This window comes from Chlorocebus sabaeus, chromosome 10 (assembly GCF_047675955.1).
Source record: "Chlorocebus sabaeus isolate Y175 chromosome 10, mChlSab1.0.hap1, whole genome shotgun sequence".
In the NCBI taxonomy this organism is placed as follows: Eukaryota; Metazoa; Chordata; class Mammalia; order Primates; family Cercopithecidae; genus Chlorocebus; species Chlorocebus sabaeus.
The window spans coordinates 87,102,181-87,390,538 of NC_132913.1; the positions used below are offsets into that span (position 1 = coordinate 87,102,181).

Genomic DNA, 288,358 nt, shown 5'->3' on the forward strand with positions numbered 1-288,358 from the left:
GTTATTTTAGAAAGCAGCAGATCTCCTTAGTAATTAATTGAATAATTTTTGATTGATAACAATATTTTGATGTCAGATGGAATGCAATTATTTAGACCAGAGTAGGTTAGCATACTAAATCTATATATATCTATACATCTATATAAATATATATAAATCTATATATATATCACTAAGTCTATATATAAAAAAACATATTTTATCATTTGCTCATTTAAGCCATTTGTTAATATTTGCATATGTAGACCAAAGAAAACAGTACGTGTGCTTAAATACACATATATAAACTCCGAACAATTATATACAAAGTGCTTAGATTTCTGGCCTATAGTAAACCCTCAACAAATGTTGGCTGTAGTTTTTGTAATTTTCATTAATATTCTCTTTACAGTGCTTTGCCTCACAAGTACTTGCATCTCATCCTCGCATGCACACATTTCCCTGTTTTGTTTTTTTGGTTTATTTTTTGAGACAGGGTCTGCTTCTGTTGCCCAGCCTGGAGTGCAGTGGTGAGATCACAACTCATCGCAGCATACAACTCCTGGGCTCAAGCGATCCAATCTCCCACCTCAGCCCTCCCAGTAGCTTGGACTATAGGCATGCACCACCACGCCCAGCAAATTAAAAAAAAAAAAAAATTTAGTGGAGACAAGGCCTCCCTATGTTGCCCAGCCTGGTTTCAAACTGCTGGACTCAAGTGATCCTCCGCCTGGCCTCCCACAGCGCTGGGATTACAGGCCTGAGCATACATTTCCCCAAATCTTATTCCTACTCAACTGGACACAGATAGTTGCTGGACACACATGACTTTCCTACACTGTTTAGTTTTTGAAAACCTCCAAATAGCAAATCTCATCGGTTGCAAACACCAAGTAATGCGTAGTGCCTCGCCCTGTTTTTTCCTGTCCTAGACCATGTGCCCTGTTCCCCGCTACCAAGCAGAGATGAATTAGCTTCATATCTAACCGCAAATTCCCCATAAGCATAGAGATATTCGTATATCTATAATAATTGTACTCAGGAAACTCAGGGTATGAGGAAAGAGATTCCCTTCTTTCAGGGCATGTAGAAGACTTCCCACGGAATCCTCGACAGGTCAGAATTACTCACATCTTTGGGACTGTCTCCCTTTTAAGGCCCGAAAGACCAGATAAATCTCAGGTGAACCCACAGAAACAGGGAGCTTGGTATACTCAAAAGTCTATACGTTTCGTATTATTGAACGGCGACCGGCTGCCGCCCTTGCTGCTGCGCATGCGCTGCAACTGCCGCTTGCTCTAGCTGGGAGTACTCAGTTCAACTCTGCTCTTCGCCTACTCGTCCCCAGACTTCTGTTCGAACTTCCCGGCCGCGGCAGAACCCACCAATCACAAACGCCCTTCCTCAAGCCACGCCCACCGTCTTCTCCGGGATCCCAAGTCCGATTTCGCGCACACCCCTCCCTTCCTTTCCTTACGCACGCTGCGCGCGGTCGTCGGCCTCTGACGTCGTCGCCTCAGCGCCTGCTCCCGGCCTGGCCGCGGCCGCCGACCGTTGGGCCGCTTGCTGAAGTCCCTCCCTCAGGAACCCCCCCCCGCCACCCTCCACCTCCGAACCGCTCTCGCAGCGGCGACCCATGTGGGGGTTCAGGCTCCTGCGGTCGCCGCCGCTGCTGCTTCTGCTGCCGCAGCTCGGAATCGGAAACGCCTCGTCGTGCTCTCAGGCCAGAACTATGAACCCGGGCGGCAGCGGCGGCGCGCGATGCTCCCTCTCGGCCGAGGTGCGCCGCCGGCAGTGCCTGCAGCTGTCCACCGTGCCTGGAGCCGATCCGCAGCGCAGCAACGAATTGCTCCTGTTGGCTGCGGGCGGGGAGGGACTGGAGCGGCAGGACCTCCCCGGGGACCCGGCGAAGGAGGAGCCGCAGCCGCCGCGCCAGCATCACGTCCTCTATTTCCCTGGGGATGTGCAGGTAACTCGGGGCCTGCTTGGGTATCTGTTCCCTCCTCTCGTGTATACGGACGCGGTCACTAGATTCTTCCCTCGTAGCTGCTGCCTGGTTCCTTTCCTTGCCAGAACATACCCACACATTCACTGAGGGTGGCTCTTCCCTTACTCCACGAAATCCAAAACCGTGGCTTCCACGCCCCTGGCGCCCTTTGTCCATAGAACCCCATAGGGAAGGTGTCGGACGAGGGCTACGATCTCGAAAGAGCCAGCTGTCGGTCCAGGCTTCCAGGAGGCGGAGTTTGAGACAGGGAATGAGACGCATCTTGTATATTCATTCTATAATTTGGTTTTTCAGAGGACCCTGTGTGTGTGTGTGTGTGTGTGTGTGTGTGTGTGTGTTGGGCAGGGGACAGAGATGGCTTTCAAATTAAGTTAGCACGTAGTGTTTAGAAAACGGTGGCAATAATTAAAAATCAAACAAACATTATGAAGGTACGACACCCAGTAACCCTAAAAAAGAGTGGGGATGGAAGAAAAGGGATAATGATTATTAAGCGTGTCAATGTTTTGATGGTCACCTCATTTTGTACTTTTGCATGTTATGTTTATTATTTTATAGCTGCAGGCAAATATCCGTGGTTATGTTGCCCTGAAAACTGGGTCTTAATCTAAAGTTGCATTATTTAATATGGTAGCCATTAGCCATATATATATAGCTATCTGAATTAATTAAAATTAAATAAAACTAAAAATCCAGTTAGTCATGTTAGCTGCATTTCAAGTGCTCAGTAGCTACAGATGGCTTGTGTGTACTGTATTGGACAGCACAGATATATAGCATTATCATAGAAAATCCATCATCATAGAAAGTTCTAGACAGGTAAAACTAGAATATAGCTAGGTGTAGTTTCTCTTTTAGACGGAGTCTCGCTGTGTTGCCCAGGCTGGAGTGCAATGGTGCAGTCTCGACTCAGTGCAACCTCCGCCTCCCCGGCTCAGGTGATTCTCGTGCCTCAGCCTCCCAAGTAGCTGGGATTACAGGCGTGCGCCACCAATTTTTATATTTTGGTGCGCTAATTTTTATATTTTTAGTAGAGATGGGGTTTCACCATGTTGGCCAGGCTGGTCTCAAACTTCCGGCTTCAGGTGATCTGCCCACCTTGGCCTTCCAAAGTGCTGGGATTACAGGCGTGAGCCACCGTGCCCGGCCTAGATGTGTTTCTTATACTATGAAATTACAATCGTTTATTTTCAAAATTGATGCCTTAAAAAGACATACTTAGAAACTTTGTGCTGTGAGTCAAATAATGATTAAGATACACACACACACACACATACATACATACATACATATATAGTAATTTGTTTTGCCCTCAAAATAACTGACTGGTTTAGTTGACTGCTAATAAAAACTGGAAAAAAAAAAGAGAATAAAGAAAAAAACAACTAGTACTTACATTTAAGAGAAAAAAAAGTCACTTGCTCACTTGGTGCCCTTGTGGCTCAGATTGGGAAAATAGCATGTGACATTTCTGACTATCAGAATAATTTTGTGGAACAATTACAGAATGCATTCCTAAAATAATGATGATGATAATGATAACATTTATTGAGCACCTCCTAAAGTGTTTTAAAGTGTGCCAGCCAAGATATATAGTACAAGACTTCAGAGGAGGTCTAAAAAGTCTTACATGCAGTTTGAGGCCAGATTGCCTGGGTTTGAACCCTGATTTAGAACTTTATATTTAGGTATAAAGTCCTTGGACAATTGTTACATCTCTCTGTTTCAGGTACTTCAACTATAAAATAAGAATAATAATTTATAAGGTGTCAATGGAGATTAAATATGTGAATACTCAATGAGTTCTGGTCCCTTTTCATCTTTCTGGTGACTTTAAAAAGTATTGGAGTATCCTAGTCGTCTGTTCCTCCACGTTTCCTCTGTCTGTGTTCACTCCCTTCAGTCTCATGGCTTTACTTACTACCTGTACACTGACACCCCTCAATGTTTATGTATCTAGCCTACACATACTCCCCAAACTTTAGGCCAACCAGTTATATGCAAGATTATTTCCTTTTGGATATTTAATAGATATCCTAAACCTAAAATCTCTGGATCTTCACCCCTGTGCAGTCTTCCTCATGTCATTAATGGAAACTTTACCTTCTCAGTTGCTCAAGATAGAAATCTTGAAGTCATCCATTAGAAGTGTTTCATACCTCATGTCATTCACCTTTTCAGTGTATCTAAAGTAATCAGAATAACGATTGAAAAATGTAAGTCAAATCATTCCACATCTGCTTAAAACTGCAATCACTTCCCATGTCACTCAGAGTAAAAGCCAGAGTCCTTCCTGTTAATGTCCTGTCCTGCAAGGCTTTTCATTATCTCTATCTTTTCCCACCCTGTTAACTATCTGACTTGGTCTCCTTTTTCTGTTTACTTTTCTCCAGCCTCTCTGGCTTTCTTGGTGTTGCTCAAACATGTCAGGCACACTATACCTAAAAAGCGTTGTGCATACTGCCTGCAGCAGCCTTCCAAGTAGATGACTTGTAGGTTTATTACCTCACCTCTTCCAGGTCTGCTCAAGACTCTGCCTCTCTGAGACCTTTTCTGACCATCCTGTGTAATAATCATAGTATATATAGGCTTCCTATAAACTTTTCTTCTTTATTTTTACCCATTGCATTTACTATACTAGTTACTTTTCATTTTGAGTTTTGTTTGCCCTCTGCCACTAAAATATAAATAAGCTCATGTCTGTTCACTGATATAATCTGTAATGCTTGACAGCGGCATGTAGTAGGTGTGCAGTAGATGACTTGTTGTATAAATGAGTATTTGTGAGTTGCTTTGAACAATGCATGAAGTACTTGAAATGTGTTGGCTATTATATAAAATGCTATTAGGCTGATTTCCTCATCTTTATTTTTGTACTTGATTCTTTTGAGCCTAATATTTATCCTGGTGAAATTTTCGCAGTTAAATACAGCCCATCTTTTTATTGTGTTAATCCTTTTAGAATGCCTATAGACATTCTATTTTATTTATTTATTTTCTTTTATTACTATTTTTTACAGAGACAGGGTCTCACTGTGTTGCCCACTCCTGTGCTCAAGTGATCCTCCCGCCTCAGCCTTTTAAAGTGTTGGGATTACAGGCATGAGCCACCACACCTGGCTGAGCATTCTTGTTATAGCTTTATTCTTAATTTGAATAAATATTGAACAGATTAGGGCTAAACAGAATTTTATAAGATAGAATTAGAAGCTTTCCCTGTCTTTTTTTTTTTCCTTGAGATGGAGTCTTGCTCTGTTGCCCAGGCTGGAGTGCAGTGGCATGATCTTGGCTTACTGCATCCTCCACCTCCCAGGCTCAAGTGATTCTCCTGCCTTAGCCTCCTGAGTAGCTGGGACTACAAGTGCGTGCCACCATGCCTGGCTAATTTTTTTTTTAATTTTTAATTTTTTTATTTTTAGTAGAGATGGGGTTTTACCATGTTGACCAGGCTGGTCTCAAACTCCTGACCTCAGGTGATCCTCCCATCTCAGCCTCCCAAAGTGCTGGGATTATAGGCGTGAGCCACCACACCTGGCCTGAAGCTTCACCTGTCTTGATACTGTTTCATTATTTGGTGTTAATTGGAACTGGTTTTTCATATGATTTTAAGTCCTCCTAATTCCTATTAACTTCTTCATGTTCCTTTTGCAGTCATGTTTTGTTGTCTGTCCTTTTTTAAAATTCTATACTTGTCCTTTATCATTTGAATTACAAGAAAGCTAAGGCCATATATATTAGTCCATTCTCACGCTGCTAATAAAGACATACCTGAAGCTGTGTAATTTATAAAGGAAAGAGGTTTAATTGAATCAGTTCCACAGGGCTGGGAGGCCTCAGGAAACTTACAATCATGGCAGAAGGGGAAGCAAATGAGTCCTTCTTCACATGGCAGGAGGAAGGAGAAGAATGTGACCAAAGTGGGGGAGTCCTTCTTCACATGGCAGGAGGAAGGAGAAGAATGCGACCAAAGTGGGGGAAGCCCCTTATAAAACTATCTCCTGAGAACTCTCTCAGTATTATGAGAACAGCATGAGGGTAACCTCCCCCGTGATTCAGTTACCTCTCACTGGGTCCCTCTCACAACACATGGGGATTATGGGAACTACTATTAAGATGAGATTTGGATGGGGACACAGCCAAACCATATCATTCCACTCCTAGCCCCTCACAAATCTCATGTCCTTACATTTCAAAAGATAACCATGCCCTTCCAACAGTTCCTCAAAGTCTTAACTCATTCTAGCATTAACTCAAAAGTCTAAGTCCAAAGTTTCATCTGAGACAAGGCAAGTCGCTTCCACCTATGAGCCCATAAAATCAAAAGCAAGTTAGTTACTTCCTAGATACAATGGGGATACAGGCATTGGGTAAATATAGCCATTCCAGATGGGAGAAATGGACCAAAACAAAGGGGCTACAGGCCCCATGCAAGTCCGAAATCTAATAGAACAGTCATTAAACCTTAAAGTCTCAAAATGATCTCCTTTAACTCCATGTCTCATATCTAGGTCACACTGATGTAAGAGCTGGGCTCCCATGGCCTTGGGCAGCTCCACCCCTGTGGCTTTGCAGGGTACAGCCCCCTTCCAGGCTGCCTTTATGGCTGGTATTGAGTGTCTGCAGCTTTTCCAGGCACACAGTGCGAGCTGTTGGTTTATCTACTATTCTGAGGTCTAGATGACGGTGGTCCTCTTCTCAGCTCCACTAGGCAGTGCCCCAGTGAGGAAATGTAGAGCCCCACATTTCTTTTCCATACTTCCCTAGCAGCAGACTTCTGCCTGGACATCCAGGTGTTTTCATACATCCTCTGAAATCTAAGCAGAGGTTCCCCAACCTCAGTTCCTGACTTTTGTGCACCCACAGGCCCAACATCACATGTAAACCACCAAGACTTGAGCTTGCACACTCTGAAGCAACAGCCTGAGCTATATGTTGGCCCCTTTTAGCCACGGCTGGGACACAGGGCACCAAGTTTCAAGACTGCACAAAGCAGCAAGGGCCTGGGCCCAGCCTACGAAACCATTTTATTCTCTTAGGCCTCTGGGCCTGTGATGGGAGGAGCTGCCCTGAAGATCTGTGACATGCCCTGGAGACATTTTTCCCCTTGTCTTGGTGATGAACATTTGGCTCCTCGTTACTTATGCAAGTTTCTGCAGCCTGCTTGAAATTCTCCTCAGAAAATGGATTTTTCTTTTTTATAGCACCGTCAGGCTGCAAATTTTCCAAACTTTTATGTGCTGCTTCCCTTTTAAATATAAGTTCCAATTTCAAACCATCCCTCCCAAGGTCAAAGTTCCACAGATCTCTGGGGCAGGGGCAGAATGCTGCCAGTCTCTTTGCTAAACCATAGCAGGAGTGACCTTGGCTTCAGTTCCTAGAAATTTATTATCTCTGTCTGAGAGCACTTCAGCCTAGACAAATCACTATCAGCATTTTGGTCAAAAGCCATTCAACAAGTCTCTAGGAAGTTCCAAACTTTCCCACATTTTCCTGTTCTCTTCTGAGCCCTACAGACTGTTCCATCCTCTGCCTGTTACCCAGCTCCAAAGTCGCTTCCACATTTTCAGGTATCCTTATAGCAGCACCCCACTATCTGCAGTACCAATTTACTATATTAGTCTATTCTCATGCTGCTGATAAAGACATACCCAAGACTATGTAATTTATAAAGCAAAGAGGTTTAATTGTCTCACAGTTCCACAGGACTGGGGATGCCTCTGAAAACTTACAGTCATGGTGGAAGGGGAAGCAAACATGCCCTTCTTCACATGGTGGTAGGAAAGAGAATGAGAGCAAAGAGAGGGATGAGCCCCTTATAAAACCATCTCGTAAGAACTCACTGTCACCAGAACAGCATGAGGGTAACTGCCCCCATGATTCAATTATCTTCCTTTGGGTCCCTCCCATGTGGGGATTATGGGAACTACAATTCAAGATGAGATTTTGGTGGGGACACAACCAAACCTCATATCCATAGTATTTTGTATTTCTCTAGGTATCTATGTTTTTCTCATCTGGCAATAATGATTCTGAAGGGAGATCAAGATTTTTTTAAAGTAGGTGCTTTCCATTTTGAGTTATCTTTTTAAAACCTTGGGTATATAATTATATGTATCCCCTTTATTTTATTTTTATTTATTTATTATCATTATATTTTCAGATGGAGTCTTGCTCTGTTGCCCAGGCTGAAGTGCAGTGGTGCAGTCTCGGTTCACTGCAACCTCCATCTCCCAGGTTCAAGCAATTCTTATGCCTCAGCCGCCTGAGTAGCTGGGATTACAGGCGTGTGCCACCATGCCTGATTAATTTTTGTATTTTTAGTAGAGATGGGATATCACCATGTTGGTCAGGCTAGTCTCAAACTCCTGACCTCAAGTGATCTGCCCACCTGGGCCTCCCAAAGTGCTGGGATTACGGGTATGAGCCACTGCACCCAGCCCTTGTATTTTAAGTAAGAGTACAATTTTGTGAATTTTGACAAGTGTTAGAATTATATAACCACCATACTCATGTTGTAGAGTATCTCCATTCTCCTAAAAAGTACCTCTGTGCTCCTTTATGGTCAGTTTTCTTTTTCCAACCACTAACCTGCTTTCTTTCACTATAGTTTGTGCTTTTTCTAGAATTTTGTTACGGTCAGTTTTCTTTTCCCAACCACTAATCTGCTTTCTTTCACTGTAGTTTTTGTTTTTTCTAGAATTTTGTTAATTTGTCATATGGTATGTAGTCTTTTGTGTGTGACCTGTGTCACTGTTTAATACTTTTGAAATTCATCCATCTTGTTACCTGTATCCATAGTTTTTTTTCATTTTTCTTTTTTTTTTTTGAGACAGGGTCTCGCTCTGTCACCTAGGCTGAAATGCAGTGGCGTGATCATGGCTCACTGCAGCCTCAACCTCCCAGGCTCAAGCGATCTTGCTACCTTAGCCTCCCAAGTAGCTGGGACTACAGGCATGCACCATCACACCTGGCTAATTTATAAAATTTTTTGTAGAAACGAGGATCTCATTATGTTGCCTAGGCTGGTCTCAAACTCCAGGGGTTAAGTGATCCTCCTGCCTTGGCCTTCCAAAGTGCTGGGATTGCAGGCATGAGCCATTGTGCCCAGCCAGTAGTCTGTTCTTTTTATTTACAGAGTAGTATTCTATGTATAGATATATAATTTGTTTATCCATTCAGCAGCTCATAAACATTTGAGTCAATTCCAGTTTTAACTCTTTAAAAATTTTGCTTTCCTAAAGGTTAGAATCTATAGATGATCATGCCCTAAGTGGTATGTCCTGGTCATGTACCTTGGAGCTTCCTGTACTTTATCAGGCAGCTCTCTTAGGCTGGACCCTGGTCTGGTCATTCTAGCCTGCTTACCTCAGATGTGCCCTTTATGTTTATAATAAACAGAAATTTATTTAGCTCATGATTCTGGAGGTTGGGAGGGGCCTGCATCTGGTGAGGGCCTTCTTGCGCTGTCATCTCATGGTGGAAGGCAGAAGGGCAAGAGAGCACTAGGGAGTGGGGGAGGGGAAGGAGAGGCCAAATTCATCCTTTTATCAAGAACCATTAATCCATTCATGAGAGTAGAGCCCTTGTGACCTAATCACCTCTTAAAGGTCCCACCTCTAATCATAGTTGCTTTGGGGATTAAGTTTCCAAAACATGAACTTTGGTGGACACATTCAAACCATAGCAGAAGTTTGCTCTGCTCTAAGGGCAGAACACTTGGTTTGAATCTATGATTTGTCTACAAACTCTTGGAGACACATGTCAAGATTTCCTAAAAATCCTTTGTTCCTTACTTCAATAACAGTTTGGAGTGGCTCTCTGAGTTTTTGCGGGTCAGCAAGCATCTAACTGTGGAGTAGTAAGCATTCTTTAAACTCTCAAGAGATTCTCTTGTGGCCTGCCTCACTGGGGATGAGAAGCATGGCCTTTCACCCCTTACCTCTTATGGGGATAGTGCATTGCATTCCCAACTAGGATAAAAACTCTCTTGAAAGAAATCTCTCTTTCCTTAGTCTTTAACCTTTTCTGTAGATTGGCCATGGGTAACAGCCTTGGTTGCAGAACCAGTTTGGGCTACCTTTTTGTAACTCGTATAGGGGTGTCTGGTGCCTCTTTTTAGAATATAAAAGTGTGTTTCCATTGTTCTCAGATCTGGGCTTTGACACACAGTAATGATTCCATCTTTACATTTTACTGCATACAGTTCCTTAGAATAAGCATTCTCCTTCCTCTAACCGTGGAACCCGGGGCTGAGCAAGGAAAATATCACGTTTCTAGATGTAGAGCACCTTCTATGTGGTAGGGACTAAACTGAGAGTCATAAAATCTAGGTTCATTTTGGCTCATTAACTAAATAAATATATAAATAACTGTAGTTTCTAGGACCTCAGGTTCCTTAACTATAAAAAGGATTTAAATGACCCCTTCCAGATGTAACTGCCTATAATTTCATGATAATTGTATATATCATTAATTATAAAATAATTGTGCAGAAAGCAATAGCAGAATCCATAAAAGGTCAAATGATGGCCTTCTAGGAATTAGCAGTTTTTTTTTTTTCAGACCGAGTCTTGCTCTGTCACCCAGGATGGAGTACGATGGCGCGGTCTTGGCTCATTGCAACCTCCACCTCCTGGGTTCAAGTGATTCTTCTGCCTCAGCCTGCCGAGTAGCTGTGACTACAGGCACGTGCCACCATGCCTGGTTAATTTTTGTATTTTTAGTAGAGATAGGGTTTCACCATGTTGGCTAGGATGGTCTCCATCTCCTGACCTTGTGATCCGCCTGCCTTGGCCTCCCAGAGTGCTGGGGTTACAGGCATGAGCCACTGCACCTGGCCTAGGAATTAGTATTTTTAACATATATGGCTCAAACTACTAATATTAGTGAAATATAACTTTGGAAGGAATTGAACATCATAGTGGGAAAATTATCATAGGACATGAACAGAAAATTAACAAAAGAAAAATCAAAACTGCCATTTAACAATGTTTAACCTGATTGGGAATCAAAACATGCAAATTAAATCAAAAGTAAATCAAAACATGCAAATTAAATCAAAACATGCAAATTAAATCATTTTATCATAGTAGCAAGGATTTTTAAAAATTGATGCTAATAGCCATTAACATTAAGGATGGGTAAAGATGTGGGAAAATAAGCACTCTTTTATGATTCCAGTGAAAGTGTAAATTAGTATTAACCTTAGATGTTTAAAAATTATGATGCCAATCTATATTGATATGGAACCATGCCTATAACATATTTTTAAGTGAAAACTATGTATAAGCTTATTGCTTGGTGGGGGAGAAGAATGCTCCCTTGTATACATACTTGTGTATGTATGTGTATGCTAGAGAAAACTGGACTGCTAGACATCAGAATTTTAATAATGATTATTTTTAATTGGTGGTTATATGGATGATTTTTCTATCTTACCTATACCTTTGTATATAGACTGAATTTTTGTAGTATTTACTACTTTTAATTTTTAAATAGAGAAAATGTGCATATTGCTAAAAGTTCAGATTATTTAAGGTTTTACATTGAAAAGTAATTCTTTCACCCCATTTCCTCCAGTTGCCCATTTCCCTTCCCTTCCCCAAGGCTGCCACTGTTAGATATATACACACACACATATATATATATGGGACTACAGGGGCACACCACCACACCCTGCCAATTTTTGTATTTTTTTTTTTTTTTTTGTAATAGAGACAGGATTTCACATGTTGCTCACGCTGGTCTCAAACTCAAGCAGTTTGCCTGCCTCTGCCTCCCGAAGTGCTGGTATTATAGGCGTGAACCACCGCCCCCAGCCTCAGGCTTTTTTTAAAAATACAAATGGTTGCATAGTGTACTGGATTTTTTAGCCCTTATTTTACAACCCATAGGAGTAGGAGTACTCATAGAGCTGCCTCATTCTTTTGAAGCAGAGATAAATATCCTTATACATATTTATTTATGCATATATGTAAGTATATCAATGAGATAAATTTCTCGAATTACTAGGTCAAAAGGAGAGTGTATTTAAAACTGATAGATACTGTGTATGACCATTAGAAATTAGGAAAACTCACATCATTTATCTTATTTTTCTCTCACCCTCTATATCCAGTCCATCTGCAAATCCTGTTGACACTACCTCCAAAATAAATTCAGGACCTGACCACTTCTACTACTCTGGTTCAAGCTGCCTTCTCTTATCAGGATTTTATTTTAGTAACCTTTTAACGGTCTCCTTGCATCAGCTATTGCCCCTTCATTATTAGGAGCCAGAGTAATATTTTCAAAGCATGTATTATATCAGCCCTTGGCTCCAGATCCTTTCAGAGCGAAAGGCAGTCTTTGTGGTGTCTTATAAAGCCTGGTCAGCACCTCTCCTCTTCCCTAAACAATCTCTCTGCCCTCCTTTGTGATTACGTTTGATACTGTTGACGCCTCTGGAGCCACACTGACCTCATTGCTGTGTCTGGGTTATGTTCAGCAAGCTCCCACCTCAGGGCCTTTTGCAGTTGTAGTTCCTTCTGCCTGAAATACCCACGTGGTTCACTCTCTGAGTTCCTTCAGGTCCTTTCAAACTATCACTTTATGGAGAAGCCTTTTCTGACCATTCTGTGTTAACTAATAATTTTCTACCTTCTCCAAAACCTTGTCTTCCTTTTCTCCTGCTTTACTTATTATGTTCCATTGTACTTACCACCATCTAATATATATATATATTTTTGAAATGTTTCCAAGCTATAAGTCTAATATGTTTTGAACTGTCCAATATGGTAGCCACTAATCACTTGTGGCTGTTGACTACTTAAAATGTTGTTAGTCCACTTGAGGAACTAGATTTAATAGAGGAACGAAATTTTTAACTGTATTTAATTTCAGTTAATTTAAATGTATATTAAAAAACGGATACCCAGTTCAGTTCATGGAAAACTTTTAAGTATATTTGGAACAAGTTGGGTATGTGAGTTTACTTTTTCAGCTGTAAATTTTATGAGATTCAAATTCAGATCAAGTATTTCTGATGAAAATTTAGCATCCAAATTGAGATGTACTGTAAGTATGAATACACACTGGATTTCAAGCACATAGGAAGGAAAAAAGAATGTTAAGATCCTCCAGTAATTTTTAATATTGGTTACATGTTGAGATTGTGATATTTTGGATATATTTAGCTCAAGAAAGAAATTAAAATTAGTTTCACCTGTTAACTTTTTACTTTTTAAAATCTGGCGCTTGAAAATTTTAAATGTGGCTCATGTTTTATTTCTGTTGGACAGTGCTGCTCTATTTACTTGTGGAGTTTGTTGTGTGTATCTCTGCAGTAGAATGTGAGCTCCCTGTGAACAAGGGTTTAGTCTCTTTTGTTCCCTGCCCAACTGGTAGGTATCCAGTAAATTTTATACAACAAATGAGTAAATTTGAATGAATCTTCCCCCCCCCCCCAAAAAAAAGTCAGTATCAGTAAAATTCAAACAGTTTATATGTACATCCTAGGACCTAAACAAAGTTATGGTTAGTATATATAGAATGCTTATAAATAAGGTGTAAATACAAAAGGACAAAGGAGACTGGGTATAGTGGCTCATGCCTATAATACCAATACTTTGGGAGAATGAGGTAGGAGGATGGTTTAGTCCAGGAGTTTGAGACCAGCCTGTGCAACAAAGTGAGATCTTCTCTCTACAAAGAATAAAAACGTTAGCTACATATGATGATATGCACCTGTGGTCCCAGCTACTCGGGAGGCTGAGGAGGGAGGATTGCTTGAGCCCGGTAGGTCAAGGCTGCAGTGAGCCATAATCATGCCACTGCACTCCAGCCTGGATGACAGAGCGAGATCCTTTCTCACACAAAAAGTGGGGAATGAGGGGCAAAGGATATGAATAGGCAAGAATAGAAATCCAGACTTAAATTACAAATATTCTTTGACCTAGTTTTTCCACATCTAGGAATTTAAGGATATAATCACAGATGTGTCCAAAGAGTTTTCTATAATGTTTATTGCAGCTTTGTGTATAATACTAAATTTGAAATTGAACGAAGTGTTCAGGTTGCTAGAGAAATCCAAAGAGGGAGGGGTATAGAATGGCAACTTAGGGAAATATTTTAAGATTCTGTGTTGGTCAGAAAGTCTATCTAGTGAACCAAATTTATATTTTCAGTTGATGTGTTAGGAAAATTGATTATATGTATATACTAAAATAAAATTTGTTAAACGTATCTATAACTCTTCAAAATTAAATTTTTAAAAACTTTTTACTGTTCCATGTAGGTATATCTTATTTCCTTGTCTCTTGATAGATTTCAGGCTTAAACTGAAGAAGTAATTGGTTCAAAAATCTTATTACTAGAAAGTAATGACAAATTTATAGTTTTCATTTCTAGTGTATATTAACATAGGTCACTGTAACATCCTTTCTCCACAATAAAAATGGAAACTATTTTGTAGAAATCATTTTATGTAAATATGTATTTAATACTTATTTCATCTTTCTTACCTTTCAGAATTACCATGAAATTATGACTCGTCATCCTGAGAATTATCAATGGGAAAACTGGAGTCTAGAAAATGTTGCTACCATTTTAGCCCACCGGTTCCCCAATAGTTACATTTGGGTGATAAAATGTTCCCGAATGCATTTGCACAAATTCAGCTGCTATGACAATTTTGTGAAAAGTAACATGTTTGGTGCCCCAGAACACAATACTGACTTTGGAGCTTTTAAGCACCTTTATATGTTATTAGTTAATGCTTTTAATTTAAGTCAGAATAGTTTATCAAAGAAAGGTTTGAATGTTTGGAATAAGGACTCCATAGCATCTAACTGTAGATCCAGTTCTTCTCATACTACGAATGGTTGCCAGGGAGAAAAAGTGAGGACCTGTGAAAAGTCTGATGAATCTGCCATGAGTTTTTATCCACCATCACTAAATGATGCATCTTTTACTTTGATTGGATTCAGTAAAGGTTGTGTTGTTTTGAATCAGTTGCTTTTTGAATTGAAAGAAGCCAAGAAAGACAAGAACATAGATGCTTTTATCAAAAGCATAAGAACAATGTATTGGCTGGATGGTGGTCATTCTGGAGGAAGCAATACTTGGGTTACTTATCCAGAAGTCTTGAAAGAATTTGCACAAACAGGGATTATCGTTCACACTCATGTAACACCTTACCAAGTACGTGATCCAATGAGATCTTGGATTGGAAAGGAGCACAAGAAATTTGTTCAGATACTTGGGGATTTTGGTATGCAGGTGACTAGCCAAATTCATTTTACAAAGGAAGCTCCTTCCATAGAGAATCACTTCAGGGTTCATGAAGTATTTTGAGATTACAGGTATATTAATGAACTTGTTCACTGGAAGAACATAAGCACTTTGAGTGCTATAAATTCAGATTATGGGATGTAATTCATACCTGCATTGTCAGTTTTGGGGTATGGGGGGAAGCACACATTCCTAAAATGTGAGTGTAATGTGCAATAGTATTTTTTGCTTGTGAATGTGAGCAGTTATTAATTTGGATTGAGTTAGAATTAGTTAATTTGAAATCTAACAAGGTGGTTTGTAATAATCCTGAGGAGATATAAGACCCTTAAAAATGAAAGTTACAACGTAGTTCTTATAAAAGGTAACTAAAATTGTTACTGTTGGAAATAACTGCTTTTCTGAGTAATGTTTTAAACTAATTTGGTGACATTTTAACAGTAACTAGCTATTTTAAGTGGAAATATTTTCATTTCTCTTCAAACAAAAGCAAAGGTACGATGCTATTTTCTATCATTTTGGAATAACTGTACCCTGCCTCTTGTGTTTTTGTAAACTCCTTGACTCATTCTTTAATGTGTCACCAAGTACTTTTCTCATGAGAGTCAACATATATTTGTTTCCAGATGTCCAAAAGTGTACAGTAGTGTAAAGGTGGTTTTTAAAAACATAGCCAGGTGTGGTGGTGTGTGCCTTTAGTTCCAGCTACTCAGGAGGCTAAGGCAGGAGGATTGCTTGAGCCCAGGCTGTGGTTCACCATGATTGTGTTTGAGACTAGCTACTGCACTTCAACCTGGGCAACATAGTGAGACTTCATCTCTAAAACAAAATGAAACAAAATTACACTCAAGCACTATTTAATTTTTAATTGTCATTTTTTTATTATTTTGGATAAGACATTCTGGGGTTTCTTGAATCTTGGCCAAAAACCAGTTGTTTTGGAAAATTGCTTTAAATTGAGCATATTTATGTATATTGGATAAAAATGTACTACAGAGCAAATTTCAAATTTTTCATTAATCAGTCTTTTTGAAAGGATCAACTTGGATAAAATAAATATATAAAGCTCTATTTGTTAGAGCTCTATTAAAAAGGAAACAGATTCCATACATCTAAGTCAGTGTTTCTCCAGAAGCATGATTTTGTCTGCCAAAAGAAAATAGCTCTCTTTGGCCAAAATGCAAAATTACATTGCTATAAGAAAAGTTACAAGGGAAAGTTTGAAGACACAAATGATTTAATTTTGGCTCAAAAACTGAATTTGCTTAACACTGCTACATAATTTGGGTGAAGTTTCCTTCTGCCCGTTTTTCTTGACCTAGATAAATACACTTTGAGAAATCCAGATCTAATGAATGTCAACTAACATTGACATTGTAATTGGGTGATTACAATAAAAGGTGAGCAGTTTGTTGTTTATTAATAATTAGCTTTTGCAGGTCATGAAATAGCAGGGAAGTAACATGCTGCTTTAGGACTAAAAAAAAAAAAAAAAGACACTGAAGCTTAATACCTTAATGACCCAGAAGACCTAGATTTATAAAGCCATATAGAATAAAAATGTTAATTTCTTGGTTTCTTCCCAGAATTATATTTTAATAACTCTATAAATACATTCCAAATATTCGGAAACTCATGAGAAAGGATTCTTAACAAATGCTTAAAAATAACATCTCTTTTTGGTGTTTTAACACTTAATTTTATAAACTGCAGAACAGCATCGCTAAATGTTTTTTTTTTTTTTTTTTAAAGACAAAGTAGTATTATGTTGCTTCAGTTTCTTTAAATACCTCCTGTTTCTTTTAAGACCAAAAATTCCCATGAAGGAAATAAATCAGCCTGATTTTAACATTTTACATATTACATTGCCTTTAAGCACTATGATTGGATGGCTTTTTTTCTATTTGTTTAATAATCCTTGGTTAAATTCACACGTATCTAAAGTAGCTGAGTTACTGAATTCTATAAGGGGAAGAAAAAGCATTTATTTTCACATGATTAACTGAAATGGAAAAGTAAGACATTTAGCAGAATTCGTTTAAAAATAAAATAATTTTTAAAAAATCAGACGTATTTAAAAATCTGGGTTCTTTGTCTATCCAGTATGTGAATGCTTAATTATAAATGTTACATGTTGAATGGATATTAAGAGTAACTCACCAGGCACCCAAAACTGCCATCATAGCAAAATGAGACAATATTGAAAAGAAAAAATATTTTCTGGAATGAAAATATGTTCAAGTTGATCCATATTCAGATATTTTCTATTTAATATTTCAGATTGGTCCTTTGTCCACATGTACAACTTATTGTAATGTTAATTTATACTTTTGGTTTGTGCCTTTGTCATGAGTTGAGAAAAGTAGTCCTACAAATAATGTGAAAGTTGTTACCACCACAGCATGAATGTATAATTGTATTAAAATTGATCATCCACAGAAGTTTGTTTGGATGTGCTTTATATTATTAGCATTGTTAAAACTTCAGATTATTTAAAAGGAAGCCATTTCTGTCTACCCTGCTAGGTTGGGTTTGTATACAGTAAGTCCTCACTTAACGTATCAGTAGGTTCTTGGAAACTGGGACTTGAAGCAATATAACAAAACCAATTTTTTCTCATTGTTTTAACTAGATGACAGTGAACAAAATGTTGAGGACCTGCTGTTTGTCCTTTTGTTTAAAGTCACAGTTTCTTAAGAACCTGTGCACATTAAGTAAAGACTTACTATATGTCTTTTCATTATCCTCCATGTCTTTTCAAATGAGCAACTTTGAACCTTTTTTGTACAAATACATATCTTCTCCCTTTAAAATTGCTCCATAAAAATTTGCACTATATCCACTTCTTTTATTGGATTTCATACAGAACAAAACCTCTAACAAGTTCATCCTTTTCTCCTTTTGGTGCTAATCATCTCAGGGATCTGTAGTTCTGTAGTCCTTTAGCTTCTTACAAAACTTGGTTAGGGTATGGTGTAATCTATTTTTCATTTCATTCATGTAATCTAAGTAACCACCAAGGTCAAGGAGGGTACGCAATGAGGATATAGGACAGACAATACAAAGTCCCAGCATGTTGGTATAGAAACGTTTAATACATTAAAGCTTATGAGGTAAAATACAAAACAAAAGGTACTATTCATAAAAGAGCTATTTTGTTTTATTTCACTTGAAGGTCTTTAAGAGAAACAAACATAAGAGGAGATATAGACAGACCTCATCTGTAAACTCATGTGCTCTTTACAAAAGCAGAGACCCAGCAGCTTTTAAGCCAGTTAGTGGTAGAGACAGGCAGAGTCACCAAAAAAGGTCATTTTAGTATCCTGTTTAATGGAACTTAAAAAGACTACATCACACACCGGGGCCTGTCGTGGGGTGGGCAGAGGGGGTAGGGATAGCATTAGGAGATACACCTAATGTAAATGACAAGTTAAAGGGTACAGCACACCAACATGGCACATGTATACATATGTAACAAACCTGCACGTTGTGCACATGTACCCTAGAAGTTATAGTTAAAAAAAAAAAGAGAGAGGACTACAACTTAGGTATGTTTAAGACACCCAAAAACTTGTGGCTTGTATGCTTGAAACAAGACTAAGGTAACACCAGAGATGCATGGGTGACTGCCAATCTATGTTAGTTCCTCCTGACTACGTCTTATTTTTTAGCACTGGGGAAAGGAGTCACAGCAGCACAGTTCCAATTCCATCCAGGCCTGCCTTCCAGCTTCCTGCATTTTTTTTTTTTTTTTTGTCAACTCCTTTGATGTCTGTTGGCAACTTTTTATAGGTGATAGAAAAGCCGCCTTACTAAGGTTCTTTCCAAATGTTCACATAGCTGCTGTTCAAAAGGATGAAGGATACAAATTAAGTTTTGTTGACTTTGTTTCCTTTGACTTGGTATTTCATCAAAGTGAGTTAGAAATTAATTACAGAACAAATAGAATTCTAATGTATTCAAATACCAAGACAAATAATGTTATGGAAATGCTAATAATTATACTCTGCTAAGTTTTGTTTTGAGACAGAAGAACTTGAACTCCTGGTTTCAAGCGCGCCTCCTGCCTCAGCCTCCCAAGTTGCTGGGACTACAGGTGTGGACCACCACTCCCAGCTCTGCATATAGTCTTTTTTTTTTTTTGAGACAGGGTCTTACTCTGTTACCCACGCTGGAGTGCAGTAGCACAATTCCAGCTCACTGCAACCTGCACCTCCCAGGCTCAAGTGATCCTCCTATCTTAGCCTCCTGAGTAGCTGGGACTACAGGCGCACACCACCACACCCAGCTAATTTTTTGTATTTTTAGTAGAGACAAAGATTCGCCATGTTGCCCAGGCTGGTCTCGAACTCCTGAGTTCAGATGATGCGCCCACCTCAATGCATATAGTATTTTTACAACGTATTTTGAAAGGATAATGTAAACAAAAGTCCAAATAATACAAAACTGCAGATTCCAATCAGCCCACCTAGTTGAACCTCTTCTTAGAGGCATAACTATCACTGTTTTTTTTGTGCATCCTCAGAGATAATTATATGCATATGCAAATAAGGTATTCACACACCACGTACCCTGTTTTACACAAATGGCAGTACAGTTTCAAATATGTTTTTCATGTAACATATTTAATTCTTGTATTATTAGTAGAGATGGAGTTTCACCATTTTGGCCAGGATGGTCTTGATCTCCTGACCTCGTGATCTGCCCACCTTGGCCTCCCAAAGTGCTGGGATTACAGGCATGAGCCACCGCACCTGACCCATCATTACTTTTATTTTGAATCTTGTCTGTGTAGCAAGCAGTGCAGTGAGAAATTTTGTTGGCAGAGGAAAAAAATTCCATTTTGCATCAGGTCAAGCCCCCAGACTAGTCAAAGAAAAGCTGTGTAATCTATTCAGGAGTACTGGAGAGGTGCTGCACATTAGGGAGAAAGAATGGAGAATTACTGGTCACAACTAATCCCAGTTTCTATCACCCATAGCTGTGTGAGCCCAGACAATCATTAAGCAATCTGGGTTGGTTAGATGGCTTCTAAGATCTCTTTCAATAAAAAAGTTCTAAGATTCAGAATTCCTGAGAAGTTGGGCTAACATACACTGTATAATATTTTATACATTAAAAACAAACATCTCATTTGGTCTTAACCCAGTAGGAAAAAAAGATTATTTTGTATTTGAAATAAACAGACCCTAATATTAAAAATTATGACCAGGGAAATAATTTTAAAACATCCCAAAGGAAAGTTCTCTAACTTTCTAAATATAAATTAATACTGCAACAAGAGCTACCTCAAATCTCAGCAAAGAAAGAATATCATTAAATAGAAGAACTAGCACCAGTCATCAACTATGTGCCTGCCCTTGAACTATCTCTGCATTTTTGTAGTTCTGTTTTAAAGATGAGGAAAATAAGCTTCATAGATAAATGTTATTTTGTCTCAGGTCATCCGGTTTGCTTCTCCATTAAACAATCAATTAAGATGAATATTCAGTGCACAAACTGTAATCTGTTTTATTGATACTTCCAAGTTTTCTACATGACTCTGGATTTATACTTTGTATCAATTATCTTGCTGGTTAAGATAAAAACAAGATTTATTAAAAACCATAAATACTGTGTAAACTAAGGAGAGTTTTGTCTTTTTCCTTACTGAAGGACAAGGAATCATTAAAGAAGTTCTTTGCTTTGCTTAAAGTAATGAAGATCAAAATCTGGTAATTAAATTTGCCTAATATAATCACTCCTTTTCTGACAAGACTTTTTTCACTTTTATTCACCTGAGTAACTTGACCTGTTTCCAAAGACACCTGGGAAATTCAGAATGTTTTATATGCTTTTCCTTTCTTATTTACTATAATTTATAGGACATGAGTGGATGGATTCTCCTCAATAATGATTTTCTGTAATTAAAATGCACCAAATTGATGTACTAAGAGATTGCTTTAGATGAACACATTTATGTTCAGCGAAGATTATCTGGTCTTCAATGACACTGCAATATAATTATTAGGTACCAAAAAAAAAAAAAAAAGCAGAGATCCACACACAATGGCTCACTGTCTTCAATGACAACACTTTTAGGATCTCATTTATTCATTCTTTAAGTAATTTTTTCTTTTAAAAAAGGGATAAGTGGAGAAAAAAGTTGGGAAATCTTTAATTAGGCTAAGGTTTAGACATAAGTATAAATTAAAACATTTATTTTCTAACATTCGAAAACCAAAAAAAAGACAGACCTGACATACTGGGTGGCAAGAAAAGTCAAGATCAGATTAAACATTTGTTTTGGACTAATCACAAAACTAATAATCCAAGTCACTATCATCAAGTTCAGTTGATCTCAGCTCTGATTATGCATCAAAACACCCTATGAGGTCTACTAAGTTCTATACCAAATCCCAAACACGAGTCAGTCTACAAAGTTGGGACCTAGGTATCTGTACATTTTTTAAAGTTCCTCAAAAAATTCTGCTTCTAGGCAAATGTAATAAATATTGTTGGTTGCTCATGTTTTTCCTATCAGAACCAAGATTTTTTTAAAAAACTATCCTTTCTGCCCCCATATATCCCTCATGTGGCCTCCACTTCTACTCTCAGCTCCAGTGGACCTGACTGCCGTAAAGGTTATTCCAGACTCTTTGCCAGTGACTGGCTTAGGGATGGACAGGTCTAAGTTACTTTAGAGCAATGAGATCTAAGGATATGGAAAATGAATTCTGGGAAAGCTTTCTCATATTAGGACGGGGCCCCTGGAATCCAGCCTGACTCTTCTGCTGCATGTAAATGAAGATGCACAAGGCTCCAACTGCTACTGGCAATCATCCCATGACCACGAGGGTAGCCAGCCTTAGGATGATGCCAATGTTGTGGTTGAAAAGGGGGTGGGGTGTGGAGACGGGCTCCCAAGGTTCTTGATGACATTACTGAATCACTGGATCAGAAACACTGCAGCCCATTCTGTCAATAGATTTCATGTATTGTGATTCAATATATTTTCTTACTGTTTTTAAGTCATTTTAAGTTGGACTTTTAGTGGTCAGCATCTGAATGTTAAATAGTGGTCCAAGCACAGCATTCTTTAATTATAACAATCTGTATCAAGTAGAATGCACACAAATACCCCTTCATACTTACATAATCTGTAAATCTGATGTATCTTTCCTATTTTAACAAAATAATTTATATCGTTATACCTTACTAAAGTGTTGATGTACATTGCATTCACTTCATTATTTACTCAGAGTTCTTGCTGTAGGCTTTGTCTTCAATGTGTAGGACCATTCGTCGTGCATAGAAGTCCCTATATTCCTCTGGTAATTCGGCCAGTGTTTTCAAGGCTCTGTCCAAAATTTGTGCAGCTCTTGATGCTGCTGTAGGATCTTTGTTTCCATAGGTATCTGTCTTATCATAGCATTCAGATGGAAGGTGCTTCCAAAAGATATTCACTCCCACTCCAAACTCTTCAGAAATTACATTATGGAACCATAAAGCTGGAGAAAGTTTAAAAAACAAGTTAAAAATAAAACCTACAGTTAAAAAAAAACCCAAAATGTCAGTGAAATATCACGAATTGCATATAGCCAATGTAAGAAATAATTCTTGTAACCAGATCCCTTCGTTAGCACACTCCAGGCTTTTAACAGAATCATTTTAACTTTTATGAATTGCCAACAAATTTAAAGTGTCAATAGCACAACCCTTACTTTTAAAACCTTTAGAAATAGCAATTTTTCCTTTAAACTTGAAAGACATAATAAAGATATATTTGTTTTGCAGTTCTCTAATCTAGGGCTGTGTTTTACTTGTTTATACTTCCTGAGTCATGGAACCACATCAAAGTGTTTATTTTTTGGTACACAGAACATTTCAATTACTTGAGGAGTATCTTTGACCTTTTCTGATTCATTATAATACTTTTGTCCCTAAAGACTTCCTGTTCAAGCTGCAATTTGGTTTTCTAACTTGCTTACATTCGTATTCATTATAGCCTCCTCGTTTTGTATTTTGAATGCAATTATAATCGTCTTATATTTCTTTCAGCTCCTTTATAAATAGTATACAACACTATAGCAAATATTTTGGTGGTGGAAATAATGAGTAAACTTTATTATATACCTAATTAATTTTTTTCCTTTTACTGGGAAGTTTACTTCTTTATTTTCAATTGAATCTAAACATTTTCAGAATATAGGTGCTAGAGGAATACTAAAGCAATACCACAATATAACAAAGATGGAACACTAATCACGAAAAAACCCTTTTAATCCTGTGAAAGGGAGATTTAAATTTTAGAAACTTATTCTAAGAGTGTTTAAGGAAAAACAAAAGCTTAACATATTTTGATTTGGAAAACTAATTTTCAAACATGGTTTTAATCTTAACTACACTTTCTTTCAGTATCTTTTTTTTCCCTTATTCAATATAAGAGGAAGAAAATGCTAACCATTCAGTTGAATTTAAACCCAAAGATAGGAATTTTGCTTTTGTTTAAAAATATATGCAAATGTTCAATATTTCTATTTTTTTTTTCTTAGAACAATTGTATGAAGAATAAGGGAAAACTACATAGACCTTAATCATTTAAAAGATGGCAATGGATTTGAAGACTAATACATGGGTTGCTTTCAATGAAAATAAGAATAAAAAGTCAATCAAATTTTTATAAATGATTATATAAAAGCCATTATATCAGGCCATTTTGGGGAAGACAAAGATGAACAAAACATAGTTCTTTGTCTTCAAGGAATTTATCTAGTCCCAAATGAAATAACCAAATATCTATCTTTATTAATATTATTTTTATCAATGAAAAGAAGTATTAATGATTCTTAATATATTGATTTAAATATGGAACTATAATTATAAATATAATTTAACATATCCCTTTAATTTTAATTATGACTTTTATAATCTTCAAGAGTTCACTTTTAAGTACTAATTACAGATGTTAATTACCTTGTGTTGAACTTTATGGACTTTCAAACTAATGCCTATTAATTGAACAAAGAAATTAAGTGACACAAATCCAGACTGTATAGAAAAATAATGTACACAAATGATACTACAGGTGTTGAGATTATAACATTTTAATATTTAATGAAATCTTTCATCTGTTTTGGCCTTGAAAGATATCATTTTTTTTTGGTAAATATTGAAGTGACAAAGTTCTAAAATACAGAAATATTTTAAAAATAAAATAATTTACAAAACCAATCAGTATAATCTTTTCCCAGATATAAAGTGTCTTACTTGATGTCATTTAATAAAATAGAGTATAATAATAATATTTAAAAAAAAAAATTTTTTAAACCAACCAGTATAATCTTTTCCCAGATATAAGTGTCTTACCTGGAAAATAATAATAATTACAAAAAAAGCCATAAAAAAAGTGTCTTACTTGATGTCACTTAGTAAAATAGTTTAGAGTATAGTATTATTTTTATAAGTTGCCCTTGAAAGCAAGACTGTTAATTTAGTTTATTTAGACACAGGGTCTTGTTCTGTTGCTCAGGGTGGTGTACAGTGATTCCATGATGCCATGGCATCAACCTCCTCAACCTCAACCTCCTGGGCCCAAGAGATCCTTCTGCCTCAGCCTCCCGAGCAGCTGGGACTTACAGATGCACACCACCATGCCTGACTAAATTTATTTATTTATATTTGTAGAGACAGGGTCTCGCTATGTTGCCCATGCTGGTCTTGCACTTTTGGCCTCAAGCAATCCTCCCACCTTAGCCTCCCAAAGTTCAAGGTGGGAGGACTGCTTGAGGCTAAAAGTGCAAGACCTGTTAATTTATAGGCCAAAAGTGCAAGGACTGTTTTATAAGTTTGCCTAGGCCTGCTTTAAACACACACACACACACACACACACACACACACACACAGAGTTTTGTCTAAAAATCATCTCGTATAAGACCAGATACATATAACAAATATATGTTTGTACTAAAAAAAAAAAAAAAAAAATCACATGAAGGATGAGTGACAGAGTACACATTTTATAAATAGCACATTAGTGAGGTCTAGAAATCTTACCAGGAATGAATAATACATCACCAGCTTCAAGGGAACATTCATATCTTCTAGCCTTGGAAAAAAGTGGATATTTAGCCAAGTCTGGGTTATCTATATTCAGTACTTCTGATTTAGTACCTAAAAAATTCCAAAAAGGGATAATATAGATTCAGCAAAGTTAGCATTTTAAAAAAAGTAATCACAAATATAAATTTGAAAATTTATTCTTTTCTATCCAGTTACTTACTGTACCCACACTGTGAGAATTACTATGCTACTGACACCTAAGACAATTTTCAATGACTCACTCTTTAATTCTGATGACGATATCCATGTAATATAATTACGATAATGTCAAATTTGAACCTGTTATTACATATATACACAAATACAATTATGATTAAGTCCTAAAGTGTTCTTTTCCTATAAGAATCAAGAGATTTCTCAAAAAGAGTAACTGAATAGACTTCAGAAATATAAACTTAAAGAAAAATCCCATACCTTTTAAATATAAATACTGGGCATCTCGAGGACTGAAGAGTACAACACGCTTTTTTCCTGTCACTTGTATTAACAAATTATCCATTACCTGAAGACCAATAAAAGCTTATGGGTAATCATTATCTAAAATTCAAATAAATAGAACCAATGGCATTCTAAACTTTAACTGCAAACCCGATCCTTTAATGAGACTTGACTTACTTAACTCTTACAGTTACCTAACAATAAAAACATTTGTATTCTATAAACAACTGGGCCTTAAAGACATTTCTGGAGTACTGCCATAAAATGGGAAGACTTGGCAAATTAGAAAATGTGGAGTCAGAAAACTATTTGCCTTTGCCTCACCATTAACTGACAGCATAGTTAAGCCTATTTAAGGCTCCCCTTGGTGAATATTTACTATCTGTTAAGCAATGCTATAAGCCCAAAATTAGACAACAGAGTAAAAGCACTTAGAAAAATCAGATGCTAGGAAAATACAAGGTACTGCTGCAACCACTGCTACACTCTTTACATATGTTCATCCATAATTTCATTATAGGCATCTTGATTTTCAAATTATTTCTGTAGGAATATAATCTCACAGATTTTCTTTTTTTTCTTTTCTGCAAACAGTATGATTTATGACAGATTTTCTTAATCTATTTATTATTGGAGCAATCTTTTCCCATGAATGTAATGGTATACTTTCTTGGTATAGATTGTGAAAAAATGTTAAAGGCAGAGCCACATAATTCTCAGCTAAGGATTTAAGATAAACACTAAGCAAGATATGTTCATGATTTTTTACTTCTACCTAAGCATTCTTCCTTTAGTACTAACCCTTTACTTAGCGTTCCTCTGACTTAATTTTATAATAAAAGCTTTATATATTACATTCTACTATAATTTATGTAAAAGGATACTACTCAAAATTTAAAACATAATCATAGAGGCTGGGTGCGGTGGCTCACGCCTGTAAACCTAGTACTTTGGGAGGTCTAGGTGGGCGGATCACTTGAAGTCAGGAGTTCGAGACCAGCCTGGCCAACATCGCAAAACCCCATCTATACTAAAAATAAAAAAAATTAGCCGGGTGTGGTTGTGCATGCCTGTAATCCTAGCTATCCAGGTAGCTGAGATATGAGAATCGCTTGAACCTGCGAGGGACTGGTTGCAGTGAGCTGGGATCGTGCCACTGCACTCCAGCCTGGGTGAAAGAGCAAGACTCTGTCTCAAAAAACATCATCATCATCATCATCATCATCATCATCATCATAGAATATAGTTAAAATGTATTACCACATGATTTTCTCATGTTATTCATATAAAACTGCAAAATATGCTAAGAGTTTATGTCTATTTCATTTAATTACAGATTTACTGACTATGGTAAAATCCTCCCAAGAGGGTCTCAACTTAATTATAAAACACATGTATAAAACGTTATAGTGTGATTTATAACTTAAAATTTTTTTTTTTCCGGAAACTTGTTAGATATTCCTTTACCTTCCTTAAGTTTCTCTACTTCCCAACACCAAACCATATACCATACTAGTATTTTTAATGTTTTTAAAATGCTTATAGATGTGTATATAAACTTAAGCAAACAAAATAACACCACAAATAATCAAGATCAAAATTTTTTTTTTTTTTGAGACAGAATCTCACTCTGTCGCCCAGGCTGGAGTGCAATGGCGCCATCGGCTCACTGCAAGCTCCACCTCCTGGATTCACGCCATTCTCCTGCCTCAGACTCCGGAGTAAGTGGGACCACAGATGCCCGCCACCACGCCCAGCTAATTTTTAAAATTTTAGTAGAGACGGGGTTTCACCGTGTTAGCCAGGATGGTCTCGATCTGACCTCGTGATCTGCCCGCCTTGGTCTCCCAAAGTGATGGAATTACAGGCATGAGCCAGCACGCCCGGCTGATCAATATCAATATTGTACACATTTTTGCTGCCCTACAAATACAGCAGATATTTGATATTCTGAAGGCATATATATATATATATATATATATCCCCTAAGATCTTCAGACATCCCCAAATTCTTACAATTGGTAATGACTCAACAAGCTTCAGCCTTTTTCCTGAATAACATAACTCTGGATGACCCAGAGAGTTATGGATCTCTGGGTGGCCAGAGTCATGTGTATCATTTATACCTCCTCATACTACAAGCTTATCACTTTTTCCAATACAGTTTCCCCCCTTATCTGGTGGCCATTTTTCACATGGAAAAAAAAATCACTTCATAAAACTTGGTATATATATGATGATGAATCAAGAATAGGACCACAGGGAAATACAAATGTGAGGAACCAATTATTTTGCCATTAGCAAAATAATTCATTCCTCTATCACTGCTATGCACAGCACCTATTTTCAAAAGTCATGTTTCAGTGAATTACACAGATCTTTAGGGTAACCTATAGGAAGTTGAAACTGACTGTTAAATCTATAATGCAAAAGATCTATTGTAGCTTTAAATTTCTCATTTATGTAGCATACATCATAATGAGTCCATAGTTGTAATCCTGGTGAACTAATTCGAAAAACACTGGAAAAGAATTGTTCCTCTTTGAAGAATTCTGGAAACTTAATATCTCCTTTCAACAAAGGAAACTGCTTTCTGATATCTGCAACATCCTGCATTTACAGAAACATAAAAAGAAAACATCAGATTAGACCCTATGATATTAAGGCAGACTGGGGCAAGCAAACTTTGTTCACTGCTTTAAAATACTATGATGTGACCATGTGCCAATACAGGATCTCTCTCTCTCTCTCTCTTTCTCTCTCTCTCTCCCCCAAGTAGCTGAGATTATAGGCACCTCCCACCACGCCCAGCTAATTTTTGTATTTTTAGTGGAAACGGGATTTCCCATGTTGGCCAGGCTGGTTTCGAACTCCTGACCCTAGGTGATCCACTCGCCTCAGCCTCCCAAAGGGCTGGGATTACAGGCATGAGGCCGCCTTGCCTGGCCGATATATGATCTTTCAAATGAAAAAATACCAGGCTGTGTAACAAGATTGCAAATTTAATAGTATCACTACTGTTAAGCTCAATATGCTTCAATAATAGAAAGGTTCTTTCTACTTTAAGCAAGAATTACACAATTGTCATTCACTCTAATATTCAGGAGTCAACACCTTGAACTAACATTACTAGTCATCACCTACATAAAACCTGTGAATTCTACTGAGGGAGGGGACTAAAAGAGAGGGTAAACAACTAAATGGTGACATAAATGGAAAAAATAATCTTATTTTGATCATTTTAGGGACTACTCCTTAATATGGCAGCCATACTAATTTGAATACATGTTAAAACTTATACAATGAATTATTCAGGATTCTAATAATTATTTCAAATTAATATTTTATTAACTGAGTTGCTACATACAAAATATACAGTAGAAGAGATTTCTTATTATATAGAGATTAGATGACTATAAACACTAAGGTTTTACAGGCCTACCTGAATACTAAGTAATCAATTTTTAATCATCTTACTTCTTATTCAGGGGCACAAAACACTGGGAAAAGAATGGAAAAGGACAGAACAGGGAATATGTCAGGCAGTAAGTATAAAAATTACAGTGTTGCCAGTTAACATATATACGACCATTTAGATTTTAGGGAATTGTTTTACATTTAGAATTCTTACCTTTCTAGGGTCTTCTCCAAGTGACCGTAAGTAGTATTTCTCATCCTTAAACATCCCAAAGAAAAATAACATCAGCAATATTTTACCTTTTTAAATGTAAAAATACTAGGATACGTACAGCTATCATGTATTTATAATAATTAAAAGTAAAAAAATAATTATGTACTGAGAACTATGGAAAAAAATAAAACACCTTCACTTCAAAAATATCAGGAAGTAAAGAAGGAAACAAGTCTTAAAATCTGACCCAGTTAAGTAGTTTTCTAAAAAGTTCAATTATCGCTGGGCGCGAGGGGTCACAACTGTTATCCTAGCACTCTGGGAGGCCAGGGCAGGAAGACTGCTTAAGTCCAAGAGCTCAAGACCAGATTGGACATTGGAGTGAGACATCACCTACAAAAAAATACAAAAAATTAGCTGGGCATGGTGGTGCGTGCCTGTAGTCCCAGCTACTTGGGAGGCTGAGGCTGCAGTGAGCTATGATCGTGATACCACACTCCAGCTTGGCTGACAGAGCAAGACCTTGTTTCAAAAAAGAAAAAAAAAAAAACTTCAATTCTCTTACCCTTTCTACTAATGCTCTCTGGTGGCCATATGAAGAAATGTCTTTAATATGTTGCTCATGATAGTGACTGGATCCAAAAAACAATAAGGAGAATAAATTCCAAAGGCAACATATACATACCATCTCTAAAGCTACAATGATTTAGTCTTTACATTCCAAATTATTTAGACTCTTATTTTAATAGTGTCTTAATATTTAGTAAATATAATACAAATGTACAGTAACAGATACCTTATGCTTTTAATAATATATTTTTTTAAACTTGAGAACACTGCATTTTATCAAGCTAAGCCTATCCCTGCCTATCAATTCTCAAGCCAAATGCTTAAGATTCAGCTCTTGTATGAATTAGAAAAATATAATTTTATTGTAGTAAACTTAAACTGATCATTTAAAAAAATCATGATTTAAATTTTTTAAATTAATTGTTTTGAGACAGGGTCTCATTCTGTCACCCAGGCTGGAGTGTGGTGATGCGATCACACCCACTGCAGCCTCAACCTCCTGGGCTCAGGCAATCCTCCTGCCTCAGCCTCCCAAGTAGCTCGGACATTCAGCTAATTATTTTTACTATTTGTAGAGAAGGAGACTCGCTATGTTGTCCAGGTTGGTCTCGAACTCCTGGACTCAAGTGATCCTCCTTCTTTGGCCTCCCAGAGTGCTGGGATTATAAGCACGTGCCACTGTGCGTGGCCAAAAATTTTTATTTATCCTTCACCAAGTACTTAAATAGAGAACTGTTTGAATTATAAAACATTCACTGTTAGAGAAGTGAGATATACCAAGTCAAGCACTTGGACAATCCAAACTCAGAATTCTCCCTCTTTCACCCAACACTGAGCATTATAAACTTCAAAAGATCTTCATATTTATCTTAAGACATAAACTGATGATTGAGGTTTTAATTGAACTCTCAGTGTTTTTCTATTTTTAGCTAGCACTACATCACATAGATTCTATAAATTACTGGCTAATAGGTTTCAAAATATGTTCTTCAAAATTCAAAGGATTTTCTACTAGTTCTAACATTTCAAGATTTAAAAAATAAAATTAATGCAGCAGACACAGAAGTGCACTGCTCAGAAATTCCTTCAGGAAAGAACTCACTGCTTAACTGCAAGGAGTGTGATTAGCTTAGAGCTACCAGCTGTTAACTTCTTCAGGTCCACTTCAGGATTGGAACCTAGGTCATGCTCTTCTTGGGGTAGTCCCAACCAGTGACTTAAGCTGTTAAAAGACCTAGACACTGCCACCCAATGCAGGACTTTTCTCACAGGCAGTCTGCTCAGGAGTTCCAATGAGCCGTCAGAGACTGTCAGATCTGTATCTACAGCTCATGGCTTCCCCTATCCAATCCTGCTTCCTCCCATCCTTTCACAGGTATTTCTCCTATTTAACCAGCCTTTTGCACTCCTAATTCCATCTTAGCATCTGCTTCCTAGAGGACCAAACTGACAGTTCATGTTGATCTTGTTTACATACTTTCCATGATTTTTAGACTTTAATCTTTTACCATGTGTCTATTTCTTTTACTTCACATTTCATGGCTATTTAAATCTATACCACTGATTACCCTTAGACAGGAAAGTACCAAAGGGCAACTGAATATACATGTTCAAAGCATGACTATAAAGTTATAAAACAGTTCTCAGGTGTAGCTAATGGAATCAATTTAAAAAGACATTTTGGTTATACTACAGAACCACAGACCTACAGAGTTTGTGGGGATTGCGGCGGTAATCTAGTGTAACTATTACCTGACAAGAGGACTGTAAAAATGCAACACCTTTTGGAACCAAACTGCCCAGCCCAGTTGGCTCAAATGCAGAAAACAGGTTTATTCAAAGCTTAAAAAGCAATTTGTTTTTAAAATGTGCTTTTGAATAACACAGTGAATTTTTTTTTTTTTTTTTTTTTTTTTTTTTTTTTTTTTTGTGAGACAATTAACACTCTTGTTGCCCAGGCTGGAGTGCAATGGCGCGATCTAGCTCACCACAACCTCTGCCACCCAGGTTCAAGCGATTCGCCTGCCTCAGTCTCCCAAGTAGCTGGGATTACAGGCATGTGCCATCACGCCCAGCTAATTTTGTATTTTTAGTAGACACGGAGTTTCTCCACGTTTGTCAGGCTGGTCTCGAACTCCCGATCTCAGGTGATCCATCCGCCTTGGTTTCCCAAAGTGCTAGGATTACAGGCATGAGCCACTGTGCCTGGCCAACACAGGAAATTTTTAAAAACATATTTATATACAAGGCCTTGATGCCTTATCTCAAGGTATTTAAATTGAATTATTTAAAGCTAGACTATAATTAAGTAGAATTCTTCCGCATTTAATCCTGAACAAATATTATAGCAAATATACACAAAAGAAATCACATTGATAATAAGAATACAGAAACAGTCTAATAGTCAATAGATACGAAAATGAAGTTTTCCATTAGCATTTGAAGTTGACATATCAGACCAAAGCATTTTAAAAGGATGTAACATTAATAGCTAACATTTAATGAGTAATTTCTACACATCAGGCACTGCTAAGTATTTTACTGATTTTATTTAGTTAATCCTCACAAACACTTTATAAAGTGTACTATTATTACTCCCATTTCACAGATGAGTATACTGAAGTACAGAAAAATAATTTGGCCAAAGTTTGAGACTAATAAATAGCAGAGCTACCGTCTATGATGCATCAACCAAATCTTACGAATGTCTATCAGAGAAGGCTATAGCTCTTGTATATCTACTATTCCTTCATAAGGAAATCCATTTAGTATATAGATATTAATGCCTTATTTTAAAAATGTTAAAAGCAATTACCTCTGAAACAAAGAATTCTTTATGCTTCTCTTCAGCTGCCCTCTGTACCAATTGGTCAAAAGGTAAAGTTCTGAAATAAACACAAAATAATTCTTGGACTTAATAATAACAGATCAACTAGTAAGAATCTAATGACTATACATAAAGGCTTGTTGAAGTTGGATATAATTTCCTGTTTTATAATATCTGTAATTTTTATTATAACCTATTACATGAAATTCTAACTTTTCAAAACTTATTTAGCAGTATGTTTACTTGACCTAAGTTGTCTGAAATTTTGGAATTAAAGATTTCAAAATCTATGGTACAGATGGATCCTTCCATAGGTCAATATTCTATTCCAAGTTATGACAGAAAAATGTTTCTATGGTATCTGATGACCTTTGTAAATATACAGACTTTCAGGTTCTGATTGCTACCTGTTTTTAAGTGTCATGGCAAAACAAATCTTGTGAAAAGTGGGGCAAACTACTAGTGTTACTTTGGAAGAGACAGTACACAAATGGTCCCATGAAGATAACCACCCCCCATATTCCTGCCTTTTGGCATATCACAGAACACAGAAGCCAGTAACACTGCTCTCATCCTGCTGCACCACCCCCTATCATTTAAGGCTTCTGAGGAATAGTTCAAGGAGAATTCCAGTGAAGTGACCAATTTTTATTCTTCAAAATTTCTGCCCAAATGCCTGTCTCCTTCCATCCTGATGAACAGGGCTGAACACTGTGGAACCAAAATTTGTTTCCTTTACATCACATTCTTGAGCCAGAAGGATATTCTTACTCTAGATTGCATCTATCCCTTTACTTTCTAGAATCAAAAGTATTGCCCTGTAAATGAAGATGATATGGTATAGGTAACAAGACAATGAGTCCTCAAAAGCCTCTCCTCTGCTACCCCCACTACACTCCTGCCTCCAAACTTGTGATTAAAAGCTGTAATCTTTTCAGTCTTACTACTAAATATCTTCCCACTTGAACTCTGTACTGAGAAAGTTGAAAGAAAAGGTTGAATACCTTCTCCTTCTCTATGAGAAGATGACCTTGAGCCAGCTTACTTTCTCCTTGCACTGTTTTCCCAGAAACATACTGGGTAAACACAAACACGGTGTGAACCCATGAATTACGTTGCATACAAAAAAATTAAAGATAAATGTGGAATGTCAGTTGTGATATCAGGTAACACTGTTTATTGTAAAAATAATCCGATAGATGAATTATGTTTGCACTAGGTGGCCTATAAATGGACTACAAATACTTGTTCAGAAGCAGATGATTTGGCTTTCCTGTGTGTAGTGCAACTCTCCTGAGTATGATCCTTGGAGGAAAGCAGAAGCTAAGTTCATGGGGTGTTTCAAGCTACTGGTTTCTATGGACCATATGTTTTACCTAAGCTCAGGTGTTTCTATACTACCTCCATTGTCTCGTTCCCTTACAACTAAGCTGTAACTTGATGAGTCAAAAAATAGTCCTTAGATTTGTATAAAGACTCCACTGATACTATCCTGCTAGAATGCCATTTCCTGCCTTATATCCTCCTGCAGAAAGGTAAGGGAATCTGAAGCCAGGTTATGGATTGGTGGGTGCTCTGTATGTCAATCTGAACTTGAGGCCACTGCTGGTAATTATGTAGAGTGAGCACTGCAGGAGAGAAAAGAGGGATCTGCCATCTACTTAGACCAATGCAGAGTACTATTTCTTTGACTATAAATAGTGTCTGACTAATATCAACAAATTTACTTGGCATTCTCCTACTCAATGTTTCCCATCTCTGACCTCACCATATACCCTTCATTCCTTCTTGCTTTCATTCTTCAAAGCATCTTTGGGCCAGTGGGGAAGTTTATCTGGACCATAGCTACTACTATAATTGCTGCATTTACCCAGGCTTAGCTTTCTTACTAGGGAGAAGAAAAACGTGTTTCAACACTTTTAGAAAAAGAGAGCAGAATAGTGACCCTGAAAGAGCAGACAGAGTAGCTCAGCCCAGAGAAGAAGAACTGGGATGCCACCAGCAACCTTCTCTCCTAGGTAATGGTACCTGTCATAGCTTCTACTAAGCCCAGATGTGGGAGAAATTAGGTATGTAAATTGGGAAGTTCTTTAGCTTTTTAAAAATCTATCCTATCCATGCTTCAAAAAGAAGGGCATTGGTTATTAAAGTGCCATTTGTCTGGACTGGCAGCACCAGTAAGGAAGGTAATGTCAAAGAAGGCTTAATCATGGGCTCCATGGAGTCAGGGAAATTAGAGTAAACACCTTGGGTTCCGTCACTTCAAGCTATGTGATCCTGGAGAAGTTACTTAATATTTTTAACCTCTCTTTCCTCATCTGTGAAATTATTATTAAAAATATCTGCCTCACAGATTGTTCTGCAGTTGAAATGAGTAATATAACCTAGATGGCTTGGCACAGTACCTGGAATATAATAAGTGCTCAGCAAAGGACAGATGGTGGGGTTAACAACAATGACAACATACCCTTCTGCAGCATGCAAGTAATCATCAACATTTTAAAGAAGAAGAAAAAAGCCCTTCACTGTCTTGTTCCCCGTTTGGAAAAGGCTGCTTTATAAAATCAAGATCAGAACTGATGAGAGTACAATAAACAAGAGCAAGATGGTGACAGGAATTACAGGATGTGACAGGAAGATGTGGCAAATCTTACATGATGAGACTTTTTAAAAAAAAATCTATGATCAGAAGAATGCCAACAATATCCTTTCACCACACAAGGTTCTTTTGTCCGTACTCTCCTGACTCTGAACAATGAGCGCTACCAAGAAGAAAGAAGTAAAAGTTCATACTTGTTAATGTATCACTCTTCCAAAGTTTGATAAAGCATAAAAGCAACCTCAATTTCAAGTGATAATAATAATATATATGTGTGTGCAGGGTTTCTTACTTTCTAGTCTCTCTTTGGCCTGGTTGCATTCCTTCTTTCCTACTGCCTGGTAAATGCTAAAAATGACTAAACCTATTTTTTTTGTTGCACTAAAAAAATAATCTTGCAACTTTTTAGTAGCTCTAGTGAAAGGCTTGGCGGAAGCTGCAATAGGAACTATTACATAATGTATGTGCTTCAAAAACAAGTTTTGAAAAGTTTAAAAAGACATGACAAAACATCAAGGCAATTCAAGATGAAGTTTCAGTACTCATTTGTTATGGCATTGGACTCCCTGGAAAATAAACATCATTAACTGCCGGCTGAAAAACACTCATCGTTTTGGCATTTTTAATTTGATAAAAAATGAAAAGTTCCTACACTTGGAAAAACTTAAGGCAATTAAATTCAATTCATGGACTATTAATAACTAAAACCATTATGGTGACTATTCAAAGGATTAAAAACTGAGCAATGCTTTGGCAGCTGCTATATGAACTTGGAAAACTAATGAGAAAGGAATGGCTGTGGACATTAGAAGCTCTGTTTAACTCATCTCTAAATTGAAGTCTTGTGAACTACATGGTTTTTCAATAGACTGAATTTGCTGGGAACTTCACATGCTCAGAGTTTGAAAGCTGTTTGTTTTTAATTTAACAATTTAAATGAAACTCATGGGAATAAATAGCAAATGAAATCTGCAAGATGACAGCATTTAAAACTTTCATCTTTAGACAATCAGCAGCTTTTGACTATTTCTTATTTACTTTTAAGAAATTCCACAGCATAAAATGACAATCATGGGAGAAATTAAAGGTACTTAAGACTATTTTATCAAAAGGGAAAATTAAGTATGATTTTTAAAAGTTATCTAAGATGATGAAATATTATACCAAACATAGCTTGTCCTGATTTTCTGGAGACGACAGAAAAAGAAAACACGAGACTTTTAGAATTTCCTATTCTAGATAACAGTTACTAATGTGATGGGATCAATAATTAATCAAGCATTGGATGAGTATGGCACATCCAACTTCATATGAAATCTAACCCTAGTTACAGAAATGTTCTCTTCCTTCAATGACTCCAGAAGGTATTGGGTATATACCCTATTTAAAAAATTGTTGGCCAGGCATGGTGGCTCATGCCTGTAATCCCAGCACTTTGGGAGGCTGAGGCAGGTGGATGCCTTGAGGCCAAGAGTTTGAGACCAGCCCAGCCAACGTGGTGAAACCCTGTCTCTACTAAAAATACAAAAGTTAGCTGGGCATAGTGGCACGTGCCTGTAATCCCAGCTACTCGGGAGGCTGAGGTAGGAGTATCACTTGAACCCGGGAGGCAGAAGTTGCAGTGAGCTGAAATCACGCACCTGCACTCCAGCCTGGGTGGCCCAGTAAAACTCTGTCTCAAAAAAAATAAAAAATAAAATAAAAAATTGTCATTGTATAATTATGTAAACTCAGAATTCTTGTCTTTTAAAAACCACTCTTTAAAAATCAGTAAGCTATTCCATGATTACATCAAACCAGCCAAAAGATGAAATGCCATATGGTCTTTGTATAATAATGCAAAAATATTTTAAAAGTTTTAAAAAAGTTATTTGTATCCCCAGAGTAAACCTCAGAAGAAAATACCTATATACAAAGTTCTTACTAATGAAGTCCATCTGTGCAACTGCAGCAACATGAATCTTTACTTCTTTCTTCCCTCCAACTTGGCTTAGGTAATCCACTGTCCATTTGCTTGTACATGGCCCCAAATCAATCCCTTCCAACACAAGAGGTTTTCTCTGTAAGTGGGGAAAGAAGTACAACAAAAAAATTCATGAAAACCAACGACACATCAAGAGCTGTATTTGGCAACAGGTAGACAAAAAACAAGTAAGATCTGACTCTTGCTCCCAAGATGCTCGACCTCAAAGCTTTTGACAGTTCATGCTGTCACTAAAACAAGAAGAGGGGCCATGTGAAATATCTAGAACAAAATTTTAAGATTAGAAAAACAAAACAAAACTGCAAGACCATCAATATATAATGACTAAAATTTGTACTTTATAGTCAAATATTTTTGTAACTTTTAATTTTGGTGTCATTTCAAACTTATAAAAAAGTTTTAAGAACACTACAAAGAAGTTCCGTAAACGCTTTACCCCAATTCACCAACTGTTAACATTTTGCACATTTGCTTTATGATTTGTTCTTACTGTCAAGAAAAGGACATATTATCATTAACTGAAATTAAATTAAGCATAATTTAATTTTTCTGGAACCATTTCAAGGTTAAATTGCTGACACCATAGTCCTTATCTCTAAAAACTTAAGTATATTTTCTGAGAACAGAGACATTCTCTTATATAACCACAGAATAATTACCAAAATTATATTTAACATTGACGTAGGCTGGGCGCAGTAGCTCACGCCTATAATCCCAACACTTTGGGAGACCGAGGGTGGATCGCTTGAGGTCAGGAGTTTGAGACCAGCTTGGGCAACATGGTGAAATCCCATCTCTACTAAAAATAAAAATTAAAAAAAAAAAAAAAAATTGAAGTGTGGTGCATGTCTGTAATCCCAGCTACTCGGGAGGCTGATGTGGAAGAATTGCTTGAACCTAGGAGACGGAGGTTGCGGTGAGCTGAGATCGTGCCATTGCACTCCAGCCTGGGCAACAGAGTGAAACTCCGTCACACACAAAAAAACAAAAAACAAAACACTGACATAATACTATTATCTAATCTACAGTCCATATTCAAATTTTGCTAATTGTCCCAATGATTTCCTTTAGCGTTTTTTCCTAACCCAGAATTCAATCTGAGATGTCACATTGCATTCAGTTGCTATGTCTCTTTTAATCTGAAATGTTTAATCGTCAGCCTCTTTATCTTCTATGACCTTGACATTTTGGAAGAGTATAGGCCAGCTATTTTTAGAAAACCTTTCAATTTGGGTTTATCTGAAGTTTCTTCATAATTAGACTCAAGTTACACATTTTGGAAAAGGAATGTGCCACAAAAGGAATGGTGTAACCTTCTCAGCATGCCACATCAGGTAGCACATGATGTTTTGCTACGATGAGTACAAAAAACAGTGATTTTTCTAAACTCCATCATTTCTTCTACATTTATTAGTTGGCATCCTAATATCGAAATGAGCTCTAACTTCTCCACTGAATTATTTTATTCACTGGGTAATAATCTAGTGGTATAATTTTGACCCCCAAATTATCCCAGATTTGGCCAGTAAGCCCCTTCAAGATGCTTCTTGTAACTTTTTAACCGGGGCATTTCCTTACATTATGGCAAAACAACACGACCCAACATCTTTGATACTTTCTCTGCCCAGCCTTGTGATCAGTCATTTCTTAAAGTAGCTCTGGTTTCTTCTGAGTGGACAGAGCTAGGATATATGTGAGGGTCTATGTATATCCCACAAATATATCTACACGTACACCCTATATATGCATACACCTATTCTGTTCAGCTCTCTCTCCATATATGTCCATATATATAATACATGCACACACACATATACCTAACAGGTGTACGTATGAGCCATAAACATTTCAAGGTTCATTATAATCTACTGAATTTGTAACTCCGATTTTCAGCCATGGGAAACCTAGTTCCCATTATCCTCAATGTTTAATGACTTGCAAAATCCCAGAATTCACAGGAAGTAAAGAATTCACAGAATTTGCTTTTGCCACTGTTAGGTCACACCACTGTAAAAAACATGTCTACAACCGGTCCTCAAGTAAAGTTATAACACAGACGAGGAAAAAAAGAAAATCAATTCCTAGCCAGGGCCCCTGTCTGAGTAGAGTTTTTGCATTGTCCTCACATCTCTGTGGGTCTTCCCTGGGTACTCTGGTTTCCTCCCACAACCCAAAGATGTGCACATTAGGTTCACTGGCATGTCTAAATAGTCCCAGCATGAATGAGTGCACGTGTGTGTGTGTGTGCCCTGAGATGGGATGGTATCTTGTCCAGGGTTGGTTCCTACCTTGTGCCCTGAGCTGCCAGGATAAACTCTGGCCACCTGTGACCCTGAACCGGAATAAGCAGGTTGGAAAATGAAGGAAGAAGTGAATACAAAGTATGTAAAACAAAAATTTGTAATGCATATGCTAATCATTCAAGTGCACAATAAACAAGTCAGTATGAAAGCACTCAGTGAACCTGCCACACTTGTTTTGAACTGTTCAGTGGTAAGAGGTGCTCCTTACAATTTTCCATTTGTAAACATTTATTCCTTGATTTAACCCACCACTACTATGACCATGGTCACATAACAATTCACCAAAAATTGAGTAATTATTTATTTTCATTAATCCTTCTTAAATGTTTATGTAGCTCACATTTACTTCAATGTTTAAGATTAGAAATGTTTTGGGTCTTTATTTACAAGTTTGGTGATGTTTTTGTGACCAGAAATATGCCACTGGAACTTATATCTTGTTTCTATCAATTAGCCTGTGGTAAAACTGGTTTCATTATAGGTCATTTCCCTTAAAGCTGCAGCTTCCAAGAACCTACTGAGAACGTTAAATGAGGACTTACTGTACTAACTAGAATTCAGTTTGTTTTCAGTTCTTTCTGTCTTAGATTGAGGACATATAATTAAAGTATTGTGTTTAAAAAAAGTGACTTGGGTAACTTCTCCCTCTCCCACTTAAATAGGTTCATGTGTTACTTTTTATATTCTATATTAGGGTGTTTTAAAAAATAACTTTTCCAACCTTGTTGATTTTATTATTATGACTTTAGAATGTAAAACATTAACGTGATTACCCAAATCAAAACTATACAAAAGTCACCCCATCCACATTCTTCTATCTCATACTCGTACATCCCCTATGCATAACCATCTCGTTAATTTTTGGCTTATCATTCCTTTATTTCTTTTTTGCAAAGTGATTAAAAACACATATTTCATTATCTCTTCCCTTTTTTACATAGATAGTAGCTTACTATATATTTTCTTTTGTTATGTGCTTTTTAAAAACTTCATAAATATATCCTAGAAATCACCACTATCAGTTCAGATATCGCCTTTATTCTTTTTTACATCTTAGTATATCTCAGTGTAAATGGGCCATAATTTATTCAATTATTCTTGCCTGCATAGGCATTTAGGTTATTTCCAATAATTTGCAAGTACAGTAACACTATGTAAATATTTACACATTTTTGGAGCTATATCTCCAGAATAAATTCCTAAATGAGGAATTACTGGGTCATAAAGTAAACATAGTTAGACATGCCAAAAGAGTTGCACCATTTGATATAAAATTTGAGTGTGCCAGTTTCTTCACGGCCTCACCAAGAGTATTACCAGAGCTTTTCAAATTTTTGCCAATATGATACGAGAGAAGTTGTATCTCAGTGTAGCTTTTTCTCTTAAGAGTAAACTTAAACATCCTAGTTTAAAGGCCATTTTAATGTTGTTTTTTCCCCCTCTATCATTTGCTCATTTTTCTACCAGATTTTCAGCCTTTTACCCCCTTTTAAAAGTTCTTTCCATACAAGGGCTTTTACTGTCCTTTATATGAGATAAGTGTTGCAAATATTTTCTCCCACTTTGTATTTGTCTTTCAAATTTGCTTATAGTGTTTCTGGCAAACGTTTCATGCAGTCAAATTTTAATCTAATATTATACCTGAATTTTGAGTCATAGCTAGAAATGCCTTCCATACACCTAGATTATAGAGGAATTTACCCTTATTTTCTTCTAGCACTTGTGTAGCTTCATTTTTTTTGTATTGCCAAGTGTACTCACAACTTGTGTAGTTTCATTTCTTTACATTTTTCTGATCCACTTGGAGTTTATTCTTGTGTACAGTGTGAGATATAAACTGAATTTTATCATTTTCTAAGTGAAACTCCTCTGTATAACACCATAATGGTGGATTCGTTTCATTATAAATTTGCCCAAACCCATAAAATGTACAATAACAATAGTATGCCTTAATATAAACTACGAATTTTGGGTGAAAATGATGTGCCAGGCCAGGTGCGGTGGCTCTCGCCTGTAATCCCAGCACTTTGGGAGGCTGAGATGGGCGGATCACCTGAGGTCAGGAGTTCGAGACCAGCCTGGCCAACATGGCAAAACCCCGTCTCTACTAAAAAATACAAAAATTAGCCGGCCGTGGTGGCGGGTGCCTGTAGTCCTGGCTACTCAGGAGGCTGAGGCAGGAGAATCGCTTGAACCCTGAAGGTGGAGGTTTACAGTGAGCTGAGATTGTGCCACTGTACTCCAGTCTGGGCGATAAGAGCAAAACTCCATTTCAAAAAAAAAAAAGAAGAAAGAAAAAGAAAATGATGTGCCAATGTAGGTTTATCAATTGCAACAAATACACCACTCTAATGAGGGGATGTATCATGGAGGAGGCTATCCATGTGTCAGCACAGGAAGGATATGAGAAATCTCTGTACCTTTGGTCTATTGTGCTGTGAACTTAAAAAGGCTCTAAAAACCAGTCTATTTTTTAAAAAGTCATTTTTTGCCCTATTGATTTTTGAAATGTCATGTTTATTATACACTAAATTTCCATAGGAATAGATATTTCTGCACTTTCTATTCTAGTCCCTTGGTCTATCTATTCATGTACCTGTACAATGTACAGTGTTAATTATGGAGTTATTAGAAAATATTTAATAAAAACTCATAGGACTATGCTCCCTCATACTTTTTAGTGTTTCCAGATAGAAAGGTCTTTTTTTCCAATTTTGTTATGAATTTCCAGTTTTACTGCCCTATGGCCAAAGAAAGTTGTTTGTAATTTTCAACTCTTTAAAATGTAATGATGCTTTGTGATATGCCTTGTCTGAAGAGATTAAATTACAAAATACCTTTTACTATGCATCTTACAAAGCACTTCCACATACATTAATCTTCACAACACTGCCCTTAAGGCAACTAATGTCTAGCACATTCTGAGATGGGGGGGTCTAGGGACAGGAAGAGAAAGAACATCCCATCTAGTACAAGTCTCCCAACTAATAAAGGCTTGAATCCCCTCCCGTAGGTTGCTATCAAAAGAAAAACTTCATTCCTCCCACGTCCCCCAACCCCTCGCCTCCTTTTTTTTTTTTTTTTTTTTTTAACTAGGGTCTCACCCTCTTGCCCATGCTGGAGTGCAGTGGCAGGATCATGGATCACTGCAGCCTCGACCTCCTGGGGTCAAGCAGATCCTCCGACCTCAGCCTCCAGAGTAGCTGGGAATACAGGCGTGCGCCACCACGCCCGGCTAATTTTTGTATTTTTTGTACAGACGGGGTTTCACCATATTGGCCAGGCTAGTCTTGAACTCCTGACCTCAAGTGATCCACCGACCTGGGCCTCCCAAAATGTTAGGATTACAGGCATTAGCCACCGTGCCCGGCCCATCCCTGACTTTTGTAACACTCAGAACTGTAGTGTTTATTTTTTTTGAGACAGAGTTTCGCTCTTGCTGCCCAGGCTGAAATGCAGTGGCGCGATCTCGGCTCACTGCAACCTCCGCTTCCCGGGTTCAAGCGATGCTCCTGCCTCAGCCTCCTGAGTAGCTGGGATTACAGGTATGTGCCACCACCATGCCCAGCTAATTCTGTATTTTTAGTAGACACGGGATTTCTACTGGCTGGACTCTAACTCCTGACCTCAGGTGATCCGCCCGCCTCGGCCTCCCAAAGTGCTGGGATTACAGGCGTGAGCCACCGTGCCTGGCCCCAGAACTGTAGTTCTATGTCCACCCTTAGAAGTGTAAATATCAGGTAAGAAAATTGCTGAGTTTTTGTTTTTGTTTTTTTTTTTTTTTTTTTTTTTGAGACGGAGTCTCACTCTGTTGCCCAGGCTGGAGTGCAGGGGCCGGATCTCAGCTCACTGCAAACTCCGCCTCCCAGGTTTATGCCATTCTCCTGCCTCAGTCTCCCGAGCAGCTGGGACTACAGGCGCCCGCCACCTCGCCCGGCTAGTTTTTTGTAATTTTTAGTAGAGACGGGGTTTCACCGGGTTAGCCAGGATGGTCTCGATCTCCTGACCTCATGATCCGCCCGTCTCGGCCTCCCAAAGTGCTGGGATTACAGGCTTGAGCCACCGCGCCCGGCTTGCTGAGTATTTTTCCTACCATAAACTGACTGTAATCCTGTAGATTTTTTCCTTTTAACACCTTCTGTTTTTCTTAGGTCTGGACTCCCTTGTAAAGCACTACAAGTAAAAGCACTTTTTGTTCCCCTAATATTTCTCTGAGTTTTCTTTTAAAGACCTAAGGTTCTAACTACAGGTATAAAAGACTCCAACGTCGGAACTAGAACCTAAGTTAGTTAGAATTCAAGTAGGAATTTCCCGGGGGAATCCCATTGCTTTCCTTTTTGGCTCAGTGGAGTGAAAAGTTGTGCCTTCAAACCCATTAATTTGGAATAGACTGACAGATACGGAGTAAAGAGTTTAGGCAAAATACCTCTCACACTCAGCTCTCCGCCATCATCTTACTCCCCAGAAACATGGGGCTTTCTCCGGAAATTTCAATAGAGGAGCCAGTCGGCGTCCCACGTGCACCTTTCCCTTGGCCTAAGGGCCAACCAGTCATCTGCTGCCGTCCTGCGCCTCTTTCCCACACCCTGGGTCTCTAAAAACCAGTTCCCCGTCGTCTAAATGGTAAAGACGCGTCTCCCGCTGGTTTCCCGGGGTTCTGCCCCGCGCAAGAGACTCACCTGTGGGTAGAGGTGCTGCATGAACTGCTCCCGAGAAACGCCCTCCAGCCGGGTTACCGGGAGGTGCCGCCCGGCCATGGTTGCTCACGCCTGCCCTCTTCCAGGTCCTCGCAACTTCGGCTCTAAAGCGTTCCTCAGCGCCATCCGCCCGGAAACACGAGCGACCGAGAAAAGGTCCGCGAGGCCGGCGGACTCCAGAGAGGCTGGGTCCGAGCGCGGGGCGGGTTGCCGAAGGGCCTCGGCCTGGGCTGCGTGCTGGAGAGCGGGGACGGGGCCGACTCACCAGAGGCTGCAGCAACAAGTCCACTTTGCTCTCCAGTCTCTTTCTCCGACACCGCTGAGGTGGTTTCCCACCGACTTCCTTTCCATACAGCACCAGCAGGCACCGGGGTGAAGGGTCACATAAAAATGGCGCTGGCCGCTCGTCTGCTACCCCAGTTGCGGCACTCTCGGTCGCTGACCTGCGGGGCCGTCCGACTCCGGACTCCCGCTGCGGCCGAGGTGAGGCTGCCGTCGGCCAGACTTTGCTACCTCTGCCGCTGTCGCCTCGGCTCGGGAGCGGCGTCATTTCCCCGAAGCGCTTGGGCCTTGGCGGCCTCGGCGCTACCTGCCCAGGGCTCCCGGCGGCCAGTGCTCAGCCGCCCGGGACTCCCCACAGCCTTCGCTGCTTTCCCTGCCTGCCCTCAGCGCAGCTACAGCACGGAGGAGAAGCCCCAGCAGCACCAGAAAACCAAGATGATCGTCCTGGGATTCTCCAACCCTATCAACTGGGTTAGGACTCGAATTAAGGCCTTCCTTATCTGGGCCTATTTCGACAAAGAGTTCAGCATCGCAGAGTTCTCTGAGGGAGCGAAGCAGGTTTGTTTATTTTCCTGGTTGACTTGTCTGTCTCTAATGAGTTCGACTATTACTCGCAGAAGTGCTTAGTTTCTTCACTGGGATACAAGTGATCCAAACTGATTAGTGGCCCAGACATAGAGCCTTCCAGCCATTGCTTGACTTAAAGTAAGCTTCTGGCCAGGCATGGGGCTACATGCCTGTAGTCTCAGCTACTTAGGAGGCTGAAGGGGAGGATCGCTTGAACCCAGGAGTTGGACGTAGTGAGCTGTGATGGTGCCATTGCACTCCAGCCTTGGAGACAGAGCCAAGCCCTGTCTCAAAAAATAGAAAGAAAAAGCTATATGGTCTCATATTGTCTGAACATAATTTTCAAATCTACAAAGTGGGCAAGACAATCCCTGGCACATAGTAGGCCCTCCATGAATGTTTGTTGAATACATTAATAAATGGGTAAGTTTGAAGAATAAATGAGATAACATTTCCAAAGTGCTGTAATGTCACCTTGGGTAGAAGAGCAGAACTTTCTGCCGTTTATTTGACAGAGTCCACCAACACACCACGCCATACTCCTTAAAGATTAAACTGGAGATGAGCAGTTTTACCCTTTTAAAGGGTTTGCTGAGACTGCCTGGTGGCTAAGTGCGCAGCACCCTACACACAGAAAATATTTAGCCTTTAGAGATTCTTATCCCTGACTTCGTTAGTTACGTACCTGTTTCTGAATGGCTGATTATACCTTGCCTTACCCTTATGACAGTGGTCACTTGGGCCCTGAGGTTATTTGTAGAGTTCGTGGGTACATGCTTTTTTCCTAGGATTAAGGGCCATGTATACCTTTTTTTTTTATTTTTTTTGACTCCTTTACAGATTGTATCGTTCCCAAACATTGCAAAACTATTGATAATAATAGAAGTCGGCCAGGTATGGTGGCTCACGCCTGTTATCCCAGCACTTTGGGAGGCCGAGGCAGGTGGATCACAGGTCAGGAGTTCGAGACCAGCCTGGCCAATATGGTGAAACCCCGTCTCTTCTAAAAATACAAAAATTAGCCGTGGCACGCCCCTGTAGTCCCAGCTACTCTGGAGGCTGAGGCAGGAGAATCGCATGAACCTGGGAAGTGGAGGTTGCAGTGAGCTGAGATCACACCACTGCATTCCAGCCTGGGCGACAGAGCGAGACTCTGTCTCAAAAAACAAAAACAAAAACCACAATAGAATTCATAAAGTTTATTTCCTGCTTCATACCTCCATATGCCTTAAAACCATACCATTGGTGTAATCATTTTACAATATTGGTTGTATACTGGTATTGATATTTTTACTCCAAATTTATTTCAGATTCTTTCCATAATCATGGCCATTTGTATTTTTGAGACCTATCAGTTGTAAATCAAATGTTTTCAACTTTATGTAATAAGTGTCAGTATTAACTCCTGCTGCCTGCTTCTCTGAGTCAACTCTTGACTACTATATATATTTACATAAAAAAAGTCAAAGAACGAGCTTGATTAAGATGCTTAACTCAGCATCATAATTAAGGGGTAAATCTCTGCTCTTGTCAGTTCTTAAAATCTTTTGTCCATGCAGTGGTAAGTTGTATTGATCCTCCTGTTCTTTACAGTGCCCACCAATGATATATGAGCTTGTCCACCTCATAACACATATGATGGTACCAGTTCATTTATGTTTCAGTAAGGATTGGAAATCATCGCCCCACCATTGGCAGGAATCAGGCCTCAGTACTTGTTTCCTCTGAACACATAGAGGAGCCTGCAGCATTTTTGGAGTCACTCCAGTCCTAGTGGTTCTCCAGCTGTTAGCTATTTTCACCTCCTTCCTTGCTATTAAGTAGTATTTCCACCCCATTCATCAGCCAGTCTGTATGCAGTGTTGCTTATATAAAGCAAACAACCAAAATTTCAGTATCAAGGTGTCGGAGGGGTTTTTTCCTGAGGCATCTCTCAGCTTACAGATGGCCGTCTTCCTGCTGTGTCCTTGCATGGTCCTCCCTGTGCATGTGTGCTCCTGGTGGTTCTTACTCCACATTTGCTCCTCTTCTAAGGATGCCAGTCAGATTAGATTTTGGCCCATCCTGATGGTCTCATTTAACTTAATCACCTCTTTAAGGCCTTATCTCCAAATATAGTCACATTCCAAGGTTCTGGGGATTAGAGCTTCAACATAAATTTTGGGGGAAGGAGAGCACAATTCACCCTATAACAGTTAGGTAGTATTCTCTGATATGCCATATCTGACATGCCTGTGCATCCTCTGGCAGCCTAGATTTCAGCTTATTTCAGATTTCAGCTTAGATGTTTCTTCCCTTAGGAAGCCCTCTCTGATCTTCTCAGATTGGGTTAGAAGGCTCTTCTGTATGCTCCCAAGTCATCCTGTTCTTATCCCTGTCAAAATTCCTAAACTTGTCAGTTTACTTGTCTTTTTCCCAAGTGGACTGAAAGTTCCCTAAAGACAGGTAGGATGTTAATTCACAGTTTAATTTCTCATTGCTAGCAATGAGAATTGCAGTTGGGATTTTCCCTCCTTGAAAATGGAATTTCACACTTCAAAGCTAGGATCTACTGTTTTAGACCATATAAACTAATGACCTTTTCTCCCACTTTCTCAAACCTGCATTATCTCCCATACTGAGATTCAGACTTCAGCCCAGATTTCCAGACTCCCAGTGCAATCTAGACTGTTCTCCTTTCCAACTGCTATCTGTGCATGATTAAGAGGTGGGTCATACAGCTGTCAAATGATTGTTTACGTCATCATTTTAAAAAGAAATATAAAGGAGGATTTTTATTGAGACATCTAGATTGTACACAACACGCTGTCATTTCCCAGGTCCTGAAGGTGGATCCAGAATTAAAGGTCAAGTCACTTACTGCTATATATGTGGCAAGGCCATATACAAAAAGTCAACCAACCTTGAAGGAGTCATGCCTTGATAAATTAATATTTGATGATGTTTATCACCATTGCCATAAAATAGTCTTTATTACACTTAGCCATTTAAATATGAACATGGTATGGTATTTTGCAATAATAATCCCCACACTTCCCTTAATATTTTTTTCAAGGCTTTTGCTCATGTATCCAAGTTGCTGTCACAGTGTAAATTTGATCTGTTGGAAGAACTTGTGGCCAAAGAGGTAAAGTATATTTTACATTTTGCTTTAAAAATAAATGTTATTCTCTTGCAATAGAATGATGCACATTTTCCTTATTTATGCTTAAAAATAACATGTGTGCCAGCATCCAAAGTAGAGTCTGTGTATCTGTTCTTATGGGTACTTTGAGTCATATAAAAGCATGGAATAACTCCTGCTACTTAAGGCATAAGTAAGTAATCATGATGTCTTTCAATTGCTCTTATATAGAATGTTCTGTTAGGAATTACCTAATTGAATAATGAGATACATTTCAGCCTTGCTTTTGAGGATGAGTAAATACAGTAGTAAATTTAAAAATAGGTTTGGAAAAATGTATTCCATGATAAAGATCACTTTTTGAAAGGTTTCAAAAATGGTATTGGTGAACTAATGGCTTGCTTTTTTCAAACTTAGGTGCTACATGTATTGAAAGAAAAGGTTACTTCACTACCTGACAACCATAAAAATGCCCTTGCTGCTAACATAGATGAAATTGTATTTACATCAACAGGAGACATCTCCATTTACTATGATGAGAAAGGTAATACCAGAGCATAGTCAACTTGAAATGATCCATAATCGTCCAGATAAGCTAAAGTAGTGGATAATCACAAAATAGAGTTTTGTCAGGACAAGTAGATATTTATAGAACTTCAAAGAAAATGTTATATCCATTCTTTAAAGACCTACTTCTGAAAGAGTTGAGACATGGTCATCATTTCTTAAGCCTTTCTATCTAGAACTTTTTTCTGCTACTACTTATTTATTTATTTTATTTTTATTCAATAAAATAGTAACTTGAAGGAAACAATTGAGTATTTTAAAGCTGCACCTTATACGGAAGGAATGAGGGGTAAAAGAAAATCAAATTAGATATTGTCAACTAAAGATGATTTGAAAAGATTAACTGCAGAACTCCCAAATTGGATCTAGTTGAGAATAATGAAAAAAATTGGGAGGAAGTTTAGTGGTTATCTGGTTCTTCTTGTCTGAGGCATACATTTTCCCTATAGCATTCCTGATAATTCACTGTTTATTCCTGATACATACAAAGTTGGCCCTCTGTATCTGGGGGTTTCACATCCATAGATTTAACCAATCTCGGATAAAAAATATTAAAAAAAAAAACAGTTGCATCTATACTTGAACATGTACAGTTTTTTTCTTGTCATTATTCTCTCAATAATACAGTATAACAACTATTTACATTAGCATTTACATTGTGTTAAGTATTATAAATAATCTAGAGATGATTTAAAGTATACTGGAGGATGTGTGTTATGCAAATACTACACCATTTTATATAAAGGACTTGAGCATCTGTGGATTTTGGTATCCACAGGAGGGTCCTAGAACTAATCCTCCATGGATTTCGAGGGATGACTCTATTTGCATATGTATTATGTACCAGCCACACTTGAAATGTAGACTCTGCTTAAACACTTCCCAAGGTAGAAGAAAGAGACTCTTAATGATGATAAAATTTTTCATGCACACATTATTTTGAAACATTTGTAAAGACATTTTTAGTGATAAATATTTTCTTCTTCCCTAATATTTCAAATTGCATCTCAGCACCATGGTCACTAACTTTTGCATCAGGAGGTTGTCGGAATCACCAGGCACAGCAAGGTTAATTAGGGTAGAATAGAAAGCCTTTACTCTTTCTGGCAGTTGAAGTTAAGATAGTTACTGAGCAGCAAAAAATATTTTTTTTCTCCTCGTTTTTGGTTTGACAACACATATCTGTCATGAGATTATTATAATCTTAGAAAATGCCTGGCCAGATGCAGTGGCTCATACTTGTAATCCCAGCACTTTGGGAGGCTGAGGCAGGCAGATCACTTGAGCTCAAAAGTTCAAGACCAGCCTGGGCAACATGGCAAGACCCAGGCTCTACTGAAAATATGAAAAAATAGCCGGGCGTGGTGGTGCGTGCCTATGGTCACAGCTACTCAGGAGGCTGAGGTGGGAGGATTGCTTAAGCTTGGTAAGCGAAGGTTGCAGTGAGCCAATACTGTGCCACTGCACCCCAGCCCTGGTGACAGAGTGAGACACTGTGTCAAAAAAAGAGAAAGAAAAAGAAAATGCCACTAATTGAAAATAATCCATGTAGTATACTTAGTAAAGTATGTACTCAGTTAAGTAGTAGCTTTTTACTGAGATACAGAGAAGAGAGCAAGTATGCCATAAACCCTAAGACAATTTTCTAAAAACAGTATCAATACAAGTATTTTAAGTCACATCACAATAAGCACAAAATTTGACCTGTGACAACTGTATGACTACTGCCAATTTCTGATTTCATTTTGTATATATGGATGATAGATTATTTTGATTTGTATTTGTATGTGTGTGTATATGTTTTTTCTCTAAGGAAGGAAGTTTGTTAACATCCTGATGTGCTTTTGGTATCTAACCAGTGCCAACATCCCCAGTGAAACTTTAAGAGGAGCCAGTGTATTCCAGGTTAAGTTGGGGAATCAGAATGTGGAAACTAAACAACTTCTTAGTGCAAGCTATGAGTAAGTTTAATCAGATTTCATTGTTTCCTTTCTCCAGAAGATGGAAGGTAGTTTGAAGGTATGAAAATTAAGAGATCTTTAGGAAGAAAAGAATTGAAATTTGACAAGTTATTTATGAAGAGAAAAGGTCAGAAAGACACACTGGATATGAAACAGGAGAGTTAAGAAATTAGAAAGAGGTAATGTTGCTAAATTTAATTAAATGATGTTTAACTATCTATTGCTGCTTAACAAACTACTCCCAAATTCATTGGCTTCAAACAGCCATTGATTTTGCCTCCTATTTCACGCTCAGAAATTTTGGATAGGCTCAGTTAGGGGGTTTTATCTGCTTCACCTGGCATCAACACGGGTGGCAGGAGCTGGAGGATTCATTTCCACAGTGACTTCTTAACTCACGTGTGGCACCTTGGTACTCCTTGGCTTCTCCATGACTCTGCATTCTCCAGGGCCTCTCTTTGTGGCTTGGACTTGTGGTAGTTTCAGACTAGTCATATCTTTCACAGAGTGGTTGAATTCCAGGAGGCAGAAAATGGAAGCTGCTAAACCAGTAAAGGTCTGTGCCCAGAATTAGAACATCAGTTCTGCCATAGTCTACTTGTCAAAGCAGTCAAAGGATCTGTATAGTTTAAAGGGTAGAGAAAGAGTCCCCCGCTTTTTGGGGCAAAAAACAGCAAGGTCACATAGCAGAAGAACACATAGGGGGGAGATATGGTTGTGGCCATTTTTGGAAAATAAAATCTGCCATAATTGGTACATGAACGATTTATTCACTAGACATCTGTTGATCATCTGTGTGCCCACATGCTCTGGTAGAGGTTCAGATGCAAAGTTGAAGGGATACTGCCCTTAAGGACAAACTGTATAGTAGGAAGTTAGCAGGTTATGTAAAAGAGACATTATATTGTATTTTTATGTGAATAAAGTCTACAACAGTAAACTGCTGGAGCATGTCAGTGAAGATATAATTTGACATTTATTTTTAAAAAAATGATTATGTTGCCAGAGTTACACAAATCTGCTTTAAAATAACAAACCCCCAAAATGACCTAAGAAATAAAATGCATTCTGTTTTACTAAGGTAAAAGAGAATCATATCCTTTTTTTTTTTTTTTTTTTTTTTTGCTTCTCTTGGTAGAAATGTGTTTTTTAAATTTTGCTTTATTTGTAATTACCCAAAATATTCTATATATTTAAATACTTAATTTAAATCTACTGAATTGTCTGTTAAGAAATCATTTTTAAAGAGCACTGTCATCAATACTAAACCTTATCTTTTCTGATGTTTCTTACTAAGACTGTGGGTACCTCATAAACATTGTTATTTTCAAGATTGATTTAACGTATGTAAACTAAATTCCACTATTTATTCCTAAATTGGTAACAGTGCTATTTGAAAAACAGCTTTTTTCCTGTATCCTAGGTTATGTATTTAAAGTGCTGTTTGCATCACCAGAGTCCAGTTTATTTCTCCTCATATTAGGCATGTGTTATAGCTAGTATTTAAACAGAATAATATCCAAGTTTCTCTTAGGGGCTGGCAGATGTTGAATATAGATTAGTCCCTTAAAAATACTCACACTACTTGAGAATGTACTTCAATTTTGTGGGTATATTTATTGTGATTGAATGGGTAGGTTAAACTTTTTATTTGTTTTGATTTTGATTTAATATTAACCATTAGCTTGTTGCCAAAAATTCTTCTAAATATACACTTGCAAATTACATAGTTATCGAAGACATACTTGGACTGATGTAAGATTTACATTATTTGCAATATCTTTCCTAGATTTCAGAGGGAGTTCACACAAGGAGTAAAGCCTGACTGGACCATTGCACGGATTGAACACTCAAAATTATTAGAATAATTTTCTTGGAAAAATCAGCTTATGGACTTTAGCAGTTGCTGTGAAAAACTAAGGAAGAAAAATTTTTGGATCATTTGATCTTCATTTAATCTAAGTCTGTGAATTACTTTTATATTATTTTGAAATACTCCTTGCAGTATATTGGCATGATACAGTAAAAGCATTTTCCACAGATTGTTATCACTTTCTTTAAAAGAAGTCAAAATTTAAAAAAATACAATAGCACGTCATTGGTGTCATATTCAATAATATTTCCAGTGCTCCATATAATTTTATAGACATAATAAAGAAGGTATTGAAAAAACTACTTACACATTTCTTTCTTTATTTTTTAAATTGTTTGAGAAACAGGGTCTTGCTGTGTCTACCTGGATGCAGTCCAGTGGCATGATAATAGTTCACAGTAACCTCGAGCTCCTGGGCTTGAGCAATCCCCCTGCCTCAGCCTTCAGAGTAGCTGGGACTACAGGCATCCACCAGCATGGCTGGCGAATTTTTAAAAATTTTTATAGAGATTTTGCTGCGTTGCCCAGCTGCTCCTGAACTTCTGGCCTCAAGTGATTCTGCCCTCAGCCTCCCAGTGAGCTAGGATTATAGGCATGAGCCACTGCACCCAGCCTATTTATACATTTCTAAATTAATAGTCCTTACATATTTTATTTGTGACCAATACATTTATACCTTTTTTTTTTTGGATGGAGTCTCCCTCTGTTGCCCAGGCTGCAGTACAGTGGTATGATATCAGTTCACTACAACCTCCACTTACCGGGTTGAAGCAATTCTCCTGCCTCAGCCTCCCGAGTAGCTGGGACAACAGGTATGCACCACCGTGCCCAGCTAATTTTTTTGTATTTTTAGTAGAGAAAGAGTTTCATCATGTTAGCCAGGCTGGTCTAGAACTCCTGACCTCAGACAATCTGCCCGTCTCGGCCTCCCAAAATGCTGGGATTACAGGCATGAGCCACCATGCCTGGCCTTATACCTTTATTTTAAGTATGTGTAAGATTTATTTTTAAATCACTGCTGCTATTTCACTTCTTTGGTCACTAGCTAGGTAAGAAGGAATAGATGAAATTATAGCAGATCAGTCTCTACAGAACTGAAAATTAGTGAATTTAAAAGCATGCTAAAATACAAAGAGAAAAAAAATAGGACAGTGTCTTAGCCACCTATGGGATAATACCAACTAATCTAATATACTTGTATTTTGTGTCCTAGAAGTTGAAGTAGTGGAAACAAAAATAGTGTGTTAAGAAATAATGGCTGAAAAGTGTCCTAGTTGATGAAAACTATAGCCCACAGATCACTAGAAATTCAACAAACAAGGTAACAGAAAAAATCTGATCAAGGTACATCATAATGAAATTGTTGAAAACCAGAGAAAGTTGTAAAAGCAACTGGAGAAAAAAAAGTATATTCATGCAGAGAAACCAAGATAAGAATAACTACCTATTTTTCTTAAACAGCAAGTTAGAGACCTTGGCATACCATCTTAAAAGTGCTGAAAAAATAACATGTTTACCTAGAATTCGATATTCAGCAAAAATCTTCAAAAAGTGAGAAGACTCAGAGAAAAGATGAGAGAACTTATTGCCAGTGGACATGTTTTATAAGCAATGTTAAGGACCAGTGGACAGAATAGAGTTCAAAAATGGACCCATGCATATATGGACAATTGATTTTTGACAAAGGCACAATTAGCTGTGTGTGGTGGTGTGTGCCTGTAGTCACATGTACTTGGGAGACTGAGATGGGAGGATCACCTGAGCCTGGGGAGGTTGAGGCTGCAGTGAACTGTGATTGCACTCCAGTCTGGGCAAAAGAGTGAGACCCTGTCTAAAAAGAAAACAAAACAAAAAGGCACCAAAGCAATTCAAAGAGGAAAAGCATCTTTTCAACAAATGGAATAAGTATATATTCATATGAGAAATGAACCTCAACTTTTACATCACATACATAATTTTAGTGCAAAATTTAGGTTTTAAAATGGATGATAGACCTAAACAAAAGCTAAACGTAGAAATTCTAGAAAAAAAACATAGGAGACATTTGCTATCTTGGGATTAGCAAAGATTTTCTTAGGATGTAGAACGCATGAACCATGAAAGAAAAAAATTTATAACTTGGAATTTATTAAAATTAAAACTTTTTGAAAGACATCAGTAGGATAATTAAAAGGCAATTCACAGATTGGGAAAGATGATCTGAAAAGGTTTTAACAAAATTAGCTGAGACTACAATATCTTTGAAACAAGGAGAACATGCAATGACTCTTTGACATGTTTCATGCTGTTGAGTTATGGCCCCTAGAGGAGAAGAGCTTTATCTCTTCACACACCTATATAACTGAACTTTTATGATAACCTTGAAAGAGTCAATGGCTTCTTATGGCCTTTATTGCAAATATTCTGACCACATCTGTGGACCATAGAGAATTCTGCAGTTATTTCTGGAATTATACATAGCGAAAGTTTTCCAATGCATAGACCAGTTAGTAAGTGTATATATGAGAGAAAATTTTAGGGAGCCTTAAAAATAACCCTTCTGCTTTAATTTTATCTGGAAATTCCATGTAAGATAGGACTTATGTCACAAAGAAGAAAGGAATGTTCTCATAGTAGTCCCAAAGTAACATTTAAATATTGGGTCTGGCGAAAAGATTTAGGATTGATAGAAATTCTCACTTCTGAATTGCTTTAGTAAAACAAGGCAAGTAAAGTCCACTTTTCATCAAGGCTTCTAAAATTTATATACACCCTCAAGTTTGCTTGTTACTATTTTCTTTCACATTTCACAACCAAACATTTTCACTTCAAGACAAAACTCTCCCTTTCCCCTCTTCTGAACTTGTATTACAAGTCAATTCATCTTTCCTCTGGCTCTTCAACTTTAAAATGTTTTTCTAAGCAATCTGATATTCTACAGAAGTAGAATTAATGATAGATATGCGGCACGTTTAGTAACATAAAAGCTGCATTGTTGTCCGTCTGTATTAATAGGCAATTCCCCTTGGGACTTTAGAGGAATGACAGAAAATTGCTGGGTGCTGAGTTTTCTCTTAGAGCAGTATAATTGGACAGATCTAGGATAACTGTCTTTTTGTTTCGTTAATATTTTGGTCAAAATATCACTCATTGTTTCCTTCACTGGCTTTTCTGCTTACAACATCTACAGGTGTTCCTAGCCATAGGCTCTTTATTCTTAAAGAACAGAGGACTTTCGGTATTATTTTTAACTTGGAGCCAGTTACTTTATTGAAGGGTGATAAGCTTGGTTTAATTTTCAGCTAGTTTCCTTTTTAAAGCTCATTGAAAATGTTCAGTTACATGTTGGAACTCTCCTAAACTGGCAATTTTCCATTCCATTGTATAATTGCTGTTTAAGACCTCTGTTTTGAGTCTGAGCCCATTATAATGACAGATAAGGTTCCCTTCATTTCACACATTGGGGCTATTCTGACTGTCTACTCAAACTGAAACTTTCCTGAAATCCATCTTTAAATTCCTGTATTAATTCATGTTCACTTTGCTTACAATGTTGAATCTGTTCATGTCCATAAAGGAAAAACTGCATGTCCCTATATAGTGTACTATATATACATCTATTTTCCCTCTCAGAGTCACTTTCTTCACTTATACACAGCTAAGTGATGAAAATCTCCTCCTGGTGTTTCCCATCCTGCTGCTTTTAACCGTTTTTCCCTTTTGAGAGACTAGCAATTAAGCAAGCTATATAAATTAAATAGTCCAAAATTATCTGTATCTAACAAAATGCCAAATTCTGCAGCAAATTTGTGTTAGTCTTACTGATGCTCTAGACCAAGGTTTAAATTCAGCTTCTATTGATCCTGCTTTCTCTTCTAGCAAGTCTAAGGAGATACTATACAATGGCCTTTTCTGAGAAAAGTCCTGAGGAAAGGGTATCATATTTAGGAGGCCAGGAGTAGATGGAATTGAAAGAATATGACTGAGTAATGAGAATTTTATATCATCTATATACGGAGTATAGTTTCAGGAGGCTTGAATGATAGGAAATTAGAGAGTCTTTGAAAGAGACCATCTTATCAATTGTTTGTTTTGAGGTCTCAACATACCAAAGAAGTTGATTAATGAATTGTGAATATTACTAGTTCTCCTCATTTTTCTAGAGCTCTGCTTAAATGTATTAATTTTGACTATCAGAATGTCCCCCAAGGTAGTCATTGCTACTTTGAGTTAAAAATATTTTTGCTGTACTAGGGTGAGCACGTGAGTTAGTATTTTAGTGAGAATTCATATAAAAAGTAGTTCTGCCAGTAAGAAGTTAGGATTTTAATTTAGAAAAATTCATGACAAACAAGAAAGAAGCCATTCTAGTCAAACAAAAATATATGCTAAAGAATAGCATCTCGGGTTACCTGACCAACTGGGGCTACGAAGGGACTACACAATGAATGACATGACAATTTTTTACCCTGGCATGTGGACTAAACACAATGGCCTTTCATTAATTGATAAAAGAGGAAGTATCCCTATGAAGGTGTTTAGGGGACAAAAGACAAAGTTTGGTCATGAATTTTTCACTGTCTACTGGACCTCTAATTCATAGTCCTTGGACTCAACATGGATTGAACTGGAGACTGAATGGACTTATTCCTTTGTTTATTCCCTATGTAGAACCACCTTATATATCCAAGAAATAAAATGACTATGAAAGACAAAGCAACAGGGAAAAAAAAAGTCCTGAGCCAAGACTTTGTACTAATAGATGCACTAAAGCAAAACAAGCACACGCTTGAAGAATAATGAAATTAATGGCCAAAATATTGACAATGCCATCTACAAAGAACTATTTTGATAGGAATCCTCATTTAACAAAATAAACTCAACAATACATGCTCACTGAGAGTCAGAGTACAGATCAATATTGAGACAGAAATACTTGGAACAAATCCAAAGGATAAATGAAATCTGGACCCAAAGGGACCTGGTGAGCACACCTTTATTTATTTTTAAGTTAGAGTCATCAAAATAACCTTGGTGGAACCTCATAATTGTCAAAATATGAAACCACCACTCAAAATCAGTATAAAACCCCAAATTTGAATTGATTTCTTACCTAAGTAAGGGAGGAGTCTTGTCAAGCAGAGCAAACCATTGATCTTACAGGGATTTTTGAGGAAGAGTGTGTTGTGTTAGTGAAAGGTGGGAGTGGAATTATGTCAGCTTTATTTCTGATGTGGTAGTTTTCATGTCTACATGTTCCATTTGACTCTTTCTCATAGCTTCTCTATGTTCATGTTTTCCTTTAACTTCCTGGGCATAGTTATAACAACTTTTTGTTTGTTTGTCTTGAGACAGGGTTTCGTTCTGTTGCCTAGGCTGGATTGCAGTTGTGCGATCTTGGCTCACTGCAACCTCTGCTTTCCAGGCTCAAGTGATCCTCCTACCTCAGCCTCCCAAGTAGCTGAGACTGAGGTGCATGCCACCATGTCCAGCTAATTGTTGTAGGTTTTGTAGAGATGGGGTCTCGTTATATTGCCCAGGCTGGCCTCAAACTCCTAGCTAAAGTGATCTGCCTGCCTCTGCCTCCCAAAGTGCTGGGATTACAGGCGTGAGTCACTCTGGCTGGCCTAACAGTTGTTTTAAAGTTGTCTTTCATGAATCTTACTATTTCTCTCTCTTTAAAATCTCTTTCTAGTAACTGATTTTTCTTTTGGTTATGGGCTACGTTTTCCTGCTTTTGGCTGGTCTAGTAATTTTAAAAAAATAAAATAAATAGGGACGAGGTCTCACTATTTTGCCCAGACTGGTTTTGAACTCTTGAACTTGAGCAGTCCTCCTGCCTCGGCCTCCCAAAGTGCTGGGATTACAGGTATGAGCCACCAGGCCTGGCCTGGTCTAGTAATTTTTGATTGGACACGGAATTTATGAATTTTCTGCCATTGAATATCTGGGTATCATTGGGTATTATTTCCCTTGAGAAGAATGTTGAACTGTGTTCTCTTAGATAGCCAGTTAGGTCATTTGTGGTTCAGGTTGATTTTTTTGAGGCTGTTGTTAAGCTTTGTCAGGGTTTATCTAGAGTAATTTTTTACTGAGAGTGTAGCCCATTTGTATGGAGTAATTTATGGGGTCTCTACTAGATGCCCTGAGTGATCAAACAGGACAGCACTCTCCATGCTGGCTTAGGGAACTCAAAATGTATTCCTAGCACTACAGGCTCTCTGGGAACTGTTCACTTCACAGCTTCTAGTCACTCTTTGCTTGACTTTATAGAGTCTCACCCTTTGTGTTCATAGCTTAGTGTTCACTAAAAACTCAAGGAAATTACTATACAAACTTCTGAAGTTCTGTTCTGCATAGCTTGGTCCTGTCTGAACATTTGCCTTACACCTTGGGCCTCTTCAGACTCCATGGCCTTCCATGTCCGTCTCCTCAATTCATCAAGTTTACCATGTTCTGCTGGGGACTTTTTTCCCCAGTTGGGTGGTCTAGAAAGTGCCCCACACAGAAATTTGGGTTATCGTAGGATCTGCCTTGTTTGTTTCTCTTCTTCCATAGATAAAAATACTGTGCTTCCTACTGTCCAATGTTTGAGCACAGTAGTTTCATGTAATCTGTTGAGTTGTCTAGTATTTAAGGCATCAGGATAAATGTTTATTATGGCCAAAGCAGAACTTGACTTATTATCTTATTTTTAAATTTTTTTATTTTTAATTTTTGTGGGTACATGTAAGTTTATATATTTATGGGGTACACGTACATGGGATGTTTTGAAACAAGTATGCAATGTGTAATAATCACATCATGGAGAATGGGGTACCCATCCCCTCAAGCACTTATTCTTTGTGTTACAAACAATCCAATTATATGCTTTTTGTTATTTAAAATGTACGGTTATTATTGACTATAGTCACCCTGTTGTGCTATCAAATAGTAAGTCTTATTAATTCTTTCCAACTATTTTTTTGTACTCATTAACCATCCCCACCCCCACTCCCCCACCCCACCTCCATTTCCCTTCCCAGCCTCTGGTAACCATTCTTCTATTCTCTCTGAGAACTTGACATGTTTTTAAATAAGCTTTCTAAATGTGTTCTGTGTTGGTTACAGAGGAAGAAAAGTGTTTATATCGTGTTCACTGGAGTTGTCTGACTTTTGAAATATGAAGCTGTCACTGTTGGCTTTCACTGAAGTGGCTATATCATCAATACAGGCTCCCTGATCAGAAAACCTGTAGATTCTCTTAAAATCAAGAACTAGTTAGATGTGTTCTACTTTGACCCAAATGAACTTGGCTTGCCAAGTATGGGACACAGTGACACAGGAAGAAGTTAGCAAGGACTACTTCTGGGTGGCTTCCCATTCTTTTCCCAGGACTGAGCATTAACCACTAAGACAATAAATTCTCAAAAATATTTGCAAACTGACAGGTGATGCTTATTTTTTGTTGGCTAGTCTATTTTCCATAAAGACTAATTTTCTCTCCTAGAAGAATAGCCATGAGCTACAAAATAATGCACTTAACTCCTGAATGTCAGCATTGACTAGATCAGGAAAATGTTTTTAAAAACTCCTGAATGTTTTAAAAAAATTATCTGAATTTAATTTTTCCCTAACTTTTCATTAGAAAAAATTTCAAACATACTGAAAAATCGAAAGAAGGGTATTGTATTAGAGTTCCCCAGAGAAACAAAACTTAGATTTATCTATTTCATATCTATGGAGAGAGAGAGAGAAACATATCTATAGAGACATATGTTATATAGAGAGATTTAACATTCGTATAGTGGTTTAAATGTTAATCTCATCAAAAACTTTCGCAGAAACATCTAGAATAGTGTTTGACCAAATGTTTTTATCGAAAGCATTTGAAAGTAAGTTTCAGACATCATGTATTAATATTTCAACCCTAAATATTTCAACATGTATTTCCAAAGGATAAGGACACTATCCTGTATAACCACATGTACATTAGCAATAATTCCATAATATCAGCTAATATTTCAATTTAAAATTTCACCAATTGTCTTTAAAATGAGTTTTTAATTCAAGATCCAGTCAAGGTTTACCCGTTGCATTTGGTTACGTCTCTTTAGTCCTTTTTTCAAAATTTAGAATATCCCCCATCCTCGTTTATGGCATTGCAATTTGGAGAAGTCTAGAATGGTGGACATACAGCATGTCCCATATCTTGCATGTGCTTATTTTTCTATGGCATCATTTCTGTAAACTGGAAGTTAGGGCGAAAGGGTTGATCAGATTCAGGTGAAACATTTTTGGCAAGAATATATAAGTGATTTTGGACCTCATATTATGTAACATCAGGCAGTACCTAATTTTTCATTGTCCCATTGTTTAGAGTGGTGATTATGAGAACCCTTAGTTGGAAAAGTCATTTTTTTCTCTTTATAATTAATAAGTAATCTGTGAGATGATACTTTGATACCTGGTAAATACTCTGCTCACAAGATGCCCACGTACTAATCCCTGGAACACGTGAAGATGTGTTCCAGGGGATGGCAAAATAGGACTTTGCAAGTATGATTAAATTCAGGATTTTGTGATGAGAAGGTTATGCTGGATTATGTGGGTGGACCCAATGTTATCACAAATGTCCTTATAAGAGGGAGGCAGGCGGGTTGGAGTCAGAGAGAAGAACATGTAGTGATGGAAGCAGAGGTTAGAACTATGAGGGGCCATGACAGCCACAGAATGTGGACAGCATTTAGAAGCTAGAAATGGTAAGAAACAGATTCTCCCCAGAGCCTCTAGAAGGAATGCAGCCACGCTGGCCCATTTTAGACATTTGATCTCCAGAACTGCAAAATAATAAATCTATGTTGTTTTAAGCCGCTACATTATGGTAGTTTGTTACATAAGCAACAAGAAATTAATACAGAAGATGATCCTTATATGAATCAGTATTACCTTATAGTTTGCCAAAGGATTATTCTTTAATTCTGTAATACCTGCTATTGGCATTCTTCGATAAAACAGAACCCTAGCCCTTCATTTTTCTTAAATATCACCAGAAACTCATGAATTCTTTCATTTTTTAGATGAGGTCTCATTCTGTCACCCAGACTGGAGTGCAGTGGCAGGATCATATGCACTGCAGCTTTGAACCCCTGTATTCAAATGATGTTCCCACCTCAGCCTTCCAAAGTGCTAGGATTACAGACATAAGCCACCACACCCAGCCTAAACTCATGGATTTTTATTCATCCAATGTAATATCAATTACAGTTATTATTCTTGTTGATGCCTAAATATGCCCTAGTTTTGCCAGCAGGAGTCCTTGTAATCTATCTGCGTGACAGACTAAAGATCAGCATGACTGTTGTTAGCCTTTGAGTGCTCCTGTGTTTTCCAATGTAACAATACATTTCAGGATCTTCTTGTCCATTTCCTGCCTCAGACCTGGAATCAGCCATTTCTCCAAGGAGTCTTTTTTTTTTTCCTCAGGTCAATGAATTTGAAAACCAAGATTTGAGCATTTTAAGGTGTTTTCTCATTTTATGTCTGTAAGAGAATGTTTATACATGTTTGTATCTGTTTGAGATTTTGGATCATTTATCTAAAATAACTTTGTGAAAGCTAAATGTGGATTGTATGCCTTTATTTCTGTCAACCTTATTTAAAATAATTCTTTCCCCATCACTCTCTATATGCCCTAACCCTGATTTATTTTGGCTTATAGCACGTATCACAATCAGACATTGTAGGATGTGTTTGTTTATTTCTCCCATTGTCTTTGGAACTAAGGCAAAAACTTTACCTATCTTGTTCACTACTGAATCCCCAGGCCTTGAAACAATATCTCATACAAAGTGGAGCTCAGTAAATATTAGTTGACTGGATAAATAAGAGTGAGCCTCACTTCTGTTGAACTTCCTAGTTCACATGGCAGGAACTTTTTCCCTCTTGCTTTTGATTTGATACCCTAGCAAGCTGGATGTGATTTTTTAAATCATGTACAGTACCCCTCTCAAGGAGTATATGGTATTATTGGATATTTGAACTCACTTTCATGGTCCTGTAACAAATGTCATTCTTTCCAAGTTCCACACGGTGGAGCTAACTGTATGTAGAATCTAAATGCCAGAATTGGCTGTAAGTTTGACAGGGTATGAAACCACTAAGGAAGGGGAAGATTGCTTTGCTTATTGACGGATTTTTCTAGATAGATGTGTTTTAGGAAATTGCTCCACAAAAAATATTTTATGACTATAATTTGTCGATGTAAAAGTGATTAAGTGCATGGGTCAAATTGGAGGAAAATTTTACCCGTATCCCTGTTAGAACCACAGATTACATCATTCGGTACCTCTGTAATTATGCCCATCCTGGGAAGATTTTTTTCGTGAATGGTGTGGTGTATCAGCCAGGATAATGTAGATGATTCTGCATTAGCAAACAGCTTCTCAATCTCAGTGGATTGAAACAAAACAAAACAAAAAAGGTTTATTTCTTGTTCATACTGTATGTTCAGTAAGAGACACCTGGGGACTCTGTTCAGTGCCAGCTCATCTTCCTCCCTGGACACTGGCTGATGGGAAGCCACTACCGGCTATGATAGCAAATGGAAAAGACAATTCTGAAGGATGAACCCGGAAGTGATACAATTATTTTGCCAGAACGTGGTCTCACTCAACCATAGGGACCCAGGAAGTACAATTCTGCCATGCTGCTGGAAGGCAGAGGGTGAGAAGTATTTGGTGAGATGCAATAATGATAACCACATGCAGAAAAAGCACACAGTATTACATCACAGAGACCAAGAGAGAGACTTTCCAGGTATTTTAGTTATATGTTATTAACTGAGCATTATTGACTATTCTGCTATGGGGGTCTGAAGATGAGAATCACTCATTTAGTATAACAATGATTGCAGATGTCTAAACCAGTTTAACTGAGAAAGGCTACAGAGCCCTTGAATTCCATTATCTCCATTTGATGAGATCTGCCAAGGTGCACTAACACACTCCTTAGATTAATGGGGTCACCTAGGAGGAAGCAGTGACTTACGCCTGTAATCCCAGCTACTCCGAAGGCTGAGGCAGGAGGATTGCTTGAGTGTGGGAGTTTGAGGTTAGCAGTAGTCTGGGCAACATAGTGAGACCTTGTTTCTAAAACAACAACAAAATTGGTCACCTAAGACCTTATATAATGTCAATATTATTATAAATTGTTCATCATCTCAAAATAAATTTTAAGAAACTTACATAAAATAAGACCTTATAAGAGTACTAGATATTGACCATTTTAATTTCACAATGTGGGCAGATTATGCAAATGATTGGCATATTGTTTAGGATTACTTCTATTAAATAATTGCAGGAAACAAAAACTTTTAAATATTATGGCTTAAATAATGTAGAAGTAGTTGATTCCTCTTACACTAACAGAGATTCAGAGATATGATACTTTGGGGCTTGTATGCCAACTCCACAAAGTCCTCAGGGATCTAGGCTCCTTCTAGTCACAACTGTCTTCTTTAGGGCATGATATGTGTCCTTATATTAAAAAATGACTGATAGAGCTGCAGCTCTCATATCCATATTCCATAGAGCAGAATGGACGAAAGAAAAGAACAGGCAAAGGGTATATACATCAGCTGGCTTTTAAGATGCTTTCCCAGAAGGCACAAAAAAATTTTCCACTTAATTTCATCAGCCAGGAATTAGTCATATGTCACATGTAATTGGGAAGGTAAGACTGAGGAATAGTCTTTTAGCTGGGTACATTTTGTTGCCTCAAATAAAAGCAGAGGTCCTAAAACTGAGGAGGAGGAGGAGAATGAATATTGGCTGTAGGCCTCTAGCAATTTGCCCTAATTGGGTTACTTGAGTCATGAAGCCACACAGACCCTGCCAAATGCCAAATAGTTGACAGACTTGCTTTCCCCAACTTCACTGAGAAACCATAGTGGCTTCTAACTGCAGTCTGAAAATAGTCCTAAATATTGTCTAGCTATTTTTTTTTCTTTCAGGTCGGGTCTGTATCACCCAGGCTGTAGTACAGTGGTGCAATCACAGCTCACTTCAACCTCGATCTCCCAGGCTCAGGTGATCCTCCCACCTCAGTCTCCTGAGTAGCTGGGACTACAGGCACACACCACCACACCTGGCTAATTTTTTGCATTTTTGTTTGTTTGTTTGTTTTGTAGAGATGGGATTTCACCATTTTGCCCAGGCTAATCGTTAATTCCTGAACTGAAGCAATCCGCCCACCTTGGCCTCCCAAAATGCTGGGATTCCAGGTGTGAGCCAACATGCCTGGCCTTGCCAAGCTAATTCTTAAATACAGGTTTTAATTTATTTTTAATTTTTTTGGGTACATAGCAGGTGTATATATGGATTACATGAGACATTTTGACACAGGCATGCAATGCATAATAATTACATCAGGGTAAATGAGGTATCAATCATCTCAAGCATTTATCCTTTGTGTTACAAATAATCCAATTATACTCTTATAGTTATTTCAAAATGTACAATTAAATTATTTTTGACTATAGTCATTTTGTTATGCTAGCAAATGCTAGATCTTATTCATTCTATTTTTTTTGTACTCACTAACCATCCCCACTTTCCTATCACATCCCCAGTTTCCTATCACCCCCCTTCATAGACTCTGGTAACCATCCTACTCTTTTTCTCCATGAATTCGATTATTTTAATTTTTCACTCCCACAAATAAGTGAGAACATGCAAAAACTTACCTTTCTGTGCCTGGCTTATTTCACTTAACATAATGATCTCTAGTTCCACCCATATTGTTGCAAATGATAGGATCTCTTTCTTTTTTATGGCTGAATAGTACTCCATTGTGTATATGTACCACATTTTCTTTATCTATTCATCTGCTGGTGGACACAGGTTGCTTCCAAATCTTGGCTATTGTGAATAGTGCTGCAATAAATATGGGAGTGCAGATATCTCTTTGATATACTGATTTCCTTTCCTTTGGGCATATACCTATGGGTGGGATTGCTGGATCCTATGGTAGGATTTTTAGTTTTTTGAAAAACTTCCAAACTCTTCTCCATAGTGGTTGTACTAATATATAGTCCCACCAACAGTGTATAAGGGTTCTCTTTTCTCCACATCCTTGCTAGCATTTGTTATTGCCTGACTTTTGGATAAACGCCATTTTAACTGGGATGAGATGGTATCTAATTGTAGTTTTGATTTGCATTTCTCTGATGATTAATGATGTTGAGCACCTTTTCATATGCGTGTTGGCCATTTGTGTGTCTTCTTTTGAGAAATGGCTATTCAGGTCTTTTGTCCATTTTTAATCAGATTATTAGTTTTTTTTTTTTTTTTCCTATAGAGTTGTTTGGGCTCCTTATATAATATATTCTGGTTATTAATTCCTTGTTAGATAGGAAGTTTGCAAACATTTTCTCCCATTCTGTGGGTTGTTCTTTGCTTTGTTGATTGTATCCTTTGCTGTGCAGAAGTTTTTTAACTTGGTGTGATCCCATTTGTACATGTTTGCTTTGGTTGCCTATGCCTGTGGGGTATTACATAAGAAATCTTTGCCCAGACCGATATCCTGGAGAGCTTCCCCAATGGGTTATTGTAGTAGTTTCATAGTTTGAGGTCTTGGGTTTAAGTCTTTAGTCGATTTTGATTTGATTTTTGTATGTGGCGAGAGATAGGGGTCTGGTTTCACTCTTTTGCATATGGGTATCCGCTTTCCCAGCACCATTTATTGAAGAAATTGTCATTTCTTCAATGTATGTTTGTGTCACCTTTGTCAAAAAATGAGTTCACTGTAGATGTGTAGACGTACCTCTGGGTTCTCTATTCTGTTTCACTGATCTGTGTGTCTGTTCCCAGCTAATTTGAAAAACTTAAGTGAAGTAGATCATCCAGGGAAAATTTTTTGATTTTAGAGCCATTGAAGGGTTGCTCCAAATAGTAGGTCCAGATCTCTGACCCTCACATCGTGTTGTTTACACCACATACAGGTTCCTGCCTAGAGGACCCTGGGTACAGTTTATCCCATCTTCCAAAGTAACCTCCTCCCCACTTCCTTCCATATTATAAACCAATCAGTTTATTGGACATTCTATCAAAATTTACTTGCTTAATAAATTGCAACTCTGGCTCACTTTTATGTGAGATGTAGGTATGGTTATCCTGTGACTACTATTCTGCTCTCTTACTAGTACTATCTTAGATGAGATATAGGCAAAGAATCCTGTGATACTTTTTACCTTCATGTAAAGAAATTCACCAAGACCAGAGCAAGAATTAGATGGTCATTTCCTTTTATGACTCATCCCCTAGTCTCTGACTTTTTAAGTACAGAGTAGCTATGGACAAAGTGTATGGGTTTAAGAGAACACCCTGCCTGCCCTTCCCACCACCCCCATCCTGGCATTATTGGTTTTCAAAATGTGCATTGCAATCTTACATCTGACTCAGGGCAGCTGAAATGCTTCAACAGTGCAAAATGAAACTGCTCTGTCTCCTTTCTTAAGATACCACATCTGAATAATCCCCTATACTCCAGAGAAAAGGAAGACACAATGTGGTTTTATTTCAAACCAGAAGTAAGCAAATCAATAATTGACCATATTAACTAACTCAGTGCTGGGAAAGAGACTTCTTGTTACTACTTCTTAAAGCAAAACAAAAACAAAAAGTAAACAACTTTAAAACCAATGTAAAATTATACCACATTAAGAAAAATTACATATTTTAGTTATGGTCAATTACTTTGAGACATTTTTCCCCGCTAAGGGAGTACACCAAGAAGTAGCCTCGTCCAAAGGAAGCCATTCTTTGAGGCCTTATTGGAATTTTATTTGACTCTCTCCCTCCCTCCCACTACTCTAATTTCCCATTCTTTCTGTTCCTCAGTCATATCAAAGTTGCCCTTCCCTTGACACTTTTGCAGGAGCTGCTCCCTCTGCCAGCTGTGCTCTTTGCTCAGATCTTCAATGGCTGATCACTTTCTGACAGTCAGGTTATAGTTTAAATGCCACCTCCTCTAAGAAGACTTTCCTGACCTTTCCATCCAAAGCGACCACATCCATTACTCTCTTTCCTGTCACCCTATTTTATTTGTACTACAGCATTTATTATCATCCAATAGTTCATTTTTTATTGTCTGTACCTTCTCCCCAATTAGAGTTTCAATTTAGCACCTCCTCATGTCTGGCAAAATGGTCTGTACTTCACTGGCGTTCAATTTGGGGCAAGCTTTCTCTGTCTTGGATTACTGACATTTGGGGCCACACCAACCTTCATTGTAGGGGGCTGTTGTGTGCATTCTAGGGTGTTTAACAATATATCTGGCCTCTAGTCATTAGATGCCTTTTTAGTGGTGACAACCAAAATGTCTCCAAATACTGTCAAATTTCCCTGGGAGACAAAATTGCATGTGGTTGAGAAGTACTGGTTTAGGCTGTTAGTTGCTGTGTAGCTGCTTTGGTTGTCAGGAGACAACATTGTCTTAGAGTAATAATAGCTATCATTTGTTGAATGCCTACAGGTATTGAGCACTGTTCTACAGGCTTAACATTTAGGCTTTACTATTGAATAAAGTAATAGTAACTTTAGTAAAGTAATAGTAAACATTTAGTCTTTATTATTATTATCATTTTACAGATAGGGAAACAGAGGCACATGATTACTTGCTTAAGTTCACACCGTTAGTAAGTAGGGAAGTCCGGAATTCAAACCAGGCTCCAGAACTCCATGATAACAGGAGTGGGCAGTGCTGTGGGATTCTCACTGCCATGCCCCTGGTGGCAGAGACTGGACAGCAAATGGGCTCCCTACCCACTCAAACCCACACAGTTGTTTATTCAGAGTGACCATGGGCAAGTGATGACTTTCCTCTCTGAGCCTCAGTTACCTCTGTAAATAGTAGCAACAATAATAAAAAATTCCATATAAAGTTGCCTTAGGACCTCATTGCAATAGCCTAAGTGAAAATAGCCGGTTTCTGGCACATAGTAAGTTCTGAATTCATTTCCCCTCTCCTCCCTTTCCACTTGGCTCCAAGCTCCAAGCACTGAAAGCAGATCCTGAAGACCTTGGTCAGACAAGCGTATTGGGAAATCTAATCTTTCAGCAATCTGCAGAGCTGCCTTGCTGTTGACCAGAAGCAGGGAAAGCAGCCCCCTTAGCAATAGCCTGCCAGGTTAGCTATCTTATTCTCCTGTGCTAATAACCAACAGCACAAGTCATCAGCACTTTCCTGTTAAGCCAAAAGGGGTTTTTAAATCAACGGTGATTAGATGCCCCTGGGCCTCACTGACAAGTAGTCTTCCTTTCTCCATTTCTTGATGTGAATCAGTGAATTAATGAATTAATTGCCTGACCTATTGTTTTCTAACATGGCAAAGTAAATGAATGTTCTGGTGAATAGCCCAAGTGTTTTGGCCTGCAGGGAGCGTCCTTTGCAAACATAACTGAGTTGGTGCTCAGGCTAGCTGGTAGACCCCCACCAAAAATTGGTTGCCTTTGAAAAGTTTGCTTAGAGCAGGGGTTCTAAATTTGGTGCACACAAATCTCGGTGGATAAAATTCTGTGAACTTGGATGGGAAAAAATGCTATATGTTTATTTTCACTAAGCTCCAAAATTTAGCATTTTCTTCAATTATGAATATAGGCAACAAATTATAGATATTTACAGATTCCACTATGGTTGTTGCAGATATCTTGAAATACCATTTACATCTTATGACTTCAAAATTACAGTAGCTATAGGACTACTGCTGGATCTTGTCATTTAATGTATTAATAAAAAAGCACATACAGAATTATATCACAAATTTGTTGTTTTGTTGTTGCTATTTTAATACCTGTCTTTTGATATCATTGGTTTGCCTTGTAATCTTATATATTTAGTTTTATTAAGTTTAAGACGTTATTTTGAGAAGGAACCCATGGATTCCCCAAACTGGCAAAAGGGCTCATGGTACAAAAAAAAAAAAAAAAAAAAAAAAAAAGAAAAGAAAAAGAAATTAACACTTGCCTGAGAGGCCAATAGGATAGTTTCTGGAGAAAAGAAGTCAGTCTTAAAGGGAATCTTTGTGCTCAATAATTTTAGTCATGACTCAATTCTTGCCCTTCCATCTTTTCCAGTGACATAAACATATAAACATGTCACACACTTATATCAAAACTATCAACCCCTCATAGACTTTGGCTTAGGCAAAGACTTCATGATCAAGAGCCCAAAAGCAAATGTAACAAAAACAAAGATAAATGGAACTTAATTAAGCAAAAAAACTTCTGCACAGCAAAAAAAATAATCAGCAGAGTTCACAGAAAACCCATAGAGTTGGAGAAAATATTCACAATCTATATATCTGAGAAAGTACTAGTATTCAGAATCTACAAATAATTCAAACAAATCAGCAAGAAAAAAACCCAAACAAGCCCATCAAAAAGTGGGATAAGGACATAAATAGACAATTCTCAAAAGAAGATATACAAATGGCCAGCAAGCTTATGGAAAAATGCTCAACATCACTAATTATCAGGGAAATGTAAGTCGAAACTACAATGCGATACCACTTTACTTCTGCAAGAACAGTCATAGTAAAAAAATAATAGATGTTGGCGTGGATGTGGTGAAAAGGGAACAGTTTTACACTGTTGGTGGGATTGTAAACTAGTACAACCACCATGGAAAACAGTGCGGAGATTCTGTAAAGAACTAAAAGTTGATCTACCATTTAATCCAGCAATCCCACTACTAGGTATCTACCCAGAGGAAAATAAGTCATCATATAAAAAGATACTTGCACACACGTTTGCAGCAGTACAATTTGCAATCGCAAAATATGGAACCAGCCCAAACGCCCATGAATCAACGAGTAAATATATATACGATGGAATACTGCTCAGCCATAAAAATGAATGAAATAATGGCATTTTCAGCAACCTGGATGGAATTGGAGACTATTATTCTAAGTAAAGTAACTCAGGAATGGAAAACCAAACATCATATGTTCTCACTCATATGTGGGAGCTAAGCTATGAGGACTCAAAGGCATAAGAATGATACCTTAGACTTTGGGGCCTCTGGGGAAAGGATGAGGGATGGTGAGGGATAAAAGACTGCACATTGGATACAGTCTACACTGCTGGAGTGATGGGTGCACCAAAATCTCAGAAATCACCACTAAAGAACTTATTCATGGAACCAAATGCTACCTGTTTCCGCCAAACCTACTGAAATCAAAAAATAAACAATTTTGAAAAGCTATTAGTCAGGATGCTTGGCAGTGTGCAATTTACAACATCAGGATAGAATTTTGGTGTATTCAGAATTATGTTGACTGACTAAATTTGAGCACATCCAGGACGCCTGTCATCCTGCCTTGGGAAGGAGAGGCCCAGTGTTTCCAGCTGCTTTTACATTTTTGTTATGCTTGATTGACTTCCAGGGCTCGGGAATCTTCTGAAAGCATAGGAGTTTCTGTCCAGGCTCAGCACTGAGATTCATTGCTTTTCAGCAAGAAGTCCTAGCATTCTGAGAGTGTTCATTCTAGAATCTACTCTTCTCCCACTCCCTTAAGAAAAACTCTGAAATACCTATAGACAGAGAGGAAGAAGTGGAAATTTACACATAGTTTCTTTCTGCATATTCCTATTTCTTTTCTCTTAGGGAAGTGGGACCACACTATGGGGACAGGACCAGACTGTGCCAGACTGTGCCAGGGTGAGGTGTCTAGGTTTCCTGATCAACCCTGCTTGCTTATCCAGGCCATGGCATCTGAGGGTACAGGAGCCGGGCAAACCCAGGCAAGGACTGTCCCCTTAGCCATTTCTTCCCCCCTTTCTCAGGCTCCTTTCTCTCCATTGGGTCTTTATGCTGCTCCCTCCTCATTACTCCTCAGACCTGCCTTTCCACTCCCAAATCCAACCTTTTCCTTCCATTCCCTGGAAAAACAATCATGATCCCTGCAGCAGCAATAATAACAAAACAATAGCCACTCCCTTTATTTATTAAAAACCCCTAATGTGCAGGTAATATGTGTGGCGCTTCAACTGTACCTTCTCATTTAACCCCCTTAATCAGCTCTTGTGGGTTGATGGTGTCTGTCAAGATTCATGTTCACCTGGAACCTCAGAATTTGACCTTATTTGGGCCTTTGCAGAAGTAATTACTTAAGGATCAAGAAGAAATCATCATGGAGTAGGGTGGGTCCTAAATCCAATGATTTGTGATGTTTTAAGAAGAGGAGAGAGCACAGAGACACAGAGAGAAGACCATGTGAAGACAGAGGCAGAGATTGGAGTTAAGCACCCATAAGCTAAGGAGTGCCTGGAGCCTCCTTTTAACAGACAAAGAAGGATTCTTCCTTAGATCCTTTAGGGGGAACATGGCCATGCTGATACTTTGATTTCAGACTTCTAGCCTCCAGAACTATGAGAGAAAAAGTTCCTGTTGCTTCAAGGAACTTTTGTTGTTTTGTATTTGTAGTACTTTGTTAAGACATCCATAGGAAACCAATAGCCATGTGTCCTGGATGCACTAAAATTTAGTCAGTCAACATAATTCTGAACACACTAAAATTTTATCCAGATGTTGTAAATTGCACACTGCCAAGCGTCATGGCTAATAGTTTCATCAGCCAATAAGATGGGCGTTATTACTCCCGTTTGTTCAATGAAGAAACCCAGACAAAATGTCTAATACCTGCAAAGATTTGCATATCCAGTGAGGGCTGTGGAATTGGAACCCTGATCTAAGTAACCCCATCACCTTCCAATCTCCCTTTAACAGTGTTGGATTCAATTAACTGTTGATTTTGTTGATTAAAATAATTCATATTCAAGTTTGAAGGGGTATTGAATAATACCTTTGGTAGCTGTGTTGTAGAGGAGTGTAGAATTCTCTAAGGCCTTCTGGCTTATCTGAAGAAGGGAAGGGTTGAAACAGGAGCAGCTCTCCCCCCTGTTTCTGCTTAACAATTCTTAGAGTAAATTAGCAGGAATCTGCGTCATACCAGTCCCATTCCCTGGGAAGATTTGCTCTCCTCCCTTCACTTTCATTCCTCTCCAGGCTACTTTAGGGGGTTCTACAGATGTTCAAAATGATGAATTAAGATCATTCTCTGAGGCAGGCTACTTGTCATTACCATAAGCCATCAATTTCCCAGCAGATTATATTAGGAACATTTTTATAAGCCCAAAATGGCACTATAAAAGTGCTGGTATCTGTTGGTGGAGAACAGAGAGGACTTGCTTTTGCCCAGGAGCACTCTTTTTCCCCCCCACATAGGAATATTTCGAAGAAAACAGGTGTCCATCTTTATACAATCACTCCATTCCTGTGGCTCTTGCAGGTACTGCCTTATTCCACATGCCCATTCCCTCACGTGGTGTGTAGGTCCTGGGGGATGTTAAACACCCATGGACCTCAAATGGCATCAACATGGTGCGTGGATGGCCTGTGACTTGCTACGATGAGTCTATCAGGGATGCAATGATGTCAGGTCACTTGACTGAGGGGCTGGCAGTTTAACAATGTCCCTATCCTTGACTTGTCAAGAGTTATAAGGTTACACAGTGATAGGAAAGTTTTTATTTAAAAAACAGAATGTCTAACACAAGATCAATTTTAATCTGGCAGTCCTGCTACTGTCACTTTAGGTAAAACTCATCACAAGTTCAAATCCCAGCTCAGTTCTCACCAGGTGGGTGTCCTCAGGCAAGGTCTTGAGCTTCCCTGGGCTCTGGGCCTTTCCACTGTGACAATACTAACCCATTTCACAGACTTGTGTTAGACTGAAACTATTAAAGTCAAACAGAAAATAAAAATGGGAAAAAGCAAAGCAATAAAAAGGGTGTGTTATCCCTCACCCCCACACCCTTGTTTAATATTAAGGGAGTCTGAATATACTCAGATGTGGATATGACCAGAGAGCTACTTGCCAACAGCAAGAAAAAGATTTTCCTAAATGATTTTTTAAAGCTGTTAATTCCCTTTCTTTTATTTCCCATCTAATTCCTGGCAGGAGAATAGACAGTGGGGAATAAAAACCTCTGTTGAGTTGGCAATTTTAGTACTCATATACAAGACTGTTTTATTATCAATCCTGTGAGGTCAGGGGGTCTATAAAGACATAAAGGGAGTCTTTCTTTCTAGTTGTGTTTGAGCCAGGACACTTGGACTCTTTCCTAGTGTCTTACAGAAGCAGCTTTTTACTTCTGCTGGTCCGGTCTCCTCACTTGACAGCCAGAGAAATGGAGGCCAGAGGGTTTCATAGCCCTTTGGGCTTTGTTTTCCTCATCTGTAAAATGGGGATGATGGTTCTTACTTTAGAGGGTTGTTCTACATTTTAAGGGAGTAGAGCCATACCTGGCATGTGATAAGCCCAATGTAAGTGAGAGGCAGCAAATCTTGGTAACAAAGAGACAATCTCTATATCAGATGGCCGGGCCCACTTCCTGGATTGCCCCTTACTGTTAGTGACCTTGGATGAGTTACTTACCAGTCCTGCTCCTCGTAGAGTTGTCACAAGGATTAAGTTAGTTGACATATATAAAATACTTAGTGCCTGGCACATTGTTAAGTGGAATTAATTCTTACTATGGTTATTTTGAAAGACATGTGATTTCTATAGAATTGTCCAGTTAATTAGTGGAGAGGGCCACAAATAGAATAAAAAAATTTGGGGTCTTGTGTGTATTCTCTACCAAACCAATGTACCTAGTTATACATAAGCGCCGGGTTCATTTCTAACTTCTTTAGGGCTACTTCTGACTCCTATGACTATGACGGAGCTGAATTGTTAATGTCATCCACCTAGATCGGTAGAGTTTGCAGCACAGCTTAATTGGGAGGTTCATCAATAAGCCACACACCTGCCCATGGGACTTAGAAGGAAGCTCAGCCATTTGTCTCCATTAGAGGGCGCCAAAGGGAGACAGCATGGTGGAAGGAAGAGAAAGAACTAGTTGCTTCCTGTTCCTGCCTGTTAGGGTTTCCCAGCCATAGCCCTTCACTCCAGCAAAGGCAGTTGATTCCAGTGTGCAGTTTTCCCAGCTTCTGCAGACACCCCCTTATCAGAGATCTGAATCTGCCCTCTGAGATCCTAACAAGCCCAACCTTCTCCCTTTGTTCCCCAGCCTGAAGTGGTGACTAGTTTCTGCAGTTATTATTTCTGTTATATTTCAGTGGCCCCTTTTTTGCCTTGTCAATTATTTAATTCCTAGCTAAAAATTCTTTATACTGAATTCCAATTCTCACTGGTAAAATAATCGAAGTTGTATATTTCTTCTTACTGGTATACACATGAATATACATTTATAAAAGTAATACATAAGTAGAGGCCAATAGGAAGTCCTCAATAATATCACCACCTCTTCCCACTGCACACTGAACATGATCATGTAAGTTATGTCTCCTTTGAGTATCTATCACTTAGTTACTCCACTCCCTGGAGGAAACCACAGCTATCAGCAGATGTCTGTTCCTCTAGAATTTTAAAAAATACATTTACATGGATATCTATATATGTATACACACACACACATATATACACACATACATATATATACACATACACATATGGTAGAGTATGATCACATACTACAAACATAATGAGATAATTTAAAATAAATGTAACTATACATTAGCACTTTAAAATATTTTTCTCTTTTCTAAGAAAATCGATTTCTTCCATTTTCACATCTTAGATTGGATCTCAGCTCTCTATTCTTGCTTCTTTTCACCACTCAAAAGGGCATGTTTTCCCTGCAATTCTTGTTTTTTTCTCTCTCTCTCGATATAACTGATGCTAGGTACACAGTAGGTGCACAATAAATGGTAGCCATTATTATTATCACACTGATCCTCACTGCCTGGCTGTCTTTGAAAACCAAGACCTAGGATAATAAGGTGTAATGAGCTAATAAGTAATACGCATGCTTATTAATAAGTAATAAGATGCTTCTATGTCCTTTACTAACCAAACCTTAACTCAGTTTTGAGCCTCTTACCAAAAAGTGCAGTGAGAAGTATGAAGGGAAAACATACAAACAAATAAGATATTGTCCCTGCCCTTAAATTTCTTATAATCTAGTTGGGGGCCCCTCCCTGGCAGTTAAAAAGTGCCAAATGAATATGAAAGGTGTACATGCTGAAAGAGTTCACTTCCACTGGGGAGACCAGCAAAGATATCACAGAGGAGATGGAATTTGAACTGAACCTTGAATGCTGGCTTGGACTTGAAATAATAGAAGAGAAAAGCCAGAAAGAGCATTAAGAAGTTGATCTATGGGATCTAGATTTTCCATCACAATGAAACAAGTTACTTTCTGCATCATAGATCAGAATTACACTAAATCAGTAAGAGCTGGACCCAAGAAGGGCAACATCTCTCTCTATAAAACTCAGAGGTGAATCTGGGAAGGAAAGCATCTATTTCTCCAGTCTAAGGTGGGACGATTCTTTGCTGCCATGTCAAAGATGCTATAACATTTATTTTCTTCTTCCTTTAACCTCTCCACAGTTCTGACAATTATTCCGCTGTCCCTCTTTCCCATTCAACACTGCTCAATCCTCCTTTCCCCATGTCAACAACTCCAAGCTCTTCCTCAACAAACAAACAAAAAACATTAAGCGCCTTTTTTCAATTCACCTGAATTTGCAGACCCTGATTTTACATTCAAAGTCAAGCAGCCCTGTTACTTTACCATTTGTAATCCCTTCAGATTTTTTCTTAACATCTCAATGAAATTCTCTCATAAATCCCCTTCTTTGCTGACCAAGTGCTGTGCAGTTGCTGATTTTGCAAGATATGTGCTAATGTAAAGTATGTCTCCTTTGAGTCTCTTTATCACTTGGTTGCTCTCTGCTCCACCTTCTCCATATTTATGTCCTTATCAAAGCTGCACACAGTATTTCAAATGAGCTTCAGTGTTCTTCCTGCCAGGCCACAGTATTGACTGTAATACGATAGCCTATCTCAAAATTGGTTTGGGGGATTCTTTTTCTCATTGTGATTAAAATAGCTTGCCTTGTAAATGCCAGAATATATTTTTGCGGATTAGGTTTTTTATGAAAAATGATGTCAAATGCTTTCCGGAAGGGTGTTTAAATTATTTGGATACGCTGCTTCATCCATTAATGTTTTCTTTCGCAGTTTAACCTCACAGGTTTGCAGGACAGTTTCACCACTGAAAATGTATGCTGATTTCTTTGTCATTAAACATAACTTTCTTAAGGATTCTTACATTCAAGCTGTGGCTTAGAGCTTCAAAACACTTTCCGCCTGCTGTTGAAATCATGAGGTCCGTGGTCTCCCAGATCTTTTCTAAAAGTCTCTCTTAACAGAGAAGAAACCTTCGCAGCGTCTGTCTTCTTCAGCTGTTGCTGATCATTTCAAAGACATATTCACAGACCCTGCTCTGCATCAGACAGCTGTTATGTGGTTACCGAGTGTTTGTGTGAGAGTGTGTGGCTCTGTGTCTCCTTTCAAGTTTCCACTTGCATGTAAAATTGTCTGAGAAAGGTTTTGTGCTATTTCCCCAGTGCAGTGTGTTTCCTGTTTTCCTTGGGAGGGCTCTGTATTGTAATCATTTTTCCACTCCAAATTCCTTCTAGGCTGATTTCCTTAACTGTTTTGACTCCTTCACTGTGTCTAAATTTGCATGTTGGCAATACAATGTTGGAGTTTATTTCACATGGGCAGAGCACGTTCCACTTCTGTCTCATCCCTGTCATTTCTCTTTACTCCATTTATCTAAGCACCTGCTCCATTCTTCTAAACCTAAGATCCGAAACCTCAGTTTTGGTTTTCTAGTGCTTGGATGGGTGTCAAGATGATTTATAAAGCACTCTCATCCCAGTGCCATGGGCCAATGATACCATCAGTTTAGCAACTCCTGAACTGCTTACCTAGACTTGCCTATTGATTAAGGCTGCTACCAGATGCAGCTTGGTCCACATGCTCCATCCAGCAAGCCCTAGTTTACGAGCCAGTCATTTATGATGAGCATCATTTCAGTCATCATTGCGTGATGTGCCTTTGGCACTTTTTTGATTCACAGTCATAGACTGCAGTCACCCATAATTAAATCCTGTCACTGTTGCATGAATTATTTTATCTAATCATATTTAATTCACCTCCTTCTTCTTTTGGAAATCTCTAGTGAACTTCAGGCTTCATCCTGTAGATCTTTTGTCTATTTCTGAAGCTAAAGCTAGATTGATTACACATTCTGGCCTTTGAATACTTTGTGCTAGTCCTCATGCCAGGAATATAAAGCAACCTATTACCAATGTCGTTTTCTTCTTTCTTTCTTTTGTGGCACCTAAGACTTTTCAGATCATACGATCCATCTGAACATGGATCAGTGGTTCTCAACTGGGACTATTTCGCCCCCAGGGGAAATTTGGCGATTTCTGGGGACATTTTTGATTGTTTACAGCAGGGGGAGGGGTGCTACTGGCAGTTAGTAGGAAGAGGCCAGACAGGCTGTTAAACATTCTACAATGCACATGACAGTCTCTCACAACAAAAAAATAATTTAGCCCAAAATTTCAGTAGCACCAAAGTTGAGAACTCCTTGTACTCCACCAAATGATTCTAGATGTACTTAAATGTGGTAAGAATACATCTATATCCTTAGATCCCTGATATCTCTGGGTCCAGGGCGTGATCAAAGATGATCTTTTGAGAACACAGCTATATTTTCAACTCTGTTTCCTTAGGATTATGCATCTGAATGGCTGAGTTTGCATGTGCAGAGCCCAAATTTGCTATTAATCCTTGCTATCTTCTTAATTTACTTATACCTATTTCTTTGGACCAGAAAAGAAAGAGTATAGCCATCCAGTATATATTTAATTCATTTATTCATTTATTTTGTGAGTGTTTGTTAACAACAGGCATTAAGCTAGGTGCTAGGAACTGCTAGGTGCTTCCATTTATACTGTTCTACATAATTTAAGCAAGCTGGCATGGGTCAGAGCTCTCTCTAAAGCATAAATTCATCTGTATTCAGAGACCAAGTTTTTTTGGCCTGAAAGGTCTAGAATATATCAACTTGTACTTAGAGCAAAAGAGAATCTTAGAGTCCGAGTGTATACTTTGCTCTGAGCCCTGGGGAGTCAGCTATTATGGCCCTTGGGTAATCTAAACATGACTTTCCCAAATGTTTTTATCTAGAGAGAGTGGTTTTAATCTCTTTCACCAGAGTAGTATAGTCCTTTTATTATTGTCTTTATTGTTTCTAAGATGTATGAGGTTTCCTAGGTGCTCAAAGTTGTTCTTTGGAAATCAAATCAGACCATTCTTATTGGTCTTGCATACATTAAATCCAAACAAAAATGTTCTTACCTTCTGTGGCTGATCTTAACTGGAACCCATGTTGGTGTCGTTAAATCCTTTCCCCAGCTCACCCTACTAGGCTTTTTACCTGGTCTGCCTGAGTCAAAGTGTAACGGGTCTCAGCATGAAGAGGTGAGGGTGGGGAGGCTGGCAGGCCCAATCAGTAATTTTTACTCAGACTCTGAAGGTATGACTGACTGAGAATTGGGTTCACTAGGTTCTGGCCTATGCAGGAGCTTTTTTGGAAAACAACCAAAATTACACACACAAATAGACACACACATACACACAGCAGACACATACAAATACAGACACACACATACACACACACACACATACATACACACAGTCGTGTGCTGCATAATGACTTTTCAGTTATTTCAGATGGACCACAGATATGATGGCGGTTGCATGGGATTCTAATACTGTTTTAATGGACCTTTTCTGTTTAGATAGGTTTAGATACACAAATACTCACCATTGTGCTACAACTGCCTACAGTATTCAGTACAGTAACATGCTGTACAGGTGTGTGGCTTAGGAGCAATACGCTATTGTCCCATATAGCCCAGGTGTGTAGTAGGCTATATCATCTAGGTTTGCATAAGTACACTCTATGATGTCCACACGATGACAAAATCGCCTACCAATGCATTTCTCAGATCATATCCCCATCATTAAGCAACACATGATTGTGTGTCTGTGTGTGTGTATGTGTGTGTGACTGTTAATGTAGGAACATATAGCAACATATAGCAATAAATATACTTCTCTCACTTGGGACCTAGAATGTGTTGGTAAAGTGGAGTTTAAAAAAGTGCTCTTTAAAATCACAGCAGGCTGAAACTGCTCTGTTTCTAAGGGATTGGACTATTTCTCTAGGAGTAGATTGCCTTCTGTTATTGGAAAGGCAAATATTCCTTTTCTTCTCTTATTCCCTGTTCCCATCTCATCACCCCTCTCACTTGAAAGAACAGGAAGAGAGAATTAAACTGCTCTCCAAAAGAAATAATGAAGAGCAAGTGAAAAGAAGAAGAGGGGCTGAGAAATGTCACCAGTGGGAGGGCAGTGGGGGTGGTAACTAAAGGATTTTTTTTTTTTTTTGAGACAGGTTCTCACACTGTCACACAGGCTGGATTGCAGTGTTGTGATTATAGCTCACTGCAGCCTCAAACTCCTGGGCTCCAGAGAACCTCCTGCTTCAGCCTTCCAAGTAGCTGGGACTACAGGTGTGTGACACCATGCCCAGTTCATTTCTTAAAAAATTTTTTGTAGAGATGGGGTCTCACTTTGTTGCCCAGGCTGGTTTCAAATTCCAGCCTCAAGTGATCCCCCTGCCTTGGCTTCCCAAAGGGTTGGGATTACAGCTGTGAGCCACTGGGCCCAGCACAAAAGGACTGTTAAGATATTTAATATTAAAATTTAAAGGTGTTTATTACCTAGAGTTGTGGTATAGACACTATGGCCCCTGGCTGCCTCTTAGTCCCCACCAGTGCTCCAACACTTGAAGAAAGACTGGTCTATACTCAAATGTCTGATCGGTGATATCTGGGGCCAATAAAAAAGAGAAAGACTCATCTGGGTCATGTTGGAGCAGCAAACTAAGAACAGCTGCATGAGACGAGATGTGAATGAGATAGAGAATTTACAGGGGCAGCAAATTAAAACCACAAGTGCTCTTGAGAATTTAAGACCCCAGGAATTCACAAACATCCTGAGGAGGGCATTGTACTTTTTCAGGAAAGGGAGTTCTTCTCAACTATATGTAAATATCAAAGAATGGGTACCTCTGCTGATATCTGAGTTACTTAACATTCAAATGACTGTGAAGGTAGGCCCAGACATCTCAAGAATCCACATACTGCTTCATATGTGGAGAGCATATGAGCCATTCATTCATTATTCAGTAAGTATAGAGCCACTTCTACATACCAGACTTAGCAAGATATGATGGCAAACAAGACGGCCACAGTCCCTGACTTCATGGAGTTTACATTAGTGAGGGGGGAGTAGGGAGAAAAGTGGGGAGAGATGATAAACATTTAAATACATTTAATCATTTAAATAATGATAGATTTTATGTAATATTAAAAATTGGATGATATGATAAAAAATACCAAGGTGGGTCATTTTAGGTAGGGAAGTCAGTGAGGTCTCCTGAGGAAGTGACTTTTAAGGCCTAAAGACTTAGGAAGAATCCTCCACACAGCAAGCAAAGGGAAAAACACTCCGGGCAGAAGCTGTAGCAGGCACAAAGGCCCTGAGGCAGAAAGAGACTGGAAAATCTCTGGAATCCATGGAAGACCAATGACTAAAACTTCATGAGAAGGTTGGGAAGGGTCATGAGATGAGGTTTAAGGGTTAGACCATGGCCAGTAAAGGCTCTGAAGGGCAAGAAATGGAGTTTGGATGTCCTTTTAAGCCTGATGGGAAAACTAAAGACTAAAGAAGACTAAAGACATCAGATTATGCCATTGGTTTGCTTAAAACGATGCTGTAACAGAACTGGTTGGCAAGGAGCAAGAGTGGAAGCAACAAGACAAAAAGGCTATTTCAGACATTCAGGTGAGGTGATCAGCATGACAGCCATGAAGATGAAGAGCGTGGGTAGCTGGCAGTGTATAATCAGACTCGCTGATGGAACAGATGTGGGACTTGAAGAAAATTAAGGGAATCTTCTGTTCAACAAATAAGTGCCTACTATGTGTTAGTCACTGTTCCAGTTGTTGGGGATGTATCAACAGTGGATACTAACAAAGATCTCTTCCCGGTGGCACTTGCATTCATCAGGGATTATTGGTTTAAGCAACTAACTGAGTAGAATTGGAATGCCTTTTCCTTGGATGAGGAAGAGTGAGGAAGAAACATGGCTCAAGGACATCAAAAGTTCCATTTTGGCCATTTGAAAATACCTGTGAGCCATCCAGCGGATAATTCTAGTGGCAGATGAGTCTGAATCTCAGAAGAGGAGTTTGAGGATTATTTATGAATTGAGAAATGATCAACATATACATAATGTTCTAAGATTTCTAAACCCATGAGAATGGATGAGACATATCTGGCCCCTGATTGAGTGCAAAAAAAAGAAAATAAGGCTCTGAGCTGAATAGTGAGCAGCTCCAGTTTTTAGGCGCTGGATAGAAGTGGGTCTACTGTCAAAGGAGCTGGAGAGAGGGTGATAGTGAGTGGGAAGAAAACCAGGAGACAGTGAAGCCATGGAAGCTATGAGAGGGAAAGGTTGAAAGAAGGAAAGGGTGGCCAGTTTCACTGACAGCCAGTGCCATGTCAAGCACTATGAAGACAGAAAGAATTCCCTGGATTGTCAGTATGGAGATGGTTGGAGGTCTTGACTAGAACAATTTCAGCAGAGCAAAGGGAAGAGAAGCTGGTTTGGATTGTGCTGTGGAGTGAACAGGAGTGAGAAGGTGGAGACAGTGTGCTCACAATCCTTCTAAGAGGCCTTGAGAAATGGGATAGTGGTTGGAGGGCACTGTGGGGTCAGGAGAGGGTCTTTATTTCTGTTTTGCTGTTTTCCTAAATGGGAACTAATAAAGTATGTTTGCATCTGATGTTGGGAATGATTCAGTCCAGAGGGAAGCACTGAAAATGAAAAAGGAGAAGGTATAACTAGGGAGACAGCAAGAAGGACTGAGACTTGAGCCCAAGCAGAGGTTGCCTTTGGGGGCACCTCCTGCTCTGGTGGGAGGAAGAAGAAGATAGGCAAATGTAGGTCTTACCACATTTGTCTTACTGAGGAAGCAAGATTTCTTTCTGCCACTGCCAGGCTTCAATGTTAACTGAACTCAGCACGGCCAGGTTGCTCTGTCCCTGCTGATGTTATTGACCAAGAGACTGATGAGAAGGGAATGAGAGGGTTTGAGCTGTAAACAGAAGCCACAGCCAAGAAGAAAAGTTCAGGTCTCTCCATTTAACTCCCCTATCACGTTCTGATCCAGGAGAAGATTTTGGTCATTTTCAATTCAGTCGTTTAGACTTTCACAGAGTGGTCCAGAGGGCCCTCGGGCTCAGAGGACAATGAGGCTTGAGGATGGCATGTATCTACAATTGTGGATGGACTGACACCCTGGACTGGCCAAGCCCAGGTCGTCTGGGCTGAGGTATCATTTAGCTAGCAAGCAGTTTTTTGTGGTAGGAGAAATTGAAGACTTCCTCCATAAGTCTCTCTGGGGAAGGGGGAAATTGATGAGGGTCATGCGGCTGTTAAAGGACATCCTATAACTGCTGAGAACAGAATTGGATAAGGGTAGGGTTCTACCAAGAGAGTCAGGAATAGCAAGAGAAGGGAAAGTAGAGAATGGGACTCGGGGTGGGCAAAGATTCTTAGATATAAGGTTTTAATGGGAGGTCCTACTTGTGATTCAGTGTTCCCAGCAGAGGAGATGGAAGGAAATTATAGCTTGTGTACCTGAAGGGCCGAAGTTGAACTAGGATTTTATGCATATGACCTTACTTAAGCCTCATAGCAATCCTGTGAGGTAGTTTTCTCCCCCCTTTAATTTTATAGGTAGGCAAATTGAGGCTCAGAAAGTTAATATGTTTAAAACTACATAACTAGTAAATAGCAGATGCAGAATTTTAGCCTGGATCTACCTGACTCCAAATCCCATGCATTTGCCAGAATGGTGTTCTCCCTTCCTGGGCCTCCAGCGAGTGGTAACAGGTGCCTTTGCTGCCTCTTCAAGGGATTTGTAATACCATCTTTTCTTCCCTAGCCTGTTGTGTGATAGCATTCCAAAGACTTTCCTCAGTGGGCTCCACAGAAGTTCTTGAGCTTGAGGGGCTTCAGGAAGGAAGAGAACAGAATCTCATAGGGAAGACTCCTTTATGAAAAACAGACCCCTTTCTCCTTATTTGTCTACTTTCCCCCATCAATTCAACATCCTCTCCCTCCCCAACTTTGCCATATTGGGCTGGGAGGCTTTAGAACCACACTTCCACCCAGCTGGGTTAAAGCCCTCACAGGAGCCACTGAGCCAAACCAAACTTCATGTACATTACCCATGCAGAGCACATCCTCCAGTGTTTACATGTTGAATAGTTTATGATTTGCTCTACATCTGATCAGGCAGAGTCAACTACCAAAACTGCTGATCCGTGGAAACTTCACAGCCTTTCCGGGCATAATAACGGCTACAGCTACAGCTTATTCAAAGAGAGAAATAGCCTTTGATGAGCTGTGCAAGGACAAATTAAGACGTGACTCTCACCCAGCATCTAGATAGTATCCTGATGTTCCAGGCTTTATCCAAAAAGAAATGGTTCTAGGGGAGCTGGGAGGCTTTGACCACACTCTCCTAATAGCAGTGGAAGGACCAGGACCTAAAGATGACCATACCACCAAGGACTTCAGAGCATCAGAAGCAAAACAGCATGTTGCTAAGGCAATTCTTTCTGTCATCTCTGCTTTTCCAACCTGTGGCAAAGTCAGATAACTGTCCCTAAGTTCCCATTATCTACTTCTTTAGTAATAGAAACCCTAATTTTTAGCTGGCAATGTGGGGGGCGGATTCTGGTTGGCTGAAATAAACTCTATATTTCCCAGCCTCTTCTGGTTGGATGTGGTCATGTATCTAAGTTCTAGACAATGAGATGAAAGTAGAACTGCCATGTAAAATTTCTAAGAAATAGCCTTAAAAGGTATTAAATCAAGGTTAGCCTAAAGGTACCTCCTTATATATTTTAAGTTCAGCCTAAAAGCTTCTCTGTACGTCGTGAACTGTAATCTAAACAAAGTTGTAAACAGAATGTAACCTACTCTTGTGCCAATCACCAAGTTTTGGTCAATCAAAGGTGGCCAGCTGTTCAAACCATGTTCAAATAAGGCAGACTCTGAGCTGTAACCAATCTGGCTGTTTCTGTACTTCTGTTTTCTGTGTATCACTTTCCTTTTTCTGTCCATAAGTCTTCTCCTACCATGTGGCTGCACTGCAGTGGAGTCTCTGAGCCTACTCCGGCTCAGGAGTCTGCCAAATTCAGAAATTGTTCTTTGCTCAATTAAATTCTTTTAAATTTAATTTGACTAAAGTTTTTCTTTTAACAAGGGAGAGGTGTATACTTCGTTCTTCTTTCCTGCTGGCTGGAATGTGGAAGTGATGACTGGAGCTTGAGCAACTACCTTGAACAGTGAGGTGGAAACTATTATTCAGAATAGATGGAAAATACTATTATTCAGATACAGGGAGCCTGGATCCTTAGATATTGTAGCATAATGATTGCAGCCTGAACTGCCACTATAAGTCATATCTTTTGGCACTCACTGTCAACCCTAATCTATCTTATATACAACCTCTACCTTAGGCACCTCCACATGTCCCTAATGACCCCTGGAAAGTCACATCTCACTAAAACATCCTTACCAAAACAGGAAGAGGCAACAACCTTTGCATCGTGAGGAGCAGTGATTTCGGGCACTGAGAAGCTGTGCTGCTTCTATACCATTATCAGCTGGCATGGGAAAACCCATGCAATCCTATTTCTCCAGCTCAATGATGTTCAGGTTTCTACTGTGTGTAGTTCTTTGGTCAAACTTTACATGGACTTTTCCCAAGGCCTGCAGGACGTCTCGACATGGGTTTCTCACCAGCTCCTCCAACTTGACTCATCTAAACCCAAATTTCTTCTTTCTCTCTCAGAACAGCCCTTAGGCCAGGAGAAGAGGAGCTCCTGCCCTGGGCCGGAAGCTTGAGGGAGCATCCCCACCGCAAAGCCAACATCCTCCTTTTGAGACCACATTCCAGGTACCCAAGACCCCAGAATTCCCTGTCCTGGTAGCCTCAGGCCCACTTCCAGGGCTGGGCACTCTGAGGACAGGGTGGCCAGGATCAACTCTCTTCAGGGAATGTGGGTGGAGTTTGGCTGTGAAGGCTGGGAAGTGCACACTTGACCTTGCAAAGCCCTCACCATGTGGGGCAAAGCCAGGTCAGAAAGAAAAGGGGGGTGGGCAGCAGGGTGGGGCCAAAGACTAGGGGCTGGCTCTCACTGTCTCTATGTTCTGGCATAAAACTCTGAGGAGTACCAGAAATTAAAATTTCCATCTGGATCTCAAGGACATTGTGAAGGTATATTTGTCAAAGCAGGAGAGTAGGACATGTTTTATTTAACAGTTGGTTGGCTTAATATATAACTTTAAAATATTTAGATGTATGGTATGTGGGCCTCTGTTTGTACTTCTACCCAGAGCCAGGGTGTCTATGTGACACTTCCTGGGACAAAAGGGCCTGTTTGCCCCATGGAGGGTGTCAGGAATGCCAACTGAGCTTGGGAGGGGAGATGACTAGCCAGGTACTCTGAGACAGTGCTGGAGCACAGACCAAAAGGAAGTCAGGAAACAACTTCTGCTAGAAGTGAGGAGTGGAAAGAGCAAATCAGGTGAGACAACTGGGGTGTAAAGAGAGTGGAGCAGGAGGCGCCAGATGCAGAAATTCCATGCTGGAGGCATGGGATGAAGAAAAGCCTCTGGTCACAGAACCTGAAGCCAGGGATCAGCAAGGCTGGAAATAGCGCAGATACCAGAAGTACAGGATCCTGCTTAAGTCACACCCTTGTTCCTTATTGCTCTGTGTTTGCATCTTGTCAAACTCAATCTATATGGCTCAACAGCTGTCCAGTGCCCATAGGATAAAGGGGAGGAATAACCCCAGCATTCCATGGTCCCCCTGCTAGTGGGTAGGGGGTAGCAGTGGGATCCAGGCAGCAGTTTTATCATAGGCAGGTAATGACATTATGCATCAAGATCATCTTCCTGATTTAGCACCCTGGGGAAAGGAGATGGGAAGAACTTGGAAGAGTATCAGAGCCTGCCCCAGTCAAAGACACTAAGGATCAGGAAAGGGTTCCAGCCCAGGAAGTCAACCGAGGCAGAATATCAGTTGTGTGGACTTTGCCAAGGTAGCAGGGAGAGGGAGAAGGCCAAGGATAAATGTCAGATGTAGAGCAATGCCAGTTCTAAGTAGAACTATGGCCACAGCAATTTCTCATCATCTGTGTCTATTTTTGCTGGTAGAATGGTTGGATGATTGGATGGTACTCATGCAATGCTAGTTAAAAATATCTTTTAATGTCACCCTTGGTTGCCAGTCCATTCTCTTCTCGGGTCATGGCTTGCTTTTGAAGTTGGACAGAGAGGAGTAGTGGACCTGAAAACTAGAGGCCTCAGGGTTTCCAGTAACAGCTGAGGAATCTGCAGGACCTAGGGAAACTGGCCACTGGATGCCTCCCCTTCCAGACCATGCCCCAGTAGCTAAGACCCTGGAAGTCTCTGCCCAAATGGTCCTGAGCCAATTTTCAGTTCTTGCATGAGCCTCTGCACAGGTCTGTCCTTCTGAGTGTGGACCAGGCTCCCCCAATGTACTCCTCAACCTGATCGGTGGCCAAAACAACAGACATTTGTGGGGAGTGTGGATGGAGCTTGGACACGGACACAGGGGTGTCCACACATGAGATCTTGGTGCCCTCATACTGTGGGATGGAAAAGAAAGGCCTGCCATATACTGGAAAGGGACTCTGAGAAGTCTGAGGAGTTCTAAATTCAAAACTAGCCTTCAAGGTCAGCGTGGAGTGTATTTGTCAAGATATGAGAATATAATATATTTTATTTAAGTGCTCTGTTAGATTCCTTGATCCTTTTAAATATTTAGATATCAGGCATATGGATTTTCATTTGTCCTCTGGCTCCCACAACTATTAGGGGTGTGTAGGTAAGGAGCACAGGGATCGTTCTGGCAGAGGTGCATCTTGCAGGCATAGCAATGGGGATTTCAGTCCTGATCTAAAGAGTCAATGCCACGCATGCTAGAAAGGCTTTCCACAGCATGGTCAGAGGCCAGCCATCAGGAGGGTCCAGGCCCCTTCTTAACAGTCAGCACCAAGACCTGGATGGCTTTGCATTGACAGCATTTCAGACTGGGTTCTCTTCTCTCCAGTAAGCACTGGCACTACGACTTTCCTTCTACAGTACTGTGTATAGCTGAAATAGTATCATTAAAAATATTTAAAAGCAAGGTCTCTATGGGCCAGACAGTACCTGATGCTGACATGTGTAAACAAAGGATTTACTTTATGTATTCATCACATCTACCCTGTGAGGGTAGGCAGGGAAGGCTTCATCATTTCCATTAGCAGATGAGAAAACCAAGGCTTAGTGAGGTTAAAGAACTCCAAGATCTCCCAGTAAGGAGAAGGAAGGATCTAAACAAGAAGCTAGGCCTTTTAACTCCAGTTTAGTACCCTTTCCACTCCACATAGTCCCAATTTAACTCAGAAACAGAAATGCCATAAGAAATCTCCAGCATTTATTTCCTGAAAGAGTTTATGAACTGTATTTGGTCAAAGGTTAGCACGTCTATTTATGAAGCTTCTTTAGTTCTGGTTGGTTAATGACATTTAATCGCACGTACCTCGCAGTGGGCCAGGATAATGGAGAGAGATGCACAGGGGTCAACTAACAACATGCAATTTGATAAAATTCCAAGGCTTTTATGGAGCACAACTGATCCATTACATAAGATTTCATAAGCCAAAGGTAAAATTAAAGTGAGAGAAACTGCCTAAAAATGTCAGGTAGGTGTACTGGACCATGCAGTTACTTTTTTCTCAAGCAGTTTCAGAAACTGATAACTTAGCAAGATTGAAAACTTTATATGTGAATGTGGGATGTATAAAATAAACCCATCCCCAAAACGTACTAATTAAAACAATCATTGATTGGCTCATGATTCTGTAAGTTGGCCCTTTGGGCAGTTCTGTTGGTCTGACCCAGGCTTACTCATGTGGTTGCAATCTGCTTGTGGGTGGGATGGGGTGGCCGTGGCCTGCTTCCACATCTTCTTTTCCTCTAAAAGGCTAGTTCAAGCTTGCTTACATAGTTTCTAAGCAACAATTCTGAACCCCAATGTGCATGTTTTTCAAATGTCTCTTTGCATCACATCTGCTAATGTCCAATTGACAAATGCAGGTCACAGGACCAAAGAGCAATGGGAGGAAATTCAAAGAAATTGTGGCTTTTCTTTTCTTTTCCCTTGCAAATCTACTACAGTCTTTTCAGGTCCACAAAAAAATCTCATCTTATTATGGCAGCAGACTTGATGGCCATGATTTTATTCTCCAAATCAGGTCCAACTGCAGATGAGGTTTCACTCTTCAAGTGCAACGCTTCTTGATCTGGAAACCTATAAACAAAAAAGACAAGCTATCGCCATCCCCTCTCCCCACTTATAAATACCTTCCTTCAATGTGATACAGGGAAAGGATGAGCCAAACCAACACTCTCATTTATAGAGAGGAGGCAAAGAGAAGTCACTGGGTCATAGCAATTCTGAAATTTAACTAGGCATGTGTTGCCAAGACCCCTTGCCTGGAGGCAGCAAATGTTCTTGATTAGGATATGGTTCTACTGCCTGGGAGTAGTTCACCAGTCCATTGTCTTATATGAATTCCTGTGAGAAAATGTAAGATACATTAGAAAAGGGCTTAACACTTAGATTATACATAAGTCACAGATAGTTAATATTAAATGTCTATTCTGCAGACACATAGTATTCTAGAAGGTCACAGGTATAGGGCAGATTAGGATTTGATACCACGTTTGTAATCTCTCCAGTGGATGAGGTAACCTAAAATGTGTGAACACTTTCCATCCTGAGCTTTTGATTAAAACCTGGTAGGCCTGGCCTGTATAGGTTGGTGCATGACTTTGGTTTTCAACAATATAGTATCTTCATACTGCAAAAAGGGCTAATTAAATTATCCTTGTATTTTGAGTTGTAGTAAGATGCCCTAATACAGTGACTCTCAGGGATATACCTTCCCCAAGGGTCATTTGGAAATACGGGGGAGACATTTTGATTCTCACAGTGTTTGAGGGCTGTAATTGCCATTAGTTAGGTAAGTGTCAAGGATTCTCTATGAACTGCAATGTGCGGGGTGATCTTGCACAGTGAATAATTGATGCACAATTGCCATGACTTTTAAATGTCCCAGAAGACAGCAGTGTATGTGAAAAACCTGTTTGCAATTATCTAAGCTTAAAGCCTAACTCGATTTTTGTATAAACACAGACTATTTTGGGTACAGTTTAAATGTATACTGAATTTTCCATGAGTGCAACTACCATGTGAGTGGAGGGAAGATTATACTTGGCTTTGTTGGGAACTTAACCAAGAGTTGTTAGCCACTTCAGAAAACTGTATCACTGGCAATGATATTGCTTGGGGCACTTGAGCTGCCAACACTGCACCTCTGTCTGTTGGCGTTTTTAGCTGTTGCAATCATAGTAACTCTACATATAGGCACAAACATCTGACTTCTTCTTTCTATCGTCTAATGAAGTCATGTCTGAGCTTCTCCATATTGATATATGTTGTTTTATTATACATTACATTCTTTTTATTTCTTATTTAAATTACAGTTATGGCATTATATTTATTTTTAAAACATTATGTTTGAAGGTAAGATATACCATCTATGATTTTAATCTCAAGATAATAAAGAAGGCATTATATAATATGTGTTCTAAAAAGGTCTGATAGGGTTTAGAAGCACTACCCTAATATAAGCTTATCAGGATAGAATATTTTTCAGAGGCCTGAGGAGTGCAGGTTAAACATGAGCAAGGCTAATCCATTACATGAACTCATGCTTTGTGTCATTGGTAAAAGAAAGATGGATTCGATGTTGGAAAATAGATTCTGTATCTTATATGCTTAGAAACCAGATGAGACTGACAGGTTTTGACAGCACACTAATAAAGAATGTGATTTTCTTTTTCCTGACTGTAGAAAAACATTGCTTATTAGTTTTTATTTTGACATGCACTAAAATTTAGCTACATATTTATGACTTCCTCAGATTATTCCAGTCAATGGCCTTGGGTTCTGAACGTATGAAGACACTGTCCTATGCTCAGTGCCTCATGCTCTGGCTCTGGGCTTAGGCTTGGTTGGGAGGGTTGAACGGTGGTCTTGTCCCAGATGCTGATTCTCAACCTCTTGCTTCCAACCAGAAGAAGCTGCGACTCCCAGATGGCCTCTCCCAGGGTTCAGACAGATAGCCCAGAAAAGGTAACTCTGGCTCTGAAACTGGCCCGGATAACCCAGAAAAGGTAACTCTGGCTCTGAAACTGGCTTGCCTCCAGTCCTGGCCAACATCTTGTTTCCTGGGTTTGACCCACAGTTTGGCCATATCAACTCTACTGAGGCTTGCCTTTATCAAACTATAGCCTCCTGGGCATGTTGGTGTCACCTGCTCCAAAAAGGGCAACTTGAATAAATCCTCAAAGGAGACTGATGGTCAGTGATATCCTTCACTTAGGCAGAAAGTAGAAATTTGTTTATTATTTAGTCCTAGAATAATTTGTTTATCTCAGCTTGTGAAAATGAACCTTAAACAATCTGGATTTCCAAACACTTCCCTAGAATGATGAGTTCAATCATGATGAACTCAACTTTTTCCTCACAATAAAAATGAGCTGGGCAATCTGCTCACCCAGCCCCCTTTCATCAGTGTGTCTCCAACGGGAACATTTCACTCACCTCTACTTCCATAATCACCCAGGCCTAGCAAAGCTGTTAATCTTTTGTAGATAGTAAATCAGCTATTTTACTTTTTTGACACCTTCCTTTTCCATCACTGCAGCACTGATAGAGGTCATAAACTAACTGGTTGGCATTTTAAAAGACCCCTTCTTTCTTCCACCCTAAATTATGTCTTTTGGTAGGTGGTTGTATCTTACTTGATTATAGAAGTTTTCTTTTTCAAAACTTGGTCAGGCATGCTCAGTAGGTCTATTGCAACCCATTGTTAGCCCAGCACTCTCATCTTGACCATGTTAAGATGAGCCAAATGATGTTTTCAAAGCCATGGAAACATTTAGACTTAAAAACGTGCCTTTCTTTTGGAATGAAGAGACAATACTCCTAACCATTGTTGGAAGTATTATGGCAGAGTATTAAAGAAATGCTTCGCAGGCATGGTTCTTTTCAAAGCAATATACAAAGAGGGGTTCCTGACCTTAAATGCCTGTTGATGTCAGTTTCCTTGAAGGGGAACTGCCCCAGATAGGCAAAGGAGAGATCCACAGCAGCCATGTCTTATTGAGGGGCTTTCACCTCTGTCACTAGCTGATTGACACAGCAGTGAACACCTGATCTGAGCTGAGCAAATCAGATTCTCTCTGGAATCTCCAATTTGGAATTTTGAACCAAAACTCACAAAGATGGGATTACTCAGGGCTGACGCACGTCAAAGGCAGCATGCTAGAGAGAAAGTCCACAGATTCCTGCTGCTGAGGTTTCAGCCAGCAGACTTGACTGTTCCCCTCATCCTCAGATTGGGAGCTGCCTCAGCGTCCTTTCAGTAAGTTACCTTTTTAACTGAACTTAGCCAGAGACTGTTTCTAACACTTGGAACCAAAAGAATGTTAACTAACATGCAGACAATGGCAGAGAATACCAACGTAGCAAAATGCCTGCTATGCTTAATGATAAGGGAATGAAAACAGACACTCAGTATAGAATGGGGCAGTGTTTTCATCATGGGCATCTTGGTGACCTTGGTTTTCAAATTAAAAAGTAGGAAACATGATCTGATAGATATGAGAATGCTTATGAGGAAAATAACATATTTGAAAGAAGTGTCTAGAAATATGTAAGATGTTTCATTACTCTCTCTGTAAGTGTTATTTACAGGACAAAGAAAATCACAAGAGGGCATAAAGAGGAGAGGCATGATAGAGAACTCAACAAGCCACTCTAAAACTAAAACAAAAACAAAATGAAGCAAAAGCCCACTTTGCTTCACCCTGAAATGGCTCTGCCTTCTGGTAACCCCAAATTCAACTTTCTCTCAGGAGGAAAGCAGGAACAGCATATTAATGAGGTTTCAACTTTACATTCTTATGATCAGTGAGAACTGCCTAATATTCTCTTGATCACACTGGGTCACCTTCCTGTGCTATTTGTTTGTTTTAAATGCACCAAAAGCTGCTTTGTCTACAGTTCTGGAGGTCACTGGCTCCTGGGGAGAGAGGACAGGAAAACTGAAGGAGACTTTTTGCCGTGTACTGCTTGGAAGGGTGCCTTTTCAGATGTGAAGGGCTGTTTGGCTTCCTAAACCTAATTATATGGAGTTGTTTCTAGGAGAATGCAGCTGCCCTACTCTACTGGGCACCTGAAAGAGTTAACGTTTCCCCCAAGTCCAGACTCAAGACAACAGAGTGCTGATGTGTACTCGGATGCCATGGCCATATTTATGATTTGCCAGCTGATCCATTTGGCTTTGTAAGTTTAATGTTTTCAGGTTGATAGGTGATAATTTTGGTTGGATTTATGCATCCGATAATCAACTGGGAAATAATTCTGATTCAATAAGATACATTACACAGCAGCATCTATTTCAGTAAGTAACATCTCTGGATTGCTGTATACTACTAGGAAATTCAAATTTTTTCAAGAAAGCTACATCAGATTTTTGGGATGGTACCATATATTTATTTCAGACTAAAAAAACTTGCTGGTAATATAAGCTGGCTAACTCAATTTAGTTTGTAGAAATGTAGTTATTTTGAGGTCTAATTCATGGATATCTTTGCTAAAATCTGAAGTGGAATGAAGATGTTCACAGACTTTGATTGAATAAAGGATAAACCAATAAAAGCAAATGTACTATTCAATATTTCACTAGTATTCTGGCTGGTTGTAGTTTATATAATTGGAAGAAAACAAGCAGCCGCGGTTGCAGCTACAGCCGATTAACTGTAGCTATTAACTTTGTAATCACTGGTGTGGGAAGAAATGATTTTAGCCACAATAGATCCTTTACTACCCCACTTTGGTAGACACTACAGTGAAACCTTGACCAGAACCCACAGCCTCTTGATTCCCTGCAAAAAAACCTTATTGAATTCAGAACTGCCTCTTCCCTGAATAGAAACCATCACTGCTGGGTTGCCACAACGGTACCAGTGACATTTTCAGAGGAATATACAAACAGATTCAAGTTTTCAAAGATCTATGTATCCTTTTCTACTTGGATATCTTTAAACTTGCATAATAGCAAATCCATGCATGAGGATGCACTTTAGAATTCATACGATATTAATAGTTATCAAGCACTTATTCTACGGCAAACACTTTTTAGGAAGTTTGCATGTGTTAAGTCATTTAATCCTCAAGGTGGCCCCACTAAGTGGATGCAATTATTATCATTATCCCCATTTTACAGCTGAGAGGATAACTAACTTGTCTAGATCTCATAAACGGAGGCAGAGCTGGGCTTTAACCCTGCATTTTGCGGCTGGGTATGGCACTTCTAAGTGCAGTGCTACACTTTACTGCATGTTTTGCCCTCAAAACTATTACTGTTGATAAAGATGAACATATTCTGAATTTTCATGTGTGCTTGAATTTCATAGCAAGTATCTATTATCAGGCTCTCCAGGGAAAGCAGATATGTTAGGAGCCAGCCTTGGAACTGGCCAAGAAACAGAGCATATTTCTCTGAATGTCTCCCATCAGTATTCTCCTGTTTTACTGATGTTTTATTAGCAGTTTTCTGTTTACATTCTTTTGTCAAATAGTATCTTCCCTCTCATAGTAAAGTGCACAGATCTCAAGGGTACAGTTTGATGAATTTTGGCAAATATATGACCCTGTAAATCAATATTCCAACCAAGTTATAGAACGTTGCCATCACCCTAGAAAATTCTTACCCTGGAAAGTTCTCTTCAAGGTCTATAGCCCTTCCTCCTCAGACAATCACTGCTCTGATTTCTACCTTCATGTTAATTTTGCCTATTATTGAACACACAGTATGTCATATTGGGGGGTCTAGCGTCTTTCACTCAACAGAGTGTTTTTGAGATTCATTCATGTTGTTGCATCTACTAGTAGTTCCTTCTTTTTATTGCTATGTGGTATTTCATTGTATGAAAATGCCACAACTTCTTTATCTATCTTTTTGTTGATGGTTAATTTGGCTATTTTTAAATTAATGAATGAAGCAGTAATGAACATTCTTGTTTAAATCTTTTTGTGGATATATGTTTTCATTTCTTGTAGGTAAATATCTAAGTGTGGAATTGCTGGATTATGAGGTAGCTATATTGTGAACATTGTAAAACATTCAAGTAGCTTTCCAAAGTGATTGCATCAATTCACAATTCTATTAGCCATGTATGAAAGATCCAGTTGCTCCATGTTATCTCCCACACTTGGTATTGTTAACACTTTTATTTTTCAGTTATTCTAATGGATGTTTGGGTATTCTCATTGTAGTTTTGATTTGCGTTTCCTTGGTGATTAATAATATTGACAATCTTTTCAGGAGTTTATTAACCATTTGTATATCCCTTATTGTGAAGTACTTATTTAAGTATTTTGCCCATTTTTAAAACTTTGGTTGTTTTATTTTAAAATTATTGATTTGTAGGAGTAATTTATCTATCAGGGACACAAGTCTTTTGTCAATGCTTGTCAGAATGGGTTTCTCAGGAAGCAGATGGAGAGGGAAATGTATGAGAAGTATTAGGGAGTGCTCTTGGGATCAACATCTGTAGAAAGAAGGAAGATTTTTAAAGGGAGAAACTGGCCACCTGTGTAGTCACAACATAGGAAATTCTGAACCTGGTGGGCCTTCAGAATTTTCCTAAGTTGCAGTGTAGGACCAAACATTTACACTCCTGAGTCAATAAGACATTAGAGGTGGACTACCCCCAAAAGGAGGTGTGACATCTTCAACCTAGGCAATTCTTGAAGAGGGTTGTCAACTGAGAGCTGTCAGCCAACAATTTTCTAAGCAGTTCATTGCATAATCCTGTAGTCTTAGAGAGGGGTCTTGGTGATGCAACATGCACTCGCGATGGTTAGATACATGTATTGCAAATATTTTCCCCAAGTTTATTCAGATTTCATTTTCTTTATAGTGTCTTTCAATAAGCAGAATTTAAAAATTTTTTCCAGTTTATTAGCTTATCAAATTTTTTCCTTTAGAATTAGGTCTTTTCATATTTTACAACAACTTTGCCTATCACAAAGTCACAAAGAGATTTTCCTGTGTCTTCTTCTAGGGACTTTATAATGTAGCTTTTAAATTTAAGTGTGCAATCCATATTGAGTTAATTTTTGGGAATGTGAAGTATTCATCACGGTCCTTCTTTTTCCCATATGGATATCCAAATGTTCCAGCACCATTTGTTATTGATCCATTAGTCTATTCTGATACCAGTACTACATTCTCTTAATCACTGTGGCTTTATTGACAATATTGCAATCAGGTAGTGTATGCCTGCCAGATTTGGTTATCCTTCTCAAGATTGTTTAGGACCTTTGATGCTTGAACAACATGGATTTAAACTGCACAGGTACACCTAAACATGAATTCGTTTTTCAATAAATATATTGAAATTTTTTTTGGTGATTTGCAACAATTTGAAAAAACTTACAGAAGAACTGTGTAGCCTAGAAATGCCCCCAAAATTAAGAAAAAGTTAGGTATGTCATGAATGCATAAAACATATGTAGATACTAAGCTGTTTTGTCCTTTACTACCATAAAATATATATAGATATTTTATAGAAAGTTAGAATTTATTAAAACTTATGCATATAAGCATTTATAGATCATAGATGGTGCCACTCACAGTCCAGAGAAATGTATACAAATGTAAAGATGCAGCATTGAATCACAACTACATAAAATTCACTGTTGTACATATTGTACTACTGTCATAATTTCATAGCTACCGCCTGTTGCTGTTTCCATGAGCTCAAATGTTGCAAGTATCCACTTAAAATGTCACGTGATGCTAATCATTTCCACATGAGCAGTTTGTCTCTTTAGTGTATTGCATATTGCAGTGGAAAGTGATTTCTCTCAGTTCTTGCATATTTTTCAGTGAGTTTAGTGCAACAGCGTAGACCTTGAGTAACACCATACAAAGTGCCATTAGTGATGCTGAAAGCACTCCCAAGAAGCAGAGAAAAATTATGACACTACAAGAAAAAGCCGAACTGCTTGATATGTACCATAGATTGAGGTCTGCAGCTATGGTCACCCACTATTTCAGACAGACAATCGATCTTGTAAACAGAAAATGCAAACTTATAGTATCAATAAATACCATATGCACTGTAAATGTGTTACCTCTTCCTTATGATTTTCTTAATAGCATTTTTTCTCTAGCTTACTTTATTTTAAGAATATAGTTTGTTATAGTACATATAACAAACAAAATAAGTGTTAATTGACTGTTATCAGTAAGGCTTCCAGTTAGCAGTTAAATTTTTGGAGAGTCAAAAGTTATATGCAAATTTTTAAGTGTGTGGGAGTTGGTGCCCCTAACCCTCATGTTGCACAAGGGTCAAGTGTTCTAAGTTGTTTAGTATTCATTATACATTTGAGTATCAGCATGTCAATGTCTACAAAAGGGTATGTCAGTATTTTGTTGGAATTGTATTGAATTTACAGATCATTTGAGGAAAATGGCAGGCAGAATAATTTTTTCCCTTCCCCTCATCGCCTGCCAAAGATGTTCATATTCTAATCCTTGGAACTTGTAAATACGTTAGGCTATGTGGCAAAGGGAAATTAAGGTTGCAGATGTAGTTAAAGTTTGCCACCCAATTAACCTTAAAATAGGGAGGCTATCCCGGCTTATCTGGATGAGGCCAGTGTGATCACAGCAGTCCTTAACTATGGAAAAGGGGTGCAGAAAAGGAGGTCAGAAAGATGCAACACAAAAAAAACTTGACATGCTGTTGTTGACATTTCAAAATGGAGGAAGAGGTCATGAGCCAAGGAGAGTGGGTGGCCTCTAGAAGATAGAAAAGACAAGGAAATGGATTCTTCCCCAGAGTCTCCAGAAGGAACAGACTCTTGACACCTTTATGTTAGCCCAGTGAGACCCACATCTGACTCCTTGATCTACAGAGCTATAAAATAAGGAGTTTGTATTATTTCAACTGACTAAACTTTTGGTAAATTGTTAAACAACCTTAAGAAACGAATACAAGGGATAATTGATATATTCACAATATTGAATCTTTCAATCTGTGAAAATGGTATGGCTCTCCATTTATGCAGATTTTCTTTCACTCATCAATGTTTTATAGTCGTCAATCTAGCAAACATGTATATCTATCATTAAATTTATTCCTAGGTACTTTATGTTTCTTGATGCTACTATTCATCATTTTAAAAATGTTACCTTCCAATTGTGTGTTGTTGACTTCACTTGTGAGAACTAGCAGAGGTTTGTAGATTCTTTTGCATTTTCTGTGGACATAATCATATCATTTGTGAATAAAGAGTTTTACTTATTCTTTCCCAATATTTATCCATTTTATTTTATTCTCTTGCCATGTTGTAGTATTGACTGAGACTTTCAGTGAGATGCTGAATGCAAGTGATAAGAACAAACTGCTTTTTGTTATTTCTGAACTTAGAAGGATAGTATCCAAAATTTCACTATTAAGTCTTTTGTAGCCATAGAGTTTTCATGTCGGATTATTAGTTTCCTTCTATTTATATTTCCTGAGAGATTTTACTACAAAGGAGTTGAATTTTGTTAAACTATTGTTCTATATCTATGAAGAAGGTTACATGATAATTCTCCTTTATTCTGTTAATGTGATGAACTATTTTTTTTTTTTCAAGACAGAGTCTTGGTCTGTCACCCAGGCTGGAGTGCAATGGTGAGATCACGGCTCACTGCAGCCTTGAACTCCTGGGCTCAAGTGTTCCTCCTGCCTCACCCTCCTGAGTAGCTGAGACTACAGCTGTATGCCACCATGCTCAACTAATTTTTAAATTATTTGTAGAAATGGGGTCTCCCTATGTTGCCCTGGCTGATCTCAAACTCCTGGGCTCAAGCAACCCTCCTGCCTTGGCCTCCCAAAGTGCTGGGATTACAGGTGTGAGCCACCATACCTCGCAACGAGTTATACTTTTACATTAAAGTGACCTTGAATCCCTCAGATAAACCCCACTAGGTTGTGCGGTATTACCCTATGTGCACATTGCTAGAGTTATATTGTTAACATTTTGCTAAAACTTACTTCTCCATCTGTAGTAATTAGGGAAAATGGTCTGTTATTTCTTCTCTTGTAATGTACTTGCCAATTTTGGTTTTGGGGTTATTCTGGCTTCACAGCAAAGTTGGGAAGTATTGTTTTCTCATCCGTTTTCTGAAAGAACTTATGTAAGATTGGCATTATTTTCCCTTTAAAGATATAATTTACCAGGCAAACCATCTGGGCCTTTAGTTTTCTTTATGGGAAGGACCCGAATCCTGCTAAAAACTGCATGAGTTTGGAAGTAAATTCCTCTCCAGTCAAGTCTTTTGCTGAGACAGCAGCCATGGCTAACACCTTAATTGCTGCCTTGTGACACCCTGGAGCAGAGGCCAGCTATGTTATGCCCAGACTGCTGACCCACAGAAACTGTGAGATAATAACTATATATTGTTTTAAATAACTATATTTTGGCAAAGTTATTATACAATAATAGTTAACTAATACACTGCCTTTGCCCTACTTTTATTTAATTCCACGCATTTTGATATGTTGTAGTGTCCTTATAATTTAGTTTGAATGTTTTCTAATTTCCCTTTGATTCTCCTTTGATTTATGGGTTATTCAGAAGTTAGTGATAGTTTCCAAATACTTGTAGATTTTTCATGTATTGCTTTTATTATTGATTTCTAACTTAATTCTATTTTGATCGTAGAAAATACTCTGTATTATTTCAATCCTTTAAATGTACTGCCATGGTCTATCTTCCACGTGTACTAGAAATGAAAGTGTATCTTGTAGTTGTTGGATGAAAATATATAAATGTGATTTCCAGTTTTCATTCTGACATGTTAACAGCCTGAGTCATCACCCTCATCCTTACAAGAAGAAGAAGCTGGAAAACTGAAAATCAATGACTCTTCTTGGACACGTCAGAGAACTGAGGTTATAGGGCAATCCTTCTCCCCAAAATCTGGGGAGACAGGTTCATCCAGAGAAACATAACCAAGAGCTTCTTACCTGAAGCAGAAGGCACTCAAGCCATAAAGTAGAAGGAATCTTTACACAGTAATTTTGATAAATTGTTGGAGGCTGAATATGGACTCGAATGAGCAACTCCTGGGAATCACAGTCTTAGGTGGCCCCTACACTTTCATAGACTGTGTTTTCAGGGACCTCAGCAGGTTCTCACAGTGAAGAGTGAAGGAAGATCCCCTGGTATCTCTGGAAGAGAAGAGGAAGAGTGAGAAATATACCCAGAAATATCCCAATGGGAAATATACCCAGAGCCCTCTCCCTAACAATGGCCTATGCTTCATGGTGAACAAATCTTTCAGAACTTTGTCCCAACTGGGGGAAGGACATTCTTCCCACTGAAGTTCCCTCCAGTCTTCCTGTCTTATGTAAGGAGGAAAGACATAGTCAACAAGGGTCAAGACTTTAAGAAAATAGATTGGGATTGGGGCAGTCAGGGATATGAGTGGAGGCAAGAGAGGGAAAAAATGTCTTTACTACTGGAGAAAAACTGTAAAAACACAGGACCAATAAAACATAGAGATTTAATTAGAAGAGTATAGAATGCTCCTTATCTGCCATGGCTTACCATCACATCAGCAGGGCTCCAGTATTATAACAGGGGATTATAGCTGAAAGAGCTGTACAACACAACTCTTTTTGAGGAGGAATACCTAGGGAAGCCAAAAGTCAAGAAGGGAGACAAAAACAAAGATGCCAGAGGAATTTGAAGCTTCTGGCATCTATAGCTACAGCAAACATTAAAAAGTCTAATTTCTGGCTAGATTACCATAAATTCTAAAATTAACAAACTATTTACCCCAGTTCTTATTACCTAATACAGCATGCCCAGCTTTTCTCAACAAATTGTGGAAGAAGAGAATGGGGAGAATTATTATGCCAAGAAAATATATGCTGCATTTAAGGGGTATTGCATACCTCAGTCCATCCTGCTTTCCTTTACCATTGCCAATAGATCTGCTGGCCTCTTTTTACCTAACAAACTTATCATAAAGTTATCAAGTTTATGGTATGTCTTCTCGTCTGCCTGCCTGTATCTAGACACAGTACTTACCCTAGAAGATGTTGTCACTTTCTGCTCACCCATGAAAGGTTTTGCTCTGTTAAAAATTAGTTTGTCAAGGTTTTCTTTTGTCTACCACTTTTCTACTGTCTCATACGTAAGTATAATTTTATATTATGACTGTTCTGATGTTACTGTAAGAATGACGGCCTTCTGAGTCTTTTTACATCTTAACTCTCTCGCCAGGTTTTTTTTGTTTGTTTTTTTTTTTTGTTTTTTACTGTGCTTTCTATTTTCCCCCAAGATTCTTATCTCAGTGGTTTTTTCTCAGTTTGTTAATATCATCCCAAGCTTTTAATTGTTTTTCTTATTTGATTATTTGCTCAGATGTTCTTGGCTTGAAATATTCCTCATTTTCCTTAAACCTTGTTTTAACAGGCCAAAAAGAAGGTTTATGACTTTTATTGTGACACACATAGCTTAGTCAACACTTGCCTTTTCTAAGAAGGAGTCTTTTTTAAACCAATACATAATCATAGAAATAGAATAGATGGTTGATTCAAGAATCTGCTGATTTACCTTTCATGCTGTAGGCCACATGTACACTCACTCTATTCTCTCTCTCGCTCTCTCTCTTTCTCTAATTGTCAGTGCAAGTCACAATGGTTCAAAGGACTTTCATACAATAATTATTTTATGTCTAAATAACCACTACTTACCAGAAAATAAAAATTCTTTATCTGTTCTGCCTCCTCAGTGTTTTGGTCATACTTTTGAGTAGGATAAGTTGACTGTGGGCTGTTTAAAAATAATCTTCACCCACTGCTTCCCTAAACTGATTCAGGATTTAAACCAAAAGTGAGACAACTACATTTCTGATGTCAGATTTGCTTGCCTCTCTCCAAAATTCTGGCAGAGAAATGTAAGTTGTTGCCATCTTTAGAAGTCTTGAAAATTATCATAGCGGTTGAGCAGTTTCATATGCATAGTTGCCAGAAGAAATCCACTTAAGCTGGGCTAATTACAGAGAAGTTTATTGTAAGGATACAGCATCTCAAGGTGTCCAGTTTTAGCAAGAACTAAAGAATTTTATAGAACCAGAAGATTATCAGTAAAATTCTTTTACTCTCACTTTCTTCTTCTTCCTGTTCCTCTGGCCCCTGGTTCCTTGTCTCTGCTGCACCTGTTTCATTCTTTTGTCTTTGGAAAAATACCCGTTACCAGTGTTCCTAAAACAGCAGTTCCCACCTCTGATTACAAATGGTATTTCTAGTCTGCACATCCAAAACCAGGAGAGAGAATGTGATGGACTCAGCTTCAGTGTGATGGGCTCACACTCTCAGATAGGCAAGGACACAGTGTTCTAGTGCTCTTTCCAGGCAGTGCCAGGTATGCTCTCTACGAAGGGGCGTGGGCATCAAAGAAATGATAGTTGGGTAAAGGACAATCATCTCCAATACAAAGTTTTGACAAGCTTGTAATTATTTAATTTATTGACTGCTATTGCCAAATATCAATAGCGATTGACAATGTTATTTTAATACACATTTTGATTATGATTTCCTCTAACTTATTTATTTTATAGGTATTATGGAAAATATATAAATAAATCACATCCTTCAATATTAATTATGTCTATCTTAATAGGTGTCTTCAGTACCTCAGAATGGTATTTGGTAAAACCAGAGAGATAATTAACTATGTTTATATTCAGTCTTTTGTTGCCAGTGATAATGTTTGAGGCTTTGATAAAACTCTTAAGTTTAATGATTAATAGTATATTTTCTCTCAAAGTTTACCCATTGAAAATTATAATTCTTGGTGAAACTAGTTGAGAAATGAAAAGCCTCATCTTTATATGTTCCCTTTCTGTTATGTGACATTAAAGTCATTTACTTAAAGATTATGGTTGAATTAAAAAAAAAATCAAAATCCTCACATTTTCAAAGTTAGAATGCAGCTAAAGATAGTTACTTCAATTCCTAAAAGCAGGGCCTTAGTAATTCTCTTTTAGTGCTAAAGGATTACCATAAAATTATCATAAATTCTCCTTAATTTCTCTCTTTCTCTCTCTTACACACACACATGCACGTAGAATCATAGAAATCAAAGGAATTTTACAGTTGGCCTCTAAAGACAAAATATATACTATATAAGAATTCTCAATTATCTGGCTCTGAATTACTCATTTGTAACTATTTGTGGCAAATGGTTAATCTCAGGCTGATGCACCATTGCCAACCAGCCCACCTGGGCTATTCTTCCCATTATAAATTAGTGTGTAGTCAGGGATAGCAAATTACTTTAGCATTAACTTAGGGAATACAGATTTAGAAAGACCTAGCTGCAAGAAAAGAAAGTAATTGAATGTACTCCCAAACTAAAGAGCCATGTGTTTTTGGATGATCTACCATTGGGATTATCTCCATTTTGGCTCCCCTTCATTGATGCAGGTGATTGGGAGACTGCATCACTAACAACAGTTCCTAAAACCAGGAAAATCCATTCTCCATGGGCCTGCTCCTGTGCATAGCCTAGGCAGAATCAAGAATTACATTTCCTTAAAAATGTAGGTATCAAAAATTTTCTTAAAATTATAAAACTGATTTAATATCCTGAAAAAGACAGATTCTCCCATAGGAGGCTATGTCCTTGTAGCTAATAGGACCCTTCCAAAATTTCCATATCCTAACTCTCTGTATAAGGTAGAGCAGGATACAGTGCAAATAGAGAAAGGGGAGGAAAAGCAGATATGCCTGGACTGCCTCTGTAATTGAACATCTTCTGGCTATTCTTAGATCTTTGGTGAAAGAATTCACTTTGATCAAGTTCTTCAAAGCTTTCAGTTACCTACAGGATAAGGATTATAGATACCAATTTACAATCATGATTTAGAGACTCTAAGTATTTAAATATAATATTATAGAATGAATGAGAATAATTAATATTAATATTACATATTTATAGCACCTCAATTTTCAGAAGACTTTCATATTATTGAACTCAACTTCCAAATACTTATTTCTGATAGACTAAGAGCATAAGGGTAATGTGGAAATGTACTACTGATTTACTAATAGTGAATATGTACTTCTGCCTGTGTTGCCAATACTCCATTTCTTCTCCAGCCAGCTTTGCATGCTGCTGCCTGATTTGTCTTTCTTTTCTTTTTTTTTTTTTTTGAGATGAAGTCTCGCTTTGTCACCCCGGCTGGAGTGCAGTGGCGCGATCTTAGCTCACTGCAACCTCCGCTTCCTGGTTTCAAGCAATTCTCTGCCTCAGCCTTCTGAGTAGCTGGGATTACAGGCACCCGCCCCCACGCCAGGCTAATTTTTGTATTTTTAGTAGAGACGGGGTTTCACCATCTTGGTCAGACTGATCTTGAACTCCTGACCTCAAGGTCCACCCGCCTCAGCCTCCCAAAGTGCTGGGATTACAGGTGTGAGCCACCGTGCCCGGCCCTGATTTACCTTTCTAAAGGACACCTGTAATCACATCTCTCTCTTGCTCCTCATCACCTTTCCTGGAGGTAAAATCTAGACCTGTTCCACCTTTCTAATCTTATTTCTTCCTTAGCCTCCTCCACAGACCCTCAGTTTTAGTCAAAGTGGCCTCACCAGTGGCCTTGCTGACCAGGTAGGGTAATTTCTTTTTGCCAAAAATGTCTCCTTCCCTTTGCAACCCCATGAATCAATTCAAATCCTGACATTTCTAATAGTTTTGAATTAACATGTTTGATATTATCCTGAGGCTCATAGGCTAGTACTCTTAAAGCTTTTTATAAATTTACAGATTTGTCATTATATTTTGTATTTAAAAAAATTAAAACATTATAAATTTTTATAGTTAAAAAATATGAAATATAATAAATACATATTATAAGGACATATATTTACATATATGTAATTTTTTAACATTCCATTTAATCCTGTTCAATTTGAATTTTAGTTTGTTCAATAGTAATATTGCCATCCCTGCTTACTTTGTCTTGTTTTATTTTGGTAAGTAATTTTCCTGGCTCTTTGTTTTAACAAACTTTAGTCACTTTGTTTAAAGGTATTATTTCTCTTGCTTTCTCTCTTGTCTTGTTTTAACACAACTTAAGACATCAGAATCTAGTTTTTTCAATTGAGGAATTTAACCTATTCACATTTATTGAGGTAATTGTATGTTTGATTGAGTCAGCTAATATTTGTAAAGCACTTTGAACAGTCCCTAGGACTTGAAAGTGCTGTATTTGTTATATCAATCAATCTTATTTTTGCTTTATCATTTTGTGTTTTCTGTTTGTAAGGCTTTTTTGTCTTGGTTTGGTTTTGCTTGTTTTCTATTTTGTGTTGTTTTGGGTAGTTGTTTTTTTCTTTTGATGATAAGGTTTTCTTTTTTCACCTGGTATTTGAAAGTTACAAATCTTATTTTTACTGTTCCAGTAGTTATCGTTAGGTTTTTAATAAATATATTTAAACTTACATTTTTCTCAGTATTGATATTTAATCTGTATTTAAAATCTCACTTGCCCCAGAATAAGGGCAAATCCTCTCAATTACTTCTCTTTCTCTCTTTTCCCAGTTTCATTGAAATTGCTTTGAATTTTAAGTTCTAATTATTATGAAATATTTTATGGTACACTTATCTTTTTAAAAAATTATAGAGTCATATAGCCATATTATCAATAATTATTTAATTTTAATTAAAATTCCTATTAGTGTCTATTTTTTCCTTGAATTACACTTCTTTTTTAAAACCAATTTCTCAGTTTACTATAGCTTTCAATAATTGATTTAGAAATAATTCATAAGTTGTAAACTGAAATCTTCTGTGTTCAAAACTTGCCTTCCCCATGACACATGTGAATACCAGTTTTGCTGAAGCAGGAATTCTAGGCTCAAAATAATTTCCTTCAGAATTTAGAAGACATCACTCCATTTTTTTCTAGTGTTGTATATTATAAATAAGATGCCAATATGATTTTTTTTCTCTTTGGTAGATATCTTAGTTATTTTGTACTGCTATAACAAATGCTGTAGACTGGGTGCTTATGAACAATAGAAATTTATTTTTCACTTTTCTGGAGGGTGGAAGTCCAAGATCAAGGTTCCAGTAAATTTGGGGTCTGTATTAGTTTTTCATGCTACAGATAAGACTTACCCAAGACTGGGCAATTTACAAAACAAAGAGGTTTAATTGGACTTACGGTTCCACGTGGCTGGGGAAGCCTCACAATCATGGTGGAAGGCAAGGAGAAGCAAGTCACATCTTACATGGATGGCAGCAGGCAGAGAGAGAGAGCTTGTGCAGGGGAACTCCTCTTTTTTCTTGTTTTGTTTTTTTTTAGAGCCTTGCTCTGTTGCCCAATCTGGAGTGCAGTGGTGTGATCTTGGCTCACTGCAACCTCTGCCTCCCAGGTTTAAGCAATTCTCCTGCCTCAGCCTCCTGAGTAGCTGGGACTACAGGCATGTACCACCACGCCTGGCTAATTTTTTGTGTTTTTGGTAAAGATGGGGTTTCACCATGTTAGCCAGGCTGGTCTCCATCTCCTGACCTTGTAATCTACCCACCTCAGCCTCCCAAAGTGCTGGGATTACAGGCATGAACCACTGTACCCAGCCAGAACTCCTCTTTTTAAAACCATCAGATCTGGTGAGACTTATTCACTATCAGGAGAATAGCATGGCAAAGACTTGCCCCTGTGATTCAGCTACCTCCCACCAGGTCCCCCTTACAACATGTGATAATTCAAGATGAGATTTGAGTGGGGACATAGCCAAACCATATCATTCCGCTCCTGGCCCCTCCCGAATCTCATGTCCTCACATTTCAAAACCAATCGTGCCTTCCCAACAGTCCTCCAAAGTCTTAACTCATTTTAACATTAACTCAAAAGTCCACAGTCCCCAAAGTTTCATCTGAGATAAGTCCCTTCCACCTATGAGCCTGTAAAATCAAAAGCAGGTTAGTCACTTTCTAGAAACAGTGGGGGTACAGGCATTGGGTAAATACACCCATTCCAAATGGGAGAAATTGGCCAAAACAAAGGGGCTACAGGCCCCACACAAGTCCAAAATCCAGTGGGGAAGTCAAATTTTAAAGCTCCAAAATGGTCTCCTTTGACTCCCTGTCTTACATCCAGGTCACACTGATGCAAGAGGTGAGTTCCCATGGTCTTGGGCAGCTCTGCCCCTATGGCTTTGCAGAGTACAGCCTCCCTCCCAGCTGCTTTCATGGGCTGGTGTTGAGTGTCTGCAGCTTTTCCAGGCACATGGTGCAAGCTGTTGGTGGACGTACCATTCTGGAGTCTGGAGGACGGTGGCCCTCTTTACACAGCTCCACTAGGCAGTGCCCCAGTAGGGACTCTGTGTGGGGCTCCAACCCCACATTTCCCTTCTGCACTGCCCTAGCAGAGGTTCTCCAAGAGGGCCCTGCCCCTGAAGCCAACTTTTGCCTGAACATCCAGGTGTTTCCGTACATCCTCTGAAATCCAGGCAGAGGTTTCCAAACCTCAGTTCTTAACTTCTGTGCACTTGCAGGCTCAACACCACATGGAAGCTGCCAAGGATAGGGGATTGCACCCTCTGAAGCCATGGCCTGAGCTGTACCTTGGCCCCTTTTGGTCACAGCTGGAACGGCTGGGATGCAGGTACCAAGTCCCTAGGCTGCAAATAGCATGGGAATCTTGGACCTGGCCCACGAAACCACTTTTTCCTCCTAGGCCTTTGAGCCTGTGATGGTGGGGGCTGCTGTGAAGACCTCTGACATGCCCTGGAGACACTTTCCCCATTGTCTTGGGGATTAACATTTGCTTCCTTATTACCTATGCAAATTTATGCAGCCAACGTGAATTTCTCCTCAGAAAATGGGATTTTCTTTTCTACTGCATTGTCAGGCTGCAAATTTTCCAAACTTTTATGCTCTGTTTTCCTTTTAAAAATGAATGCCTTTACCAGCACCCAAGTCACCTCTTGAATGCTTTGTTGTGTAGAAATTTCTTCCACCAGATACCCTAAATCATGTCTCTGAAGTTCAAAGTTCTGCAAATCTCTAGGGCAGGGGCAAAATGCCACCAGTCTCTTTGCTAAAACATAAGAGTCACCTTTGCTCCAGTTCCCAACAAGTTCCTCATCTCCATCTAAGACCACGTCAGCCTGGATTTCATTGTCCATATCATTATCAGCATTTTGGTCAAAGCCATTCAACACATACCTAGGGAGATTCAAACTTTCCCACATTTTCCTATCTTCTTCTGAGCCTTCCAAACTGTTCCAACCTCTGTTTATTACCCAGTTCCAAAGTTGCTTCCACATTTTCAGGTACCCCACTCTACTAGTACCAATTTACTGTATTAGTTAGTTTTCATGCTGCTGATAAAGACATACCCAAGACTGGGCAATTTACAAAAAAAAAAAAAAAGAGGTTTAATTGGACTTACAGTTCCACGTGACTGGGGAAGCCTCACAATCATGGTGGAAAGCAAGGAGCAGCAAGTCACATCTTACATGGATGGCAGCAGGCAAAGGTGTGCAGGGGAGCTTCTCATTTTAAAACTATCAGATCTGGTGAGACTTATTCACTGTCATGAGAACAGCACAGGAAAGACTTGCCTCCATGATTCAATTACCTCCCACCACGTCCCTCTCACAACACATGGTAATTCAAGATGAGATCTGGGTGGGGACACAGCCAAACCATATAAGGGTCTGATGCTTTCTGGTTCTTGCCGTGTCCTCACATGGCAGAAGGGGTAAGGGAGCTCTCTGGGATTTCTTTAATAAAAGCACTAATCCCATTCAAGTGGGCTCAGCCCTCATGACCTAATTGCCACCCAAAGGCCCCATCTCCTATTACCATCACCTTGGGGGTTAGGATTTCAACATATAAATTTTGGGGGTACACAAATATTTAGTCCATAGCAATAGGTAATCTTTTTCTGGCCTGTGGTTTTTAGGATTCTCTCTTTAATTTTAGAGTTCAGAAAATTCATCATGATGTGTCTAGGCTTATTTCTTTTACAATTATTTCTGCTCATCTCTCAATGAGTTCTTTCCATGTGAAGACTCCAGCTCAGTGAAACTTTCCATAGTTCTTTCTTTATAAAAATGTCTAATTTATTTAAATGTAAAAGCAGTATTGTAATATGTTTTGCTTTGCTTTAAGGGTATTTGATTATGGTAAAATATATAAACATAAAATTTACCATTTAACTATTTTTAAGTATATAACCCAGTGGCATTAAGTATGTTCACATTATGACATAACCATTATCACCATTCATCTTCAGAAATTTTTCAACTCAAGCTGAAATTCACAAACCATTAAATGATAACTCCTCATTTCCCTGAGCTCCTGATAACCACTGTTCTACTTTCTGTCTTTATGAATTTGACTACTCTAAGTACCTCATATAAGTGGAATCTTATGATATTTGTCCTTTCATATCTGGATTATTTTATTTAAGCATGTTTTCAAAGTTCATCCATGTTATAGCATGTATGAGAATTTCTTTCATTTTTAATGCTGAATAATATTCCATTCTATGGTTATACCACATTTTGTTTATCCATTCATCCATTCATAGACATTGGGTGTTTCCACCTTTTGGCTACTGTGAATAATGCTGCTATGAATATTAGTATACAAACATCTGTTTGAGTCCTTGCTTTAATTCTTTTTGGTGTACAGCTAGAGTTAGAATCGCTGGGTCATATGATAATTCTACATTCAATTATTTGAGGAACCACCATACTGTGTTCCACAGTGGCTGCATTATTTCACATTCCCACTAACAATGCCCAAGTGTTCCAAATTCTCCACATCCTTGTCAGCACTTGTTATTTTCTGTTTTGGGTTTTTTTTTTTCTTTTTTGTAATAACCATCCTAATGTATATAAAATGGTGATTTTTTCTCATTGTGATTTTGATTTGCATTTCCCTAATGATTAGTGATGCTGAACACTTCTTCTTATGCCTACATAATTACTTATTTGATAATTTCCTCCTGATGTTCTCCCTTTTTAGAACTCCAATTAGATGAATGTTGGATCTCCTGCATCTGTCTTTCCTACCTCTCAACTTTGTACTTATTTTCATCTCATTATTTTTTACTATATCCTAGGAGATTTCCTTGGCCACATATTTTAATTTACTAACTCTACTTTCTGTTATGTAAATTCTGTTATTTGAGCCATCTGTTATTTATTTTGGTGATCATGTTTTTAATTTCCAAGGTCCTGATAGATTCTTTTTCACACACATCTGCTTTTCTTTAGGATGTGGCATGCTCTTAATTCTCTTTTGTTTTTTTCTACTAATTCTGTTTCTTCAGAAATTAGTTCTTCTACTCTTTTGGTTTGTTCCCTCTCTTTTATGCTATTCATTTTCTTCAGATGACTGGTGATTGTTTGTTGTATATTCATGTTTATCAATGGTCTGTATTGACCTGGATTGGTAGCTAGGGTCCATTTCCTCAGCCCAAGTGAAAACTCTCTGCTTCTCTGGCAGTGACAGGTTTCGAATATAGCAAGCTTTCTTTTGACAGTTGATAAAGGAAGCAGAGAGAAAGATGTAGAACCAATAGTTATCTGAGTCACCTGTTTTTTCATTGCGAATCTTGTAGTGACCATATATTACCTAGGGAGTGCCCTGCTTTTCTGGTCCCAACAACCATCCTGGGAATATTCCGTATCAGGGTTTAAAAATTATTTCACAAATGGAAAACTGTATCCTGCAGGCAAACAACAGAACCAGCAATGCTGAGAGCAGGGAACTCGTGCAGCTGTTCCATAGGTCTTTAATTATTCACCCAGTCTGTCAACCCATTTCCAGCTCCTTCTTTTAATTCCAAATATTGTTAGTTTTAGGATTTCAAAGTTCTTCTGGAAAACTTTCTTCCTTGCTTCTTTTTTCCTTTTAATCTTTAATTTTCTCTCTCTCTTTTTTTTTTTTCCTTCTTTTTCTGCTCTTGTTCAACTACGTGGGTTGCAGGTTTTTCAGCTTCAGGGAGATATGCCATTTGCTTTATATACTCCAGAAATTTTTTACTTGCCTGAAGATGCCCTCTTGGTTTTCAGTAGTGCAATAGGTTTTTTCTTATTTGGTATTACTTATGATGTTTTGATGGGATTTGGAAAAGAAAGTGAGAGAAATAGATGTATATATACCAATATGTATATATTTGGTTACAAAATTTTAGTCTGAAGTTTCCAGTTTAGATTTGATCCCTGCATTTTTAAGTCACAGTCATGAGTCCAAGTTAGAGTCCTTCCCTAAAAACTCTTCCACACCATTGATACCCACAACCTTCCCTCCCTCATGGGCCCACTCAGAGCAGTCGTGACAGAGGACAAACTGTTATTTAAAATGTAGGTTAACTATAGCCATTTCTGCCCTGCTTGAAGCCCCTAAGGATAGGTGACAGGATTAATATCCCTGAGAAAAAATACTCTGATCCAGTTCTTTTGTAGAGACTGATGAGGAAGTAGGTGATCCATTGTCCAACAGCTAGTGAGTGTTCAGTTCTACCAAGGGAGGGCTGCAGCTGCATTGAGGAAACCTAGATTGCTTTGCATAGTAACATGGGACAAGTTACTGATCAGCAGTGAAAAAAGGAGAGGGCTGAAATACATGAGAGGATGCTGTGGCCTGAGTTGTTGGAAATAGTTAAAAGACTTTTAAAAATATAGAAATCAAACACTTTTACCTGTTAGCTCTTCTTTGATGTGGGTCCCCTTCTTCTTACCAATGTTTGAGTGGAGTTTGCTGTACTCAACACACCCCCTTTTTTAGTGTGGGTATTTCTGGTTTGGTATGGAACAGAGAAAAGGCAATTCAGAACATAAATATTGGGAAGGAAACGAATGTAGAGTTTCCACTGACATCTGGGTTACATATTTCTTATTGAACTGTCATTTAATTGCTTACATATGCACATGTTCATTATAAACTTAGGTGTGGGAAGTTATACTTTTTGTGGTGTGCATCTATCTTTTTGCTGCCCATGAGTCTAGCAGTGCAGTGCCTACATAATATGCTTTCATTAAATAATTTTAAAATCATATAATTATAAAATATGAAAATCATATAATCATAAAATCAATTAATTATAATTAAAAAAAAATTTTTTGCTGATCCATTCATATCTATACTTCTTCTTTGTGAAAAAATACCTATTTTTGTAAGATATGGGGTTGGAGTAAGAGATAAGGCTTAAAGGCAGATGGGCCTGTCTGAAGGCTAAATCTACAACAAATCTACCTTACAACCAGGTATTGAGGCACTGAACATGTTTTATTTTAATGAAACAAGTAAAAAAGTACACAAATACAATTACACATGGTAGAAAGCACAACCAAGTGAGTGGGTTAAAATATGATTTACCTGTTTTGTTTAATAATCATTGATTTTCTAATTCATATAAGATAATGACATAGCTCCAGAAATGTATGCCTGTTTTTGTTTTTGTTTTTGCCTGCCTAGAATCCCTTCCTCTTTCTTTGGGTAAATAGTCATTTGGTTTTCCTTTGAGCCACCATCTGTTGTCTATTGCGGATTTGGTTGTATTTTCGATCAACATGTCCTCCTTCCCTGGGCCAAGACTCCAGCCATACCAGTCAGAGTCTCCTCCTGCAGTTTGAATGCTAGGCCAACTAACGGAAGGATTAGAGTTAATTCATTTCTCCCATGCTGCCCTCAATAGAGTATTCGTCAGTTTCTGCTACCAAGATCCTAATCAGAGCTGTCCTGATTATTGTCCTTTCTGAACCTGGGCTCCTTAAGATCTTTTTTTTTGTTTTTTTTTTTTGAGACGTAGTCTCACTCTGTCACCCAGGCTGGAATGCAGTGGCGCGATCTTGGCTCACTGCAACCTCTGCCTCCTGGGTTCACACCATTCTCCTGCCTCAGCCTCCTGCATAGCTGAGATTACAGGCACCCACCACCATGCCCAGCTAATTTTTTGTATTTTTAGTAGAGACGGGGTTTCACCGTGTTAGCCAGGATGGTCTCGATCTCCTGACCTCATGATCCGCCTGCCTTGGCCTCCCAAAGTGCTGGGATTACAGGTGTGATCCACTGCGCCTGGCCAAGATCTTTTTTTTATCCAGTTTTCTGAGCTACTGAAATCCAGTACAATAAGTTCCCTTTTTTGTTAAAGTCAACTAGACTCAGTTTCTGTGGTCTACAACCAAAGAACTCTGACAGATACAGCTGCTATACAAATGGTCTGTTTAGATTTTCTATAAATATTTGATAAATTAATAAAGAATTTGGCTGGCAATAGCTACTCAAACAAAGATTGGCTTCCTCAAACAATAACATTTATTAAGTCACTGGTTATTGTATTCCATCAAAAAGGACTCTGTATTATCCAAGACTTCATGAAGGAACATAAAAGGGGAGGGACTCACATGCTTCTTTACCTCTAAAACATGTACATTGAAGGAGGAGCGGGGCATATACAAATCAAAACTTGTAGAGTTCCTTCTCTATTTTTGTTTGATCCTTTAGTGACATGTACTACAATGGTACAAGGACTAGAATTAAGGTCCCATAGCATGCTTGCTTTGACATCTGAAGAAAACCGGACAGGCCTCAGATGGCCTAACACAAGTTCCCCTCCCTACTCTGCTAGTGTGGAAAAGGTTCCCTAGCCAATAACCCTTCTTATCATGTGTTTGGCGTTCCTACAACCCTAAGGATGAAATACCTCCTTCACCAATGGGGTGAATAGGACATGATCAAAGCACCTATCACAAGAGGAGCTCAAGGCTTTCTTCCTTAGGCCAAGCGAAATGTACTTGGCTATGAAGGCCAAGGACACAACTTGGCCACATTCCTTTTCTAGGAAATAATACTAGGGACTGGAGCAAAAGCTCCTCTAGGAGATGCAAAAGTTAAAAGCTCTTACTCTCAGCAGAGACTGAGAGTGCCTCAGGAGTATCAGGGTGATGAGAAGGCCCAGAACTATCTCCTGCTTGGAGGCTCTTAGAAGTCACATGGGAACCAGGGCTCACAATGGCACACCCCACCTCACCAGGAGATTATGTTGGGCTTTGGGGCTCAAATCCAGGTTGTAATAAGAAATGTACCTTTATGTAGAATGTTACCATCTCTCAGGTAAGAATTTGAGGATGAGAAATTCAAGGCATTTTTCTGTTTATCGTGAGCAGCATGTGCCATTCACAAATAAGTGAGGGGCTGTAAAGGAATTTAGTTGACTGATTTCTGTGGCCCATCACTTTCACTACGTTTTCCCCCTCTTGAAGACCAACTCAACCTTCTTTTACATTTGATGGCTAAGATACATAAGAAGCATCAGCTCCCTTTTTGCTCCCCTTTAAATATTGTTTTAATTTCAATAAGAGGTTCTGTTTTAAAATATTTATTTTGTAGCCCATTTACCCTGTCTTTTAGGGCTAGGAAATGGAGATTGGAACATGTGTTTGAATCCTGGATTGGTCTCTTACTAAGCTTTGAAACTGTGAGGAGGTACTGGATGCTGGTCTACTCTCCTGTAAAATGGGGATATCACATCTCCCTGGGAGAGCTGCTGTGAATATTTAATGAGACCGTCATGGATATCAAGCCCTGGCCCAGAGTCTGGTGCTCAAAGTGCCTCAGCTTGTGTTCATCTCCACTCCATCCATCCTTTTCATTTATAAGTCCTTTTTGCCTGGGAGGTTGAGGTTGCAGTGAGCCGTGATCATGCTACTGCACTTCAGCCTGGGCAACAGAGCAAGACCCTGTCTCAGAAAAAAATTTGTAAATGGGCTTCTTCCTCATCAAGAGTTACTGGATATAGAAAGAGACAAGGAGGCTGGATCTATGTGGAGTGTGAGACCCACAAAAGTAGACCAAAGCACATGGGATCTACGGGGATGTACATTCTTGTCTCCTAGAAGTAGCGGTGGAGTTAATTACCACATTAAAAAATGGGTCAGTGAGTAGGGCCAGTCCTATGTGAGATAGAATGCCTTCTACAGATGGAAGGATAAAAGTGGACTTGCTCTAAATCTCTTGAGGTGGGCATGTCAGCAGTCATAGGGACACTGGTTATAGCCTTCTTTTAGCTTCTCTACAACCTCACTGCCCCCTTTAGACTTCCCATGTGCAGTCTCCTCTGATTCCTGGAAACACTTCCTCTCAGTTTGTTATCAAGTGATAAAGGGCCTGAAGAACCCATTGACACTGGAGTTGATAACTGAGAACATGATACCATGTAATCCCTTCCAAAGGAGGATGGCATTTAACAAGGGACAATGTCTTATTCCAAAAAACGGCATTCTTTGTGGATCATTCCACCTCAGTGCCCCGAGTAGCTGGGACCACAGGCATGTGCCACCATGCCTCGCTATTTTTTGTATTTTTTGTAGAGATGGAATTTCACTATGTTGCCTAGGCTGGAGAAATGGCTTTCAAAAGGTGAAATTTCTGAGTGAAGACTGAGCATATAGTTTAGAACTTGGACTTTACAATTAGAGTCCTGGATCCATCACTTAACAGCTACAAAATCTTAGGCAAGTTATTATACTTCTCCTAGCTAAGACTCAGTTTTCTTATCTATAAAATAGTAGGTATAATAACACCCGCCTTATAGGATTATCACGAAGAGTCATGGAAATGATCTCCATGAAACATCTAGTCCACTGCTGGTGCTTATAAATGCTGCACTCAATAAATGTTAGTTGTTATTGCCATTATTGTTTTTATTACCTATGTGAAATCCCATCTCATTGGCCTTGATCAATTCTATTCATATGTAAAGTCTGCCCAGTATCCAGGAAAGGTAGAAGATTCATTTCCTCTGAATTAGTCGTAGGAAGTGGCATATTCAGGTCATTTGGAGCCCTGCCCGCCCTGGCTGAATTCACAGCTCTCACAATAGAACCAAAGCATTTTTTGTCTTTTCCAGACAGAGTGGAGAAGCTCCATGTTTCAGTGCTGAGGAGTTAAATTCTAAGATGAAATATTTTACCTGTTTAGCATATTGTTAAATTAGGCTGGTTCCCTATCTTTTGAAATACACATTTTAGGGTTGATGGATTTAGAGTTTTTTGGTTTTTAAGTTTTGTCTGTCCTAGGTTTAAGTCGTTAAGTCTTTTCATCTCCTCTTCCATGGATAAACATTGATAAAATATAAACAGTCAGTGAGCTGTTTGAATAAAATGAAAGTCAAAAAAGGCTGTAATGAAGCGTAGAGTTTATTGGTCCTTGGTTTCCGGTTTTGTTTTTTCAAGCTATTGCCAGTTGGATGTTGAGGATATTCAGTTCCCCCTTTGTGAATGAACAGACACTTGACATGGCCTTGCATTTGGCCAGGCCATGATCTTTTCTATTAAAAAAAGAGTGTAAGTAATTCCTCCTTTGGAGGAACAATTTTCTGGGACAGCTGTTTTCCAGCTTATGGGGAGAAAGAATTTCTGGCTGCTACTTAGCTTCAGCTGAGAGGGTTGCAGACTTCCTGCTCTTCCTCAGTTGGCACTAATGTATTCCTGATTGTCTGCGGTCACCAAACTGCTCTCTTCATTAAGAAAATAGACATAGGGATCAATTTTCAGAATCATAGACATCTAAACATGTGCAGAATTTGGCTATTTTAGACACAAGTACCTAAACTAACATGAAAAATCCTGGATGCCAAACATGTGGGTAGACCTCAGAGGTAGCAGAAAATATGTTTCAAGGTACAAAGTGACTCTTCCTTCTAAAAGGGCTGGCTTAAAGAATAAACAAGGCTTTCACTGAGAAAGAATTCCAACTTTAAGTTTACATTCAGAATAACTCTGGAAAATCATTTTGACAATTCTGGTTTCTTCATCTCTAGCATGAGCACATTTGTTTGAGCTAGACTCACAGGCCAGATGTGAAAACCGTATGACGTACATGATTTCATCTTATTATGCTTTTATTTTTGGAGATTAAAAAACACTTGGGCATTTATCCCAGAGAAATAAAACTTACATCCACACAAAACATGTACACAGATGTTCATAGCAGCTTATTAGTAATAGCCAAACATTAGAAGCAACTCAAATGTTCTTTAGTGAGTGAGTGAATACACTGTGGTATATCCACACCATGAAATACTACTTAGCAATAAAGATAAATTGATCCAGGCAACTTGGATGGATCTCAAGTGAATTATGCTGAGTTTGAAAAGCTAACCCCAGAAGTTTACATACTATATGATTCTTCATTTTTTTTAACAGTCTCGAAGTGACCAAATTTTAGAGATGGAGAACAGATCGGTGGTTGCCAGAGAATAGGGATAGGGGAGGCAGGCAGGAGTTATGGTAATAAAAGAACAGCAGCACAGGGGATCCTTAAGGGGATGGATCTTTTCTGTAGCTTGAGGTAGTGGTGACTCTGTGAACCTATACATGCAATATAAAATTGCACAGAATTAAATACACACACAGATCAGTGCATGTAAAACTCATGAAATATGAATAAGATCGGTGGATTGTATCAACGCCAATTGCCTGGTTGTAACATTGCACTAGAGTTACGCAAGGTGTTATATTGTGGGAAACTGGATAAGGACTACTCAAGATCTCTCTGTATTATTTATTACAATTGCATGTAAATTTATAATTATCTCAAATTAAAACAATTAATTTAAAAAATACAGATAGTAAAACAAAAATTCTTCCATAACTAGGTCAGTAAGATACTAATATCACCTTTCAGGCCGGTTGAATTTCTTGGTACTCTTTTTGTATGTTTCTGTATTTTATCCATTATTGTACCGTTGCGTTTGTTTGGAGCAGAGTGAGTTTTCAAAAATGAATTCACACTGCCATATTAGCCCAACAGACCTAGCTTTAATGCTATATGTATATAGCATATAACTGCAGTATGATAGTTCTACAAATGATAGAACTTTAAAAGTGAATTCTAAGGCTGTGTTCAGATTCAGTGCGGGGTATCTCTTCTATACAGACAGTCCTCTTATGGGGTTAACATTTTCATATGTTTGAACTTGTTCACAGTATTAGTAGCTTTTATACAACAGTTTAAGTTATTCATGTAATTCATGTTCTCTATGGAAAAGTTAAAAATTCAAATAAGCAAAAGAAAAAGATAAAAATCAAGGATTCCAATTAATTTCTAACGGGAATTTGGAAAGTAAATTTGTCTCCTGAACCTCAAAACCATCTGCTACTAATTAGGACTTTTAGTAGAAAGTTTATCAAGCCAGAATATAGATTTTATTAAGCAGGACTCAATTTATAATGAGCAGTAATTTGCTGCTTCTCCCTTTCTTTCTACTCTCCGCCTTTCAAAAGAAGTGACTATTGTATGGCACATATACACCATGGAATACTATGCAGCCATAAAAAAGGATGAGTTTGTGCTCTTTGTAGGGACATGGATGCAGCTGGAAACCATCATTCTTAGCAAACTATCACAAGAACAGAAAACCAAGCACCGCATGTTCTCACTTATAGGTGGGAACTGAACAATGAGATCACTTGGACTCGGGAAGGGGAACATCACACACAGGGGCCTATCATGGGGAGGGGGGAGGGGGGAGGGATTGCACTGGAAGTTATACCTGATGTAAATGACGAATTGATGGGTGCTGACGAGTGGATGGGTGCAGCACACCAACATGGCACAAGCATACATATGTAACAAACCTGTACGCTATGTACATGTACCCTAGAACTTAAAGTATAATAATAATAAAAAAAAAGAAGTGACTAATAGGCAGAATTTCACACATCGAAAATGAAAATTTGTGTAGACTCAAAGATAACAATGTCACAATAGAACAAAACTTCATAGCTTGAGGAAATTTGAAATAAATCAGATAAGTCAATTGAGATCTTTAAGAAGGTAATGCGCCAACATTCTAGGCATCAGTTTTCTCGATGGTAAAGGACAGCTGTTGGACTTAAGGAACATAATCATATTATGATAGTTCTATGAGGGAGTTGCAAGTTAATATCTATAAAAAGAGGTTGAAGACTATTAAAGACTCAAATGAGGTAATCATTCCTTAATAAGTTTCTCTAAGACTATAACATTAGGCCACTAGAAAAGAATCTGAAAAGCAACTGTCAGATTTCCAAAATAGTGGCTAGTACTTGTATTGGGAGCAGTCAAGCACGTGTCAAACCCCATTGTTTTTACATAAGTGTGCAGAGATGAAAATGGCACACAATCTTGGCTGAAGAACAAGTCATCATCCTATGATAATACAGTTGGGGTTAATGCTAATTCCGGATATATTTGGAAACTTAAGCATGGGCTTTAGACAAGGCTCATCTGTGGTCAAATGCTGGTCTCCAAGGAAAGCAGGTTGATGACTGGGCTCCTCATTCTCTGAATGGCTACCTGGGATGCTTCCACGTGGTTCTGTAGGCATGTCAGTCTAAGTTATTACTACTGGCAAATGCTAACTTTTAAATATTCACTTATGTTTTAGGTCCAGGTCTCTTTAATTTCTAATCCTGGTGGAGTGGGCAGACATGGAAAATTTACAGACTCTGTTTACGCCCATTAACTTAAGGTCCAGATGAGAAGACCTGAAGTCTAGCTCCAGGCCCTCTTTCTCCTGGGCGCCACCCCATTGTCTATTAGACCTTCAAGAAAAGAGAACTTCTCAAACAGTAGCCCCTCACTTAACCCCAAATACCCTCCAGCTGCCTAGGAAGAGAGAAAAATGGAGAGAACTAAAAAGAGGGAGTTTAACTCCATATTGCTGCTCCTGAAATTTCCATTCCTTTAGAACAGAAGTCCCCTTAGGTCTTCTTGAAAACTCGATTTTGTCCTTGAGCCAAGGACAGTGGGCATGGAAGAAAGGGAGGTCCTGAACATGCCCCAGAGTATTTGATCTAGAGTTCATGGCGATGGGGACCCTACTCCTCCTATCCCCTTGGTCATATCTCAACACTCTGAAGTAGGATATTAGTGAGAAGCAGATATTCACTGGGTCACTACTGGATGGGTCTAATGTGCCAATGGCTCGTGCTAAATGTGCTAAATGCCTCACTTGTTTTTCTTATCTTGGACTTGCTTGACTTCAGATGGAATGGCTCTATACAGCCTGATATTTTATAAGTTGCCTTGGATTTTCAACTGCTGAGAAAGTCTACATTTTTCCAGCTTTTTAATCTCACTGGTGGGTAAGTTCAACCTGGAGTAAGAGGTAGAGTATCTCCGCACACTACCCAAATCAACTTTGCCAGTACTCTACTTTGTTCCTAACTTGACTCCTTGAGTCTATTTGTAAATTGGTTGGAACTGATAAATAAGGAGGAATGAGTAATTACTCTTTCCCAACTTCCAACAGTAAAGCAAAACAGTAGTGTCATTGAACTCCAAATGTGATCAACAACTCTTTAAAAGAGAAAGAGAAGGGGTCAGTCCAATTATTGAGTGAAAAGAAATCTGACTGAGAAGAAAGCAGTAGTGCAGTAGCAACATTTCAAGGTCTACATGTAGATGGAATGCTGGGCCTGGGTCTATCTGGGAAGATGTTGAATGGCCCACTCAGAGTCCTGTTAAATAAGTCTAAGGACATTCCTGAGAGAAAACAAATTCATTTTAGAAGAAAGAGTCAGGCTCTATACTCCAGACCAACTTAATAATAATAATAATTATTATTATTATTATTATTTTTTAGACAGAGTCTCACTCTGTTGCCCAGGCTGGAGTGCAGTGGTGTGATCTTGGCTCACAGCAACCTCTGCCTCCCAAGTGTAAGCCATTCTTGTGCCTCAGCCTCCTGAGTAGCTGAGGTTATAGGGATGAGTCACCACGCCTGGCTAATTTTTGTATTTTTAGTAGAGATGGGGTTTCACCATGTTTTGCAGGCTGGTCTCAAACTCCTGGCCTCAAGTTATCCACCTCCATTGGCCTCCCAAAGTGCTGGGATTACAGGCACGAACCACCATGCCAAGTTACTAATTCTTAAATATGGATGCAAAGGGCAATTCTGGTTATATCTGAGTGTTTATCTATTGAATTTATCTTCTCATCCAGGTCTCTACTAGAATTATATCTGAGCTTGCTATATCACCTATGTGGGATTTTACTTTGAAACAGTTCAGAATGAACAATGTGATAATGTGTATTTAAGTTAATTTTATCTGTATTTACAGTGTAGTATATTAGTTGATTAACATTTGAAATTCCCTAATCTTCGATCCATACTCTAGAAATGGCTGAGAAAGTATTTCAAATATCCTCATCAAAATCTAGCCAAGTACACATATTGAAAACCACTAATTTCACTACTGAGAAATTATTTCTAATATCTTGTATGTGGCTTAACAAGGTCACATTGATCAGTTCCTATAAGAGAGTCTCACACTAAAAAAGGGAGAGAGACATTTTCTCCCACTTCCCAACAGCAGCCTTGGGGTCAGGGTCCCCTTGAATCAACACCGGAAGCCTGAGATTTGCTAGGTTAGGGGCAAGCGGTGGGGACAGCAAAGCCTGTTGGGCTGGTGGTATGGCCAAAGTGGTTGTGGTGTTCAGCTCAGGCACCCAGCAGAGGGGACAGAGACAAGAGGGTCCTGGGGAAACCTCAGCAGGCCCAACAGGTTCAGGAGAGTTTGGTGAACCTCACACAGGGGAGGGAAGATGGGGCAGGTAGAGAGAACTAAAATATCAGAATCACTAATGAGTCCTCTCTGAGAACTCCCAGAAATACATGATGGAGATTTTGCTGGAATCTGAGGGCCAGAACCTGCCAACATGGATTCCATATATATATATAATTGCATCAGAGTGGGAAATTAGACATGAAAACACTGAATTAATATAAAAATCTGAACAGGATCTCTTAAAGAATGCTTCCAATTTCACACCCGACCCAGCCAAAAACAGTTGTGTTGACTCCTTAGAAAGACTAGAAGGCGCCTGATAGAGTTAGGCTGTCATTGATGCATCTAGTTTCCCAGAGGCACACGGCTAACACAAGTGAAGAGGCCTGTGACTGTGACGCCAAGAGTCTTGTGAATGATTCCAGACCTGGCCTGAAGTACCTGCCTACGTTCAAGTACAGATTTTCATTTGGGAGTCAGAGTGACATGAAAAAAGTAAATATTTGAATCACCTAAAGAATCTTTTCAAATCACAAATTCCTCAGGGCTCACTCTGAATTTACTGAATTAGAATTTCTTTTCTTTTTAATTTAAAATTTAAAAATTTTTATTTTTTATAGACTTGGAGTCTTGCTATATTGCCAGGCTGGTCTCAAGCGCCTGGCCACTAGTGATCCTCCCAACTAGGCCCCCCAAACTGCCAAGATTAGAGACATGAGCCGCCGTGCCATACCTTAGAACTTCTAGTAATGAAATTGAGAGTGTGAGACCTCAGATCATTTTAACAGCCCAACCTACCTCCTTTCCTTACCCTGGTGGAGAACTAGCTTTATTAAAAATATGCCATTATCCAAGGAAAAGTGGTTTCCAGAGGAGTGGAAGGGAGAGAATGAATTCACAAGGAAAAAGCCAAATCACGTCAACAAAGGGAGAAAGTTTATTGTATTTTATAAATGCAATCTCCAAAAAGTATCTTCCTATACAAATATATACACCAGAAAGTTTTCTTTCTCTATCTCTCTCGTGCGTGTGTGTGTGTGTGTGTGCAATATATTGCTTGAGTTTATAGTGTCTATTCACTGATCTGTATTTTCTCATTAGTCCTGAAGTCAAAGTAGGTACTATTCTCTCAAATGTACAGACAAGGAAACCAACAGACACAGGAGGAAAACTAGGTGTTAATGTTTACCCAGCCAGTAAGTGGTAGAACTGGGAACTGGACACACTACTCACTATTTTTAAAGACTTTATAGCATAAATACAAAAATACAGTGAATAACCTGGAAATATATTTAAAATAATAGATTATTGAAATTAAGACAACATCTAGAGAATATTCAGAAAAGTTTCTCTAGAATTAGGAGGTAAATGGAGGGTCAGGGAATTTTAAGGGAGAGATAGGGAATATTTGTTCAACGTTAATGGGGAGTAGGGTAGGGAGGAAGAGATTGGAGAGCCAGGAATTCTAGAGGAGGCAGCAGGAAAGAAGGTCAAGGAACACAGGTGACCTTGAAGAGAGCAAGAGGAGGGGCACTCCAACACAGGCAGGCAAAGGTGTGGACATAGATAAACTTGAAGCTGGGGGGAGACACAGACAGCATGAGGTCACGTCTGAGGGTTACCATTTTCTCAGCAGAGTAGACTATAAGGCCTGGCTGATGCAGAAAGTGAGGAGAGGGAGGTTTTTTGCGGGGAGGAGGAAGTAATTTCTTTCTTTCTTTCTTTCTTTCTTTCTTTCTTTCTTTCTTTCTTTCTTTTTTTTTATGAGACAGAGTCTCGCTCTGTCACCCAGGCTGGAGTGCAGTGGCACAATCTCAGCTCACTGCAAGCTCCACCTCCTGGGTTCACGCCATTCTCCTGCCTCAGCCTCCCAAGTAGCTGGGACTACAGGCGCCCGCCACCACGCCCGGCTAATTTTTTTTATTTTTAGTAGAGACAGGGTTTTACTGTATTGGCCAGGATGGTCTCCATCTCCTGACCTCATGAGTCGCCTGACTCGGCCTCCCAAAGTGCTGGGATTACAGGCATGACCCACCACATACGGCTAATTTGTTTGAGCTTCTATAATGGTGAGTGGCAGATCTGAGCATCACATTCAGGTCCGTCTCTATCCAAAGTCCCTCTTCTTTCTCCGGCTCCAGTGATAGCATTCACTGCTGTTTCTATGCACAGTATTGTCGAATCAGATCCTGATATTATGCCTTTCTAGTTAAGTACCCTCCTTGAAAAGTAATTTTTGTCACAACTAATTTGACAGATACCAGAGACACTACAGTTTTTTACATTAAACTAAATTGTTTCCACTTCTTCATAGTCATTTCTTTGCCTCCAAACTGCTCTCTCCAGAGGCCCTGGTTGGTTAGGATCTGTGATCTTTGTTGTCCCATGTGAACTTTAATTTGGGAGGAATCCCTCACTTTCTTGGTAACTATGTAGAATTGCCATCAATTTCTGGTCTACCCCTCCTCCTCATCAATTCTTTTTCTGAAGAGAAGTCTCATTTTTTCCTTCTGGGATTTTTGGTTGCTATTTGATTCTGAGGGAGCACAATAGAGAAAACAAATTTTCCATTCCTACCAACTTAAGCCTTCTCTAAACAAAGCATAGAGCCCTTCTCTGAGCCAGCATGTATTCATATTCCCAGAGGATCCACTGTATTTCTTAATGCTGAGTCCCTGTTGCCCATCCGGAGTCTCTCTCCACATGCCATCTGTATGACAATAACAGTGCTCTCCCTGCCACAATCTCATAATAGAAACCCCATTCAAAACACCCTAAAGAAAGAGCCCACAGATGTTCCGGAAAATACACAATAATCCTTGGCTGATTAATTTAATATCCTTTGGAGACACTCTATAGATCACCAGGCTGCTGTTTTATTCCGGAAGCCATAACTTCCACCATTCTAGCCCCTATAATGTTTCATTTTGATTCATCTCAGGGCAAGGCAGATGATACCCTAAACATATAAACAAAAGAGTTGAACCATATATCATTGCCTTCCTAAAAAGAGTATCAGTGCCTAGGAAAGAAGCCTCAGTAGCAGAGCTGAAATGACATGTGAAAGGACAAATGATGTAGGGAATTTGAAAACTATTTTACATCCTGCCAAATGACTTTGTGTATTTGTGATTTTATAAAAGATTACGACTTTTTAATTTCTATGTTAGGTGTTTACTGTGTTTGCCTAGAAAATAAACCTTCCCACATTAGGTAGCAATAAAATAAAATAGCAAACAGAAGTATCTATCTAAAATCTGACAAACTACTGGATTGTGTATTTGTTTTGATACTTCATCTAGTAAGTACGTCTGTCTATAGCAGGAGTTGACCAACTTTTTCAGTAAAGAACCAAAGAATAAATATTTTAAGCTTTGCAGACCTAAAGAAAATGGTTTCTGTTGTAACTAGTCAATTCTGCTATTATAACATGAAAAGATAATAAATATGTAAACAAATATGTATGTTTGTGTTTCAATAAAACTTTATTTACAAAAACGGTCAACCAAATTTAACGTGGGGACTGTAGTTTGCTGAGCCCCTAGTGTGTACCATTTAGAGTATAAGCTACATAAGGACAAATGAATCCTCTAACAAGCAGTTTGCCAATGGTTGGTGGGAAAAATAGCTACCACTATTAAGAACTTATTATGTGCTAGGTATTGTAGTTAAGAATATACAAATACTGTCCAATGAGGTAGCAATTGGATACCCATTTTGTAGATTGAAAAACAAGGCTCAGAAAGCTTTAGGAACATATCCATGATCACAGGGCTAAGTAGTGAAATCCTATGACGTGCGTTTCTTTCTGTGAGGGTGTGGTGTGGTGGCTACCTGATAGGACTCTAAGGCACTAAGCTGTATTTGTGTCACACCACTTGAGAAATAACTGGGCTCAGGACCCCAGCCATTGTGCCCTCAATTTCATATAAAAGCTGAGATGCTGAGCAGTCTTAGGGCAGGACTTGTATCGGTGGACTCCATGCTTTTCCAGAGCTGTGCAGCAAGGTGGCTTAGGTGGGTGTGCTTGGGAGCCTCAGTGTCCAGGTTCAGAGCTCACTCCTGCTTTTTACCAGTGTGTCCGGGCAGGTTAGTTAACATCTCTGGATTTCAGTTTCTTAATCTGCTAAATGGGAATAGCGACCTTACTACCAAGTAGGGTTGTTGTGTAAATTCAAGGAGTTGATACACATGAAATGCTTAGAACAGTGCAAGATCAATGTTATTATTGATCAAAGATAGGTCATGACAGAAAGAGGTTGCTATATCTGCAGCTGAATGACAAGACCCGAGATGAGAGCAAGCAGGGAAAGGAGGAAAGGAAGGAAGAGAAGAAAAAGAAGAAACAGTGAGAAAGAAGAAGGAAGATACAGAGTAGGAGAAAAATCCATGTGTGACATGAGTGTGATGAGAGCAGGTGCTTTTGAAATGACATTTCGTGAATGTGATAATAGTATATGTAAAATGATGAAAGAATGAATCCATCTAGGACCCACTTACCCCTGGGCATATTTGGTATATTTCTTTCCATGATTTTATAGCTATCTCTTTCCCTTTCTGTGTGCTCTAGAGATCCTTCATGTGTTTTCCAGCCTTTCCTTTAATATTACAACAATAATGACATGTACTCCACTCATGGTGAATGAAGGAGGGCCAGTCCCTTATCTATTTCTGAGAGTCCTTGGGGTAAGGCTGCACACTGCACCAGCCCATCCTGGCTCCTGTCCTCGCCCCTTGCTCTGGACTGCCCTGTCTTCTCACTCAGCACCTCTTGCAGGTCTTCTACAGGGTCCTGCTGTTTGCTTACACCTGCTCTGCTGAAGAGTGTGTACCCTGGCTGGGCTATGGGGAATAACAAGTTATTCTTGTTATTCCCTCCTGTTATTCCCCATAGCCCTCCTGTTATTCCCCATAGCCCAGCCAGCACAGGCAGTCCTGTTTAACAGACTTATTTTATTTTACTTTAGAGACAGATTCTCACTCTGTCACCCAGGCTGGAGTGCAGTGGAAGATCATAGCTCATTGTAACCTCAAACTCCTGGGCTCAAGTGATCCTCCCACCTCAGCTTCCCAAGTAGCTGAGAACACAGGTGCAAGCCACCATGCCCGGCTAATTTTTTAATTTTTTTAGAGACAGGGTCTCACTATGTTGCCTAGACTGGTCTCAAACTCCTGGGCTCAAGCAATTCTCCCTCCTCAGCCTTCCAAAGTGCTGGGACTGCAGGTGTGAGCTACTGTGCCCGGCCCTGTTTAACAGGCTTTAAATGTCTTAAGGGTCACATGAGGAAATTTCAGTGTGTGAAGGGAAACTTTCAGTGTGGGAAAGGAAACTACAACTATACAGAGTATGAGGGTGCCTGACATTGCTGTGTCTGGCGTTTATCAGCCGTACATCTCTTACTGGACATCTCTTTTCTGAATCTTGACTGGTTGCTACTACCAAGGACAGTAGACAGCATGATGATGACAACCGAGTCAGACTGTAAGCTCTGTGAAGGCAGGAATTGTGTCTATGTTGCTTGTTACAGTCTCCCTTCTCCTGGTTCAGTGCTTTGGCCCATAATGAGGGCTCCATAAATACTGTGAGGTGAATGCATGGAGGAGCTTGCAGAGGTTGACACTGCCCACAATACAGGTTGACTTTAGTAATATTCAACAGAATACTTTTGACAATTGGTTTTTGATTAATCTGCTACTTCAGAGCTTCCCCAAGGCCAGCTGCCTAGGCATTTTGTCCTTCCCCAAGCCCCTAAGACACACAAGTTTCCACTTTTTCCCTGGAATACAGAAACTGCTGCTGGTGTGTGTGTGTGTGTGTGTGTGTGTGTGTATGTGTGTGTGCCAGCTCCCTTGGCATTTTCTCCTCCCCCAAACCTCTAAGACACACAAGTTTCCACTTTTTCCCTGGAATACAGAAACTGCTGCTGGGGTGTGTGTGTGTGTGTGTGTGTGTGTGTGTGTGTGTGTGTGTTTGTTTGAGACAAGGTCTCACTCTGTCACCTAGGCTGGAGTGCATTGGTATGAACACAACTCACTGCACCTTGAACTTCTGGGCTCAAACAACCTCCCACCTCAGCCTCCCAAGTAGCTGTGACCACAGGCACATGCTCCCACACTTGGCTAATTTTTAAATTTTTTTGTAGAAAAGGGGTCTTGCTGTGTTGCCCAGGTTGGTCTCAAATTCCTGGGCTAAAGCAATTCTCCTGCCTCGGCTTTCCAAAATGCTGGTATTATGGGCGTGAGCCACCACACCTGACTGACTGCTGCAGTTTTAAAAGTAACATCTTTTTATCTCCAGTATATGTGATATATTTTTTTAAGCAGTCAAGGTTTAAGCAAACAATGGTATATCCATTGCTCTGTATCTTATTTTCACTTCCTCTGCCTTTGAAAACATTTGTCAACATAATTTTTAATGGCTGCATACCATAGAATATGGTAGATTTGTATATAGTTTAAAAAATCATTCTCTCATTGCATATTTTGGTGTTATAAATAATGTTACAGTTAACGTTCTGTCTATGGTTTATACTATTTCCTTCAGACAGATTTCTAGGAATAAAGTGACTGGATCAAAACATCTGAGTATTTTTGTGGCCTTTTTACCTTTTGTTTTAAAATTGCTGTTCAGAAAGATTGTCCAAATTTAGACTCTCAACATAAGGTATAAATGTACTTATTTTATCAAATTATCCCCAATATTATCATAATTTAAAAATCACTATTAATCTGATAATTGAAAAATAGAGGCTGGGAATGGGTGGGTGCGCTTGGGAGCCTTAGTGCCTGGGTTCAGAGGTCAGTCCTGCCTATAATCCCTGCCTTTTGGGAGACCAAGTCAGGAGGATCACTTGAGGCCAGGAATTCAAAACAGCCTGGGAAACATAGCAACATAGGGAGACCTCATCTTTACAAAAGTTGTTTTATTATTATTATTATTATTATTATTATTATTATTACTACTACTACTACTAGCTGGGCATGGTGGTATGTGCCTGTAGTCCCAGCTACATGGGAGGCTGAGGTGGGGCACTCACTTGAGCCTAAGAATTCAAGGCTGCAGTGAGCTGTGATCACACCACTGCACTCCAGCCTGAACAAAAGAGCAAGATCCTGTCTCAAAAAACACAACAAAATAACAAAAAAGAAAAATAGATTATTAGTGTACAGGTTGAGTATCTTTTATCTGAAATGCTTGGGACCGGAAACATTCCGGATTTGGGATTGTTTAGGATTTTGGAATATTTACATATACATAATGAGATATCTTGGGGATGGAACTCAAGTCTAAATGTGAAATTCATTTGTGTTTCATATACACCGAGTACGCAGAGCCTGAGCATAATTTTGTACAATATTTTAAATAATTTTGTGCATGAAACGAAGTTTTGATTCCATTTTCACTGGGACCCACCACATGAGGTCAGATGTGAAATTTTCCACGTATGGAGTCCTACCGGCACTCAAAAACCTTGTGATTTTTCAGCATATCAAATTTTGGATTTTCAGATTAGGGATGCTCAACTTATATTTCACATTACACTTCTTTGATTACTAGTGAATTGAAAGAAATTTTTAGAAGCCAGGTTAGCAGTTATTGTTTCCAGCAGTAATGGGTACTACGATGATTCTGTATATAATTTCCTTTAAGACCTTCCCTTGCTACTGAACAGAAGGCCATGATGGATTCTGCAGCCCAATCTCTGCCATATGTTTGGTGCTTATTATTAAGCCCAACTACTGAGCAAAGAAAGACATAATTAGCCTTTTTGGGAATTATTTTAAGCCTTCAACAGTAAAAGGCCTAAAGTTGATTTATTTCCTAGAATTTATTTGTATTTGATGCCTTTTTAAGTCTAGTCAGACTAAATGACCAGGCATGGTTTCAACATTCTACAAAGGAGTTTCTCAAGTTCTAGGAGACAGTCAAAAATAATCGCCTTAGTGTCTTCGCACATCTCTAAGATACCAGTTGAAGACGAAAGATTGAGTTATTTGAAAAGAGACAGAACCACTCGGGCACTAACAGAGGCAGCATGAGTTGAATTTATCTTCAATTACCAGCGGCTGAGATGGAGGCACTGCGTTCTGAGTTGAGAGCTGTGGCTCAGCTGAGGGAACTTGGCCTTTGCCGCTAAGGTGGAAATTAGTAGGAGAAGGTGCTCTCTCTAATAAAGTTGTATGTTCCTTCACGGGACTGACTTAATCAAGAAAGTTGCTTCTGCCAGTAATGATCCTAGGCCAGATTTAAATATGTGCTTCCAAAACAAATGCAAGTTGTTTGATTCTAAAGCCATTCTACACATTATTGTGCTCCCAAAGACTTTATTGTTATGCAATGATAGGAACGGATTTTTACCCCCAGAGCACTTGGAAGCACATTGCAATTCCCAGCCTTACTCTCCACCCAAATTGTTGCCCAGATGATTTTGCTCATTTGTGCCATTATTCATTGATGGCACATTTGGAAACAAAATCCTGAGGTTGTCACGGGTCTGCACGTATTTACATAGTTCTCAAATGCCAAAATGATAAACACTGTGCAGATGTTCCATAGGACAGTAACCCAGTCTGCCTTTGGCAGTTTCACACGAGAACGACTAACCACATCAGCTCTGGAGAGAGACACCACAGAATGAGCTCACTGACTTTTCTTTTCATTGCAAAAGTCAGGGACTGAAATTAATTAAAACCAGGAGCTTGTTACTTTTAAAGATAGCATGATGATAACCATTCCGAAATGTTCCTCATTCTTGCAACCCTAGCACTTTAGGGGAAGCCAGAAAGTGAGAAAATGCCTGATGGGAGTCTGTAGCCAGAGGCCATGCTTATTTGTATGCCCACGCAAATATTTATTGGGCAAATGTAGTTTGTATTGAATGAATAATTGAATGAATATACAAAGGAATGAATGATTAGGATTTTTTAGTTCTGCATTGACCCAGTTTATGATGCAGCATGTTAGCTGTGCTTCCATGCTCCCAACAGCAGGTCAAGCTCCCATGTGTGGAGTATTTATTAGCTGCTCAGCCCTGGGTAGAATGCTCCCCATGCATGGGGAAACACCTACTTCACAATGACACTATGAAGTAGGTATTTCTTTTCTGTTTCAAAAATGTGAAGACTGAAGCTTAGGGAGGAAGGTGCAAAATGGCAGGACCAGGATTCAAATTCAAGTCTGCTGGATTCCAAAGCCTGTGATTTTAACCTGCATTTGAGATTGCTGCTTACTTCACAAGAGGTCACATTCAGTGAAAGATCGCCATCTTTTCATGATCTCAATTATAATTTTCCCAGCCAAGGAATCTGATGAGAATAGATTTGGAAGGATCCTGAAAGATCAGGTGGCGCATGCTCCCTCATTTTGCAGGTGGGGAATCTGAGGTTCTGTCCCGTGTCTGTGGTCATTCAGCTGGCCCTTGGAAACGAGATGCAAGCCAGGCACATGTCAGCTAACATTTGATCCAGTACTTTCTCCATCTCATCATGGTGGAGATACAGTGAAAGTGGGAATCATATAACCTAAAGTAATGAATTTGGATAGTTTCATTGTTTCTAAAAATCACTTAAACTGACATCATGGTAGAATGATCCTTGCACACATAACTCCCACAGTAAAAATAAACATCAAGAGGACAGATGTATGAGAAATACTTTCACTGGAAAACATCATTAAAATGGTGAGAACATAATGAACTTGCCAATCTTGCAATATCTTCAGCAAATACTTGAATATGGCCTTTCAAAAATTGATGTGTATGCTGTCTCTAGGTCCTTGAAAAGTGGAAGAAACTGATAATATATCGCTGGTTAAAGCTAAAAGCAGGAGTGAAGTTAAACATGGATAATACGAGTCACCAATTCTTGCTGACTTATCACTCTGACTATTGAAATGAATCTTTTTTTCCCTCCATTCCTTCCTGCCTACCTCCACTATTCCCACTGAAGCCCTCAATGCCCTTCAATGGGACCAATACTACTACTTCCCCATCAAACTCCTTCCCTCTAGTCTCGTTTCTCATGGTTTCTCCTCCCAAATTACCACAGAGATTTGTGTAAAACAGCCTCATCATATTTATTCCTCCACTGAAGACCTCTGCTAGCTCCCCACTAGTCAAAGCTCTTTGGTACTGCTCTCCCCAGCCTTATTTCTTTCCTCTCCTCCCTCTCGTCTTATGTTCCAGTAAAACTTATTTTCCTTAAGGACCGTCACCTAGAAATGGCCATGCATAAAATTCCTGGGCAATTTACCCCCTGCACCACAAAGTTACAAATTACATAAGAAGATTGGACAGGACCTCCAGGTCTCCTTCCAACTTCTGATTCTGTGACTAATAGAATCCAAACCTCACAGCCACCAAGATGCTTCAAACTCTCAAATCCCATAAGCCTATGGAAGAGTCATGTAGCTTTAAGAAAAGCTAAGAAGCAATTTTTCAAGGAGGATTAAAAAAGACATAGTAAATACTCCCCACCTTTAATGCTAAGCCAAATTCCCATGATGACAGCCATTGCCTGTCTGCTCATGAATCTGCCCACTATATGAGCAAAATGGTGAATAACCCACAGGCAAATTCTTGCAGAAACAATGTAGAAACTGTGGTGGTTATTAAGTTTGCCTGTGTAGAAAGCTCTCCTACCTAGAGTTGCCAGTTTAAATGTACGATGTATTTTTTTTTTTTGTTAAGTCTGGCAACCCTATTCCTCATCTATGTCCTTTTTTTTTTTTGGCTAACAGATACCATCTCCTGGCCACAGGACTAAATATGTAACCAATTCTCATTCTAATAGAGACTGGTCCACATCATGAACATACAACCCAACCAGGGCCAGAGTCATTTCTTGGGATAGAAATATGCCCTTTGGGCTGTGGTTTCTAACTTGAGGTTTGTGGCAGCCACACTCCTTGTTATAAAATCCTGAGACCAAAAAAGCAAAGAGAAGCTGAGATAGCAGTGAACAAAATAGACATAGTTCTTTGTAGCTCTGAGTCCCCAGTTAGAGTTTCTGAGATCCTGGCTCCTGAAGCTTTTCCTCTAGTGCAGTGTGCACCCCTTTACAGTTACAGGAACTGGTAAATTCCTTTTTCCCCATTAACCCAATCTGTCTTGGATTTCTGTTACTTGATCGTGAAAGAGCTCCTGACTTATAAAGACAGAATTCTGGTTCTGGGCTTTGTCTTTTTCTTAAGTAACATGGTGAATTAGGAAGAACATGCAGGAGACAGGGGAATGATGCCATGAGCACAGTTTACCCCTACTATCCACTTGCAGATTTAGAAGTCATTTATGGCAAACATTGAATTCCAGCCTTCTTTTTCTCTGTTTTTGGATTGTCTTCTTTCCAGTTCCTTAGATCATATAATCAAAGCGCTTCATTTTACAGATGAAAAATCATAAACAAGAAGTTAAACAACTTGTCTTAGTTCATATGGCTAAAACCCAGGTTTTGAAGCAATTATTATTGAGGTTATGAAAATTATTTTAATATGTGCTTAAAATAATAAAAAATGAGAAAGACAACTTTTATGTCTAAAAATCAAATGTGGTCAATAGGAAAATGTAAATGTTTATATTGCTTTTATGATTATTGATTGTAGCAAATCACAAATTGGAAAGATTGATTGTCTCTTAGTCATTCTCTTGGCAGTTATGTCTGTGATCATCTGATTTCTTCTGCTACCAGACCCTGCATCTTTGGTGACTGGGCTGAGAAGATGACCCAGCTTGGTCAGTCATAGAAACTCTATCTTCCTGACCACAGAGATCAGTCCAGAAATGGGTGGATTATTGCCTGAGAATGAACCAATGACCAAAGGGCAGTATAATTATACTCCTTTCCTGAGATTTTCTTTGTATTAGATGAGATGGGGAACATGTTTTCCTCCCTGATTACTAAACTGGGAGGATGTATACCTGGAATGCTCTGAGCCCATTTCTCTTACCATATGAGAGAAACAAAATTTGCCTTCAGTTGAAGGAAAAAAAAAAAACATAAAAAGAGAAGCAGAAACAAGTGAAAGACCTGGTCTTTATGACTTTCACATCCCCAAATCCACCTATTCCCAAACATGGATTCATCTCTCCCCTTTTGCCCTGTATGGGAGCCAAAAAAATTCTTGTTTTACCAAAGTTATTTAGGTGCAGGTTTCTGACACTTAAAACTAAAAGAATAGTCTGATTTTGTATGTGACACTACTTTTCTTTGTTGGCACAGATCATTGAAATTTGCCTGCTTATACTTGTCTAAGTTAATAACAATCTGGTAAAAGCTGACAGAAAATCTAAATTCAATTTGCATTTAGAGGGAAAATCATATCAACCTCACCTAGTATCCAAAAATAAATTTTGACTACAGACTTTAATGTAAAAAAAGTATTTAATTCCATTTAAAATGGCTACAAAAAACAACAAAATACTTAAGAATAAATTTAACCAAGGAAGTGAAAGACTTGGATACTGAATAAAAATTGATGAAAGAAATTGAAGAAGTTGTAAACAAATGGAAAGATATCCTGTGTTCATGGATTGGAAGAATAAATATTGTTAAAACATCCACACTACCTAAAGCAATCTACAGATTCAATGCAATCCCTATCAAAATTCCAATGTCATTTTTCATAGAAATAGAAAAAGCAATTCTAAAATTCATATGAAACTACAAAAACCCATGAATAGTCAAGGCAATCATGAGCAAGAAGAATAAGCTGAAAGCATCACACTACCATATTTTAAACTAAACTACAAAGCTATAGTAAATAAAGTAGTATGGTACAGGCATAAAATAAACACATTGACTAATGGAACAGAATAGAGATCCCAGAAATGAACCCATGCATGTACAGTCAATTGATTTTCTAGAAAAATTTTCATATGTCTACATAGGCTGAAATCAATGGATTTTTGACAGAGGTGGCATAAATACACAATGGGAAAGGATAGTCTTTTCAATAAGTGGTGTTGAAAAAACTGGATATCCACATGCAGAAAAATGAAATTGGACCCTTGCCTCACACCATATACAAAAATCAACTCAAAATGAATTACCTTGCACTTCAGACTAGAAATTAGGAAACAAATAGAAGAAAATATAGGGGGAAAATGTCACAATATTGGTCTGGTCAATAATTTTTTTTTTGGATTTGACCTTAAAAGTACAGGCAGCAAAAGCCAAAAATAGACATATGAGATTTCATCAAACTAAGAAGCTTCTACACAGCGAAGCAAATAATTAACAGTGTGAAGCAACAACCTATGGTTAGGAGAAAATATTTGCAAGCCACACATCTGATAAGGGGTTAATATCCAAAATATATAAGGAACTCAGAGACAACTCAACTGCAAGAAAACAAAAACCCAATTAAGAAATGGGTGAGGAAGCTGTGCATTCGTTTGTTTTCACACTGTTATGAAGAACTACCTGAAAGTGGGTACTTTATAAAGAGGTTTAATTGACTCACAATTCCACAGGCTTAACAGGAAGCATGATTGGGAGGCCTCAGGAAACTTACGATCATGGCGGAAAGTGAAGGGGAGGCAAGCATATCTTACCATGGCAGAGCAAGAGAGAGAAAGAGCGAAGGGGGAAGTGCCACACACTTTCAGACAACCAGATATTGAGAGAATTTACTCACTATCATGAGAACAGCAAAAGGGAAGTCCACCCCCATGATTCAGTCACCTTCCACCAGGCCCCTCCCACAACATGTGTGGATTACAATTTGCAATGAGATTTGGGTGGAGACACATGGCTAAACTATATTATTCTGCCCCTGTCCCCTCCCAAATCTCAAGTTCTTCTCATATTTCAAAATAAATCATGCCTTCCTAACAGTCCCCAGTCTCTGAAAGTCTTAACTCATTCCAGCATTAACTCAAAAGTCCACAGTTTAAAGTCCCATCTGAGACAAGGTAAGTTCCTTCTGCCTATGAGCCTGTAAAATAAAAAACAAGCTAGTTACAAGATACAACGGGAGTACAGGCATTGGGTAAATGCTCCCATTCCAAAAAGGGATAAATTGGCCAAAACAAATAACCTACAGGCCCCATGCAAGTCCAAAACCCAGCGAGGCAGTCATTAAATCTTAAAGTTTCAAAATAATCTCCCTTGACTCCATGTCTCACATTCAGGGCATGCTGATGCAAGGGGTGGTTCCCATGACCTGTGGCTCTGCAGGATACAGCCCCTGCAACTGCTTTTATAGACTGGTGTTGAGTGCCTGCGGCTGTGGATGCGTCTACTATTCTGGGGTTTGGAGGATGGTGGCCCACTTCTCACAGTTCCACTAGGCAGTGCCCCAGTGGGGACTCTGTGTGGGAGCTCCAAAACCACATTTCCTCATCCACACTGCCCTAGTAGGGGGTTCTCCATGAGGGCTCCACCCTTCCAGCAAACTTCTGCCTGGACATCCATGCATTTTCATACATCCTTTGAAATCTAGGTAGAGGTTCCAAAACCTCAATTTTGCCTTCTAAACATCCACAGACCCAACATCATGTGGAAGCCACCAAGGCTTGGAGCTTGCACCTCTGAAGCCATGACTTGAGCTGTACCTTGGCCCCTTTCAGCCATGGCTGGAGGTGGAGTGGCTGGTACACAGGGTGCCACATCCCAAATCTGCACAAAGCAGCAGGGCCCTAGGCCACCATTTTTTTCTTCTAGGCCTTTAGGCCTGTGATGAGAGGGGCTGCCTTGAAGATCTCTGAAATGCCCCAAAGACATTTTCCCCATTGTCTTGACTATTAACATTCACTTCCTTGTTACTTATGCAAATTTCTGCAGCTGGTTTGATTTTTTCCCCAGAAATTGGGTTTTTCTTACTGCATGGTCAGTCAGGCTGCAAATTTTCAAAACTTTGATGCTCTGCTTTCCTTTTAAATGTAAGTTCCAATTTCAGACAATCTCTTTGTGAATGTATAACTGTATGCTGTTAGCAGCAGCCAAGTTACTTCTTGAACACTTTACTACTTATGACTTCTTTCTGCCAGACACCCTAAATCATCTGTCTCAAGTTCAAAGTTCCACAGATCTCTAGGGCAGGGGCAAAATGCCACCAGTCTCTTTGCTAAAGCATAGCAAGAGTGACCTTTACTCCAGTTCCCAATAAGTTTCTCATTTCCATCTGAGGCCACCTCAGCCTGGACTTCATTATCCATATCACTGTCAGCATATTGGTCAAAACCATTTAACAACTTTCTATATGGTTCCAAACTTTCCCTCATCTTCTTGTCTTCTAAGCCCTGCAAACTGTTCCAACCTCTGCCCATTACCGAGTTCTAAAGTTGCTTCCACATTTTCAGGTATCTTTTTAGCAGTGCTCCACTCCAAGTACCAATTTTCTGTATTAGTTCGTTTCACACTGCTATAAAGAACTACCTGAGACTGGGTAGTTTATGAAGAAAAGAGGTTTGATTGAGTCACAGTTCAGCAGGCTTAACAGGAAGTGTAACTGCGAGGCCGCAGGACACTTATAATCATGGCGGAAGGCAAAAAGGAAGCAAGCACATCTTAGTTTGGCAGAGCAGGAGAGAGAGAGTGAGAGAGAAGGGGGAAGTGCCACATGCTTTCAAACAACCAGATCTCCTGAGAACTCACTCACTGTCACAAGAACAGCAAGGCGTAAGTCTGATTTATCATTCAATCACCACCCACCAGGCACCTCCCTCAACATGTAGGGATTACAATTCAATAATCTATAATTCAGATTTGGGTGAGGACACAGAGCCAAATCATATCAGGCTGAACAAATATTTTTCAAAAGAAGACCTAGAAATAGCCAACAGATACATGAAAAAAATGCTCAACATCACTAATCATTAGGGAAATGAAAATTAAAATCACAATGAGATTTTATTTCACTCCTGCCAGAAGGGCTATTATTAAAAAGATGAAAGATATGTGTTCACACAGATATGGAGAAACGGGAACATTTGTACACTGTTGATAGGACTATAAATTAGTACAGCCATTATGGAAAACAGTTTGAAGGCTTCTCAAAAAGCCAAAAGTAGAATTACCATATAATCTAGCAATCCCACTTCTGGGTATTTCCCCCAAAGATCTGAAATCAGTTTAAAATCAATCTGCACCCCCATGTTCATTGCAGAACTATTTACAATAGCCAAGTTATGGAATCAACTTGCGTCTATCAGCAGATGAACAGAGAAAGATTACAGTACATATACATACAATGGAATACTATTCAGCCTTAACAAAAGAAGGGAATTCTGTCATTTGTGACAACATAGGTGGAATTGGGAAACATTATGCTAAGTGAAATAAGCCAGGCAGAAAGACAAATACCGCATGTTTTCACATATATGTGGAATCTAAAACAAACTCATAGAAGCAGAGTAGAATGTTGGTTGCCAGGGCTGGGGGGCCAGAGGGATTGGAGAGATGCTGGTCAAAGGGTATAAAGCCTCAGACAGGAAAAATAAATGGGGTAGTTTTTCTTTTTTGAGATCTATTGCATGACTTGGTGAATATAGTAACTGTACATTTCAAAGTTTCTAGCAGAATAAATATCAAGTGTTCTCATAAAAAGTGGTAAGTATTTCAGGTGATGGATATGTTAATTAGCTTTATTAATTTTTTCCTCATTATATCAATAAATCATAATATTTCTTTGTTTCCCATAAATATATACAATCCTAAATTATCAATTTACAAAGTTTAAAAATTAGGTGACAGGTACAATACTAAATAATTATATTAAAAAAACTTAGAATAAAATATACAGTAAGTTTTAGAAGATAATCTTAGGGTAGGAAAGGCCTTCATAAGTAAATCTAAAACCCAGAAACCATAAAGAAAAATATCAACAGATTTGACTGGGAAAATACTTAAAGCTGTTGAAATATAAAAGTTGCTATTAATAAAATTAAAGGAAAAGTGACAGAATGGAAGAATGTGTTCATAAAATACATAATTCATAATGTATTAATATCCATAAAGTAAAAAAGTCCCTACAAGCCAACAAGTGAATATAACTCCATAGAAAATAGACAAAATTTATAAATAGGTAGTTTCAAGAAGAAAAAAGAGAAATGACTGATTTTAATCTATCAGTGCAAGGAACACAAGTAGGAGGTTTAAAATGAAATTGAAAAAAAACCAGAATTTTTTTCAATTTTCAAAAAGCATTCCTTTGAGAAATGCACCCTTTGCCTGCAATACCCTTCCCTCCTTTGTCGCCTGAAGCACTCATATCTACTTCTCCATCTCAGGCCCAAGAATAATCCACAGAAATCTCCTTTGTGTGGCCAGGATACCTTACCCATGCATCACCTATGGCACCTTAGTTCATTGTCTTCAGTGTTTGCTTACAGGTTTGCTTTCCCTCACTAACCAAGGGCTGGGTCGTCCACTTTGTCTCAGTGACCAAAACTTATCGCTTTAAATTCCTATATTTTGTCTAAAATGTGTCTGTAGAATAGACACATTTCAATAAATGGTAAATGAATAACACATAAATGTTGGATTTCCATGGGCACTGTTGGAATCAACACACAGATTCTATAGCAAAGTGCCCAACTTTCTATTTCATTTGGGCTACAGACACTGAAACATACAGTCTTACTGGTGTGAGAGTGGGGGAAAAGTAAGAGTGAAAATTCTGTATTTAGTCAATTCTAATATACTACTTTTTGGTGTCATTGCTGTGCATATGTCAACTATATTATCATTATTAATGGTGTGACAAACAAAGGTAGTTCCTTGATGTTTCAATGAATAAACAATTGAATGATCATTTGAGAATAGAACTATCTTTCCCTGATGTCAAATGGAAACCTTTTCTCCTTATCTTTTGGTAAGATTTGGGAAGCATCAGCATGAAAACTTGCAGAAAGTGTGTCAGTGGCTTAAAAGATGAGCCCGCATTACCAGCATTCTTGATGCCTAAAGAATACTGTGTGGAAAAACACAGCCATCAGCAATTATGAGTCAAAAAGCGATTAAGGGAGTCAGACTTTGAATGTAAAGAAGTTTTGAAATATATTAACCAATTTTTTACTTGCATTTTTATACATGCATAAGAGTGCTATATAATAAAAATCTATGTTTCCATCTAAAAAGCTTTCTCAATGAATATAAAAATAAAAATTCTAGTTAATGAGAAAGCAAAAGTCTTACATCACAGTTGCATAGCTGAGCTGGTAGTAGTTTGTTTTTTCTTTTCATGGCAGTACATTTAATAATGGTGCATTTGCAATCACTGGCAGATTTCATGAAAATATGGTGACAGTAACACCTAACACATACTAAGCCTTATTTTTTTCTGAGACATTATACAAAGCACTTTATATGCATTATCTCATTTAATTGTTATGACAACTCTATAGGTAGACTATGATTATCCTCATTTACAGATAATGAAATAGAGACTTAGAGAAGTTAGTTACTGACAGAACCAGCATTTTTCAGTGAATCAGAGCCTGTGCTGTTAATCACTGTTTGAAGGAAGGAGCAACAGCAGTTTCTTAGGACACATGCAGGGCAGTGGATTTGAGAAACACTTTCTAGAATACACAACAATGTATTTTAGTGTCTATCCTATTGAAATTATGATAAAGGCAAATTAAATAAGTGTGAGCATGTATCTCATCTCTATAAATAATAAATGTGAATATTATAAAAAGTACATGTCAAATGTGGTAAATATTTGTTGTACAATGGGAGATGTGTTTGCAAAACTGTGTATGCACCAACATATAAAGCTGTGACAAAGCCCTCGGATGTGACAGATCTTGTCAAGTCATGTCCCTGTGACAATGGCAGAGCATAGTTTGCCTCTCTCTCTAGCGCAGAGAGGCCAAACACAAGTTGCCATCTTGCATTTTGATGGTAGTTCTACTGTATTTAAAAATCTATACAGCACTAGCTCATGGAATCAATTTAGTAGTAAATAAGTAAACTTCGAAGGGCTGCCTAATAAGGAGTATTAAATCAAATTCAAAAATGCTGCAAATGAGAATCAGCTACTGAACCTGTACAAATATAAACCATCTGGAATGAATCAGCAATCTTAGCTAAAAGTGAATTAACTCTTAAGACTTCTTCTCTCCAACCCTCTAGCAGACAGTCTGTCTTAAGCCCTGAAAATGGACTTGACCTTATTAGAAAGCCATTTGGAAAACTGCTTTATTAGCTACAGAATATTCTCCCAGAAGGTAACAGTCAATACAGAAATAAGTTTTAACACTTTTCATAGGTGTCAGGAAAAGCTGTTTGCTTAAACCCTTACTTACACAGTTTTCTGTTTACGAACATCTTTGTCTCTTGTACTGATGTTAGAATGACAGCTTCATTTGAACGTTAATTAGCTTGGGGGTGCACACATGTCTATGTAAAGGTATTATCCATCATGTTTTAAAAGAATATGGCTTATTTGCTCTCATTTTAGCTGGTCTGTATCTCCTCCCAATACTACCTGTTTTAGGGTGGAAATACAAGTTTGTAATTTTTTCTCTTAACATAATTTTGCTGCTGGTGGGCTGCCATTGTCAGTAGCTGCCATCCTCAATCTCTGAAGGTACAGTAAGATTAGTGGTTGCAACCCAGAGGAGGGCTTTTAGTACTTTCTATATCAAATTCTGTCAATGCTTAACCATTGTGTCACCAAGAGACAGATATGTATTGTTCCTGCTGTTCCGGGAGAAATGTTAAGATCTTGGCCATGAGCCTTTGGAAATAACAGCCGGTGGGGTTCTGCTTCAGAGGGCACTGGGGGACATTGCTTGGTGAGCTTCCCTGATGCATTTGAACTTTACCAACAGTAAACTGGAGGTGGGGTTTCTGTTTCCTGGCATATGTTCCTTTCCCTTTTTAGTTTTGTTTTATTTTATTTTATTTTATTTATTTATTTTTGAGGCAAGGGAAGAGGTGGGATATTCTGTTCTCTTGTTCCTATCAAGAAGGAATTTTTCTCACCTCTTCTTTGTAAATACAAATCTAAGCTAGTTACTATGGTGTCAGACAGCCAGAGAATTTAATCTATAACAGGTTTAGTTATAATCCTATTAAACGGTCTTCTGTGTTCTTTGAAATTTCGATTAGTGAGGGAAGTGCCCATGTTGAAAGCCATACATTCTTGCATGAAAGGAATTATGCTCCTAGCTGCAGTTGGCCCATAGGATCATAGTATTTTTCTGAGCCCTATCCCATGATGATTTCTCCTCACCTACTAGTCCTCCCTATTTAAGAGTTTTTAAAACTTTGCAAAAAGTGAAAATGCTTTGTGGTTAACTGTGAGAGTAAATCAATTAGTTCTGGATCAGAGCAAAAAGAAAATTATCTCATTGGTTTTCTGCGTAGCAAACACTTCGTAGTCAGGGACCTTGTCTGTCTTGTTGATGAGTGAATCACTGCTTCCTAAGATGGCAGCTGGCACATTGCAGGCATTTAATAAATATTTGCTGAATGAATGGATGAATGAATGACAATTATTTGGCTAAACTTGAGACATTGACTATAAAGCACTAAACATGATCACTTATCTTCTTTATCATGATCATGTGTGAAGAGGAGAGGCTAACATAAATGTTTTTGAAAGCTTTGGAGTGGTGAAATGATATTTCATTATCTAAGCAAAACAGATCCATCTATATAGGAATATCATATCCAAATTTAGCAAAGCCAAACTGCATGATAGAGTCCAATAATCCATATGTGAACCCATCTTTGTGGTTCTTCTAAAGTAACCGAAGGATTTTTGCATAGTTACATTGCTCTGCTATTCCATAAATTCAAGGTAGGGAGGTGGGGGTGTGTGGCATCAAGAATCCTTTGTTTTCTGCAGTTGAGGTAAGGATTATTATCACGTCTGCTGGTTTCCAGTTAGACTTTACATGTTCAGGGTTGTACTCTTTTCAGGACGACTTCAAAATCCAGTGATAAAGAATTGAGTAGCATTTGATTCTGTGCTGGTTAACGTAGGTCTTCCCAACTATAAAGAGATTTCAGATAAAGATGTCAAAGTAAGAACTCATCTCTACAAAGGCAATTTGGAAGATAAGGTAACATGCTTGACCCTTCCCACATTTTATTATAGTCTTCCCACATTTTAATTTTCCTCCCCATCCTTTGCTTGTTTCCATTATTATCTCCTTTTCAGCTTTTCTTTCCCTGGCCTTCTTTTCTCTTCTCTGTTTCCTTCTTCCTTTTTTAAAATATATTTTTTAAAAGAACTTGTATTTGCTTTATCTGAGTAGTTTTCAGTCAGTGGTGTTTATTTATTGTTTTCTACCAACAAAGACCTTAAAAAATTATTGCCCTTCCTGAATACCATGTTCAAAGAAATTTTTGTCTATTAAGTTTCACTTAAGTAAACATTCATGACTTCCCTCCTGCTCCCTTAAAAATTCATCAAAGATTATATAATTGCCTCTCAGAGCTTCTGATTAGCATGACGTAGTCAATGTCAATGTTGAAAGTCTACATAAAGGCACTTGAACATTGGTCTTTTAGGTAACTTTGAGCCTGCATCTCGGTGATCTTGCTGACTAGTAACCAGGCAATGACAAACTCTTCCTAGTCGGATCTACCTTTAACTCAGGAAGAATGAACAAAAAGAAAAGGAGGTCACACCTTAAAAACAAGACAGTCATGACTGAGTTGTTAAAAAATGAAACCTAGATTTATATTACTATATTTAAATCATTTAACATAATAACTTCATTTTATTGCAAATATGATGCTACCCAGTGACCTTACATCCTTTAGTGATGACAAAGGGTTGATAGTGTTTTCCCTCAGGGAACCAGAAAAACAACCAACCAAACAAAAAATACACTTAATAGTTTGTCCTATAGAAACTCTATTAGAGACTTTTAGAAGCCTGTAGATGTTGAATTAGAAAAGATCTGGAAATTATAAATTGTCTTTCCTTCGTATTGTGTTTATTAAGCTGATGTATTGCAATGTTTACTATTGTTTCATCATCATTAGAGGACTTTCCTGAATTAAGTTGCCAGAGCTGGAATGTATTTCTGGGCAATTAAAAACATTGTCTTTCACATTTTGCTGGCTATATCACTGAGAGACTAAGTGACCTTATAAATACCTTGCATTTTCCACCAAATTTAGCACATTAATAGGAGAAAATTCCCACTTACCTTGCACAAATATAGGGGAAATTTAGTGCATGAAGCAATTCCAAACAGAATTATATTAATTGAATAGTATGTTATTCTAGCTTAGTTGAGTCCAAAGGGTAGCAGGAAGAGAAGCACTGAATATAACCCAACTAATTCTGTTAGTACAGAGTATTAGTTTGACTCAGTTACTCTCAGTAATGAGGATTCATGATAAGGATACAAGGGAATACGACCTTTTTTATCCAGCCATAATACTCCTTGTCCTAGACCTTCCAAAATGGAAAGATATACCACATAATATTGCCTGGCATTCTGAGACCTACTTCACTTCATAATTAGTATTTATAGTCCCCAAAGAAAAGACTTGACAGGGATCCTTTACCTTGTCTCACATAGAACCACCCTTTGGACAAACTTCCCAGGTCAGGCTATTTGCGAGCTGGTTGTTGTCTCTCAGTGGAGCTCATGAGTGTATGCTTTAGTTTATCCACTAATTTTTAGTTGCATTGTTGTGGTCTGAATGGCAGGACTGGTTTCACCCAACATATAAACACTAGATGTGTGAGCTTAATGCTGGAAAATACCTCTTGAATCTGCATTCTTTTTCCCTACCAAGAAAGAGTGACAACAAGAGATCATTTGGAAACTTTATGGCTTATCCCATAAATGTGTGGGCTGAAATAAGGTTACTTTTCCTAAATTATCTGGTTGAGTCAGTCAAAGTTGTTGGTACTTAACCTCCAAAATAGAGATAATTATGGCTTAATAGACTGTCTCAGAAGAAGAAAAGTCCTAGATTTTATTTTCAAAATGATTATCAATAGACTTACTTGTCATGTTTGAATTGTAAATGCAGATTAAAATAAGGCTTACTTTATGGAGCACCACTCTCATGGAGAGAAGAAGGAATGGCAAGCAAACATCATTCTGTCCAACTGGAACATCCAGGTGGACACGGGGATTCATAAAGGAAACAACTCAACCCATAGAGAATGGAGAGGAGCCAGAGAGGACACCCGCCCACCTGGGAGTGGCACAGAGCCTCCACTGCACTGACACAGAGAGCTCCGTGGAGTTTGGGCAGAGCCACTGCTCAGACACATGCAGAGTCCTGGGAGTCCTGGATCCCCAGGCATCCCGGCACCAGTGACTGCATCTCTAGGAATGGGGGAGGCAAGAGTGCCCTGTATGCCTGCAGGACAGGGACTGAATCCGTGGGGCTGAGCAGCAGATGGTCTGCGGGCCTCATCTCTGCGGCATCTTGCTCAGGGCCCTCTGGCCTGGGAACCTACTGCAGCCACCACAGCCCTGCCTGGGCTGTCGGGCCAGGAGTAGCTCTGCACTTCCCTGGCATGCAGCTCCTGGAGGAAGCATTTAGGCTGCCATTTTTGCTGCTCTGCAGCCCTCACTCATGTTTCCCTTGGGCCAGGGAGGGAGCACAGTGATTAGGGACAACGTGGACCCCCAGAAGGCGGCAGCAGACTTGCAGGAAAGCACCAGACTATTTTCCAGGTGGGTTCCCACCTCTGATACTCCTCATTGAGCAGGGCCTCCCGATGACGTGGGTTCCAGGCACCCGCAGCCTGGGCTCTCAGATAGTTGCTCTGTACTTCCCCTGGACGGAGCTCCTAGAGGGAGCATATAGGCCACCACTTTTGTTGCTTGGCATCCCTCATCCCTCGCTCCTGTTGCCTTCGGTCTAGGGAGGGAACACAGTGATTAGGAACTAACATGTGCCCCAGCACAGTGCAGCTGCCTCACAGAAAAGCAGCCAGAGTGTCTTCCACACAGGTCCCCATCCACACCACTCTTCACTGGGCAGTGCCTCTAGACCTGGGACCTCAGCACAACCACCCTGCCTCCATCTGAATACTTCAGTTGGTAGTGGCTCTGCCTTTCCTTGGGGAAGAAATCCCAGAGACAACCCACGGCCCCTCTGCCATAGCTGCTGCAGTGGTACCACTCTTAATGCCCTTGGGCTATGGAGGGAACAAAGGGCCTGAGGGATTTACTCGTGCTTCGGGCACACCACAGTCTCCATACAGAGAGGAGCTTCATCTCTTCTCCTTGTGAGCCCTTGACCTTCTGCTCTTCATTAAGCGGGGGGTCCCCAGCCCCTGCCAGCTGTGCAGCCACCCCACCCATTGGCTGAACACTCCCAGTAGCAGCAGAACCCCTGCAAGACACTGCACAAGAAGACCATCCCCAAGACACACAGTCATCAGATTATCCAAAGTCAAAACAAAGGAAATATTAAAGGCAGTTAGAGAGAAGGGACAGTTCATCTACAAAGGGAACCCCATCAAGCTAACAGCAAACCTTTCAGCAGGAACCCTACAAGCTAGAAGAGATTAGGGGCCTATATTCATCATTCTCCATTGAAGTGGAGTTCCCAGAGGCAACTGAAAGCCCCTCTGCCACTGCTGCTGCAGTGGTACTGCCCTTGCTGCCCTCAAACTGGGGAAGGAACAAAGACCCTAAATGCTTTACCCACACCTCCAGCAAGCCACAGCCCCATGGGAGAAGAGGCCAGTCTGTTTTCCCCATGAGTCTCCCACATCTTCTGCTTGTCAACAGGCAGGGTCCCCCAGCTTGGGCCCACAACACAGCCTCCTCCGCCCCCAGGAATATCACACTGATTGGCAGCAGCTCTGCATATCTCTGGGGTGAAGAGACAAGTGAAAGACCCTCTGTCATAGCCACTGCCAAGGTCTCTTCCCCTGATGCTTCCAAGCTGGGGAGGCAACATAAAGCCCGAGTTCACTGCAAGGCAGTGATGTGTAGCCTGGGATTGCCAAGTTGATATCTGCAGCCAGCACTGTAGTGGGAAAGGAGCTCACACTTTCAGACCACTGAGAGGAAATGTGGCTATAATTGTGAGGAAATACAGACAAGACATATGGCTGGTCAAGAGACTACCTATTAGCTATCACACATAAGTGCCATTACAGCTCAAACTTCAACACCAAAAATACTTTGCTAACATAATCCCCTGTGAAACTAAGGACAATAATTCAGCTACAATAAAGACCCCGCACAAAGCCGCAGCTCTCTGAAAACATCCAGGAGAGAAGCCAACTGACGATTCTCAAATTATTCCACAGTTAAAGGAACATCAGCCCACACAGATGAGAAAGAATCAGTGCAAGAACTCTGGCAACTCAAAAAAACAGAGCATCTTCTTTCCTCCAAAGGACCATACGAGTTCCCCAGCAAGCATTCTTAACCAGGCTGAAATGACTGAAATGACAGAAATATAATTCAGACTATGGATAGGAACAAAGATCACTCAGTTTCAGAAGAAAGTCGAAACCCTATCCAAGTAATCTAAGGATTACAATACAATGATACAGGAGTCAAAGGGCAAAATGACCATTATAAGGAGACCCAAACTGATCTGACAGAGCTGAAAGAAACACTACAAGAATTTCATAATACAATCACAAGTATGAATGACAGAATAGACCAAGCTGAGGAAAGAACCTCTGAGTTCAAAGACTGGATCTCTGAACTAACTCAATAAGACAAAAATAAAGAATAAAAGAATAAAAAAGAATGAACAAAGCCTCCAAGACATATGAGATTATGTAAAGAGACAAAATGTACAACTTATTGGCATCTCTGAAAGAGAGAGGGAGAAAGCAAGCAACTTGGAAAAGATATTTCAGGATATAATTCAAAATTCCCCCAAACTCATTAGAGAGGCTGACATTCAAATTCAGGAAATGTAGAGAACCCCTGCAAGATACTGCCCAAGAGGACCATCTCCAAGACACACAGTCATCAGATTATTCAAAGTCAAAACAGAGGAAAAAATGTTAAAGGCAGTTAGAGAGAAGGGACAGTTCATCTAAAAGGGAACCCCATCAAGCTAACAGCAAACCTTTCAGCAGAAACCCTACAAGCCAGAAGAGATTGGGGGTCTACATCAGCATTCTTAAAGGAAAGAAATTTCAACCAAGAATCTCATATCCAACCAAACTAAGCTTCATAAGCAAACAAGAAGTAAGATCCTTTTCAGACAAGAAATGCAAAGGGAGTTTATTACCAGCAGACCTGCCTTACAAGAGGTCCTGAAGGGAATGCTGAATATGGAAAGGAAAGACTGTTACTAGCCACTACAAAAACATAACTACATAAACCATTGACACTATAAAGCAACCACACAAACAGGTCTTCATAATAAGCAGCTAACAACATCATGATAGGATCAAATCCACACATATCAATACTAGCCTTGAATGTAAATGGGTTAAATTCTGCACTTAAAAGGCACAGAGTGTCAAACTGGATAAAGAAGCAAGACCTAATGGTATGCTGTCTTCAAGAGACCTAGCTCACATGCAATGACACTAATAGCCTCAAAGTAAAGAGATGGAGAAAAATCTACCAAGCAAATGGAAAAGAGAAAAAAGTAGGGGTTGTTATTCTGATTTCAGACAAAACAGACTTTAAATCAACAAAGATCAAAAAAGACAAAGAAGGGAATTAGATAATGGTAAAGGGTTCAATTAAACAATAAGACCTAATTATCCTAAATATATATGCCCCCAACACAGGCACACCCAGATTCATAAAGCAAGTTATTTGACATCTATGAAGGGACTTGGATAATGCTGGTATTATCCAAGGGATTTATGAAGGGACACAATAATGCTGGTAGACTTCAGTACCCTCACTGACAGTATTAGACAGATTATTGAGGCAGAAATCTAAAAAAGATATTCAAGACCTGAACTTGACACTTGACCAAGTATACCTAACAGACATTTACAGAACTCTCTACCCCCAAACAACAGAATATACATTTCCCTCATTTGCACATGGCACATACTCTAAAATTGACTACACAGTAGGGCATAAAACAATCTTCAGCAAATTCAAAAAAAAAACACTGTCAGACCACAGCACAATAAAAATAGAAATCAATTCTAAGAAAATTGCTCAAAACCATAAAATTACATGGAAATTAAACAACCTACTCTTGAATGAACTTTGGTTAAACAATGAAATTAAGGCAGAAATCAAGAAAAAAATGTTTTTAACTAATGAGAATAAAGTTACAACATACCAGAATCTCTGGGACACAGCTACGGCAGTGTTAAGAGGGAAGTTTATAACATCAAACACCCACATCAAAAAGTTAGAAAGATCTCAAATTAACAACCTAAAAGCACACCTAAAGGAACTAGAGAAACATGACCACACCAACTCCAAGCTCATAAGAGACAAGAAATAACCAAAATCAAAGCTGAACTCAAGGAAATTGAGATGCCAAAAAAAAAAAAAAAAAAAAAAAAGATCAATGAATCCAGGAATTGGGTTTTTGAAAATAATTAGTATTATATGTAGCTAAACCGCTAGCTAGGCTAATAAAGAAAAAAGAGAGAGAAGAGCCAAATAAACATATTTGGAAATAACAAAAGAGATGTCACCACTGACCCCACAGCAATACAAAACCCCCCACAGACTACTGCAAACACCTCTATGCACACAAGCTAGAAAACCCAGAAGAAATGGATAAATTCTGGGAAAATACAACCACCCAAGACTGGACCAGAAATAAAATGGATGCCCAAACATACCAATAATGAGTTCCAAAATTAAATCAGCAATAAAAAGCCTACCAACAAGAAAAAGCCCAGGACCCAACAGATTCAGAGCTGAATTCTATCAGATATATAAAGAAGAGCTGGTACCACTCATACTAAAACTATTCCAAAATATTGAGGAGAAAAGACTCTTCCCTAGGGCCTTCTATGAGGCCAACATCATTCTGATGCCAAAATCGGGTAGAGACACAACAACAAAAAAAAGAAAACTTCAGACCAATATCTTTTATGAACATAGATGCAAAAATTCTCAACAAAATACTAGGAAACTGAATGCAGCAGTACATCAAAAAGCTAATCTACTATGATCAGGCAGGCTTTATCCCTGAGATGCAAGGTTGGTTCAATATATGCAAATCAATAAATGTGATTCATCAAGTAAACAGAACTAAAAACTAATCAATAGATGCAGAAAAGGCTTTCAATAAAATTCAACATCCTTTTATGTTAAAACCATCAAAAAACTAGACATCAAAGGAACATACTTCAAAATAATAAGAGTCATCTAATGGCAGACTCACAGCCAGTATTATACTGAACAGGCAAAAGCTGGAAGCATTCCCCTTGAGAACTGGAAAAAGACAAGGATTCCCACTTTTACCATTCCTATTCAGCATAGTACTGGAAGCCCTAGCCAGAGCAACAAAGCAAGAGAAAGAAATAAAAGACATCCAAAATAGGAAGAGAGGAGGTGGAACTATTCCTGTTTATAGATGATATAATTCTATACCTAGAAAATCCTATAGCCTCTACCCAAAAGCTCATTGATGGGATAAACAACTTCAGCAAAGTCTCAGGATATAAAATCAATGTACAAAAATTAGTAGCATTCCTATACACCAACAATATCCAAACTGAGAGCCAAATCAATAACACAATCCCATTCACAATAGCCACAAAAAGAATAAATTACCTAGGAAAACAGCTAGCCAGGAAGGTGAAAGATCTTTACAATGAGAATACAAAACACTGCTTAAAGAAATCAGAGATGACACAAACATATGGAAAAACATTCCATGCTCATGGATAGGAAGATTCAATATTGTTAAAATAGCCATACTGGCAATGCAATTTACAGATTCAATGTTATTCATATCAAACTACCAATGACATTCTTTTCAGAATTAGAAAAATCTATTTCAAAATTCATATGTAACCAAAAAAGCCTGAATAGCCAAGGGTATCCTAAACAAAAAGAATAAAGCTGGAGGCATCATGTTACCCAACTTCAAACTATACGAAAGACTACAGTAACCAAAACAATGTGATACTGGTGTAAAACCAGGCACATAGACCAATGGAACAGACTAGAAGGTGCAGAAATAATGTCACACATCTACAACCATCTGATCTTTGACAAAGTTGACAAAAACAAGCAGTGGAGAAAGGACTACCTATTACAATAAATGGTGCTGGGGTAACTGGCTACCCATATGCAGAGGATTGACCCCTTCCTTACACTATATACGAAATCTACTCCTGATGGATTAAGGACTTAAATGTAAAACTCAAAACTATAAAGACTCTGGAAGATAACCTAGGAAATACTATTCTGGACATAGACCCTGGCAAACATTTCAGTATGAAGATGCCAAAAGCAATTTCAACAAAAATAAAAATTGACAAATGGGACCTAATTAAACTAAAGAGCTTCTGCACAGCAAAAGAAACTATCAACAGAGTAAAGAGACAATGCACAGAATTGGAGAAAATGTTTGCAAACTATGCATCTGATTCTAAGTATCTATATTCTTATAGATTCTAATATCCAGAATTTATAAATAGCTTAAACAAAGTAACAAGCAAAAAACAAATAACCCCATTAAAAACTGGGCAAAGGACATGAACAGATGCTTTTCAAAAGAAGACATACATGTGACCAACAAGCACATAAAAAAATGTTCAACATCATGGATCATTAGAAAAATGCAAATCAAAACCATAATGAGATACCATCTCACAACAATCAGAATGGCTATTATTAAAAAGTCAAAAAATAACAGATGTTGGTGAGGTTGCAGAGAAAAGGGAATGCTTATACACTGCTGGTGGGAATGTAAATTAGTTCAGCTGTTGTGGAACACAGTGTGGTGATTTCTCAAAGAACTTAAAACAGAATTACCATTCGACCCAGCAATCCCATTACTGGATATATACCAAAAGGAAAATAACTTGTTCTACCATAAAGACATATGCATGTGTATGTTCATCACAGCAATATTCACTGTAACAAAGACATGGAACCAACTTAAATGCCCATCAAGAGTAGACTGGATAAAGAAAATGTGGTACACATACAGTATGGAATACTATACAGCCATAACAAGAATGAAATCACATCCTTTTTAGCCATTATGCCTAACAAGACAACACAGGAACAGAAAATCAAATCTCGCAAATTCTCACTAATAAGTGGGAGCTAAAGACTGAGAACACGTAAACACAAAGAAGGGAACAGACACCAGGGCCTACTTGAAGGTGGAGAGCGAGAAGAAGGAGAGGACTGAAAAACTTCCTATCAGGTATTATGCTTATTATTTGAGTGATGAAATAATCTGTACACCAAATCCCTGTGACATGCAATTTACCTATACAATAAACCTGTACTTGTAGCTCTGAACGAGATATATACTTTCTGTTTCCGTTTTCCTCAGTTTTCCTATCTGTAAAACAGGGATAATAATAGCTTCCTCATAAAGTTGTGAGGATTAAGTTAGCTAATACAAATAAAGTACTTAAAACAGTCCCTGGCATGTGCTAAGCACTTAATTCATGTTGGATATTATATTATTAATAATTGCAAATATAAAATAAAGAACATTCTACAACAACAGAGAAAGATAAAGACTTCTGAAGAAGGTATGTACTCTGAATCCACTAGATAATCAATTTGAAGAGTAAAGATTTTTAAAAACCTGAGACTGGAAAGCATACTAAAATTTTGCTCTTCAAAGTGTGTGGTCCATAGACCAGCAACATTGACATCAGCTGGGAGCTCATTAGCAATGCAGACTCTCCGGCCCCAGCCCAGACCAACCCAATCAGTTATCTTGACAAGATGCCTAGGTGGTTTCTAAGTATATTAGTGTACACTACTGTTTTATGTTTTTTAGATGTAACTTTTTTAGGAAATACTTTTTTTTTCCCCAACAGGTTTTTATCTTCAGGCGATGGCATTGAATGGAATGTTGATATACCTAATTTTCTTTTATATTTCCTATAAAAATTCCACTTTGTAAAGCTATATTTATCATGATTGTCCAGGACACACTTTGTAGAAGAGCAACATAGAAATAGAGCAGAAAGAGCAGAAACACCTCAGTTTACATCCCTACCCCGCATTTCTGTCATCAGAGTGAAGGCCAAAATGTCCTCCCACCTGTTGACCAAGAGGCAGACCTGCCTCCCCAAATGCCCAGACACACTGACTTTGCCTTGCTTGCTTTGTACCTAAAAGCAGATGTGTTTCTGCAGCTCCAACGTCAGTTTTCTTTTCTCTTTTAAGGCCAACTCTTTCTCCAATAACATACAGGCTGCTCTTGGCTTTGGAGCCCTCCACTTGCTTATCACTCCTGCCCAGCGCATGGTCCTGCCTCATTGCTGGCTCACCTCACTTCTGGATGGAACCAGGGCTTGGGAGGGGTGGTCATCTGCACGTGCGGGGGTATCCTCTGCGACAGGCTTCGTGGAGCCTATGAGTGAGAGGCATTGCTACTGCCACTTGTGATTGAGAAGAAATTTTTGCCAACAAGGGAATCTGTTGTGGTAGGATGCACAAGCATGCACGCGTGCACACACACACTACATACACATCACAGATACACACACATACACCACACACATTCATACACCGCACCACACACACACATACACATGGACATATACATACTCCTCTCCCAAGGACACACATTGGTTTTTAGAGAAAGTACAATCGAAATCAGTGTTTTTCAACCTAAGATCCAGGAATGTAGTTTTTCCTTTCCAAGATAACATTTTTTGCCTTTAAAAACAAACGAGTGTTTAAATTTAGAAGCAGAGGTCTTAATCCTTAGGAAGGAATAGAACCGTTTTCCTAATTGCCCTGTAATTTTTCAAACCAGCCTGTCTCGCAATAGCAATATTTTGATGATTACATTACAGCCTCATCCCCTAAGCTCTGCCCTATCTCATAATCTGAATGAACACCCATCTCCTAATGGCTGCTCCCTGGCCACCCTGCAGCCCTGTAAGAGACTGCTTCATGTCCCAGGCTCAGAGAGCAGACCTCAAACTCCCCCTCTCTCTGTCCCTCTCTGAACCTGCCTGACAGGAGAGCAAGGAGATTTTTTCCTCCTGTCACCTGGTGGTAAACAGAGAAGCAGCCCAGACTGAGGGGTCGATTGACTGCCTGGCAGCTGCCCACCACAGCAGAACTGGGGTCTTGCTCTCCTTGGAGGTCTTAGCATCATGTTGGCCCCCTTTCTTGTCTGGGGTTGGAGTTGACTGCAAAGCATTGATTCCCTAAGGAATTGGAATGGCGTGAAGGGCGGACTTTTCTTTCTATGCTATTTACTTTGGGATGTTGGCAGACAGTTTTCCTAATTCTAAAGGAAAATCATCTACCTGGAAGACTGTGATGAAAATACAGGACTGGCATCCTGGGGACCTGGTAGTGTACCTCCTTTCTCAGCCTCAAGCCCCTAACTATAAAATCAGCTAACATACCTCATAATGCTAAAAAACAGTATGCTGTTTTTAAATATGTGGTACATGGTTTATTTCATATTTTTTTCACACAATTTATTGTTTAAAATTTATACTCTACCTTGTCTGAGAAAGGATTTCAGGGGTGTGACAAGGGTACATAAAAATAACAAGATAGCATAAATTAGAAATATGTGAAGAACATAAGGGGAAAACAAAGACGGGCATAAAATGGAACCAGGCTGTAGTTAGAACTTCCAGGCATCCCTTGAAGTCTTGCCCTTTTGCTTCAGGAAAATGTTGCAGATTGCTCTTGCAACCCAATAAGGCAAATGAAAGGAAAGGAACATAACTCTCCTTATGACCAAGGCAATCAGTAATAGCATCTGTAGCAGGTGTGGAAAAATCTTTTTGTTTCTAAGGACCACTGACCTGACAAAAATTTCATCAAAGATTTTGTGTAAGTACAAGACAACTTATTGTGAGTTTTGTTGTTGTCACTTGGAGATGGACATAGATAGATAGAATAGCTCTATAAATTAAGATATGTATATATGTATGATTATTCCATAAATTAAAAGCAGACACATTATATATATAATATAAAAATATTCAATAAATTAGAGCATGTAGAAATCAATCTATTAGAGTTCCATAGTATAGTCAGTTCTTTAACCAAAGGAGCAGAATTCCACTCAGTGAGACCCACAGGGGCTGGAACACACTGTCACAAAGAGAAGGAGCACACAACTATTGCTCTGAGGAGCAAGGAAGCTCAAAGTTTTGAGCTTCAAAATGAGTGAGTGGGCTGTTCTGATTTTAAAACAAGGCAACCTGATTTTAAAGTCTGATTTTAAAACAAGTACTGGCAAGATACGCCTGAAAGTGATGCCTAAAAACGTTGCTATTTGAAGCCAGTTCCAATGCCTCATTTGTCCACTGGGTAGGGGTGGTGGTGGGTGGAAAAGGTGTTATTCTATGGGCAAAGAACTAAAACCACAGACATCACCGTATAAGATCCAGATAAGGTCTACCCTACCTTTTTAGCCTCATATTTTGTCAGCCTCCATGACCCTAGACACAATCCCAAACATGTACTTACATCCACACACTCACATACACACTACTCACACACATTCATACAAACATGCTCACACACACGAATATGTACACATACATACATTCACGCATAACCACCCAATACACAAATGCATATACGCTCACACGTACACATACAAAAACACAGTCACATGCATACATTCATGCAGACACACATTCATACATACACGCACACTAACACACATTCATACAGATGCATACACTCAAATACACACACATTCACATGTACATTGGGCCATTGAAGATTTCACAAGAGGCCTCTCATTGCCAGTCCCAAGCACAAGCTGAACCCCTATTTACAGAGTCCTCCTCTTTTCCACCCTCTTTGCCCTTACTTTTCCCAGAGAACCTGCTTGTCCCATATGATCCAACTTAAACGTAACTTCCCCCCAGAAGTTTTCTCTCGAAATCCTGGACTGGTAACTTCCTTCAGACAACAGCTTTCACAGCTTCATTCAAAGCAGTACATAAAAAAGATGCATTGCCATAACATCCAACAAAAAAGATTTGAAAAGTCTACAATGTCAGAGCCCTGCCAGGACACTCTGACACCCCTTCAACCACCTGACACCAAGTACACAATGTGGGACCAGCACAGAGAAAGCAGAAGAGATTAGAAAATTCAGATGGATGGTAACAGATGGAATATTTATTTATTTCAAATGCTTTTTTGCTGTGAGAGACACATGAGATGTATGTCTTATTTCCAGAGCTGTCTCAGGGGAAACAGCTGTCATGCAGTTTCATTCCAGAACTCTTTAGTACAGTACAAACAACGTAATGGAGGACAGACAGTCTAAATAGCAGACCACAACAATACAGAGCCACCTCAATTGCAGTTTATTTTACCCTGTAACTTCTTCTTAACATGGAGTGAAATGTTCCCTACAATAAAATAGTACAGTGACCTTTGGGTATTAAATCAGATTTCATGCTCCAGAACTGTGATCAAAATATTCCCATGCTACTTTTTCCTCCCAAATGGAACCAAAGTGCTTTAAGAAAATTTACTGAATCCTTGAAAACCTAATGATCCCTTAATAGCCTTAGGTAAGTTACTGCAAAATTTAATTTCTGCTAACCTACCTGAGATTACAAACAGAAAAATAAATGTGTGGTACTTACCTGCCTGCTGCATTCTCCTCTCTAACCCACACTTCGGAGTGTGCCATACTCTTGTAAAAAACAATCAGAGATGCCTATTGTCTTGCAGTGACTCCAGGCACCCGTAGCATTGACTTTTGTCCCTCTTGGGTCATAGATAGAGAGACTCATGGTTCACCCTTTAAGAGTCCATCTATCTTGTTAAGAAGGTCATTCAACAACTTTTTTTCTTAACCAGAATGAAAACTGACTTGTTTCTGAGAGTCTGATCATTAAAAACAAAATAATAGATACCAAGGATTATATATTTATTTAAAACATTGTATTTGTACATTTAATCATTTATTGTATTGTTATGGTTTAAAATGTGTGTGTGTGTGTGTGTGTTTTTAATCTCAAATCTCTATTCTCCCCCTGCCTTTTTAGACAGCAGCACCATGCTTTTCTTTTAGTGAATTATGTCTCCCCACTTTGTGGGCCCTTGGTGGGGCCATTAATCAAGGCATGCTTCTCTCCTCTAGTCAAAGGGCAGGCCAGTGAGCAAGGCTAGACCAATTTTGAGTTAACTGATAGGAAGAGAAAATAGTTGGTGCTGACCCCTTTTAGGGCTGGAACCCTGATGAGTTAGTATCTAATTAGGGGCCATAGATTGGTTTCTGCTATCTAGTTCTCCGGAACTACCCTGAATGCTGTTCCCTTCCCAGCTTGGGTTTGCAGACTTTCCTTCAATTCTGTATGCTACTAATACCTTTTTAATGTATATATTCTTTTCTGCTTGATAAACCAGAATAAATTTTGGTGCTTGGAACCAAAGAATCCTTATTAGGAAAGAACTTACAACCAGATGCGATGTTAAGGATAAAGACAGGGAACATTACAAAAATAGAGAAAACAACAGCTCACTGTGTTAGTAAGAAACAATGGGAGGATAGCTAGCAAGAATCACAGCCAAAACCACGCCACAGACTCAGTCCAGGGAGAGGAGGCCACTGCTGGTACCAATCTTCACCAACTGGTGCAGCAGCCCTGAACTCTGGATGTCACTGCTGTCCCCATGGCAATGCTGCCTTTGAATAATGGATATCATTGCTACCCGTTCCGCCAAAACAGAAATTTTTACTGTCCCAAGTAAAAGATCCAGTGCATCTAATTGACTGAGTCAAGGTTACACGTTCACATTGCAGCTTTCTAAGGGTGTTAGAGTTATCTTGCCATTTCCCCTGCTATGGTGGAAAGGTGAGTTCTATGGTGCAGAATTCTGTATATTTAAGAGGGAGTTTCTGCTGCTGGGAGCTGCTGTCTACAGTTTTTAGTGAAATTATTGGGTGGAGTCAGAAATGAGTCAGAACTGAGCATTACGAGAAAGATTGCGAAAATATAATAGGTAATACAATTCCCCGTTAGTAAACTTGATTGAATTATAAATTTCATTCCACATCAGAAGCCCCAAGACCAAGGTATCCATCCAAGTTGCACCTGCATTCTTGACCCACGGAAACTTCGAGAGAATAAATATTTGCTGTTTTAATATACTATGTTTAAGAGCAATTGACAACTAATAAACACTCCAATTAAAAAACAGGGATATGTCAACTGAAGATAAAAGTAAGACTCAACTATATGCTGCCTATAAGAAACATACTCTATAAAGACATAAATAGTTTAAAAGTAAAAATATGGAAGATGTATCAGGTTAACAATAATGAAAGATAGCTGGAGTGGCTCTATTAGTAATAAATAAAGTAGATTTCAGAGCAAAAATATAACCAGGGAAAAATAAGATCATTTCATAATGATGAAGGAGTCAGTTCACCAAGAAGACAAAATAATCCTAAATGTTATTCACCCATAACAGAGCAAAATATATGAAGCAAAAACATACAGAACCAGATACATCACAATTATACTAGAAGATTTCAACACCCCTTTATCAATAATTGACAGAATAGTTAGAAAATTAGTAAAGTTATAAAAGGCTTGAACAATACTCTCAACCAACCCGATCTAATTTTTTTTTTTTTTTTTTGAGACAAGGTCTAATTTTGTTACCCAGAGTAGAGTACAGTCACAAAATCATGGCTCACTGCAGCTTCAACTTCTCAGGTTCAAGTGGTTTTCCCACTTCAGCCTCCCAACAGCTGGCCTACAGGCATGCACCACCATGCCCACCCAGCTTTTAATTTTTTTGTGAAGACTGGCTCCCAGTATGTTACCCAGGTTAGTCTCAAACTCCTGGGCTCAAGTGATCCTCCTGCATTGGCCTCCTAAAGTGCTGGGATAATAGGTATGAGGCACTGTGCCCAGCCAACCTGACTTAATTGATATGTATAGAACATGCCACCAACAGCAGAATATACATTCTCTTCAAGTACACACAGAACATTTAGTAAGATAGGCATTCTGATTTATAAAATACATCTCGGTAGATTTAAAGGACTTAAATCATGTTCTCTGACTATAGTGAAATTAAATTTGAGATCAATAACAGAAAGTACACTGGAAAAAAACCCAAGTATTTGAATACTAAATAACACATCTCTAAAAAAAACTTAGGGGTCAAAGAATAAAAAAAAGGAAAATTATAATGTATTTTGAACTGAATGATAAAAACACAGCATATCAAAATTTGTGGGGGCAGTGAAAGCAGTACTTAGAGGGAAATTTATAGTGCTAAATGCCTATATTAAAGAAAAGAAATTCTCAAATCAGTGACCTTGGTTTCCATGTTAAGAAACTGGAAAAACAAGAGGAGACAAAAATATAAGTAGCGTAAGAAAGTCTCTAGTAGACGTAGTAAACAAGTAAAAAGTATTAGAAGAGAGGAAATTATAAATATCAGAACAGAAATCAATGAAATAGCAAACAGAAAAAACAAGCAACAAAGAGCAAACAGGAAAAAACTTGTTCTTGGAAAATATCAGTAACATTGATAAATGTTTAACTAGACGAATACAGAAAATAAGAGAGAAGACACAAATAACAAAATTACCTTATATCTATTAAAGAAATACAATTTTAATAAATTTGAATCATCATAAAGAAGACTTCAAGCCCAGATGGCTTTGTTGGCAAATTCTACCAAACATTTAAGGAAGAAATAATACCAATTCCACATAAAATATTCCAGAAAACTAAAGGAGGAGGGATAATTTCCTACTCCCACTATGAGGCCAGAATTATAATACAAAAGATAGGCAAAGATATTATTTAAAAAAGAAAACTGGCTAGGCATGGTGGCTCACACCTGTAATCCCAGCAATTTGGGAGGTCAAGGCAGGTGGATCACCTGAGGTCAGGAGTTGGAGACCGGCCTGCCCAACATGGCGAAACCTCATCTCTACTATAAATACAAAAAATTAGCCAGGCGTGGTGGCAGGCCCCTGTAATCCTAGCTACGCAGGAGGCTGGGGCAGGAAAATCGCTTGAACTAGGGAGGCAGACATTGCAGTGAGCTGAGACTGTGCCATTGCACTCCAGCCTGGATAAGAAGAGTGAAACTCCATCTAAAAAAAAAAAAAAAGGAAAATAAAAAAAAAAAACTATAGGCCAAATCCCTCATGAACATAGATGAAAAAATTCTTAATAATATTTTAACAATTTTAATTCAACAATACAAAACAAAAATATCATGGCCAAGTGGAGTTTAGATGAGGACTGTAAATTTGATTTAATAGTTGACAATTATTCAATGTATTTTTAGCATATTAACAGACTAAAGAAGAACAGTCATATGATCATTTCAATAGATGCAGAAAAACTATATGATGAAATCCAACATTCATTCATAATAAAAACTAGAAATAGAGGAAATCTGAAAGAAATTATGTGGCTGACATCATACTTAATGGTGAAAAACTGAATGTTTTGCCCCCATCTAGGAACAAGGCAAGGATGTTCATTCTCACTTCTCTTCAACGTTGTACTGAAGGTTCTAGCCAGGGCAATCAAGTGAGAAAAAGAAATAGAAGACATATACATTGGAAGAGAAAAAGAACTAAAGTTGTCCTAATTCACAGATGGCTATGATCATCTTCAAAGAAAATCTGAAAGAATCTACAAAAACTGGTACCAGAACTAATAAGTTTCAGGATATAAAGTCAGTATATAAAAGTAACTGTGTTTGTAAATACTAGCTAGTGAACAATGGGAAATTAAAAATTTTAAATTATCAATTATATAAACATTAAAATATGACAGGGATAAATCTCACAAAAGATGTACAATGTCTATAAACTGAAAACTATAAAACATTTCTGAGAAAAACCAAAGAAGACCTACATAAATGAAGCTACATACCATGTTCATGAATGGGAAGCATCAATATTGTTAAGATATTAATTCTTTCCAAGTTTATCTATAGATTCAATAAAATCCTGCTAAAAATTCGCAACAGAACTTTTTGTGTAAATTGATAAGCTATTTCTAAAATTCATGCAAATATACTAGAATAACTAAAACAACTTTGTAAAAACAAAAGAATAAACTTAAAGTACTTACACTTCCTGGCTTCAAGACTTACTATAAATCTATAGTGAGCAAGATGGGTGGTAAAGATAATAGATCAATGGAACAGAAAAGACCCATTAAATAGACATATGCATATAAAGACTATTATATTTCAAGAAATGTGTAAGTATGGAGAAAATGTATGTTTTTTCCTACCCTTTTTAACAAGGGTGAAGAAAGGATGACACAAACAAGGAAGCCTATTTGATCAGGGAATTTCAGTTTGATCAGGGAAGATGACTGGAAAGATCATAGTAAGGTTTTTAATTAAAAGACGATTCTGCTTCTGTCTCTGTATAAAGTAACCTAGATAAGGTGACTAGCCTCATCCTTTGAAGGATGAAAATTAAAGAGAATGAAATTTTATCCTTTGAAAATTAAAGGAGTTCAGCTTCTTCTTTGGGTTGTCTGTCCTATGGAAAGTTTGATGCCCACCATAAGATTCTGGCAACTTTTCAGGAGCTGTGTTAGTTTTCTCTGGCTGCAGTAACAAAGTTTCAACAAACTGAATGTCTTAAAACAATAATAATTTATAGTCTCACAGTTCTGGAGGCTGAAAGTCTGAATTCAAGGTGTCAGCAGGGCCATGGTCCCTCTGAAGGCTCCAGGGAAGAGTCTTTCCTTACCTCTCCAGCTTCTGATGGCCAAGCCACTTGATTTGTAATGGCATAACTCCACTTTCTGTCTCCATCTTCGCATGGCCTCCTTCTCTCTATATCTCTTTGTCTTCTTCTCTTTTTATAAGGAGAACAGCTGCTAGATTTAGGACATCATCCTAAATTTAGGATGATTTCTTCTTGAGATCCTTAATTGTATCTACAAAAGACCCTGTTTCCCAATAAGGTCACATTCTGAGGTTCCGGGTGGACATGAATTTTTGAGGGACATTATTCATGCTACTGGAAGAGCTCATAGTGTCATGGTTAGTTGTGGCTCTAAGTTTCTGCTCATAATAAAATATTAATCTCAAATATCACATGTTCTTACTCATATACAGGAGCTAAAAATGTTGAGCTCATAGAAGTAAAGAGGAGAATTGTGGTGGCTAGAGGCTGGGAAAAATGGAGTGGAGATAGGGAAAGGTTGATTAATGGACACAAAATTACAGTTATATAGAAGGAATAAGTTTTAATGTTCTCTAGCACTGAAGAGTGACTTATAGGTAACAATAATTTATTACATATTTCAAATAGTAGAAGAGAGGATTTTGAATGTTTCCAACCAAAAAATGATAAAAGTTTGAGGTGATGGATGAGCTAATTACCCTGACTTGATCATTACATGTTGTATACATGTATCTTGTATACATGTACAAAAATATCACTCTGTTTCCCATATATATGTACAATTATTATGTATCAATTGAAAACAAAATTTAAAAATCTTAATCTCACATCTCATTTTCCATGGATATATTATTTTCTTTGCTAGATACCAGCCAAGATGTAGAACTCAGTCCCTTTCCTTGATGTGCCCCAAATCTGTTCAACTAAATTGTTTATGAGCATAGAACTTATAAAGAAATGGATGATGCACACACTTTAGCAACACACACATTAACTTGGAGGATCAGGAATTTGTGTTCTTAAGTGCCCCTTGATAGTCTGGGCACGATGGCTCATGCCTGTAATTCCAGCACTTCGGGGAGGCTGAGGTGGGCGGATCACCTGAGGTCAGGCCTAGCTACTCAGAAGGCTGAGGAATGAGAATCACTTGAACTCATGAGGCAGAGGTTTCAGTGATCCGAGATCACACCACTACACTCGAGCCTGGGCTAGAGAGTGAGTGAGACACCCTCTCAAAAAAAGAGAAAAACAAGTAAAAAAAAAAAAAAAAAAAGGTGCCACTTGGTGAGCTTGCTTCTGGAAATTTTTCATTCTCAAACTCATCAGAACCCAGAACACTGTTTTATTCCTGTCCCCTTTCTCTTTCTTTCTACCTACCCTGCTATCTTTTCTTCCTGGCTCCTCCCTTCTGCCTGTCCCCTACTCATCTCCCCCGACTCTAATTATTTTTGTGAGGTTTGTTCAGTTTGTTTCACTGTCCTTTCATATCCAACCCTCAAGAGGTCATCTTCTATGTGTATCAAAGAGTTCTATTCCACAAAAATAGTTCTCTCCCAGAGGAACCCAGGGGCCATCTGTCAAACTATTAATATTAGTTGTTTCACTCTACTACAAGGCAAAGAAGAATGATAAATAGCACAAAAATCAGAAACGTCTGTACATAGATTGTGAAATCTACTCTTTGAAGGGGCTGAACATTTTTATTTCAATTAAGTTTCATTATAATACACTTGGGAGGCCCATTTAAGTAGTTAATGAGCTAAGGCACTGATTGAGATAGATGTGTTTATTGCTGCCTCACTAATAAGAAACAAAATTTTATACGCGTGTGTGTGTATGTGTGTGTGTGTATGACATACTTATGGTATATGTATGTATATAATTAGCATGTAGATATTTAATCAGTATGCATGTATATGTTATGTATACTGCTAGTATGTATGTATTAAGTACATAGTATATATGTATTTAATTAGTATGCACATATATTATGTATATTATATATGTATATGTTGTGTACATACTGTGCATGAAAATATTATGTATATTAGTATTTGTGTATATAATTAATATATGTATACTACTGATGGTATGTGTTAGTAAGCATTTTGCTGAGTAATATCCATTGAGTTCCTTATCTAATCCTCATAATTAGCAGTTAGCTATTGTTATTTCCTCCACTTTACAGATAAGGAATTGAGACTTAAAGTTGTGAGATGTATTTCCCAAGGTAAGAGTTAGGAAATGACAGAACCTGTCTCTAGTAGTGTCCTTGCTCTTAACCCAATGATTATCACTGCTGAAGAATGTATACTAAAATGTTAACAGTGGCTATATCTGGGGGAAAGATAACATTTGATTAAAATACGCTTTTCTGGATTTGTTAAATTTTCTCCAATGAACACATATGACATTTGTAATAGGAAGTCTGCTCCCCCCCACCAATAAATTTTATAAAGAGACAATCATGTCAGTTTCTGAACTGATTGAAAATGCAGTGCTATTATTTTTAAAAATCAACATTAAACTATAATATTACTGCCTAATATTTTGTATATTGCTTTATAAAATACAAATTATGTTTATATGCATTTCTCTTTGAGTCTTTCCAATCTCCGTGGATTAGAAAGGTAAATATAATGAGGTATTATTATCCCCCCTTTTGTTTGTCAAATGAAGATGAAAGAATGAATTCACTCTCTGCTCTCATAAAATCATGAAAAAAACTAGCCTGACTTCAAGCTTCCTAGGGACTGGGGCCATATCTGAAATGCCCCTGCAGCTACATCTCCAGCCCATAGCACAGAACTTACCACATAGTAGGTGCTAAACAAAATTTGAAAGAATGAAATCCAGTGCCGTACTCTTGGTCATGTCTTCTACCCATTGACCTCTATCTCTGGCCAGCTGAAATGTAATCTTTTTATTTGTACTCCCCAGTTAGGACTGTAAAAGTTTGTTTTCTTAGACACCACCCTTAAAAGGGATTGCATACAAAAATGGAGGAGTTGCAGAGAGCCATTTTAGCATTTGTGTGTATAGTAAAATATACATAATAAAATTCACTATACAGTTCAAGGGCACTTAGTAAATTCATAATGTTATGCAACCATCACCCTGATCTAATTCTAGAATATATGCATCAACCCCAAAAGGAAACCCATACCCATTAAGCAGTCACTTCCCAACTCCCCATTCCCTCAGTCTCTGGCAACCACTATACTGCTTTCTGTCTCTATGGATTTGCCTCTTCCACATAGTTCATATAAATAGACTCACACAATATGTGGTTCTTTGTGTCTGGCTTCTTTAACTTAGCATAATACTTTTGAGGTTCATCTATGCTGTGTCATGTATCAGTATTTCTTTTATTTTCATGGCTAAATAAAGTCCATTGGGTGGATATTCCACCGAATCATTTTCTAAGGGGAGAAAACAGGTCCTAGTACAAAGAGAGGTTTGCCCAAGGAAGAGGAAGTTCACTCAAGCTTGTCTTCACTTGGACCTGCCAACTCAAGAAGAGTTTGTTTCAGGAAGATGCTGAGGAGTTCTTCTCCATATCTGTGGAGAACAAAATGAAAGGAAACCCATGGAGGGCAGAAGAGATTCTTGGCTGAGCATAGGGAGAAGTTGGTGATGATCTGGGCAGTTAAACCAAGAAACCCAATCGGGACCACCAGCCTTGAGAAAGAGAAGCAGTCATCCCTTCATTCCAGATCAGTATTTGTGGGGTGTTTACCACCTAGAAGCACAGGACTAGGTCAGGTGACATTTCAAAATCATTTTCACACTGTAATTCTAGGATCATGGGAAGGAAAACTTAAAGGATTGAAAAGTAAATCACAGAGAGTTTGTGAAGATAGAAAACTGACCACTTAGGTAACTGCATAAATAGCTTAAAATTACATAAATTGGCTATAATGTTAGAAAGGGGCATGTGACATTCTAACAGAAAAACAAATTAACTAATGGAATAAAACAGCAATTGATGGCATTGATTATAATTTATAGTGCAAAGAAAAAGGTCAACTCATCTCCTGAATTTTATTTGGGTTAATGATAATTATGTTTAGGTAAAAAGAAATGAAAATCCTAATTGTAAGATAATGTCAGCTCTTTAGAGGACATCTTGTGCCCAACCTAAAAGAGAGAGACAGAGAGAGAGAAGAAAGCACAATTAGTATTTCCTTCATTTCAAACCCAAGTTAATGTAAATTATCTGGAAGGAAAAACTATCTGTGCAGATTTAAAATATTATAAATTCTCAAATAATTAGACTTAGATATCTTAAGAAAAACACTCACCAGTGCTTTCAAACCAGTTTTAAGTCCTAATCCTTGTATGCTTAAATAAACATCGCACACACAGATGTAGTGTGTGAAGCAGGCTCTGCTTTCAGAGGGGAAACATTACGTTTCTGTGTTTACCCAAGAGCTGACTAAAACACATTCCATTTGGCCGGGACACACAGAAATTCGTTTGAGAAACTGCGAAGGGAACTTTATGTGTTTTAACACAACAGCCTGAATGTGGTGTATATTTTACAGATATCACGAGAAGTTTCTCTCTCCCACCTTTTACTGAGCCATCAAAGAGGCAATTGTGTGAACGAAATAACACAGTAACATGTCACATTCCATTTACATCGATTTATCAAATCCAGGAAGAAGACTTCGCACTTTCTGGACTAGTGATCAGCACTGGGCCAAGATGAAAAGCTGAGAAATGGAGAGTTTTCAAGGAAAATACACATTACAAATAAGTACCAAAAAATCTTTTTTTTTTTTTTTTTGCACATACTTTTACCTTTATTGACTTCGGTTTCGAAAAGTTAATCTAGGATGGCAACATGATTTTTGGGGGCCTTAGGCACCTTTACTTTCATGGATCCCATTCTTCATTAAAAAATATTAAAAATTATATTCTATGGCTGCATTGGTATAGAGATGAATATAATCCAGGGTGGTTTTATTCTTATATATTCACTATTATTCTATTCAATAGTTTCTCCTGATTTTAAAAGAAATGAAAATAAAACCATTTTCATGGGCCCCTAGAAAGGTTGTGGGCTATAAATCTGTGTCTGCTGTGCTTGAGGGATACATCAGCCCTGAGTCATCCAGTACGCAAATAGCCCATATGGTAAGCAGAGGTCTGGACTAGGCCCAGGGGCAATGCAAAGAAGCATAAGATGTAACATAAAATGCAGCTGAATTGAGGAAACTTTCATTCATAGAGGGATAAGGAGCTAAAGATTAATACGAGACAGTGGGAATTATGGGGTGGATGGGAAGGACAGACAGGGGTGAAGGTGAAGGGTGAAAAAGGTGAAGGTAGCAGATAATGTAGGAGGTTATTGCTGTATCCAAATTAAAGTTTTAAGGACTTGAGTGAGCTTGACGACAGTGGAAATGGTAAAATAAGAAAGAAAAAGACTTGGGACATAAAGAACAGGAAAGGGGAAGAAGTCACCAATGATACTGTGGTATTAGATGGCATTTTATACCTCAATTCTTAAAGGTTTTATGTCACATTATTATGATTTTCTTACACACTGGCCTTTAATATTTCATTTAAAATGGTCTCTCTTTATTTCCTGTTCTCACAAAAAGACATAGCCAGACTTATAAGTATAATTAAAATGCGACTTCAATTGAGCTATGTGACCATGTTTCCATCTTGTTCTTAGCAGTCATCTCATTCCCTCCCTACTCCCATCCCCAATACTCTGCATTTGTCAAAAATGGAAGTGCATTTTAAAAGAAGATTGGTTCAAATTCATGTATCCGGCCTTTTAAAATTGTGGCAACCTGGTCAAAATGTCCTTGCCACCCATCACATTCTGAGCCGTTCCCTAGTAACAGATACTGAAGAGATGACCCATTTGAGTGGAAATTGAAATCAGCATTTCAATACTATTTTTGGTTGGTTTCAAAGCCATGTGCTCCTTCCTCTAAAACTGGCACCAAGCACAGTGGTAACTTGTAGTACTTTGGAATAACCTTCCAAGTATTTTTAGTGTTTTCTCTCTGAAAATATATCAACGTTCCAAAAAAGGGAGATGAATGGAAAACCCAGACCCAGGAGATGCTCAGAGATGCATTCAATATGACCAATTATTTAGGGACCAATTCCCCAGACCCTGTTTTAGGAAATTCATGTATGATGAAGATGGCACATGCATCAAAGAACCTATAGCCACTGGAGAAGAGAAGCAAGCAAAACCGATGACGACAACATGATGCAGTATGTATTCCTACGGAGCAATATGTATGCCCGGGATGCAACAGAAACACAGGAGTTTGCCTAATCGCTGAAAGGACGAGATGCAAATGATCCAGAAAGGTTTATAAGAAAAGGTGGTAGGCAAAGACTGTTAGTTGTGTATTTAATATTTACTCTTTTCCTTATTAACATGATGCCAATTTTTATTCAGTGTGGCGATATGCTAAGCTGAGAGATTGTATTTCTCAGCCTAATGAACATATGACTACGTTTTGACTAGTGAGAGGTAAATGGGCATTTTCATGAGTTTTCCATGAAGGCTCCTTACAGGGAGAAACAGAACTCTTTCTTTTCCCTTTCCTTTCTTCTTCCTTTCTACTTGGAACGTGGATGTGATAGTTGAAGCTCCAGCAGCCATATTGGATGATAGGTGAGCTTGAGAATAGGATCCAAGGACTAAAGATGGCAAAGCAGAAAAATGTAAGGAATCTGAGTTCCTAATGATCATGGTGCCAATTATACAGTTCTAGACTGCCTCTCGACCCCTTTTACATAAAACTAACTAAATAAATAAACTCATATACCCTAGCTATTATTCTTTTGGGCCTCCTTAATGCTAACCTATATTGTGCTCATTGAGCTAAGTTTTGAGAGATTAGTTAGAATTGACAATGTGGACAAGAGGCAGAAGGGAAAAGCTTCGGCAAAACCCCGGGATCATGAAGGCATATGGAGTATTCAAGGACTTGAAGGTGCTTCTGCTTAGTAATGAGGTTGAGAAGTAAAGCAGTTACTCTCTTGCAGGCAGACTACCTCTACCACTACATCTAGGTCTTTAGTCTTTAGTCATTAATGTGTGGCCTCACCTGAGGACTGCCACGTACTTGCTCGATCCAGGACACAGGTGAGAGCATTTGCCTTAATGAGCTAGAGAGAGACTACCTGCACGGTAATAGGAGGGAAAGAGGATGAGGAGGGAGGAGATGCCAGGAGAGGTGGTATGTTTAGAAGCTTCTGCATCTGTAGGTTGATATTGTTTGTTTTCCCTGTGAAAGAGAGAGCCTGGAAGAGATGGGGTTTGAGGAGAGCAGAGGAAGTTTGAAACAGCTGCTGCTCATTTATGCCTTTGTGTCCTTGTGTATCAAGTATTCCCCAATTAAAATGATTTCATGGTTCCCCTTCTGCTCCTGTCTACCTGATCAAGAATTTGTTTTGATTCCTTCCTATTGAATCTCCACTGTGAAGACTTCCTTGGCTGCTGGGACAAGCTCTCCTTTCTCTGAACTCTTTTACCCTGTATTGCCTAGTCATCATAGAGAGCGTTGCTTTGTGTTGTATTGTATCTGTTGTTGTCCATGACCCTACCTTCAATCATGGTGATGAAGAAAAAGAGAAAGAAAAAAAAACAGAAAGGGTTTTAGAATGACCTGGACCTATGACCTTGGATATTCAATCTCTCTAAGCATCATTTTCCTCAACTGCACAATGAGGGAAATGTAGCTATCTTGAAAAGTTGTTATGAAGATTCAGAGTATGCATGTAAAGTGCTTAGCACTGTGCTGGGTGCATAACAGGCATTTAACTGGAGGTGGCTTTTGGCATTATCTCTACAATACGTAGTATACACTTAATAACCACTCTCAGTTGAGGCAGATCCAGACCCCAGGGTCTCTATACATTGTAATCCTAGACCAAGTTGTCCATCCATTGGAAACTTCTGTCCACAGCCCCTTTGCTACCTCAATGACCATATCACCTCTTGATGATAGAAGGATCCTACAGTTCACTCTGGTTTTTAGTAGGGGCTGAGTCTCAATATAGGTAGGGCCCAGCACAGTGAGGAACATACAGGGAGCACTCAATGCATCCTCATTTCATGAATGAATGAAAGAATGAAGAATGAAATAATTAACGAATAAAAAAAGAACTTCTTTTTGGGAGAAAGCTGTTCCCTTTCCCTTGATTTCCACTTGGGTTGAATATCCCTGTCCTTGCAAAAATTAGGACTTGGGTGCTTGAAACTTTATCTATGCAACTTAACTCCTCATTTCTTTATTTTTGTCAATCTAGTTTGGATACAACAGGTAGTAAAATGCAAAGGAAGATCTCTGGGAAAAACAAGACTCTTAAAAACCTTTTGAAAGACTCCTGAGCAGGCCAAGTGTACATTTAGCTCCTACTTGTACTTCAGCAGGCAGCAGTGACACAAAAGCTGGGCCTGTGTTCCTGCTCCACAAAGCACCTGATTCATGAGACAGCTTTGCAGGAATTTAATTAGTGAAGGAATGTGCAAAGCTTAAGCGCTTCAGATGTCATTAACCATTGGGGAGGGGAAAAGGAGTCAAGCAAGGCCTAACAGATGTTTGATTCAGCCTCGTTCCTGCAAAACAGATCATTGCACACATCGTTTTTCTATTTGGGTAGCTCTTGGGTAAATCTTGTTAATGATATTTCATTCTTTCAGGAACTAGTTTAACATGTGTCCGGTTTAAAGCAAAGAGAAATGCACCTTCTGCCTCTCAAGGGGAAATAGGCTGACATTTTTTAAAAAATCTGTTTATTTCACAATTGCTTTTCTGAAGTCACTATTTCAACACATTGCGTGTTGAATCCATGAGTTGAATGAACATGAATCTTTAGTTTCAGAAAGTGAAATTGTGGTCAGTCTGTGAAGGAACTGCATGTTTTGGTTTTGATGGCTCTAAGTGTTTAATAGCACTTTACTCTATCTAAACCGGATTGCCATTTTGTTCATAGAGAAGTATCCTATAAGGTTGTCAGCTTCAGTGGCCAGCCATCAGGACAGCTTCCGGTCCTCGGTTGCCAGGAAAGGCCTCAGCTGGCCTCAGAGGCGGAGTGTTGCTAGAATAGACTCGAGCTGGACTCCCACTAGTTGAAATGGACAGCATTTGCTGCTCTTCCAACAAAACTAAAACTGCCTTTTTTTTTTTTTTTTTTTTTTTTTACAAATAGGAACAGGCTACTAGATGTTGTCATAGAAATAAGAAATGCAAGAATCTCTAGACCATCTGATTTGTCTTTCTACCAGCTCCTGTTTACAGCCTATTTGTCAGTGCCCATTCCAAGTTCTTCTCTGTTCTTAACATCTCAGGATGCTCACTTTTGGGGACAGAATTAGAAAAGGAAGGAAAAGATGATACCAACTAGACTTGCTTTAAATCCATGTAGGCTTCTACTGACTTTTGAGTATTTTAGAGAGCAAGTTCCTAGAACTTTTTTTCTGTGAAAGTGTTAGTGTAATGGTGCTCAGCAACTGATTGCTGCCAAGCCTAAATTACCCTCTTTCAAAGCATGATACTAACCACTCATAAGATGAGAAGAAGAAAATCAGCAAAGCAGATTTCCTGTCTTGGTCTCCTTGATTTCTTGACTTCCCCACCCCAAATCCTTAGAAATGAACACTTAACTGTCTGCCACTGCCATCAGGGTTGTTTTATGCCCTTTTCTGAGTTTGACCATTTCAATATTTAGCAGTGAATTGCACTTATGGTAATTGATCCCAAGAATAAAAGAAGTTTTCTAGTATTTGGACATGATGCAAAATGTTCTGGACAGCCAGCAATGTATCTTCCATAGCCCTTCTCTTTCAATTCTTTAAAATCGCAATTAGTCGTTTTTAATTTACTTGTTCATTCAACCAACAACTATTTGCTGAGTGTCTCCTCTGTGTCAGGTTCCAGAGAGAGAATGGAGAATAAAACACCATCCCTGCATTTGCAGTAAGGTTGGCAAGCAGAAGCATTTAGAAAGAGTCGAAGCAGGGCTGGAGCCGGCTGCACAGGGGAGGTCAGAGACAATTGTCAGGATCAGCGTCTCCATGTACAATTGTGTTGCCCAAGATGCAACTGATGTGGGGGCTTTGCACCGGTCTGAAAATGTCTCCAAGTGGAAGAAGGGAATCTTTCCTTACATCTCACAAAGGCATTAGATGTGTTAGCAGTGAACCAGTCAGCATACATACATCCATTACTAACCATAGTTTTTAGGTAATTCCATTTCATATTTCTATACTAACATTTTTAAAGCTTCACATTTTTATATTATGTTTGCTCAGTTCAATATCCTGGAAATGAAAGCATACAACTCTCATAGAGTTTGTAGACAGGTCTATGGAATGATTAAGTTAGTACATAAAGAGGAAATTGTATTTGTTCCACTCTTTTAATACCGCATGGACGTGGAAGAGCAACACCTCTATCCCCCTACCCTCCAAAAGCATTAGGAAAAGCCAGCTGGAGCCGGGCGCGGTGGCTCACGCCTGTAACCCAACACTTTGGGAGGCCAAGGCGGGTGGATCACGAGGTCAGGAGATCGAGACCATCCTGGCTAACACGGTGAAACCCCGTCTCCACTAAAAAGATACAAAAAAATTAGCTGGGCGTGGTGGCTGGCGCCTGTAGTCCCAGCTACTCGGGAGGCTGAGGCAGGAGAATGGCGTGAACCCGGGAGGTGGAGCTTGCAGTGAGCCGAGATTGTGCCACTGCACTCCAGCCTGGGCAACAGAGTGAGACTCCGTCTCAAAAAAAAAAAAAAAAAAAAAAAAAAAAGAAGAAGAAGAAGAAGAAAAAGCCAGCTGGTGAGGTGACAAGGGCAATTTGCTGAGTCTTTTTAAAAAGGAAACAAAGCTGAAGCAAGTTCAAACACATTACATTTTAAGTCAATAGAGGAAGGCTAAAGAACATAAAAAACGGATAGTCTTTTGGGAATAAATCTTGTGGCAAACTATCTCTCCGGAGAGATGTTTTTATACCAATGTTTCCTGAACAATTGAAGAAGAGCCAAGATAAAGATACTTTCCTGGAAAAAGTTTTAAATATCAACAAATCAGTGTTTCAGGGATTTTTTTTTTTTTTTTTTCAGTGCTTTAAAAATATTTAGCATCAGTCTTTTCTTTTTTTTCTACAAATTTATCTATTTTCTGGGAGCTATTACAAACCCTCCAGCTTGCCATCCATAACTGTTTCAAGAATGGAGCCCAAATGTTAGCAAAGAATCACTGTAATCAAAATGGTAAGTCCAGAGGGTGCTGCTTGATTTTGACTGTCATTTATCACTCTGTCTAAATGGTTTCCATTTATCATTGAAATGTTATCTGGAAGGCAAATCCTGCGTCTGGAGGCATGCAATGTTTTGGATCTACTCTACAGAAATAGGTGGGATCAGATCTGGACAAGTGTAACCCAGTAGATTGAGAACATTTCCCTGAAGACAGGACTCCAGACAGGTGTTCATGGGTCTGGTCCACCATTACTGCTCAATCCGTCACCCAGAGCAGTGCTGGATCACTGGGCAAGTGGCCTACTGCTCTCTCAGAAGGTCTAACCCAGAATGGAGTCTTTGTGTCCCCTACCTGTTGTCTCACTGATTTTTCTTTATATGTCTCTTGCATTTCCCTAAGCTCTATTGAATGCTTAGTTCATTGCTCACTGATTTCCAACGTGACTTAGTAGAGAAACCAAAACTCAAAAGTCTTTGAAAGAAATCACATCTCTTTTCTTAAAACTATAGGGCTTTGTGATGGGGTTTATTGGGTGTCTTTGTAGCCGGGGATTCCATCCAGTCCGTTAATGTTTAATACTACTGCCCTGAGTAGTGGATTCAGTTTCTTTAAAATCCATTATTCACCCTAATGGGAGTTATAGAGGAACATACCTTGTCTCCCTCTACCTTCTCTAGGTAAAACCCTAGAAATTTATGCACAGAAGCTCTAACTACATTTCTGTGACAGGGAAAAGGGTTTGTCTCATTCTCCCTTAGGACTGTTGGAGCTGCCCTGCCACTGGCCAGTGTCTTACTTTGACCCAGGAAAGTCGCGTACTCTGTCCCAAGCCTCACAGTGCCATGTACTTTCATGCACCTTCCTCAAAGGAGGTCCCACTCAGATGCATGAAACTGGCTGGGATGGGTGGTACCGCCTGAGTGGAGAACCATGAGGCCAAATGGAACCCTGTGGCCCCCCATCTTCATTTTTTCCCCATAGTGGTAGGATCAAGCAGATGCCCTGAGGAGTTTCATGATTCCTGTCTATGGATTTGTCCCAGCCCATGGCCTGTAGGGTTCTTGAATGGCCATCTGGCCAGCAGACTAGAATCACTACACTGTAAGGTATTTCATTCATAGGATCATGCAAGATTGGGCCACCAGCATGGTGCTGATACATGGATTTGGGGTGACTCTCACTGATGCTGGACATAAGATAAGGTCAGGGCTCTGAGCTCTGGATCATCCCACCCTGGGGCTTGAATTGCATTTGTTGGTCCTTGTTTGCTCTCATCCATTTGTGTTCTGCTTATGGTACCAGGTCTACAGTATCCAAGCATGGGAAGGTGGTGCAAACATGCTTCACCCTGTATGTCGCCTCTGCTGTGGGCACCCACACAATCTCCCTACCCTCTTCACAGGCTCCATGCCATCTTTTGGGCTGGTCCCAAAGGGTGACTGCTCTTGTGCTCCAAGAGCTTTTGAGACTGTTGCTTCATAATTCCAACAGTTCCTTCCAATTGGAAGCACTCTCTTGCTTCCAATCAATATGATGTCATCTTACTCTTACTCCTTGTTAGAACCAGTCCTAACGAGGGACCAACATCTCTCCAAGGACTTGAATTGCTTTGCCTGCTCAGCCTAGAGGTCCTCTGCCTCTCTGCCCCTGTGGTGCTGGTGTACAGGCCTGCAGGCAATACTGAGACAGACCACAGTCTAGAAATTCATTGATTGTAGTGTAAAGAGAAATATTGTCTTATGCCTATGCTATAAAATTCCAAAAGGAAAATTTTACATGACCAGAAAATGAATTATTGCATACATTTGATTTTTGATGACCATCAACAAAGCACACTAACAATCTTTGAGAGAGCCACTGGAGCAAGTATTCATGGGCTGCAGGTTGCATGATGCATGTCATGAGTACCGCTGTACCACTAAATAATTGCAGTTGGAGAACTGCAGAGGCAAAAGATATGTATCGTTTCAATGCAAATTGCTTCTTTGTGAGTAATAACAACATTGCTACCTTTTACTTGTGGAAAGAGATGTAAAAAAAATTAGCCAAGACCAGCATATTTGACAAGAAAGGAAATAACGAGATGGCTTGTGAACTTAAATGGGAAATGTAGTGTCTGGACACCATGAAGAATCTTCAAGTGCACTCATTGGACTGTGAAGAAATATATAAGTACCTCTTCTCTATCCACTATTCAAAATTCTCTTCAGTAAATTATGATACCTCACATGGGCCTGTGAGCTTTGTAATACATTATTATAATCAAAATGTTTATATAGACAAGAGTCTCACAAAAAATATTAACCTGGATCGCCCACATAGTCTTAGAGCAGCCCTGTCTTTGACTTATGCAGCTGTGGGAATACGTTTGACTTTAATCCCCAAGACTTTTCTCAATATTCTGATTCTCAGGACACTCCTTAGGGTCCCTTGAAGATGGTGATAAAGCCCCTGCCCTTGTAGGACAGCAGGTTCCCCATTCTCCTTTCTTCTGTCCCCAGAGAATAGACCTGCTACCATCCTCACAGGATTTGATGCTTGCATCTCATTATATGGACTGGATTTGGGCTTTGGGGATTTTTAAATTATTTAATATTTCATTCAGCAAAGACATTTATTCCATTCTTGCTATGTACCAAGCAATGCAATTGGCACAGGGCTTACAAAGATGAATAAGACTTGGTCTGCATCCTCTGAGAGCTCACACTATAGTAGGAAGATGTCAATAAACAGGGTACCAAATGAATAGGAGCTATCAGTGGACATATGCAAAGTGTAGACAAAGTCTAGCGAGAGGATCGGGGGTCCTACACAGAGAAAGGCTTGAGGAGCTTCAGAGAAGTCTCTTTAAACTAAGCTTTGAAAGACTACTTGGGGATTCACCAGACCAGATGGGATGGGAGGGAGGGAACGGGCAATCGAGCGGCTGGGCGGAGGTGAGCAGATGGACCGGATGCAAAGCATATGACATACCAGGGAAACTGTAAGTAGGTTCTGTGTGGCTGGGGTGTAGGGAGGGGCTTGGCAAAGAAGGAGGCTGGAGAGGAAGGAAGGACCAAGAATGTGGAAGGCTTAATATGGTCTGCTCGGGAATCTGGGCTTTAGACTGTGGATGGTGGAGAAGCACTGATAGTATGATGTTATGAGGCACATGATGTTATTTTGTTTTAGAAATGTAAGTCTCTATGAAGTACAGATTATAATTTGGGGAGAGATTGAGGGCAGGGGAAAGTTAGGAGGATGTCATGGTACACAGTCCAGAGGGAATTGAGAATCTAAGGTTGCAGCCCTCGGTAAGAAAAAGGCAGGTTAATGATTGGAAAATCCATGTGGAGATAGTAGTCACTCATGATAAAGGCAAGAGTCCGGATGACTTATCTGTTAGAAATGTTTTGGCTGCAAGAAAACTCAACTAAAATTGGAGTTTTTCCTCTCCAATAAAGATTTTGGAACTAGAGGCTGCTGACATTGGTTGAGAGTCACAACACTATCCGGGTTTCTGCTCTGGACATCATACCAACATTCAAGGCAGGAAGAAAGGGGAAGAGGCAGCACATGCAGTATCTGTCCCAGTTTTCTTTCCATCCCGACGGTCTGCTGTCTTCTGTCTTGATCAAGAAAAGAAAAGGAGCAGGAAACAGTCAGTGCCTTATCAGCAGGCACCAGAAGGATGATGAAACACACCCCCACCATGGAGACTCAGTTCAAGTTGAACTTGCCCAGCCTTTGTTGGTGCCTTGCTGGTAGTTTGCAACCTCTTGAAATCGAAAGAGCAAGAACAAGAGGCATGTATGTATGAGAAGGGTGTTTAGGAAAGGGGCCTTCCCCAGTTTAAGTAACAGAAGCTATAAGCAAGGAGGCTGAGTCTACTTCCTCAGGGACCTTTATTAGGAGAGCAAAGTAACCAGTATTTATCGAGCAGTTTCCATTTGCTATGTGTCAGGCCACACACTTCATGGCTTACATGCTTTTACTCTGCTAATCTCAGATTTGAGGTAGATAGCATCACCGTATTGTGAATAAAAGATATTGAAGCTCAGGGTGCTTCCATTGCCCAAGACAACCCAGCTAGCAAGTGGCAAGCCAGGAATCAAATGAAGGCAGGACAACTCTGAGGCCACAAACATGCTCAGCTGCCTTGGCACTGCTGGGTACAATCTTGGCCCAGGAGAACCAGAGCTCTAAAGTCCATTATGGCTGGGCACTGAGGCTCATACCTGTAATCCCAGTACTTCGGGAGGTCAAGGAAGGTGGATTGCTTGAGCCTAGGAGTTCAGGACCAGCCTGGGCAACATAGTGAGACCCTGTCTCTACAAAAAAATACAAAAATTAACCGGGCATAGTGGCACACCTGTAGTTCCATCTATTCGGTAGGCTGAGGTGAGAGGCTAACTTCGAGCCCAGGAGGCAGAGTTTGCAGTGAACTGAGATCGCACCACTGCACTCTAGCTTGAGCAACAGAGCAAGATCCTGTCTCAAAAAATAAAATAAAGTCCATCATAAGCTGAAGTTTTAAGTTTGGGAAAAATACTACTAACCAGGACAGGATCTTTCCTGACAATAATTTTCTCCTTAGCATCCTGTGCTTACAGCTCAGCAGCTATATACAGGAGGGTCTCTGCACAGGTTAGAAACAGAATGCTTTTCCCTTTTCCTTATCATCTGAATGATTACCCTAAATGTGTCCTGACCACCAGCTCCTCTTCATTTCTTGTGAACAAGCATCAAGGGCTCCAAGATGTACTAAGTGGATCAGGCCACAGGGATGCCATCTTGAACTCTCCCTTGATTCACGCATCCATTGTCAACTACCAGAGACTCATTCTGTCTTTCTGTTAAAGCCACAGCATTAATATTCACTCCCAACAGTACCTCTATAATATTTTATATGCTTAAAACAAGTATAAATGTTGTTTATAATAATAACAAGGGGCCTGGAATTATAAAAGCTCTTCTTAGAGAACATTTTTTAAAAGATACATTTTTTTTTTCCTTTTATTTTTGTGGATCCTGGGTACTTCAACAGTATGCTTAGTGGGATAAAGACAGCAAATACTGAGCACAATAGCTTGTGGGGATAAGAAGGTGAATGAGGCTAGGCCTCTGCCCTAGGAGAGCCGGAGCTCTCATTAGCATCATGTACGACCTCTCCTGGGGGTTCTGACTGGGCCGGAGGAGCTGTCTCAGGCACACAGGAATTGCTTGAATCAGATGCTGAATAATCGCCAATAAAAAAATAACAGTTGAACGGCTTTTCAAAGAAGATCGTGAAGTCTCTTCTGGGCGTCTTTAAATGAAGGACATTTGCTTATCTCCACAATTGTTTCACTACAGCTCTAACAGAGGTGAGCATATGATTTAGTGACCTCGTAAATTCCTCTCCAGCCCCTGGATTCCATAATTCTGTTTCCTCTGTGGTGGATGAAAAGCAACTGTAGCAAACCTCTTTGACTTCTTTATACTTTTCTACACTGTCATCCTCCTTGGCTTTAGCGTATACTGGTTACCATGGAAACAGTAATGTCCTCACTGTGGACAGAACTTAATCACAACCAAAAGGGTGAAAAAAAGTACATTTTTATCTTGGATTGAAATTTGTATCATGATTCACGAAATGGAAGAGAGAAAGTAGAGGAAGAAAGCAGGAGGCTAAGAAGGATGAGGGGAGGGGGAAGGAAGGAAGGGGAAAGAAGGGAGGAGGTAGGAGCTGAAAATGATACCTCGTGTGTCTGCCTGAAGAAACTGTCTGAGCGGAGCCTGTCGGCTGAAGTGCACTGCATACCTTACTATGGGCCATACTGGGTCTCTTCCAGGTCGCACAAAGACGCTGTAAAACTACAGCTGAGGCCGTCCAGGCAGGCTGCTACCCTGATGTGATTTGATACATGCCTGCCCAAGACCATATCCCCTATGTGCCAGTTGCGGAGCCTGAAATCCCACCATGGGTGGTAAATACCCTTAGGAACTGTTTTCAGTCGTGACAGAGGTCCCACTAGTGAATTAACAGCTTAAGCCATGATCAATTCATATATTTGGATGATATTCTGCTCAGATCCCTCTTAAGCCCTGGCAATTAGTTGAAGGCCAAGTGCTCTGGCAATTAGAAAATGCTTAATAAAGTTTCCAATCTCCAGAGACATTCCCACCTTCCTTCCATGTCTCCTGGCCTGCTGATGGGTCAGCTGTTTCCTGCCATCTGAGCACCTACCTCGGAACAGACCCAGGCTTGTGGGGTTTGAAGTTTATACGATTCTGGACCCTCTTTAAGAAAAAGGATACAACATTATGAATATAAAGTTAGGCACAAGGTCTTGAAAGGGACACATGCAAATGAGGGGCTTAAGCATCAGTAGCTTCATGGTAATTTGCTTCTGCATCTACTATCTAATTTAATGTTTAAAACAGCACCACAGGTACATAATTATATCTACTACCAGATAAGAAAACTGAGGCCGTAGGCAAGTCATCAAAATTTACTTAAAATTACTGAAAATGTACTAGACCAGTGGTTCAACTGTCACTCCTTGAAACTAATAATTGGAGATTGATCATGGGAGGATGTCTCCACAGCTGGTTTTTTGCATAAGCATCAGTTGTAACATGCAGAATCAATCCCACTTTTCCAAAATGTGACTTTCATTTCCCCTCCAAATCCAAGCCAGCTGAGGGAATTGGATTTCAGCTGTGGTTGGAGTGCTGGAGATGGTATCGCATATCCCGCTTGCAAATAATTGATCGGCTTCCTGCAATGCATTGCGTGCTCTCGCCACAGAACAGAGACGAAAACTGAGACCATCAATTGGATGGCTGGTTAATATCCACAGGCAATGTGCGTTCAGTGTATGCGGAACAGAAATCAGGGCCAGCCTACAAAACAGCTGGACAGGGCGCTTTCTGGAGTCCTCCTGGTTGCCTTGCATTATTACATAGATCCTGTCAGAATGACAATGGAAATGGCCTTTTCTTGCCCTTATTAGTATTAGCACTGTTGTCCAGTCTTTCATTTCAGCCCTAATCAATTTAATATAGCTACGTGCACAAACATCCTCACATGCAGAGTACCTAAGTATAGCTCCTCTAGTGTTGTCTTAGAAATGATGGAAACTCAGAGGAGTCAGAAAAATGGAATACTCTCCTATCTCACACTCCACAGAAATCTACAGGGGGCACATCGGTGGAGCGGCTTTTAGCATGGTGCCTTACAATTGGCCAACTCCCAGCCCCAGCAGGGTGCACCAGTAGGGATCTAGCCAGGGCAAAGTCACAGAGAGCAAAGGCAGGAATTAGAGATGCTCCCCTTAAAGAAGAGAATGGGCAGGAGAATTGAGACCCCTGACTAGAATCCAGATTCACATATTGTGGGAGGTAGTTGCATCTGAGGCACAAAGCCTCCACTCCAAATTTATTTTAACAAGCTTTTCCTATGTTTTTGGTTTTCTTTGTCATACAAAGCACTGTTTTAGGCCCCATAATGATAGCACAAGTTTATTAAGAGATTGCTAAGTGCTATGCATGGGATAAAGCATGTTTATGTCTATGATATAATTTAATCGATTATCAAATTTATTCTGACACCACCTTCAGGAAGAAACAAAGCTAGGTAACTTTTTTTACAGAAGACAAAACTGAGGCTCCATGATATTAAATAATTCTCAGAGTCACTAAGCTAGCCAATGATGGAGTCAGGGTTCAAATCCAGTTCTATCTGACCCTAGAATCATTGCTCCAAACCTTGGTGACATTTCTGGAGTGGTTACCATGTGCTAATCCTCAGGCTAGCAATTTTCATAGTCTCTTCTTTGACCTCTATACTTATCTGTAAGATACTTTATTCCTGTCTTCCATGACTCTTTAATTTGGTATAGGAAACAGAATGTGATAAATGAGAATTATTATATATATATATCTCCTCCAAAACAAGTCAGAGTAAAATAAATGTCAAAAGTAAGATGAAGAGCTCACCAAGTCAGTGGCTCCGAGATGGATTTTTAAGGATAGTTTGGATTTTCAGCCCATTGAATTGGCAAAACAGGGCATTCCCCATGGAAGGACCCATGTGAGTAAAGACAGGGGCATGTCTGGGAATCAGCATATCTTGTTATTGTGGTTTGACCTACACATAGGTTGTGTGCAGGGGAGATTTGGCTGGGGAGTTTGACTGGCATTAACCACCAGATAGAAAAGTTCTCAATACATCTGGTAGACCATAGGAGAGAGATCATCAGGTCAGAGATAAGCTTTGGAAAAGAAAAAACTGCAGCATTTGTGGACAAGACCAAGGCAATAGTTTGCACAAGAGGTAACAAAAGGTCTGAATGTGGGTGGGGATAGGGAGGATGGAGGGGAGGCTCATGCAGGAGACGCATCTGAAACACTGGATTCTATGTTCTGGCCTCTGCGGAAAAGACTTACACTATGCCCCTATTCACTCCACCCCAGGGTCTTTAACCCAGAGCCAGTATCCCCACAGGAAGCCAGGAAGTGTCTCTGGGAAAGGCTATGTCTTCCAAAAATGTTGACCCCATAGAGAGCTAGAAGCCCTGCTGCCCACCTGGGGATGGCCCATTGGCAATATTGACTGTGCACTATTTTTCCCACATCTGTGAGCCTGGAATCCCAAAGGGTAGGAAAGAGAATGGGTGAGCAAAGAGCTTAAGAAATGATTTCTGGGAGAGCATAGCAGAATATATCCCCTGGGTCTGGTGGGACCATTGGCTATGATAGGACATAAAATCTGTATATTGTAAGCATAATTGTTTGACAGCTTTCTGTATTTTCTTCATTGTTTTCCATTTGTGCTTTCTTCAGTGGTGTTTTTAAAAATGAAGGTCCTTCTGAAAATTACTGCCTGTCTCACCTATGCTGAAAGCAAATACAGAAATGAAGGACTTTTTTCCCACTTGGATCCAAATTTTAAAGATGGACTTGGCAATGGGGTGGGAGCAGGCAGGAAGACCAGTGAGGATTTAGGGAAGAGTCAGGGTGGGCCTAAACAGCTATTACTTCTGGCCCAGAGAGTCTCCTGCCAGCCTGTGTCTTCCAGAGGGTTTGGGTTTTGTTTGATTACCTTACTTCTGGATACACCACGGACTTTCGGTGATTTGTTTATGTAAGAACAGAGATTGAAGTGACCCTGAAGAACAAGAAGAGCTTCAATGTGACTCCAGTGGTTTCCAGCCCTCCCCAGTTCATCACCTGTGCAGCTGCCAGAGTGATCAATCTAAAAAGCAAACATTATTCATCACCCCAGAATAGAATCTCTCCATGCTAACTAACCTGGTTTGATTCCCATTTACCTTTTGGGCTTATCTGCCCTACGTATATTTTCTAGCCATGCTAGACTGCTTGATTTTTTTTATCATTCCTCCTCCTTATCTCCATAACACATGCATGCGCACATGCACGAACACACGAACACACACACACACACACACACACACTTCTTGCCAAAGTGCCCATTCCCTCACTTAGAATGGCAAATCTTTTTCATCTTTTAAGGTATAGGAAGTTTTCTCTGACTTTATTCTGGCTGACTCAAAATGCCTAATTTCCAGGCTCCCGCAATACCCATAACACATGGCTGCAATTGTACTTATTAACTTGTATCATCATAATCTGTTTATAAGTCAGTTTTCTGAACCAGACCATGGGCCATGGGCTCCTTGAATGTAAAACTGAGTCTTCTTCATGTTTGTATCACTGTGTCCAATAGCCACTTATAGCTGCTCAATGCATGTTTGCAGAATGAATGAATCCTGGGAATTGCCTGATGTAGCACTGTTTCTGTGTAGAACTAGCTTTAATGCAGAGATGTAATAATCATCTGCAAAAGGAGAAATAACATTCATATGGGGAGACTTTACATTCATTCCAAGATAAAGATGAAAATCACATTAATTGTTTGAGCATGGGCTCCATTCAGAACCTTCAGGTTGGGAGCTTTGAGCCCATTGGTATTTTATGTTTATTTACACATGGCAAAATCTGGTTTCCTGTTTTCAGAGAAAATGTTTTTCGCAAAGCTTTATTAAAATGTTCAAACAGTCTCACAGACATCATATCTCTCTCACAACACAACTCTTTAGTGTAAACAAATCAGAAATGCAAGGATTAAATTCCCCTTCTAGCATATGTGGGTTTAAAAAGAAAGCAACCATGCTTAACAAAATAAGCTCTGAGCTTTACTACACCTCTGTTTAGATGGAAGCTCAAGACCCCCAGTCAACCAGAGATGCATCAAGGGCCCCCTATGTCAACTGCAAAGAGCTAGAGAAAGAGGGAGGGAATGCACAGAAGGAGATGAGCCAGAACAACCCTTCAAGCCAAATGCTTTCATCTTCTATACAATAAGAGGAAAAAGCTTGAGTAGATGTCATTAGCACATCAGCTGGGCTGGGCACCCATTCTTATTTTCTCAAACAAATAGACTTAAAAGCCAGACCCTCTTATTAGCAGTATATAATTCCTATTGACATGGAAAGGGGTAAGCAGGGTTTTTTGTTTGTTTTATTTTTAAATGAATGATAGTTTGGGAGTCTGAAATCAGACACAGCAGGGAGAAAACAACTGCATGTGTTTTCTCCGAAATGCAACAGTACACGCATATCGAAGTGACTGGCTGTCACCGCTATAATGTCGCCGTCTTCCCTAAAGTGAGCAATTGGGAAACAAACAATTGGGAAATTAGAAGATGGCTTTTCTTGCGATTCTCCCTTCTGAAGGTCTAGACTGCTCTTGCTTATGTGTACAATAGATCCACTAACAAAGAAAATTTTGAAAGCACAGCACATATGCTCATCTGTACATTCTGAAAGCCACATGGGATTTTTTTCTACATTTTAGCTTACTTTCAGAAGCTGAAGCTGTCATTAAGTAAAGGGAAAAGGCTGCTTTCAAGCATGAATCGTTTTTCACAGACTTCATTAAAATAAAATAAGCGTCTTTGCTAGTTAGTGAAAGGCAGTCAGGGAGGGTGAGAAAGGAAACTCTAACTCTCCCTTCTGTGCTGAAGATAAGGAAAGATGGTTCCCATTCCTGCCTTTTGAAAGAGGTGGAAGATGACACATCCATCCTAAAGATAGATAAAATGAAACATGAGGATATCATTGGAGATAGACTGGCCCAGGGACTCAAAATAAATCAACAGCAGAAGCACGGACAGAATTTCGGTTTTCTGATTCCAAGGCTAGTGCTTTGTACCCTAGGTTTAGGGATGCTTCCAAGTTTGGAGCCAGCGATAAGCGGTTTCCTACTTTCTGTACAACATATTCCAGAAAATGTTACCAAAATTGAAGGTGAAAAACTAGACTAATATATTTTAAGGGAGCTTCTCTTCCCAGATGACATGGTTTGGCTGTGTTCCCACCCAGATCTCATGTTGAATTGTAGTTCCCATAATCCCCATGTGTTGTGGGAGGGACTTGGTGGGAGGTAATTGAATCATGGGAGTGGTTACCTCCATGCTGTTCTCATGATAGTGAGTGAGCTCTCATGAGATCTGATGGTTTGATAGGGGCCTTTTCCTCTCTTCACTCTGCACTTCTCCTTGCTGCCACCATGTGAAGAAGGACATGTTTTGCTTCCACTTCTGCCGTGATTGTAAGTTTCCTGAGGCCTCCCCAGGCCTGTGGAACTGTGAGTCAATTAAGCTTCTTTCCTTTACAAATTACCCAATCCTGGGAATGTCTTTATTAGCAGTGTGAGAATGGATTAATACGCCAGATTTCTGAAAGATACTACAATATCAATCTTTAATTATAACTTTTCCCCCAACAAGTTTGACAATTTATTTGAAATAGTTTATGCATCCCCTTTTAAATTTTCAAATATTTTGACCCATCAAAAAGAATAATATAAAAACATCTGTGTGTCCACCATCCAGCTTAAGAAATAAGATATTTGAAATTTAGTGGAAGCCCCCAATATTCCTTTTTCCTCCCACACCAGTGACCACCCTCCAGAATTCAATATTTATTGCTCGCATTTATTTGACAAATACAGGCACTTTGACAGGTGCTGTTCTATGCCATTTACAAAATCTTTACAAATACTGACAATCCTTATAATAACCAATCCTTCTAATAACCCAGTGAGTTGGAGAGTACAGTTATCCTTGTTTAACAAGTACAAAACTATGACACAGAGAAATTAAGCAACTTGCCTAAAGTCACACAGTTAGCAAATTACAGAGCTAGAATACAAATACAGGAGTCTGGATCCTGAGTCTGTGCTACTAGTATGCTGTGCTGCCCAATTCCTTCCTCCCTTCTTCCCTCCCTCCCTCCCTCCCTCCCTTCCTTCCTTCCTTCCTTCCTTCCTTCCTTCCTTCCTTCCTTCCTTCCTTCCTTCCTTTCCTTCCTTCCTTCCTTCCTTTCCTTCCTTCCTTCCTTCCTTTCCTTCCTTCCTTCCTTCCTTCCTCCCTTCCTTCCTTCCTTTTTTCTTCCTTCCTATCTGCCTATTTATATATCCTTAAACAAAACACATTACCATTTCAGCATCATCATGATGCCATAATCATACAGTATATATTCTTCTGCAACTTGCTCTTTTCCTCTTAATGTTATATTTATGAGATTAATCCACATAGCTGCAGGTAGTTCTCACTCATTCATTTCATTGCAGATTATTATACCCCAGTGTGAACATACAGAATTATCCATTTTAATATTGATGAACACTTATGGGCCACCAGAATATTTTCCTATTACAAACATTGTTGTTATAAACATTCCCGTCCATGGTTCCTGTGCACACATGGATTTTTTTTTTTCTCAAGGGTATTTGCAGGTGTAGAATTGCTGGATCAAAGGGTGTGTTTATCTTTAAGCATATCACATATCACCAAATTATTCTACAAAGGGGTTGTACTAATTCACACTCTTCCAGAAGATGAGTTATTTGCAAAACTAGGTATTGTTAGACTTTTATAATTTTGTCATCTTGTTTTTAATTTGCATTTTCCTGATTACCAGTTAGGTAGAAGAGTCTTTTAAGTATGCTCTTCTGAATACTGCTTGCTCACAATTTTTGCCTTTTTTCTATTGAGTTGTCTTTTAAAATTAATTTATAAGAGTTCTTTGTGTATTCTGCCTAATAACCCATGTCCATTATATTCATTAGAAATATTTTCTTCCAAAGTGTTCTTGTAATGAACATAATGAACATAGGTTCTGAAGACTACTCAAAAAGGTCAATATATATCTAGAAGTAGAATCTCAGAATCATAAATTTATGTTTAACTTAGTAGGGAACTTCCAGGTAGATTTCTAAATTGGTTGTAATATTTTAAGCTCCCACCAAAAAGGCATAAGGATTCTAGTTGCTCCATATTCTTATTGATACTTGGTGTGGTCAGTCTTTTTAATGTTAGCCATTCTAGTGTGTGTGTACTGATATCTCCTTGTTTCAATCTGAATTTCCCTGATGATTTATGATGTGCATTTTTCCTTTGCTTCTTGGCCACTCGTATATCTTCCTTGTGAAATGTCTATTAGATCTTTCGCCCACTTTTAAAAATTAGGTTGTTTGCCTTTTTTTTTTTTTTTTTTTTTTGAGATGAAGTCTCTCTCTGTCGCCCAGGCTAGAGTGCAGTGGCACCATCTCAGCTCATTGCAAGCTCCACCTCCCAGATTCAAGCAATTCTCCTGCCTCAGCCTCCCAAGTAGCTGGGACTACAGGCGCATGCCACCACGCCTGGCTAATTTTTTGTATTTTTAGTAGAGAAGGGGTTTCACCGTGTTAGCCAGATGATCTCGATCTTCTGACCTCGTGATCTGCCCGCCTCAGCTTCCCAAAGTGCTGGGATTACAGGCATGAGCCACTGCTCCTGGCCTAGGTTATTTGCCTTTTTACTATTGAGTTGTAGGAACTGTAGTGTGTGTATATAGATAACATATATTGGGAATCTTTTATCCTGGTATGTAGCTTGCCTATTTACTTTTTAACAAAGTCATTTGAAATGTGGAATACTTTCAGTTACTCTATTTTATCAGTGTTGTGTGCATCAGTAATTTCTAGGGATTCTAAGGAATCTTTGCCTATTTCAAAGTTGTACATATATTCTCTCACGTAGTTGTCCAGAAACATTAAAGTTTTAGCCATAATGTTTAGGTTATATGATCCATCTCAAATTAATTTTTTTGTGAATGTTAAGTATGTCAATTTTTTTTTCTTCCATACATCCAGTTATTCTATCTCATTTGTTGAAAAGATATTTCTTTCCTAGAGATGTTTAGGTGCTTTGCCACCTTGGTCAAAATCAACTAGTCATATAAGTGTAGGTTTACTTCTGGTCTCTTTATTAGTTTCCAGTAATCTCTTTGTCTACCTTTTCAGCAATACTAAACTATCTTAATTGCTGGAACTTGTGTTTAGTCTTAAAATTAGATGGTTTAAATCTTCCACTTTTGTTTTGCTTTTTCAAGATTGCTTTGGCTATTCTAGATCCTTCGCATTTCCATATAAATTTAAGTCCGTTTACAAGTTCTACAAAAATCCTGCTGGGATGTTGATTGCTATTGCATTAAATCCACAGATCAACTTAGATGAAGTGCATTAAGCCTACAGATTAACTTGGCAAAAAGCAGACTTCATAACATATAGAGTTTTCCAATGCATGAACATGGTATATTTCTCCATCTGTTTATGTCTCCTTTCATTTATTTCAGTACCGGTTTATAGTTTTCATTATAGAAGTCTTGCATATATTTCATAAAATGTATTTTTCACTGTATCGTATTTCTGATACATTAAATGGTATTTTTGAAATTTAATTTTTCATTTTTTTGTTGCTGAATTATAGAAATGCAATAGTTTTTTATATAGTGACCACACATCTTGCATGTAGTAGACAGCTTTTGATGGCCTCCAGTCATCCCTTCTTTTTTTTTTGGAGATGGAGTTTCACTCTTGTTGCCCAGGCTGGAGTGCAGTGGCACGATCTTGGCTCACTACAACCTTTGCTTTCAGGTTTCAAGCAACTCTCCTGCCTCAGCCTCCCGAGTAGCTGTGATTACAGGCACCCACCACCACGCCTGGCTAATTTTTGTATTTTTAGTAGGGACAGGGTTTCACCATGATGGCCAGGCTAGTCTCGAACTCCTGACCTTGTGATCTGCCCACCTCGGCCTCCCAAAGTGCTGGGATTACAGACGTGAGCCACTGCGCCCAGCCCAATCCCTTCTTTTGATATTCATATCCTTGTATAATCCCCTTCCCTTATGTTTGGGCTAGACCTAGTGACTTTCTTCTAACAAACAGAAAATGGCAAAAGAGATGCAATATCACGTCATGTTAGGTTACAAAAATATTGACTTCTGCTAACACGAACTTGCTTTCATTTGCTTGCTTTCTCTGATGGAAGTCAACTGACATGTTGGGATTTGTCCAGTGGAGAAGGACCATATGGCAAGAAATTGAGGGAAGTCTTCAAACAGTGCAGTGGAAAATTAAGGCCTTCAGTCCAACAGCCATCAGGAACTGAATCCTGCCAACAACCACATGAGTAAGTGAATCCTCCTTTACCAAGCCTTCAGATGAGTCTGTAGCCCCACTTGACACTTTGATTGCAGCCTTGTGAGAGAACCTGGGGCAGAGGCACTCAGCTGAACATCACCTGGATTTGTGATTCATGATTTAATAAATGGAATCATGATATAATAAATGTCTGTTGTTTTAAGTTGTTACTTTTTGAGGTAATGTTATACAACAATAGACAACAAATATACTACAGTCCTACTAAATTCACTTATTAGCTCTAATTATTATTTCATAGACACTAAGATTTTCTACCTATACAATTATATTTTCTACCAATAAAAACCAGTTTACTGTTTACTTCCCATCTGTATTCCTTTTCATTTGCTTGTTTTGTTTTATTGCACTGACTAGGAACAGGAATATAATGTTGAATAGAAGTAATGATATTGCCTATCCTTTCCTTGTTCTCCTTAGGAAGTATGTGTTCAATTTTTCACCAAAGAGTATAATGTTAGCTGTAGTTCTTTGTAGATGTCTTCCATCAGGGTAAGGAAATTCTCTTCTGATTCTAGTTTTGTGAGGGTTTTTTTTTTAAAATCAGGAATGGAAGTTGAATTGTTTTAAAATGTTTTCTCTATTTTTATTAACATGATTATATTAATTTGATGATTTACATTAATTAATTTTAGAATGTTAAACCACCCATGAATTCCTGGCATAAAGCCAACTTGGTCATGAAATATTATCTTTTTCATATATTGCAGAATTAAATTTGTTAATATTTTCATGGGGAGATTTGAATTAATATTTATGAGAAATATTGTATTTTCTTTTAATGTCTTTTTCTGGTTTTGGTATCAGAGTTATGCTAGCCCCATCAAGTAATTTGAAATTTTTTCTTCCTCTCTATATTATAAAGTGTAAAATTATTATTTGTATCTTAATGTTTGATAAAATTAAACAGTGAAGCAATCTAGGCCTAGCATGCATTTGCTTTGCTTTTAATTTATTAATTTAATATAAATTTGTTACTTTATTTTAATTACACATTAAATCTAATGGATACAGGGCTACCCAAATATTCTATTTCTTCTCGTGTCCATTTCAGTAATTACTGCCTTTCAAGAAATTTTCTATGTTATATAAGTTGCCAAATTTGTTGGCATAAAATGTTTCATAATATTTCCTTATTGTCATTTTAATGTAGATGATATCGATAGTAATTATTCCTCTTTCATTCTTGATACTGGTTATTTGTTGGGTTTTTCTTTTAGCCTATGAGTTTTTTTATTTTTATTAATCTTTTAATAAATCAACTTTTATTTTTATTTTTGTAGAGATGTGGTCTCACTACATTGCCTAGGCTTATCTTGAATTCCTGGGCTCAAGCAATCCTCCTACCTCAGCCTCCCAAAGCACTGGGATTGCAGGCATGAGCCACCATGCTCGGATTCAACTTTTTCGCTTATTGATTTCTCTCTATTGTTGGTCAGCTTTTTATTTTATTTATCTTTTCTCTTAACCTTAGGAATTCATTTCTTCTAATGATACTGGGTTCAATTTGCTTTTCTTTTTTAGCTTTTTAAGTTGGTAACTTGGATCATTATTTTTAAATATTAGTCTTTTTCAAATAAGAACATGAGCTATAGATTTTCCTCTTAACATTATTATAACAACAACCTACAAACTCTCATATGTTGTCTTTTTATTTTCAGTTCAAAATATTTTCCTAATTTTCTTTCACATTTTTCCTGCTCCAATTTCTCTCTTTTCTCTACCAAACATTGTTCCGTATGACACGAAGCTTGGTTTATTCCTATAAGCCCTTTGTTTTTCTTTCTGGGCTTCGATTTGGATAGATTCTACTGCCTGTCTTTAAGTCTGATTTTTTTTCAGCACGATTTCATCTGCTAATAGTACTATCCAATCAATATTTTGGTTTGGCTATTTTATCTTTCAGCTTCATAATTTGTAATAAGTCTTTAAAATTTTTTTTTATTTTCTATTTTTCGTTTTCTTTGCCAAGTTGTGGTGGAATCTTTTTTTCCTTTTAAAATAGTTTTGCCTTCTCTATGGAGACTCCTTATTTGTTCCTTCACTATGTTTCTGTTTTTCTTCAAATACTTGAACAATTTATACAGTCTTTTTCTATTACTCCTATCATCCGTGTGACTTCTGGCTCTGTTTCTGTCAACTAAATTTCCTCCTGGTTAAGGGTACCATTTTCTTGCTTTTTCACATGTTTGCTAATATTATTAGATACTAGACATTTTGAATGTTACACTGTTGAGTATAATTGTCTTTTTTAGAGTGTTGAGTTTTTGTGGGAGCATTTAGTTACTGATGAATCCACTTGATACTTTTAGGAATTGTCTTTAAGTTTTGTTAGGAAGAGTATAGTGTAGCCCTTATGCAAGCGTCAGTTGTGCTTCTTTGGGAGCCTCTACCACATGCCCTGTGGGTTTAATGAAGCCTTGTCACTCTGTCTGGTTGGAACTCAAATGCCTCCTGGCCTTTGTTAGCTCCACTGTTCAGCTCACTAGTAGCTCCACTAGTATTTCTTCCCTGGTCATTCTTTTTTTGCTCAGGCTTGTAGAGTCTCTGCATATGTGCAGGTTAATATTTGCCAAAAACTCAGAGGATCCTCTAAGTAAATATTTAGGCCTCTCTTTTGCTTTAGCTCCCTCCTTTTCGGCATTGTGCTCTGTAAATTCCAGCCACTCTGAGGGTCCTGAACTCCAATATCTGTCTCTCCAATTCAGCAAGATTGCCGTGCTCTGTTTGAGCTTACTCTACCTGTGCCACAATCTGCAAAGTGCCTTCAGGCAGGTGATTGCAGGGCTCGTCCAATTTCATTCTCTTTTCTCAGGGATCACAGTCGTTTGTCACTTTTGTCCAACATCTGAAAACAGTAATTAATATATTCACCCAGTTTTATAGTTGTTTGAAATGAAAGAGCTAATCTGATGCTAATTATTCCATCATGGCTTAAGAGATTTTAGTTTTTAATCATAAATGTGTTTTAAATTTTATTGAATGCATTCTTTTTTACCTATAAAGGTTATCTTGTGACCTTTCTTCAATTTGTTATGGTGACGAATTACTTTAATTACTTTAATAACTTTGTTTAACTTTAATAACTTTTCTAATGATAAAATGTCCTCATATGCCTGGGAAAAACCTAACTTGATAATGATTTAAAAAAAAAAATACTTGCTAGCATTGTTTTGCCAATGTTTTATTTAGAGTGTTCACATACTTAAGAATGAAATCAGCTTATCTATTTTCTTTCTTATGCTGTTTTTTTATTTTGGTATCAAAATTACGCTAATCTCTTTTTTTGCTTTTACTACTACTTTTAATTGATACATAATAGTTGTACATACTGTGGCACACAATGTGATATTTTGATACATGTATACAATATGTAATTATTGAATCAGGATAATTAACATATCTATCACCTCAAACATTTATCATTTCTTTATGTTGGGAACATTCAACAATAAATTGTAAATTATAGTCGCCCTGCAATGCTATATAGCATGAGCACTTATTCCTTCTATCTAGCTGTAATTTTGTGTCTGTTAACCAACCTCTGAATAACTCACTTTTTCTGCAACCCCCAACCATTCCCAGCCTCTAGTAATCACTATTCTAATCTCTACTTGTATGAGATTGATTTTTTTGGTTTCCACATACAAGTGAGAACCTTTGGTATTTGTCTTTCTGTCCCTGGCTTATTTCACTTACATAATGTCCTCCAGGCTCATCCATGTTGTCACAAATAACAGGATTTCATTGTTTTTTATGGACGAATAGTATTCTGTTGCATATATACACGCCACATTTTCTTCTTTTTTTCCAGCTTTTATTTTAGATTTATAGGTTACATGTGTAGGTTTTTTTTCCCCCTGGGTATATTGTGTGATGCTGAGGTTTTGGGCACATATGATCCCATAACCCGGTGCTGTGCATTGTACCCAACTGTTCAGTTTTCAACCCTTACCCCACTTCTAGTAGTCCCCAGTTTCTATTGTTGCCATCTTTATGTGCATGAGTACCCAATGTTTAGCTCCCGTTTATAAGTGGGAACATGTGGTATTTGGTTTTCTTTTCCTGCACTAATTGGCTTAGGATAATGCCTTCCATCTACATCCATGTTGCTGCAAAGGACATGATTTTATTCTTTTTTACAGCTGTGAAATACTTCATGGTATACATACGCCGTATTTTCTTTATCCAGTCCACTGTTGATGGACACCTAGATTGATTCCATGTCTTTGCTATTATGGACAGAGCTGCGATGAACATGTGAGTGCATGTGTCTTTTTGGCAGAATGATTTGTTTTCTTTTGGCTATATACCCAGTAACAGGATTGCTGAGTCGAATATACCACATTTTCTTTATCCATTCTTCTGTTGATGTACACAGTTGATTCCATGTCTTGGCCGCTGTGAATAGCGCTGTGCTAATATTTTATAAGATACAGGGAATGTGTTAGTTTCTTATTGCTTCTGTAGTAATTTACCACAAACTTAGTGCCTTAAAACAACACAGATGAATTAACTTGTAGTTCTGGTAGTCAGAAGTACAAAATTCATTTCACTGACTGAGATTAAGGTGTCATCAGTGCTGTGTTCATTCCATAGGCTCTCAGAGAGAATCTGTTTTTGTTGCCTTTTTTATCTTCTAGATGCCGTCTGCATTCCTTGGCTCATGGTCCGCTTCCAGACAGCAATCGCATTACTCAGAGCTCTGTTTCTGTGGTCACGTCCCTTCTCTCTGACTCTCCTACTTCCTCTTCACTTAGAAAGACATGTGTGATTACACTGGCTTCACCTAAATAATTCAGGATAATTATCGTGGATATTACCCGGGATAATATCCCTGTCTCAAGATCCTTAATTATATCTGTGAAGTCCTTTTGCTAAGGCAGATATTTCCAGGTTCCAGGAATTAGAATGTAGATATCTTTGCGAGGCCATTATTCTGTCCAGCATAAGAGGGGAGAGCATTTCTCAATTTTTTTCTTTTTAGAAGATCTTATGTAAGATTAGAATTATCTGCTCTTTGAATATCTAACACAACTTACCTGTAACATTTGCATGTGACATTTTTGTGAGTGGATTTAAAAAAGAAACCAGACAAAGTGTAAGTTGTGTGTGTATTTCAAAACAACCATAACAATATTATTATTAAGGATGTGATGATTACTTGCAGTATTTTTTTTTTTACCATAAGATCTATCCTTCTACCATCAAAATACTATGCTTTAAATAGCTTTAAATAATTTTTCTCTTTTTAAAAACATATATATATTCAAATTAATGTTGTTATGGTCATGACTGAGGCAGATATGCTATTGAGGGCTTCTTCTATATTGGTGCTTTTCAAACTTTTTTTTTTCAGACAGGGTCTCACTCACACTGTCACCCAGGCTGGAGTGCAGTGGCACAATCTCAGCTTACTGCAACTTCTGCCAACCACTGTTGTGATATAAATTGCTAATGTTTTTGCAGATTTATCATTTGTCATTGATTTTGCTTGTGATGTAGGTTTTTAGTGGATTTTTTATTAGTTATTTTACTTTGTCATGCAAAGTATTTTTACCTTTTATCTTTATGTGATCAAATTTATTAGTCTTTTTCCCTTGTTGATGCTTGTTTTCAAATCATACTTAGGAAGAGTTTTCTCCATTTCCAAGCTATAAAAGCATTTATGCATGTTTTATTCTAGTACTTCTACAGTTTTATTGTTTAGACAAATCTCTGACCCATTTGGGATCTGTTCTAGCTTCAGTGTGAAAAATTGATCCAATTTTACCTTTTTCAATTTAGTTATCACAACTCCTCTTATTTAAAATTTTCTTTTTTTCCACTAATTTTACATGTTTTTTGTTATATGCTAATTTTTATATGCATTTGAGTCTATTATTGGGTTTTCTATCTGTTCATTGATGTGCCTATCTACTCATGAGCCACCACCTAACAACGTTAAGCACAGGGTCATTCCAATCTATTGTAATGTCATGCATGTATTTAGTAGGGATACCCCTCCCCCATCATAGCCTTTCATTCTGAATGTTTTTCTGGCTATTCTTTCTTGTTATTCCAAATGTACATTATAATCAACTGGAAGCAGCTCCAGGCAAAAAATACTCATAGTATCAGTAATTTTATGTGAACTGAATTGAATTTATAAATTAAAAAATTAACATTTTCTATGTTGAATCTTCCTATCCAAAAACATGGTATGTTTTTCTATTTCCTTATGTCTATATTTTGATCCCTAAGAAACATTTTCTCATGTGTGGTTTGGATATTTCTTGTTATCTATGCTTATCATTGTTTTTGTTTTATTTTCCTTTGCTATTACAAAATGGAATCCTCTCTTTCATTGTATCCTCTAACTGGTTGTTTGTATATATGAAGGTTATCGATTTACGATTGTTGGTTTTCATAATTTGGTAGTTTAATAAATTCTTTCATTGTTTGTAATAGTTTTTCCATTGATTCTTTTGAGTTTTCTAGAGAGATAATCATACTGTCAACAAATAGTTTTGCCTCAACCTTTCTAATTCTTATGCCATTAATAGCTTTGCTTGTCTCATTGCATTGTTTGTACATATTCTTTAATTTTATTCTTTTCCTTTACCTATGATTGCTGAGTTGAATGATCTGTCCAATGAATTTTCAAATAAGGTTATAGATTTTGATTACAAATATCTATCTTTATTTCAATTATATTAGGTAGAATACACACCTGATTTTATCATATCAACACTTTTATGCCTATATTTTGTCTCATTTAAAAAAATAATAGGGCCGGGCGCGGTGGCTCAAGCCTGTAATCCCAGCACTTTGGGAGGCCGAGACGGGTGGATCACAAGGTCGGGAGATGGAGACCATCCTGGCTAACACGGTGAAACCCCATCTCTACTAAAAAATACAAAAACTAGCCAGGCGAGGTGGCAGGCGCCTGTAGTCCCAGCTACTCGGGAGGCTGAGGCAGGAGAATGGCGTAAACCCGGGAGGCAGAGCTTGCAGTGAGCTGAGATCCGGCCACTGCACTCCATCCTGGGCGACAGAGCGAGACTCCGTCTAAAAATAATAATAATAATAATAATAATAATAATAAGTGCAAAATTGGTAAACTATGCCAGCAAAACCACAATCACTGCTAAGTAGACAAAGGGTAAATATAGTTAAAATGCTAGTATTGGACAGCAGACAGTACCCCCAGGAGGAGATCGCTTATGTGATCTTGTAGCAAAGGCAGACTAGCAAGTAGGAAATGACTCTAAGAATATTAAAAATAATGCAGATAAGTCCAAGTGTTGCAAGAGTTAGAATTTTCACAGGTTGAAGAATAATTGCATTTTCTTTTACACCTGAGAGGTTTCTGGGGCAATCCTCTCCATTAAGATACAAACAGATTATCACAAACTACTAATGCGGATAATCACATCTTTTTTCTATTAAATGATTCACATGTAGTACTAGTGCATCATCTCTCTCTAAGCCTTCTTTTATTTCTTCTTCTACTAGAAGACAGAGGATAGGGCAGGAAAAATATGCTATCCCCTCAAAATATCAATTATCCTTCTAACTAACTGTTTCTCATTCTTTAGCTGGACTCACTTTCTCTTGCTATCTAGCAATAACAATCAAGGCAAGATTTACCATTAGCTTTCAGTTTCCCTACCTAAGCAGAGACTCTTGAAAACTATTGTTTTATTATGAAGTAATGTATACCGATAGTGAGAATATCGTGTCTATTATTCTGTAATTTCATCATCCAAATACAAATATTGACATTTAACATTTATTTTCCTATTTTAAAAATATATTGTTTTGCAATGATGGATTTGCTACCAGAAAGGGGTCCTGATCCAGACCTCAAGGGAGGGTTCTTAGATCTTGTGCAAGAAAGAATTTAGGACGAGTCAACAAAGTGAAAGCAAGTTTATTAAGAAGGTAAAGGGGCAGGGCGCAATGGTTTACACCTGTAATCCCAGTACTTTGGGAGGCCGAGGTGGGCGAATCACCTGAGGTCAGGAGTTTGGGAGCAGCCTGGCCAATATGGTGAAATCCCGTCTCTACTAAAAATACAAAAATTAGGTGGGCGTGGTGGTGGACGCCTGTAATCTCAGCTACTAAGGAGGCTGAGGCAGGAGAATCGTTTGAACCTGGGAGGTGGAGGTTGCAGTGAGCTGAGATTGCACCACCGCACTCCAGCCTAGACAACAGTGAGACCCTGTCAAAAAAAACAAAAACAAAACAAAAAACAACAACAACGAAGAAGAAGCAGCAGCAGCAGCAGAAGCAGCAGCAGCAACAGAAGCAGAAAGTAAAAGAATAAAAGAATGAAAAGAGGCCGGGCGTGGTGACTCATGCCTGTAATCCCAGCACTTTGGGAGGCCGAGGTGGGCGGATCACAAGGTCAGGAAGTCGAGACCATTCTGGCTAACACAGTGAAACCCTGTCTCTACTAAAAAAATACAAAAAATTAGCCGGGTGTGGTGGTGGGCACCTGTAGTCCTAGCTACTCGGGAGGCTGAGGCAGGAGAATTGTGTGAAACTGGGAGGCGGAGCTTGCAGTGAGCTGAGATCGCGTCACTGCACTCCAGCCTGGGAGACAGAGCGAGACTCCCGTCTCAAAAAAAAAAAGAAAAAAAGAATGAAAAGAATGGCTACTTCATAGACAGAGCAGCAGCATGGGCTGAATATACTTATCGTTATTTCCTAATTAAATGCTAAACAAGGGATGGATTATTCCTAAGTTTTCCGGGAAAAGGGTAGGGAGTTCCCATAACTGAGGGGTTCCTTCCCTTTTTAGACCTTATAGGATAACTTCTGACGTTGCCGTTGCATTTGTAAACTGTCATGGTGCTGATGGGAGTGACTTTAGCATGCTAATGGGTTATAATGAGCAGTGAGGACAACTAGAGTTTGCTTTAGTCACCATCCTGGTTCTGGTGGGCTTTGCCAACCTTTTTTTTTTTTTTTTTTTTTTTTTTTACCATATTCCATTTTATCAGCAGGGCCTTTGTGACCTGTATCTTGTGAAACTAGTCCTGCCAACCTCCTGTCTTATCCTGTGACTAAGAATGCCAAACCTTCCGGGAATGAAGCTCAGCAGGTCTCATCCTCATTTTACCCAGCCCCTATTCAAGATGGAGTCGCTCTGGTTCTAACATTTCTGACAGATACACAAGATATACATTTGTCAAATCCATAGAATGTATAAGGCTCAAAGTGAATCCTAATGTAAGCTATGGATTTGGGTTGGTAATTGTGTGTCAGTATAGGTTCCTGTGCTGTAAGAAATGCACCACTGCTGTGTGGGATGTTGATAGTGATGGAGACTGAAGTTGGAGAGCAAGAGGGAATCTCTGTACTTTCTGCTCAATTTTGCTGTGAACCTAAAATTGGACTGAAAAATAAAGTCTATTAAATTAAAAATATCGTTGACCCCGGCACAACACAGGTTTGAATTGTGAGGGTCCTCTTATACGCTGAGATTTTTCAGTAGCAGTTACATCAAATGTGCCTGCCTCTCCCGCCTCCCCTTCCACCTTTTCCACCTCTTCTACCTCTGCCACCCCGAGACAGCAAGACCAACCCTTCTCGTCCTCCTTCTCCACAGCCTACTCACTGTGAAGACAATAAGGATGAAGGCGTTTATGATGACCCACTTCCACTCAGTGAATACTAAATATGTTTTCTCTTCCCTCTGATTTTCTTAAGAACATTTTCTTTTCTCCAGCTTATTTTATCGTAAGAATACAGTATTTAATACATATAACATACAAATATGTGTTAATCAACTGTTTATGTTATCAGTAAGGCTTCTGGTCAAGAGTAGGCTGTTAATAGTTACATATTGGGGGAGTCAAAAGTTATACACAGGTTTTTGACTGTATGAGGGTTGGTTCTTCTAACCCCAGTGTTGTTCAAGGGTCAACTGTATATATATAAATGAGTTATCTGCTATTTTTATTCAATAATACTGTATATTACATGGTATATTTTATGGATATATATATTTTTTGAGACAAGAGTCTCGATCTATCTCCCAGGCTGGAGTGCAGTGGAACAATCTTGGCTCACTGCAATCTCTGTCTCCCAGGTTCAAACAATTCTCATGCCTCAACCTTCCAAGTAGTTGGGATTACAGGCATGCACCACCATGCCCAGGTTATTTTTTTGTATTTTTACTAGAGATGGAGTTTGATCATGTTGGCCAGGCTGATTTCAAACTCCTGGCCTCAGATGATCCACCTGCCTCAGCCTCCCAAAGTGCTGGGATTACAGGCGTGGGCCACCACACCTGGTCTGACACAGATTTTTTAACTTAAGATTTTAAATGTTTTATATTGTAATTGACTGTCCTTATAAGTAAATTTATGACTATTTCCTAGTAAAAATCACAGAAATAAAATATTGGCTCAAAAGAAATGCTCATTTTTAAAACTTGTTTGATACTTATCATCTCTCATAAGGGTATAGTATACCTTTGAATTGATATTTGTTTGAATAACTGGTAGCTTTTTGTGGCGAGGAAGGGCGTAAAGGGTCTGGGTAGCTGGTTTTCTCTGGTGAGGGCAGTTGATACTAGAGAGAAAAGGGAAGAGTAAAAGTTCCTGGTTTTTTCAAACGACACCCTACCATCTCATCACTCAAAGAGATACGGCACCTCTCCAAAAGAAAAATCTCCAGTGCTACAGTTACTGAAATGCCTGCGTTATAAACCTCTCCCCAACTGAGACCCACAGCCAACAGGACTTGTGATTCTGTAAGAGAGGATATATTGAAAAAGGAGGCAAGTATGTCCACTTCTGTGTGGCAGAAAATTAGACTAATGAATTTCAAAATTTCAGAATGAGGGTCTAATAAATTAGCAGGGGCTTAGTTATCTGTGAACCTGCACGGAGCAGTGGGAGGAGCTGGGCTTTTGTCAGACAGAGCCTGGGCTCACTGGACTCGACTCTGCCACCCAACGTTTTCATGTTCTTGGCCACTGGACTCTCCTGAGTCTCAGTGACATCTTCCATTCTAATTGGCTTGTGAGACACGATGAATATGTGTGTCCAGTGCCTAGCACAATGTCTGTCACATAGTATATGCTCACGAAATACGTGATCGCTCCTCATTTTATAACAGAATGCCCCAATAATAGAGACTAACTGAGGTATCATGTTCTTTTTCACAGTAAACTCTGTTGTAGTTCCCTACATATTAAAATCCTACTTCAGAACAGCCTGTCCACAGTGATGACAATGGGCAGCCTGGTCAGCCCCTCCCCCACCTCTGCCACCAAACCTCTGTTGCTACTCCTGTGGGAACTTCCTCCCTGACCCAACCAAAACCCCCATTGCAAAGGGCACTACAGACACGCCACTTCTTACATGTCTCCCAGCACTACCATTTACCGAACCTTCTGCCAATCAATATTGCCAGAGGCCCCTACCTCCCCCTGGTACTACTCCACCCCATGCCCTCTAAAAGTTGCTCCATCTAGAAGCCTTGTTCCCTTGTCTCTGGGCTGAGACTGGATATCTTCTGGCATTCCCAGTTAGAGCTGGAGCAATTTCCCACAGTCATCTATCCACAAATAGTGGGGAGGTTGAGCTCACTGACCTTTGAGTTCCTTTGTGATAAGTAAGTTGATACAGTACGAAGAAATCTTGACTGTGAACTCAGGATGCCTGATTTCTAGTTCCCATCCTGCTGCAGTCTAGCTGGGGCCATAGGCTTAGTCATTTCACTTCTCTGTGCCTCAGTTTCTGAATATGCAAAAAGAAGAAGTCAGACTAATAATCCTGGTTGAGCATTCTTCCTGTTCCAGATCCTATGCTCATCTTTTACACATGATGGGGACAAAATAGCGGCATGTGTGCATTCACAGTCTCAACCCTAGGGTTTTCTAGGGGTATAGAAATACTAATGCATCAAAACCCTTAGCCCCCTGGGTGACCCAGCAAAGCCTCAATTACTTTTTCATGCAAGACCCAGATTTCTTTAACATAACATGGTGTGGTAATGGCAGCAAGAAGCAGTTCAGCTTTTACGCATTACCCAGCATCATCTCATGTGATCCTCATGACAAGTCTGTGAGGTTGGTATTGTTCTGTTTTACATGTAAGGAGAATGAGACCCAGTGAGAGTAAATAAGATACAAGGTTACCTAGTTAATAAATGTGATCTGATTTCAGAACCTATTTCTAAATGACTATGCTTTCTGCCTTAGTGTACTGTTCATGAAAATCTCTAAGCTCCCTTCCATCTTTATGATTTTACACAGGCTTTTGTGGACTAGCCTGGGAAATTTTCTACTGTCGTTTTGATGAGAGAGCATGTTTAGATGTGCTAACAATTGACTTTCAGATAAAAAACTTTAAATGTATTTATTTATTTATTTAGAGATGGGGTCTCACACCGTCAACCAGGCTAGAGTACAATGGTGCAATCATGGCTCACTTCAGCTTCCAACTCCTGGGTTCCAGCAATCCTCCTGCCTCAGCCTTCCAAGTAGCTGGAACTACAGATGTCTGCCACCACGTCTGGCTAATTTTTTTTAATTTACTTTTTTGTAGAGATGGGGTCTTGCTGTGCTGTCCAGGCTGGTCTCAAATTCCCCTCCTCAAGCAATCCTCCCACCTTGGCCTCCCAAAATGTTGCAATTACAGGCAGGAGCCACCTCACTTTGCAAAAAGCTTTCTTAATAATAATAACAATAATGCAGTCCTATTAAATATCACCTATGTGTGTATTTGGTGTAAAAAAACGGCAAATCAAGTCTTAGTCTTTGTTTGTTTGTTTGTTTTCTTTTTAAGACAGTGTCTTGCTCTGTCACCCAAGCAGGAGTGCAGTGGTGCATTCTTGGCTCAGTGCAACCTCCCCTTTCCAGGCTCAAGCAATCCTCCTGACTCAGCCTCCTGAGTAGCTAGGACCATAGGCGTGTGTCACCGTGCCTGGCTAATTTTTAAATTTTTTGTAGAGATGGGGTCTCACTATATTGCCCAGGTTGGTCTTGAATTACTGGACTCAAGCCATTCTCCCACCTCAGCCTCCCAGAGTGCTATTACAGGTGTAAGCCACTGTGCCTGGCCTGTCTTTATCATTTTAGCTGCACTGTCAGCCTCAGTTCTGGTCTCCTGCCAACTTCCCACTCTCAACAATATTCAGTCACTTGACCACTCTGGCCTCACCATGTCACATCACCCTCCCTGCAAGCCCAGCCCACTGCATAGATGTTATCAATCATCAAATTTAGTAGTTTTTCTTTAAAAATCCCTCAAAACCTGCTTCTTTCAAGCCCAGCCCACTGCATAGATATTACTCATCAAATTTAGTAGGTTTTCTTTAAAAGTCCCTCAAAACCTGTTTCTTCCTTCAAAATTTTACTGCCACTCCTCAGGCAGGACGGTCTACCTCACATGTCCCCCACAGCACCAGCATCTTAAGTCCTGCTGTCACCTTCCAGCTGGCCAGAGAGTCTGATTCAGTCACAACACATAGGACAGCAAAAACCAGGTCAGGAGCAAGAGACGGGTTTCCAGGGACCTGAAGTCCTAGCAACCCCCATAAATGTGAAGAGAAACATTAAGCTGTATGCAGGTTTTTGACTATATGAGGGTTGGTTCCTCCTTGGAAAAAGCAAGAAGTCCAGGATGTCAGTGATGCAAGCAACCTTCTCACCTTGACCATGGACAAAGGGAGTTTTCCAGGGCCATTGAAAACTGCAGGACAGCTTCAGAAACTGAGAAAATGATGCTATGCCCTTTCCAGAGTGCAGAGAAAAATGTGTTGGGAGGGTCGAGTCGCTGTCTTCTAAGTCTGATATTGTTAGAGAAGGTAGCTAGGCAGACATGAGTAGGGCAGGAGAGGGCTTCCCCTCCAGGAATGTCAGACAGCGATCAGGTGATGGTCAGGTGGTTATCAAACGGTCGCTCTAAAATGATAATTCATGGCAGCTGGTGCCAGGGAAAGGCTGTCTCCTAGAAGATAGAAAACACCTAAGGCTGGTGATCAGCATCTTCCCAATAAGATCTCAGGAGTTGGGTGAGCAGGCTTAAGCATGTGCACTAAGAAGCAAAATGGAAGAGTTTAACTGTCATATGACCTTCTTCCCAAAGGAAAAATGCCTCAAACAAGCATGCACACAACTTCAGTAAACACACCACCACCTGCGGCCCCTTCCAAGTTCTGGCAGGCCACTACACATGCAAACAGCCTGCCCCAAGGAAAAATCAAGGGAAGAGAGATGCAAACCCTGGAAGCATGCCTAAGATAAAACTCCAGATCAAGGGTCAGATGGGGCACTTGCATCTTTCAGGTCACACACTTGGCCTTCTTCCAAGTGTACTTTACTTCCTTTTGTTCCTGCTCTAAAATTTTTTTTAAAAAAATACTTTAAGTTCTAGGGTGCATGTGCACAACGTGCAGTTTTGTTACATATGTATACATGTGCTGTGTTGGTTTGCTGCACCTATTAACTCATCATTTGCATTAGGTATTTCTCCTAATGCTATCCCTCCACCATCCCCTGACCCCACAACAGGCCACAGTGTGTGATGTTCCCCACTCTGTGTCCAGGTGTTCTCATTGTTCAGTTCCCACCTAGGAGTGAGAACATGCGGTGTTTGGTTTTCTGTCCTTGCAATAGTTTGCTCAGAATGATGGTTTCCAGCTTCATCCATGTCCCTACAAAGGACACGAACTCATCCTTTTTTATGGCTGCATAGTATTCCATGGTGTATATGTGCCACATTTTCTGAATCCAGTCATGACTTTCAGTTGGTTCCAAGTCTTTGCTATTGTGAATAGTGCCACAATAAACACATGTGCACGTGTCTTTATAGTAACATGATTTATAATCCTTTGGGTATGTACCCAGTGATGGGATCGCTGGGTCAAATGGTATTTCTAGTTCTAGATCCTTGAGGAATTGCCACACTGTCTTCCACAATGGTTGAACTAGTTTACACTCCCACTAACAGTGTAAAAGCTTTCCTATTTCTCCACATCCTCTCCAGCACCTGTTGTTTTCCTGACTTTTTAATGACCACCATTCTAACTGGTGTGAGATGGTATCTCATTGTGGTTTTGATTTGCATTTCTCTGATGACCAGTGATGTTGAGCATTTTTTCATGTGTCTGTTGGCTGCATAAATGTCTTCTTTTGAAAAATGTCTGTTCATATCCTTTGCCCATTTTTTTATGGGGTTGTTTGATTTTCTTTCCTGTAAATTTGTTTAAGTTCTTTGTAGGTTCTGGATATTAGCCTTTTGTCAGATGAGTAGATTGCAAAACTTTTCTCCCATTCTGTAGGCTGCATGTTCATTCTGATGGTAGTCTCTTTTGCTGTGCAGAAGCTCTTTAGTTTAATTAGATCCCATTTGTCTATTTTGGCTTTTGTTGCTATTGCTTTTTGTGTTTTAGACATGAAGTCCTTGCCAATGCCTGTGTTCTGAATGGTATTGCCTAGGTTTTCTTCTAGGGTTTTTATGGTTTTAGGTCTAACATTTCAGTCTTTAATCCATCTTGAATTAATTTTTGTATAAGGTGTAAGGAAGGGATCCAGTTTCAGCTCTCTACATATAGCTAGCCTGTTTTCCCAGTACCATTTATTAAATAGGGAATCCTTTCCCCATTTCTTGTTTTTGTCAGGTTTGTCAAAGATCAGATGGTTGTAAACGTGTGGTATTATTTCTGAGGCCTCTGTTCTGTTCCATTGGTCTGTATCTCTGTTTTGGTACCAGTACCATGCTGTTTTGGTTACTGTAGCCTTGTAGTATAGTTTCAAGTCAGGTAGCGTGATGCCTCCAACTTTGTTCTTTTTGCTTAGGATTGTCTTGGCAATGAGGGCTCTTTTTTGGTTCCATATGAACTTTAAAGTAGTTTTTTCCAATTCCGTGAAGAAAGTCGTTGGTAGTTTGATGGAGATGGCATTGAATCTATAAAATTACCTTGGGCAATATGGCCATTTTCATGATATCGATTCTTCCTATCCATGAGCATGGAATGTTCTTCCATTTGTTTGTGTCCTTTTTTATTTTGTTGAGCAGTGGTTTGTAGTTCTCCTTGAAGAGGTCCTTCACATCCCTTGTAAGTTGGATTCCTAGATATTTTATTCTCTTTTTAGTAATTGTGAATGGGAGTTCACTCATGATTTGGCTCTCTGTTTGTCTGTTAATGGTGTATAGGAATGCTTGTGATTTTTGCACATTGACTTTGCTGAAGTTGCTTATCAGCTTAAGGAGATTTTGGGCTGAGATGATGGGGTTTTCTAAATATACAGTCATGTTATCTGCAAACAGGGACAATTCGACTTTCTCTTTTCCTAAGTGAATACCCTTTATTTCTTTCTCCTGCCTGATTTCCCTGGCCAGAACTTCCAACACTATTTTGAATAGGAGTGGTGAGAGAGGGCATCCCTGTCTCTTGTTCTAGTTTTCAAAGGGAATGCTTCCAGTTTTTGCCCATTCAATATGATACTGGCTGTGTATATATGAAACATACAAACTATATGTCTGTCATAAATAACTCTTATTATTTTGAGATATGTTCCATCAATACCTAGTTTGTTGAGAGTTTTTAGCATGAAGCACTGTTGAATTTTGTCAAAGACCTTTTCTGCATCTATTGAGATAATCATGTGGTTTTTGTCTTTGGTTCTGCTTATGTGATGGATTACATTTATTGATTTGTGTATGTTGAACCAGCCTTGCATCCCAGGGATGAACCCAACTTTATCTTATTGAATAAGCTTTTTGATGTGCTACTGGATTCTGTTTGCCAGTGTTTTATTGAGGATTTTCACATCGATGTTCATCAGGGATGTTGGTCTAAAATTCTCTTTTTTTGTTGTTTCTCTGCCAGGATTTGGTATCAGGATGATGCTGGCCTCATAAAATGAGTTAGGGAGGATTCCCTCTTTTTCTATTGATTGGAATACTTTCAGAAGGAATGGTACTAGCTCCTCTTTGTATCTCTGGTAGAATTTAGCTGTGACTCCATCTGGTCCTGGACTTTTTTTGGTTGGTAAGCTATTAATTATTGCCTCAATTTCAGAGCCCGTTATTGGTCTATTCAGTGATTCAACTTATTCCTGAATTAGTCTTGGGAGGGTGTATGTGTCCAGGAATTTATCCATTTCTTCTAGATTTGCTAGTTTATTTGCATAGAGGTGTTTATAGTATTCTCTGATGGTAGTTTGTATTTCTGTGGGATCGGTGGTGATATCCCCTTTATCATTTTTTATTGCATCTATCTGATTCTTCTCTTTTTTCTTCTTTATTAGTCTTGCTAGCAGTCTATCAATTTTGTTGATCATTTCAAAAAATCAGCTCCTGGATTCATCGATTTTTTGAAAGGTTTTTTTTGTTTCTCTATCTCCTTCAGTTCTGCTCTGATCTTAATTATTTCTTGCCTTCTGCTAGCTTTTGAATGTGTTTGCTCTTGCTTCTCTAGTTCTTTTAATTGTGATGTTAGGGTGTCGATTTTAGATCTTTTCTGCTTTCTCTTGTGGGCATTTAGTGCTATAAATTTCCCTCTACACACTGCTTTAAATGTGTCCCGGATATTCTGGTACATTGTATCTTTTTTCTCATTGGTTTCAAAGAACATCTTTATTTCTGACTTCATTTGGTTATTTACCCAGTAGTCATTCAGGAGCAGGTTGTTCAGTTTCCATGTAGTTGTGCAGTTTTGAGTGAGTTTCTTAATCCTGAGTTCTAATTTGATTGCACTGTGGTCTGAGAGACAGTTTGTGGTGATTTCTGTTCTTTTACATTTGCTGAGGAGTGCTTTACTTCCAACTATGTGGTCAATTTTGGAATAAGTGTGATGTGGTTCTGAGAGGAATGTATATTCTGTTGATTTGGGGTGGAGAGTTCTGTAGATGTCTATTAGGTTCACTTGTTGCAGAGCTGAGTTCAATTCCTGGATATCCTTGTTAACTTTCTGTCTCGTTGATCTGTCTAATGTTGACAGTGGGGTGTTAAAGTCTCCCATTATTGTTGTGTGGGAGTCTAAGTCTCTTTGTAAGTCTCCAAGGACTTGGTTTATGAATATTGGTGCTGTATTGAGTGCATATATATTTAGGATAGTTAGCTCTTCTTGTTGCATTGATCCCTTTACCATTATGTAATGGCCTTCTTTGTCTCTTTTGATCTTTGTTGGTTTAAAGTCTATTTTATCAGAGACTAGGATTGCAATCCCTGCTTTTTTTTTTTTTTTTTTTTGCTTTCCATTTGCTTGGTAGATCTTCCTCCATCCCTCTATTTTGAGGCTATGGGTGTCTCTGCACTGAGATGGGTCTCCTGAATACAGCACACTGATGGGTCTTGACTCTTTATCCAATTTGCCAGTCTGTGTCTTTTAATTGGGGCATTTAGCCTATTTACATTTAAGGTTAATATTGCTATGTGTGAATTTGATCCTGCCATTGTGATATTAACTGGTTATTTTGCTCATTACTTGATGCAGTTTCTTCCTAGCATTGATGGTTTTTACAATTTGGCATGTTTTTATAGTGGCTGGTACCGTTTGTTCCTTTCCATGTTTAGTGCTTCCTTCAGGAGCTCTTGTAAGGTAGGCCTGGTGGTGACAAAATCTCTCAGCATTCACTTGTGTGTAAAGGATTTTATTTCTCCTTCACTTATGAAGCTTAGTTTGGCTGGATATGAAATTCTGAGTTGAAAATTCTTTTCTTTAAGAATGTTGAATATTGGCCCCCACTCTCTTCTAGCTTGTAAAGTTTCTGCTGAGAGATCCACCGTTAGTCTGATGGGCTTCCCTTTGTGTGTGACCCAACCTTTCTCTCTGGTTGCCCTTAACAGTTTTTCCTTCATTTCAACCTTGGTGATTCTGACAATTATGTGTCTTGGGGTTGCTCTTCTCAAGGAATATCTTGTGGTGTTCTCTATATTTCCTGAATTTGAATGTTGGCCTGCCTTGCTAGGTTGGGGAAGTTCTCCTGGATAATATCCTGAAGAGTGTTTTCCAACTTGGTTCCATTCTCCCTGTCACTTTCGGGTACACCAATCAGACGTAGATTTTGTCTTTTCACATAGTCCCATGTTTCTTGGAGGCTTGGTTCATTTCTTTTTACTCTTTTTTCTCTGAACTTCTCTTCTTGCTTCATTTCATTAATTTAATCTTCAATCACTGATACCCTTTCTTCCACTTGATCTAATCGGCTACTGAAGCTTGTTCATGCATCTTGTACTTCTCGTGCCATGGTTTTCAGCTCCATCAGGTCATTTAAGGTCTTCTCTACACTGTTTATTCTAGTTAGCCATTTGTCTCATCTTTTTTCAAGGTTTTTAGCTTCTTTGCGATGAGTTCCAACATCCTCCTTTAGCTCAGAGAAGTTTGTTATTACCAGCTTTCTGAAGCATACATCTGTTAACTTGTCAAAGTCATTCTCTGTCCAGCTTTGCTCCGTTGCTGGCGAGGAGCTGCGATCCTTTGGAGGAGAAGGGGTGCTCTGGTTTTTAGAATTTTCAGCTTTCCTGCTCTGGTTTCTCCCCATCTTTGTGGTTTTATCTACCTTTGGTCTTTGATGATGGTGACCTACAGATGGGGTTTTGGTGTGGATGTCCTTTTTGTTGATGTTGATGCTATTCATTTCTGTTTGTTAGTTTTCCTTCTAACATTCAGGTTCTTTAGCTGCAGGTCTGTTGGAGTTTGCTGGAGGTCCACTTCAGACCCTGTTTTCCTGGGTATCACCAGTGGAGGCTCAGTTGGAAATGCAGAAATCACCCGTCTTCTGTGTCAATCATGCTGGGAGCTGCAGACCGGAGCTGTTCCTATTTGGCCATCCTGGAATGGACCCTCTAAAACTTTTTAATAAACTTACTGATGCTCTAAAACTTGCCTTGTCCTCTCACTCTGCCTTATGCCTCTCCACTGAATTTTTTCCTCCAAGGAGGCAAGATTCAAGTTGCTGCAGACCTCTACAGATTCACTGCTGCTCATGAAATCACTGCTGACCAACTCATCTCAGGATAGAAGTCAGAGTGGCTCTGTTTGGCTGGCTTATTCACCCAACACAGATCTGGGGCAAGGAAAGGTGCAGAGAACTGGGGGCAAGGGAATCTGAGGACTTTGTTATCCTTTAAATTCTAGACTCTGAGAAGTCCAGTCTGCTTTTAGGTTTTGACTTGAGCTCTGTTAGATTCTTTACTGCATGCCTTTTAATCCCTGCCCCCTTCCCAGAGAGTGGCCTTGAGTGACCCTTAGTTCCTCGCTAACAAAAGAACTGGGCAAATCAATGACTTGTAAACTGCCCTGAAGAGTCCTTCACCTCTCAGCCCCAGAACCATTGCTACAGCTCTTGTGGGTAGTTGGTTTGTGGAGGATGGATCCCCAAACAGCTGCAGGGCAACCACAGCCTATTAGCAGACTGCCTAGCACATAGGAAATTTGTTGAATTGAATTACTAATAAAAGGCAGGCAGAAGGATTACACTGAAAACACCCCAGAGCATATGTTCCCATGAGGTGCTGCCACTGTAGTCTTCTAGCAAACAGCAGCAGCCAACACCTCAGCCTCATAATCAGAGAAGAAAATAAGATGTTGGGCAGACCTGGAGGTCACAAAACAAAGCTACATACAAGTCCTTTAAACTACAGACTTGTGAGTGACAAACAAACCTTTGCAGACCTAAAGTTGGTCTTTTCAGGCACGTCCTCCCATCATAGGGTCTCAGAGCTGATGAGCTCATAGCAGGGAGGTAGCCATTCTGCATCCCCTATGCTTAATGGCCAATGTTGCTGACCAAGCAAAAGGCTTTTCCAGTGAGCCCAGAAACAGCTTCAGAATCCTTCTCAACACAGTGCTCCAGAAAGCTACTAAATGTTAAAAGGTTGGCATTTGAGATGAAACTTATTTGCCATCTGAGGAGGCTAAAGCAACTCCATCTCAGATGCTAACCTACCATGTTGACTTCTGATTAACCCCAGTTCCGGGAAAGCCTTTAAGATTTCTATTTTCATGTACTTACTGTAAATTCTGCCTTGAAGTCAAAATAATCTTGATTCTTATCATAAACACATGCTTACCATAAACCCTGTCCTTAAGCAAATTCCCTATGCTATATAAGCCTTGGGTCTGGTGGGTAAAAGTGCAGGGATCCACCATCTCACCTGGTGCCTGCCCAAGACATGGTTTCTGTTTATAAATTCCTATAAAATGTTTCTTTCTGAGAAACTGAATTTGTCAACTTCTTTCTTCAGCCTCTCAGCTTCCCTGGCCTTTGGGAGTAGGTTTGCATGAACTGTTCACACAGAACACCATCCTTGATGTAACGTGCCTCCCTCATTTCAAAGGTAAGGAGACAGAGACTCAATGAAGTTTACTGAATTTCCCATGCCACACAGTTATTTAGTAAAAGAACTCAAAGTGTAACTTAGATCTTTGGACCCTTTACCCCTGCTTTTTCTAGTAAACTCTCTCTGAACCTTGAAATGTCCATTTTCAATAATGTCATCTTGGAGGCCTAAGAGTCTCCCCAGCATTTATGATACATGTGATGCCTTAGGAAAGGCTATCTAGCATCCATCCCAAAATAGAGGAAATAGAAGACCAGAATAACTCACTATTCATGAACAGATTTACCATCAGGAATAACCACTGCAGGTGACATAAAAAACTTCGGCATAATTCTCTTTTTGTCACTATTTCCTGTCTTTTGCTTCTCTCATAATTTCTCTAGGAGTTTAGCAACTGAACCCAAATGACCATATAAATGGTAAATGACTAGGAGAGAGAAATACTGAAGCAAAACAGTAAGCTTTTTGACATTTTTATGACAGATTTTTGTTTGCTCAAGTTTTTGGCTTTGTAACAAGAGCATCTTTGTATTTTGCTGTCTTGGATTGTTCACCTTCTCATAAGGGAAAACAATCTTAGTAAATCTTTTGTCTGTGTTGAACTTCACAGATTAAATTTTTACTGTGCTAATATACTACATTGCTGGAAGAAGATAATTATGTGATGAAATTAAGACATTCTGCAATTATATCTTATAATATCATTAATTTCCAGATTCACACAAATTATATCTACCTCAAGAAGAATAGCAATTTCCTTTCTTTCTCTCATAAAAGCAGGTAATAAGAATCTTACTCTTACAATTATTTTAGGCAAATTTTTAGATTTGTTATCTTAGACCTCTCAGAGCAGTAATGATATATTATCTCAAGTTTCAAGTTTTACTTTTATCATTGTGTTGCTAATGATCTTTCAGACTGAAAATGCTGTTTTCTTTTTGAGAAAGCATTGACACATTTTGTCATATCTCTCTAGTCTCTTCATAATCTTAGGAGAAAAACCATTAATGGTAATGAATGAATGGGCTTATTGAAAAGATTATGCCATAGATAACTTGACCCCATCTATGTCGACACAAGAACTGTTTCATGTAAGACATAAAGAGACAAAATTAGCCAGGAGCAGTGGCTCATGCCTGTAATCCAAGAACTTTAGCAGGCAGAGGCAGACGGATCACTTGAGGTCAGGAGTTCAAACCAGCCTGGCCAATGTGGTGAAGCCCAGTTTCTACTATAAATACAAAAATTAGCTGGGCATGGTGGCACTTGCCTGTAATCCCAGCTACTCAGAAGGCAGAGGTGGGGAATCATTTGAACCCGGGAGGCAGAAGTTTCATTGAGCCGAGATCGTGCCACTGCACTCCAGGCTGGGCAACACAGTGAGACTCTGTCTCAAAAAAAAAAAGACAAAATTAATGGTACAGAACAAAAAAACTTAAAGAAGCCTACTTATAAGGAGCTTATGAAGTTATTTCAATTTTTATTAGAATTTTGTATTCACAACACATCAAAAAATATTATTGAGCACTTATTTTATGAAAAACACTATGTTGGAGAACACAGATATCATTGAACCCTCTAAGAACTCATCATCTAACTAGGGAATCAAGAATAAAAGAATCAACATGGAAGAATGAGTTGTGAACATGAAGAGTTGCATTAGTAATACAAGGCTAATGACCACATGAATCTTAAGGAAAGACATTGTATGAGCTCAGAGAGAAGAGAGAACACAGAGTTTGATAAGTCCAGGAAAAGTTTCCAGGCAGAAAAGACATAAACTAAAGTAAATATGAGAGGAAAGACCCCATGGCCATGGGGGAAAAGTTGAACTTGAAACGTAGGCATTCTGCATGATTCCATCTCTCATTTTTACTCAAATCTTTTCACACCTCACTGAGACTTGCCTTATTTGGCCTCATTCCATTTTTTGATTCTGTTTCCTGTCTGCAAAATCACTAATGCTCATGGTTTCAGTTATCCTATTTCTCAGGTACACTCTTAAATCTGAGCCTCCAGCAAATGTGGCTTCCACTTGGACCTTGAATCCTGCCTTGCCCTCCTGTCTGAACTGATGCCCTTCTTTCTATCCTGGTATGAACAAATCTTTTCAATTCACGTCAGCCAGTTAGATGCCAACTCCAGGGAAAGTTTTCTTGATCCCTCAGTTGAAAGTCAAGCGTAAAAGAGCCTTGAAGTCCTGTATCACCTTTTCTTACCTCTACCATGAACAACTCTTTTCATTTACTAAAACCCTGAACCATGCATGGTTCCTTGTCATTATACTTTCTGCTGTAGGTGTTGGTGCCTTTTTGTCCATTCTCTGAGAACCAGATCTGCCACCAGCAGAGGTGGACCTGGAAGCCTTATTTGTGCTGAATAATCCCATACTCTTGACCATAGATGACTGGGCCATGACTGGATGTCTGCCTCCAGTTAGGCAATGCCAGTTTTCTTTCAGCAATCAGAATCAGGACCTGGAAAAGCAAATGAGTTTCTGTTGGTTCTCAAACTTAAAAGGTATTTAGAATCAAAGGACACTATCAAGACTGAAAAGACAACCCACAGTATCAAAGCAAATAGCTTCAAGCCATATATCTTATAAGGGCCCAGTATGCAGAATATACAAAGAACTATTACAATTCAACAACAAAAGACAATTCAAGTAAGAAATGAACAAAGAATTTGAGTAGACATTTCCCCAGAGAAGATATACAAAGTACATGAAAAAAGACTCAACACCATTAGTCATCAGGGAACTGCAAATCAAAACCACAATGAGATACTACTTCACAATCACTAGAATGGCCATAATAAAAAAAAAGGAAAATAATAATTGTAAAAATGTAGATAAATTAATACCCTTTTATGTTGCCAATGGCAATGAAAAATGGTGCACCACTGGAAAACAATTTTGTAGTTCCTTAACAAGTTAAACATAGAATTACTATATGATCCTGCAATTCTACTCCTTGATACATACCCAAAAGAATTGAAAACAGGTGTTTAAATAAACACATGTACATGAATATTCATAGTGACATTTATAATAGCCAAAAAGTATAACCAACCTAAATGTCCATCAATGGAAGAATAAACAAAATATGATATACCCATGAGATGGAAAATTATTCAGCCATAAAGAGTAATAAAGTGCTGATACACACTACAATATGGATGAACATCAAAAACATTATGCTAAGTGAAAGAAGCCAGACACAAAAGGCCACATATTATGTGGTACCACTTACATAAAATATCCAAACTAGACAAATCCGTAGAGACAGAAAGATTTCTGATTACCAGGGGCTGAGGGGAGAGGGGCAAGGAAGTGACTGTTATTTAATAGTTATAGGGTTTCTGAATTGGATGAAAACAAAGTTCTGGAACTAGATAATGCTGATAGTTGTACAATACTGTGAATGTACTTAATACCTCTAAATTGTAGATATTAAAATGATAATTTTATGCTGTGTATTTTTTCTAATTTAAAAAGGAAAGAAATTTCATTGACTCACAGATCCACATGACTTGGGAGGCCTCACAATCACTGTGGAAGACAAAGGAGAAGCAAAGGCATGTCTTACATGGTGGCAGGTAAGAGAGATTGTGCAGGGGATCTCCCATTTATAAGACCATCAGATCTCATGAGACTTATTCACTACCACAAGAACATTATGGGAGAAACCACCCCATGATTCAGTTATCTCCACCTAGCCCTGCTCTTGACATATGGGGATTATTACAATTAAAGGTGAGATTTGGGTGGGGACACAACCGAACCATATCATTCCTCCCCTGGCTCCTCCCAAATCTCATGTTCTCACATTTCAAAACCAATCATGCCTTCCCAAAAGTCCCCCAAAGTCTTAACTCATTTCAGTATTAGCTCAAAAGTCCACAGTCCAAAGTCTCATCTGAGACAAGGCAACTTCCTTCCACCTATGAGCCTGTAAAATCAAAAGCAAGTTAGTTACTTGCTAGATACAATGGGAGTACAGGGATTGGGTACATACGCCCACTCCAAGTGGGAGAAATTGGCCAAAACAAAGGGGCCACAGGCCCTATGCAAGTCCAAAATCCAACAGGGCAGTCATTAAACCTTAAAGCTCCAAAATGATCTCCTTTCACTCCATGTCTCACATCTGGTTCATGCTAATGGAAGAGGTGGGCTTCCAAGGCCTTCGGCATTTCCGTCCCTGTGGCTTTGCAGGGTATGGCCCTCCTCCTGGCTGTTTTCATAGGCTGGTATTGAGTGTCTACAGCTTGTCCAGGTGCACCATGCAAGCTGTTGGTTGATCTACCATTCTGGGATCTGGAGGATGGTGACCTCTTCTCACAGCTCCACTAGGCAGTGCCCCAGTGGGGGCTCTGTGTGGGAGCTCTGACTCCACATTTCCCTTCCGCACTGCTCTAGTAGCGGTTCTCTATGAGAGCTCAGCCTGTAGCAGGACAAGTCACAGACAAGAACCCCTCAGATGCCAAGTTGTAGAAGGAAAGGACTTTATTCAGCTGGGAGCATTGGCGGACTCATGTCTCCAAAAACCGAGCTCCCCGAGTGAGCAATTCCTGTCCCTCTTAAGGGTTTACAACTCTAAGGGGGTCCATGTAAGAGGGTTGTGATCGACTGAGCAAGCAGGGAGTATGTGACTGAGGGCTGCATGCACCGGAAATCAGAACAGAAACGAACAGAACAGGGATTTTCACAATGCTTTTCCATACAATGCCTGGAATCTAGAGATAATACAAGCAGTTAGGTCAGGGGTTGATTTATAACTACCAGGCCCAGGGCATGGTGCTGGGCTATCTGAATGTGGATTCCATTTCTGCCTTTTAGTTTTACTTCTTCTTTCTTTGGAGGCAGAAATTGGGCATAAGACAATTTGAAGGGTGGTCTCCTCCCTTAGGCCTATCCAGAAGACTTCTGCCTGGACATCCAGGCATTTTCATATATACTCTGAGATCCAGATGGAGGTTCCCAAACCTCAATTCTTTTTTTTTGGTGTGTGTGTGTGTGTGGTTTTAAGGAGCAGAGAGTTTAATAGGCAAGAAAGAACAGAGAAGACAGAAGGAAGAGGCTCCCCTATCCAGAGACAGAGGGAGGGGAGCTCCAAAGCTGAAAGAGGAAACCTCAAGTGGGGTGGAAACCAGCCAGGTATACGTAGAGGCTGGAGGAAGTGGTGTTTAATTTGCATAGGGCTCAGGGGATTGGTTTGACCAGGCATGTCATTCACATAGCCCACAAAAAAGCTGGCCCTCCCACCCTAGTCTTTTAATATGCAAATGCAGGGTGCCATGATGTTCTACACACATGGGGGTATGTGGGGGTGGCCATGTTGTCAGGCACATGTGGGGCAAGGGCAAGAAGGCAACGGGGATCACCGTGTTTGGGTGGACCCAGTTTCTAATGACTGGCATTTGCATATAAAACTCAAACCTCAATTCTTGATTTCTGTTTCAACACCACATGGAAGCTGCCAAGACTTGGGGCTTGCACCTTCTGAAGCCATGGCCTGAGCTGTACCTTGGTCCCTTTCAGCCACAGCTGGAGCTGGAGCTGGAGCTGGAGCTGAAGCAGCTGAGATTCAGGGCATCAATTCCCAAGGCTGCACACGGCAGGTGGGTCCTGGACCCAGCCCAGGAAACCACTTTTCCCACCTAGGCTTCTGGGTCTGTGATAGGTGGGGCTGCCTCAATCTCTGACATGCCTTGGAGACATTGTCACCGTTGTCTTGGAAATTAGCATTTGGCTCCTCATTACTTACACAGATTTCTGCTGCCAGCTTGAATTTCTCCCCAGGAAATGGGTTTTCCTTTTCTACCGCATCATCAGGCTGCAAATTTTTCAAACTTTTATGCTCTGCTTCCTCTTGAATGCTTTGCTGTTTAGAAATTTCTTCTGTCACATACCCTAAATCATCTCTCTTAAGTTCAAAGTTCTACAGATCTCTAGGGCAGGGATAAATGCCACCAGTCTCTTTGCATAACAAGAATGACCTTTACTCCAGTTCCCAACAACTTCCTCATCTCCATCTGAAACCACCTTAGCCTGGACTTTATTGTCAATCACTATCAGCATTTTTTCAAAGCCATTCAGTAAGTCTCTAGTCAGTTCCAAACTTCCCCACATCTTCCTGTCTTCTGAGCCCTCCAAGTCTCTAGGAAGTTCTAAACTTTCCCACATTTTCTTGTCTTCCTCTGAGTCCTCTAAACTGTTCCAGCCTCTGCCTGTTACCCAGTTCCAAAGTCGCTTCCACATTTTCAAGTATCTTTACAGCAGTACACCACTACCCAGCACCAATGTACTGTATTAGTCTGTTCTCATGCTGCTAATAAAGACATATCCAAGATTGGGTAATTGACAACGGAAAGAGGTTTAATTGACTTACAGTTCCACATGGCTGGGGAAGTCTCACAGTCATGACGGAAGGCAAAGGAGAAGCAAAACATGTCTTACATGGTGGCAGGGAAGAGCTATGCTGTTTTTTTAATCACTAAGAATTTTAATATTTTTCCTTTTTTTTTTTTTTTTTTAACAGAGATGGCAGATGGCTATGTTGCCCAGGCTGGTCTCGAACTCCTGGGCTCAAGCAATCCTCTGCGTCAGCCTCCCAAAGTGTTAGGATTACAGATGTGAGCTACTGCGTCTGGCCACAATAATTTTAAAAAAGATATTTAAAGGGTATTTTGAGAGCTCCCATCTAAAATGGGGTTTCAGTACCAGAGCAGCTAGCAACTCTGCCCTAATGGGATGTCAGTGTTTATAGTATGCCTTTGTGGGATGCTTCTTTTACCTGGCAGATGACCTAATGCCTAGTTGTCTGACCTGCAACCAGGGAGTCCCTCACATGGGAAACTTGTTTATACTGGCAAGGCTGCCTCATGGTTCTTACCTGAGCTGTGTCCAGTTTATGCCTGCCTGACCCTCTCTCTGACCCTGGGAGCCTGACCTTGTGTTCAGCCCAGAGCCTTGAGGAAACTGGCCAGGGACAGCCCCTGTTCTTCAGATGGAAGGCACCAATTAACTACACCACCACAATAGGAAATGAGGTCAAGGATTTGTATGTGCTGATCCTGGGAAGGTAGGATATAATGAGTCGGGAGGACAGTCCTTGGTCCCCAGGGTCCTCTGAGGCAGGAATAAAAAGTCAGGCAGAGAGAGGGAAGCACAGAACAACTAGCAGTGTATGTCAGGGAATAATAGTGTGAGGATAGCCTTAAGTTTGCATGTAAATGCCTGAATGGTCTTTTTAAGGAAGCAGCAGTAAAACAAGGAGCCCAGGCTTCTAGGCAGGAGAGATGCCTCTAAGTTCTTGTCTCTGGCCACTCACTTCAGCCATTTGGATGTGCTGGAGAACTGGAAGCTGTGTCAAGGGTGACTGAGCCCTGCTTCTGGTATAAGAAGGATAAACATATTCAAAATGGATGCTGAGGCAACATAAAATTATAAGAATTCACTACCGACAGCTTGGGTGGCTTTTTTCATCACATTCATGGGGAATCAGAACAGCCAATTCACAAAGAATGAATGATGAAGCAATTGAGTGGAGAGAAATACGAAGCCTGAGAACAAGGCTGCCCTGGTTTCTCCTATCCCTCAAGATCTGGGCTCAGTCCCCATGAGGCTCAAATGCATTCCTAGCCTTAGATTTCTACACTCATATTAAATTCCCTCTTTGCAATTCAGCAGTTTGAGTGGGTTTCTGTTACAACCCCCAAAGAGCCCTAAGATTCTCTGCTGTAGCTTCTTAAGGGCATGGTGTGTAGGATAATTCTCCATTTTTGTTCATAGGATCCTTCTAGTCTAGTATCCAATATTTAGCTGGCCACACAGGATCATGTGTTTTAAAAAAAAAAAGACAGAAAAATAGATTCAAACCAAGACAGACGAAAAAACTTTTTGACCTAAGTAAAAACAGACCTAATGGAAGAATTTCCTCCGTCTCCCATAATAATTTAAATCAGGTTGCTTGGTAACCATCTTCCTTAAAATGGTACATTTGTTTTTTAAAAAAATAGTGTTTTTATAAGAAGCTGTGGATTTCCAAGCCAGGTTTTATAACCTCATGCAGGCCCATATGTCTTTTTTCCAGGCCAAATTCCAACTGGTTTGCAGAGGGATATGCATGCTGAAAAGCAAGACTGAGCATCGAAGGTCAGGTCGAGAGAGGAGGAAGGGTTTCAGTGTAACAGTAATATCAAAAGGGTGTCCTAAAATGAAAAAAAAAACCTCAGTTCTTTTGCTGTATATTTGCTGTCTTGGAAAGAACCATTGGATAATATTGGCAAAGGCTGTCATGCCAATGACCACAAGGTGTGGTGTTCCCATTAAGTCACAAGAAGTGGTATCCAAAGAAGGTAGAGAGGAACTCAATCATTTGGATTTAATATAAAACTCTAAAGCCCTGAACAAAATGCAACCTAAGAGGTGGAATTATTTAAAAACTCTTTTCATTTAATGTAATTTGTGTATCCAATCTCTATTATATATCATAATAATCATTATTCCTTAATATTATTATTATTATATTGATGTGGTACTTGTTAGTTTTTACTGACCATCTCCAAGAACAAAAATGCCTTGAATCAAAGGATGAAACAGTTTGTTTGTTAAAAAAAAAATTCTGTATCCACACCAATTTTTTGTTGCCCTCAGGGCAAAAAGTATATTTCCTTTCATTGTTTCTTGGTTACGGTGTCTTTCTCTGCTTGCTGTAGGATACAGGTAGATACTAGAAGGGAAAACACTCCATCTCAAACATTCTAAGTCAGGGAAGTAAAAAAGTCAAGTAGGCAGTGCTCAATTGAAGTAATTAGCAGAATAGTCTGTCTAATGTCAAAGTGCCAGCAGGTAACCAAAGCCACATCTTGATTATTGCACTGTTTCAATGCACTCATAATATAATATTCTACTACAACTAAAGACCTCCTGGCATTTTCTAAGTCTGCTTCCCCTTAAGATTCTTGTTCAGTCATTTTCCCTGGGGTTAAGATGGCTGGACAATATCTCGTTGGAAAGAAATACAAATTTCAATAAGACTGTAAAGGAACATGTTTGAAGGACTCAGCCGTGCTTGAGTTTTCAGTTAATAATTTAGAAAACTCCTTCTTTCTGCTTGAAATCTCCCCAATTGAATGACAAGAATGGACATGTCATAGGAGCTGACAGGCATCATTCTGAGTCACCCACTCCTGATTCCAGTGTCCAACTGAGGTGCATTTTTCCTTTCATATCATCACAAATTTTTGTGTGTGTTCTGAGAGAGAGAAATGAGGTCACCCGCAAGGTAGAGTTACAGCAGGAAGCTCCAGCTCAGGGGCCACCATAGTCGGGTGGGGGGGGCTCTGCACAGCCCCTCCCCAGGCCACCACACCTCACTCCAGCAGCCAGTAGTGGCAGCAGTGTACTCTGGAGATGGACAGGAACCTGAATAATGGCCCAGTGATCCAAAAGCCACTTTCAGGAGCTATTGCAGCCTGGTCTAGAGCTCACAGCTCAGCCCTTCAGACAGATGATTTTGCAACAACTATGTCTGTTCATAATGAACTCAGATACTTCAGAGGGTGTTTAAAGCCTTACAATTTGTGGCTCCTATTCTCGTATAGCTTATCATTAGTAGTCACATCCAGATATTAAAAGTTTGTAATACCTTATGAATTCCTTTGCATGTACACTATATCATTCAAGATTCAAAACAATTTTTCCCATAACTGACAGCAAGCCATTTCTAATTAGATGAAAGAAATGTACTTAGGGAATGAGAGTGGGAATCGCAGCTCTACCCCTCTGCGTGACCACAGTCATGTCAGCATCTCTGGTCCTCTAGCTCCTTATGTGTAAAATGACAAAGGAAAGGCATATCATGCAATCTCTAGGATCCTTTTCAGCTCGAAAGTCAATATGAAGGGAGAGTTAAAGTCACTGATAGTTTAGCAGGACCATACTGTCATAAAAAGTTATACTCAGGTTAGGTTCTTCAATTCAACCATTTACAGCACATTTTCATTTCCGTTGGAACCCAGCTCCACTTAGAATTTAATCTGTCATTACTTTAAAGGGTCATTCAAGTTGTGACACTATACAAATATTTATTCGGCACCCACTGTGAACTGAGTCATATGCTATGAGTTGGAGATAAATGAAGAATGAGGTATGACCCTTTCCTCAGAGACCTCACAGCCTAGTGTGAAATAAAGCTGGACCAGCTGGCAATTGCAGTACACCGTGATGGGGGTCAACAGTCATGCTGTGGGGACACATGTGGGGGTTGGAAGGGCCAAATCACAACATCTGAGGGCACACCTGACAGAGAGGAAGTGAGCCAGACAGGAGGGAGACAGAGACAGGGAGCGGTATGTGCACAGGCCCAGGTAGCTTGGGGGCTGTAAGCAGGCTGGAACCCAGGAATTGAGAAGAGGACTGGAGAGTGATAAGGCTGAAAAGGTTTGGGATAGTTACTGTTTAATCAATGAGCCAGAAATCACAAAATGCAAATTAAAACCACTGTGACATATCATTCTACAGTCAATACCTCAGCAACAATTTTTAAGTCTGACCATACCAAGTATTGTCAAGAAAGTGGTTTAATAGACTCTTCTGTATGTCATGTGTGGTGAGAATATAAACTGGTACAACCACTTCGTAAAACAGTTTTGACACAATCTCCTATGACCCAGAAATTCTGGTCCATTCATCACAACGTTGTTTTTAATATTCAGAGTGAGAAAACAACTCAAATGTCCTTTAATAGTAGGATAGATATGTGCATTGTGGTATAGTCATAAATGACTACTATATAGTAATAAAATGAGTTAGCGGTAACCACATACAACAATAGGATTACAGACTACAAGCTTAATGTTGAGGAGGAAAAAGACACAAAATACATACAGTAATAGTCCATTTACATAACATTGAAAAATAGGGGAAATTAAACTTTACTCTTTAGGGATGCATAATAAAAGTGGAAAACACATTTTTAAAAATAACATTATGATAAAGGATAGGATAAGTTTACTTCTAGGGGAGAAAAGGGGCCTGTGATTTGGAAAGGGCAGATTGGGAGTCCTGAGGTATAGCAGTAGTATATCCACTTATCTGGTTTAAGGGAGAGTTTTCTTTTTCTCAATGCAGATGATATTGCACAATAAAAATCTTAAATAAGGAAGAAAACATTAGAATCAGATATGACAAAGAAAGAGGCAGTTGCAACTCATGGAGACAGAGAGTAGAATAATGGTTACTAGACGCAGGGAAGAATAATCAGGGGAAAAGAGGGAGATAGTTAATAGGTATAAAAATACAGTTAGAGAGAAGGAATAAGATCTAGTGTTCAGTAGCACAATAGGACAACTACAGTTAACAATAATCTATTATGCATTTCAAAATAACTAAAAGAGTGGAACTCGAATGTTCCAAACACAAAGGAATGATAAATGCTTGAGGTGATAGATGCCCCAGTTATCTTGATTTGATCATTACACACTCTATACTTGTATCAGAATATCATATGTGTCCCACAAATATTTACAAAGAAAATAGCTCATTCTCTCATCCTCTAGTTCTAAGTATTATGTGGGGTCTCTCTTCTTGAAGACTACCTAAGGAAGGAGAAAGAATGGGAGATAGAGACAGCCTCTCGCCCTATCACTTTTGCCTTCAGGGCTCCCTTCCCTTTTTCTGGGAACCCCATTGCTGTTTCTGTGTCCCCTCATCCTGCTGTGGGAGTGCAAGGCTCTGGGAACTATGACCTGGAGGAAATTCTCAACCTTTGCACTCAGATTTCCAGCATCTGAGGTAGCCCAACCATGGGGACCAGTACCACTTACTCACATTTTCCACTTCTTCTGCTGTATTGTCTGTATTGTTGAAAGCCATTTCATGTGTTTTCTCATTTGATGCCTCAAAGAGCCTCCAGACGTGGGTAGAGCAGGTATTGTTAATATTCACGGAAAATTGGAACCACAAATGAGTCATTCAGGGTCACTCAGCTTGAACAAGAATGCAGGCCCCGGATTCTGAATCTACTTCAATAAGCCATCCTATAAGCCCCACATATCACCAGTGTAGCATCCACAACCCACACCCCAAGTTTAATTGGCTCTGTACATTTGAGAGGGCCATTGAAAGCCCAGAAATGCTATGAAGCAAGTTGTGTTAACCACATATCAAAGCACTAGGTGACAAGAAGATGGCATTCATATCAAATTCCGATCTCCTTAACTTTTTTCCTTGGTGTTCAAATTCCGATCTCCTTAACTATTCAGTGGAGTCTAAATATCTCTGCAGAGCTTGCTTTCTCTGCTATGAACTATACATACTTTCTTCATTTCACAAAGCATGGAAGAAACAAAGGATTCTATGACTCGCCAAAGGTTTTAGCCCTTCATTGTTTTATCTCAGAGAAAAGGGGAGAAAGTGAGAGCTTCTCCTGTGTTTCAAAGATCTAATATTTGGTGTGAAAGAGTAAGTGGCTCAGAGCTGACCTCTTTGAAGCATGTGGTGAAGAATGAAAACAAAATGGACAAGTGAAAAATCAATACTTCTTCACTATTATCTATCAGTCCAGGGAAACCAATCCCAAATGTACATTTCTTTTGCTGCTTCAGTTACTATAACTATTACACACTAATATCAAGATTCAGGATGTTTTGGTTGTATATGATAGCACTGTCTAGGAAAAATTTTAATGTTTAAAAACTTTGTGGTGTGATTTTTTTAAAGAAAAATGTACTGTGCTAAAAATTGTTACTGGTAAAATAGATGTGTTGGTAGGTGACTACTGGCATTTCAAAATGATTCTTTGTTTTATAGAAGTATTCATTGATCCCAATCTTTCTCATAACTCTTATACTAATATTGTGAAATTTGATTCAGTGTCCCCCTGAAAAAGATGTAATTATAGCCTCTTAGGATTCATCTATTATATAAAGTGACGACCATTTATATATTCTTCTGAGTTATAAATTCAACAAAGCCCTTTTTAAAAATGCTCCAGAAATTATTCCATCACTTCTCTCTATTTGAAATCTAAAATTGGCCTAGGCTGTCACTGAAGAAAAAGAAATGAGAATATGGCAAACCCAATGGTAAAGTAAATGTCCCAAGCCACTTCAAGATGTGAAAATCAAACTGGAATTTTTAATTACAATTAAAATAATCATAACAGATTTAAAAGATCTATAATAATAAATTTAAAAGATAATTTTTCTAAATTCTAGTAAACATATCAATTTAAGTTTATGATCTACTTAAAATATCAGGCAAATTTGTAGCATTATACAGCTCTCACAGTCAATTTGACCAAAGATAGCAGCCTTATTGAATTTTTCAGTTTGAGCAACTCTTCCACCTAGTTTTCCACATGAGCAGAAAACCTGCTATTGTGCTGAATCTGGCCTCTTCAAAACAATCCTCCAAAAAAACAGGAATAAAGCCCCCAATGTCTGCTCCAAAACATCTCCTTTAGGAAATATGAGCAGTTTTCCAACAGGTTTCATCACAGAGTGACCTTAGGCAGCTTCCTTCACTTCTCTAAGTTTCCATATCCCTGCCCATAAAATGGAGATAATAATCAGGACTTGCCTCCTAAGGTTGTTCTGAGAATTAAAATAATACACAGATAGCATTTAGAATATTGTCTAGAAAAAAATGAACAGCAGCTGTTGTTCTTTGAGCTAGGAATTAGGGAACATAGGTTCTACCACTAACTGCCACAACTAGCTATATGGTGTTGGAAAGATTGACTCTCAACTCCCACTGGCCTTTTCTCCTCATTGAAATATGGAGATCTTTTGGGGTCACTAACTCTGCTGTTTTCATTTACAACTCTGACACTAAATGTGTCAGTGTTTTTCCACACCAACAACCAATTCTCCAACTCTCCAGAAGCCAACTAAATGTCCTACAATCCAGTTCAGTTCAGACACTATCCAGAATCAGTGCAGACCCCACAAGGTAAGGACTCAGGCCCACTTCAGACACCAATGGCAAGTCCCCAGCCTCCTGTACTTCTGACTGACTCTCTATGTTATTATTCAATGGATTCATCTTGCCAGCTGCAAGATGAATTGGCTAGATAAAGCCAATTCACTGAGACAGAAGTATCGTAGCAGAGAAAGGGTTTAATAATCAGAGGGCTAGCCAAGAGAAAGGATGGGAGTAATTATTCAAGTCATCCTCTCCAAAAATTCAGAGGCTGTGGATTTTCAAAGATAATTTGGTTGGCAGGCAGCTAGGGAGTGAGGAATGCTGATTGGTTGGGTCAGAAATAAAATGATAGAGAGTTGAAGCTGTCTTCTTGCACTGAGTCAGTTCCTAGATAGGGTCACAGGATCAGTTGAATTAGTTCTTTAGTATGGGTCATGGGTCCTGGGGCCAGTTGGTTACCAGAATGCAAAAGTCTGAAAAATATTTCAAAGACCAATCTTAGGTTTTGACAATAGTAATGTTATCTTAGCAGAATTCAGGCCTGTCACATAATCCCAATCTTTTGAGCATTCATTAGTCCTAAAAAGGTGGTCTTTGTCCCCAAGCAAGCAGTGGTTAGTTGTAGGAAGGGACTGCTATAAACTTTTTTTAAAAAGTTAACAAAGGCAGTTAGCTTGTGAGTTTAGACTCAAGATAGAATCAGTTAGGTTAAATTTCTCTCACTGTTGTAATTTTTGCAAAGACAATTGCTGCCATAAATCTCATGACTCCCTTCTCAAATTTGATAATTTGCTAGAACGGGCCACAGAACTCAGGAAGACACTTTACTTACTATTACCAATTTATTATGAAGGATAAAACTCAAGAACAGCCAGGTGGAAGAGCTGCATAGGCCACGGTATAGGGGAGGGGTGTGGAGCATTTAGGCCCTCTCCAGGCCCACCACTCTCCTAGCACCTCTAAGTGTTCCCTGACCCAGAAGCTCCCCATACCCCATCATTTGGTGGCTTTATGGAGGTTCCAATACATTGGCATGGTTTATTAAATCATTGGCTATTGATGACTAAACTCAATCTCCAGCCCCTCTCCCCTCCTAGCAGGTTGGGGTGTGGGACTGAATGTTCCAACCCTCCATTCACATGGCTTACTCCTCTGGCAACCCTACCCCATCCTCAAGCTATCTCAGGGCCTACCAAGAGTCACCTCATTAGCATAAACTCAGGTGTGGTTGAAAGAGACTCATTATGAATAACAAAAGATGCTCCACTTACCCCTATTACTCAGGAAATTATAAAGATTTTAAGAGCTCTGTGCCAGGAACTGGTGACAAAGACAAAACATATATCCTTTATTATATCACAATACCACAATAACTCAAGGTCCTCAGAGATAAGGCAAGGAATACACATGAAGTATGCCAGGTTTAAGAGAATAGCAAGGCTTGGAAGCTTTCATAAACTTGAGAGTTCTTCCCAACCTAAAAGCATTCAGATTCTAAAGGTGTTAAGTACACCAAGGCTGCCAAACCACATAAATACAAGTCTCATTCTGTGAATGATTTGACAATTTGCAACATCTGGTGACTATGCTAATATTCTTTTCAGCTCTGGCATTTTCTTACTTTTGTTTTCCATGCTCTTCCTTTTCCTAAAACCTATCCCAGGTAGATGAACAGTGGGTCAACCAAAGGAATGAATGATTTTTGACATTGTGTGGTAACCGCAATAGATTCATGGCCTGATGTACACAGCAAGTCAATATGCCAAGACTTTGGGTTGCAGAAAAGAAAGAAGTTTAATCATAGGGTCACTGGATTAAAAGATGGGAGAAAACCTTAAATCAATCTCCCTGAGGAATTTGAAGTTAAGGTTTTCAAGAGTTTTGGAGTGGGCCAAAGTGTGGAGATCATTGATTAATCAAAGACTGCAGGGTGAAGTCATGAGACAGAGAGACAAAGAAGCTGTATTCTCATGCTAATCCTGTTCCTCTACAGCGGGGCCTTCAAACTGGTTGCTGGAATTCAGGGTCTGAAAAACATCTTAAGCAATACTTAAATAAAAGCTGTATGGTTCTAACATCAGAGATTCTGTCTGTCTGTCTGTCTCTCTCTCTCTCTATATATATATATAGGATACAGGGGTCTCGCTCTGTCACCCAGGCTAGAGTTCAGTGGTGTGTTCATAGCTCATTGCAGTCTCAACTTCTCCAGCTCCAGCAATCCTCCTGCCTCAACCTCTCAAGTATCTAGGACTACAGATACATGCCACCATGCTTAGCTATTTTTTTAAAAAAAAATTTATAGGGATGGGGGTCTTACTATGTTACCCAGGCTGTTCTCAAACTTCTGGGCTCAAGTGATCTTTCCACCTCGGCCTCCCAAATTGTTGGGATTATAGGCATAAGCTGGCATGTCTGGCTGCAAATCAATTCTTAAATAGTCTTATGCTTTTCATGTCAAAAATCCTATATATAGGAACAGCGGGGATGAAAATGGTCAGTATCTACTGCTATATGACTTCTAACAACAAGGAAGTAGGCCAAAGTGCAGCCTGGTTAGTGCTTAGTTATGTCTACACCTCTGTCCAGACCTTGCATTCAATTCTTGACAACCCTGTGGAGGCAGTTTTAGTGTCTAACATCTAAGCTGCCCCTGTTCCCTTACTTTCTACCTCCACAAACATAGGTAACCCCTCCACATGCATGCACACCAATTCCTGAGACTACCACTTTGAGTGCATATTTTACATGAACTATGCACACATTCCTTGCAGCTCTCTGTGGAGCTGGCTCTCTTTGTGTTTGAAGACAGAGATGACATGCTCAGCTCTTTGTAGACATTTAAGCCATGATGATGAAAAAGTGTATCAGTACAAGTTCCCATTTGAATGGTTTCTAGATTTTTCTTGGTTCCCTGAGCAAACAGTACAATCCTATCGCCTCATAAGTCTATAGCAAATAAGATGTGTTCCAAAATGCTGAATTCCTTTTCCTCTTTTTGCTTCCTGTTCAAAGTATAACTGATGCACAACAATTCCTTAAAGCTGTCTCTTTTTTTCCTCCTAGATCATTCACAAACTACAAGCAAAATGTAGTTGCAACATGGGGCTCAGAATGTACAAAGACCATCCTATGTCTACAGAAAGGAGTAAAACACAAAGACTAAACAGAGTTACCTATTTCTTGTTAGCCTGAGAAAAATTCTTTTCAGATGCCTTTCGTTACCTCAGAAATGGAGGCAAATGCTTTAAGAAGGGTCATATGATACTTTGAAAGGCATATTGCCATGGTGTGGTTATTAAGCTCTTGGGAAACTATGGGCTTCTCTTAAAGTATAAGGAACAATTGTGCCCCCTAAGAGTCATCTTGAATTGGAATGAAATAAACTGGTTACTCCAGAGAGCAAAAAAATGATTGATTAAGGATTAGAAACTGTGGTGTTTGGATCTCTAACCTCTGGCTCTTTCTGACATATTCTGTAGGCCAACAGAATACAGGTTGAGTCTTTCAAAAGCTCCCTGACTCCTAGCTATAATGTCACATATGGTAAAATGAGCTCAGCACAGAGTTATGTTTTTCTTTTCTTACTCCTCCCAGTAAGACTAAATTCTAAGAGTGGGATTGAAAAAGGGAGGCAGACAGCTGAGAAATACTAGCAGGCCTTGGAAGTGAAAACTACAATACAACCTCAAGAGTGAACAATCACAAAAACATGCCTGTCAGTAATAAAGAACCTGAAAGCAAGGGATGTCTCCTCCCCAAGCTGTTTGCACCTATTTTTCCAGTCCTGAGAACTTAGGGAAATCTAGGTATTTGTTTAAATTCATGGAAGTGTACTTGGCTTATAGATCCAGGAGGAAAATACTAACGTGGTGCCCCTAATCCAATGTAGGAAAATATGTGAGACTTGAATCAGTTCTGTTTTTTCTAACTTACTCATTAATGCTATTTTCTTTCCTGGAAGACATTTCTATAAGTCAAGCCAAACCTGTCCTAGGGAAAGGCCTTGAAATAATTCTTTTTTCCTTTTTCCCTGTGGTGCTGAAAGTTCATGGTCAGCTGTACAGGCTGTTTAGTTAGTGGGTTCTCAACAGGCTCTGGCCAGAACATCAAGGTTTTTCCGTCTCTCACTGCAGGCTGGGACACTAGAAACCTGGCTGGAAATCATACGATGGAAGAATAAACAACATACAATGTACAAGAGCCACTGCTGTGGTGATATTTGCTATTGCTTTATAGTTTTGGATTTGGAATGCTAGCTTTACATAGTCTAGTTAATTCCTGTGGTGTTACTTATAATTTGGGTAGAGAGGGTAGTAGACTAGAGGAAGTAGCAAGTTAAATACTTTTGATCTGTGAAGGTGAGAAGCAGTATGCCCAAAGAGTGGGCTTCCCAGCCACCTTGAGCTACTAAAGCCCTATCTTTGTGTGCATAGCTCAAGAGTACCAGGCTCAGGGGAAGCCATATTGCACCACTCAACTGTGACCTTAGGAAGTAAAGCCAGTGTCAGTTACAGAAAGACTGATCACTTTTGAAGTCTACAGAAGGAAGGCTTTCAAATCTATACATTTATTATTCTGTGAATCTGAATACACATTTGTTGACACCCAGCTATTGTAGATAGAACATTTTCATAAAGAATTCTGTTTTGACTTTTAAAAATCAATATTAACTGAATCTTATCTTCAGCATAAACTCTCTGGGATGAGACAGTTGAACTAAAAGGTATAAATGCCTTTTTGCTTCTTTTGGTTCCTATTGCTAAGCTGCATCCCATGAAGACAACAGCGATGAGCCATGCTGGCTGCTGGGTGTGAGTGTACCAATTTCTTTTGGGCTTTGTCAGCAATGGATTTTTGTTTCATTTTAAAATAAGCATAAAAAGGAATTTTAAAGTTACTCTACTTCCACTGCAACTTAAAGTAGTTTCAAAGTAGTTTTATCTCATTAATTTATACCAATAGGAAGAAATTGGACTCCTTCGTAACAGCATATCTTCTTTTCAAGATCTAATTTTCTGTGCTTGTGTAGTCAGTACCAAATTAGGCTATGGATTTAAAAATGAAGCACAGTATTGTGGCAATTATCTTGTACTCTCTGCTGCATTTTAGGAACAACAACAACAGAAAACACTGTTGCTAGAAGTAGTAATAACACTACTGCCACCAAAAGAACTGTCTATGAGTTTTAGATAGTCCACTAATCAGCTGGACACACTTGGACAAGTATTTAACCTCTGCCCTCAATTTTATTTTCTGTAAAGTAGAGGTACTATTTGTTCTGTTATATTCACAAGATTTTCTTAAAACTCGAGTAGAATAATAATAGTAAGAGTGTTTTGAGACATAATATTTATTAAAAACATGATAACAAGTAATAAGTGAATAATGATAAATAACAATAACTCAGATGTCTGTCAATATTAAAATTACTATGTAGAAGAGTAAGACGGCTCAGAGGGAAAGTTTAAAAATTAGAGTAGAAAAAAATTATAAGCAGAGCAACAATTTCATTATTTCCTTATCCTCTTTAGATTTTTCTAAAAAGATGTAGTTTTCAAATAGATTTACACATGGTGTCAATTCCCCTGAAGAAGATCAAATAAATATGAATCAAATTTAATGTTTATCAATAAAATCATCAAAATTTGCATATTTATACATCATGTACTGGCAAGTAAAATCCACAAATCCTCCCAAAACAGAAGTGTGTTGGAAAAACAGCGGCTGCTGAGATGACTCATAGTAAACTACAGGTATTTGATTTTCTGATGCTATCATAAATTGCATTTTTTGTTTTATTTTTTTAATTGTTGCTAAAAAACTATCATACACTGAGAAGATAAACTAAAGAAGCCTTAAATAAACAGAGACATATTCCAAATGTAAGGTTTGGACAACTCAAGACTGTTAAGATACCAGTTCTCCTCAAACTGATCCATAGATTCAATGCAATCACAATCAAAATCCTGTCATGTTTATGTGTGTGCCTGTACATGTGTGTGTAAGTTGACAAGTTGATTCTAAAATGTACATGGAAATACAAAGAGAAGGGAGGAGACAAGAAAATTTGAAGAAGAAAATGTTGAAAAACAACACTCCCAGATTTCAAGACTTATTCTAAAGCTACAGTAGTAATTAAGACATGGTGGTATTGGTGCAAAGATAGACAAATAGACCAATGGAACAAAATACAGAGAAATGAACCCTCACGAGTACAATCACTTGATTAATGACAAAGGCAACACTGCAATTCAGTGAAGAAAAAGTGGTCATTTGAACAAACGGTGCTGGAGAAACTGGATATCCATATGGAAAAAAGTGAACTTTGACCTTTATCTCACACTGTGTGCTAAAGCTGGTTCAAGCCTAAATGTGAAAACCGAAATAATGACTCTTTTAGAAGAAAACAGGAGGAATAGCTTCATGAATTTGGGAAAGGCAAAGATTTCTCAAACAGAACATAAAAAGCACTAATGATTTTTTTAAAGAAAATGATAAATTGGGTTTCAGTCCTATTCATAATCATCAACAAATAGGCAAGGCACACACTGAGAGGTGATATTTGTAATATCTATGCTAATATACATATAATAATTATACATGTTATTTTATATATATATTCATACAATTACATACATATCTATATAATACATATGCATACATTTATATATAATTAATATAAATTTATATATAAAACAAAGAGCTAACTTCAAGAATACATAGGCCAAGCACAGTGGCTCACGCCTATAATCCCAGAACTTTGGGAGGCCAAGACAGGCGGATCACATGAGGTCAGGAGTTTGAGATCAGCATGGTGAACACTGTGAAACCCTATCTCTACTAAAAACACAAAAATTAGCTGGGTGCGGTGTTGCATGCCTGTAGTCCCAGCTACTCAGGAGGCTGAGGCAGTAGAATCACTTGAACCTGGGAGGCGGAGGTTGCAGTGAGCCAAGATCACACCATTGCACTCCAGCCTGGGTGACAGAGTGAGATTCTCTCTCAAAAAATGATAATAATAATATTAATAATAATAATATATAAAGGCTTCTACAAACCCATAATTTAAAAAACCAAACAACCCAATTTAAAATAGGAAAAATACTTGAATAGGCATTTCTTGTCACTCCTCACAAAAGAATGTCCAACTAACCAATGAACATAAGAAAAGATCAATATAATTTATATCGGAGAATTACAAATCAAAACTACAATGGAATACCGTAACACATACTCCAGAATCAGTAAAATTAAAAAGACTGACAATAACAATTGTTGAAAAGGATGTGGAACAATTGGAACTCTCCTATATTATTTGTGGGAATGTAAATTAGTAGAACCACTTTGGTAAATATTTGGCAATATCTACTAAAGCTAAACATATGTCTACCCTATTGATTCAGCAATTCCACTCCTAGATGAAAACCCAAGGAAAAGTGTGTGGATATGTCTACTAAGAGACATGTATTATTCATAATAGTTAAAAACCCTAAACATCAAAGTGTTCTTCAACAGTAGGATGGATAACTGAAATATGATATAATCATGTAACAAAATTACTGATACATGCAACAACAGAAAGGAATCTTACAGACATTATGTTGAGAAAAAAATTGGGCATAGTACATACTGGGTGGGTTCATTTAAATGAATTTCAAGAACTGACACAGCTAATTCATGTTATAGAAGTAGGAATTGGAATAGTGATTTACTTCTGGGGAGCTATTCGTGGGAAGGGGCATGAGGGAACTTTCTAGGGTGAAGGAAATATTCTACATTTTAATCTGAGAGGCTATTACAAGGGTACACATTTACATAAAAATTCATTGGCCATATACTTGAGATTTGTGTTTCATAACTGCATGTAAATTATATTTAATTTTAAAACAAAGAAGGAAATGGAATAAATTGCTCTTCACCTTAAAGATATTAAAAGTGGATCTCCTTTTTGAAATAGAATTTTTGACCCCCTGGTGTTGGAAGCTACTTTAAAGATAAGCCATTTCATTTTGTGGTTGAACCTAAGGCCTGGAAGTTAGAGGGTCCTGTTCAAAGCTAATAACAAATTAGGGACAAAGTTAAGGTCAGACACCAGGATTTCTGATGACCCTGCCCTTTCTTTTCCCTCACTCCACTTCCCTAAAGCTCCCCTGAGAATGATGCTGTCAATTCCTACATTCTAGTAAGAGGCCTGTGGAACTTTGCTCATGTGTCTCCTCTGCTGGAATTCTCTCCCTAGTTTGTTTCACCCACCACATTCCTATCACCAACTTATTTTTCAAGACTCTGCTTATGTCTCCCCATTTTTAGAGGGGTTTCTTTATCCTTTCTTCAGTATAACTGATTCATCTCTATATCTACATTAGTCCGTTCTCACACTACTATAAAGAAATACCTAAGATTGGTAATTTACAAAGAAAAGAGTTTTAATTGGCTGACAGTTTCATAGGCTGTAAAGGAAGTACGGTTGGGGAGGTCTCAGGAAAGTTACAATCATAGTGGAAGGCAAAGGGGAAGCAGGTACTGAATTATGATATAATAATCTTCATATGACCAGAGCAGGAGGGGCGTGGGGAAAGTGCTACACACTTTTAAACAAGCAGGTCTCATGATAACTCACTCAGTACCATGAGAACACCACCAAAGGGGAAATCCACCCCCAAGATCCAATCAACTCCCACCAGACCCCACCTCAACATGGGGATTACGATTTGACATGAGATTTTGGCAGGGACACAGACCCAAACCATATCATTCTGCTCCTTGGCTCTCTCAAATCTCATGTCCTCCTCACATTTCAAAATACAGTCATGCTTTCCCAACAGTATCCCAAAGTCTTAACTAATTCCAACATTAACTCAAAAGTCCAAAGTCACATCTGAGACAAGGCAAGTCCCTTCTGCCTATGAGCCTATAAAATAAAAAACAAATTAGTTACTTCCAAGATATAATGGGGATATAGACACTGGGTAGATACTCTCTTGTATTTCTTGGCTGTCTGCTGAGAGAAATTGGCCAAAATAAAGGGATGACAGGCCTGTGTGAGTCCAAAACCCAGCAGAGCCGTCATTAAATCTGAAAGCTCTAAAATAATCTCCTTTGATTCCATGTCTCACATCCAGGGCACACTGATGCAATGGGTGGGCTCCCAAGGCCTTGGGCAGCTCTGCCTCTGGCACTGCAGGACTTAGCCCCCACAGCTGGTCTGATGGACTGACATCAAGTGCCTATAGCTCTTCAAGGTGCATAGTGCAAACTCAGTGGATCTACCATTCGGGGGTCTGAAGGATGGTCACTGTCTTCCCACAGCTTCACTAGGCAGTACCCCAGTGGGGGCTCTGTGTAGGAGTTCCAACCTCACATTTCCCCTCCATACTACCTTAGTAGAGGTTCTCCATGAGGGCTCTGCCTCTGTAACAGACTTCTGCCTGGACATTCAGGCTTTTCCCGGAAACATCTTCTGAAATCTAGGTGGGGGGGTCCCAAGCCTCAACTCGTGCACTGTGTGCACTTTCAGGCTTAACATCATGTGGAAGCCTCCAAGGCTTATGATTTTCACCCTCTGAAGCTGCAGCCCAAGCTGTACCTTGGCACCTTTTAGCCATGGCTGGAGCTGGAGTAGCCAGGATGTAGGGCACCATGTTCTGAGGCTGTAAAGAGCAGTGAGGGCCCTGGGCCCTCTTCCCTCTTAAGCCTCTAGGTTTGTGATTTGGACTGAAGGCTGCTGCAAATGTCTCTGAAATATCTTCAAGGTGTTTTTCCCATTGTCTTGGCTATCGACATTTGCCTTCCTTTTAGTTATGCAAATTTCTGCACCCGACTTGAATTCCTCCCCTGAAAATGGGTTTTTCTTTTTCTACTACATGGCCAGGCTGCAACTTCTCCAAATTTTTACACTCTGCTTTCCTTTTAAATATAAGTTCCAGTTTTACATTATTTATTTGCTCACAAATATGAGCACAGGATGCTAGAAGCAGCTAGGCCATAACTCGAACGCTTTGCTGCTTAGAAATTTCTTCTGCCAGACACCCTAAATCATTACTCTCAAGTTCAAAGTTCCACAGATCCCTAGGGCAGGGTCACATTCCAACCAAGCTCCTTGCTAATTGATAACAAACGTGACCCTTATTCCAGTTGCCATTAAGTTTCTCATTTCTATCTGAGACCTCCTCAGCCTGGACTTCGCTGTCCATAACACCATCAGCATTTTGGTCATAACCTTTCAACCAGTCTCTAAAAAGTTCCAAATTTTCCCTCATCTTCCTATCTTCTTCTGAGCTCTCCACACTCTTCCAACCTCTGCCTGTTACTCAATTGCAAAGCTGCTTCCATATTTGCAGGTATCTTTATAACAATGCCCCACTGCTAAGTACCAGTTTTCTGCATTAGTCTGTTTTCACATTGCTATAAAAGAATACCTGAGACTGAGTACTTTATAAAGAAAAGATGTTTAATTGGCTCACAGTTCTGCAGGCTATACAGGAAGCATAGCTGGGGAGGCCTCAGGAAACTTAAAATCATGGCAGAAGGTGAAGGAGCAGGAATGTCATTACATGGCCAAAGCAGGAAGAAGGTGGGGGGTGGTGCTACACACTTTTAAACAACCAGATCTCACAATAATTCAGTAGCATGAGAACAGCACCAAAGTGGAAATCCACCCCCATGATCCAATCCACCTCCCACCAGGCCCCACCTCCAACACTGGGGATTTCAATTTGACATGAGATTTGGGCAGGGACACAGACCCAAACCTTATCAATATCTGTGATATAACAACTATTATTTTTATCAATATTTATTGGGCATCTACCAGGTGCCAGATGCTGTTGTGAATGTTTGGGATTCAGCAGTAATGATATACAAAGTTCCTGTATCTGTGAAACTCACACTCAGGTGGGAGAACGATAAAGCCAGGAAGTAACAAAGCCATAAAGAGCAGGATCAGAAGATAGTGACAGCAGCAGGTGCTTTTTAGGTCAGCTGGTCCATGAGGATCTCTCAGAGGAGGTAACATTTGAACAAAGACCTGGATGAAACAGGTGATGGGTCTATCTAGGAATGAGACTCTGCATTGCTTCTATTCACATGTCTATTTTTTTAGCAGGAGTCTGATTGACTTGTAGGCAGAAATGGTGTCTTAATTCATCTTTGTATTTTGGATCATTGTAGGGACTGAAAAAGGTTTGTAAAAATAAATGAATGGCACAAGCAACAAATGAAAATATAAATAAATTGAACTTCAAAATTTGAAACTTTATTGTTTCAAAGGACATTATCAGAAAGTGAAAAGGAAACATACAAAATGAACAAAAAAATAGTTGCGAGTCATTTATCTGATAAGGTACCTAAAACATATTTAAATATCTAGGATACCAGAAGAATTCTATAGAGGAAAAATTCACTCAGAACAAAAGATGTATGTGTGAGTTTGTTGTATAACAAGCCAGTCACAGACAAGTAAAGCAAAGGAGGACATACTCATAAAAAGAGAGACAAATCAGCCAAATAAAAAATGGAAAAAAGACATGAATAAGCATTGCTCAAAAAAAAGATACACAAATGGCCAATGGGTACATGAAAAAATGCTCAAGATCAATAGTTCTTAGAGAAGTGCAAATAGAAACCATAATGAAATACCATTTCACATTTGTTAGAATGGCTATAATCAAACAGACAGACAAGAACAGGTGCTGGCAAGGACATAAAGAAATTAGAGCATATTGCTGAGTGGGAATGTAAAATGGTGCAGCCGTTTTGGAAAATAGTTTGATATTTCCTCAAAAAGTTAAATACGGAATTACTATGTGATCAAACAATTCCACTCCTAAGAAAATTGAAAACATAACCATCCAAAACTTGTATGTGAATATTCATAGCAACATTATTCATGATAGCTGAAAAGTGAAAACAACTCAACTATCAATTGATAAATTAATAGAAAATCTGGTATATCCGTATAATGAAATGTTATTCGGCCACAAAAATAAGTGAAGTGCTGATGCATGTTACAACATGGGGATGAGCCTTGAAAACATTATGGTATGTGAAAGAAGCCAGATGCAAAAGGTCACATGTTGTTTAATTCCACTTATAAGAAATGTGCAGAATAGGCAAATTCATAGAGACAGAAAGTAGACAAATGGTTACCAGGAATTTGGGGGTACGGGGATGGGGGATGACTGTCAATGGGTATGGGATTCTTATTGGAATGGTGAAAATATTCTGGATTAGATACCTGTGATGGTTAAACTTTGTGAAGAACTCAAAATCACAGAATTTTACACCATGAAAGAGTAGATTTTCTTGTATGTGAATTATATCTTAATTTTAAAAAATGAATGAGTACATAAATAAGTAAAAAAAACTTAGAAAACAACTAAGACTTTGTGAAAATACAACAAATATGAGTTCCCAGAATGCTGTATCTACCGTGAAATGGCAAAGTACCATTATTTAGTTCCCACAGCTTTTCCTGCACTTAGTCAAGAGGCAGCCAAATACACCATCACTGATGACAGTATCCAGCCCATCAATAATAGAAGCAGTGAGCCCACACCAAGGCTCTGGCCACCAAGTCAGCATCCAGGGCTAAGAACTCCTGAGAACATCTGGATGATGCTATAACTGGTTCAGGCAGCACCCAGATATCACTCCATTGCAGTTCTTTATAGCCCAAAAATTCTATAGAGGAAAAATTCACTCAGAACAAAAGATGTATGTGTGAGTTCATTCTATAACAAGCCAGTCATAGACATGTAAAGCAAAGGAGGACATACTCATAAAAGAGAGAGAGGAGGAGGACTTTGAACAAAAAACAGTAAGCTCTTTTGATCCAGTTGTTTATGTCAGAAATCAATAGAGATGTTTTCTTTCACTTTGGAAAGTGAGAATTGGAATTTGCTGAAATTGGGTCTAGAGGCACTTAGATTTTTTTTTTTCTTCATACTGGAACAATGGCATACATTCTGTCTACCAGAAGCTCTGAACACTAGGGCAAAAATTGTAGCAATTGTAGCGATTCTATACTTGACTCTCTGTTCTTAGGATTGTGTAGAATAGGCTCAGAGGTATTAGTCGACAGTACATGAAAAACACCCTTAAGACATTTCTGGAAATATGTAAAATATTTTCCTTTGGTGAATGCTTGTTTCTGGAAATATCATCAGACTGTGATATTGACTAGACAGTATAAGAGAGAGAACATCATTATAAATTTCTCTGAATGAAAATTTCATCTCAAAACAGGAAATGATTATGGTAAATGAATGATCCTGAGATAAATCAGTTTTATGCAATGAACCAAAATTAGGGTGGTGGTGCATAGTAGCTAGCTTTATACACTTTGTTTTAATTAAGGTCTGATTACCATGGCTGCTACTCATTTACCTAATAACAGTGATCTGGTGTATCAAAATTAGAGAACCCCAGGGCTTGAACTCTGGGGCCTGGGTGTGAGGGGGAGCATGTCACGGTGACCTCCTGTGCACAAACTGTAATTGCTGTAGGATTTTTCCTAAAGCTCCATGAAATTCATGGCAAAGAGAGCATTGTATTGAGCTATGGAATAAGAAGCAGCTGTCTAGTAATGCCTCCAAATAGGCCAGTATAGGCTTCTGTATTCTCCTGCTGTGACTAAAGAAATTCTTCACCAAAATCTCCCCTAGCTTGTTACATTTCTAAAAGATTCCCTGTTTCCCCTGGAGCAAGCACTGTGATCTAATTGAAATGAGAACATTCAGAATTACCTTCCTTTCTGTACAGTGAAAGTTTATTTCTATGTTGTTTCATTTGAATGGACATAAGATTTATAATAGGTATCTCTGGGCTGATGGTTCCTTTAGGCTGATCTACAAGGCAGCTCTAGATTGGGCCAGTGTTACAAGTGCAAAGAGAGTAACTTGCAGATTAAAGCATGTGAAAAGTTCTGTGTAATGAAACTATTTACACCAGACAATCCCTAACATTTCTACATTTTTCTCTCCTTAAATGTCATCCCAGTCATTCTGTACCCTTCGCCCTTGGCCATCCTGAGCTCTGGTGCCTAAATCCCAAACTGTGCATAAATGTGTTCTCCATATCAGGCAAGTTTTGATAAATCCAAACAAAAAGTTTCAAGAAGAATTCTTCTGGTTTTAGAGCATGTGTTGTATCATGATAATACTTGCAATAGGAAATGTATTGTGCCTGTCCCATCATTAGCTCCAAGGCAGTTCCTTCCCACTGAGTTGCCATTATGAGCTTTATCTGACCCTGACTTCTTGGCTAAAGCTGATTGGGCTAGGGGCCAGCAACCAACCCCAAATCATCCATCAATAGTGGGGGCCTGGCGAAGAAGGCAATCTCAAATTTTTTAAATATGGAAGAGCTGCTATTTTGGGCATCTTTCTACAACCTCTGCATTGGGGCTGGAAATTAGAATGGCCAGATTCTGAATGGTGAGATATCATTGTTCGATTTCTCAGTTAAGACCTGGCACCATAGCTATTTGTTTTCCTACATTTTCTAAACATTTTCTGCATATTTACAATAAACCACAGTATCTGGGGGGGGGGGGGGAGAAAAAACACCTTTTTTGCCTATCTGAAGAAACCTGTCTCGGTTCCTTGTAACCTCATGAAGCCTAACAAGACAAAGAGTGTAGATAAATGCCATGCAGGCAGGGATCACATCTATTTGTTTACCACTGTATATACATGGCTTTGACTAGAGTAAGGAGCTCAATCAATATACACGAAATGAATAAAAACTTGGTAATAGCTTCTAAAATTTTTTCATATGACTCCTTTAGTGTTTCAGAAAAGAGAAAATTTATCCTCTGGATAAAATGAAGACCTGGAGACATGGCACAGCTGAGAGTGGATGCGGGACACCTTTCAGATACCTGGGCCATTGCAAGAAAATCTACATACTAATAAGCCAGACAGTCTGCCCCTTTCACCTGCTCAGTTCCTAGACTTCAGGCTCATATCTCCTGTCAGGATAATGGATTTCTTCTTTGTAGGAATCATCCTAAAGAGAAAGCTCCTACAGATGCTGATATTGGTGAAATACCAATGATACACTCTTTTTCTCCAATAAATCAACTCACAATGAAGCTCAGCAATTGGAAAGTTTCACCACACACATCAAATTTCAAAAGATAATTGACTCACTCTAAAATATGAGATAACTAAGGACCATCAGACATTAGAGGAAAGCCACCAACATGAAAAGACAAAGTACAAAACAAACAAATGAGAATCAGAAACAAGGAAAATGGAAGAATACATGACATACAGGAAACAAAATAAAAATTATGTAATAACAGAAATATTATCATCTGATAAGAGAAGATATTGAATCATGAAACAAGGACAGGTGCTATAGAAAATAAACAAGAAATTTTTTAAAGACAATGGAAAAGTTTGTAACATTGAGGAAATCTTACAGACAGTAGAATCAAAAACAAAGGAAACAGAAAATAAATTAGAAATGAAAATTAGAGTACAATCCAAGAAGTCTAATATCAAATTGATGGATAGAAAGAAATAGAACAGAGAAACAGAAATAGAAAGAACAGAGAAAAGAGAGAGGAGAGAATTACTAAGAAAATAATTCAAGAATATTTCTCAGATATGAAAGTGATGAGTTTGCAAATTGAAAAGACTCATTGAATATGCAGCATAATTAAAGATAAAATAATCACTTGAAAACTTATAGCTATGAAATTTCAAAATATCAAGGATAGGAGTGAAGATTCTAAAAGCCACTTGAGATAAAAAAACAAAGAGGGAAATCATAAACAACATTGACATTCAGTTGCTGAAGAGCAACACTGAAGTGAGAAGGCAGTGAAAACAAGGGACTTGAAATTCTGATAAATAAAAATATTTCCAACTTAGAATTCTATATCCAGCTAAACTATAAATCAGGAAATCATGAAGTCAGAATGTAGACATTTTCACATATGCAAGCTTACAAAGTTTTATCTCTCATTCACTCTTTCTCAAAAAACTATTGGCTTCACCATAATGAAGGAAATCATGGGATCCAGCAATTACACTCCAACACAGGAGAGAAAGGGCTAAGTCCCAGGACAACAGCTGTGCAGCAGGCTTAGAGAGTAACCAGTTAAGATCAGAACAGGAGGATAAAGGATTCCAAGAGCGTTATCTCTAAATAAGCTAATGGAGGTTTACAGTTCCTAATTAGAGAGTTTGGGAAGCACTTAGTGACAAATACATCTAAAAGTCAAGGCAGTTATTAACTCGGAGGAACCAGAAAGTTGAATAAGAAGATAAGTCCTGCTTAATATGGATAGTTACAATTTATAGTAATGTCAATGCTGAATATTGATTTGATTAAAGATTGTGATATAATTTCATTGCTATGAAGGTAAAGGGAAATTGATTATGTCTAGTAGTAGTATTATTAGTAACCTCAAATTAGAAACATCCAAGTATTCATCAACTGGTGAAAGAAAAAACAAAATGTGTTATTTTCATAACAATAAATATTATTCATCAAAAAAAGCAACAAGCTACTAATACATGCAACATGTATAACCTTTAAAAACATTATGTTAAGTGATAAAAGCCGGACACAAAACTTCATATTGCATGATTTCATGTATATAAAATTTCCACAAAGGTAAATCTATAAAGAGAAAGTAGAAAACTTGTTGTCTTGGATGGAGATGGGGGTGGGGATTGACCACAAAGGGTCCTGAGGGAGCTTTCTCTGATGATGGAAACGTTCCAAAACTGGACTGTGGGGATGGTTGCACAACTCTATAAATTCACTAAAAACTTTTGAACTGCATATATGTGATAGGTGAGTTTTGTGGTATAACTTATACCTCAATAAAGCTGCTAAATAAAAACACCTCTAAGTCATCATTTTACCCACCTTCCATGAATAATTTATCAGGAAATTTTGTTGGCTCTTCCTCGAATTCAAATTCCAATTTCATCCATTTATCTACACCTCCACAGCCATCTCCCTAGACTGAGTCACTGTCATCTTTTGTCTTATAATAACCTTCCAAATGATTGCTCTGCTTCCTGTGTCATTCCCATCTACTCCATGCTCCATAGACAACAAGAGAGAGCTTCTTAAAACACACAGGCTGCCACCCCCTATGTAGAATGAATACTCATTGCACTGGAAAAACAACTCAATCTCTATACCTGGACTTGTCATCAGGCTCTGTGTGTTTGTTTCTCACATCATTCCCTGATCCCCCATCTTACTCTCGCCCTCTCTTCCTGACCTCCCAGCCCAGCTGGCCTCCTTTCAGTATCTCCAGTGTCCCAAGCTCTTTCTCTCTTTACAGCTCCTCGCACATGTTCCTCTCTTCCTGCTGATCGTCCCTTTGCTCTGCATGGCTCGCTACTGCTCATCCTGTGATCAGCTTGCATCTGTCCTCCTCATGGAAACCTTTCCTGTCCACCTATTTGGGGTGGGTTACTCTTCCCATTGGCAATATCTCAACCCCATGCTTGCTTCCTCTGTGGTGGCAACTGCACTCACAATAACTGCACTTATGTTTTTGTTAACTTGTTTTGTGTCTATGTATCCCCCTTGCTAAAGAATTCATGGGGAAGAAGGGAGGGTAAGAGACTATGTCTGTCTAGGTTACTATTATCCCCAGCACCCATCAGAGAACATAGCACATCCTAGATCCTGGTGAATAAATAAGAGACTATGTCTGTCTAGGTTACTGTTATCCCCAGCACCCATCAGAGAACATAGCACATCCTAGATCCTGGTGAATAAATTAACATCCAAGTGGTGTAGTACAGAGGATTCCCACACTACATCCTAAGCTCTGTGACCTCAGGTTACCACTTAACTTCTCTAAATCTCCATTTCCTCATCGGTAAAACAGGAATACAACGGCCTACTTCCTAGTTTTGTTGCAAGGGATAAATTACATAACAGAGGTAAGAATATAGGTATGAAGAAGAGAGAAAGCACAGTGCCTGGCACCTTGAATGGGATATAATAAGCACCATTAATATTAAAACTTCTACATAGCTGTCTTAGATAACTTTCAAACCATCTTTCTGTTTATTATTTATGATATCACTATGGAAAACAACTCTACCATTTCCACTTTTAATAAGAAATTTAGGATGTGGAATGTATATTAAACTAGGTGAAGGTTCTTAAAATCTGAATATTGTCAACTTGCTAAATTAGCCTGTCTGAAAACGATAATTTCAGGTTAAAATGAAAAGCTATTCAACTGACATTCACTGATCATTGGGAAGAATTAAATGGAGTTAGTAAAGAATTCTTAATGAGTTTCATCAGTATGATGTAGTGTTTTCCTTATCTTATTAATTGATGTAGCTTAGAAGTTGGGATGGTCTCACTTACGGAACATTTAAGCCTCCTGCAAATGCACTGATAGGTCTGGGGCTAAGGATTCTCCAGTCCTGGGGTGAGGTCCCATGGCCTGTAGGGCAGTGGTACTCAAACTTAGCTTGTATCACAATCCCCTGGGAGCTTAAAAACTCAGATTGTTCCAGAGTTTCTGATTCAGAATGTCTGGTGTAGGGTCTGAAGATTTTCATTTTTGTATTTCTAACAAATTTCCAGGTGATGCCGGGATTATAGCCCCATGTGGTGCTGCTGCTGGTCTGGGGCCACACTCTGAGAACATAGAAAAGCCTGGGGGTGAACAGCAGAGAGCTGGTCCTCTGAGAGCTGCAGGGTCACCCCAGTTATAGTGTCCAGCAACAGAAACTCCTACAAGGTTCATTTATTCAACAAGAATTTTTTGAAGGTCCAACTAGGACAACAGAACAGGGTAATTTAATTACCAGGAATAGGTGATACAGGGGATAGAGGGGCTGTAGCCAAATAGGATGGTGAGGCGTCCCAGAAAATAGCAACAGGAAGAACTTAGCGCTCCTAGAACTCCAGGACAGTAGGAGGAGGGAGTGTTGCTGGAATTCAGGGAAGGGGCCCTGGGGAAGCCAGAACCGCAGTAGGGCCTGTCTGATGGAACTGGAGCCAGGGAGGAGATGCAGTCTCCACAAAGGATGCTGCCCTGGGCTGGCAGAAAATGAGAGAGAGAACCCCCTCATTTCTCTGCACCCACCTCAGACCCTCCCTACACACACACACACACACACACACACACACACACACACACACAGAGCAGACACAGCGGAGAATGGATTTGGGAGCAGACAGGCACAGGGCCTTCCCAGAGGGTCTACTAAATAGCTACTGGTAGATGAGACAGACTTGCTTTGTGCCTTTGTTGACCTTACAGTCTAATAGATTGACCAGGTGGAGCTTAGCAGCCCTGTAAGACATTGGGTTCCCTGGGGGTCTTTGCTCTCTAGAGAAGTGTTATGCACCCCCCTTATTCCCCACACATTTGTATGTTGAAATCTAACCCAATGTGATGGTATTTGGAGGTAGGACCTTTGGGAAGTGATTAGGCCATGAGGGTGGAACCCTCATGAAAGGGATTAATGCTGTTATAAGAAGAGGCCAGGGAGCTAGTTCTCCTTCTGTCTGCTACATGGGGATACAAGATGTTGGCAGTCTGCAATTCAGAAGAAGGCCCTCACCAGTGATCATGCTAGCACCCTGATCTTGGACTTCCAGCTTCCAGAACTGCGAGAATTAAGTTTATGTTGTTGATAAGCCACCTGGTCTATGGTATTTTGTTGTAGTAGCCCTAAAAACCTAAGACAAGAAGTATTTAAGTAAGCCGATCACGTCACTTCATAGATACACATAGGAAAAGTAATCTATGGAGGCAGCTGGGCTTCGAAATGATTGAAATTATAATTATAATACAGTACATTCTTGCCTGTCTGTTTAGGAGGAAAATTATAGAAAGAAATATTTTTTTCTTTTGCCCAAATAATCATACTTGGTATGAAATTAATGTTTTGAAATGGAAAACCTCCAAAAGTGGCAGTGGTTATCTTTTGAATTTGTGAATATTGTTACTATCATGTAAGTTACATTAAAATTAATACGAGCCAAGGGTACAAGTTGAGGAGAAAGGAATGGATCCCTCACTGAGCTTTTGATGGGGACTGCAGTTGTGCTGAGAAATGGAATTTTAGGAATGATGCATAATCAAGTGTGAACAGTGTAGCAGAGTGGGGCCTACAATAAAAACACGTGTCTGTCTTTCACAGCTCAAGTGCTCTGCTCCGCTCGACATCCTAGAATTAAGCATTTAAATAGGATATCTTTAAGTTCTTGCCAGAAAAACCCTGAATTTATCTTGTAAGACTGATTTTTGGAAGGGAGAATGGGTGGGTGGCAGAATTAGAGAACTGTTCCTTTGAATGTTGTTCATATGGAATGCATTTGAATGAAACTGACATTTGGGGAAAAAGATTCTATAAGGGTATGAGATAACAGCAGAACTGTTTGCTGGCCGTAGCCATATGGTAATGATATCAGCTTCGCCTGGGAGAAATGACAGCATAAAATGCAGCTGATATGCCTAGACAAAATGACATGAAATTGCATGTATTTGTCTAGACTATTACGGTAATAGCATTAGAGGGATAGTTTCTGTTTCTTGGAGAGCAAATAATTTGAAGGCATACTTCATGCCCAGTATATCATTGCAGCAATAAACAAGTGTCAGGAAACATCTTGTCTTTCTTCAGGATTAGATGTCACTGAGTAGCTCATTTAGGGTGATGGCATATTTTCCTCACAATTCTCAAATCTTAAGTGGACCATCTATACATCTTACTTTTGGGTCATCGATGGCATTTATCTTTGTGGAAATAATGAAGTAGCTCCTATTAGTAAAAGAACACTATATTCTTCTGACAAGATTGAGTCAGTGCTAGTCTGCACGCACAGGTGTGCTTCACATGCTAAAATAAACGTGTTCCTGAGAGGTTACGTATAAATTGACTCATTTTCCTATTGGCTTATATTATCTTGTCAAAGATGTTATGTCTTCCTTCCAGGTTGAACTTTAATTCACTTCTCACACTTTAACTTTCAGTTTCTCTTTACTCCTGAAATCTTTCCAAAGGGTTTTCATATTAATCTTGGTGATCTTAAAAACACAAAAATAGCCAGAAAACTTCACAACTTGGAGCATCCTTTTATTCAGACAAATAACTGCTCTTTTTTTTTTTGGATGGAGGGTGTTCCTATAAATAATAAACACATTTGATTTTTATTGGAGAAATTAAATCAAGTGAATGTGGAGTGAATGTGTTCTCTGTGCTGGCTGTGGCTGAGTCATCAGGGACTCCCATTGGATCCTAAGAGAACAAGATGATGTCACAGGCATTTCTCAATTGCCATCACTTTGGAACAAGCTGCTCCTTCAAGGTGCTAGGAAAAGGTCGATATTCTGACACTTTTCATATGCTCCTTCTTGTCTTTCTGGTAAAATGATGAGGGACTACTACATGGTACACTCATATGTAAAAAGTCTTACAGTCACTGCTATCACATTTTGTATGATCAAGCACTGAAAGTGCTTATCTGAAACCTGATGTTCATTCTCAGTAGTCAAGAGTCACATTATTTCTCTTTTCCCTCTTATGCCATTGTTTAGTAGATGTTTTTCTACTAAATGACCTATCACGTAATAGATGTCAGATTGTGGTCATACAAATCTGTATTTGAATTTCATCTCTGACATCTACCAGCCATATGACATGTCTGTGCCTCAATTTTCTTCACCTTTAAAATGAACTTACTAAGCACTATCTTGTATGGCTGTAGCAAAGATTAGTAATAATATATGTAAATTACCTAGCACAATGCATGCATATAATTAATACTCAACAAATGACAGTTGTCATCATTGTCTTCTTCCTCCTCATCATCGTTGAAGTTACTTATTGATATCTCTTCATTACCACTAGATTTAGAGACTTATAAATTCAGGACTTAGCATAATGCCAGACATACTAGGCACCGAATGATTATTTATTAAAATAATTCATAGGTAAAATTTGGCATATGCACTATGCATCTGTGAACTCCAGATTCCTCAAGCCCCACCAGCCTATGGATACAAAATAATCAAGATTTACTGACTTTTACACACCTATTCATACAGCTCTCTAGTCTCCTGAAATACTCTTATTGAACATTTCTGTGTGTCTTCAGGGTTATCTCATATGTGCATAGAAAGAGCTTCATATTGCAGGGTTCCTCCTCCATTGTCATCAGGCAACGCACCAAAGCCCTGAAGGTACCAAGCTCCACAGCAGTTAATGCAGTGTGGTGTTGGGGTGTCTCCCTCCATTAAGTATTTTTCCATTAGAAAGGCTTCAAGGTAGTGCTGCTTGGGAATCAATGTTACTGGCACCAGCATGAGGCTTTGGGTATATGCTCAGGAAGGAGTGGAGAGACAGCACCATGCCATATTCAAAATCAGCTCCCTTCTCTGGCTGAGGCTCTGTGCATCAGGTCTAGAGTCTGGTTTCTTCCTCTGTCGGATGAATTATGTTCAGGAAGCAGCTCAGCTCCTCTTGAAAATAGGTATTGCTCAGGTCTGCCCTGGTGGCTCATGAGACACGCTAGGCCACTTCTGAACTCCTGTAATTGGACACAATATTGGATCAAGGCCCAACTCCTGTTATATAGCTAAATGCTGGTTTGAAAATCAACATATCACCTTACTCTGCAATGGTGACAACCCATGCTTCTGGGAAGAAAAAAGTTCACTTACTGTTTTCTTTCGACATTACTAAAAGTGTCTTATGAGAGACCTGAGGTTTCCTTTTAGGAAGCTAAATGAGAAGACAGAGCACGGCACAACAAGAAATCCAAAACATATCTATTCACACTGATCACAGGACTCAAGGAACTGTCAGACTGCTCTAGTTCTAGAGTTCCTTCTAGGAAATTTTATAGACAAAGCAAAAATTGCTCTTATACAAGTCTGGCACCAGAAACCATAGGGTTAACCCTCTGTCACCTCATACTAGGAACCAGGTGGCAGTGGAACAGGCATGAATCAGGACTGGCTCCTTTATCAATCAAGTATCAGCTAATTACTACAGCTCTGCAGAATCCTAGAGAACCCAAAGCACTGGAGAGTATTTGCAGCTGCTTAAGGGAACAGGCCATGAAGACCAGTGCCCCAGTTCAGGCCATGCATTAAGAGGAAAATGTGGGCCAATGGCTAGACAGAGGGCCTGGGAGAGAACCAGCTTTGAGGAGCACATTTACCAACAAATGACTGCTAAGCACTTTGCAGTTGTCAAGTTCCTAGGCACTGAATAATGAGAGGGGGCTTCAGAGGGTGATGACTAATGGCCTCTCTATTTCCTGCTGATGCTGGCAATTTTCTGTCATTTTGTTTTTATGTTAATTTATGCTCACAGGATTAAAATGTAGCATTATGTGGTCATTTAATTTAATTGAAGTATGGGCCCAGTTTTGCATTTCTCAGAGATTTTGGTGATTTTTATCTTTAGCATTTAATCTTCCCCCCAGATCACCATTCCTAATGGCAATAATGATACATTTACACTTGCATCACACTTTTCCTTCTAGGAGCTCCAAGCATGTCATGGCCCATTACTCCCACAAGAGCTCTGCAAGGCAAATGCCAGGGAGGATTTTAAGCACTTTCCTTAGCTTTAACATACATAAAAAGGTGCAGCCTTTATCATAGAGATAAGCTCTCAGCCATTTAAATTACTTTTGAATGCAATGAGAAGCTTTGCTTATGCATGAGGTTTCCACTGTGCGCTGCGATTTTCATACTGCAGAAATATGTGACCTTTAAGCCTGACAGCACTGCTCAGAGTACATGTAACTTATCAGGGAGTTTTCATTGATCATCCCACCTCCTTCTCACAAGGAATGTAGTGTTTGTGACACACTGTCTGGAAAAACTGCCCAAGGGCAAGGGGAAGCACCAATTGAGACAAGGAGGAGAGAATGCAGGGTTAGTGAACTCACCCTTTAAAAGCCACAACACTAGAATGTCTCTGGTGAATACAGATGGACCAAAGGAGCATCCTGAGGCCAAGTGGCTCTCTGGATCCATTCTCGCTCTTTTGGAAGAGCCTCACAAGCATCCACTTGAAGATACTGGCATTCAGTACTTTTTCTTCTGAAGGCCAAAAGAATAAGAAAAAAGCCGCAGCATATTTCTGCCGTAGAAGGAGGATATCACCAGCCTGATGGAGGAAGCCCTCTCCTGTGTCTGAAATAAGGGGTCATAGAAAGAGAAAAAATAGAGTGGTGTCACATTTGCATTTCCCTGAAGGACCAGAGAAGTAGCTGGGGCTTTTTTCTCTTATTAGAACATCAGGCAAACACCATCTGGGCCAGATCTTTGTGGATTGCAGGACTCTGTGCTGACAGCCTGCCTATGTCTATCGTGGCAGGGGAGGAGGGACACGAGAGGTGGGATCTGGAGCACTAGCAATAGTTCTGCCCACAGGTCCTGCCCACTGACTCATTGAATATTCTGTTTTAGCCCAAACGGGTATACTGCAATCAGTTCTGGCACTAACCACCCAGAGTTTAGTGTAGACCCCACAAGTTAGGGACTCAGTCCTCCACAAGATTGTCTCCATTTCAGATGGAGCCAGCCACAAGTGGAGTCCCCAGGCCACCCACACTTCTGACCAACCAGCTACAACTCCAGAGGAGTCTCGTAACACTGCTTTGGTTCAACAACTCACTAAAATGACTCACAGAACTCAGAAAAGTACTGCACTTACAATTATGGTTTTGTCACTGGTGGTGAATCCACAAGGGTCTGCAGCAACCTCAACTCTTGACTCCTCAGAAGAAAGAATTCGACTGAGGGGCATAAGGCAGAAGAAGAGACTGAGGCAAGTTTTAGAGCAGGAGAAGACGTTTATTAAAAAGCTTTAGCGTAAGAATGAAAAGAAAGTAAAGTACACTTGGAAGAGTACCAGTGGGGAAACTTGGAGGTCAAGTGTGAGGTTTGACCTTTTGGCTTGGGGTTTGATATGTTGGCATACCTCCAGGGTCTTGCAGCCCTTCTCTACTGATTCTTCCGTTGGAGTGGGTTGTGTGCATGCGCGGTGGCCTGCTAGCATTTGGGAGGTGAGCACGTGCCGAGTGTTCACCGGAGTTGTACGCATGCTCACATGAGGCATTCCCTTTTCCGGTAGAATGCCTCCAGAAGGTTAAACGCCACCATTTTGACTCTTCGTAGGCATATGTGAGCCCATTTGCCCAGCTCCTGAGATCTTATCGGGAAGCTGATGATCAGTTTCAGGTGTTTCTATCTATTAGGAAACTGCCTTTCCCTGGTGCTGACTGTGACCTATTATTATTTTAGAGAGACAGTTAACTGCCTAACCACCACGGATGGTCACCTGACATTCCTGGATGGGGGGCCGGTGGAGGGCTCTCCTGCCCTGCTCATGTCTTCCTGACTTGCTACCTATTATAACAGTTTTATTTAAAAATATATAAATCAGACCAGCCAAATTAAGAAACATATAGGGAGAGGTCTGGGAAGGTCCCAAACACAGAGCTTCTATGTCCGCTCCTCATGGAATCAGGATGTATCACCCTCCTGAGATATCAGTGTGTTCACCAATCATGGCCTGGAGCACAGTGACTCAAACCTGTAGTCCTAGCTATGTGGGAGGCTGAGGTGGGAGGATGCCTTGAGCCCAAGAGTTTGAGGCAGCAGTGAGCTATGAAGGCACCATTTCATTCTAGCCTGGGCAACAGTGAGGCCTTGTCTCAAAAATAAAATAAAATAAGATAAAATAAAATAAAAATGTAGGCCAGGCGCGGTGGCTCACGCCTGTAATCCCAGCACTTTGGGAGGCCGAGGCGGGCGGATCACAGGGTCAGGAGATCGAGACCATCCTGGCGAACAAGGTGAAACCCCGTCTCTACTAAAAATGCAAAAAAATTAGCCGGGCGTGATGGCAGCGCCTGTAGTCCCAGCCACTCGGGAGGCTGAGGCAGGAGAATGGTGTGAACCCCGGAAGGTGGAAGTTGCAGTGAGCCGAGATCACGCCACTGCACTCCAGCCTGGGTGACAGAGCCAGACTTTGTCTCAAAAAATAAAATAAAATAAAATAAAATAAAAATGTATTCACCAATCAGGTAGCTCCACTGAGCTTCAGTGTCCAGAGTTGTTTTTTAATTGGTATAGTATTACATAGGCATAAGTGATTAAATCACTGGCCTAGGATGTAACTCAATCTCTGGCTCTCCTCCTCTCAGAGGTTGAAGTGGCTCAACGTTCCAACCCTCTCATTACATGGCTGGCTGATCTTTCCAGTGACTAGTCCCCATCCTGAAGCTACCTAGGGGCTTGCTTTGAGTCATCTCATTAGCATAAACTTAGGTGGGATCCAGGGGATTCATGAATAACAAAAACGGTTCTACCACTTGGCAAATTCCAAGGGTTTTAGAAGCTCTGTGCCAGGAACCTGGGACAAAAACCGGACACATTCTTCCTTACACAATAAGAGCCTCCTGAATCATGAAGCAGGGAATGTGACACAGATACTCTCACAATGGAGGTTATAGAGCCCCAAGGAAGAGAATGTAGAGAATGAATACTTGAAAGTATAGTTTTAGAGAACGTTTATGGTTAGGGGCCAGGAGAAGAGAGACATTGACTTACTTATTAAAATGCTCACATTTGACCATTTCTTAGTTCTAGCACCTTTGAGACTAGGTTGTCTGTATCGGTTAGGTATTGATGGGTAGCCTTCTTTAATTATTTCAGCACTGACAAACCAACACTAGGGCCTGTATGCTCACCGTTTTTATTATACTTAGTTTGCAGTTTTTTTCCATTGTGCTAAATCCACAGAAATATTGCATGTCCAGCCAGAATTCTGGTACATACTTGTGTTGGCAATTCTCTGAGCAATCCTTTTAAAATACTTCACTAAGGTTTTCATAATCAAGTGATACAAATGCAATCAAGCATATGATGTACCACAAGGTAGGATGTACCAAGTTATGACTACACAGATTTGAAATATCTGTAAGGCACATGAAATAGGCATGACTTTTCATCACAACTGGGCTTGCAAAAACTGTCAAATTATTTTATTTTCTTTAAATCTGACTTAGAAACCCCATCCACTGACCCCATTATAGAGAGTTTTAATTCTTGCTTATTATCAGACCTTTTTCTTCACTCCCCACTCTTAGAGTCATTACAACAAACTATCTGTGAGGCCATCCCCATATCTGCCCCATACTAGCAACTACTAATAAATTTACTGTCAGAGACTACATGAGGCCTTAAATTCAGGGGCTTTGTTAGGGAAATACAAATTAAAACCACTAAGAGATTACACGCCTATTACAATGGCAATGATAGGAAATAACTGCTGATACCAAGTGCTGTTGAGGCTGCAGAACAACTGGAACCCTCATACATTGCTGGTGGAAATGTGAAATGGTGCAGCAGCTCTGGAAAAGTGTGGCAATTTTTTATAAAGTTAAACATACCCTGACCATATGACCAGAAATTTCAATCCTGGATATTTACCCACAAATAAAATCTTATGTTCACACCAAAATCTGTGGATGAATGTTTATAACAACTTTATGTGTGATCATCAAAAGCTGGAAACAACCAAGTGCCCTTCAAAGGGGGAAGGGATAAACAGACCGTGGTGCATCCATACTGTGGAATACTACTCAGCCATAGAAAGAAATAGCTAGCGATGCACACAACATGGATGAATCTCAAAGACATGCTAAGTGAGAGGAGTCAGTCTCAAAAGGATACACATTGTATTATTCCATTGATTTGACATTCTCTGTAACACAGAACTATAGTGATGGAAAACAAATCAGTGGTTTCCAGGGGTTAGGGATGGGGTGGGCTGTGACTGTAAAGGGACAATAAGGGGGCTCTGAGAGGGTGATGGAACTGTTCTGTATCTTGATTACATGAATCTCTAGGATACATTAATCTATGTTAAAATTTATAGATCTGTACAAAAGAAAACAGTTGATTTTACTATAAAATAACTTTTCTTTTTATTTATTATTTAAAAAGATTTTTGTATGATAATTTTTTAATAAAACATAAAAACAAAACCTATCCAAGGGCATGTTCCTTCTATGCCATATTTGGGTGCAAAACTATAGGTTCTGGGGCTCCAGTGCCTGGGGTCAGTCTCCCTAGGCACAGAGGGCATTTCCCTTAAAAAAACAAAACATAAACAAACCAAAAACCCTGATACCTCCCAGAGGGCAACAAGAGAGACTGTGGACCTTGCCCTCCTTTATAGAATGTTCACCCTCTCTCTGACAGTCTTTGGCCTACCCTTCTCCAGTCTCTTCCTTGTCAGGGGACACACTTGCTTAGTATTCTCAGACTTTCAAGAGAAGTTGTTTTAAGCAGTGTCTGCTTTCAACTCTTCAAATATCCCTGAAGCAAGAAGTGCAAAGGCTGTGACCTCTTCTAGGAAAGGGAAAGGAGGAAATAAAGAGAATAAAACACAAATGGTACTCATCCATGAAAAGTATTATGAAAAGCATTGTTCACAACCCAGCTGGGTGCGGTGACTCATGCCTGTAATCCCAGCACTTTGTGAGGCCAAGGCAGGTGGATCACCTGAGGTAAGGAGTTTGAGACCAGCTTGGCCAACGTGGCAAAACCACCTCCCTACTAAAACTTAAAAAATTAGCTGGGTGTGGTGGCAGACACCTGTAATCCCAGCTACTCAGGAGTCTGAGGCAGGAGAATTGCTTGAACCCAGGAGGTGGAGGTTGCTGTGAGCTGAGATCGTGCCACTGCACTCCAGTCTGGGCAACAGAGCGAGACTCTGTCTCAAAAAAAGAAAACAAAAAGCATTGTGCACATAATGTGCGTGTTTGCATGTAAGTTAATGTGAATTAACCAAAGGAACAGGAGGCAACCAAAGGTGAAACAGGCAGGGACAAGTGACCCAAGAGCACCTGTCCCTGACAAGGTAAAGGAGACAGCTCACCTGCTGGGAAATGAGTGACATTTGAAGATCATCAGGCCAACCTAAATCCACATCTCTGGCCCAGGGGTTGGAAAGGTGCCAGCAAGTGCCTTGTGTAGACCAATACCAGGACTTGCCCTAAGACTGACGATATGCAAGATGGCAAATGGCCCCAGAGATTAAAAGGAGAATTGAGCTGGGCGCTGTGGCTCACACTGGTAATCCCACCCTTTTGGGAGGCGGAGGCAGGAGGATCACTTGAAGCCAGGTGTTCGAAGCCAGCCTGGGCAACATGGTGAAACCCCATCTCCACTAAAAATACAAAAATTAGCCAGGCATGGTGGCACACACCTGTAATCCCAGCTATTCGGGAGGCTGAGGCAACAGAATCACTTGAACTCAGGAGGTAGAGGTTGCAGAGAGCCAAGATTGTGCCACTGCACTCCAACCTGGCAACGGGGTGAGACTCCATCTCAAAAAAAAAAAAAAAAAAAAAAGCAAGATTAAATGCAGAAAATACAGCATTCAATGGACCACTAACACATGGAATTTTCAAAGTATTCACATATCTACAGGCACACTAAACACTTGCAGGACAGCTCTCTGCGTGGCCTCAAACCTTCCCCTTTCTCACTTGTTCTCGAGAATAACTGTAGAATGTGCAGGGAATGCAACATCCTGAGATAAGGACGAATTGACTGGAAGAGCTTGAGCTCTGTTTCTGTCCCTTCTAGAACAGGATGTCCTACAACACTTGAGCCCAGCAAGTCTAATAATCCTGGGGTATAAAACCCAAGGCTGGCTGCTTTTCCACATTCCTCAGCCGTGGTCCAAGTACTACACATGCAGATGAGATTCCAGCTGCCCTGCACAGCTTTTCTGAGCCTCAAGGGACTGGCTCACCATAAATCCTAGGCTTCTACTGTCCCTCACTGCCTATCTATTGACAATAAAGTTGCTTCACTGAACCTGCATGCAAGTGTTCTATCTCAATGGACTCACTCAAGTGATAAAATTGGCACAGCTCAAGGTGCAGTGGACAGGCATTTAGAGTCCTCCCCTGGTATTGATATCAGTGCACCGTGAACTGCTTGAAGCACCGTCTATGAATCAAACAAATAAAAGAAAATTTCAGATCACATGGTAGCTAGCAAATGATCTTTTTACTTTAACAGAGAAATCCTAACTGACACAACATCATTTATGTAGTGCTCCAGTCAAGCCAACAATGCAAAACCTGAATAATCATGAATGCAAAGAGAGAAACTAAAAATATGGAACATTCTATTAAAAGTAGGGGTGGGGACTATATTCTCCAAAAATGTTAATATTATACAATACTAAGAAAGGCTGCAAAAATGTGCCAAGTTAAAGGAGAGATGACGATTAAATGCAATACCTTAGCCTAGCGTGGATTCTACAATAGAAGGGAGAAGCGTACTTAAAAAGGCATTGCTGAGTCCATTAAGTATGGATATAGATTAACTAAAAATCATTGTATCAATGTATCACTGTATCAGTGGTTTTACATAAGAATATCCCCTATTCTTAGGAAATATACACCGAAACATTTAAAGATTAAGGTCATGATGTATGTAACATCTTTAAATGGTTCATAAAAATATTATATTGGGAAAGAGAGTGAAGGAGGACATAAATGATAAAGTAAATGGGATAAAATGTTCACAATAAACGAATCCAGGTAACAAGTATAGTTCTTTATTTTCTTCTCATTCTTGCAAATTTTCTGTAAGTTTAAAATTATTTCCACATAAAAAATCTTTTCTAAAAACACTTTAAAAATGGAATCCTAATGCCAACAAAATTGAGAATCACCAAGTTCAAAGTGTGAGTAGTTAACACACTTCCAGTGGAAGCCTTCTTTAGGTTAAATCACAGTAAATGTACACTTCAATTCTAAAAAGTGTCTACGAGTTTATAATCTTCATTGTTCACTGGAAAATGACCTCACTATTTAGCTGGCAGTCAGGCAGCATTCAGTTCTGAAAACTTGGAGCCTCCCATTCTTAGATCATCAACCCACTTTTTCAAGGAGGTGAGTTTCTAGAATGCCTGCGGACATGGTTCCTCAGCCACAGAACTTAGAAAGATTTTTAAAGTTCCGCATTTCAAAGGAAAATCTCAGCTGCTTGTGAGTGTAGACTGACAAATGAAATCAGTCTTTCTTCTATGTTTTTATCTTAAGGAATAACTCTGCACTGACTCTTCAAAGAGCCCATGATCAATTCTGACAGGCAAAGAATATTAATAAGAGTGTCAAGAAGGTGGGTCCGACGTTTGAAAATTTGATGAATTCAGAGTGGCACCAGGAGAACAACAAACTAAAATCAAACTGAACATCATTAATCCCATTAAAGTTGGGGTATCGGTTTTCTGTGAGGATGGGACACTGAATATCTAGTTCCTCATCAATGCAATCTTCTCACTCTCCTAAGGGATACCCGAATTGGGTTAAGAAATGCCATACCATATGTCCAGAGGTGAGACCCTCGCGCTGTAATAGCCTTGTGGACTACGACTTGCCTTTCATCACACCTTCAGAATTCTAAATTTTGTCCCAAGCTAAATCTGGATCTCCCCAAAGGAGAAGTGGGTGAAGAAGAGGAAGATATTCTGTATTATGTTACTTCCTGAGAATTCTCTTTCATTAATCTTTGCTCGGAAGGTGCCTTTGGGTGGTTCTTGGTGCAATGAATAATGTTCACACACAATCTTTCCTGTCAAACATTATACTCACTCCAAAGTCTGCCGACAGTTTGGGAGCAGTGTCTTTTGCTATTATGTTTTCCAATTGGCTTTCTATTGTCACTTCAAGAAGTGTGGAAACACCTGATTTATGAGAGTCTGGCTTAAAAAGTGTCATTTCCATTGCTTCCTTAGTAACTGCCTCAAACAAGCAGAGGAGGGCAATTTGGCTTGAACTTACTTTGAGAAGCTTTAAGTTTAATTTATACATTGGATAGAGCTCTCCAACTCATTGAAATTCTACTTAATGCATCCTCAGAAAACACCTGGAAGACAAGAAAAATATGTGCATGACCCTATAGTTAAGGCAACAGCTGTGTGTTTGTGAATCACGTCTTAAAGCAGATTTCTGTTTTTCTCCCCTACACTATCAGAACATATGAAAAACAGAATTTCAATGACTCAGAAACTGTACCACAGTTGATAATTAGGCCAGTTTCTTGAAGGTACCTTAATCTTCTTATTTCCTTAAGCATCTGTCTATAGTTTGTCTATGTTATACCTGATATATTTTCTCCAAATAACCTCATTTATGGGGCATAGCTCAAAAGTCAGTAGCAGAGAACTGACAGTTTGCAAAGAGAGGAAGTTTAATTTAATATGTGCAGGCACCAGAGTCTCTTAGAAGATGATTGGTGCCAAGAAATTTGGAAGGTCATTATGTGGAATATCTGCAGCATAGTATCTTTTGAACCTTTTTAATGGGTAAGGAGGAACATTTATGCATAATGGTATGAGGCTCATTGTACACTTGTCCTCAATGCTGTCAGTCACCTGCATGGATCTAAGATGAGTTTTAAAAATGCAGCCTCACACTAAGCTGAACAAGCAGTTTGGAAGCTCCCCTCCACCTGAACTGGTAAGAAGTTTTTAGAAATTGCTTCTCATGCTTCAGTATGCATACGAATTGGCCAGGGATGGTGTTGAAATGCTGATTCCTACTTAGAAGGCCTGAGGTAGGACCTGAAGTTAGGCATTTCTAGCAGGCCTTCAGGTGATACTGGTGCTTCCAGTCCATTATCTACACTTTGAGTAATAAAGGCTTAGGGAAGAGTGTTTCCCAAGTTTCTTTGCACATATGGCAGCAAGGACTGGGATACTGGGGTTTCTGCAGTCTCCTGCCAAGCTGGTAGATGCTTTTTAGATTCATCTTTCGAATTCATTCACATTTTTTTCTGTCAACCGCAGAAGGTTTTTCTGTAAAAAGCAAAGACACTAAGGCAAGAATTCAAAGAATTTATTCGAATCACTGAGATAACAGCCTTGTGCTTTACTTTGGTATTAAGGACCTGATTTTTGGTGGGGGTAGGAGGAGAGGAGAGTGAAGCTTTTAACCCAAATACTATAGCATGCACATAGTAATTTAGAAAAGTGAGCAGCAAAACTTGCACATGAGGATGATTTTCCTGTGTTCTATGATTTCGTTCTCAAGTAAATAATGAGGCCAGTGTGGGATTGCCACGTTTTGCCATAATTTAGACAATTGTTTCCATGTGTGGAAGTTGAGTTGGGATTCTCTATTTGCTGCATTTATCATTCCCTTTTCATTATTTCATTAGGGTAATGTATACTTTCATATAGGCCCAGATCACATCACACGGACATGTTAGGGATACCAAATTTGACAACGACTCAGACTTTTGAGATTTTTAAGGAATTGTTTTTCAGTTCTGAGTTTTCCTTTTTAGCCTTCTCAAGCATTTTTCATCTGCTCCTTTTGGAGTATGATCATGTATGAATTTCCAGCACCAAAATAGCCCATTCTAAGTGTGAATGTGTATTAGTGGTAGGTTTTTGGGGAGGGCAGAAGTGGTCAAAGCCTGGGACAGTTGGACTCCAGAGGGTCCACATCAAAGTTGCAATGCCGTGGTCATAAACCAACACTGACTTACAACCTCATAATACTTTATAAAGTTTATAAAGTTCTTTTATTGTGTGTTTTGATCCTGACAATAAAATACTAAGGTTAATAATGGCAACCCCTTTTTACTGGTTTGATTCTAACATAATGAAGGATGCATGGAGTTACCTGAGACTATAAACTCTTGCAACTACAGACAATCCCCATTACAGCTAAACCAGCTAAACAGACAGAGTTACCCTTATGAAGATCAGCTTATTAAATATTTATTTGTGTAGCACTGATTTACTTTGAGCCAATACAAAAGACTTCTCTTCTCCCCCCATTCTATGTAATTAATAGTAATAAGAGCTTATAGTCACTGAAAGTTTATCACACATCACTGTTCATGTTAAATATAATCCAATCTTTACATCATCCTATGTGGTATATACCATTATTAGCCCCATTTTACGGATGAGGAATTTGAGATTTAAATAAGCCATGCACTTGGCTAACAGTTAGAATCAAGATTCACATATAGATAGACGAATTCAGAGGCTGCATTTCTAACCAGGAGGCGAATTGCCTTTATCTTGGAAGGAAGTTTGAGATCTATTTAATTGGCAATAAACAAAGGATATGCCTTATGCTTGCTTAGGATCTTATAATTTTCACTACAGTCCATCCCTGGAAGCTCTGAACCCTTCCAGTAACATTGTGTCCAGAGCACTGAGCTTAACAACATCTGAATGTACTCCAGCTATGCTTTGGACATCTCAGCATACTTTCCTGTCGTTTGTCTTGTGCTGTAACAGGAAAATGTCCCATATTCTTTCAAAGAAAAAATACCTTCATGAAATCTGATTAACAAGCATTCATTCATTCTCTACCACCACAACCAATGAGACTGGGTTTATGAAGGATACTTGCGACTCCAACATTGCTAAAGACAATGTCCACTTCTCAGTTCTCACCTTGCTTAACCTCATCACTTGACATTGCTGGTCACTCTCTCCTCCTTGAAATACTGTCCTTAATTGCCTTCCAGGAAACCACACCTTCCCAGTCTTCCTCCTACCTTTTGGGCTATATACTGTTTCAGTCTCTGTTGCTTTCTCCATTTGTCCTCTGACCTTTAAACATTAGAGTGCTTGAACCTCCTCTCTTTCTTCAATCATGTCATTGGTGATCTCAACCAGTCTCAAAGCTGAACCCTATTATATAAATGTATGTCTCCGGCCTATACCCCTTCTTGAGTGTCAAACCTGTGCATCCAACAGCCTGCTCTTAGATGTCTAATGGGCATCTCAAGCTTATTATGCCCAAAACTGAACTTGTGACTTTCTCTGAGTCTGTTCTTTAACAGTCCTCTATCTCATAAGTGGCAAATCTATTCTTTCAATTGTTTAAGCCAATTTTACAGTCATTCTCTTTCTCTCACTCATATCCAATCTATCACAATATCTCGATCTTAAAAATACATATCCTAAATACCTGTTGACTCTATCTTCAAAATATGCCCAAATGTCTTACAATTCCTATTGTTACCATCCTAGTCCAACTTTCTCTTTTTGATTAGAAAAATATTCTCCTTCCTTGTCTCCATGCTCCCACCCTTGCCCCACTACAGTTCATTCTGAATGTAGCAGTTGGATTGATATTTCGTAAATCTGAGTCAGATCTTCCCCTATCCCACTCAGAACTTTCCAATTTCACTCAAAGGAAAGGCCCAAATTCTTCCCACGGTCTACAAGCCCCTATACAATCTATGTTTCTGCAACAGCCCCCTAACTGTTCCTGATTCATACCAGGTACACAAGGCCTTCGTTCCCTTTAGGGCTTTTGCAGTTACATTTTCTCCTACCTCGAATAATCTTTCACTAGATATTGTAATGGCTCCCTTACTACCTTTAGGGTTTTGCTTAAATGTCACCCTCTCAATGTGGCCTTCTGTTCCAGTTACTTTTGTGCCACAACAAATGTCCTCAAAACTCAGTTGTTAAAACTACAATCATTCTTATACGCTCAAGGATTCTGTGGGTTAGGAACTCAGCAAGGGCACAGTGAGAATAGCTGAGGATGACATCACAGCGGGGAGTTGAAAACTGACTCACTCACAAGTCTAGCAATTGTGTCAGCGGATACCTCAACCAGAACACCTATATGTGGCCTCTCCATAGCTCTGTGGGCTTCCTGGCTGCATGATGGCTGAGTTCCAAGAGTGTATCTCAAAGAGCACCAGGCAGATGCTGTATCACCTTTTGTGACCTAGCCTCAGAAGTGACACATTATCTCTTTCACCAGAGCCATAAACTCACCCAGGAGTAAGGAGAGGAAAAGAGAACCCCACTCCTCCCCCCACCCACTATCTAATGAGAGAAGTTTCAAAGTCACACTGTGAGGAAGGCATGTGGGATGGGTGATATCATGGTTACCATCTTTAGACATTACAATCTGGCACACCTTCCCCACTCACTTTATTTTAAATTGCAACCACTCTCAGCCCTCTGCCTCTTCCACCTCAACACCCTCTACTCCCTTTCCTTTATTTTCCCCAGAGTATTTGTATTAGTCTCCTGTTGCTGCTGTAACAAATTATCACAAACTTAGTTTCTTCCAACAACACAAAGTTATTTCCTTACAGTTCTGTAAGTTCAAAATCTGAAATTCGTTTCGCTAGGCTAAAATCAAGGTCTAAACAGGGCTGCACCCCTTCTGGGGCCGTAGGGGAGAATTTGATTCCTGCCTTTCCCAGCCTCATTGGCTTCCTGCATCCCTTGGCTGGTGGGTCCACATCACTCTTACTTCTGCTTCCATCATCACCTCTCCTTCTTACAAGGACCCTTGAGATTATGTTGGGTTTACCTGGATAATCCAGTTAAACTCTCCACCTCAAAATTCTTAACTTAGTTACATCTGTAAAGTCTCTTGTGGCAAATAAGGGAACATATTTATAGGTTCAGGGATTATGAAGTGGACCATCTCTGGGGCCCATTATTCAGCCTACCGGAGCACTTATCACCATTTGACACATTACATATTTTACACATTTGTTTATGTCCTGTTTAGTAGAACATAGTCTTCATCAGAGAAAAGAGTGCTCTATTTTTTGTTCTTGTGTCCCATGAGCCTAGTAAAGTCCCTGGCATATGTTAAAAACTCAATATATATTTGCCGAATGATTATTTTCTTGCCAAATAAATGATTCCATAAATATTATTGAGTGCCTACTATGTGCAGGATAATGAAGCTACACTGAAGTCTTGTTAAAACTGATTTTCCAGAGTGTTCTAAATACTCTGTCCCCATAGAGAAAACCACATGTGTGATTCATCGAAATAAAAAGTTAAGGGTCTAGCCCATAACCACAATAAAAAAAAAAATCTTTTCCATTCCTTTTTGGATATTGTACAAAAAGTTATTGTCTCTGTCATAACAAGTGTGCAGTCTGAATCTCTGTCATCTTCCTACCCCAGTTACTTGTCCTAAATGAAAAAGGAAGACATAAGGATGTCAGAGGATTCAGACCCTGGGTCTTAATTACCTACACAGGGTTTGGGCACTGCTACTTATTTAGCTCTTAATTGAGCGGCCCTATGGCTCTGCTTGGAGTTTTGTTTCCATAACATTCCATAATATTTCTCCAGACAGTACACAAATAAAAATGGTTTGTGTTTCAACTGAATTTCCTGATTCTTTGTGAATCAAGCCAGATGTGTGGAAATCTCTCTCTCTCTCTTTCTGTGTGTGTGTGTGTGTGTGTTTAGACACTAATCCATATGCTTGCATGGATACGAATTCTGTGACCTTCTGTTCTTTCTTTTCCTTGGTGATTTGTACACACAACCTCATAAGGCACATCTCATAATTAAGTTGGATCTGTTTCAACCATGAATTTTTCAAAAGATCATAATCATCATGGTTTCCATGTCCATTCAGAAAACAATGTAGTTGCATATGTCCATAAATGACCCGCATAGAATCTGCCCTTATCAATTTTGTTTTGGAGCATGAGCCAAATTGGACTTATTTCTATTCACTTCAGATGTAATAACTTGGCCTGTTACTAAACATCACATAGAAAGCAGAATCTCAAAACAAAAAACAGAAGCCAATAGTGTTTTCCGTGTTAACTAGAGTTACAGAATATAGGGGAAGGAAACAAAGGGTAGTTAAGAGCTTCTATTTCTCTTTAAGCTTAGTTTTCTCAGCCGTGAAGTAGGCACACTAAAATCTTTCTCGGCAACTTACTTTGCCTCTATACACTTGACTCTTTTATCCATGAAATTGGTATGGTAATAATAATACCTACCCAGGAAAGGAGCTGGAAGATGAAATTAGTTTTAGATGTAAATTGCTTACTCAAATGGCTGGCGCTTAGTAAACATTCAATATGTTTAATCCACTATTATTATTCACTCATAGAATTAGGTAAATTCCAGACATGTGATTTATATTAACTAATTGATGGCTATTTTTGAAAAGCAATTTCTTAGAGCAGTTTTAGGTTTACAGCAAAATTGAGAGGAAAGTACAAAGATGTCCCATGTCCCTTCTTCCCCCACACATGCATAGGCTCCCTCATTATCCACATCCCCAACCAGAGTGGCACATTTGTTATAATTGATAAGCCTACATTGACACATCATCCTGTATTGGGCCATTCTTGCATTGCTGTAAAGAAATATCTGAGATTGGGTAATTTATAAATAAAAGCTGTTTCATTGGCCCACAGTTCTGCAGGCTATACAGGAAGATCTGGAAGCTTACAATCATGGCAGAAGGCAAAGCAGGAACTTGCACATCACATGGTGAAAGCAGGAGCAAGACAGTGAGGGGGAGGTGCTATACACTTTTAAAGAAAGACCTCGTAGAATTCACTTACTATGGTGAGGACAGTATGATGGGGGATTGTGCTAAACCATTCATGAGAAACTCACCCACATGATCCAGTCACCTCACACCAGGCCCCACATCCAACACTGGGGATTACATTTCAATATGAGAGTTGGACGGAGACACATATCCAAACCATATCAATCATTCAAAGTCTATAGTTTGCATTAGGTTTGACTCTTGGCCTTGTATATTCTATGGGCTTGGACAGATTTATAATGACACGTATCTACCCATTACAGCATCATTCAGAGTAGTTTCTCTGACCTAAAAGTCCTCTGTGCCCCTCCACATAGCTCCCCCACCCCTAATCCCTGGTGACCACTTATCTTTTATTGATCTATAGTTTTGCCTTTTCCAAAATGTCATATAGTTGGAATCATGCAGTAGGTTGCCTTTTCAGATTGGCTTCTTTCACTTAGTAATCTGCATTTAAATTTCCTCCATATTTTTTCATAGTTTGATAGCTCATCTCTTTTAAGTGCTGAATAATATTTCATTGTCTGGATGTACCACAGTTTATTTATCCAGTCACTTACTGAAGGACATCTTGGTTGCTTCCATAGCTATTATTTTTAAAAGCAGAAAGGACTCCTCTAGCTGAAAAACTAAAGAAGAACTTATATAGTGTGATTTCAGAAGCCTAAGAATGTTCTGTTTACCCTTAGGAGTTTCTCTTCTACCTTGAAATAAAGCCTGCTGTTTCTCCAACAAAGCTTCACTTATCTGACTTAAAATGTTACAATGAAAATACTCCTAGGAGAAATGTTACTTTAAGCATCATTAGCTATTTACACATCAGAATGAGTGAGTTTTATATCTTGTTCTGAGAAATTTCCCCAGAGGTAGAGGAAAACAACATGAGACAATTGGCGGCAAGGAAAACAACTTCACCTGCTCCGCGATTATAAATAACTTATGTGAATATCAAATTCAATGACATATAGAATGGTTTCAGTGTATATCCTGCAATTTCCTCCTAATGCCCCAATTGAGTGATCAGGTCTTAGAAGTTTTACAAATATAGGCAAAAATCCTCTTAATTGACCCTCATTGGACATCAAAATTATTTTGGTAGTTTTAAATACTTGTCAAATGAGAGTTATTACTGTTTTTGGAGGGCATTTACTTTTTGTACTTTTCATGATTGGAACTATAGTTTATGAAAAAAATACAGTCATTATTCCTTGCTCCTGTTTCTCCCTCTCCCCAGACCTTGCCAGGGCACCCAAGACCCACACATCCCTTCCACAAGGCACCCCAGCCAGGCCTGGGTCTGCCATGAAGGAAGCTTTCATGAAAGAAGCAGAAAGATCACACAAAAACTGCATGGTACAATGAGGAGATTATCTGTTGAGAAGGAAGTGAAGATTTCACTCAGCTGGTAATCAAAAACTGAGGATCTTGACCCACTTTTCTGCAAATGAGCTAACCTTGGCAAGTGCTTCCATGCCTTTGGCCTCAGTTTCCCTGTTGGTAAAATAGGAATTGGTTAAGATAACTTGTAAGACAAATCCTCTAGTTCTAAGGTTCTGTGGTGACTCTTTGACAGGTTTGTACCTAACTGAATGCCAGGAGTCATTTTTTCCTAAGATTTTATACCCAACTAGAATATAAACTCCTCTAGGCTAGGGCACAAGTACTCCCCAAGTTCCTGCGGCAACCCATCTTTCACTGCCTGCACAAAGCAAAACCAGTGAAGTTGGTCTCCAATGACCCCAGCCTCTCCTTCTCTCCCCTAGGATCATCCAGGTAGAAAACTGTGGAATCCTAAGCCTCACTTGGACAAGTTTTCTACATTGTGCAAGCATTAATTTCTCCTTTCATAAACTGAAGATTATAACATCCATCTTACTGGGCTTGTAGTGAGAATTAGTTTTTATAATGCATACAACTTACTAGCACAGTGCCTGGCATATATTGGCAATTTTATTTTCCTTTTGACTTTATTGCCTCGTGATATTCTAAAAACTAGAATTTTAAAATTCTAATTCTTCCTCCACATTAAAGGAACGGAAATGGCGTGGTGAGACTAAAACTCATTTGTATTGTGTGATGGTTTCCCAGACTTCTGTGGGGTCCAGCCTTTCATCTTTAACTGTGGAAGGCTTTGACTGTTCTACAAAGAATCCCAAGCACGTAGGGTGCAGGTGGCAAGAAGAGTTCTCTTGCTAAGCTGGGGCATCTCTCCTGATTTTGAGCTCGAACTTCCTCAAAGTCAGTGCCTAAGTCTAGTTGAGTTTTTTCTAGGAAGCCAGTGAGTCAGAAAAGCCTGAGTGGGAAAAAATGGCAAATCTCCACCAGCTCCCTGCACCTTGTGCCAAAAAAGACAACTGTCTGGGCTCCCCTGGGAAGCGGTGGCAGCTGCTGGAGGTTCTTGCCTGGGAACTGGGAGTGTGGAGGATGAGGTGCTGGCATCGAGGGTTGTTTGCACTGATTCCCCCACTCCTTCCACCTGGCTACAGAGGTTTGGGTGAGGAACAGGTGGAGAGAAGAGAGGGAAGAGCCAGGAGCAGCTGGACTCTTGCAAGGCTCCCACAGAAAAGACTGTTCCAAGATCTGAGTACTTGGGACCAATCCAGGGAACTCAGCCCGGGTCACTGGCAGGGACTCACACCCCGAGGCAGTCCAAACCCCTTTGCATGGTGTCCTGAGCTCTTCCCAACATGGCTGCTGCCCAGCTTCACCTCCTGCCACTTCCCCCGGGTCAGCTTCTCATCATCTCCTGAGCAGCCTCCATGTGATAATGGTCCTCTCAATCAGAAAGGTCCTTCTATCCTACTCTGTATTGAAAACTCTGACACAGTCTCTAAGACCCATCTCAGGCTTGCCTTCTTTGCCTAGGCCTAGCCTCTCTGCTCTGAGCCTCTGCAGCATTCATACCTCCATGGCAGTCTTCACTACCTCCTCATAGCCATCTGTTTGCATGGCCTGCTCCTCCACTAGGGTGGGAGATACTTGAGAACAGGGACTTTGCTTGATTCACTCTGAACTCCAGCGCCAGCCTGCACTTGGCATAGGATAGGTGCTCAATGAACGTCTCTTAAACGGATGTTGAGCCCCAGTTGCAGAAGAAAAAAGAGAACTTGGTCTTCCCACTGTGGGGCCATGAGTACAGCCAAATGAACCAAGATGCTCACAGTACCAAGAACCTAATCAGTGCTGGCCCTGATCAGAGACTCTTGGAGGATTAACCAAAGATACAAACTAGAAACACAACTCAACTATTTAAAAAGAATACTTACTTTAGGCACTTTCTTCCATATTCAAAATATTTTTGTCTTGGCCATTGTAAAAATCCTTCTATTGTAATAGCAGAATTTTGTCCTCAGATGCCAAGGAACCTTGCAGTGCAATTCACCCCCTTCCTCCTCATTTTTATAATCCTAGAGAAGCAGCTGGAAGGAGAAAAAAAAAATCACACACTCAGATGTACTCAGAACTCTGTCACAAAACGGACATCAGAACTGCTAGCCAAGGGGTATTTTTCTTTAAGAAAAACTCCAAGGCCAGACACGGTGGCTCACGCCTGTAATCTCAGCACTTTGGGAGGCCGAGGCAAGTGGATCATCTGAGGTCAGGAACTCAAGACCAGCCTGACCAACATGGTGAAACCTGGTCTCTACTAAAAGAAAAAAAAAATACAAAAAGTAGCCGGGCATTGTGGCGAGCACCTGTAATTCCAGCTACTTGGGAGGCTGAGGGAGGAGAATCACTTGAACCCGGGAGGTGGAGGTTGCAGTGAGCCGAGATCACACCATTGCACTACAGCCTGGGCGACAGAGCAAGACTCCATCTTAAAAAAGTAAGTAAATAAATAAATAAATAAACTCCACAATATATTAAACATGCAATAGCATTTCCTAGATTCTCTATCCATTTCCCTGCACCCATGGAGGAATTCCAGATCTAATCATAGGCATTTATGGGAACCACTTTCATTGATGCCTAATCACCATGTAGTAGGAGAACTGTCATGTACACCATTGCATGTGTAAGATTAACTTTATGTTTTACTGGATTATATGTTTTACCTGATTATCACATTAAACTTACAAAAGCACACTCAGTCTTCAGCAAGTTTGTCCACTCTGCATGGCTGACCACTCCTAGAGGATAGTTATCTGCTCACGTTTTAGAAAAACTGGTCAGAGCTTTGTTGAGAGTAATTTTTGATACCTCTTCTGCACCCTTCACAACACCTGGCCACATGCTTTGTGGCCATGTTGGAAGACTTCATAAACATCTGCAAAGATAGTATACTTATTGAGAGAATGTGGAGCTCACCAGAATACATTAAGAACTTGCAGAACGCTCAGTGGCCAAGCTGTTGGAAGACTCCCCAGGACTTCTAATCTGGCAGGAAGACTGACACATTTCTAAATGAGACTTTGAATAATTATTTAAGAGACATGTGATTTTAATTGTTACCTTTGGACTTTCCAGATACTGCTAAAATAACAATTCTGCCATTAGCACCTTAGCCCTAGGGTAGAAGCGAATTTCACCTGGAGCAAACTTCCTAATATGGAGAGGGAAGGGAGAGAGCGGGGACATGGAGAGATCTGGGATGGGAGGCAGCCCCAGTTCTGTCATTAACTGGGGATTTGGGATGTTTGCCCACTGGGCTCCTGCTGTGTAAGATGCACTTCATTTAAGCCTTAAGCTGCTGGTCTTCTGGGATCACTGAGAGCAACAAAAGGTACCATGGAGGTGAATGTCATGAGCTAAGTTCTGTGATTGTGATGGGTTGGGAGGGTCAGTGGGGTCAGCATTTAATTAGTGTTCAGGTGTAGCCCATTCCGCAGTTACATGTGGGTCAGAGGTTTGCTGAGGGAGGGAGAGACAGGACAGGGTCCTAAATACCACGGAGAAGATTCACCCAACTAAAACTCACCCTCCCTTCATTTGCTGAGCACAGCATGGTCTCCCTGCTTGCCTCAGTCCTTCTAGGCCTTCTGAATCTTCTCTCAGACATCTCTCTCTCTCTCTCTCTGTTTTTGTTTTTGTTTTTGTTTTTGTTTTTGTTTTAGCAACGTGGTGCAGCTGATGGATTAGACAGTCCTGACATAGGATTGAACCCTTCCCCACTCCACCCAGTTACACAGAGGACACATTCCTGAAACACATTGTGTTAACTACAAATGTAGGACCAGAGGAAGTCTGTGGGCTGAGGGCTCAGGGCAAGGCAGCCACTGAGGCATGAGCTCAGGTCTCCTTTCATGAGAAAACCTTGTGCGGTGAGTTCCCGGCCTCAGGGCAGCACCTCTTCCCAGGTGGCTCCAGCCTGTGACGGAGAACAGCAGGGGTACTTGGGTCTGGCCATTTCTGCCCAACATGGGACTCCTCCAGCAGCACAGCCTGGCTCTGCATGGAGCTCCAGATAGGGCTCACTGGACTTTCTCAGCATTGCACTGCAGCAGAGGCTCTCCCTGCTTCATCCTCCCTCCTTCCTCATCCCCTTTCACAGGCGTCAGACCTATCACATGACCTAAAGCCCTTCCCTGCCTGCTCCTATTTCCCGTCCCCTTTCTCTTTCGCAGTCATTTCCCTCCTCCTGAATTACTCACACTTCCGATTGTTTTGGTGTCTGCCTCCCAGAGGACCTGAGCTGACATCCAGCTATAGGCTCAAGAGAGGAGAAATTTATTTTAACTTTAAGAGGTTATTTTGATTCAAAATACAGCTCCATAATGTTTTTTTAAACATTATTAATTTAATTTAAAACTCAAAAATCTCAAAAACACCAAAACTTGATCTGACTGTATATGAGGCTATTCGAAACAGCAATTATTCTACTTCATAAATTATGAATAACATATTTATATTAAATACATTTATTACAGAAATATTAATGTGATTGGTTATGGGATGCTGCTTCTAACTGATGGGCATATCATATGCAGTGTATGTATTATATGAAATCTCTAATATCTAAAAACATCTGAATTATGAAAAATATCTAAGAGTTTTGAAAAAGGGATTGTAGACCAGTACTATACACAAATTGAAGTCTATGAAGCAGCTCATCTCCAAAGGAGAGCCCATTGAACCACGCCTCCCAGCGATGGCACTGGCTGCTCCAGATGGCCTGCTGCTATCATCATGCTAGCTACAACCAGGAGGCATAGCTGGGACTGCACGCTCAGTGGAGCTGGTGGGAGCTGGGACAAGCAAGAGCCCTGCCCCCCTCCCCCTTCCAAGCTGGGGCAGGAGCTCTCTGGGTGCTGCTGCAGCTGCCCAAACTGCAGCTGTAGACTCAGGCCTCCTGCTCTATGGAGCAGGAGGGATCCCCCTACTCCAGGGCAGGGCTGCAGCTTCCCAAACCATCACTGTGGATTCAAGCCTCCCTGTGCTCTTGGGGAGCTCCCCAGGTGCCACTGCAGCTGCCCAAACAGAGATTGTACACCCAGGCTCCCACTGCACTGGGCAGATAAGAGTCCCACCCAAAATGCAGCTGCAGACTCAGGCATCCCTGCACTCCTGGGGGCCCAGGGAAGGCTCTCTTGCCCTTGTAGGCTCGGAAGTGCCTGCTCCTCCTCCTCCTTCTCTCTGCTATTGGCACTCCTTCCAATCTGGGAGAAGTCAGGCCAAGCCTGGGTTCCATGAATGGCAGCAGGAGGCAGACAGGTTCTTGGGCAGAAGGGGTCAGTCCCGGTGAGACCCTACTTTCAGACCAAAAAGGGCCTGAAGACTGGGGGCTGGGCTGCCAGTCCCACAGACCAGAGTGGGGACTTGTGGTGCCTTTTCCAGCCCTCCCATGGCCGCCCATGGACCAATGGGCACACATTTCCTCCCTTCTGAGGTCCATAAAAGCCCCCAGCTCAGCCACAGCAAGCAGAGGATGGAGAAAACAGAGAGACAATGGGAAACCAGCTGCAGAGAGGAGCTACCCTCTCTGCTAAGAGCTTCAGAGACCTGCAGAGATGTCCAGACTACCAGCTGCAGGGAGAAACAATCCTCTCCAGGCATCCTCTCTGGTGGGAGCTTGATACTTGATGGGACAACCTGCCTACAGAGAGGAGCCACCCACTGCAGGGCTCCTCTGAGCTGTCATAACACTTAATAAAACTCCTTTTCATCTTGTTCACCCTTCACTAGTCTGTGTACCTCATTCTTCCTGGAAGCAGGACAAGAACTTGGGCAAAGGCACCACTAGCCACAGAGGTTTCCAGCCAGAAAATCAACACCCCAAAGATCCCATAACACAAGTCCTCATGCCCTGGTGTGGTCTTCTCACCTTGAGTCTGGCTGCTTTATCTGTAGAATGTGGCAGAAATAATACTGTGCCAGTTCCGGACACATGCTTTAAGAAAGTTTAGCAGCTTCTACTTTTATACTTTTAGATGATCTTATCTACCAGGAAATCTGGACAGACCACATGGAGAAGCTAAGTGGGCAGGGAGAGGTCCCAAGATGATTTGAGGAGGAGAGGCTTAGCCATCCCAGTGTCCCATCTGAGTCCATCCTTCTGGCCATCCCCACACAGGAGCCAGACTTAAGGCTACCTTAGATGTTCCAGCTCCTGCCATTAGACTACAACTGGCATGAGAGACCCCAAATGAGACCAGCATAGGAACCATGCAGCTGAACCCTGTCAAGGCACAGAATCGTGAGAAGTAATAAATCACTGTGAGTTTAAGTCACTAAATTCTGTGGTGGTTGTTACACAACAGAAGATCACTGAAACACAGTTCTAAAACCCGTGCTTACAAATGAGTGAAAGGTTGCAGAATAGGAAAAACACCAAAAAAGAAAAAAGAAGCCAGATAGCACTAAAAATAGGTCATAATAACAACTTCCACCAAATAAATGCCTCTTGTGTGCCTGGTATTAGGCTTACATATATTACCTCATTGCAACACTGAAAAGAATGCTTTATTATCTCCATGTTACAGAAGAGGAAACCCATGCAAAGAGAGGTCTGTGAGTCTGTAACAGAGGTGGGATTCACACCTAGAAATTTCCTACAAGATTGACACCTCCCAGCTATTGGGGCCTTGTAGAAATGCATCCCTCTCCAATGAACATATGTTCTCTCTGCTATCCTGCATCTAATCAACCAGCGACTGCACCTTCACCTCCCCTCTGGGGACCAGTCACCCCACTCTCAATGAATGTACTTTGGGTGGAGTTCTGTCCTTGTGATCTCAGCTTCAGCTTATAGGCACATCCCATTCCCCAGGACACAGTTCAGGCAAGGGCAGGGATAGTGAGACTTGCTGGAAAATACTCTCTCCTTTCCACACTAGACATGATGCAAGGGAATATGCCCCTGCATCTGCTCTTCAACCTCATCAAGATCTCCCAGGCTTTCTCCTTTCAGGCTTGTTGCATTCTAAGCATTTTCCTGAGCATACCCTTCACTGCTTTCCTGGAACATCCTTCCTCCAGCTTCTCTTTTTGTCCAATTATTTCTAATTCTCAAGACTTTATTCGTGAATGCTCCATTACTGGATATCCTGCAGTGAGGGGATGGGACTGGGACTACCAGACCTAGTACTGGGACTACCAGACTGGGACTAGTTCTGGTAGTCCCAGTCCCATCCCCTCACTGCAGGATCTGAGTTAGCAGTCCTTGCCTTGTGCTTCTGTTGTCACTAAATATACTGTGTTATGTCACTGATCATATTGCTGTGTCACCTCTGGCCTATCTGCCTGTCTTCTCTACCATTCTGCAAATTCCTCGGGGCACACGGCATGTCCTAACCATCTTTGTATCCTTATCACTTTGCACAGTGCTCACTTTGTAGATGACAACAGAAATTAAATGAATGGCTGAATATGGATAAACAATGGTAGGGCTACCAAGACCTTCTTCATCTAGTGTAGATCTCCCTATGGGATCAGCAGCAAATAACCAGTGAAATATCAAATTCTGCTTTCAGCCTTCCAGGTGTTCCAGGTTGTTGATGGTTGGCATCGGCAGGTGTAAGGGTTGAAATATTTGTTCCTATTGAGTTTGGGAGATGACAAATAACATCTTCCAGTCAACTGAGAGCTGAGATACAAGAACAAGAACACGAAGATTAAAATGCTAGTTTCATCACAGTTAAAATCAGTTGGAGAACATGACTTTAATTCGGTAACTAAGTTGGCCTTTCAAATACTCTCTTCCACAGGAAGAGTTTGAGTCTCCAAAGCAAATCATTCAAAATTGCTTCATGGCAGAGAGAAAAGAAACAAGGGAGTTTGCAGCATTTTAAGAACTTTGATTCACAAAACATTCACAAAGCATAGACCAAATGATGTTAATTTCTTGCAAATCCAGTTGATCCCATATCAACTCCTCCTCTCACATGGAGAAGTAAGAAGGGGCACAGGGAAGAGACTTGAAGTGTCACCTAGAGGAAGCCCCTTTTGGAATCTTGAAGCCCAGGACATGTCTGTACATGATGTGAAAAGACATGGAGAAACTGGGGGCTCTGAGGCCCAGAAAGCTGGTGTTGTGTCCACTGAGAAACATATATGTACTAGTTTCCTGGATTGTTGGAGGGTACAACCAAGATACCCAGTGAAGCAGCGATCATGAAGTGCCTATATAAAGGCTTGAAAACACTGGTTAGAAATGTAAAACTATCCATTTTATCCACACAAGCAATACATAGAGAATAAAAATCCTCTCTGATAACATATCCAATGATATTTCTGAAACATGAACACTTACAGTTTTCTTTAGTTTATCTGGATATGTGTTAATTTCTTATTTTTAATGGAAAATGCTGAAATGTTATATTACAATGTTCAGGCTGAAATAAATGAGGGTTTTTGTTTTTACATTGTTTTGAAAACTTAGAAAAGTACGACCCTGCCTCACTTTCTATTATAGCTTAAAATGTGGCATGTAGTTGACTGATTCATTTCAGGCTCAACTTTCTTCTTAGGTTACAAATGAGGGAGAAAATTGAGTTATATTAAAAATGAACTTGGCTCTGAAGACCGAGATTTAAGCGTCTTGGTCTTCTAACTTCAAGACATCTAACTTCCCTGAAACTCAGTTTCCTCATCCCCATCTATAAATTGGGGATATTAGAATATCTACATCCTTGGATTGAAATAAGAATTAAATGGGACAAAGTGCATAGAAATCTGAAGAACAATAGGCATTGAACTAGGTGCTTGATAAATGTTTTTTGAAGTAGTCAGCAGGTCATCCCCTGGTAATGTTACCAAACCTTCAGGGGCCAGGGGATGCTGGGGAAGTCTGACTTTCTGTTGCTGGAGTTCTCTCCCTGGTATAGGCTTGTTTCTATGAACCCAACACAACTACCAGTGTTGAATTACGGAAGCACAAAGGCTGAGCGTTAAAAAGAGTGGGAGAAAAAAATTGAAAACGTTTCTAAGGCCTTTCTCTTAAGCCAGGAACTAAGAGCGTAAGATTAGAACAAATGCACTCAAGATTTAAGGACAAATGGACGATGGGGTCCTTGGGAGGCAAGTCTTTTCTTGTAGCCATGTGCAGTTAGCCAGTGGCTACACAATGTAAGAAACTGTTCATTCCAGTCTGAACATGGTGATGTGACATGTTAGCATTTTTTCATTTAATAGTCAAGTATGTATATCAAGTATGCCTAGAGCGAAATGTGTAATGCAAGCTGCGGGATACATGCTATATACCCCAAGTGACAAGAATGCCAGATAAGAGAAGATCTGAAGGTATAATCGTTGCCTGTCTGAAAGTTTACTGCAACCATTTGTTTACAAGTCCACCTTTTTACAGTTGGAAGTTTGGAAGGTGAACAGAAAGAAAACGACTAGATAACATGACAGCAGCACATTCCTCTAACAAGTTTTCATGGTTCTTGTATCAAAGTACAACTGAACACAATGAATCCTAAGACGTATTTCAAGAAAGATGTAATCATAGACACCTATCTTCACACTGCCATTCAAATTTTTTCACTTCTTAATTTGTATATGCAAATAAAGGACTTGCAAATGACTTGGTTACAAATATTATTTAAATTATATACAAGATTTTAAGTTCCCCGAAAGCAGGAATTATATTTTTTTAGACGTTGCATCCTCTTTAGCATCTGCCTACAATGTCCTGATAGAATCTCAAAACATATTTAATATAAATAAATTTAAATAAGCTTTTAAGTATAATAGATGCCAAATTGTTTTCCATATTTTTCTGCATTGTTTAAAAGAAAATGAGATGTGATAATACACATAGATTTTTGCTAAATGTAATTTCTAAATAATAGATATTATCCTTCCTCTATGGTGCTTCTTGAGAGTGAGTTTGACACAACCAAAGAAGCAGGTTGATGGATTTGGGTTGCTAGAGAACTGTTTTGGGTGTTGTAGGAGAGTTTGGAAGTTCCCAAAAGTGTATCCAATATCTCAGCCCTGCTCTGCTTGGCACTGCCCACTTGCTCTGCCTGTCTCTTCCTTTCCTAAATATGGTGAGAATTTTACTATTGAGTAGATGTCTGGTTTCTGTATTAGAAAGGACAATGTGGCCGAATGGGGTGACTCACACCTATAATCCCAGCACTTTGGGAGGCTGAGGCAGGCGGATCATGAGGTCAGGAGATCGAGACCATCCTGGCCAACATGGTGAAACCCCGTCTCCACTAAAAATACAAAAATTAGCTGGATGTGGTGATGGGTGCCTGTAATCCCAGCTACTCAGGAGGCTGAGGCAGGAGAATGGTGTGAACCTGGGAGGCAGAGGTTGCAGTGAGACGAGATCGCGCCACTGCACTCCAGCCTGGCAACAGAGCAAGACTCCATCTCAAAAAAAAAAAAAAAAAAAAAGGACAATGCAGCTCATAAAAGGTATTCAAAATCTCAAGTGAAACTGTTTTAGATGAAAAAGGAAAGAACCACTAACTTTTCCTCTTTGTCCTCATAAGTGTCAGATAAACAATTACAGTACTCTAACATTTTACCATTAGAAACAATGCTCCATTCTGCTAGTAGTGTAGGGTTTACCATCTGATGTCACGAAAGAGAATAATTATACTCTACCGCCTTGTTTTTCTTTAAGATAAACTGATACCAGAGCTCTGCAGCTCAACCCTGGAAAACTGAAATGAACAGCACAGAAAGTGGATTGCCTGGGTTAATAAGTGGGGCTAAGATGGTTTACTAAAAGTTAAGTATTTTTCCTTTTAATTTCCTCCAGGATTTATGAAGGCAAAACCACCATAAAGTTTTATTTCCCAGGGCATTTTTTGAAAATACCAGGCACCAGGGCTAAAGGAATCACCTCTAGGATTTGTTTGTTGCAGCTTCAACTTGAACTCTCTTCCTCAGCCATAGGTTCACTGCCAGTGCCTCGCTCTCATGTCACAATGACTCGAAGCTGGAAATTGATAGCCTGAACCTCACTGAGCCAACACAAACAGTTTCCTAAGAAAATTCATGTATTTATTAACTAAAGAAAAATGAATACCTTTTCTTAACCATGTGTCTCGGAAGCCCATGAATGCTTTCTATAAGACACACACAATAGGAGAAAATCCAAGAAACAAGCAGGAGACAAGGAGATAGGATCTACTCAGAACAGCTGAAATGACACTGAGAACAATACAGTGCTTTGATTGATACAGTGATTTAAAAATTAAAAGAGGGGAGTCTATCTGTGAGCTGAATGCCAGTTACTAGAGATTGATGGATGGCATGAATCTTCTTCTCTTTGTGGCACTTCAGATAAAATGTGTTTTCTTTCAGAGAGGATCTTTATAAGACAGTTGCTCAACTAGGAGGGTGTGTGTGTATGTGTGCACACGTGCATGCCACTCACACACATGCACACTGCAGCATTTCAGAGCAGGGCTCAATATCCAGAATGCAAGGCTGCTCCATGCTCTGCAAACTGTCTGTACATAGTTTATGCATAGATAATGTACTTTAAAACATCCCTCCTGGACAAGCCTTCATTTCCAATTGTGTCTCTGCACCATGTGGTAGCCAGCATGATTAAAGAAAAAGTGATTGTGTGAACCTCCAAATCCATCTGTCATGTCATTGGCATTGAAGAGCCTCACTGAAAAATTAGCCTCCTCCTTCCCCCAACTTGTGTTTTCCCATCCTCGAGACAATACGGGAAGCTCTTAGCCGGGAGAGAAGGGAACAAAGGGGCAAGAAATTCAATAAAAAAGAGATCCTAGGCAAAATGAAATATTGTTTCTCTGTATTGCTCTTTTTCTTTCCAGTCCACAGAGCATTAACCAGTTGTCTGCTGCACCACGAGGCAGGATCATTTCTAGTATTTGTCTGCAAAAGACTGAAGCATTTGAAACATCAAGGATGTCCAGTGTGATAGTCTGGAACACAAGAGTCTAAACTGGACACAAAAATGACAGGCAAAACGTGAAAAAAATACTTGTAATTCCTACATCTTTGGAATTTTCCTAGTATACTCGCCTAATTAACTGCACATATAGGCTCAAACACATATTGAATTTTTTTCATATTCTCTGTGCATGTATGAGGACTTCCTAAAATTGTATCCAGAATTTTATTTATGTATGCATGTGTGCATTTTTCCTGGGAGAGGGCCCACAGTGAGCATCAGTTTTTAAAAATAGTTTATGACCCACAAAGTGGGTTAAAAATCACTGCATTCAAGTATGTACTACTTATTTTATGTTTATTTCCTCAACTGTACAGGGTACATTTGCTGTCATTTGGGATTAAGGGTTTAGAGACAAATTATATCTATGAAATACTTAACTTGGGCCAAGAGAAAAACAAGAAAACCCAAGTAAACTAGAAAAGAGATGCTGAACTATAAGGCAAAAGAGGGTAGGATGAAGTACATTAGATTTATATTTTTTGCTTATTTGATAAGTACAAACTCAGACAAAACATAAAATGCACAGTATATGGATTTGGGAGTTGTTTTTTAAGCTTTTTAGGAATTTTCTTTTTAAATTCTTATTTTGATTGTTGAGAGAAAAAAATGTGCATATTTGGACTAATGAACTCATTTAAAATTTCTTCAGTTGGTATTAGTTTTTAAAGCTAATTAAAATGGGAAAATTACAGAGTTGCACATTTGTTTCAGGCCAGAAGATTTTGATGGAAAAAATTATTAACACAGCTTGCCCTAAGCAGGCTGCCTTGCAGTCATTGAAATTTTTAATTTGTGTGCATTCATCTTAACCTGAATGTTTTCTAAAAGTTAAACAAATAAGGATTAATGGGTATATTTTAGAATTGAGTATATTAGTTGCAATAAATATAAAAGCTATTGTTGGGTAAAGGAAGATACTCTTAAGTATTGAGATTAAAGGGAACAAGTTCTTTCTTTCATCAAGAACTAAACCCTAACATTGATTCCTTATTGTGGAGGTATGTGAAATAAGCACAAAGAGACTAAAAACAGCCATTTATGATCAAAACACTCAACAACCTAGAAATAGGGAAGAACTTTCACAATGTGATAAAGGACATCCGTAAAAACCAACATTTAGTCTGAAACATGAAAAATGTTCTCCATAAGAACAAGACGAGGAAGGTTACTCTTGCTGCTTCTATTTGACATTGCAGTGGAGGTTCTATCCAGGGCCATTTAGTCAGAAGAAGGAATAAAAAACTATCCACATTAGAAAGGAAAACATAAAGATATCTCTATTCACATAAAATCTTGTATGTAGAAAATCCTAGTTAATTTATATTAAAAAAAAAACTATTGGAGCTAATAAATGAGTTCAGCAAGGTTACAGGGTACAAAATCAATACAGAAAAGTTAATTATATTTCTTTAAGTAGCAATGAACACACTAAAAATGCAGTTAAGGAAACAATTCCACTTATAATAGCATCAGAAAGAATAAAACGTTTAGAAATAACAAAAGTACTGCAATGCTTGTACTCTGAGAACCATGAAACAAGACCTAAATATTTGGAACTACATCCCATGTTCATGGATCAGAAAGCATAATATTCTGAAAATGGCAGTATGCCCCAAACTGATCTTTAGATTCAACACAATCTCTGTCAAAATCCAAGTTTGGCCTTTTTTTTTTTTTTTTTTTTTTTTTGCAGAAACTGACAAGTTGATTCCAAAATTAATATGGAAGTGAAAAGGACACAGAATAGCCAAAACTACCTTGAAAGGGAAGAACAAAGTTGGAAGGCTTGCACTTCCTTATTTCAAAACTCACTATAGGCCAGGTATAGTGGCTCACCCCTGTAATCCCAGCACTTTGGGAGGCTGAGGCAGGAGGATCACTCGAGCCCAGGAGTTCAAGACCAGCCTGGTAACATAGTGTTCCTCCATCTCTCCAAAAAAGTTAAAAATAAATTAGCTCGGCATGGTTGCTCATGCCTGTAGTCCTAGCCACTTGAGAGGCTGAGGCAGGAGGATTGTTTTCAGCTTGGGAGGTCAAGGTTGTAGTGAGCTGTAATCACACCACAGCACTCCAGCCCAGACAACAGAGCAAGACCCTATCTCAAAAAAAGAACTACAGTAAAGTTGCAATAAACAATATAGTGTGACATTCACATAACAATAAGCACATAGGTCAATGCAATAGAACTGAGAATTCAGAAATAAATTCTTATATTTATAGTCAATTGATTTTCAACAAGCATGCCAACATAATTCAATGGGAAAAGAATAGTCTTTTCAACAAATCGCCTGTGGACAACTGGATACCCACATGCAAAGAATGAAGTTGAAACCATACTTCACGTCATATACAAAAATTAACTCGAAATGAGTCATAGACCTAAATGTAAGAGCTAAAGCTAAAACACTTAGAAAAAAGAGAGGTAGAAATCTTCATGACCTTGGTTAGGCAATGGTTTCTTAGATATGACAACAAAAGCACAGGCAGAAAGAGCAACAAAAAAGTATGTGAACTGAACTTCATCACAATTAAAAACATTTTTGCATTAAAGGACTCTATCAAGAAAGTATCCAGTTCTTAACAACTCACCAACAAAAAGACAGCCAATTAAAAAAGAGGCAAAGGACTTGAATAGACATTTCTCCAAAGAAGATATGCAAATGGCAAATAACCACAGGAAAAAAAGCTCTAAGTCGTTAGTCATTAAGGAAATGTGAGTTAAAACCACCATGAGACACAACCACTTCACACCTATTAGGTTGACTGAATTAAAAAGACAGACAATAACACGTGTTGGTAAGGATATGGAGAAATTGGAAAACTCATACATAGCAGGTGGGATTGTAAAATGCTGCAGCCACTTTGGAAAAGAGTTTGGCAGCTCCTCAAGATGTTAAACATAGAATTACCACACAACCCAGAAACTCCACTATGTATATATTCAACAGAATTGAAAACATATGTACCCACAAAAACATGTACACACGCGTTTATGGCAGCATTATTCATAATACCCAAAAAAGTGGAATCAACACAAATATCCATCAAATGGTAGGAAAAAAAAAAACCAAAAAACAAAAAAAACATGTGGTATATGCATACAATGGGTAATTATTTGATCATAAAAAGGATTGAAGTACTGATCATGCTACAACAAATGAACCTGGAAGCCTTATTCTAAGTGAAAGAAACCTGTCACGAAATGTCATATTGTATGATTTTATTTGTATGAAATGTCCAGAACAGGCAAGTGCTTAGAGACAGAAAAAGATTATTGGTTTCCAGGGACTAGGGGGAGAGGAAACATAGAATGACTGCTAACAGGTACAGGTTTCTTTTCGGAATAAAATCGTTCTGAAATTAGATTTGGTGATGATTGCACAACTACATGAATATAGTAACAACTACTAAATTGTATATTTTTAAAAAAGATAAGAGTCCACAAGGTCACAGGTAGGTATATTATAATCCATTCAAAGATATTAAGGTTTTAACATTTAAAAAAATAATATATTGGTTGTGAAATTCAGTGTGTTAAATGGAAGTCATCTGTGGTAGATTGGATTAAATGAAGATTATCTAGTTATTCATTTCCTTGGGTAATAGGAATATAAGGTCAGGCTATATAAAATTTCCATTTTTGATTAAGTAAAAATGGTCAAACATCAGCAATTCCCTGTGGTTTCACCTTATACTCCCATGCCTTTTGCCATACAACTTTGCATTCTTCCTTATGCCATTGATGTTGGGCTTGACCATGTGACTTGACTTGGTAAATAGAATGTTAGTAAACGTCATGAGCAGAAACTTGAAACGTGCTTGTGTGGTTTGGCTTGTGCACCAACCCTTCACCATGAGGACATTCCCTGGGTGGTCACGAGTCCAAGGAGAATGAAATACACTGGGAGCAGACATGGAGTCAGCTGACAGCCTGCAGCTAAGCCCAACAGACTTGCAGCCTAAAAAAAACCCTCCCAGCCCATAAAAACTGCACTTCAGTCTACTTGCAGACTGCTGAACATGAAAACAGTTATTTTAGTTGTAAGCCCTTGAGATTTTCAGGTTGTTAGTAGATGGTAGGTTACAGCTAACTAATATGTCATCTATGCAGTGAACTAGGGAGAGCAACTAAAACAAGAGTAGATGGTGTCTGTTCACCAATATTCAAAAGAAATGGACTTCAACAGAAGAATTTCCTGGACTCTGAGAGGAGAGACAGATGGGCACAGTGCAGCGGTAGCGGCAGACACCCCAAGCATTAGACAAGAGCTTGAAGACTGGCCTTGGAGATTTGATTGAGCATCACACTAAAGGGAAAACTGACAAGTATCAATTTTTAACACTTCCCAATTTTGACCAAGGTCTGTGTTGCAGCCTGAGCTTTAATCTACATTCTCATAAATAAAGGGGAAATCAAGGAAAGAAAGTTTGATTACGAGCAAGGGCATGGGGTTAGTTATGATTGATTATAACATGCTGAGGAGCAAACACTTGGATTCTATATTGCTTTTTTTTTTTATAATTCTAAATTTGATGCTAAGTGTTTTTCACTTGTGCAAGTCCTGGAGTTGAAGACAGAGTTTCAGAAACGAAACCACAATTAATTGAAGTTGTTGGAAAATGTATAATCAAGGACTTATGCATTTATTTATGTCAACAATTCCAAAGAAAATTGCCACTAAGTTTTACCAACTGTCATCCACTTGTCCTCTTTCATATCCTGGGTTAAATTATGACAATAATATCCTCCAGGCTCCTGATCATAACACTGGCTGCTGTTTATTAAACACGTACCATGTACCAAGGACTCTGCAAGACACTTTTTAGACAGTGTATCTAATTCTCACAATGATATGGAAAGACAAATGTTATTACCCCCATTTTAGAGGTGAGGAAACTGGGACCCAGAAAGATTGTGTAATTTCATCCTTAATGTCAGATAGTTAGTAACAGGGGAGCTATAATTTGAACCTAGGTCTAACTATAATCCTATTTAATGTTGAGCAAACATCAGTTTAAGCTGGAGGCTTAGTTAGTGAAATAAAAATGTTCTGGCTGGGCGCGGTGGCTCACACCTGTAATCCCAGCACTTTGAGAGGCCGAGGCGGGTGGATCACGAGGTCAGGAGATGGAGACCATCCTGGCTAACACGGTGAAACCCCGTCTCTACTAAAAAAAAAACAAAAAAAAAATTAGCTGGGCGTGGTGGCAGGCACCTGTGGCTGAGGAAGGAGAATGGCGTGAACCTGGGAGGTGGAGCTTGCAGTGAGTGAGACATGCCACTGCACTCCAGCCTGAGTGACAGAGCAAGACTCTGTCTCAAAAAATAAAAAAATAAAAATAAATAAACAAACAAATAAATAAATAAATAAATAAAAATGTTCTGTCCAGGGAGACTTAGCTACTGGCATAGAAAAAGAACCCTATTATAAAGTTGTTAGTCTCAGTTATCCTAGCCACCTATCAATCTGTCTAAATCTATACATAGACTCCTGAGAAAAGTGACAAGAAAGTGCCAGTTTGATCTAGATTTTACCTATTTCCTTTTATCTGAATATTTAATTCATTTTCAGTTCAGTTATTTCTCTTGTCCTTACCAAGTGTTCATTGTGGACCCTTGGCTCAGTCCAGAATGGAATTGTTTTTGAAGAAGCATAGTCTAAATTTAAAAATCCAATCTTTGCCTATATCTCTGAAAAATATAGTTTTGGGATATGAACACAGAATTCTTAACAACTCTTAAAAACTCCATATCTCCTGGACCCTCTTCCCTCTCTTTCTCTCCTATCTTCCCTCCCTCCCCACCAACTCCTTTCAACCCATTAGATTTGGGTCCTGCCACTCTCTAGACAGCCTCTCCTACCTCCACATTTCCATACAGCTCCCTGAGCACTTGCCGACCCTTAGCCTACTCAGCCCCATAGGGAATTTAGTACCTCTGTTTGTTAACAGCTTTGTGCAAGATCCCCCTCTGAGGCTTTGGTCTGTTCTAACTCTCCTTTTTCCCTCTTCTCTTATTTCATTCCCCCTCACAAAGTTTCAAAAGATGGAGCTGACCCAGAACTCTCTTCAGAAAGGTAGGGGTAGCTGAGTGGGCAACCCCAGAATGCTTTATAGCTGGCAAAGAGTTTAGGGAAGAAAACAAAAAGGCTGACACCTTCCTAATCTCCCATAGTGATGCTATCTGCCCGTCACATGCTGTGTTAGTTTCTTATTGCTGCTGTGATAAATAATTCCAATTTAGTAGGTTAAACAACACAAATGTATTATCTTGTAGCTCTGTAGGTCAGAAGAGCTGTATGGGTTTCACTGGGCTAAAACCCACAGTGTCAATATGCTGCTTTGTTTTCTGGAGGCTGTGGGGAAGAATCTACTTCCTTGCTTTTTGGTGTTACGGGCAGAACTCAGTTCATTGCAGTTGTAGGACTGAGGTCCTGGTTTATTTGCAGGGTCCCAGCCAAGGGCCACTCTGGAGGCTGCCACATTCCTGGGATCGTGGCCCCTTTCTTCCATCTTTAAAGCCAGCAACTGGCAGGTTGAGTTCCTCTCATGCTTTGAATTCTTCCCCTTCTTGCCTCTCATCTCTTTAAACCATTTGGAAAAGTTATCTGCCTTTAGGAACTTGTGTTTAGATTGGGCTTACCCCGATAGTCTCCTCATCTCCAGATCCATACTCTTAATCACATCTGCAAAGTCTCCTTTGTCATGTAAAGTAACATATCTGCAGGTTCTGGGATTACTGCATACATATCTTGAGGGGGGCCTAACACATGTGGTAAATTTCATTGTTGTTTCATAAATGGGAAGGTGGGTGTGGGGGGTGATGAGAGCATCACATTGAACTGGAGGTCCTTCTATAATACAGGCTAAACCAAGGGTCAAGTTAAACTAAAATTATACTCCTCTTGACCTAGTCTATATCCCCAGCCCATAGATGATTCCTGTAGAAAGATCAAATATATAGGAAAGTCATATGATAACCATGCTTTTTGATCGGCCCACCAAATGTTTTTATTAAGTTGCATATATTTAGAATGTTCTCAATTAAGTTGTACAAGAAAAGATACAAGCCAGAAAATGTATGTTCTTAGAAAAAACAACTCAATAATAAGTATCTGGGATCAAAAAAGAAAACTGGGTTTGTGTTTTTATTAGGCCACCTTTCAGTAAAATTTGGTTTTTGTTTTGGTTTATTTATTTATTTATTTATTTATTTATTTATTTATTTATATATTCTGCAGGTTCTCTTCACAACGCTTCCCCAAGAAAATCACATTTCCTACAACAACCTATCTAAATGCCCTGAATTGGCTAGACTGAGATAATTCAAGAGTCCTCTGTCACCATCACACCAGAATATCACATTTTGCTTTATCTTGTCTGCTAAAGATGGGACATTTCAAAATATTCCGCTAAATGGAAGGCTGGTCTGGAAAAGAGGGGGTAGAAAACATTCCTGGTTATGTTATTACTTTTCAGAATAGCTGTTGCTGGTGCATTATGCTCTCCAGGAATATTAGAAGCCCAGATTATATCAGGTAATTGCCACACGCAGAAACCAAGCAGGATACACAAACCTGGAAGCTGCCAGCAGCAACTATGATTAAATTATCAATGATAAACAGGTCAACAGGAAAAACATAAAGCAAACTGGAGCACCAAAGCCAAGCAAGATACCACCACAGAATCCAAAGATAATAAGAAGGAAAGCTCATGGGAATAGGAGGTATGAGGATGAGGCAAGAGTCTTTATGTATTGTGGGACAGTCTGGAGTCTCTCTAAGACCTTTATCAAAATGAAGTGTCTCATAAGGCTTGGCAATAGATGGAATGAGATGCTACAGTGCATGTCATGTTGTAGGGATTCACATGTTGGTGTGTTTTGTGCTGTGTTCTTTGTTTGGCATTTTTATCCCACCTGCCAGGACTTTCTATTTATGCTTTTTCTTTTTCTTCAGCAGAGAGCAGGAAAGCCATGATGGGTAGTTGATAAAAACGTGGGGCTAAATTTACATAGTCATTCAGTGACTGTCATGTACCGTGACGCTTGTGGAGTACAATTAAGAGAGCCTCTAATTTGAATAAAAATCTGTTCTTTCAGTTTCATGTCATATAAGATATCACTACAAGCTCATCTACATAGCCTATAATAATGCACACTTTTATATGACTATAGCCTTCACCTAATCAGTCTCTACAAGCTAATCAGCTCAAATACTGTCACAAGTGGTATAATGCATGCAATTATCCTTAATTCAACTTCTAAACATGGAGGTGAAAGATCAGATTTAACCAAACAGGCTTATCAGGAATTCATGAATTGATAATCGTGATTAATGGAAAATCACAGTGCAAAACTTGTTTTAATTTACTTGTTCATGTAACTTGTGTTACAGAGAAATGTGAACTTTCATCCACAGCAAAGAATGGCTGGACTTTCAGATGCATTTTAGCCCCAGGGTAAGAAACGTGCATTCATTCACTATTTCAAGGATAATCTTTAATGACAGAAATCAGTGTAGCTAAGTAAGGATTACAGCTTTGAAACTATCCCGGCCCTGACTCACTGAAAAAGAAATGATTACTTGGAAATGTCATCTCCAGTTATCACTAATAAGTTGGAAGGGGGATTTACGTTGAACAGAATAAATTGAACTGCTTGTCTCTGGAGTTCCTCAGATTTCTACAGCATTGTACTATTCTTGAAAAGGGGTCTTTGAAAATAACTGCATTAGGGTTTGTGTTCCCCTAAGTCCTAACCACTTACTTGTAAGAGACTCAGAACATCAGAACATTGACCCATAATATATTCATTATTAAAATAATATTTACTTAGCAAATATAATATGGAAGAACATATGCTAGGTACTGGGGGTAGATATCATGAGTAAAAGATGGCTCATCCTCGGGAAACTCGAAGACCACTAAGGAAGATAACACAAAGAAACCAAAATAATCAACATAATATGATGAGAGTTGAGAAAAGTGCTGACTGGCATCTTATTTTGTTACTGTTTTGCTACAATGAGTTAATCAGGGAGGCATAAAATGTATACTAGCAGGATGCCAGGATTATGTCTCTGAAAGGTTTGGATTTCCCTTCCTTTGTTCCTGGCCACCCAGATTATGCCAGCACTGGAGGAACCAGAGCTGGTGTCCTGGGTTAAACTGGGTGTCTGGCTCAAGTCCAGGCAGCAACTTCCCACACACTGAAAGAGGATGGTGGTTTGGAGGTTCTCAGAAGAGGCAGAGATGCGCACTACTTATGTGCAGGACCCAGGAGGGGCTGATCGTCTGGATGGTGGGATGGCTGTGGGATGCTTATGGAAGCTAGACATTTAAGTGCTGTAGCTAGGGTCTCTGTCGCTATGTCTGTAGTCCATGGAGGAGACACATGTGAAGCACATCTCTGAGCTCACCCCTGCCTGACAGCAGGCAATGCACATAGACAACAGCGGATCCACACTGGGCAGCGTGATGATATCAATATTGACCCCATTGTTTGGGAGCCAGCACAGAAATGCTATGCAATTCTGTGCATGTTTGGGAGCTCCACAAATGTTTCTTAGATTGAATTTACTGCCTAATGAATCGACGGTTGAGGAGCAAATCTGTACCAGGTGTTGCAAATTAGACGCCTACAGGTACAGCAAGCACTACAAAGAAATCTAGTGATGAAGTGTGTCTGGTGTGACGAGGTAAACTGGAAACTACCTGTCTTTTACCCAACTCCAACTGCTTATAGAATGCTGGTAAGTGTAGTGAGATCTTTGATTTTTTTCTTATTCGTTCAAGAGAAGCTGGATTTTTATGTAAAAAACCTCCTGAATTTTTAAAAACATTTCTTTTTTTTTGACACAGATTCTCACTCTGTTGCCCAGGCTGGAGTGCAGTGGTAAGATCTTGGCTCACTGCAACCTCCACCTCCCAGCTTCAAGCTATTCTTCTGTCTCAGCCTCCCAAGTAGCTGGGATTACAGGAGTGCACCACCACATCTGGCTAATTTTTGTATTTTTAGTAGAGATGAAGTTTCACCATGCTGGCCAGGCTGGTCTCTATCTCCTGACTTCAGGTAATCTGTCTACCTCAGCCTCCCAAAGTGCTGGGATTACATGCATGAGCCACCGTGCCCGGCCTCACCTAGCACCATTTAGTGAAAAGACTATCTTTTTCCCATTGTATGTTCTGGGTGTCTTTACCAAAGATGAGTTGGCTATGAATGGTTGGGTTTATATCTGGGTTCTATATTCAGCTCCATTGGTCTGTGTGTCTGTCTGTTTTATGCCAGAACAATGTTGATTTGGTTACTCTAACTTTGTAGTAAATTTTGAAGCCAGGTAGTATGATGCCTTCAGCTTTGTTCATTTTGCTCAGGATTGCTTTAGCTATTCAGTGTCTTTTGTGGTTCTATATAAAATTTAGAATTTTTGTCCTACTTCTGTGAAAAGTGAAAACCTCCTGCATTTTCAATGTTGGCAACTAATTCAAAATTTAAAATATTATGTAGATGAAACAGAATCCACCTGCCGTATTTGTTCCATAGCCTAGTCATTTGCAGTCTCTCGGCTATAAGAAATTAAAAAATAAAATAAAAAGTATGGGAAGTCATAGGAAATGGGGAGAGAAGTTGAATTTTGAGATGGGGAGAAAGGCATGGATGTGACTCCTAATAAGATGTGAGATATCAGAGACAATTGAAAAGATGAATTCCCACAATTCTTACATTTGTTTATCCATTTCTTTTTCAACCACTATGTACTGAATATCTCCTATATGTCAGGCATTATGCTAAAGGTGGTGCAGATCTGGTAGCAGAGGAGGGGAATGATCTCTGCACTCAAAAAACTTTTAATCTAGTGGTTAGACACCTGAAGGATTAAAAAATATACCAGAAAAAAATTCATAGGCTAAGAGACAGTGTTCAAAGCAGAAGGAACAGCACCTGGGAAAGTCACATATGAGCATGGCAAGCTGTGTCTGCAAAGCCCAAGGAAGTTCTTATGCCTACAGAACAGAGCTCAAGGGGAAGTGATGAGAGGAGGCTAGAGACACTGGCAGGGGCCAGAGCCTGGAAAGCACCAAGCAAAGCCCTGAAGAGGAGTTTGTACTAATCCTAGAGGCAATGGAAAATTCGTCCAGGATTTTAAGCAAGAGACTCAATGAGGTTGTAATATTTAAAGATGATCCAAGGTTAGCATATAGAACATAAAATGGGAAACCAAGTGTGAAGCAGTGGCTGCAATTCAGGTGAGAAATAAAGGCCAGGTAGAACAGAAAGAAGTGAACTAAGGGAATGGATTTAAGAGACATTTTGGAGATGGAAGAAAGATCAGAGGTAATTGATATGAAGTAGAGAGCAGAGAAGATGGAGGATTTAAAGATAACATCCCCACAGTTCTGGTTTCGGCACTGGGTGAATGACGGTTCCATTCCCTGAGAGAGTCAACTCTGGTTATCTCTCTCTCTCTCTCTCTTTCTCTCTCTCTGTGTGTGTGTGTGTGTGTGTGTGTGTGTGTGTGTGTGTGTAGTGGTTTAGAGGAATGTTCATTTGTTTTGCCTTGATATGCTAAATTTATGGTGCTAGAAAGACATCCAAGTAGAGACATGTAACAGGCAATTGCTCTATGGGCAATGAAATTAGGAGGAAGGTTGCATTAGAGATATAGCTTTTGGTGCCATCGGCATATAGCTGAAAGTAGAGGATGTTGTCTATAGAGTTTAGAGGAAGAAAATCAGACTGCCAAGAAAAGACTTCTTAGGACTGCTAATATTTAAGGAATGAGTAGAAAAGGAAAAGTTGTAAAGACGTGTGAGAAGAAACAGTCAAGGATATAAAAGAAAAACCAGATAACTGTGTAGCTAGAAGAAAAGAGAGAACATTTTTGAAAAAATAGATCAAAGCAACGACTGAAAAATGTCCTTAAGATTTCACAAGAATTTGGGCAAGATAATTTTCAGTAGCCTGGAGGTTCAAGGATAACGCGTATTCTTGTCCTTGGTGTAGAAATGGTAACAGCAAATGTAGACAATTCTTTAAAAAGTTCGATTGTGAGATGCCAAATAGCCAAAATAACCTTGAGCAAAAAGAACAAAGCTGGAGGCATTACGTTCCTTGATTTCAAAATATCCTATAAAGGGATTATAATCAAAACAGCATGAAACTGTATAAAAACAGACACATCGATCAGGATAGAAAGCCCAGAAATAAACCCACAAATTTACGATTTTTTTTTTTTTTTTGACAGTTTCACTCTTATCACCCAGACTGGAGTACAGTGGCATGATTTCGGCTCACTGCAACCTCTGCCTCCTGGGTTCAAGCGATTCTCCTGCCTCAGCCTCCCAATTAGCTGGGATTATAGGCAAGAACCACCATGCCTAGCTAATTTTGTATTTTTAGTAGAGACTGGTTCTCACCATGTTGGCCAGGCTGGTCTCGAACTCCTGACCTCAGGTGATCTGCTCGCCTTGGCCTCCCAAAGTGCTGAGATTGCAGGTGTGAGCCACTGCACCCAGCCTGATTTTTGACAAAAGTGCCAAGAAAACACAATGTGGAAAGGAAAATATCTTCAATAAATGTTGTTGAAAAACTAGATATCCACATACAGAAGAATGATATTAGACAAAATTTATCTTGATATTAGAACCTTACACCATATACAAAAGTCAACTCAATATGGATTAAAGACTTAAATCTAAGATCTGAAACTTTAAAACTTCCAGAAGAAAACCCAGGGGGAAAGCTCCACTACATTGGTCCGGGCAATGATTTTTTGGATAGGATTCCAAATGCACAGGAAACAAAAGTAAAAGTAGACAAATTGATGTCAAACTAACAAGTTCCTGCACAGCAAAGGGAACAATTAAAAGAGTGAAGAGACAACCCAAAGAATGAGGGAAAATATTTACAAACCATACATCTAATAAGAAGTTAATACCCAAAATATATAAGGAACCCAAACAACTCAACAGCAAGAAAATAAATATGCTAGTTGAAAATTAGCTAAAGGACCTGACTGTTTTTCAAAAGAAGATATACAAATGGTACCAGGTATGTGAAAAATTCTCAGCACCACTAATCATGAGGGAAATGCAAGTTAAAACCACAATGAGACATCACAGTTTTTCAAATGGCTTTTACCAAAAAATTCGAGATAGGTATTGAAGAGGAAGCAGAGAAAAGGGAACCCTGTTGGTGGGAATGTAAATTGGTACAGACACTTTGGTAAGCAGTATGCAGGTTCCTCAGTAAACTAAAAACA

The 288,358-nt window shown here is 39.3% G+C and overlaps 3 protein-coding genes and 1 long non-coding RNA gene across 9 annotated transcripts; 3 read left to right on the forward strand and 1 right to left on the reverse strand.

The window, feature by feature from the left end:
• The first annotated feature begins 1,479 nt into the window (after positions 1-1,479).
• C10H2orf69 (chromosome 10 C2orf69 homolog) lies at positions 1,480-16,784 on the forward strand. Its single transcript, XM_007965768.3, has 2 exons — positions 1,480-1,948; positions 14,495-16,784. The coding sequence occupies exons 1-2, from the start codon at positions 1,616-1,618 to the stop codon at positions 15,317-15,319; spliced, it is 1,158 nt and encodes a 385-aa protein (XP_007963959.1). The 5' UTR covers positions 1,480-1,615; the 3' UTR covers positions 15,320-16,784.
• Positions 16,785-18,332: 1,548 nt separating this feature from the next.
• Positions 18,333-44,577, reverse strand: TYW5 (tRNA-yW synthesizing protein 5). 4 transcript variants are annotated; one of them, XM_038001793.2, is made up of 9 exons: positions 44,389-44,577; positions 37,347-37,482; positions 32,812-32,881; positions 29,992-30,058; positions 29,427-29,471; positions 28,268-28,405; positions 25,772-25,859; positions 25,292-25,408; positions 20,743-22,746 (listed from the first exon to the last, which is right to left on the reverse strand). In XM_038001793.2, exons 1-9 carry the CDS (start codon positions 44,464-44,466, stop codon positions 22,490-22,492), a joined length of 996 nt encoding a protein of 331 aa, XP_037857721.1. In that variant the 5' UTR covers positions 44,467-44,577; the 3' UTR covers positions 20,743-22,489. The 4 variants fall into 4 exon arrangements, with proteins under 4 accessions (XP_007963961.1, XP_037857721.1, XP_072875999.1 ...); XM_073019898.1 differs by having other exon boundaries at positions 29,992-32,201; positions 37,328-37,482; positions 44,389-44,479; XM_007965770.3 differs by lacking the exon at positions 29,992-30,058 and having other exon boundaries at positions 18,333-22,746; positions 37,328-37,482.
• MAIP1 (matrix AAA peptidase interacting protein 1) lies at positions 44,493-53,082 on the forward strand. Of its 2 annotated transcripts, XM_007965769.2 has the most exons (5): positions 44,493-45,246; positions 48,311-48,382; positions 48,797-48,923; positions 50,760-50,907; positions 52,697-53,082. In XM_007965769.2, the coding sequence occupies exons 1-5, from the start codon at positions 44,797-44,799 to the stop codon at positions 52,773-52,775; spliced, it is 876 nt and encodes a 291-aa protein (XP_007963960.1). In that variant the 5' UTR covers positions 44,493-44,796; the 3' UTR covers positions 52,776-53,082. The 2 variants fall into 2 exon arrangements, with proteins under 2 accessions (XP_007963960.1, XP_037857724.2); XM_038001796.2 differs by lacking the exon at positions 50,760-50,907.
• Positions 53,083-85,596: 32,514 nt separating this feature from the next.
• On the forward strand, positions 85,597-208,171 carry LOC140712678 (uncharacterized). Of its 2 annotated transcripts, XR_012094393.1 has the most exons (4): positions 85,597-85,840; positions 187,986-188,126; positions 192,301-192,415; positions 207,785-208,171. It is a non-coding gene; the product is annotated as an uncharacterized lncRNA (long non-coding RNA). The 2 variants fall into 2 exon arrangements; XR_012094394.1 differs by lacking the exon at positions 192,301-192,415.
• The last annotated feature ends 80,187 nt before the right edge of the window (positions 208,172-288,358 follow it).

Coding starts and splice junctions, on each gene's coding strand:
- TYW5 (XM_038001793.2), bottom strand. CDS start 44,466: ATGGCCGGGCGGCACCTCCCGGTAACCCGGCTGGAGGGCGTTTCTCGG. Junction 32,882..37,346: donor TGCACAGATGGACTTCATTA/GTAAGAACTTTG, acceptor TGTTTATTTCAG/AACTTTACCTTTTGACCAAT. Junction 28,406..29,426: donor TTGGAGAAGACCCTAGAAAG/GTAAGAATTCTA, acceptor CTGTAAATGCAG/GATGTTGCAGATATCAGAAA.
- C10H2orf69 (XM_007965768.3), top strand. CDS start 1,616: ATGTGGGGGTTCAGGCTCCTGCGGTCGCCGCCGCTGCTGCTTCTGCTG. Junction 1,949..14,494: donor ATTTCCCTGGGGATGTGCAG/GTAACTCGGGGC, acceptor CTTACCTTTCAG/AATTACCATGAAATTATGAC.
- MAIP1 (XM_007965769.2), top strand. CDS start 44,797: ATGGCGCTGGCCGCTCGTCTGCTACCCCAGTTGCGGCACTCTCGGTCG. Junction 45,247..48,310: donor TCTCTGAGGGAGCGAAGCAG/GTTTGTTTATTT, acceptor ATTTTTTTCAAG/GCTTTTGCTCATGTATCCAA. Junction 48,383..48,796: donor AAGAACTTGTGGCCAAAGAG/GTAAAGTATATT, acceptor TTTCAAACTTAG/GTGCTACATGTATTGAAAGA.